Source organism: Electrona antarctica (assembly GCF_951216825.1).
Source record: "Electrona antarctica genome assembly, chromosome: 16".
NCBI classification, from domain to species: Eukaryota; Metazoa; Chordata; class Actinopteri; order Myctophiformes; family Myctophidae; genus Electrona; species Electrona antarctica.
Window position 1 is genome coordinate 34,945,414 of NC_136797.1, and position 278,937 is coordinate 35,224,350.

At 41.0% G+C, this 278,937-nt stretch overlaps 15 protein-coding genes and 1 long non-coding RNA gene across 24 annotated transcripts; 10 read left to right on the plus strand and 6 right to left on the minus strand.

Moving 5' to 3' along the window:
- The first annotated feature begins 15,777 nt into the window (after nucleotides 1–15,777).
- Nucleotides 15,778–43,223, plus strand: tescb (tescalcin b). 2 transcript variants are annotated; one of them, XM_079524838.1, is made up of 10 exons: nucleotides 15,778–16,037; nucleotides 17,566–17,635; nucleotides 20,128–20,208; nucleotides 21,597–21,736; nucleotides 21,919–21,980; nucleotides 22,232–22,339; nucleotides 22,736–22,783; nucleotides 23,606–23,679; nucleotides 28,688–28,791; nucleotides 43,140–43,223. In XM_079524838.1, exons 1-9 carry the CDS (start codon nucleotides 15,974–15,976, stop codon nucleotides 28,722–28,724), a joined length of 684 nt encoding a protein of 227 aa, XP_079380964.1. In that variant the 5' UTR covers nucleotides 15,778–15,973; the 3' UTR covers nucleotides 28,725–28,791; nucleotides 43,140–43,223. The 2 variants fall into 2 exon arrangements, with proteins under 2 accessions (XP_079380964.1, XP_079380965.1); XM_079524839.1 differs by lacking the exons at nucleotides 28,688–28,791; nucleotides 43,140–43,223 and adding an exon at nucleotides 24,044–26,944.
- Nucleotides 28,552–30,284, minus strand: m17 (IL-6 subfamily cytokine M17). Its single transcript, XM_079524840.1, has 3 exons — nucleotides 30,211–30,284; nucleotides 29,225–29,373; nucleotides 28,552–29,071 (listed from the first exon to the last, which is right to left on the minus strand). The coding sequence occupies exons 1-3, from the start codon at nucleotides 30,263–30,265 to the stop codon at nucleotides 28,607–28,609; spliced, it is 669 nt and encodes a 222-aa protein (XP_079380966.1). The 5' UTR covers nucleotides 30,266–30,284; the 3' UTR covers nucleotides 28,552–28,606.
- On the minus strand, nucleotides 35,780–43,924 carry taok3b (TAO kinase 3b; the record flags this gene model as incomplete). Its single annotated transcript, XM_079524836.1, has 7 exons — nucleotides 35,780–35,941; nucleotides 36,291–36,473; nucleotides 38,168–38,380; nucleotides 39,973–40,212; nucleotides 42,579–42,782; nucleotides 43,118–43,246; nucleotides 43,739–43,924. The coding sequence occupies 7 exons, from the start codon at nucleotides 43,922–43,924 to the stop codon at nucleotides 35,780–35,782; spliced, it is 1,317 nt and encodes a 438-aa protein (XP_079380962.1).
- Nucleotides 43,925–49,099: 5,175 nt separating this feature from the next.
- Nucleotides 49,100–50,298, minus strand: LOC306939985 (heat shock protein beta-1-like; the record flags this gene model as incomplete). The annotated part of the gene is made up of 3 exons (XM_079524841.1): nucleotides 49,100–49,259; nucleotides 49,670–49,733; nucleotides 49,920–50,298. 3 exons carry the CDS (start codon nucleotides 50,296–50,298, stop codon nucleotides 49,100–49,102), a joined length of 603 nt encoding a protein of 200 aa, XP_079380967.1.
- A 3,887-nt stretch (nucleotides 50,299–54,185) lies between these two features.
- On the minus strand, nucleotides 54,186–64,775 carry susd2 (sushi domain containing 2; the record flags this gene model as incomplete). The annotated part of the gene is made up of 16 exons (XM_079524003.1): nucleotides 64,676–64,775; nucleotides 64,391–64,589; nucleotides 63,319–63,470; nucleotides 63,042–63,209; nucleotides 62,752–62,926; nucleotides 61,852–62,056; nucleotides 59,745–59,830; nucleotides 59,300–59,568; nucleotides 58,977–59,120; nucleotides 57,520–57,678; nucleotides 56,828–57,073; nucleotides 56,059–56,242; nucleotides 55,628–55,722; nucleotides 55,342–55,518; nucleotides 55,040–55,142; nucleotides 54,186–54,234 (listed from the first exon to the last, which is right to left on the minus strand). Exons 1-16 carry the CDS (start codon nucleotides 64,740–64,742, stop codon nucleotides 54,186–54,188), a joined length of 2,478 nt encoding a protein of 825 aa, XP_079380129.1. The 5' UTR covers nucleotides 64,743–64,775.
- A 4,155-nt stretch (nucleotides 64,776–68,930) lies between these two features.
- myo1hb (myosin IHb) lies at nucleotides 68,931–89,281 on the minus strand (the record flags this gene model as incomplete). Its single annotated transcript, XM_079524835.1, has 32 exons — nucleotides 68,931–69,151; nucleotides 69,242–69,341; nucleotides 70,069–70,166; nucleotides 71,582–71,652; nucleotides 71,851–71,986; nucleotides 72,227–72,282; nucleotides 72,494–72,587; nucleotides 73,139–73,222; nucleotides 73,747–73,909; nucleotides 74,664–74,748; nucleotides 75,539–75,607; nucleotides 75,703–75,779; nucleotides 75,865–75,978; nucleotides 76,393–76,510; nucleotides 77,714–77,819; nucleotides 77,911–77,991; nucleotides 78,554–78,600; nucleotides 79,059–79,153; nucleotides 79,281–79,372; nucleotides 79,594–79,674; nucleotides 79,880–79,985; nucleotides 80,075–80,142; nucleotides 80,270–80,389; nucleotides 80,469–80,540; nucleotides 80,646–80,759; nucleotides 81,122–81,220; nucleotides 81,535–81,714; nucleotides 81,826–81,906; nucleotides 82,418–82,616; nucleotides 83,106–83,221; nucleotides 83,647–83,808; nucleotides 89,252–89,281. The coding sequence occupies 32 exons, from the start codon at nucleotides 89,279–89,281 to the stop codon at nucleotides 69,125–69,127; spliced, it is 3,141 nt and encodes a 1,046-aa protein (XP_079380961.1). The 3' UTR covers nucleotides 68,931–69,124.
- Nucleotides 89,282–95,082: 5,801 nt separating this feature from the next.
- ssh1b (slingshot protein phosphatase 1b) lies at nucleotides 95,083–131,210 on the plus strand. Of its 3 annotated transcripts, XR_013791995.1 has the most exons (16): nucleotides 95,083–95,455; nucleotides 100,269–100,306; nucleotides 112,476–112,576; nucleotides 114,181–114,245; nucleotides 114,510–114,631; nucleotides 115,208–115,276; nucleotides 115,835–115,900; nucleotides 119,518–119,712; nucleotides 119,842–119,935; nucleotides 120,467–120,595; nucleotides 120,878–120,924; nucleotides 122,460–122,606; nucleotides 123,052–123,252; nucleotides 123,702–124,362; nucleotides 125,975–128,328; nucleotides 128,363–131,210. XR_013791995.1 is itself a non-coding variant. In XM_079525225.1 (15 exons), the coding sequence occupies exons 1-15, from the start codon at nucleotides 95,375–95,377 to the stop codon at nucleotides 126,707–126,709; spliced, it is 2,751 nt and encodes a 916-aa protein (XP_079381351.1). In that variant the 5' UTR covers nucleotides 95,083–95,374; the 3' UTR covers nucleotides 126,710–131,210. The 3 variants fall into 3 exon arrangements, 2 of the variants coding, with proteins under 2 accessions (XP_079381351.1, XP_079381352.1); XM_079525225.1 differs by having other exon boundaries at nucleotides 125,975–131,210; XM_079525226.1 differs by lacking the exons at nucleotides 95,083–95,455; nucleotides 100,269–100,306 and adding an exon at nucleotides 104,900–105,240 and having other exon boundaries at nucleotides 125,975–131,210.
- A 4,160-nt stretch (nucleotides 131,211–135,370) lies between these two features.
- LOC306939070 (coronin-1C-A-like) lies at nucleotides 135,371–158,176 on the plus strand. Of its 3 annotated transcripts, none has more exons than XM_079523540.1 (11): nucleotides 137,177–137,539; nucleotides 144,818–145,017; nucleotides 146,162–146,284; nucleotides 148,631–148,760; nucleotides 150,114–150,295; nucleotides 151,183–151,302; nucleotides 151,395–151,499; nucleotides 151,582–151,727; nucleotides 154,124–154,181; nucleotides 154,329–154,571; nucleotides 156,942–158,176. In XM_079523540.1, the coding sequence occupies exons 1-11, from the start codon at nucleotides 137,380–137,382 to the stop codon at nucleotides 157,059–157,061; spliced, it is 1,587 nt and encodes a 528-aa protein (XP_079379666.1). In that variant the 5' UTR covers nucleotides 137,177–137,379; the 3' UTR covers nucleotides 157,062–158,176. The 3 variants fall into 3 exon arrangements, with proteins under 3 accessions (XP_079379667.1, XP_079379666.1, XP_079379668.1); XM_079523542.1 differs by lacking the exon at nucleotides 137,177–137,539 and adding an exon at nucleotides 142,367–142,588 and having other exon boundaries at nucleotides 156,942–158,175; XM_079523541.1 differs by lacking the exons at nucleotides 151,183–151,302; nucleotides 151,395–151,499; nucleotides 151,582–151,727; ... (1 more) ...; nucleotides 154,329–154,571; nucleotides 156,942–158,176 and adding an exon at nucleotides 150,395–151,108 and having other exon boundaries at nucleotides 135,371–137,539.
- Nucleotides 157,526–158,564, minus strand: LOC306939073. Its single transcript, XR_013791825.1, has 2 exons — nucleotides 158,278–158,564; nucleotides 157,526–158,179 (listed from the first exon to the last, which is right to left on the minus strand). It is a non-coding gene; the product is annotated as an uncharacterized lncRNA (long non-coding RNA).
- An 8,647-nt stretch (nucleotides 158,565–167,211) lies between these two features.
- tmem119b (transmembrane protein 119b) lies at nucleotides 167,212–170,750 on the plus strand. Its single transcript, XM_079525089.1, has 2 exons — nucleotides 167,212–167,405; nucleotides 168,845–170,750. Exon 2 carries the CDS (start codon nucleotides 168,857–168,859, stop codon nucleotides 169,691–169,693), a length of 837 nt encoding a protein of 278 aa, XP_079381215.1. The 5' UTR covers nucleotides 167,212–167,405; nucleotides 168,845–168,856; the 3' UTR covers nucleotides 169,694–170,750.
- An 8,771-nt stretch (nucleotides 170,751–179,521) lies between these two features.
- On the plus strand, nucleotides 179,522–180,802 carry LOC306939260 (chemerin-like receptor 1). Its single transcript, XM_079523815.1, has one exon. The coding sequence runs from the start codon at nucleotides 179,524–179,526 to the stop codon at nucleotides 180,556–180,558; it is 1,035 nt and encodes a 344-aa protein (XP_079379941.1). The 5' UTR covers nucleotides 179,522–179,523; the 3' UTR covers nucleotides 180,559–180,802.
- A 1,071-nt stretch (nucleotides 180,803–181,873) lies between these two features.
- On the plus strand, nucleotides 181,874–188,263 carry rnf185 (ring finger protein 185). Of its 3 annotated transcripts, none has more exons than XM_079523631.1 (7): nucleotides 181,874–182,037; nucleotides 182,326–182,626; nucleotides 183,508–183,526; nucleotides 183,848–183,960; nucleotides 185,768–185,822; nucleotides 186,376–186,493; nucleotides 186,606–188,263. In XM_079523631.1, exons 2-7 carry the CDS (start codon nucleotides 182,442–182,444, stop codon nucleotides 186,701–186,703), a joined length of 588 nt encoding a protein of 195 aa, XP_079379757.1. In that variant the 5' UTR covers nucleotides 181,874–182,037; nucleotides 182,326–182,441; the 3' UTR covers nucleotides 186,704–188,263. The 3 variants fall into 3 exon arrangements, with proteins under 3 accessions (XP_079379757.1, XP_079379759.1, XP_079379758.1); XM_079523633.1 differs by having other exon boundaries at nucleotides 182,339–182,626; XM_079523632.1 differs by lacking the exon at nucleotides 181,874–182,037 and adding an exon at nucleotides 182,045–182,234.
- Nucleotides 188,264–193,927: 5,664 nt separating this feature from the next.
- LOC306939416 (uncharacterized protein) lies at nucleotides 193,928–194,915 on the plus strand (the record flags this gene model as incomplete). The annotated part of the gene is made up of 3 exons (XM_079524004.1): nucleotides 193,928–194,168; nucleotides 194,340–194,584; nucleotides 194,841–194,915. The coding sequence occupies 3 exons, from the start codon at nucleotides 193,928–193,930 to the stop codon at nucleotides 194,913–194,915; spliced, it is 561 nt and encodes a 186-aa protein (XP_079380130.1).
- Nucleotides 194,916–195,795: 880 nt separating this feature from the next.
- ess2 (ess-2 splicing factor homolog) lies at nucleotides 195,796–202,833 on the plus strand. The gene is made up of 10 exons (XM_079525153.1): nucleotides 195,796–196,256; nucleotides 197,389–197,557; nucleotides 198,480–198,566; nucleotides 198,892–199,058; nucleotides 199,152–199,269; nucleotides 199,370–199,503; nucleotides 199,787–199,889; nucleotides 200,667–200,779; nucleotides 200,872–200,987; nucleotides 201,970–202,833. The coding sequence occupies exons 1-10, from the start codon at nucleotides 196,104–196,106 to the stop codon at nucleotides 202,238–202,240; spliced, it is 1,431 nt and encodes a 476-aa protein (XP_079381279.1). The 5' UTR covers nucleotides 195,796–196,103; the 3' UTR covers nucleotides 202,241–202,833.
- A 1,774-nt stretch (nucleotides 202,834–204,607) lies between these two features.
- On the plus strand, nucleotides 204,608–223,245 carry dgcr2 (DiGeorge syndrome critical region gene 2). Of its 2 annotated transcripts, XR_013791970.1 has the most exons (11): nucleotides 204,608–205,255; nucleotides 209,173–209,295; nucleotides 212,876–212,962; nucleotides 213,468–213,678; nucleotides 214,966–215,042; nucleotides 215,573–215,755; nucleotides 216,144–216,347; nucleotides 217,167–217,319; nucleotides 217,822–218,058; nucleotides 219,236–220,103; nucleotides 220,545–223,245. XR_013791970.1 is itself a non-coding variant. In XM_079525032.1 (10 exons), exons 1-10 carry the CDS (start codon nucleotides 205,174–205,176, stop codon nucleotides 219,478–219,480), a joined length of 1,602 nt encoding a protein of 533 aa, XP_079381158.1. In that variant the 5' UTR covers nucleotides 204,608–205,173; the 3' UTR covers nucleotides 219,481–220,381. The 2 variants fall into 2 exon arrangements, 1 of the variants encoding a protein (XP_079381158.1); XM_079525032.1 differs by lacking the exon at nucleotides 220,545–223,245 and having other exon boundaries at nucleotides 219,236–220,381.
- Nucleotides 223,246–225,549: 2,304 nt separating this feature from the next.
- car15 (carbonic anhydrase 15) lies at nucleotides 225,550–240,646 on the plus strand (the record flags this gene model as incomplete). The annotated part of the gene is made up of 8 exons (XM_079524005.1): nucleotides 225,550–225,610; nucleotides 225,862–226,038; nucleotides 226,405–226,550; nucleotides 226,690–226,782; nucleotides 227,604–227,670; nucleotides 227,770–227,930; nucleotides 228,325–228,472; nucleotides 240,609–240,646. 8 exons carry the CDS (start codon nucleotides 225,550–225,552, stop codon nucleotides 240,644–240,646), a joined length of 891 nt encoding a protein of 296 aa, XP_079380131.1.
- Nucleotides 240,647–278,937: the final 38,291 nt, after the last annotated feature.

Consider the following 278,937-nt stretch of genomic DNA (forward strand, 5'->3'; position numbering starts at 1 on the left):
AAATAAATGGCAGTGCCGAAGATATGTGGTGCATACTGTTAATATGAACACTGCTTGAGAGAGCAGGGAGAAAAAAAGTCTAACCATTAAAGAAGCATAAAAGAGGACATAGAAATATTAAGATATCTGCATACACAGTATCACAGCTCAGATCAGCAGGTATGGTATGTTTACATGTTGTATAAGCAAAAGTGGTAGCCTGAAAGACAGTGCAGGCACACTGTAGCGTCACAAAGATGCCAAAAGCCGTGAGCGGCAGGCATCTCTTCCTGGTTTTTAGACAGTTGGTGGATGGAAATGCCGCGGGGGCAAGCGTTTCCGGGAATACGCGGCAGAATTTTTGCCGTGACTTGACGCCCAAGTGTGCTTACACCCAGAATGCTCCCTTTCCAAGGCATAGAGGGGCGGATTCAAACTAGGGCTGGAAACCGACGCCGGCTCCCTATTGGTTCACCAACCTACAGTATATGCCCGTATTCATGAAGGAAAGGTGAATTGTCCCACTCAGTACTGCCAGAAATCATCGAGAAATTATACTAATATACACCAACATTCTAGCGATGCCCCCAGTTTACCTTTCCACGGGTGCTTTATTGGATTCATTATTTCTAGAATTGTTTTCCTATGCAAAATAACTTCTGAAGGTGTGATAAATTATTTGAATACCTGAACAACACAATAGTTTTGTTAACTAAAAGCAAGATAAATAAAGTCCTTGCATGCTTCTTTGGACACCATGGGAAAATGTGAATAACAAATAATCTTTTTTATTTCAAGTAGGCTTTCATTGTTGGATTTTAAATATTTTTGCGTGGGCAGTAGCCTACAGCAGACATTGCTGGCTCTGTTGATGTGACATATCTCAAACATGTTGGGCTATTGAGATGAATGATGCTATTTTCCCCTTTTTCATGCTTCTATTGGCAGGATTCAGGAGGGAGAATCCTTCCCAAATAGGATTAGCCTGGGCAACAAAGCGTAACTCTAAATGAAAAATAAGTTTCTCATTTTTTCCCCCCGAGTCACGGTTGCTCAAGTCTGTCTTTCCCTGAAAGAATATCCTCTCTGCATGAACACAATTGGAAATTATGCATGACGCATTTGGAATGAGATATGCCAGTGAGACACCTGACTTATTCACAAGAAGAGTTAATCTGTCTATATACATTGCAAGGTGATGTTCACAAGCTGCTGTGACTCATGTTCTCCATGTACAGTGGGTTCCCCCTGGGAATAGGATTTGGGCCAATTCTCACAACCGTCGTCCTTGAAAGACTATTAAATACAGGTTTTTTTTAATGACACAGTCAGGTGAGCATGGCTGTCAGTCAGCTATAATGGAATACCTTTCTCTCTCCCTGTGTGGCTGGGCAATGAACCGAGGAGAACTGGAAAAAGAAGTGCACACTGTAACCCAGGGGTTCTCAACGTTTTTGGCCGGGGACCCCCGAAAATGCTTTGGCAACGTCTCGGGACCCCCGCCCCGCCCCCTCCCGACCCCCAATATAAATTGACTGCTACAATAACCTTAAACCATTTTGGGCGGGAACCCCTTTTGGTGTTTTAAGCATTGTTATAATTTAGCTATTGAAAAATAGCAGATCTACAAGCTCATAGCGCGCCACCGAGTGGCGCGCTATGAACTTGTAGGTCTGCTATTTTTGAAAAATCGTGAAAATAAAAATTTTAAAAAAAATTTTTTTTTTTTTTTTTTTTTTAAATATTTTGGGGACCCCCCAAAATAATTTGGCGACCCCCCGAGGGGTCGCGACCCACGGGTTGAGAACCCCTGCTGTAACCAATAACCTTTAGATTTCACCTATTTTACAAATGTAACACCTACAGTAAGTGAAAACTGGCAATATTTTTAAAGCCGATCAGAAAAACAAAAATAGCATTAAAGAGAAAATAGAAGATCTATAAGCTCACAATGTGCATGATGTGACACATTATGAGCTTAAATCGTAGATCATAGAAGTATAAATTGGGTTTAAGTGGTTAACTAGGGGTTATCAAACATGAACATTTTGTATGTAACTAGTATACAACTAGTCTTTTTTATGTTTTAGTAACTAAAAATGTATTGCTAATTTCTATGTCTATATGTAAACTCATTGAGGACTTTTCTTTTCACTTTACCCCCCTCAGAAACACCTTAAGGCTTAAGTAATCTCCAAACACCTTTTCTTGATATTTGAATTTAGATTCAGATTTGATTACCAAACACAATCAGTATGCAGTTGCATCAGTAATAATGTGAATTTAGTAGACCCTCGATGTTGTTAAGAGTTTTATTCCAATTAAGTGTGGTGATCCAGTTGAGTGGCAAGCATAGCTCAGAGAACAATATGACAGCAGGCAGTATCACACAAGTTATTAAGTTTATTAAGGTACTATAGTTAAAATGATGTGACTGACCAGAAGATATAACTTGAAACAGATATAGAATAGAACAGAAAGGAACAGCTAGACCCCGTTCTTTAATAATGTGTTCTCAATATGATCTGTCTACAGACATAAAGGGCAGTATTATGCGTGTCTTAAGTACTAGGTCTTATTACTTAACTTAAGACCTGGAGGCGTGATCAATGCCATTTGGCTATTCTGAGTGGCCAAACAGCATTGACCACACCTCCAGGTCTTAAGTTAAGTCATAAGACCTGGTACTTAAGACACGCATAATACTGCCCAAAGGGTCTTAATATCCACAGCATCACCACCAATACCTGTTATATTGAGAAAGTGTCACCACAAACATTATACTGCGTACAGTTTAAGGAAAACATTCTTTACAGCAGTTCCCAGAATATGAAACAAACATAATTACAGCAGAGACAGGTTATATTCCTGACACTGTGGGAAAAAAGAGGCACATTTTGATGTTTGTCATTGATTCATGTAATGGATGTTTGTTATTCACCATAAAATACCACTGCAAACAAACATCTTATCTGTATTTTTCAATGACAGTGCAAAGATGCATTAACAATAGGAAACTGCTTCTATGTTGAAGTAGTTTTGCCAACAGCAGCACAGAGGGTGGCTATGATTATTGCTCATGATTATTCCGCACAAACATCTTTCTAAAACCAGTAGGATGGATTCATGGTAAATTACTGAAGCCATGAGCATGGAAACAAGATATATTTGTTTACATTTGTGTGTGTGTGTGTGTGTGTGTGTGTGTGTGTGTGTGTGTGTGTGTGTGTGTGTGTGTGTGTGTGTGTGTGTGTGTGTGTGTGTGTGTGTGTGTGTGTGTGTGTGTGTGTGTGTAATGGGGACCAATGTGTGTTGAAAGCGTCTTGTGTCTAGCATATGGCATCTCTGTGTAATGAGAAAGGGGTCGGGGACAGGTAAAAAGAGAGATGGAGGGAGAGCGAGACATGTCTCCACCACCACCCGCAGGACATCTCTCTGAGCAGCTGTTGTCTGAGTGCAAAAGGCAGCACTGCAGTGGCCTGTCACTCCTTCTCCCACGGAAGCTTCTGTGCATGCAAAACAGCACCTGCAATTTTGCATATCTCTCCTTTTGTATATAACAAGCACACCTAGTAACTGCATGGGTCCATTTGGTTACATTTTGTACACTGAGTTAAATGGATAACTCGACCTAGGATTTTACTGGTGTTTTCTCTCTGCCTGGAGCCTCCCTGCGTCTTTGTTTTGTCTCATTTTTATAGGCTGTGTGGTCGGAAACAATTACACAGAAAATATTATGTGTGGAAACTTGGGTAATATAAATACAGTGGCTGCTGTAAAAATATGTAAAAAATTATAATTTTGCATCAGCATATTTCACAAGGGGTTGTGTCCTGTGCTATGAAAAGCAGCACGTGTTCCACTTTGCATCGATATATTCAACAAGGGGTTGTGAGCTGTGCTATGAAAATTAGCACGTGTTCCAGATTTGATGTAGGCCTATACAATAAACTATACAAATTAAGCTCCCACAGAAATCTACTGAACAGAGTTCAGCCTGAGGTGTTTCACCGGGAGGACGTAACGAATGCAGACGAACGTGCTACTCTTCTCAGTCCTGAGTCCTGACCAATCCCAACCTGTAGGAGTCGCTAATGCAGTGACAGTGATCACTCTCCCTGCCTGGCTTCTAACCTCGCGTCACGAGCACTCTGGGCAAGACCTACACTATAGTAGTATACCGCTCAAGGAAATGACGTTGACGCTTTACAAATCTGTTTACATTCTCTATGAATGAAAGTAGTGTTGTGATTGGATCATGTCACCGTTCCAATGTATGATACATGATAAACCCTATACTTAGTTGACCTGGGTCCCCCAGGGGTCTCTACTAAGCCCTCCTCCAGGCCCTCCTTTTTTCCTTCTGCACCAAATCTCTTTGCCGAAAATTGCAGATCTCTCTCTCTAGGTCGTCCTCAGACGAGCCCTCCATCGTTGCTTCCAGTCATCCCGGTTCTCCATACATCTGGCCAGCTCGTTGGTGCTTTGCGCTCCTGCGTCGTTCTTGAGTACATCCACATATGTTAGTGTGGGACGTCGTGACTGGTGCCCGTGTGTTGGTTCCCACAGCACTACTTTGCTGGCTGGCAGCTCTTGGTGTCTTTGGCAGTTTCCTGCTAGTCTCATTCTCCTGGCTGCTATTTTCTGGCTCACCCTTGGCATTCCATCATACAGATTTGTGTTGGTAACATGTAGCTCTTACTGATGTTGAGTGCAGCATTCTGGTGTTGCACCCGTCTAGAGAAGCTTCTGCAGGGTTGGCTTCAGGTAGCCTGGCTAAAGACTCTACCGTTGCGTAGAAGAGTTTGGTTTGACGGGGGAGGTTGGAGTTCCATACAATGGCCATGCCGTTCAGGGCCCTCCATGCAAGTGCCTTCCTCACATTCAGGTCTTGTTTGGTTGAGTTGACCCATGAGCCCAGGTACTTGAAGTCCTTGACTTCCTTCAAAGCAGTGCCTCCTGTTGTTGTCAGAAGTGGATGCTCTGATGGGATGTCATGTTATAGGTGATAACTTCAGTTTTCTTGGCATTCAGCCGGAGGCCAACCTTGGCACACTCTGATTCCACTCTGGTCAGGAGCTCCTGAGCTTGTTCCACGTGGTCAGAGAGCAGGCTGATGTCGTCCGCGTAGTCCAGGTCTGTCAGGACTACTGTTGGGTGTCGTCTCGACCTCCTTGGTGTTATGGTGAGGCCAAGATCCTGCTCTCGTCCATTGATGGCCTTCCTTAACGAGTAGTCCAAGACTATGACGAAGAGGAAGGGGGCTAGGGTATCCCCTTGCAGTACCCCAGCCAAGATGTCAAACTCCTCACTGTTGCCATCTGGGGTCACCACCTTGGCCCTTGTTCCTGCATACATGGTCTCTATTGCCCGGAGTAAGTTGGGAGGGACACCGTGGGCCTTAAGGATCTTCATCATCGTGCCTCTGTGGATCGAGTCAAATGCCTTTTTGGAGTCGATAAAGCACAACACGGCAATCAGGTTGTTCCTTTTAACCTCCTCGATGATTCTCCTTAGGGCCAAGATCTGGGCCACGGTAGTTCTCCCTTCTCGAAAGCCATTTTGGTTCTCCCTCAGATGAGGGTCGATGGCATGCCGTATCCGGTTCAGGATCATACAGTTGTAGACATTTGCGGTGATGCACGTCAGACTGATGCCTCGTTAGTTGTCTGGCTTCGAGAGGTCCTCAGCCTTAGGCACCGGATGATGTTGGACAGAGACCATATGATATGTCAGGCTGTTTTAATTGTTTAGCAAGGCGAGGTTACAGAACTGTAGGATGATGTTGTCAAGCCCGCAGTTCTTTATGACCTGCCGTCCGGACCAGCACTTTTGCCCACTCTCAGTGTGGCTTTCGCCCTGGCAAACTCACTGACCGTGAAGGGGCCATCATCGATGTTGAGGTTCTGGAGGAATGGAGGAATGTCTTCCTCTTCTACTTCAACTGTTCTGTAAGCTTGTAGCTTTGCTATTTTTCCAGAATGTCACCCCAGACTATAGAGACGCTATAGGGTTCATTGTTCTCTAATTGTTTCCATGCTGTTTGAGCAATGAAAACTAGGAGATCTTCCTCAGTCTCTATTGAATGAAGTGTTTAGAGACTGAATCAAGTCTAACCCTCAGCAGTCAGAATACACTGAGTGGGTAGTGAAGAGTTATACTATGGTTAATTTATTTACTTGAAACATTCGTTTGAGAAAAAGGGTAGTGTAACAAAGTATAAATTATGGGCTTCATGACACCATGAAATCCATTAATTTTCAGAGGAGCCGAGTAGACAACTCTGCCTGTGAGAGCACTGACAGAGGTAGAATATCCTATTCAGATGTGTGAAATCTATGCAAATTTGCATATCCACTTTGTTCAGGTGCGTTGGACAGTGACAAAAAAAGGTATTTCATGAACAGAAATCCGGCACACTGCTCTTGCTCAGCAGCATCAGCTTTTATTAAAATTGTCAACTTGAATATATAAACCCTTAAAATTAAATATAAAAAAAAGAGATTTTCTTACATATTCATACATAATGTTTTATATTTTATTTCAGCCAGACAATTCATGTGCTTAAGGAAAAACATTGTATTGGTGAGATGCATTTAATTTTTGGCATAATGGCTCTGAATACTATCACTCGATCCCTTCTTAGCTAAATGCAGACAGCCAACCTGAGAAGATGGAGAGATCAATTAACCCAATCCCCCCCCCCACCCCCGGGGATCTAAAGAAACAGAGACGAAAGGTGGATGCTGGTGTGTGTGTGTGTGTGTGTGTGTGTGTGTGTGTGTGTGTGTGTGTGTGTGTGTGTGTGTGTGTGTGTGTGTGCGTGTGCGTGTGCGTGTGCGTGTGCGTGTGCGTGTGCGTGTGCGTGCGTGCGTGCGTGCGTGCGTGCGCGCGCGTGCGTGCGTGCGTGCGCGCGTGCGTGCGGGGGGTCAGAAGCAATCAGTAGCTGCAAAACTGGCAGCAGGTAAACAACAGAAGCAGCTAGAGAATGTGACATTAGCATTTAAATAGACCTCCATATTACTGTCACAGAACTGAACTTGCTCCCCTCCTCACTTTATTTTAAGCTATAGGGTAACAAGCTTGTCCAACATTTGAAATAGGCCTATGTGTGCCTCACAGTCATGTATGATTATTAGTAATGATGCGATAATACGTTTGTGCAAATAATAGTCAATGAAAAGATCTGGGTGTGTCCCCAGACTCCCCAAGCTTCCTTCTTATCTCTCATTAACAGTAAACTAGACCAGTGCGTGTCGGGCACTGGTCTACTTGGGAACAATGCAAGTTGGGAACAATGAAGATCGGGAATGCATACCCCACCTTAGTATGCAATACTTGTTATATCCGTTGTCAACTTGTCATAGCACCCGTTTTAACCGTCTGTCTGTCTGTGTCCCCTTTGTGCCCATATATGGAGCTCTCTAGTCTATATCTGTCTGACCTTGTCCCTTTTATGCCCATATATGGTCATGGTGTGGTAAATGTCTCTGGAGATTACTGGAGAATATGTGGAGAATGTCTGAAGAGCGCAAACTGACTGTGAAAGCTGGACTGACTAAACACTAAATCATGCAGGCTATAATCAAATGGCAGGTGTGGGGAAATGGGCCGGTGTTGCCATCGCAATCAATTGGCTCAGGCAGAGCCTGGAAATTGGACAGGTGTGCGGATTTAGGCTCATTAGGTCGACTGGCAGAGCCTGACCAGAGCCTTTTCTGGCGGTACTGGACAACCGTGTATTGTCAGCAGTAACCGACTCAAGGCCAGAACTGCACTCCCTGTGGTGGTGTGAACGTGTGAGTCGATGTGGCAGACGGCTTTCGAGTTGCGTGGATTACAAACATATATACACACACACACACACACGCATGCACGCACGCAGTCCACGCACGCACGCAGTCCATGCACGCACACACACGCACGTGCACACACACACACACACACACACACACACACACACACACACACACACACACACACACACACACACACACACACACACACACACACACACACACACACACCGTGAACACTAACACACGCATGCACCCACACACACGCACACTAACCTTTGAGATAACCTTTTAGAAGACTAGAGTCTTTTCTGCATTGAGACATTTTATAACTGTTAAAATGGCGCCACTCTGTGGTATGCTGTAATACTACACATGGGTAACAATACATAATGAACAACTGTGTTGCAGAATTCAGGATGACATTCCTGGACTGAATTTTCATGTATTATTGTATGTATGTATTATAATGGATAATTAAAATGATATCTGTGCTAATTAGTCAATAAAGAAGGTTTAATAAAAAATGTTTGATTTTGCAACAATGGAAATCAGAATCTAGCCCTCAGTGGCTTAGAAACATACACATCGAGATAATTCTGTATTCAATCAACAATCAACATTTCTATCACTTCTTATCCTCACCTCATCCTCATCTTATCCTGTCCTTCAATAAAGATTATGTTCAAATAAAAAATAGAATTGAATGTGGCCCACGGCACTGGCCCTCAACAGTCTTTTACAAGGAGGTATTGCTTAAGGGAGCAAGAGCAACTTTAGCACACAGACTGAAAACATGCAGGAAAGATGGATTACACAGAATGGGTATGCTGGTGAACCTCCTGGAATACTATATAAATATATATAGTATAATGGCTAAGATGAAGACAATTTTAACCCATTTTGGACTGAGGCCGATTCTAAAAACACCTTCTAAATCCTGACCTAAGTTTTCTGAAAAACTTTGCAAAAGGAAATGAGGCAGACAAAACCCACAGGATAAATGCACATGAGGTAATGAATTGATTGAATAGACGTGCAGGACGCACGTGGGACAGACGCACATCAGGGGGACATCTACAGGCCAGGGGAGAAAACCACCAGAGGACACACAGGGACGACGGGAACACATGCGACAGACAGTCATGGGACCAAGTATTGATGTTGTTCCAAGGATGACATGGCATTGTCTCCATCTGAAGTTTAATGTGCAGACCCCAAGGTCAGACACCAGACTGAGTAAACACTGGTGGAAAGACATATTGTTGCTGTCAAGCAAAATCCTTGTAAATCCTTTGAAAACATTTCAAAATAAATAACCTGTCTTCCAATGGAACCAATGTTAGCAGTCATTTATAGTCACAAACTCTTAATAGTTTTTTTTCACTGGTTAAGACTCACAGACAGTCGTGCCTATTCCAATCTGGCATCAATATTTGGACATGTCATTATCCAAAGTACAAAATGTCATAATGGTTAGTTCAGTGGGTGCAGATCGGTGGACCACCGCAGCCCTTGGGGTGGTTCCTTGCGGTGGCCCTTGCACATATGGAGTAAAAGCAAAAAAAGCAAAGTTACTATATTTACCCAGGGTATCTGGGCTAAGCTCAAGAACTTGTTTCCAGCCAGGCCCTGCTCATAGAACATTTCATGGTAGTGGTTCAATGCCTTGCTCAAGGGCACTTCAGTCAGATTCCCCCTTCAAATGCATGGAGCCAGATGCACATATAGCCCGTGTCAAATGCACATGGAGTCAAAAGCACTTATGGAGATCATGTACTGTATAAAATAGGACATTCATTTATAATTTACAAACTAAATATGAAAAAGATTAAATATCTGAGGTTGTCTCACCACTTGCACAATTGTTCTGTACTGTCTTTCCTGTCTGTTGTGGTTTTACATTGATATCTCATGTAACATTTGTAAAGAATAGGAAACTATTATATAGATGCTAGCTCCAGAAACCACGCTAGACTTGAAACAGGAGAGCCTTCAAATAGAAATATTGTTAAAATAAAGTGGAATGGAATGAAAATAAACATCACAGACAGGAAGTTTGGGAACCAACACAGACAAAAACCAAGGCTGACTCGAAACCGACTGAGATTACGACCCAGAGAGGTGGAGATTAAGGCCAGTGTGATGCAAGTTTAAAACTGAAATGGAGGTTTTCAAAAGCAACACAGACGGTGAGGCTATCAGTAGACTGATAGCTATCAGTCATGCTGAGGTCAGTAATTGGCCCATATGAGTAACATCTGTCAGGGCTATCCATTTCCCAATTCCCCATACCTCGCCCAATGAACTGGACCCACCTGAAGAAGGTGAGCAGCTTTGTGTTTAATGACAGTCATTTACGACAGAAATGCAATCTTGGAAGAAAGGCTGTCTTCTTTATCTGTCTCTTTCAAACATGAAACATAACTCCTGTGTATAGCAACTCTTTCAAACATGAAACATATCTCCAGTGCTGTAGTAACTCTTTCAACCAGCTATAGTCTCTTTGTTGTCAGTGCTACCAAATACTGATAAAGCATCACAGTAGATTAATGTTTCACCTGGCAACTCTTAAAAGCAATCCCCTTGTTTCTAAGTGATCTACTTCACTGTTCATCTGGAAATCACAGCATGCATGCATGTTAATGCCTGTTAATAGGGCTGGGATCAGTCAGGTGCTACTTGTTTTCAATTAAGGGTGGGGTTTGTTGGCATACTGTTTAAAAGGCTATGCTGTGCATTCAAGGGAACGGATTGGTTTACCTTAATAGGGAGAACAAGAATTAATTGACAAGGCTGTTTGAAATTCTTTATAGGTGATTGGATTGATTAAAATAAGAACCTTGCACTCTTAAGAGGTAATAGACAGTTCCTATTTTATATGATTTCCCCTGTTTTTTTATATTTGCTCCTTTTTAACCACACATTCATCATCTGGGCATGTTAGAATAGGTGAAAGTAGGTGAAAGCACGCATGCAGGCACCAGAACAACAAAAAGCAATTTGGCCCAGTGTCAGTAGAAATCAGGCTCCACAAACAAACACCATTTGATTAGATTTATTGAAGTATTTATTAACCGTTTGCAGAATTATAGTACATTTCAAGCACAACTCAATACAAAAACTATAAAGCACTATACACTTGTTTACAAAGAGGGTCCACCTTGTTCAATTCATCATAACATTTAGAGACGTACAAATATACACTTCTATATAGCCAAAGAACAGGAAATCATCATAAAGGAGGTAAAAAGGGAAAAGAAAACATATACAGTGAGGGGAAAAAGGGTGGGTGGGGGATTCATATTTTACGGGGGCCAGTTTCGAATTGCAGCCGTCCATAGGTTCCCTTTGAGAGTGGTTTTGAAGGAGTCAAGGGATTCGCATTCGCATGTCTTAATGACTGTTGGTAGGGCATTCCATATTTTGGTGGCATAGAAGCGAAAATAATTTAGTCCCTTGTTTGTGCCGAATCTGGGTTGCACATGGTTTGTTGAACTCCCTCTGGTGTTGTGGGTGTGGACTTCGTTGACATTAAGGAAGTATTTAGACAGGTACATGGGTATCTTGGTGGTGTATCGAATCTTGTGGACCAGACCCATTGCAAGATGCTGTACTCTGTCGTCAACCCTAAGCCATTACAGCCTGTCAAAGTGGGCAGGGGTGAGGTGGGTTCGGGTATTGAGGCCAAGTAGTAGCCTGACCAGTTTGTTTTGGGAAGTCTGGAGCCTTGTTTTAAGGGCCTTTGAGGTGCTGTGGTACCAAGAGGTGCATGCACAGTCGAAGAAGCCTTGTACGAGGGCTCCTGTTAGGGTCTTCAAGGTGTTTTTGTTGACCAGTGAGGAGATCCTGTACAGGAATCTTGTTCTTTGGTTGACTTTTTTGATTACGTTGGTGGCCATTTTATTCCGTGTCATAATACTGTCACCCACTCTAACCAAGAAGCCATCTGCCTTACTGAGATTACTATTTGATCCAAAGAGAATGGATTCTGTTTTTCCCAGGTGTAAAGATAGTTTATTATCAGCGAGCCAGGTGCAGATTCTACCGAGTTCAGAGCTGAAGGCCTCTTCAAGCTGCAGTTTATTCCTGTCCGAGACCAGCAGTGCTGAGTCATCTGCGAACAGGAACAAGTTGCAGTGCACAAGCTGATGTCATGTCGTTTACATATATTAGGAACAGTAAAGGCCCTAGTATGCTTCCTTGTGGAACGCCACAGCTCACTGGGAGGAGGGGGGGGGGGGGGCAGTGTCCCGTTCACCTCCACCATCTGTTCTCTCCCCTCCAGGTAGGATTGCATCCAGCTCACTGATGTGCTACCAAAACCATTTGCTTTTAGCTGGTCAACCAGTATGGAGTGGTTCACAGTGTCAAAAGCCTTTTGGAGGTCCATCATGACCATGCCGCAGTATTTGCCACCTCGTGTTTGATGTGGTCACTCAAATAGAGGAGGCATGTGTCAGTGGAGTGGGGTGTTCTGAAGCCAGATTGGAATTCGTACATAATTTTTTTTGTGGCAAGATACTTTTCAACCTGTTCATATACTATTTTTTCCATCACTTTAGAGATGGAGCTTAGAAGTTAGAATAGAAATAGGGCGGTAGTTGCCGGGGTCTAATTTGCTCCCTTTCTTGTTGCAGGAGGGTTACTTTGGCCAGTTTGAAATCGTGGGGGACCTGTCCCTGTTTGATGGAGAGGTTTATTATGTGGGTGATGATGATTGGGGCTATAGAGATGGCTGAGTCTCTGAGAAATTTGGAGGGAATATTGTCATGGCCAGTGGCCTTGTGGGGTTGAAGGGCACTCAGTTTTTATACCTCCTCAGTTGTTACCATTGCTAGTTTAAAATCATCTTTACAAACACCTAGGTTTTTGTAGAATTATGACAGTTTAAGAACTGCACTCCTGTATATTGCCAGGCAGGGGAGTCCTGCATGGACTCTGATATACTGATACACAGTACACTTGAATATGGACTACTAAGATACATATTGTTAAACTTTGACAGATGCCTGTTATGGTTCAAAAGTAGAGTTTATTCAATTTTGATAGTATTAAACATTTTGCAGATGCTTGTCTCATTTATTATGTTTTAAATGGGCTTGCACCTCCTCCACTGAGTCAGTTAATAACACAGAAGGACAGTGAGTAATGGCAGGGAGGGCATCAAAAACTATCAGAGGGACTGTGTTGTCGTTTGGGCAAACAGTCTTCTCTGTTGAAGCCTGGCTCCCATGCAGTCCCACTGCCACTACTCACATTAAATTAAATAATTTTCACAATCATGGTTAATAATCATATCACCTCAGTCTCTCTTGACATTGGTCTACAACTCTACCCTCATTTTTAAGTGGTGCAACCACTTCATTAAGTGGTGGGCCTGTGGTCATCTTAGTGGCTAGGAGGTCCAGTGAAAGGCCTACATACTCTCCCAAGATGGAGGAACAACATTTTACAATCTGGGAACCCTAGGCCTTTGTATGGCTACAGTGCAACTGGTTCAATCCTACCCTAAACCTAGGCCTAAGACGTGACACCTCAAAGTGGGGTACATTGCATCCACTGGTCAATCCAAGGGCCTACCACTCCACTCTCTTGATATGTTCTTTCCCAACTCTTGGAGAGTATGTAGGCCTTTCCCTGGACCTTCTAGCGGCTAGAAGGTCCAGGGAAAGTCCTACATTGTAGGACTAGTAGCATGCCAAAGTTTGTGCTATTGCCATTGAGAATGCATTGGGCGTTTAAGTTAAATAACTCAGAAACTACAAATCATTTCAAAGTAAAAAGTTCCAGCATGTGTCTCCACAGTAAGCTGAATTATAAAATGTGTGAATAGAGTTTCTAGGTGAAAGTAATTTTTTGACGTGCCATAGAGCTGCCATTGAGCCCCATTATACATTTCTCAAATTTGAAAGCACTATATTTCTAAAACTATGAAACATTTCAAAGATTTATTTTCAGGCAAACATGTCCACCGTAAGATGAACCTAAATAGGTTTGAATGGGGTTTCTAGGTGTAAGTATGTAGGACTAGTAGCATGCCAAAGTTTGTGCTATTGCCATTGAGAATGCATTGGGCGTTTAAGTTAAATACGGGGAGGAAATATGACAGCAAACTGCCTGTCATATTTTCTCCCTATTCCAAAGCCCCCCCAGGTACATTATATATTTAAACTATTTTCAGCAATGGTACACTTATTTTTTCAGTGGGTAGATCTTGTTGAGCTGGTCATTTTGAAAGTAGATCTCACGTCATAAATGTGTGGGCACCCCTGTTCTAGCCCCTAGGATGACCCGAGGCCCACCACTTAAAAACCACATGCTACGGTGCCCAAATCTGAATTTAGGTGCTCAAATGAACTCAAACTGAAGCAATTCAGTAAAGGCCAACACTTCCTCCTGGGGTCATTTTAGGGGCTGGGACCTCCAGTAAAAGGCCTAAATACTCTCCAAGAGTTGGGGAACAACATAGCAAGAGAGTGGAGTGGTAGGCCCTTGGATTGACCCAGGACCAGTGATTAAATGTACCCCACTGAAAAATAGCAGATCTACAAGCTCGTAGCGTGGCACTCTGTGCCGCACTACGAGCTTGTAGATCTGCCCAAAGTTGAAGGGCTTCAACCTTGGGTACTGGGTAGCTGAAGTTGAAGCTCTGCCCTTCAACTTTGGGCACTTTTACATGTAGGCTGACCCAAAGTTGAAACAGTTGCAAGGGGGACATCTTTGGGCATGGGGTCCTCATCGTTGGATATGTTGTTCCCACAACCAAGAAGAGTATTTTACCCTTTACTGGAGGTCCTAGGCCCTAAAATGACCCCATGAGGAAGCGTTGACCTTTACTGAATTGCTTCAGTTTCAGTTCATTTGACCACCTAACTTCAGATTTGGGCATAATTACACCATTGCTTCAGTTTCAGTTCATTTGACAACCTTCTTTCAACTTTGGGCACTTTTACATGTAGGCTAACCCAAAGTTGAAACAGTTGCCAGGGGGACATCTGGCTGGGTCCCTGGGTCCCTGGCTGGGTCTGTCCGAGCACGGAAATAGCGTTTGGTTTGTTTTCACAACCAAGTGTCACTGTTGCGCAGCCTAACACACACACACACACACACACACACACACACACACACACACACACACACACACACACACACACACACACACACACACATTAACTATGATATTTCGGGTGTGACAGTACAGTGACAGTACAGTACAGTACAATAGAGGGACCCCCTGGGGACCCCCACACGGTAACTCTGTCATTTCTCAACCGTTTCGAACGCAGGGGGCTCGCCGGAACCGACCGGCCCCCTGGGCGCGTTCCTGGGGGTCTGGATGTACCGGGGACCCCCACACGGTAACTCTGTAATTTCTCGACCGTTTCGGACACGGGGTGGCTCGCCGGAACCGGGCCGGCACCCTGGATGTGTTCCTGTGGGTCTGGAAGTTCCGGGGACCCCCCGGGGACCGCCACACGGAGTTGCACCACTTACTTCACACAGGTGTGATTTTACATATTCACACATGTATCCTTTACAGTTTACATCTTGGCCCACCTGCCAATTTTAATCTACGATTACTCCTGCTCCAATAAGTAAAACGTTAGTTTTAAGATTTTACCCATCTCCACAACCACAATATCAACTTTAATTCAAAATATAAAGCAGTCAAACTTTCTGAAAGTTTGACTGCTTCATTATTATCTTTTCATGCTCTGAACCGAACTCTGAACAGCATTCTGCAAAATATTATTTAGTTAAGTAGGTAGATACTATAATTAATAGTTAATTGATGAATAGTTAATAGGCTATAGTATACTATAGCCTCCTCGTGGCGAAACGACCGGCTGACAGCCTCGGGCCGTTATTTATGAATAAGTAAATCCACATGAATGAATAATGCAAGCTGCACAGCAGCCTGTTGTCACAAAAGCTGTGGCGTCGTCAGGGAACAGAGTTGCGGAAGTGCACGCTTTGCAGAGGATGGTGAGGGTTTGATTATAGAGAGAGAGCGCGTCTGACTGCCTGTGCCTGCAGCGTACAGCTCCGCCACCAGCGATGCAAGATAATCAATCCTAATAATATACTCTCTAAACCAGGCCAGTTGACCTGCAGTGTCCGTTTCGGGGCTACAGCAGCCAATCGGTCTAGTTTCGCGTTTGGATTGGTCGGCGGGAGTTACAGTAGCCTACAGCATGGGCGCATTACAGTCATTACCTGATCGGCACGAATACATCGATTTCGCGGAAAAGACGGGATGTGAGTAGACATGTATGCATGGTGTATCTCATCATAACTAAACTAGGCTGACATCATGGCACTAAGTATGGAAGCATGCGTGCTTACTGCTTCCATACTAGCTGTGTGTCCACTGTGAGCGACGTTTATTTTCTGTAGCAGACAGATACAGATTAAGATTTGCACATGAGAATTCACTGTGTATGTATAGCCTACCTCTAAATATATATACCACAGTTTTCTTGGAGAGGACGGCCTATTCCAAGATAGCCTTGTTTAGCAACTTACAACAACGTGATACTTAGGTAGTGGTGCACAGTGCACACTCGGCTGCATAGAATGACTATCACGAGTTGGGTAGCCTACTACACTGATGCAATAACTGAAAGTATGCTGAAGGGGAGCCTAACACTTTACAGAGGCCTGAGTCAGTTAATAATAGATGAGACACCTTGTTTGAGAAAACATGCTGAGAGCCAGAGGAGCTTAATAAATAAATAATCACAGAGCTATTTCTTTACTAGGACTATGTGGGGCAGGCTATCTCAGGTTTTACTGGAATAGCGTGGCTATATTCCCAATAGATTTGAGCAAGTGAATCATTTATCTTTCCTACAAGTAATTAATTTATCTAATTAATCTCTCTTGCACATGTACTCAATAGAAGACAAGATGGAAGATCAAATCTTTAGCTTTTGACTAAAGAGGACTGATGACAGAAACAGGGTTTACATATGAATAAGCAAATATGCTCATGTACAGACTTGCCTTACAAAAAGGCATGTCTGGTGTCATGAAACCACAAACTTAAAAATGTTGACTAGTCGCTTTATGTAAGACGTAGGGCTGCAACTATTGATCATTTTTAGTCATTATTCTATCGAGTAGTAGCCTACATGAATAGAATAATCAAGACATTTGTTTTTATAATAATCATATTTGAACTGGCAAGCAAGAGTTGAGGCATTACATTTAATCTTGTGAGCTTGTAATATTATTTGACATGTAGTTTGGCCAATGTTTCACCAATCTATTTTGTATAGTGTGTTGATTACTTTTGATGCAGTAACGCTCTTTTTTCTTTTCTTTCCATCTTTTTTTTTTAGGTATTCAAAGGTCTTAAAAGTCATTAAATTGTCACTTCACTGTCTGGGGACCCCCCCAGAGGAAACATGTCGGAAATTTGGCCTCACCTATACCCCCCTATGTGTTGTGTTGTGAGCTGTATATAACACATTTCACTACATTAGATTTCTTTTTAACTTTAAGCTTATAATGTCATGCCCATAATAGGGATTATTTATCGAGTATCAATTATTTGAATTCATTATCGTTTATTTATTGGTATAGCAGTTTACCCCTAGTCCTAGTCATACTGTATGTAGCATGGCTGTGGAACCATTTCAGAAGTTGCTTATGCTTATATGATTTGATTTATCAACCAGAATTGGTTTGCCTCAGCACAAACCACATTAAATCGAGGATATTAAATTGTTGGTTTTCAGAACAGGAGAATATAAGCATGTCTCACAATCTTCTCTATTCTTAGTTTCCTATGAACAGATTGGAATTTTACACAACCGATTCAAGCAGCTGAGCCATGATGAAGACACTTTGCAGTAAGTTGATCTTTAAGTATTTTGTTACCGATACCGACATATACAAATGCCTAGAAATATAGACCAATTATTTGTTTACAGACATTGGGACTGGGCGCACGGGTGACTGTTTCATGTAATCAATTCCCAACAGATCTCCAAACCTGTTGTTTTAGGGAGCGCTGGTTTCATTTCATTCAACCTCCTCTTGTGAGTTGGCTAGTGAGGTGCACCCTTAGAGTATATATGAATAGAGACGGCACCGGATTTCTCCTCCCATCCACTTGCATTAAGTTGCTCAAAAGCGCATGAGGCGATTTCACTCAGGAACAGAGTGCATTCTGGGATATGGATTGGACCCATATCGTGAATGCGCTGGCCGTTGACTATCATTGCACGCGTTCACGTGCGTTCACGTATGAAACAGCGTTCACGTGTCATCATGAACGTGCACAATGATAGTCAACGGACCAGCGTGTTCACGATATGGGTCCAAACTGCAATACCAAATCTGGCCACTATGTCCATATCGCCTCAGGGTTTCCTCCGGGTGCCGTCTCTATTCATATATACTCTAAGGGTGCACCCTAGGAGACATTTATACTTCAAAGCGCAACAGTGTTGCACACAGAGAACAGCTGATATACAAGCTCACATCGCATCACAGATGCGACTGTTGTGAGCGTAGAGGTCTGCGTGTGCGACACCATCACGGGACGAAGCATAAATTATACTTGATGGGCTGCAGGTGCGCACCTCCTGTTCTTATGACAGCGACTGGAGGTGTGGTTTTGAGGACAACTGTTTTGAATTGCTATTATTGTTCAAACACAACAGAAACCAAGTACTATATATTTCAAGGGCGAGAGATCACAATACAAATCCTAATCATTCTTCCTCCACACTGGGAGAAAAACAGAATCTGAAAGTTTGATGGGGCATTTTTTACACGTGAGTGCAGTTAGAAGTAGAACTTTTCCATTGCATCTTATGAGAGGAAGGGTTCTTGTGCTGCCGCTATGCGTGCGCATCCTGTTTCTTCAGTGTGACGTCGTCTCTTAAGGCGTCTATTCTGTGGTTTTGATTGATTGATTGAAGAATTTATTAACAGTTTGCAGAATTACAGTACATTTCAAGCACAAACTCAATACAAAGGCTGTTAACTGTGAGTGGACGACCCAATTAAGCATTACACTTGTTTCCAATAGGGTCCACCATGTTCAAATCATCAAAACATTTAGAGACGTACAAATAGACACTTCTATAGACAGAACAGGAATTCATCATAAAGGAGGTAAAAAGGGAAAAGAAACATATACAGTGAGGGGAAAAAAAGGGGTGGGCGGTGGGGGGGATTCACGTTCAGCTCCGTTAATTTGTTTGTTTTCCTTGGAGGAGCTGCGTTGGGTCCCCAAGTCGGCTCCGTGGCCGTACCTTGAGTTGGCTGTGTGGCCGTGACCGTCTCTTGTGTTGTCCTTGCGTTGGGTCCCCAAGTTGGCTCAGTGGCCATACCTTGAGTTGGCTGTGTGGCCGCGACCGTCTCTTGTGTTGTCCTTGCGTTCGTGTTTGAGGGATTCCGATTTTACAGGGGCCAGTTTCGAATTGCAGCCGTCCGTAGGTGCCCTTTGAGAGCGGTTTTGAAAGAGTCAAGGGATTCGCATGTCTTAATGACAGTTGGTAGGGCGTTCCACATTTTGGTGGCATAGGAGCGAAAAGAATTTAGTCCCTTGTTTGTGCCGAATCTGGGTTGTACATGGTTCGTTGCACTCCCTCTGGTGTTGTGGGTGTGGACTTCGTTAACATTAAGGAAGTATCTAGACAGGTACATGGGTATCTTGGTGGTGTATCGAATCTTGTGGACCAGACCCATTGCAAGATGCTGTACTCTGTCGTCGACCCTAAGCCATTCCAGCCTGTCGAAGTGGGCGGGGGTGAGGTGGGTTCGGGGGGCTAGGTCAAGTAGGAGCCTGACCAGTTTGTTTTGGGAAGTCTGGAGCCTGGTTTTAAGGGCCTTTGAGGTGCTGTGGTACCAGGAGGTGCATGCATAGTCAAAGAAACCCTGTACAAGGGCTCCTGTTAAGGTCTTCAAGGTGTTTTTGTTGACCAGTGAGGAGATCCTGTAAAGGAATCTTGTTCTATGGTTGACCTTTTTGATTACGTTGGTGGCCATTTTATCACCGGAAAGATTAGCCTCCAGGATGGAACCTTTGTAGGTAATTTCATCTTTACGTGTGATAACATTGTCACCCACTCTAACCAAGAAGCCCTTTGCCTTGCTGAGATTACTGCCTTGCTGGTATATAGCCTATACTTCATTGCGAACAACACTAGCATTCTATTCAAATGTCACATTATTCATATTACTTGGCTGTGTCTGGTTTCTTTGCATATTGTTTTCCTGGATAATTGCTGTTTAATTTTCTTTGGAAATGGATACCTGCTTAACAGGTTTTGTATTTGCTTACTGGTGACACTAAGTGTTGTAGCATGCTTTTTTGTATTTTATTTCTAAGGAGAGAGGATTTCAACACTGTTCCAGATCTGGCATGCAATCCCATCCGTTCACAAATCATAGAGGCCTTCTTTGACAGAAGGTACAGTATTGTACTTCTTAGTTTGTGAGTTACTTCACTTGAAGGTTTATTCTGTAATATCCTCAGTAGCTTAAAGAATAATACCCCACTGAACATTCTTTTTTCATACATTTTTATCCCATGATCAATCACGATCAATCAATCAGTCAATTATCTAATGTGATCCTGGGCTCTACACCAGAGCCCAACCTAGTCCCCATATATGGGGGACATGGGGAGAGCAACAGACTTGAACTCATGCTTCCTTCATGCCTGAGTGTCCAAGTTGCTCCTTTACACCTGACAGGGGGGAGTTTCCCTGGTTGGACGTAGCGCGTGGAAGGAACACGTTGGTTCCTTTCCCCTCCATCAGGCGCCCCGGCTGGCCAGGGGGAGGCAGTTTAGAGACCAGGATTACTGCATGTTTTTTGTGAGGGTACCTACCCTAGGGGACACGGGGAGAACATGCAAACTCCACACAGAAAGGCCCTTTCGTCAACCCCGCCTCGGGTATGGGCACTGATGACGCGGAGGAGGAAACTCGCCACCAACGCCCCGAGCGGGAATCGAACCCAGGACCTTCTAGCTGTGAGGCGACAGCACTACCAACTGTTTCACCGTGCCCCCATCCCACTGAACATTCTTGTACTACAAAGTAGTTTCAAAGTGTAGTTAACTGTACCTGTAGCATTATGGGGTCTGGAGTGGTCACACAAGCAGATTTGGTCAGAATTTAGAATTTATTAAGAGGATAGCCCTTTGAGTTGCAGCATCTCATTTTAGAGGGAGTTGTAGAGGCTGTACATTACATACAATACAAATACACATATGTTAATACTTCATAGGTTGTATGGTAATAATTATGCTCATCGCAGCTTGTAGCTAGCTAAACATTTACATTTATGTCATATAATTTGGGTCCAGTTCAAGAGGTTTTATAATATAGAGAAAATGTATCTACAGTAGATTAAAAATGAGGGGAAATCCACTTACATTGGGGTCAATGCTAATGGTGGCAGCACAAAAGGAGAGATATATGAGAGAGAAAAAAACGTAATTTGATTTGTACGCAGGCTAATCTAAAAGTGCCGTACAGTATTATTTGAACTTTACAATGCAGTATGCACTTCAAAACAAATTTACATTATGTTGTATATATTTAGCTCCCTGTTTATTGTCATATTGCTATATTATATATGATGCTTATGAACACATTTAAGAGGGGAAATACTGTACTACTGTATTTACTGCATAGTCAAATGTAAATTAATAGCTGTAATTGACACCACAAGCAGCCATTCCACAATGTATACTATGAAAGTGGATACATATACCTGTAGATAGAACTGGTGGTGAGTGGAGTAGTAGTGTGTCAAATATGGTCCTAATGGAAATGTTTGTCTCTACAGAAACTTTCGGCAGAATGGTGAGGGGACAGTGGATGAGATTGGGTTTGAAGAGTTCCTGGTGGTCATGTCCCATTTCAGACCTCCAAAAGTGCATGTGACAGAAGAACAGCGTCAGATTATCCGGAAGGAGAAATTTAGATGTACGTCCTCACACAGGCTGATGATCACAATCATGAAAATAGGATATTGGGTTTTAGTGGTTATGGTTAATACATAAAATGTGATTATTTTCTTTGTGTAAAATCATTGCAAGATAGTATCACATTCTAACTCACTAATCGAGAAGAATGGTCATCTGTAACAGTCTCTCCTTCTTCGACAGTTCTATTCAACATGCATGATACCGACAATGATGGAACAATAACCCTCGAGGAATATAGACATGTAAGCCTGCGCTTAAACATTAACCCTACAGATGACAATAAGTACTGTTACATTATTTTTCATTAATATTATTATTGTGTTGGGTGGTGTCTGCGTCAAAATATTATCATTCTATGACATATGATTGAGAGGTCAGTTTGACCACTGTCATTGGAGTTAAGTCTTATTTGTGCCACAACCAGTTTGATTTAAGGTCAGATCTTTTGTGGAGATTGCTGTCATTGATCTGCCGTGGATGCGAATTGTCTTAGGTGGTGGAGGAACTGCTATCACGCAGCGGAGCTCTGGGAAAGGATACAGCCAAGGGCATTACTGATGCTGCCATGTTGGAGGTGGCCAGTATTTCAATGGGTCATATGGTATGGAAGCTATGTCAAGATCACGTTTCGTTTGAGTTGAATCTCTTGCACTTCAGACTCTCCACAATTGGAGAGGCTAGTGCTCTCAGAATACAACAATATACTAACAACGGTAATATGGGTGCTTCTCACCTTCAGAACACTAATAAGATTCAGAATCAAACAATATAATTTAATGGTATAAGGTGCAAACAACTAATGTTTCAAGGCACATTGTGTTTTCTTCAGAGTCAAATGCAGAGTCTATCAAAATGTTAATCTTTTGTACCTTAAATTATTAAAGTGAATCGTGTGCTTCCCTATTGTGGCCGTTGGAACTGTGTATTTCTTTTTTATTTGTAGTATATAAGTATATAATGTCTGAGCATTTTGATTAAGTGTATTTTCTACTCCCAGGAACCTGATGAATTTTATGAGGGGATCACGTTTGAGCATTTTGTTAAGGTAAGTACAGTAATGCCTAAACCTACTATTTTCATAGTTGCATTCTGTAAGTGTACTTAAAACCTACAGGTAATGTTAATTGTGGATAGTAAACAAACGAGATGTAAGGGTGCACACCAGTGCTGAAGAGGTGCTGATCACGGGGCAGAAGATTGGAGACACGAAGGAAGAGGCCGCACGACTCGTAGACACAACGATACAACATATTTTTTGACAACCCAACGTTTCAACCAAGTGGTCCATAGTGCTGCCGGTATCCGGAGAACTCACCAGTTTACCAACTCGCCGCGATTTAGTGCATTTTAGTTTTACTTCACCTTCATTTAAATTGCATTGAATTGTGTGAGAGAGAGAGGATAGTTGTTTAGAGTTAACACTAGAGAAAGTAGGAATGCTAAAAGTTTAAACACCAACGTACCGAAACAATGTAATTCATTAGTAAACAATTCCTGAAATGGTAGGCCTACTTATCATTGGTATTCACAAACTCACCTTTTTATCATCATCTACAGTAGCTGACCATTTAATTGCAGAAAATAATATGATCACTTTGGAAATGAACTATAACATCTGTGAGTTTGACATACTACACTGATGAAGACAGCATGTTAGCATAACGATGAAGACATTGATGAAGACATTTCGCCGTGGCGACTTGGTAAACTGGCGAGTTCTCCGGTATTCGTGCTGCCTCTTCCTTCATCTCCAATGTTGATAGTATTGAATCATTTGGAAATAATAACAGGATATCCATGAGTTATTTGTTTTAACGATTGTAACATCATTAATTCACAAATACTGATTTCAATATCTCCTTTCCAGTTACTGGATGAATTTGATATTGAATCAAGAATGAGTATCCGCTTTTTGAATATGGACACGACAACCATATGCAAGTGAGTCCCAGATATTTATATATGCAACAATTCGACTAAGTTGTTAAGTTTGTGTGTACATTTAGTTTTGATAATATATCAAATAATATGCTGTCTAGATGCCTCTGACGCCAGGTTTTTCTTTGTGCCATGATAACTATGCAAATACAAATATGAAAGCAATATGGATGGTATGGATTTAGCATTCAAATATTTTTTAGCAATATATTATATGATACAATATATAGCCAATCTATTCAATATGAGTCATCACCAGGGTATGACTACAGTTGCTATTGTACACTAGGCCGATGCAAGGCTGTTGCTTGATGGTTTCTTGGTGGTTGGGAGTATGTTCCCTCGACATTAACTGTAGTGTTGCTAGGTAGTTTAATGCTGGTTTCCAAACGCAACCGTCGGCAGTGGAGCACCCTTCATTGATTAAAAAGGGAACATTCCCTACGTTGACGACGCTGACGGACGCCCAATGGCTGCAGTGGAGTCCCGGCTTAACAGACAGCATTTCTGTGTGCATGCAAATATGGTAATCAGGTATATATATTTATTACTTAAATGAAGATTAGCATGATATAATACAGAACACAAACGTTTGATTCACATCTCAACAAATGTGACACTTAAGATAAACGAAAGCGTCAAAGACACACTAAAACACATATAAAAGGTTGCATGCTCTGCACCCCGTATTTGCACTATTTAAGACACCATGCAATGGAAGTCATTGTGCCTTTCCTATATTCACTTTCATGGTAATTTTCAGATGTTTACATGTACATATATGAATTTAAAATTCTCTTCAATGGGTCTTTAAGATAAAACAAAATAGTAATAAAATATTTTTGAGGATACTAATTGGGTAAATGGAGAAGAGGTGTTCAAGTTATGTATCACCATTGTTAGTTTTCATTATCAAATGCATTCCATTAATGAATATTCTTCATGACTCTGAGGGAATTAATTAATGCATCAATGTCAATACCCATCCCTTACAGGATTATAAATATCAAAAATATAATTATTATACAAATTTACTTTTACTTAATAAGTGAAAGCTGCACAAGAGGCACAATTTACACAAAGGAAGCATTGAAAATATTATTTGTAACAGAGCCAAACAAAAAAACTGTATACTTTGTTTGTGTATCCCAAGCTTTCTCAATATATTCAGCAAATACAAATCATTGTGTTCAAAAAGCCATTTCAAGTCTCTGCATCACTGAACCAAAAGAGTTTTGACGCTCACTGTATAAGGAACATTAGAATACAAAGTGGAACTCAATTTCATTGATATCACTGAATGTATCAATCAATGTTATTAATTGATGTGCTATTGTGGCATCTAAACATATTTCTTTGGATGACCTTTTGATGGTCCTTTCATGTTGTTGTGGAGACTCATAATTCTGTTCCGGTGAAGGCCTCAACGATGACATTGAGGGTTTCCTGTGATACAAAGATATTATTATTTGTAAAAGAAAATGTATCTGGTGTTTCTCATGTGGTAAAGCCTCCAGGCCATTCACAGGAAGAACACTGTCAATGTAACATGGGAACATGATGTCTGGCTAAGTGTCTAGAGGACAGAAATGGTCTTGAAATCTTAGTGGGCCTCAGAGATTTGTTTCATTATTGGACCAATATTAAGGCCTTTTGGACATTGGTTTGGTTTGACCACTTTCAACCCGGCATGCTTATTTTGGGCAATTAATGAAAATGGCAGATCTACAAGCTCACAAAGCATTACAATGTGAAGTGTTGTGAACTTGTAGATTGGCTATTTTTATAGAGCTAAAGTGGTTAAGAGGGAATTCACTGCCTCTTGATGTAGTTGCAGATTAGCTGAGCTCTCTTCTTCTTACTCATGTCTGACCTTTAAATCTTTAATCTACAGAACGCCACAGCACACATTTTAAGAGTACAGATCAGTACTCCCAAACCACACCAATGCAACTAGTCGCAACTCCTTGCAACAAAACCGTTTTAAGGACATGTCACACCAATGCAACTCCTTGCAACTGCCATTGGGGATAATGTTGCATGCAACTACTCGCAACTGTTTGGTTGCAAGGAGTTGCATGGCGATTCATTGGTTTGGTTTGGGCCTTATACTGAGAGTTGAAGTCACAGGGAATGATCAGTGTTACCCTCGTCAACCCTATATACTTTGTCAAATGGCAAAAATACTCAGATCTACAACCACATCGGGTTGCAAGATCTGATATTTTCACAGATTTCACCTATTATGACATGCCCAAAATGCTATACAGTTTCATGTTGTTAATAGATTAAAAACATGGACTACATAGCATGTATCACCTATATGTGTATTTTATTTCCAGCACCATAGCATAGGATTTTCCTATACTTTATGTGCAACTGTAGAGATTACATTTGGTATGTGGCTCTATAAGTGTGTATTTGTCAATGCAAAACAAGCAATTCAATTCATGCTATTTTTCTATGCAGTAATACAGAAAGTGCTATATTGAGAGATACTGACATTGGTGTACTGCAGTTGTAGGTACAAGGCCAAAGGTGCCATTACCACAGTATAGCATAACCTTGAGTGCTTTATTTCTATTACGCCACAAATTAATTAATATTTATGATTAGCTTAATGAAGAATATTATAATTACAACAGCATTGCTAGGTAACTAAGATGGATGCATTGAGTCAGGGTATTGAATCTAGAGATATTGGCAATCATTAGAGTCTCAGTTAATCTTTATGCAAGGTCAAAACTAATTTTGGTATTATATTATTATTATTCTATCCCTTGGACCATCAAAACGACACTGAACGCCTGCCTAAATGTAATCTATTAACAGTGCCTACCCTTAACTAAAATGTATAAATTTAAACCCATGCCTACGTTAACATTTAATTAATTAATTATTTTTCTGTTCTTATAATTTCTTGGCATCAAACATAACCTTCAACAACTGTTTCGGATGCATTTACAGTTATTGCATATGTCTATGCTGCCCTCCAGAGACCAAAACATGTAAAACAGTTTCAATGTTTTTAATGTTTGTTTTGGAGGTTTTATTTTTTATCTATCATCTGTAGGCTACTATTTCACAAAATGTGTATTCTATGAAGGTATGCATGGTGAATTACATTTGAGATATTTCTTTGCAATTGCTTATCATACTGAATTATAGCCAGCCCCATACAATCTAGGGTTACATTGTGCACCTTTAGCATTTATATATACCTGTATGTAACTTTTTGTACATCATTTAAATAAAAGGCTAAAAATGTGATTGCTGTGGACACTGATTATGAATTTCGCAACTAATATTTATTTAGTACAGAAGAGTTTAGTACATTGTACAATAAATAGACAATGAATTAATGAATACAATTTTATTTTCATCCCTTGTCTCAGTCAAGACCCATCCCTTACGGGATTATAAAACACCAAACACTTAATTTTACAATGTTATGTTATGACGGTTGACGTCACTTCCCTTATAACTTAAAACAAACTGTAGGCTTAGAATTCCAGACCACTTACCCATGCTAATCCAATTCAATAGATACAGATTGTTCTCATTTTCACACTGCCATAATTTATGAATCCTCTGCAGGTACTTTATTTTGTTTGGGATATTTTGATATTCATTGATGTTTTAATATTGGGCTAAATAGTGGTTGGCACTTTGATGATGATCTCAAAATCAGTTCATGATACACAGTCAGTCTATTGACTTTGCTGTCTAGTCTATGGTAAACAAAGACGTTTTCCTTACTGTACTGTTTCGCATTAATGTACAACCAGTGCTGCACAGACATACCCCTGTGTTTTTGCTCTAAATAAAACTCAACAGTTCAGTTAAGGAACTTGATTCATGACCCAGAGTGAATCCCTCACCAACTTCCAGTTTCTTTGTAAAAGCTTGTGACCAGAGGAAAACTTTTAAATTAAGAATAACTCAACAATTAGCAGTTGACCATAATTATCGTCCCTGGTGTCTAAATCGTGGTCACATAAGTCCAGCCCACTCTGTAGCACATACATGCACATTCACATGCCTTTTCATGCATGGACAGACAGACCCTTATACAATTTATACACATTCAATAGTCAGGCCCATACACACCCACACCTTGTGACTGGCCAGACAGCCTGCCTGTTTCACAAAATCTTTCCTATCTGTCTTGAAGACATGCGTCACTGAACTGATATCACATAGTCAGCGTCTCAGCTGGCTTCCTCATTTGCTTTTAACCTCGTGGACTGCCTCTGTGCAGCTGTGTTGTTGTTTTCAGGGTTCTATTTTCTGGGGAGAATGGGGGGAAAACCGTGCCTGTGCTTTTGATATTTTGGTCATTCATGTTTTATCTTCGGTGGGGATGTGCTTTATCCCTGCTATTGGTCAGTAATACAGTAATTCAATACATGTATTTCCTTTGGGAAATGTAGACTGTCTGATATGTTTGATATATTTATTATAATATAACAGTTGAATTAAATATTAACCCTGCAAATATTGTATCCTACTACCGTGGGATCAAACCCATCGATGACAATGCAACAATGTATACAATTCAAATATGACAATCACTCAAGTAGTCAATCTTATTGAAGGACATTGACATGTTGCGTATTATGTACATTATATATATAACTACATAAATAAATAAATAAATAAATATGGATATTGATTTAGCCAGTTTTAATGATTCTTTATGCATCGCACTCAACATGTGTTCATCAACAGTGTATTAGACCCTGCAACAAATTGAACACATTGGACCAACTTGGCCTGGCCAAAAATAGCATATAATAAATAATAAATAACATAAATATAAACAGAGAAAATCAATGATGAGCCAGCCACCTTGATTTCCTCAGTTGAAGTCCTCAATTGCCAGTGTATGGAACTGTTGAAAATATATGAGGCCATATCTTGTGTATCCTCAAAACAATTCATTCATTTGTGTCCTCTTCTTGCAAACCTTGCCCTTTAGAGTCCTCATTTCTCTGACAACATTTGACAGGAACTCCTTGTATCTCTTAAGCACCACACAGCCATAGACCTTCTGTTGGAAGACGTTCTGTGAGGGAGGCAGTGGCGTCGGTCCCCCTGCTGGCTCTGGTAAAGGTAGGTTTGGGAAGAGACTCTGATAAAGGCAGTTTATTTTATTGGCCAGAGTGCTGCTGCGATTACTGACTTTCACGAGTTCTGTGAGCAATGTACTTCCAGCTAACTGTAAGTCCGTCTGCTGCTCAAATACCCTTTTATAATGTGGGAAGAAAGCTTGCAGATGTGTATAGATGCTTGCTATTCTCTCTGAAGGGTCCAGGCCTGCGATGTTGGCGTCAGGAACATTGTTAAAGGATGTCTTGCAGAACAGCTCTGAACTTTCCCCTTGACTGGCCTTCTGCAGATTGAAAAACAAGCAAATCAATTAGAATCACTTGTTAATTCCACAGGAGCATTTGTACCAATGTTAATATAAAATATATAGCCTAATGACACAATCATCATATTTTAACATACTGTGGCAAAAGGAGAAACCTGACTCTGTACTTACGTATATTCTGATTAGATCAACAGTTTCCTTATGTATGAGCCTGGTTAACTTCAAAGACTGCTGTAGAGAAACCCCACACTGTTGGTTTCTGCATAGTGGGACAGTTCTTGTTGAATCAACAGTCATGACCAACAGAATGGAGAGTAACGCTGAGGAGAAAATGTACTGGTCAGTCCAGAACATACTGTAGATCACTTATATGAAAGCTGATCACTTGATATTGTGACTAGGAGAATATGTTACAAGTAAAATATGTCTTACAGTCTACAGGCACACATAAGCAATAATAGATCTGTCAATAATTAAATTAATCCAGGACATAGGAATGTTATGGTTTAATTGAACATTGAGTGTGTGTGTGTGTGTGTGTGTGTGTGTGTGTGTGTGTGTGTGTGTGTGTGTGTGTGTGTGTGTGTGTGTGTGTGTGTGTGTGTGTGTGTGTGTGTGTGTGTGTGTGTGTGTGAGAGAGAATTAGAAAGCAGAAGATTGGAAGTGGTCAGCAGTTTTTAACCACATTAACCCCGGCATCCCTATTTGGGGCAAATGTTCAAAACCTTTCAAAAATAGCTGATCTACAAGCTCGCGATATGTCACATCGGGACCCGTTGTCAGCTTGTAGATCGGCTATTTTCACAATTTGTCATACAATGCAGTATATAGGGCTTAAGTGGATGAAACAATTCTATGATCAGATCAACACATTAGTTTAATCACAAAGATTCACAGACCCATGCACTAATACTCCATCAGACACGACAAGCCATACAAACACTGAACGCCATAATCTCCACTGTTGCAGAGGTGTCATGTACAGTATGTTCATCACATTTTTTAACTTCAATAAAGGTGAAACTTCCCTTTCTCCATAGTATGAAAATGCAGCCACCAGACATTATGGTGAATGCATTTACTGTAAAGCCTTTAACATGATTTAATTGTGATGTGATTGATTAAGTGACAGGTGATAATGATGTAAAATTACTTACTTGTTGCTGGTTGTATTGACGGAGGTAAATGCATATTCTTTATGTGACCATTCATTCCCCACACAGTGCCACAGGCCAATTGTAGAGACTTGTCATAATCACACCCCTTAAAAACTTTTTAAAGACTGAAACCACACATTTGTCATAAGAGGAAATGACGTGCTCTTTGTGAGGCAACAAAATTTCCCAGAATGTCTTCTTTTTTCAGAGTTCTTTTTAGTTTTTTTTTGTTTTATCCCTCCCTTTACTTAGACGTCTACCCCATACCCCACACCTTTCCCAAATTTAAAAGGTTCAATGAAAAACATTTGTAATTAGTCATTTTTGTAGTTTATTGTTACATTACAGTAAATTGCTCAAAATCCATTGAAGGTTTTATTTGGGTAGAGAAAATAATATACACACTCCCACAGGTAGGTTTGAAATATTCAGGTAAAATGAACCCGGCAAATTTCACAAATACATTTTAAATACTTGGTGATCAATATTATATGAGGTCAATGATCTATGGCACAGTTTACCGTGAGATGCTGCTCTGTCGCCCTCTAGAGAGAATCAGTGAGAATGTGAGAATACATTGGATAAGGGAAGTGAGTTCACTAGACTAGAGTACACCAGGCTGCATGCATGACAATGATGTTTCTACGGCCTACAATGAATTGTTTTAACCACTTAAGCCCAATATACTTTGTCGTACGAGAATCCGATATTTACTTGGTGTCCGTAAAGATAGTGGGTGGATAGAGAGGCCGCCTGTTATTGAGAAGGTCCCTGGATCACACCCTGGTCTGCACAAAGTGCCCCTGTCATTTAACCCTTAACAGATCCGCTGGCTTCATATTAATGGCCTAATAGTTAGGATGGGTTAAATGCAGAGGGCAAATTATAGTCACATTATGTGCAAATGACAAATATTCCCAAAACAACTAGAGGATTAATCATTAATGTTATTACAACGGAGGAATGTTTACAGGTGACAGCAACAACTTAAATCCTGGCATGACCCTGGCGAAAATCGAAAAATGGCAAATCTACAAGCTCACAATGTGTCAAATCGTGCCAGGCTGAGCTTGTAGATTGGCTAATTTTGAATTGCTGAAGTATAAAATAGGGTTTAAAAGTGACTAAAGCAGTTATAAATCCTCGTCTATGCATTTGTGTGAGTATTGTCTAGTCTACAATGTCTAGACACAATCAGTACACAATGCAGCATTAACACCTAATAGAGCTGCCTCTTATTCAAATCTTTGTTCCCTGCTATCAAAAAAGATTTGACAGTGGTGCTGTTATAACTACTTTCATATGTTCATTACTTCTTTTGTATGTATCTTTGGCACTTTAGTCTAGCATATGTTTGTTTGATATATATGTAGCGTGACTACTAGCGTCTTTATATGAGAACTTTCACCCTGAACCCTGAATCTACAGGAAGTTGACAAGGTCACAGAAATAGGGAAAGAGCGAGGTGATGAGATGTTTAACATTTCTCAATCATATACTTTTTTTCCACTGTAAGAGGTTGGGTCACCTTAACCAGTGTAGGCAATGCAGCTATGTCATCACTCCAAAAGTTTAGACTAAAACTTCCTCTGTGCTGTGGTCATGTTACATTTCATTGTGAATTAATCAGTGATTTCCGAGGAAGGAGCTTGCAATGCATACGTAGTATGTGTTGTATTAAATGGGATTATGTTTTTTCCGGCTTGGCATACCTTGTCTTTCTGCTTCACATTCCTGTCTTTTCATACAGTACACAGGATGTGATTGTAGCATGGTTGTGAAATATGTCTTTCTTTGGAAAGCTGTCAGGTACAGTCATAACACCCTGATCATGCCCAATGCCGTCCCATTTTGGAAGTTATGCATGCATTATAGTTGAGACTGCCTCGAAATACCAAACAGCTCACAATGATGACCATCTGAGCAGCCATCAGGTGGGGGAAGCTGAAACCGAATTCCCCCCGCAGGATTAATAAAGGTCTGCCTTCTTCTTCCTTCAAATTAATAGACATATATTACACACAATAAAAGTTATTCGCCTATAATATAGGGGGACAACTATCATATTATTAGCAATGTGTGATCTTGCTAATTATGTTGAAATCCAACAGAAAAGTACTAGATGTTCAGGCCGGCCTTCACATCTCGATTTTCTTGTTTCATTATACCACTGACTAAACACCACAACTCCGTCAGCATTATCTCAGGTAAAGCTTGACCGCCACACCACAAGCTCTCTACCACCCCCCGGGGCTTTCCCAGTTGTTTCAAAGTAGGTAGGCCTAACTGTTGCCGATGGTGCCACAGACTGTCAACAGTTCAAGGAACTTATAGTTGAACTCATGCCAATCTACACGGACATAGTGAAAAAAGCTTGTCATCAACACCCAAATCAAACAGTCTGGGTCAGACCACATGGAGATCGAGGAAACACAGGAAGTTCAGAACTGTAACTTCCCTCATAATGACTACAAAGCCAGCAGGGTGATTTACTGAAAAGTTTTCTCTTTCAAGTTTCTGGTTCAGGTTTCATGTTCTGTATGTGTGCATGTAAGCTAAATATATTATGAAGCATACATTTTATATGGTGTAGGCAAGCAAGCCAAAAGTATGATGTTGCAGTCCTGAACCATATATCAACATGAAAAGACAACCCCACATGTTTAAAAAGAAAAAAAGCATTGCCATAGGAGGTAGGATGTTGATGAAAATACATATTATTTTCAATAGAATCTCTTTTATTTTGCCTTTGAACCACACAGGAAATTATGAATGATTTTTTTTTCTTTTTAGAAAACTCCCAGTTATTTCTACCTAAATATGTATTTCTAACATCTTAAAGTCACACAATTTTGAAAAAGTCTCAAGCAAACTACTATCAAGACTGAAGCAGCTCAATAGCACTGTTGTGGAACTATTGGGCCTCAGTTCTTCATTACTGGGCAAAAGGCCTTACTGAAAAACATTAGATTAATAACCAAATGTCAGAATGTTGACTTGGAGGTGAAAATGCTGAAATCTGGAGAAGCCATTTCATTTCTTTACATGCTCTTTTCAAAGGAGTAGTAATGATGATAAGAATAAGAACAATGTCAATTTATTTAAAGATTTAGGCTTTTCCACACCCCAGATTAATATTGAGCCTCATACTGTAGGTATAAATATAACATCAGAAAGATATACTCCAGATAGCCAATAGTAATGACTTGTGTTTTATATCCTCTCACCCCTGTGAGGAGCGTGATGCTTCATTGACGTTCTGAAGGCCTCCTGTCAAATGTAACAGGGTTGCATTCAAGACCACAACATTAAACAATATATTTCAAACTGATCTGTGATAAAATAGCATTTAATGTATTTTTTTCATACATACACTTCATTTTTTTAGAGGGCGTCATTGCATGGGATACTCTAAGTGTATTCCATGAGTGTTTGAAAAACATTATACTATTTTGAATCAAGAGGGGTTCAAAATGCTTCACAATGAACATTTCAAAACATTTTGTAAAACCCATGAACATGAATTTAATCCAGTCTTCCTCCAAGACAAAAACTACAAAGGCTAATGGTGGTATTTGAAATTAAGCACCAAACAATTGTCTTTCCATTCTGTATAATGGAAAAAATTGTGCAACGTGTTCTGTTCAATGACAACAGTGAACATTGCAACAAATATGTAAATATGGTCACTAGACACTAATTACTCGAATGCAACCCAGACCGACCACTTTTTAGTATTACTGTTGTATAACCAAAGATCTCAAGAAGATCGTTAAAATTAATAGGAAGTCTGTGATTCGATTTAACAGCATTTACCCCATATTGTAGTCTAGTAGTTGTTTGACATAGCAACATATTGAGCTAATGTATGACCATATATTGTAACAAAAAACGAAAACAGAAGCAAAATCTTTATCATATAATATTAAGTTCTGTTATCAATAATAGACCAGTGTCTCTGTATGCTCTATCTATATTATCATGTACAAATATTCATATCAAAAGTTATACAGCACAATTCTCACCATTTTCCTTTACAAGACCTTTGATTGCTGAATATTAAATGATTCACAAATTTGGATGGAAGAAACAATGGTGCCGGCCTTGTTAAACAAAAAATAATATAATATATATATATATTTATATTTATATTTATACTGTATATATAAAACATACATACATAAATAACTAAAAGCTGCTTCATAGGCACAACTTAAATCAAGGCATTTGTGAAATTATCATATTCAAATATGGCGCTTATGTCCAGTATCCATAGGCTTAAAACAAAATGCTATGACCACTTTTATTTACAAACAGCTAAAATCTCTGACAGATTCATGCGTCACTTCACAACCTGAATTTGTCTTTAAAGTGCATGCAATAATAAGCAGTTTTACCAAGTGGAATCTTGAATTGTGATAAGATACAGTTTGACCAAACTAATGCCAATTGATCCTACATATCGTCGCTGTCGGGTAGAAACCTTGTGCCTCCATATTTATGTATATGTTGTTAATAAATGAATGCCCTATTAATGCCATATGATAGTGTCGTGCAAAATTGGCAGGAATAGATGATCTACAACTTAAGCTCACAATGTGTCCCATAGTAAGTTTGTACATCTGCTATTTTTGAAAACATTTAGAAGATGTTCTCATATATTGACGTTCCCAACATAGAAATGTCAGGTTGAAAGAGGTTAAGTGTGTCTGTGGGCTTTACAAATATTTTACCAATTAAAAGTAGTAACAAGAGCTTGTGACTAAATAATTAGTACATTGCATCCATTGGAACACAGGTTATATTTTCCATTTGCTGAAAATCTGTTTGTTGTTGTTGTTTGTGTTGTTTTTTTGGACATAGGCCTACTAGGTTTCCACCTGACAGCAACAATATTGAACAATGAAAGTATTGTTGCCTAAAAAAGGTGAGGGACCGCAGTATACTGTATGCAAAGCACAACATGGGAGTATGAAAAAAGTCTCGATAAAATGTTTACAAACAAGCTCTGACCTCATTCAATGACCCAATACAGTATTATTCACATTCAGAGAAAAATAAAATAGACAAAGCAGCTAAACACCACGGTGGATCCCGCAGCTCACATTCCACAATGGCAATGTCCCTCAGTGTAACACATTAAGCATCATATGAAAATGATGGGTTTATACTTAAACATATCAAAGTGCCCATTTTTACTAAAATTTCCTGAATTTATTCAATTCATACCAAAAAGAGGAAATGACATGGAGGAAAGAGTCTGTTAAGATTTAGTGGTTGAATTTCTTGTTATCTCCAACACATATGTTTAACACCAACTAGGCTTGATTTTATTGTTGTTTTGTCGTTTGTTATTTTGTTTTACTTTTCCCCCTTCAAGTTTGACAAAAAGAAGTTCCCATTGCACATACTGTAACGCCTTGATTCTTAGATGCATTACCTAAAGGAGGGAAGAAAGCAAGAGAGAGTTATCCAGATTTGTCACCAGGGATGTGATAATGGTCAAGTGGACACGGGAAGTGCACGGACGTGTATGCCGTACAGTTGTCCCTCAAAAATACATCCACTTTCATCTGTCATCCTCTTTGGGGAAGTCCAGAGATCCCAAGCTTCCAAACCCAAGCCGAGCACTTTCCACATCAAAAACATCCATCTCTCTCTCTTGGCGTTCAAACAGGTGCTTGATCCTTTCGGTGCGTTCCTTCTGGAGTGAGCCTAGCTCCTCTTCAATCTGTTATTTAAAAAGATCATGTGATATTATGGCATTTTTAAAGGAGCACTTCGACCTTTTTTAACTGACCCCCCACCCTGACAAGCACTTGGAATTGTAGGATTAGAGGCATATATATTTAGTTATTTTTAGTTGTGAAAATAGCTGATCTACATGCTCACAATGGCGAGGTGTTGTGAACATGCAGATACATTGACAAAGTAGACAATCTAATCTCTTGATTTGTGAGTGAAAAAAGGACGGGGCCTAGGGTGTGGACCCCTGGGAGACCCCGGTCAGTATAAATATCTGCGGTTAAAGTGGTTAATGGTATACTGTAGTAACACTTCACAGTCAATCTTAAACCCACCTTCTGCTCAAGGTGGGCTCTACGTATGGACACCTTCTGCTCAAGTTTCTGCTGTTCTCGCTCATGTTGGCACTCCATCTGTGACTTGGTTTTGCTCTGGTAGGCGTCCAGGAGCTCCATCTCTTGTTGCAGCTGCTGCTTCAGCGCTTGACATTCTGTTTCCTGTTCGGCATCTAAACGCATCTGAAGACCAGGCAAGAGAGAGGCAGTTACAAAAACATTAAATGCAAGGTTACATTGGGACCCATTTATCAACTTTTATACAGACAATTATGAAAAAAATTGAAGTACTGAATTTAAAAACATTTAACTACTAAAACACTATATACTAGGTATGTAACGATTCACTCAACTCACGATATGATTCGAATCACGATATTAGGTTCACAATACGATTTTTCACAATATTCTAAACACTAAATTATTTTCCAGACAAATGTATTGTTATTTACACTTACACAAAATCTGTATTGTTTTCTTTTTCTTTTACTATATTGTTTGTTTTCAATACTGTAGCAAATGGCCGGAAACTTTTTTTTTAATCATTTCTTATCTCAAATCCTCAAATCCATGTATTTTTCAACATACTGTATGTATCACGATACATGTTTTTATTAAATAAATTTAAATTGCCACCAGTTTATATCAATATACGATATATCGTTACATGCCTACTATATATACACTTAGTTGAACGGGGTCTCCCAGGGCTCTATACTTTTTCCCTATAGGCCTACACCAAATCTCTCTCTCTCTTTTCCCTTTTTTGAAATGTTTGTCTATTTTCACTGCATATTTGGCTGTAATGGCATGCCTTTAGGATTAATGTGGTTAGTAATCATGAGGAAAACAATTAAAATGCCTTGGTGACAGTGATACTGACATCGTCAATGTTGGCATAGAGAGAAGGCAAACCAGCTTTAAAATACAGTTCAACATACAGCTATACATACAGAATATACTATGTTATCGCTACATATGAAAACATTCAGTGATTAAGCCTGTTGAACAGAATAGCATAGCATACAGTTGTCTCGTAAGGGAGATTGTAGTGATGAATGCACAGTAGATAGCCTATTGGTTGAGTGGATCAGGAGATAGTTTTAGAGAATAAAATGTAGTAATGAATTTGAGAGCCGAGAGAATGTGAGAATGGCCTCATGCCTGACATACAGTGTACCTGGTTTTGCCGTGCTGCACACTGGAAATAGCTGATCTACCACCTCACAACATAACGATGTTGAACATGATACAAACCCACAAATCTGTGTGTGTGTGTGTGTGTGTGTGTGTGTGTGTGTGTGTGTGTGTGTGTGTGTGTGTGTGTGTGTGTGTGTGTGTGTGTGTGTGTGTGTGTGTGTGTGTGTGTGTGTGTGTGTGTGTGTGTGTGTGTGTGTGTGTGTGTGTGTGTGCGCGTGTGTGCGTCCCTTTTATGCCCATACGTATATGGAGTACCCTGATGCCATAGACAGGCTTCCAATTTTTTTTAAATGTTCGTCTATAATGACATGCCCAAAATAGGGACGCCAGTTTGAAAGTAGTTAAAGACAGGAGAGAAATCCACAGAGAGGAAACTGTAGAATTTATTTCAGCCATACCAACGGCACCCAAATTATTGGTAAGGTTACTTACTAATCTGACTGCTTTTGAATGTCTTGACTGGTAACACTTCATCCTATCATGCTAGAATGTACAGGGTGTGGTAAGGAAACACAGTAGAGAGAGAGAGACGGCAAGGGAATGTAGAGACTTTGACAGCATAAATAAGCTCAGTTTCCCTACATTATTTGTTTTAGTATACTGCTAAATTAAATAAATTGTGACTTTTTTTCCGCTACTGTCAACTTCGATAACAAGTTGCATCAAGTTCCTCGTACCGCTTGTGATGCCATCATTTCATTGATGCTCTGCTCATACTGCTCAGCCAGTATAGCCAGCTTGCGTGTCTGCTCCTCTTTCAGGGTCTTCAGGATGATCTTGTGATCGCCTTTGGGAGAAACTTCCAGCTGGTGGTTCCTCAGAGCTTTGTACTGCTTATTTTGCACCTTGCATGTGTCCTGGAATTGTTTCTTAATCTGCATCTCCAGTGTCTACAGAGGGTTAAAACAGAAATACATTTGAAAGATAATTCCTGTTTGTTTAATACTACATTTACATGGATTGTTTGGCCTAACAGAGAAATTGTATGGTATCTCTGCTTGTGCAAAATACATGAACCTAAACTAGTCTTGTGCTGATTGGAAAATGTTGACATACATTGACCACATAAAAGGATTTTATGTTAGGGACCACATGAAATGGAAAAAAAATAAAAAAAAGTTTGATCTGGTTCCCTGGTAATTACAACAGAAACATTAATGATAAAGGATCATTAAAGGTATATTCAGTGATTTGACTTAATTCAAATATCACTTATTTTTTCTTTTTTTCTGGATAATCCTCCCTACTATAGAGTGTGCTGACCATATAATGAGTTCCTCCCTGTCCCCAGTGAGCCCCTGGGGTCAAAAAACCCTAGTTTCAGTTTTGGTGGCGGGTGGCAAAGCCTTCATCCAATCAGGATGAGAGGGGCCTTCCTCCAATCATGATCGAGTGGGGGCGGGCCTTGGTGCACATGCTGTTGGCCTGTTGCACTTCCCCCCACTGTAGAGCGTGCATGTGCACATTTTGTTACCGGGGCGGATTGGGTGGTTTTCCAAATCACCCAAATCACTGAATGCTCCTTTAAAGGTATATTCAGTGATTTCACTTAATTCAAATATCACTTATTTTTTCTTATTTTTTGGATAATCCTCCCTACTATAAAGTGTGCTGACCATATAAGGAGTTCCTCCCTGTCCCCAGTTAACCCCTGGGGTCAAAAAACCCTAGTTTCGGTTTGGGCTTTGGGTGGCAAAGCCTTCATCCAATCAGGATGAGAGGGGCCTTCCTCCAATCATGATCGAGTGGGGCGGGCCTTGGTGCATGTGCTGTTGGTCTGTTGTACTTCCCCCACTGTAGAGCGTGTGCATGTGCACATCTTGTTACCGGGTGGACCGGGTTTTTTTCCCAAATCACCCAAATCACTGAATGCTCCTTTAATGCCTTCTGTCAATATTTTTTCTACAACACCAGACTGGGACACTTTGGTCAAAAGTCAAATCACTTATTGTGGGAGTTATAGAGTGATTCAAGTTTACAGCCAAAACGTATTCAGCAGGGGTGCTCAAAAGGTAGATCACGATCTACCAAGGTGTGCCGGTAGACCATATGACATGCCCCTAAAAATATATAATAAAAAAAAACACATATATATATATATATATATATTTTGGCATCTCATGTGACTTGATTGATTGGTATCAAAAATGGCCCCTGTCAGCTCAAACCCACAATGCAATACTTTGTTTTCAAGAGTGTTGCGCACAATGTCAGTAGCATTACAAAGTTATATACAAAATAATTTGGCGACCATAGCTTTAAGAGCTACCGTCAGGTAGTTGTTCATTTGTTAATTCACATCCCGGCCTTCACAGTTATGTGTCCCTGAGCAAGACCCTTAACCCCTAACCGCTTCCCCCCTCAAGCGCTCTTCATGACGATGGGAGCCGAGTGCAGCTGCGACTAAATTCCTCCTGTGGGATTAGTAAGGTCTGCAAATCAAAAATAAAATAAATGTAGCATAAACAAAAGGTCCACATACCTTGAGATTCCTGGGCTGCTGCCGCTGCTCCAGGGTGTGTTTTCTGTGCAGTTCTCTCTGTCGTCTGCCATTGTACTCCTCCTGGTTTTCCAACTCTGTCTGGTGCTGCATTCGGATAAGCTCCATGCGTAGCCTCTGCAGCATATGTAGCTGTCTACGCTCCAGGTCCTGTGTGGACTCATCCTGCCGGATCATCAGGGCATGTTCCATCTCCTTCTGGGTCCTCTTCTTGTTCAGCTCCTGAGACAGGATCTTTATTTTAATATTCAATGACAAACACACATAGGCCTACACATCGTAGGCTCACACAGCTTTCTATCAGATGTCGCTTGTGGTAGGATATTTGTATCAATCAACCATGATCATGTTCCAGGGAATCAATCAGTCAATTGTATCAATTTGTTTAATTTGCTTTGCTTGATTTGAACGCTGCTTTTGCATTTCCTCGAGTTTGAGGTTCTCTTTGACCACAATCTTGTTGGCCTGCACAGAAAGAATATGGTTCCATTCAAGACAGATTCCAGTTTCTTCCAGTCAGTCAACAGAAAGGGAAAAAAAGTTAATTTAAGTATCCCTCAAGATGCACTCTTTATGTTGCTTTTACATGCTTCCACTTGGTAATTTTACCCATACATTTGGTGTTCACTTTTACTCATACGCAGATGATACAACTTCATATAACAGGAACATATTAAAACATTCTACTGTACATAATACGTTAAAAGACAGAGAAAGGAACTTTCTAAGCCTTACCCATTTGAACACTATACTTAGTTGACCAGATTCCCAATGGCTATATTAGGTCCCCTCTTGATGTTTGTTCTCCCACACAGAAGTAGTAGTAGTAGTAGTAAGTAGCCTTGCCGAGCCATGAGGCCCATAGGGCAGGAGCCTATCTCCTGTTTCTGTAGCGTGAGGCAGCTTGATGTACAAGTACACCCCCTGGACATGACGCTAGTATGTCGCAGGGACTTACCCCCAATCCAACCCTTGATGCCGAGTGTCAAGCAGGGAGGCACTGGGTCCCATTTTTAGAGTCTTTGGTATGACCCGGCCAGGGATCGAACCCCGACCTCCCAGTCTCAGGGCGGACACTCTAAGCACAAGGCACAAGCCCACACAGAAGACTGGGGTTCAAATCTCAGCTAGGACATGACACTTGCAGATCGCAGCTTAATATACAACTTAAAAATCAGACCAGTCTGAAGTGAGTGGTGCAACAGCACCCCCTATTGGTACTCTAAACATAGGGACATAGGTTTAGGACATAGGGACATTGCTGTTCCTTGCACCACTCTCTGCCCCACCCTTTTCTGACAAACCAAAATTTGCATACTAAACACTTAATGGGAATTTTAAGGTCTGAAATGTGTTACAGGAGATTTCTAAGAATAATACCTTCAGTCTATCAACGTCTATAAATCTGTGCCTCGGTAGTTTCAAATAAATTATGAAGTCTGTGTTAATTTAACACTGTGTATACAAATGTAACCACAGAGATACAGAAAGTGAATAAAGCTTTACGCAAAACTTTTTTTCAGAGATTTTAAACTGGTGGCCCGTGAAGGTATTGCATGTGGTTCCTGACCATGCATTTAGTAATGTAGGAAGTTAATTTGTTATTGGGAAGTCGGAAGTCAAGAACTTCCACAGAAAAGGGAGTTCGAATCTCAAGGGAAAGTGTACCGGATTGCCTGGTAGAGACACCAATATTAAGAAATGTGCCAGGTCTGTAACTCAGAGTGTTCAAATGGAACCAAATGCACCCGCAAGGTCCGTTTGGTTCCATTTAAACACTCTGAGTTAAAGGGAAACTTCACCCTTTTTGCAAAAAAATACATGTTAATAATGTTTAGAAGATTTAGAACACTTTCCTGGGGGTCTTTATGTGTGTAGTATGTGGTTTTAGATTTTAGCAGTGAGCGCAGTGTCTCTGATATCATCGACACTGGGCTCACTCACTTCCTTCCTGGACTGCAATTCCCATAATGCTTTGGTGCACTGCTCCTCCTTGTGGATAGGGGGAGGGGTGTCTTACTGAGACAACATGTAGTCCAGGAAGGAAGTGATAGTGTCCATGACATCAGAGACACTGGGCTCACTGCTAAAATCTAAAATATCTAAAACCACATATTACACACATAAAGACTCCAGGAAAGTGTTCTGAATCTTCTAAACGTCATTAACATATATTTTTTGGCAAAAAGGGTGAAGTTTCCCTTTAAGGGGTCCTTGCAAATAAAACATTTGAGAACCACTAGTACTAGTGGACTCCTAATGTGCCATAGAGTCATAGTAAATAATTGTCATACATATTCTGAAGAAAACCTGGAGACTTGACATTCAGTGGGTCTTACGATCAAAATAAGAACATTATAATGGTGTGTAATACAGAAAATCTAAAATTAGCCACAGACAAGACCAAGTCTTTGCCACGGACACGGCTGTCCATGTACGCACATTTTGGTGCCCCCTTACAGTAGGTCTCTCATACATGCATAGGATATAAAAGTTATGGATTGCAGAGCTGTAACACTGAGGATTTGACCGTTTACACAGATCTGTCCGTTTAGTTTTTTTGTTTCCAAGTTAGAAAAGCACATTACCTCTCTCATTTGCTCCTGTTCAAACTCATGCCTCTTGACTACGGTCCGGCGTCTGATGGCCCTGCAGCTCCTGTCATAGACCAGTCTCTGCTGTGCCAGCAAATGGGCCTCCTCCTCTGCCTGGGACCGTTGTATTGTCTCTTTGTGCCTGGACAGACGTTCCTGCTTCTCCTCCTTGGGTGTACTAGGGTCTTCGCCCATCTCCTTTAACGCACGCACGCACGTGCGCACACACACACACACACACACACACACACACACACACACACACACACACGCACACGTGCGCACATGTGCACATGCACAACGGTGACAGAAGGTATCTTTGTGTCACATGTTGAATACAGCCCATCGAGAGCATGTTATTTCAAGTGTATAATTGCTTGATCGTCTTGGGCAGGATGACTAAGGTGATTAGGAGTACAATCTACAATCTAAAGAAACAAACCCATCAAGAATTGTTTGAGGAAATGTGTTTTGTAAATAAATTCACAGACATCATTATAGAGCTGTTCATATAGCATTTGTGTTGTATTTACTTCTTTCATCTTGTCTTTGCAGAGCCTGTACTCCTTTTTCTGGTTGTCTAAGAAGTTAGTTAGCTCCTTCCTCTGCTGGGCAACAATCTGTTGCTGTATCCTCTTTTCCTCAGCTGTAGCTGACTTCATCTGTGAGTGAACATGCAAATATTTCATTAATAACCATTATGAATCTGTGTACTATAGATATTCTCGTAACATTTGGCATCACAAATGCAAAACATGTAAAGACTCTGTCTGACTTACACAGTTAAATCCTGACTGTTGTTAATGTATGAATGGACCCGGTCTATTTGTACACAAAAAAGCGTAACGTTTTTTTCTGTGTACAGTCAATTACAGCAGTGGGTTCCAGGGGAAATCCAGGGGTACGAGCGAAATAATTGATAGTTAGGAACCAAATTGACCCTTACAGGTCTGTAACCCCTGGGTCCATTTGGTTCCATTTATATTAGATATGATTTTACAGTGTAGATTGGGGTCCCAGAGTTAAACATCGGATCCGTGGCCTAAATGCATAATCAAACTGGGGGTCCTTGAAATGAAAACGGTTGACAGTGAATCACATTCCACTTATAGTTGCACCATAGAAGTAAATGAGACATGCTGTTCATGGTCTACCTCTTTGTCTGTCTGAGCGGCGTGCCGTTTGGCCAGTCTCTCCAGTTCAATGTAAGTGTTGTTAGCATGTGTCTCTAATTCTTTCTGCAGCCGGAGCCTGTGCTCATCCATCTCGGCCTTTAGCCTGTTCTCCAGGGCGATCAGCTGCTTCTGGTGCTGCCGCCGCATGCGCTTATACCCAGACATCTGCTCCCGCAGCTCAAAATCCTGCTCATGCTCCTGGATTTACCTGGTGACCTGCACAAAGAGGAACCAGGAAGTGAGAGGCAGTGACCACCATGCAGGTCAGCGACTATTTGGCTTTGTGGCCAGAGAAAGACCATATGCATTAATATAACAATATTATAGGTCTGCTATGTGAGGTGCGTAACACCTGGCCATGTGGAACACATAATTGAGGCTACTGGTACAGGAATCCTTCTTTCATTAAGACAATTAGAAGGGTTTTTGGTAATACTGTGTCATACACAAATTCAATATATCATGTTTTATTAAATTAAAATTGTTATACAGTAACAATGACTAAAATTCAGTGGCGATTTTATAGTATTGTCTATAGTATATAATATATAACTCCATTCAAATAGATTCACCTTAGAGACTAATCCAATTAATATTCTTCATTAAATAATGAATGAACCAACACGTAGTAATTGCTGTAGTTTATTAGTGTATTTGCAACACCAGCCTGTATTTTCCTCCTTTATCATAACTCTCTAGCCTCCGAGTACCCACAGCTGACAAACTGGGCCATATAATATATGGTTGATAAAATCAGAAATATTATTTCTGATATCTTTATCAAGAAAGGTTTCATTAAATACCACAATTGGTCTGTGGCACTGTGTTTCTAGCATATAGTACCATGGGCATTGTGCAGTACTGGAGCACAGAATAATGTAGCCGCGAATCGAGACCTGAGCCTCATCTGCAAGCCTGTATATTCAAGAATAGAAATCTATCAGACATGGAAGCAAACCACTTGAATTTGATGACAAAAAGAAATGATGTCATGTGATAGAATAACACCAGAGGCGGAGATTTATATTGGATACAAGCAGATGCACACAAATAAAAGCAGAGGCAGAGAGGGGAACGGAGGATGGGGAAAAAAATGACACCCATTAACAGGATCCGGTTGCCATGACTACTGATGTACAGCTGAGAGGACAGAAAGAGCCTACACCCCCCCAACCCCCATTTCTTATGCAAACAGCGGGGAGAGAGGGAGCGTGCCTACCAAAGATGCTGATTTGATGGTGGCAATGTGTTCACAGATCTTGCAGTCGAGAGCCCGGCTCTTGTGAGAAGAAGTAGGCCGCAGCTCTGGCCTGGCGTCCCTGTGCACAGCCTCATCCCTCACGCAAGCATGGTCCTGCAGGGGGGGAGGAAATAGAGGAGAGACAGGGGGTGGGTGCTTCCCAGGCCCTCCGCACTCACTGTTACTGCCGTATCTCCATGAATCCAGCACACTTCCTGCTTTAAATGCATCGTTCCCCTTCTTGCCTCTTCTGCTACCGCCTGCAGGTCCTCGCTAAAAAAGAACAGGGCACCGCCGAGCAATTGCAGGCACCATCAAGAGAGCCAGCAACTGGAGGTAGTCCTTTTCCCTCTGCTGCCGTCCCCAACCCTTGGCTTAGGTGGCTGAATTATGCAGTGACTATCACTGACAATGAGAGGAGAATAGAAGCGATGTGGAATTAAAAAGAGAGATCACTGCCAGTCTTCTTCTCCATTTCAAAATGCAAGAAATGACTGAATGGAAAAATCCTTTCCCTGTGTTCCCATGATCACACGTGATACCATATCTAGAAATATTTAAATCAAGACTGGCACATCCAAACATATTTTTCCTGTGACTATGTCAGTTGGTGATCCGTTTATATTCCAATCAAATATTTTGTCCTAGATTTAGAGCTCACTGGTTCATGGTGGTTGTTTCTAGTGCCTTCTATTCATCTCTTTCCTCTCTCCGTCTTTCACACTCCCCCTTTCTTTAAAGAGACATGCAGCGATGCTGTAGCAAGAATCACAATTCTATGAGCTCAGAAGTTAGAGATATACGATTTAAAAGAAGCAATTCATACAAAATAAATAATGACCTAATGCAAAAGAAACACACCATGGCTACTCTGTATATAGGCTACAGTATAGGCATGGATGGGCATATGGAATGTAAAACAAGAGTAATGCGCATTCATAAACAAACTATACATTATCGTATAAAAATATACAACAGAATGTGTTTTTATGCCTACTGTACAGTATAGTACCTGAACACTATAATGTGGAGTAGTAAACTACAGTGCATCACATCTATAAATGATCTCCAAGAGATGTTTCATTACAGATATATACAATATACTGTCTGACACAGACACGTGAACATACTAAACTAACAAAGTGTAGGCTAAAGATTTATATTAAACCTCAAAACCACAAACAATATTTAGATCACGCGAGGTCATGTTCTTTCTCATATTTTTATGACACACTGTATCCTTCATGCACAGTCTCTCTTAGGCTTGTGGCTTGATTTGAGTAGAAATATTAAACATAAAGAGTATATCGTAATGCGGCACATTGTGAGCTTGTAGATCAGCTATTTTTAGCAGAGATATTTTGGTGTAAAGTGAAAAAAGAGTGCACCAAGTATAGTTGCAACTCAGGTCCATATAGTTCTATATTTACTCAGAATAGAGGGTTTAAGTAAACAGAAAAGCTATACATCCAGAATCATTTGTAACTGAACCTTCTCGAAACTAACTAGAAAACAGTGCTACTCTGAGCAGTCTTCACCAGGCTGGGTGGCTGTGTTAGTTGTGGGTTGTCGGAGGAGATCAGGAGATAGTGTGTTTACAACATGTGGTTCAACTACGATATTTACATTTGTGTCAGTGTCCCCTATTGGCAGAAGTCAAAGCGCTTCTGGAGGTGTGCAGTCACACGGATAGACACAGTTAACACAAACACACACGGACAGGGGTGAAAACATAGTTTTCATCTCTTAGTAATAGTAAAAAGTAGTAAAGTAATATACGTAGTATTACCATGATAATTTATATGTAGGCCTAATCTTATTCAGCCAAATGTTCCATTACTGTCTCATTGTGCAGTACTCAATTTAAACACTGGATGCCACTGTTTGCTTTTGAACAAGTTTGTGTGACTTTTGTACAGTAGAATAGATGACTTATTATCCCCTTGTCCTTGAAGGAGTGTTACTCCTTCCCTCTTTTCTAGTTTTGATTTAGATTGGATCTCTATGTTTTGAGCAAGGATTATTGATTTAATAGTACCAAACCCATGTCTAAACTTAACCATACTAACAGTGCCTAAAATGTATTAATTTAAATTAATTAGTTATAAACCAATACCTAAACTTAACCACTTGAACATTAGCCAAAGTCAATATTCAAGGTCACACTGCGTTGCAAAGCAACAGTTGTGAATTTGTCGATTGGCTATTTCGGGCGTATTGAGATTTGGTGTAGATGGAAAAAGCAGAGTACAGAGTCAACGCTGCTTCTGCTTACTGCGTCTAGAGGGTTTAACTAAATATAATTAACTAAATCCATATCTAAATTTGTGCAAGACTTACATCCTTTCCAGCATGGCCATCTATAGTGACAACTGTGAACTGAGTCTAGCACCTGTAGTCATCACACATCAAGTTTCAACCCACGCTGGCAGACAGTAGACCAATGGTTCTCAAGTCAACGTGGGCTGGGGCCGTAAGGATACTGTAATTGGGCCCCCAAATAATTTGCAAAAGTCTAAGTTTGTATTGATTATATAACAATGTTAAAAAAAATCATGGTATGTTTTCTTTAGAATCTTTAAAAAAGAAATAACACCACTTAAAAGTGTAGGGAATCATTACAGCAGGACTACAGTGCCATCTTGAGGAAGATCTGTCAAGTACCCTGAAAAGCTAAAAACAAAATAAAAATAAATAAAAATGTAAAAGACAAAGAACAACACACCAAAATAACTCAAATAGGTTTATTTTGATACTGTGCCAGAGTTGACATGAATTTCACTATATTTGGCTATGATTTATGATAAAACTTGTATTATGTCAATCTAACAAACCTTAATGCAAGACAACTTAATCACAGTTGTTAATGAAGACATCAAGATAAGTGTTCTGTTAAATATGTATTATTAGTTTAATAGTTTTACATTGTTTTAAATGTCAACACATATGTCGATCTGTCAGTCCAAAAAATAGTACATTACAGGTACCGGCCACACAGCCAACTCAAGGTACGGCCACGGAGCCGACTTGGGGACCCAACGCAGCTCCTCCAAGGAAAACAAACAAATTAACGGAGCTGAACGTGAATCCCCCTCACCGCCCACCCCTTTTTTTCCCTCACTGTATATGTTTCTTTTCCCTTTTTACCTCCTTTATGATGAATTCCTGTTCTGTCTATAGAAGTGTCTATTTGTACGTCTCTAAATGTTTTGATGATTTGAACATGGTGGACCCTATTGGAAACAAGTGTAATGCTTAATTGGGTCGTCCACTCACAGTTAACAGCCTTTGTATTGAGTTTGTGCTTGAAATGTACTGTAATTCTGCAAACTGTTAATACATTCTTCAATCAATCAATCAATCAAACCTACGTGAATTAATTATTCTTCAGTAATCTACTGTAGTCTCTCTCCCTTCCCAGATCTAGGCACACTTTCTGGCTGCCACATTCTCACCTATACCATAGGTGTGTGTATTGCTGTGTTGTGTTCTCTAGTAGTCAACAGATTGACAGAACCTCATTCATACTGCCTCAACACACAGTGAAACATTATCTCAAATGTTATATACGATCTGCTAGACTTGACATTGATGCAGAATATTAGAATTTAAACTGGATGTCCATGCAGGACACAAAGCTCGATCCTGATTCTCCATCCATGCATAGTCACCATTTTATCAATACATTGGCCACCAGAGAAATGTCTTGTTTTTTATCTAGATAGCCGGTAAATATATAATATAATCAGAAGCCTTCAACGGTGCAAACTTACCATTTGTCATATGCAGTATACTGGGAATCTACTATTATACTGATTATTCTTATTCTGAGAGTAAGTTGTTTGTGTATACAGTATATGTGCATGGTCAGTGTTGTATTTAAAATAGTGACTTGACATTCCAAAGGCAACGATGCATACAGTGTAAAAAAAAGAAAAAAAAGAGCAGTGCAGTGCATTGCCATTACATCACATTACATTTAGTATGCTGTATTGTTAAAAAACATTACATTGTATTGTTACAAACTCACACACACACAAGTCGATTCCACAAATCTATCTAATTGTGAGATACCATACTGTACGTTTCGGTCACTAGGTTCACTTTTCTTCCTCCTGCTTGTGCCTGATCTGAACAGGGATGACAATCTCATTGGCTGGTTGGTTGGTGATTGTCTCAGAGATGGGGGCCTCGACAGACAACACTCCATCAGCAGAGAGGGAGGCGCTGATCTGCTGCAAGTCAACACCGTCTGGCATCCTTTGTAAGAAGACACAAAGCAAACGTGCATCAGCAACTCTGGAAACCACCAAGCTGTTCAGACCCTTTTAACCCATTAAGACTCTTCTTCTACAAACACCTTCTAAACCAGTAGTTCTCAAACTTTCAAAATGTTTCAAAAATGTTCAAAAATGAATAGCCAACGCAAAAATGTACATTTTTATTTTTAATTATTGTACGTGTCAGTTTTAGGAGACTTTTAACCATCCCCCTTCACTAGATTCACAGCCATGTCTGTCCTGTGATGTGCTGTGCCCTATACTCTAGGTTACTGTTCAAAAATGGTGCTGAAATATTTCTTTTGGCATGAATATTTTGTTTTCAAACTAACATTTAGTTTTCAACAATGAATTTCAAGACATTATTTTAGTTCTTATATGACAACTTACTTATATTTTCGTGTGAAGCACCTTGTAACGGATCCATGCTCGTCCTGCCTTTCTTGATGATTTCCTTCAGATAAATGGGGAATTGAAGAAAAAGCTCAACTTTCCAAATTGCAGGACACATTATGGTTGGTGGATGCAGCATACATAATATATAGGCCTGAATATAATCTTTGAACGAAATTATAGGTATAGTTATTTCAAACTTATTCATGTCTAATTAGAAATCTGATTTATTTTGTTATAGGCCTACCTGATATTTGCAAGTACCCCTCCTTTGTTGCGATTGTAATCTCCTCAGGGGAGAACTGCTTGACGTCCAGGCTGATCTTCCAACTGTCCTGTCCTATAATTTCAGACACTCCTACAAACAGTTGTGTTTGGAGATTCTTGCTGGACACTTGCTCATTAAATGGTAGAAGAACAGGAGAATGTGTAAAGCCTGGCCAGTTGAATGATGATAGCCTCCCCTTAGCCCAGTCTAACCAGTTCAGATCGCTAGGCTCCAGTAAGGGAGGAAGGCCGAAGTCTTGCTCAAAGATGCGGTTTGGTTGTGTCCAGTTGGGGAAAGGATCCCAGTTCACATTCCTTCGGAAGATTGGACGGCATAGTTCTTTGTTTTGATCGCCCATATCCAAGGAGTCACCTTATAGTACGTGGCAAAGATGTTGTAACTGCAAAGCCAGTGGTTCCTTTGCACCACCCTGACAAACAAGTCTTAGTTTAGATTAATGACCGAGACAGCACACAAAGCGGCAGCTATGTTATGTCCTTCCAATGGTTAAAAGTTTCCTGGACAATCCAGCTTTGTGCAGTTGTGATGCATCTTTATATACCCAGCAGATCCACTTTAACACTTATCAAACCGTAAAAATGTCTGTGGGATGAGAATGATCGCAGTGTCATGGGCTGGGTTGTTGTTCTGTTGCCCTGGGACCTAGAGTGGGTAATGTTAATTATCTGTATTTATAACTCCGGGGCGTACATGTCAAGTTGTTTGTGGATGACTCCAACAGCAACAACCAGAGACCTTTTTCACCGATGGCCTCTGCAGTCTTGTCACATACTGGTGCTCTTTGTGTTCTTCATTGTGATCACATCTTTGTGCAAAGTGAGGGAACAGCATGTGCATTCAGTCTGCAGCAGAGTAAACAGCAGGGATATTTATAACATATATTTCAATATAGGGTTTAATATATATTAAGCCGTTCAGTATACTCTGGGAATGATGCTAAATGGAAACTTGCAATATTAACTAATAAGACACTGGAGGACTGAGAATGAAGGGTTCACACACAGTCATACGACTTCATGTACAATTTAATCTACAAGCTCACAATGTGAGCTGTTGTATTTCTGATATGTGGCACCGTCTCACGATGGAGCATAAACGAGACATAAGTCTGGACCCATTGGACAAATAATGAATTGACAGAAATATTGACGCAGTAGAGAGGTAGTGTGAAATTTTGACACCGAGAGCTGCATCTTCATGACCACTGTTCTACATAAGAATGAGACCAAGCTGTCCTACACTAAATCACTGGACCTGTAACAGCCAAAGGGGTCAAATGTACTACACCCATATCGCCAGCTCACTGAGAAGTGAGAAGTGATGATCTATATGATAGTTATCACATACGTAAGCTGTGTGGAAGCCCATTCCACTCTGGTTATAAGATGACGCAAAGTTCATGAACTGATGTGTAAAAGTTTATTAAAACTTTTAACCTGTGGTCACTATGTTGGTCATATGAAAAATGTAAATAATAATATTTCAAAGAATTTCAATACAAAAATCTTAAAGTATTCATCTTGTAGATCTGCTATTTTGCCTTTAAAAAGTTCAAGTGGTTAAAATATTCCACCCAGTAGTTAAATGCTATTTCTGTCAGACTGATATGCAATTGAAAAAGAGGAAAGTGATTGTTGATTATACTTTTCAGTTATAATCTCTAAGTCTTTTGTAATGTAATGTAATGTAATGTTTGAATCACACAGAGGCACACTACAATATTCCTACTGTTATGTACTGTATCTCTACTGAATTTAGGCATATGTGTCATCATGAGTTCCAGAATGTTTAATAAACACAAAATACAAAGCATGTGACAGTAAAGCAATAATAGTATACATATGTACATTGTGGAAGAGGTAGAGCTAGAGTGTAGCAAAACACTTACTACAAGTGTCTAATGTCAGTTGTAGCCTATGTGAATTGAGATGGTAAGCGATCATTTCAGATGTGTATTAAAATGAAATGTGATGAGAAGTTACTTTCACATCTTGGATTCATTGTGCCCTACTCTGCTGTGTGAGGACTCCCTTAAAACTACAGGATGCTTAGTTATACATGACCCTACTGTAGGTGCAATGCTTCAATAAAGTCTATGAATATTTGACTAAGCGTAATACTTTGTAAAAATGTGCTTTGCCCTGCTACGTTTATGCTTAATCAGTAACATGGTTTTCTATTATGCCGTCAAAGACTGTAACAGAGAGGTCCTCTGTTACTTGAGCTTTGCACATTGAAACCTTTATAGCATAGTATATATACGTAATTTGCACATAGCATTTTTCACAGAAAATAAATGCAGTATGATTTTATTGTTGATTTAATTTAAAGATGGAATGCCGTGATCCACACCCCCCAAAACAAACAAACAAACAAAAAACATGATCATCAGGTACTATGATTATACTAGCAGGAAAAAGTGTACAGAAAGTGTTAAAATTATGTTTTTATGTGGCCACACCCACCAGTTCATTAAGTATGCCTGGTTTCAGCTGTTGTTGTATGATAAAGGGGGAGGGGTTAGGGGAGGGGATGATATTGTGTGATGTCACTAATGTGGTGTATTTCGATTGGGCCTTTTGACTCAAAGGCTTTCAGCAAGTACAAAAATCACAACACTCCATCTATAACTGAACATTTTGAGTTGTTTCCTGTCCAGCTGAGCTCAGCAAACTAGTTCCACCTGTGGAGACAGAATGTTTGGTGATAATCTGGCAAGTGCAATATATGTGTAATACATGCATGCAATAGAGACCATGTGAAATGTATGAGAGGTGCAATATGGGTAAAGTGATGATTGAAAGCTTAACATGTAGCCTACCATGAAGCTGGGCTGTTCTGTTTTAGCCTGGCTAATAAGACAGACCGAATCAGCCGTTGGCAAAAAAGAAATGCCTGCCACACGACAGTGTGATTTGAGTCTGGCTTATTAGCCAGGCTAGTTCTGTTTGCCAGTGTAATTGGACTGGACCAAGTCAGAATGGCAGGGGGTGGGGAGGGGTTTGGGCCAGTTGCTATTTTGCTAAGGATTTTGTTAATGTAGGAGAATCATTACTGGTGTAGTAGTTCAGGGAGTTTTCATATATTTTATGATAGTTAATGTTATATGATGTATTTGTATATTTATGTATTTGTTTATTAGTTAATCTAGACCCTGACATGGTTAAGTAAAAACGAATTGCTCCAGCTGAGTATAAAAGCTAGGCTGCCAGCAACAAACATTAATTTGGTCCTAGGAAGAGAAGCAGGCACCACCATGTCACCTTTGAGAATTCCAATATGTTTATTTGAATTGTGATTGTAAAGGATTGGTATTTTTGAAAGAATTTAGAGCTGCACAATTTTAATAGGCCTACAATTTATTTAAGTACTTTTAAAAACTGAGTGCAAAGCTGCATGCATCCAAGATAAACAATACATTTATGTGAGGAACACAATAAAATAATAAATGGATTAAGTGTGCCAGAAACACAATAAAAGAGCATATAAAAAGGTAAGAACATAAAAACAATCATGTAGTTAAAGCAAGTCTGTAAAAGTGTTTTAAGAAGTGATAAGATAGCCTGATGCAATATCCTCCTCAGACAGGTCATTCCAAAGTCTAGGGGCCCTGAAAAGGAATTCGTCTCCATTTTAGACATGGCTTGACCAAGGGGTAGAGAATCTTACTTTTCTCACAAAACACCCTAAAAATGATGTGCAAAAAAACTAGGCATAATTGTATAGATTTAAATAGAGTAGGCTTTTAATGGAATAGAGAAAAATGCTACAACAATGTCTTGGCTACCTAAAATGCAGGGTAAAATAATATATAAGTGAATTAGCAAATGGTAGACAAACTGCATTTAGTTTGCATGGATTTGTTAGAACCAGTTGAAAGTCATGCATTGCAGTGATTGAAACCTATTTTGCAATAGTAAAATAATTAAGTCATGTGTTACAGTATTTAAGTAGGTGCATTACCCCGACACTATAGTCTCTCGAGACAGACTGCAAATTCAAAGGAAAAGAGGGCACTGTTTTATTATTTTGACGATGGGTTCTCAGACTGATCATAGTAGCGAAGCTAATACTGTAGGTTGTTTGAACCACTAAACTGGTAGCAATTACAGGCCGGGTATGAAATTATAGGAATTTAGCATAATATAGCCTTCATCTGCCTTCTATCTGCCATTCCATATTACATGAGGCTGTAATGTGTAATACTAAGTGATGGAGTTCTGGTTAGAATGCCACGGTGACTTCTTCATCTTCCTCAGACTGTGCAGTTTTTCTAAATGAGATGGAAAACACAAAGAGAGATAAACAATCACCACCAGAAGACAAATAATCCACTAGATATCTATAATTGACCTATAGCTAAGCCCCTCCCCAAACTGCTATGGTCCAATCACAGCTAAGCATAACATGGGTTAGACAAACCTCCACCAATAGTTTTCCTATATGATAAAACATTTTTTTTAAAAGGAAATGCCACACACATATTTTTCCAGTGCATATGGCATTGTTGACGGATTTGGAAGAGATTTTGAAGGTTTGGTTCCAAAAATGAACCAGTATTTAATGTGTAAAATCCATGATAGTTACATTGGAATGAATGAGCCCGGCTGGAAAGTGTCCAAGTGTGAGTGTCTAAGTCAGAGACGAGAGGGCAGGGCTAGCTAAAGGTGAATTGTCAACACCCTCCAGAGATCATCGTCCTCTGTGTATACTGTAACTACTCTCACCTGACCTCTATTAATCAGTGCTTCTCAGTTCTGCCCCCTCAGTATTCCTCTCCCCTGTCCCTTACTGTAGCTCTCCTTTATACAGTATATTTTGTTCAATTTAGGTACAGTATACCAACTCTCACTGTCAGAGTTAAAGGGTCCATTTAGTAACCCTGGGGTTCCCTAGACTCCCCTTGAGACCATGGCAGTATTGTTTACTTCTAGCCTTCCATCTGTAACTAACTTAACTGATGTTTGTTACTGAACTTTCCTGTGACTGTTTTGCTTGAAGATTTTGCTTAGATTTATTACAATTAACGGTTGGCTGCACATGTCCTGGGTACTGAGTGTGTCTTTACAATACCATACCTTTTCTGTTTTTGTTTTTTGGAGTGGAGTATGACTGTTGCTGCCATTGTAATCAGTGCCAAACTTCCGATTACTGAACCAACCACAATTCCTGTGAGGTTATCTGAAATATAACAAATATCGTACATTGAATTTAAAACTTTAAAATATTAAATTTATATATAAATATTCCCAATAGTTTTTATTTTCTGACTGTATACAATATACAAGCCCTTTAATGGTGTTGGTGGTAGCCTACTGACCCATTTTCTGTAAAGTAATTTGTCAAATATCACCTAGGGTTTGCATATCACCTGACTTACCTGCCACACAATCTGTCGTTTCTCCAGACCACTGGCCATTCTCTTGGCATATGCGCTCCTCAGACCCTATGAGGGTGTATCCAGCATTACAGGACAACTTCACCACAGCACCTTCTAAATATCTTGTCCCTTCCTTCATCCCATTTTTTGGAGGAGAAAGCCAGCCGCATGACACCACTACACAGGAAAAAGATGACAATAGTTTAGGCTATAGTATTGACACCACAATAGTATAATGGCTATTTCAAAGTTTATAAATTCTTTATCTAATTATTTATCCATCCACCTGGTGCTAGATCATCCACAAGAGACATATGACTCTGAAAAGAAACCATGGTAGCATTTCCCAACTGCGGGCTACGGCCCACCAGGATATCATATCTACAACACAAACATAAAAATACATTTCAATGTGGCCGTCTGATATTTCTTACTACCATCATGCAAGCATGTAAGGGAAAAACACTATTCTAAACGGAAACGTTTGTACTTTGTAGTCCAAAACTGTTACTTTTCAGTTGTGTTCAAATGTATCCATTTATTAAGCTCTTGTTGATTACTTTCATTGGTTAAATATTTATACAACCCACAGACAGACTTCAAGGATGACCAATGGCATTCATTTATGAGGTGGTGAGGGGAATATAAAAAGATGATGTAAAATGTCTACCCGACAGTGACGATATTCTTTATTAATGTATTTATCTTTTTTCATACCTACAGTACGCAGAACCTTCTCCAGAGCATATTCCAGATGCCTGATTGAGCAGGGGATCATCTGGATTATCAGGTACAGAGTACACTGGAACAAAACTTGGGTCATGTTTTGGGGCATAGAGATATGTATTCAGAAGATATTCTGAATCGTATGTAAACAAGGAAGACTCGTTGGATATAGCCCCTGGAATACAAAAACAAGTAAAACAAGTATTTATCCTGTAACACATTGGTAATACAATGTTTTAACTAAAACTTGTGGCATAAATTGTGATGATTGATTATGGTCAGTGCCATTCTGAACATGACATTTTTCTGTCTGATCCTACACTACCCATAATTCACTGCAAGTTCAGAAAGGAGAATGCATTTAGATGATTGTCCATGCGATTACTGTGCAGATAATTTGTGGCGCTTTCAATTAGCTGCCTCTGTGATAACAAACTTGGCACCATGTTTGCACCATCACTCCTACAGACACAAGGTTACATGACAGTGTAATTCCTTTACAATTAATTTAATTTAAAGCTGCATAGTTTGATATTTTTGATAGTCACAAGGCCTGATTTGTTGTATTGTGTGAGACATAACATGACCAATTAATATACTGTATATCCTTGTTGTCTGTCTTTTCCACAACACATTGGACTGATGGACTCCCTTAGCACCTTGCGATCCCCTCGTATTCATAATTCCCCTTTGGGGTTAACGGTACAGGGCCACATTTGACCACACATTTAACTTTTAATGTTAAAGTGTTGTTTCTTACAGCTTCCTCCAAATCGGAACAACTCTTCATTGTTTTGATTGGACACAACTGTGCCATTACTGGTAATAAGGTCATCTCCGGCGTCCCCATTCAATTTCCCTAACAGCCCAAGTGTAGAACCGCTGAATTCCTCTGGTAGAAGCACAGTAGTCGTCATGGTTCCCTCCCTTAGTCGCACTTCAATGCCAGCGCCAGTAGGGAACATGACGGTTACATTTGTAGGACTGGGTGAAAACACAAATACACCTAGAAAAGAGGGGTTGGTAAAATGAATTAAATTATATATTTTCATGTTTTTATCAAAGTTCATATAGAGGTTCAAATTTGTAAGATGCTCTTGAATACATCTGGCATTTTATACACACTACTGGTTAGTAACTTATTTTTAAAACTTTTAAAAGATGAAACTGTTTTTCATCCAAAAGTCTAAAGTGCAAAGAAGGCATGAAAACATTCAAATCGTTCATCCTATCCGGTGTAATGCAAAGTCATTGTTGTCCTTATCCTATAATGTGGTACTGTTAGTCAGATATTGTCAAATTATTCACAAAATAATTTGCAGGATCAGATATTATTGCTGTCGGGCCAGCTCTGGCCCACAGGCCGCCTGTTGCCTACCACTGACTCAGCAGTGACGGGTACTGTATACCCCTGCACCACCCCATATATCTATGAGTGATTATTCTTGTTACCTTTCAAGTCCATCCAGCTTTGCTCTGCAAAGGAAAGGGATTTCTGATTCTGGAGCACCTCAAGGTTGGGCTTCCTGTTGTCAAGTCTCACCTCTATAACGTCAGAGGGCCCTTCACGCATTGCAACTGCTGACATTTTGGTAGCTTTCACTGTAGTTCCTATCAGCATGAAAATAAGAGTAGGTGAATAATAATTTGTTTAAAAAACGTTTCCCTGAGGATTGTATGTCTATTTGAAAGGTTTCTATATCTTTCAAAACTAGTGAAAATTGTCGATCTACAAGCTCTCGATACGTCGCAATGTGTTGTGAGCTTGTAGATTTTCTATTTTCACAATTTAAACGCTTTTGCAAAGCATACAATAGGGCTTAAAGGTAGGGTAAGTGATATTTTCTTGTTAAAAGGTTAAATGTATTCTGATAATAATCACTGCTATATAGTATTTGTTCAGGGTCTCCCTGTCCAATTTGTTCAGCTCATTTCCTTGTGTCATCACTTCCCATTTGACTTGTTTATCCTGTATCCTGTGTGAGTTCTCTCGCCTGATTGGATAAAATTGGTATCCTGACCTGATTATTTGTTTTCTGTTTGCCAAAGAGCTGGAGAGACATGGAGACTGTTACTGAACAAACACTTTATAGCAATGATCAGAATAGATGTATTTAACACTTACTTTAACAAAAGAATATCACTTACCCTACCTTTAAGTAGTTAAAGGGACACTTCACCCTTTTTGCAAAAGAATATATGTTAATGACGTTTAGAAGATTTAGAACAGTTTCCGGGGGTCTTTATGTGTATAATATGTGGTTTTAGATATTTTACATTTTAGCAGTGTCCACTGTCCATCATGGATATTAAAAAATATAGATTTCAGTTCATTGGAGTGCCCTGTCTCCAACGGGAGGAGGAAGTCAAGCAGAATCTCGGAAGGCAAGTGCTGCTGGGAAAGAGGTTGCGCCTCTGATTGGCCAACCGAACGTCCCCTTCCGTTCTTCTGTTTTGCTCCGCTATGCGTCGGAAGGAATCTCGGGAAATCTTGCCAATCCAATCCAATCACGCATCACCGTTGCCTCCATGTTGCCTTCCGTTGAGATACAGACGCCCCAGAGTCGGAAGAGGCGTCTACCTTTATATGTATATGGTGTTGGGCTCACTTCCTTCCTGGACTACAATTCCCATAATGCTTTGGTGCACTGCTTCTCCTTGTTGATAGGGGAGGGCTGTCTTACTGAGACAACATGTAGTCCAGGAAGTAACTGAGCCCACTGTCCATGACATCATGGACACTGCTAAAATCTAAAATATCTAAAACCACATATTACACATATAAAGATTTTAACGTCATTAACATGTATTTTTTTGCAAAAATGGTGAAGTGTCCCTTTAATGAGTCATTTAGCCATTATAACCTACTTAGTAAAGACATTACAAACCTCCTACCTCCAACAACTTACCATTCATAAGAGTTACAGGCTCTGTTCTACCTTGAACTGTCAACTGCTTGCTGCCCGAGATCACCAGGGAGTATTCCCCCTTGCCATTGAAGGAGTAGCGGACCCCATCAAACGTTATGAAGTGGGGATCTCCAAACACCACACCTAACACAAGACATCCAAACCGCTGTAATATAAATTGATCTGCACTGACATTATCAACAGACAGATGTATAGTACAGTGTCAAATATTATGTGATAATGAGAAATTAGCCACTTTAACCCAAGCATTAGCCTATATTATTGGGCGGAACATTCGTAGAAATGTAGTGTTTCTCACTCACCCAGTTTGGGCGGATGGTAGGTTCTGCAGTCACTGGAGGGCCGGTGAGTGAAGTAGTAGTGACAGTTTTCGGACCATAGGCAGCAGTAGTAGAAGCTAAGGACATCATAGACCCAGTGGGATTCTCCAGGAACCCTGGGGGGATTCTTGTAAGGAGGCGAGCCCCAGTCATGTGCTCTGTCTGGGGTACTCCCTCCAATAGAGTCTGCAGTCAGGACCTGGGCCCCTGTGCTGTCATAGCAGCATTGTTGCCCTGCCGCATATTTAGGGCTACCAAATAAATAAATGTTAGAGATTTTCAACCATATTATTGATCTATGCAATATACTTGCTAATGTAGGTCAGTGAGAACAAGAATGCTACAGGCCACTAAGGCCAGTGTGGGAAAGTGCAAGAAATATCAGGAATACATTTCACTACTAAAGTATTACAGGTCAAAGACTCACCTAGCTTGTATGGCCCTCACACAATGAACACATCCAGGGTGATAGGTGCACACACTGCCCTTCTCTATATCACAGCCATAGTCAGTCTGAAGTGAAAGGAATCGTATCAATACCAAAAAGTTAATTCAATAAGTTAATCCTTTTAATCAGTTACAGCCCTATATACTTCTTTGACTGGGGTCCGACACAGGTCTATATTTGGTCCCCTCCTTTTTTCCCCTCTGTCAACTCTTTTTGCTGTTGTGAGTTTAAAGATCTGGTATTGTTGCTGAATGTTTGACTATTCACTTATTATTATTATTATTATTATTATTAGTAGTAGTAGTAGTAGTAGTAGTAGTGGTGGTGGTGGTGGTGGTGGTTTTAAAGATTTGTTTTAGGCGTTTATGCCTTTATTGATAGTTACAAGTGAAGATAGACAGGAAGGTGGGAGAGAGACAGGGAGAGACATGCAGCAAAGGTCGACATGAGCGGTACTCGAAAACGCAACGCACTATCAGGCCAGAGGCTATATATGTGGCATGTGCCTGGACCACTAGGCCAGCAGGCACCCCACTATTCACCTATTATAACACCCTCAGGATAGAATGCTCTCTCTGGCACAGTATTTGTTCTGGATGAACCCCCAGACTATACCTCAATGGTCTAGCAGTTGTCCACTTGTTGCCCTGTGTAGAAGATTGCTGGTTTGAATTTCACCAGAGACTTATGAACTAAAACTCCTATCACCTGGATACGCCTGTTTTTCTAGAATGTACTTATCTTCTATTGACCATTGGTTGTTTGCTGTTATGGATTATCTTTTTTATTTTATTTGTCAAGTCATTGAGTCATGCTCAAGGGTGGAGAGAGTTTTGATTTGTCTCTGTGATTAGACTGTTTGATTGCTTCTTCTGGCTTACATTATTACATGTCTTATACATGACTGACTTTGGTATACATGTTCCTCATCATAAACCATTTGAAACATTGCACTTGTTAACTATAACTCAGTGTGCATATTTCTACCTGTTTATCCAGCACCTGCCCTAAATATACGTATAAGATGTACACACAATCTCCTCATTGAAAGGCTAGATCATTCACATCTTTTAGCTGGCAGGAAATTGAAGACCTGTACAAGTTAACTGTGCATGTGTAGCATTGCGCGGAAAGCGGGGATTGAACCCGGGCCTCCCACTCGCCAGACAAACGCGCAACCTGTCGTGCCAATAGGGCTGAGCCCGATTGACAGGGCTGTTGCAGGCTGGGTCTTGGATGGGGGCTACAATCACCCCCCCCCCCAGTCTTTAAAGCACGTCCTCGCGCTTCTCACTTCACACCGCGGACCGCCGCACACGATGTCCCTCATGTCCCTCACGCGAGGATATCACGCTCCACATCCTGCCGACTACGCCAGATTGTAGCATTGCGCGGAAAGCGGGGATTGAACCCGGGCCTCCCACTCGCCAGACCAACGCACAACCTACCGTGTCAATAGGGCTGAGCCCGATTGGCAGGGCTGTTGCAGGCTGGGTCTTGGCTGGGGGCTACACATGCAACTGTAAATGTATTCATATAATTCTGCATGTGCACATAAGGGTAATCTGAGTGTCCTGAGGTTCAACCAATATGTATGTCAACCAATAATAATCATGAATCAACACTTCCCTGCCTCTCTTCAGCATACTATCTAATTTAGTGACTGTAAAAAATGTAAGAAGCAATAAAGCAAGTCTGCCGATAAGTGCTACCAGCCCCTGGAGAAAAAAAAAGATTCCACTAAACACAAAACGTGACTTATGTTCAGTACTGTCTGGATAACTTTAGTTTTTAATGCGAACGAAAATAAAAGCCACAAGGCTACTTTTAGAATCATAATTAAAGATTCTCAAGTGCCATTCGACAAGCTTTTATGGGAATCCCTTTTCACCAGATCAGCCTCCATTAAAATACTTCATGCATTTAGCTCTGAGTATAGGCAAATGGGGAAAATTCAAATGACAATATAACTCACCCACTACAAACACAGAGTAAATGCTGTCTGTGTTTTACAATAAGGCAGTGAGAGGCACTGTCTGTTAAATGATTTCAACCTAAATCTTATTTTTCCCCGCAGCATACTTACATGAAATCTCCCTGTGTCTGCTCTTGCTTGGGCCAAAGTGCATGGACAGTCTATGGTCTCATTGAGGAAGTAAGGCAGATGCAACCTCTCCAGTTGGTCCCACGCCAGGCACTTTTCCAAGGCCCAAGTTGCTGAATCCTGCCTAAACTTCTCCTCCAGGTGCCAGGCAAGAGCATGGTCTTCACTCCACACAGCATGCACATTACTATAGCCATTCACAATACAGACAGCAATTAATCCCTCACTATCTTTATTCATTGCAAATATTGATATAGGCCTATCTCTTAAATCACTAAGTCAATGCATACCATTTTACTATTAAGGCATTTAGAAGCAATTATTTTACACATTGATTTAGACATGTGACAGGTTTGTGGCAGCGGTGGCAGCGGTGGCCGAACGGATAGCGAATCGGTCTTGATACCGTAAGGTCGCCAGTTCGAATCAGCGGTCCGACACGTTAAAATTACCACCGCTGAAGTGCCCTTGAACAAGGCATTGAACCACTACGATGAAATGTGTTCTATGAGCAGGGCCTGGCTGGAAACAAGTTCTTGAGCTTAGCCCAGATACCCTGGGTAAATATAGTAATCATTTCATTTCATTTCATTTGTAACAGGGCAATTGTTCATGGAAAGAGAGTGCTACAGTAATTGTTTTAACCACATGCACCTTACTGTCCCTATTCTGAGGGAAACATTCAGTGAAGATACAAGCTCAAAACACACTAATGTGATGAGCTTGTATATTGAGTATTTCTGGCAAAGACATTTTGTGTAGCGTGGATGGTTTGCATGTAGCACTTGGGGAACTCAGGTCTTTATAAGTACTGTACAGGTTTAAGTGGTTAAACCAGAAAATAGTGTTCATGACTACACATTTTATTTTCAATACACATACCAAATGCCATCTGGGTAGCTGCTGGGGCTAATACGTAAAGAGCCAAGCTCCCACGTTGAAAAACCATTTTCTGCTGGTTTTGGTACAAATGTGAAGGCGCCGTTGTTTGGATGATCCCTGTGCAGAGAATACAGGTACTCCCACTTGGCCAGCCAATGTTGTGAGTAGGGCTCTCCTACGGAGAATAAAACTCCATGGTATTTCTCACTTGATTTTTATTTTATTATTATTATATTTATAATGATTCATTAAGGCTAGTTATTGAGTTGGATCAACTCACTGGCACTCACCTGTTTCAGCGTAACCCCAGACCTCTATATTTACCCTCTCGGCTCGGACCAAGTTGGGGGTCCATGTCATGTCAAGACTGCCGACAACATTAGGTGTGCCATAGTACTGCCATTTTGTTGAGTTGACTAACACTGCCTTGAATTGAGCATTTAATTTGCCAGTATGCACTGTCAGGATTTGAATTAAAAAGAAAAACATTCAGCATATGAATAGGAACAGGTTTTCAGAGGTCAACCACAGAATAATAAGAATGCCTCATCTGCACACTTATTATACCTGATAGCCATGCTCCATTTCTGTTGAATGTTGTGCCATTATCTGAAGAGATTTGAAAAGGAACCCATCCTGTTTCATACAAGAGGGGTGAGATACAATGGCCTCTGTTGTTTTCATCGACATACCCCACAGTGTTGATGATATCGTTGAACCTATCATTATGGAAGAAAAATATATGTATATAACAACACATTTATATGTATATAACAAACATACTATAGATTAATGAAATGTCCCCAACGTTCCTCCCTATTGTATGGTGAACATTCAGCAAAAATAGCAGCTCTATAAGTTCACGATGTGGTAATGTGAACAACTTGTGAGCTTGTAGATGTGCTATTATCCCCAAAGAGATTTGGTGTAGAGCGAAAAAGGAGCTGACCAAGTATAGAGCCTTGGGCGATCAAACAAGTAAGTATACAGTATATATAGGGTTTAAGAGCATCACACCCGTGTGAAGTGAGGGGCGCTCTTATCATCATATACATCAGGGGTTCTCAACCCGTGGGTCGCGACCCCTCGGGGGGGTCGCCAAATTATTTTAGGGGGTCCCCAAATTATTTTCCAAAAAAAAAAAAAAAGATTTATTTTATTTTCACTTTTTTTCAAAAATAGCAGATCTACAAGCTCATAGCGCGCCACCGAGTGGCGCGCTATGAGCTTGTAGATCTGCTATTTTTCAATAGCTAAATTATAACAATGCTTAAAACACCAAAAGGGGTTCCCGCCCAAAATGGTTTAAGGTTATTGTAGCAGTCAATTTATATTGGGGGTCGGGAGGGGGCGGGGCGGGGGTCCCGAGACATTGCCAAAGCATTTCCGGGGGTCCCCGGCCAAAAACGTTGAGAACCCCTGATATACATCATCTCATTCCGGCCAATCACAATTTGCGTCCTGTGTTAAGACAATGTTTGGGTTTACAGTTACACAAACCCTCAAAGCTGGACATAGGAGCCACTCAAAAAGTCATGACTATAAGCCCCTTGTAGTATTTTTCAGCCACAAAAATATGATGGAAAGAAACGTGTCAAATCCCTTCAAGATATTACAAAGGTAAAGTAGAATGTCCTACCTGCACACAATCTGGGAACTCTCATTGAAACTTGTATCAAGCACAACAAAATCAGTTCCACCAAAAATGGACCCAGAATAGGGAAGGATGTTCACACAGTGGTCTTTATAATCCGTACAGCAGCTCCCAAGCGATACACATGTTGGGTGGCAAGAACACAAGTCTAATCTGGTGCCACAGTTTCCTGCACATGTCTGTCCTGTCAAAGATAAGACAGACTATACAGTACAGTATATATACACAGTATTAGATACAGTATGTATCTGCATTTAAACACTCACTTACCTAACGTTGTGCATATATTTGAAACCAAAAGAAGGACAATCACAGCAGAGCAAGTGTCCCTGTCCATTATGATTCAGGACAGTTAAATCATCAACTGAGCTTTGCGTTCATGCTCGTGTGAGAATGCTGTTCTTGGAGCTATACAAAGTCAGCATTTTGTAAACCTTGACCCACTTATCACTGTTCTGTCACTTCCAGCCTACTAACGGTAACACATTTAGAGGTTTGGTGAGTAATGTATACAAAGGTCAACATGATAATGATTCCGGGTGTGTTTATGTAAAAATTACATTTGTGGAATAATGTATTCTATTCATTGCAATGTGAGTGCCTTACTACAGTTCTGTCTTTGTTATCATGTATGTCTTGTGACACACATGTGAGCATGATATTTATCCTTGGTCTTCTGATAATGTATGTGAACATTGTAGAGTAGACAATAGGCACCAGGGTTTATGTATTTAATTCAAACTAACAAGATAACGCAAACTAACGCAAATTGACCAAACGTTTTTGTTAACTTGTGTTGCTGGGTTTATTGTGTCGGTGAAGGCTCTCTCTCCCTCCCTGTCTCTTCCTTCCTTTCGCTCACTCTCTCTTCCCTCTCTCACTTTCCTTCCCTTCCTCCCTGTCACGGGGCAGCCCGTGCCCTATAGAGGAACAAACAGGCATACACTACTACACAGCTGCTTCCATTTAACAGCAAGCCGGCTTGGAGGACTGTGTGACTGGACCGTCATTAGTGTTGCATGTTGTTCTTATTTTATTATTTGTACAAACAATGAATTATAAAAGGACACAAAGATGGTGTGGGGGTTTTAACAGCATTTCTGTTGATTGGGAATTGTGTTTAATTATGATTGTTTGGCACCTGGCTCTCCTGCAGTACTGGTGATCCTCTTGATTGAGTGGGGGAAGGTACCAAGTTCTATAGAGCAGGAGGGGTGTCTGTCTTGTGTTTCAAGAGCTCTTGTGTTATATGTTCTCTTATGTTAATAATGTGGCGCCTGAAATGTTTTCGTGTATTTGGAATACGTTTAGTAAAACCATATATAATTGTGTAAATCAACTCATGGGCCGTAGTTTGCCTTATTTGAGTTAAGTGGTTACCAATTAATTCTGTGTTCTGGGTATGGTCTCACCTAGTATATAAGGGAGGCTGCAGGATGCCGAGGTGGAGTAGTGGCTTGGGCAACAAGCGGGTAACATCCAGGGAGGGCTGCTAGGGGTCCCTTTTTGGAAGGGTTTATAGCCTAATACAGTTTTGTTATGTTCTGGGTTTATGTTTCCTAATTTGCTTTCAAGCTAAGTTTCATCTGTCTTTTTTGTGAGTTTAGTCTTCAGTGTTTTTGTTGGTCTGTTAGGCCTTCCACTGTAAATACTGCTGCATCGGGGAGAAATAAAACCCTCTAAATGGTATTGCTGGATTCTGTCACTTTTTGGAGCCTTGGCCACTCGGCCAACTTTACACTCCCCCTTTTCCCTTGCCCCCCTCCCTCTTCCTGTGTTCCCCCCTCTCTCATTTTATCCTACCCACTCCAGACAGACTGACAGCTATCACTCACTTTTTACATGGGTTGTTGGATGTATTCTTTGAATGAGCAGAAGGGCTTGGTAGGGGTGTGTAGCGTGTCTGATCACCTTTTTCCTCCTGTTGTTTTGTTAGGCGTGAAGATGGGTTTACTTTCATTTGCATATTATATTACTGTTGATGGTTTGCGTTTAGTTTATTTAGTTAATTAGTTTATTATTTTGCTGTCAGCCCACCATGAAGTTATAAATGTATATATACAGTATGTTAAATATACCCTTATTAAGGATGTATACTTTAGTTGCTATTGGTTTTGGGGAGCTTCGAAAAGGGGGGTTCCACTCCCATTCCCCTAAGATGGAACACAACAAGTGACAGTAACTCACTCTCGTAATCAAATGCTTCAGTTTACTACATAAATCTATATTATAAATGTTGGTGGACTACAGTGAATTCTAGATTGTGTTTCACTAGCTATTCGTAGTCCTTAGTCCTTACTATGACCTTAGTTACCTGTAGGTAAACTAAACCCTGAGGCACTTGCTTGTTTGTTGCCATCCAAAGGTTAACTAGAAATGTGTGGTCAGCGAGTGCAAATCTCTGCCAGGAGGCATGCCCAGTATCACTCTTCTGTCTGACACGTATCTCTCTCTCTGTCTCACAAATTGCAAATAGCCAAATATTAGGGCTGTGAATCTTTGGGTGTCCCACGATTCGATTCGATTTCCGATTCTTGGGGTCACGATTCGATTCAAAATCGATTCAACTCTATTCTATTCTCAATCCAAAAACGATTCAATACTACAATACAATACATGTGCTGATCTGAAGTGACTATACTGACTACAGTAACTTGAAAATTTGAAGACATGTTTACTGTGATTAGGGTAAGCTTACATTTCATATCACAAACACCATGTAGTGAAAACTGTAAGCAGAAAAATAAATCTAAAATCGATTTTTGGAAATTATGAATCGATTTTGAATCGTTCATAACGGGAATCGCGATTCTAATTCGAATCGATTTTGTTTTGTACAGGTCAATTCAATACAAAAACTCCTATGAGGATAAAACCAGAAAAAGCACTAAGACTTGTTTAATGTGGGGCACGGTGGCACAGTCGGTAGTGTTGTCGCCTCACAGCTAGAAGTTCCTGGGTTCGATTACCCGCTCGGGACGCTGTGGGCGCTGGGGTCGTGTTCTCTCCTCCGTGTCATCAGTGCCCATACCCGAGGCAGGGTTGGCGAAAGGGCCTTTCTGTGTGGAGTTTGCATGTTCTCCCCATGTCCCCTAGGGTAGGTAGTAGGTACCGTCACAAAAACATGTAGTAATCCTGGTCTCTAAACTACCTCCCCCTGGCCAGCCGGGTGCCTGATGGAGGAGAAAGGAACTGGTTGGAATAACGTGTTCCTTCCACGCGCTACGTCCGGCCGGGGAAACTCTCCCCTGTCGGGTGAAAAGAAGCAGCTTGGACTCCTCATGCATAGAAGGAAGCATGAGGTCAGTCCGCTACCCCCCCAGGTTGGCAGAGGAAGTGTAGCGCCCAGGATTACATTAGACTGGGTGAAAAAATGGGTTGCAAAATCGTGGGATAAAAATGTAGGAAAATAAAAAAAAGACTTGTTTAATGTTTACATCAGGGTCCTCCATTTTCAACTCATCAGAACATTTAAAGACGTAGAAATATACACTTCTATGAAAAAAAGGAAATCATCTTAAATACAGTTTGAGAAAGTAAAAAGTGTGGGACGGGATGGGGTTACAACTTATTTAAGTGGAAATGAAATGCCTTGATATCATATTCGACCATAGGCCTAATATTGCCTATAATTTTGTTATTAAACCCCTCTGGCCTCTCTCACACTTGTTATACAATGTACATTTTGGTCATGGATGGTATGGCTGACTTGGTAACTGTATATAGGGGATATTTCGCATTCTATTTTAACATGCTTAAAACACATCTAGCAGGAAAAGAGCTTTACAACACAAAGCCAACTATTAGGGGACTCACTATTAGGGCATCGGAACACTGAGGCCTGCCAGTCACAGTGTGGGACAGGGTCTCAATTTATGGGATGCCTGAAAAGTCTTGGAAATGAGGGACTGTCCCACACAAAGGGGGACATCATTTTATCTTGTGTGTGTGTGTGAAGTTTGTTTTGGCCTGATGGTGGCAGTAGAAGCTAGGTCATATATTTTGATCACTCTTTTTGGATGTTGAGCTTTGTTTTATGGCAAAATCCACCCATTTAATTACAACAACTTTACTTAAGTACATAGTAAATAGTATTTTAGAGCTCAGATCAAATTTATTCATGACTTTCAGTGTATGCAACTAGAAGAAAATAAATGCTTTTGTTTTACATTTATCTTATGCTTTATTGTCCTTTACTGTAAATAAGATTCATCATGTGAGAAATTATAAAAGTTATGACATATATGGCTTCACACATTCTAGTGTTTTGTTTTGTTTTCCTACTGCTAGTGTATACAGTATAAAACAGGATATCAGTTCCATCTAGTAAAAAAAAAAGGTCTAGTCTGTAACATTCATAAAAAAAAATGAGGCCATTGTATAATGTATCTGGTAGGTATGGTCACATGGTGGGATTCTGTAAGTGCCTACTTACTCAAATACTTCATCAATGCTGCTGGACTCTGGCCAGGTTACACTATGCATGTTGTTGTCTCTTGTCTATAAATAAAATGTTGGCTGTGGTTATCGAACAAAATGCAATACAGTATAGCATTGTCATGAGATGCCTTATATTTACAAAACGAACTAACATTAAACAGATATTACTGTGCTAGTAACATGAAGCTGGATTGTCCAGTAGCCTACACATGGCTGAATAATGTTTGCAATGGCTCGATAAGGAACACGAGCAACATCATCTCAGCATCAGTGTAGTCATCATCTTGACTTGGCTCTTGTAGATTCCTGAGAAGGCAAGGTGTACATTCTATAGTATATGAACATATTAATAACAATAAGAATGAGATTGACTTAAATCTTGGACTTCATACTCACCACCATCAAATGGCCATTCTTTGCCCTGTAGACCATGCACTCCTGACCACTCACAAAGTCAATGAACCCCTCTCGACCAGGCTGAATATCAAACCGTACGCTGCAATAATGACAGTTTTACATATATAACGTTACAATATCAATGTCGAGCATAAATAATTCATTCATTGTCTATCACTTAAAACTGCAATGCTGAACTTTTATTAGTGAATATAATGTTATTTTGAGTATGTACAGTACATAACACAACTGTGGTGGTTGGGGGTGGCCTATAGCCTACTACCAACACAGTTAGACCTACCTAGGTCAGGTAGGACACCTACTGGTTGACTAGTGGTAGTGGCTGAAACTCAAAGTTGCAATATCTACCCTGCTTATTGTGTCTTAGCTCAATGATAGAAAATGTATCTTCTGTGGGTCCTCCATTTTAGTAAAGTAAAAATAACACCCGTGTGAGGGGCACGCTTATCATCATACGTCGTCATACATCATCACATTCCGGCCATTCACAATTTGCATCCTCACTTTTGTCTTCAAACAAACACTCAAAACTGGCCATTCATTGTCAATGGCATTCAATGTTAGTGTTTGCACAAACACTCAAAACCGGCCATTCATTGTCAATGGCATTCAATGTTTGTGTTTGCACAAACACACACAACCGGCCATTCATTGTCAATGGCATTCAGTATTTGTGTTAGGACAATGTTTGTGTTTACACAAACCCTCAAAGCTGGACATAGGAGTGGTTAGCGCCTAGTGCCCCTCAAAAACAACAACACAAGTTTTACAATCTAGGATTCAATCTAGAACATGTTGTACAGTACCTGCCCTGGACCACTTTGATGCAGGTCTGATTGTTGGCTATGACAGTCAGCTTAGTCAAGGCCTCAAACAGGTAGTCACACTGCAGAACCAGATCCCCCTAAATAAATCAAAATTATCGTTCTTAGATTATTCAGATGTACTATTTGTATATTTGTAAAATTATGTAAATGTAATATTTCACAATTGTTAATGCAATAGTTTTTTATGGCATGGCTGAAAGAGGATAGCTGTCCATAAGAGGAAAACAAAAAAATGATAAAGCTTGCATGAAAACGAATTTCACTCACTTCACACCTGTAAACCTGTTATGTGACAATAAAGTTGATTCTTCTTATATTCTTAAAAGTCACATAAAAATGTAATCACTTGGAGGACTGGCCATCATCACACTCATGTCACTATGACTCAGCCATAACCATATAAGGAATTCCCAATGCAGCTACACCCAAATATGGAGTGTGTACTCATGGGCATGGCATTCAGCTCCCCTATCTGAGCTAACCTGACTCCGCCAGATGGGGCAGCAGAGAGTACACTGGGCTCCCCCCTCCTGCTCCCATCTGGGAACTCTCAGGCAGACTTGATGCCCGGCCACAAAACGGCCTGGCCAATCAGCAGCAGCTATCCCGCCTCTAGCTGCTGCCCCATCTGGCGGAGTCAGGTTATATCTGAGCCCCATTGACTTCCAATATAAATCAAAGTTTGGACCGATGGATTATGATCTTTATGACTTTGTTCTATTTATAGTGACTGATAAGAATGTGACAACTGGGTATAGTCTGGTGACCACCGGAGAGATGGGTGACAGCTGGGAATCTGGGATGCATGGGTTGGCGCCCCAGACTGTCTTCCGAGAGGAGGCAGGCCAACAGCCCTCGGTAAGGCCTTTAGAAGGGCCATTCAAGGCGCAAGCGGAACCTGCAGCACCACCGTTCCCCTGCTGGTGGAGCCTGCGGAACCATTGCGGCTCAAGAATCCGCCACTCCTGAATGAAGTGTCTGGTGCTGGGAGTCTGATGCAACGCACAGGTCCTGGGCCTGGTGAGAGCAGGAGTGGACCTGGTGAGATGTAGGAGGGGCCCGTAGAGGAGTCAACCCACAGAGCCTAGTCCTTCCATGCGCCAGACCTCCCAGTCCCAGCAGAGTAGTTCCGGAGAAACTGATTGTGTGGCCCTGGTCTTTCCCTAATGGGACTGATCATGGGTAGCTACAGGGATCGTAAGACGGGACTTGATCACTCCGGCTGGGTCACCTGAGTGAGGGGTATGATGTTGCGAGACCCAAGATGCTGTTGATCTTGGGATTATGATACAATACATCACTGAGGATACATTCCAGGTGCCTCCATGCAATGTTTTTTCGTTCTGAGATTATATCCGGACACACAGACAGACAAGACCCTCTTCTAGACGGCTCACCTCTGAGGAGCTACATTTAAGAATTGCCCATTAAATCATCTGTGCCTGCCTACCATAGACACAGCCTATTTATTGACTACTATTGACTACTGTACCTTTTGCTTGATGTCCTCACATGTGACATGGAGAATTATGAAGTTGTCACTGAGATTGCTCACTGACACACCTATGAAAACAGAAGATGATTGAGAATGTAAAAAAAACATGAAGATAATAGTGGTACTTTACAGTGGTAAAGCAAAACTTCCAACAAGTGCACACACATGCCCCCTAGATCTATGCCCCCTAGATCGATCTCCTAGGATTATGAATGGCTTTCCAATATCTCATCATCACAGTGTTATAAGTGTATACATTGCTGTACTTTTCAGAGAGTTGTATTCAACTCGCTGCTTGATCTTGCCCTCTTCCACCAGGTAAGCTGCAGTCTGAGTGAAGATGAGCTGCCTAAGACGAGGCCTGAACCCATTCCGGTCGTACTTCACCACAGGGACACTGTACTGTGTGACAAACACATACAATGGATCAAATACGGGTATACTCACTTTTTTATACTTATGTCGTATGACAGTGTCACACGAAAGCCCATCTACAAGCTCACAATGCGTCACATCGCAACATGTTATGATTGTACAGTGTTCTAATTACGCTATTTCTGAAATCTTTAATACGTACTGTATGACAAGTTGGTTAAAGATCAATATTATGCAGGCCCTGAGTAATCCACAAGATGAGTTTACCTTGATACGCTCATGGCGAATCATCTGAAGCACTTTGATGTTGATGTCCTCCTCGCCTATACGAAATGACAGGACAGAGTATTTGACCATGAGACTGACATCAAAGAAGATTGGTATCAGCTTGGATATATATCTTTCAATTCAGCTTGCTTTTTGTTCTGTTTAATTATGTAAGGATAATTTAAAAAAGTTCCCCCAAAAAGGGATGAAAGCTACTATTAGTGGAATAGAAAGTACATAAATATAAAAACTGTACTACAATCTTACTTATCCTGGTGTCCACAAAAGGCCTGCACACACTGAATGGATAGTTTTCTTTCTTTCCCTTGAACATTGTGCTGGTCAGCAACTTCATCTGGATCTAGAACGTGGGAAACACCATGAACAGTTACGTCTTTAAAGCTGCATGTCAAACCCTGGTCCCCATTTCTTCTTCCACTCTGCAAGAAGGCATCCATGCTTGGACAGGGCCAGTAGTACTTTCCATCCAGTAGGTGTCTTATCCCAGGGGTTCTCAACGTTTTTGGCCGGGGACCCCCGGAAATGCTTTGGCAATGTCTCGGGACCCCCGCCCCGCCCCCTCCCGACCTGCTACAATAACCTTAAACCATTTTGGGCGGGAACCCCTTTTGGTGTTTTAAGCATTGTTATAATTTAGCTATTGAAAAATAGCAGATCTACAAGCTCATAGCGCGCCACCGAGTGGCGCCGAGTCGCGACCCACGGGTTGAGAACCCCTGCTCGTAGGGAGACCACCTCCAACCACTGCAGATGTGCTAGTTATTTTGTATTGACATACTGTCTGAACCTGTCTACCATACAGATTGGTTAACATTTTATTCATTCAAATAATTTTGTTCTGGATTGTAGCTTTAACAGCGTGAATGGCTGAGGGAAAATAATTGACCATACCTGTGCTGTCCTTTGTGGAGTGATACCTCGAACGTACTTCTGTACCATGTAGCGAATGTACATCTTCTGTAAGAGCTTGGAGGCCTACAAAGACATTGTAGCTGGTTTAGATTGATCTGATGCACTTACACACTAATACACAATATAATCAATGCCGCCATTGATTAGTGTGTAAGTGCATCAGATCAGATCAATGTATTCTACCCCAGTACTTGAGTCAAAGTATACGTAGATACGACTGTTCAAAGATTACACAATAAGTATTCATAAGTATTCAAAAGTACAAATTACAAAGTACATTTTATATATATATAATGATATATATACTGTATATATATAATTTGGAATGTATGTTTGTAAGTTTGGGTCCTGGGGGTCCCTTCCTAGAAATGTAGTGGAGTCAAAAAACAATAGGCATAGGCTATGTTTCTTTGAAATGTAGTGGAATTAAAGTAATATTCTTTCCTCAAAAAATACATACTCAAAAAATGTAGTTACAAGTGACAAGTTTAAAAGTAAACTTACTGTAGTTATTGTCCACCACTGAATATAGCATATAGCAGCATTTTACCTGTTAACAATGTACAGGTATCAAAAGTCACATTCACCTCCTTCATGATCGGAGGAGGAGTTAGCCAGTTGTTTCGTTCCAGGACTGTCTTGGGCAGGTTTTCCTTGAGACGTGTCAGGTAGTTCTGCCTTACGTATGCAAGGTACTCTCTGTTGTCTGAGGAAACCTCATCATTTCTGGTCATGAAACCTTTGATGAACCTATGTGTGTTAACACAACATCGCGTTAGCAGAGATGTAACGTCTGTAAATCAAGTCACATTTCATCGCTGTCAGGCAGAAACCTTGCATATCCAGAACCACAGGAAATGGAGAAAAAAAAATGCGTTTCATTGGATCCAACTAGTTATTATTCATCCAAAATAGAGAACATGTCACAATGCATTGCTAGTTTGTAGAACAGCTATTTGTTGCTACTTTTGCACAACACTGTCACACAATGAAGTATGACATATGTGACTAAATTTGACTGAGGGACTGCCATTGGATTTTTTTGAATTTTCGTTTTTTCATGTCATATGAAAGTAGGGAATCATAGCTTCAAATTGACATATTGGTTGTTCAGTCTGGCCCACCAGTTTTGGAGATATGGCTTATAGAGTAATGTCTTGCAGAAAACAGCGAGTTGAGAAAACAGGCTTGAAAGGTTCACTTCTGTGGTCTCTAACATTACACCTAGCTACATGTTTAAGCATTTATTTCATATTTACATGTTGATTTCAGCTCTGACACTTATTTCAGACATGCTCTAGTATGTGAAGAGTCTGCCTGTGCTATAAACTCATTTAAAAAAACGTTTTTCTCCTCTGGTGAAAAGCTGGAATTTGCGCGATGGCAGTCTCTCAGTCAAATCTGGTCACAGATTAGGTTATTAATGTATTGGGGGGGGGACTTAAAAATATTGAGATACAAGGTTTACGCCTGATGGGGACGATTAATGATTTGTATCACTTACTTCTTTATGACCTTGACAGCCCATTGCCTTTTTTCCCGCTCTTGCCTTGCCTTCAAACCTCTCCAGCAGTTCTCAATCTTTGTGGCTAATAAAATAATACAAGTTATTTAAAGGTAGGGCAAGTGATTTTCTTTGGTTAAATAAGTGTTACAAAACATCTCTATATTGTGATAGTACTTATTGCTATTTGTTCAGTAACTAACAGGAGCTTCCATGTCTCCCCAGGATTTTCAGGTCGGGATACCAATTTTATCCATTCAGGATAGAGAACTAAGTCAGGAGGATACAGATTAAACAAGTGGAATTGTAAGTGATGGACAGTTGGACACAAATAATGAGCAGACAAAATTGGAACTGGAACACTATATATATTTTTTTAAAAACAGCTGATAAAAAGCTACTTTCTCCTGATTGGTTGAACATTTGTCACCTACCTGAACATGTATACTCTGTTCAAAGAGCTGGAGAGACAGGGATACCCCTGTTATTGAACAAAATGAACACACTATAGCAATGCAGAAGGAGGAGAGGACACTGGAGCAGCACAGACATTTGAAGCCTTTTGTTTAGGTGCTAGTATACAAACGACTAACGTTTCGACCTAAAAGGTCTTCATCATCCGTGCTGCTCCAGTGTCCTCTCCTCCTTCTGCATCAAGTGTCCTTGTTCCTGTGAAGCACCGGACCAGCCGCTTTAGGCGTGAGGCGCGTCGGTAGACTCCTTTTGTACTCTATAGCAATGATTACTATCAGAATATATCGTGATTTAACCTTTTAACAAAACCTTTTGTTTTAACCAAAAAGAATCACTTACCCTACCTTTAATTGTAACTTTGGGCGCCACATAAACATGTATCTCATCAAAGAATGTCTCACCAGCTTCTTTCTGTTTCTGGAACTCTCCATGCGCCCTGTAGCCTTTGTACTTGGCCTGGATCCGTGTTGCTATGAGATAGTAATGAGACATTCAATTATATAATGCAAATGATACATTTTTACTCACTGTATCCTATAACAAAACATTTAGAGCAATAAATCACCTAGCTCATGTTTGCAGATTTCAAATGCATCTTCTGTGGCAAACAGAGTTTTGGGATGGCGTATGAAAATCTTGGTCCTTTTAGGGGAACAAAAAAACGTGGTTACTATATACTACAATATATTAATAATAAAACAGGTCCCGTCCATTAAGTGCTCCTCACCTGCCCATCTTGTAGTCATTAGCCTCATAGCCTAGGTGTTTTATCAGACACAGCACCCCATCTGCTGCAGTTCCCTTCCAGTGAGGCCAGGTGTCTGGACAGAGAGGCTTATACCTGAGAGGACACACAAATCAGAAACGGAACACCTGAAACAGCTAGAATATCTGACAGCAACAACAATCTCTGGGACAATGCCAAACATGCTTAAATAGTAAATACTAACTATACTGTATGGCAAAATGCAATTTATTTTCTGCATGGAGTAAAGCAGTGCCCTTTCACTGACTTGACCCATTTTGGGCGGGAACCCCTTTTGGTGTTAGCATTATGTTATGCTTTAGCTATTGAAAAATAGCAGATCTACAAGCTCATAGCGCGCCACCGAGTGGCGCGCTATGAGCTTGTAGGTCTGCTATTTTTGAAAAATCAAAGAACGACATTTTTAGAATCTGATCTCAGGTCAAAATGGGTTAAATGGATGAGAACGACAAGAGTAGTCCTAGTGAGCTAAGTGGTTTGCTTAGGCACCTTTGAAGGAAGAGCTCGTATCTGCGGCGGTAAGCAAAGCCGGCGCGCCTGACCCGCAGATGCTCCATTAGTCCCAGGTACTTCACTTGGTGTCTCACCAACACATCGTCAAACCGCCCTGCATTCAAGGACAGGTCAGAAGGCAACATGCATCAAGTTATACACTGTTAAACAACGCCCATGCTCCTGCCAACATCCCGAGTTCCCGACCGAACATGGTTAAAGTTGTCAGAACTTATATGTGAGGTATGATGAACTACGTGATTTGCCTACTTTTAGTTGAGAAATTGGCATACTGAAACAATTGTACATCGATGAAACAAATCTGTGATATGTTTTCACCAAAGGTTGCTCAGTTTAATTCCAGTGCTCCATGTCTACCTTTATAGTCTAATACAGGGGTGCCCACACATTTATGACGTGAGATCTACTTTCAAAATGACCAGCTCAACAAGATCTACCCACTGAAAAAATAAGTGTACCATTGCTGAAAATAGTTTAAATATATAATTTATCTGGGGGGGCTTTGGAATAGGGAGAAATTATGACAAAATATGTCCCCCCCGTATTTAACTTAAACGCCCAATGCATTCTCAATGGCAATAGCACAAACTTTGCCATGCTACTAGTCCTACATACTTACACCTAGAAACCCCATTCAAACCTATTTAGGTTCATCTTACGGTGGACATGTTTGCCTGAAAAGAAATCTTTGAAATGTTTCATAGTTTTAGAAATATAGTGCTTTCAAATTTGAGAAATTTATAATGGGGCTCAATGGCAGCTCGATGGCACGTCAAAAAATTACTTTCACCTAGAAACTCTATTCACACATTTTATAATTCAGCTTACTGTGGAGACACATGCTGGAACTTTTTACTTTGAAATGATTTGTAGTTTCTGAGTTATTTAACTTAAACGCCCAATGCATTCTCAATGGCAATAGCACAAACTTTGGCATGCTACTAGTCCTACAACAACAGATTGTTTAGGAGTATATCAACATTATTCAAGAGCCCTTTATTCATTTTGCTGTCTGTCAACCAACAACACACCTCCAATGACCAGATTTATTTCATCATTTCATGACTCAGTCACAACCTAAACTGTAGCTAAACTAGAAATGCAGTCTTTTATACCTTATTGCTGTTGGCATGGGCAGGCTTGTGCAAACTGAATTTGAAAGACTTAATTTTTCATACTGTATGATTCTCGTTCATCTTCATCTTCATCTTCATCTTCATCTTTATATTATCAGGGAACATCTCTAAAATAAATATTCAACCGATTATTTTTATTTTATTTTTACACAATCACTCACCTGGCTGCTTGCCATCATTGGGTTTAATGCAACGGACGTACGAGGGCTCTTTAGACATGAGGATCTCAGTTAGACCAACCAGGCTGCCCTTAAATTGAGTGACCACCTGAAAGGTTGTAGCAGAACATAATAAAAATGTGTAAGCACACAATGATGAGGCCATTACAGTATCAGCATCATCTGAAGGTGTTACTTACTGTTTCAGGTCTTTTCTTGCTGTCTGGTTCAGTTATAGGAAAGCAGTGCTGGATAATAGCATTCTGGGACTGACGCATGACCTTAGGGAGATGAAAAATATCTCATGTATTACACATATAGTACCAAACAAGTAGGCCTATAACCTTTACCAATGCGGTTTAATAATTTAATTGTAACATAAAAGGAAAACATTCAGTTAAAGTATAAGGACATATGGCAAACATAGAAAAGTACTTGCTCAGGGTGGGATCTCTGTCAGTTCTCTGCTCTACATGTAAAGTGTCTTGAGACAACTTGTTGTAAAATTGAATTGAATTGAAAAGTAGAAGAAAATAACCAATCTACATGGTCACAACACATGGTGTTGCAAAGCATTGTTAACTTGTAGATCAGCTATTTTCACTATTTGACGTAAGTGCTATTTCTGGGACATGAAATCCCAGATATGAGTTAAAGAATCCCTTCAGCAGCCTGGTACAAATATATCATCCCTCAAAAGTCCTGTCAGTCTATTCCAAAGCAATGCTTAACAATCAGCTCCTCTATAATTCACAGGTGTGCTTACCAATGAATAATACATACGTTTGGCAGGAAACAGATGTCTCCATTTCCAATTTTAGCTGTGGGTACGGGCACCCTTACCTCTTTAACATTCCTGTACAGGAGATCATTGTTCTTGTCCAAGAACCCTGAAAAATTGTTCAAGAGCACAATTGAGGGGATAACCGACCGTGGCTTTTACTATAATCCTGATTTAGGTGTGCGTGTGTGTGCGTGCGTGCGTGCGCGCGCGCGTGCGTGCGTGCGTGGAGCACACAGTATTTATTTTATCAAGATGTATTGCTTCAGAGCAGTGGTTCTCAAAGTAGAAGAAACCATAGATATATATATATATCTATGGAAGAAACAATTACATTTATTCATAATTTCACCAGCCCAAAGATAGACCAATGAGAATGTAAGAAAATCGACTTAGGTGGGCGTCCATGGCACAGCGTCTTTTCAAAAGGGTGTGTAGCCTAATCTATATCAATTTGTGGGTCATTGACATGGAAATGTTTGAGAACAAAGTTGCTTCAAAGAACATAGTGTGATAAGACAATGTAGAGAATGAATTGTTGACATGCAGTTCCTCTGCATCGCTCACCAGTCACACAGTATGTAACTTCCCCAGCATAGTGCAAGAGGCGGAAGTCTTCTCGCTCTAGTGTTTTCCTGGTTTTTGGATCTGCCAGTTTATGCCTGCAGGAAGTACAAAAATGTGTAAATGATTTTTGTTCTACTATGGTTCTGTATGTAAGTTGATAGTGAGAGACCATGGTTCAGAAAACTACATGCCATATGAATTAACATGAATGTCTGAACTTACGTGACAAAATGTGGATGACCATTCAGCTTTTCCTCCAGCTTTTCCAGGAAGGTTAGATCCGTGGCTCCACCGGGACGTAAACATTCTTCATCCTATTTAAGCATACATAATTGAGCTAATTGACAATGTATGTTTACATTTTGAATCTGCCTGGCCAACAGTCAGTCAGTCAATCGATCGATCGATCGATCAATCAATCAATCAATCAATCAATCAATCAATCAATCAATCAATCAATCAATCAATCAATCAATCAATCAATCAATCAATCAATCAATCAATCAATCAATCAATCAATCAATCGTGACTTTACCAATGTGGAAATGATGCCTCTGTGTTTCTCCTCCACCAGGTCACAGATTATCTTATTGTTGAAAAATGGCACAGGTTCCCACTAAACATAACAGAGATCATGGGTTACATTGTGGGCCCTACTGTATGTCAACCAAGCCTGTTTTGAATTATTGCACAGTAATTATATGTTTAAATTTTTTACTTTTACTTGGATGTAGTTTACGTAATCTCCCATAACTACTACGTCTGTCTGGTAATTGCCCAAATTGGTAATTGCTATGTGAGTGAGTTATTGGAGCATTTACTTCAATCCCCTCCAGCTCATACTCCTCCTGTTCTGACTTTAGGGTCAGCTGGATGAAGAGCTGCTGGAGCTTCTCGTTGCAGTAGTTGATGCAAAACTGCTCAAACCTGAAACAAACAAAAGCCAGTGTCATTGTCAAGCTATTCGTTTCATATATTCACTCTACAGGAGCCAGCCCTGTTAAGCACATCCTCACCTGTTCACATTAAACACCTCAAATCCATAGATGTCCAGCAGACCAATCACTGTCTTCCTGGAGGAATCCTATACATAAATCATAGCAAGGACACTTCCATCAGTACCAGGTTTTGACAGTACTGGTAGTACACCTGTATACCTGAGGATAGAAAAATTGCTTTTGTCTGGGCACTGTGATATAGCCGATACTCACCTTGTTGGCTAATGATTCATTAATTCTGTTGACCAGCCAATTGAAAGTCCGATCATAGATGGCTTTGGCTAGGGCGTCCCTGGCATATACTGCGTGGTCCACTGTGAAGGGACTGAACATCTAAACAGTAGAACAAAGCAATCAAGTTGCATTTGTGGTCTAAAGTAGGCCAACATAAAAATACTGGTAGTTATCTTACCTCCTCTGCTTTGGCTTCAATCTTTCTGTGGGTTAAGCTCTTTTGTAGCACCTGAGTAGGAATTCCCAGCAACTGCACAGTGGAAAAAAACAAGCAAACACATGACACCAAATACCTAGTAGCGCTCTTTCTGAAAGAGCAAGGTTAAATTATTTACACTGTACTGGGGTCTCTCACCTTTGACACCCAGTGCAAGTCTGGATTGTTGTTGAGAGTGGCGTATCCTCGAATATCTTTGTCAAACTTAATATTTCCGAGGTGGAGCACACTTCCAATAATTCCAAACAGGTGCTGCATTGTACCCAGGAATAAACACATTGTAAATGACCAGAAACATTGAACTTACAGTATAGTTCTGTAAGTAAACAGGACCCTCTCCCACAATGCTTAATGGTACTGTAAGAGCATGATATCCCCTTGAAGTAGCATGATCCATACAATCAAATGATCCTACTGAAGATAATTTGAAGGACTGGGCTATTGAGAATTGTTTACAAGTGACTTGCACCTCTGTATACCACAGTGGTCATAAGCTGAAAATCAAACATTTTTGTCAACGGATACAGCCGAGGTATAAATCATTGCTTAGAATCACTATCCCTATTTTTCTAAACAATGACCTTATAGTCTATTGCAGAATTATGAAACCTCACCTCCATGTCATTCTCACTGAACTCTATGACAGAGAGGGCATTCTTCACTGTCTTCCAATCACTCTTATCGTTGATGGAGCTCACTTTGGCACAATCCCCCTTCTTGAGACACAGATAATGACAATTAAAAATAAATCTAACCACATGTACTGGTTCCAAATTGAAGCACATGGGTTCTGGCTTTACAATAATGATTTTAGTCAGTCCAAAGGGGGAGAAGTATTTTCTGGTCCCTGCTTTGGTAGGGAACATTACTTTTACTGCTTCACTGAGCAGATGGCTGCTCAGATGGCTCAAGCCAAGGACAGAACCAGTGACCTTCTGATTCCCAGAAGGCACCTCTCTACCCACTGAGCTACAGTACAGCTACCCAAAGTGATAATCACTGGGAAAATAAGGTGTTGTCCTCTGACCTGTACCAGGTAATTGTAGTGCTGGCAGTTCCTTTCCAGGCCAAGCCAACGCAGCAGTTCTTCATCTCCTCCTTCCACTAGCTGGTAAAAGATATGGAAGTTCCGCTCTCCATGGTTCTGATGTACCACACGGGACTTCTCCAGCAGGTAACTGAGGATGTGGCCTCCAACAGCTCCCCCCTGTGGGGGAATGATGCTCTATTCATTTGTGATCCCAACAGCCATTAAAAGACATCATGTTGATTGTTGAAATTGTACAGGTAGTTATAAAGAGGAGTCATTTAATTGAACCTGGTGGTCAAACTGGATGTCCATGTACTTCCCAAAGCGACTTGAGTTGTCATTCTTCAGGGTTTTGGCATTTCCAAAAGCCTGGCAGGGGAAAAGGAGTGTTAACCAGTACCACTTAAGCTTTACACAAGCTGTGAGCTTGTAGATTGACTATTTTTTTGAAATGTATGAAACGTTAAATAAACATTTTTGTATTATAATTATTTTTCCCGCTGTAGCTCTGGACTCTGTCACATAACATTGCCATCCACATAGAATAGCAGTTTAACCTATTGCATTATCCAATGTCGTATCAAATTGTACTGTAGGTGGTCCAAGCTTCATTCAGATGTCTTCAGCAAAAACATGGTGGTCAAAATACTTTTGACAGCCTGGGAGAATTCTAACACAGCAGTGCATTCCCAATCTGCTGCTCAGTGTGCTCACCATGTCCCAGAGCTACAGCGAATTGGGAGGTCACAGATGGGGCTAGCCCAAAATAAACAAAATAAACCGGAAACAAGGGCTTAAGATTGGAATTACTTGGACCTCATCGTATTAATGAAGCTGATGCCACTGGTACTCAAGATCCAGTCAAATGAATGAAACCCACCTCAAGAACTGGGTTAGAAAGAACCAGTCGATCTCTGACATTGTTCAGGAGTCTTGTGCTGGGGCAGCTGACAGCATAGAATTGCAGGATTTTCTTGGAGGCCTCCGTCTTGCCAGCTCCACTCTCCCCTGAGATCAGGATGAAGTGGTTGTTGACCTCACTCAGCATGGTGCGAAACACGTTGTCTGCCAGGGCATAACTGAAGGACAGCGACTCATTACTGCCAGCTACTTTTTTTTTTTTTGCTTTAAGGCTTTTTAATGAGGCTGTTTGTGGGTGGTTTTCATCCTATGACAACAGTGTAAAAATGTCCAAGACTCAAAAGTTAATTAATTAATTTGCTTTTCTTCAGTCTCACATGGAGGTGTATAATTTGTATTTGATATTTACATTTAAGTAATCCTCTGGAAGTTGGCCAGGTCTACAGTAACTCTTGTTTTTATAGTATAGCAAAATAACAGTATAAGATCTCTGAGCTTCTTTAGGCAATCTATCATTTTTTCATGACGAATAACAGGCATTGTCCAGTTATGCACATCAAGTTAGAAGTCAGTATATATTTTTTGTTTCTCAATACAGTTTCCATATGTTGTATCATATTTTTATGTTTTCTCTCTTTTCTAGTTTTCTGTTACCTTTTAATACGGGGTTTTACAACCTGTAAAGTGTAAAAAAAAAGGCATCTTACATGTGAGGTGGAAGCTCAAAAAGGTTTACACCCATGTATGTATCCATATTTGTCTTGTTGTAGATATCTAGTTCTTTGTAGGGATTGACTGATACAAGAAGAGTTCCAATGTAGGTCTAGAAAAAAGAAAGAAAATAGGAAATTGTCTATTATACAGAGCAACAATTCATTTTTATTCTGTTGTCTTTTGAGCTATCTTTCTCTTTGAGTTGACAATGTCTTCCAATCGGGAGAAATAATCCATTTATCCGGTTCAATTGTAAAGTGTGTTCCAGACAGTTCCAATGTTGTCTGCAAATTCTATAGACCTACCCTAAAACAAATATTTTAGACACTTTCAACCTGGTATCCCTTTATGTCATTGTAAACAAAAATAAATAAATACATTTATTTGTATTTTTATTTGTTTTATACATATGCGGTGTGAGCTTGTAGATTGGCTATTTTAACTATATGAGATGTGACTAGAGATTTTAAATTGCCCATTGGTGTGCCCCGGGCACATGCAAGTTTGAAAGCCACTGCTGTAGGATAGACTCACGTAGATGAGATTCTCGTGGAAGCGCTTCCTCAGGTTGTCGAGGAAGGCACTCTCACTCGTGTAGTTATCCAGCAGAACGAAGTCCTGGAGCCCCACGCGGTCCCGGGCTGTCAGAGAACCCTCCATGTTCCGCAGGATCTGGTTACAGCGCTCCTCTAGGCTCTGTGCCCAACCAGGAACCACAAGTCAGTGATGATGACACAGTATCGCAACACAGTGAATAGGTGTTTTAACAACTTAATTGTACATGGTCTCTCAATCGCAGAATGTGCTGTATGTATGTATCCTTCTCAGAGGAAGTATTCTTCTCTATTTTAACTTTACAATGCATATCCCTACATTTCTATTGGCCAACACAAGGACTAAATGACCTGCCCTGTCCCTCTGTCCTGTTTTCTTACTCTATCTCTCTTCTGGCTCTACACACACACACACACACACACACGCACACGCACGCACACACACACACACACACACACACACACACACACCCATTCATTCCCCAGAAGACAACTCATTTCCTCTGCACTTGTCCCCATATCTGTGTGACTTCATTCACTTCCAGTCGGTGTCCTTGGCCACATCCTCTAAGCCCATGACAATTTTAACTTCTATCATCATTCATCATCTAATCAGGAGAAGGCCAATCCCGCAACACCACAGATACACAACTCAAGTAAAAAAGTACAGGCTTCCAAACAAGCTGTATACATTTAAACATTTTATTCAAATCAATGATGTGTTGTATACTATGAGTAGAGTAACTAGAGTTATGTATATACTAGTCCATACCTGTTCAGGGATATGATATGACATACCCAATCTATACCTCTCTTTTCTCTCTCTCTCTCTCTCTCTCTCTCTCTCTCTCTCTCTCTCCCCCTTCTCTCTTACCCCCTTCTCTCTCTCCCCCCCTATCTCTTAGCTGCAATCTCTCTCCCTTCTGTCTCTCCCATATCTGCCACTTATAACGGGTGTTCCAAAGGGGACACCCGTTATGCCATGCTCAGCCAATCGCAGTGCAGAATATGACACACCTTTTAGTCAATCACAGTGCGCATTATCTGTGGACCCATTCCGTCCACACATTTTTGTCCTCAAAATGATTAGTCTATACCCGTTCGGGGATATGACATACCAAAGTATGTGCAGAGTTTCTCCCTACCTTAATCTCTCCCCCACTCTCTCTCTCTCGCCCCCCTCCCCCCTCTCTCTCCCTCTCTTCCCCTCTCTCTCCCCCCTTTGCTGTTTGTTTTTGAACATCTGTTTTGTTACACTTCGCTCAAAATAACTTGTCAAACTAACTAAATAGGCAGGTAGATAGACACACCCATCTCTCTCCCTCTAGCTGTTGCCAAACCTACCATACCAGACAGGCGCGGACGTTTTCTGCTGTCGGCCGGCGTCTTTTCCGGGTTTTTAGACAGCTGGTGGATGGAAATTAAGCTCCACCCACACGGCTTACTGCCGCGGGGGCAAGCGTTTCCGGGAATCTGGCCGTCGCGGCATTCAGCCGTGTGGGTGGAGCTTTAATCATTTCCATCGACCAGCTGTCTAAAAACCCGGAAAAGACGCCGGCCGACAGCAGAACACGGCCGCATGGGCTGTCGGCCCAGGTGTGGAAACAGTGTCACTCTCTCTATGCCACTTATATTGGCTCATGTGGCACACCCATTATGCGATGCTCAGCCAATCACAGTGCAGAATGACTTATACAAGGCTTATACTTGCAAATGCATTCACAATACAGCAGTATTGACATCACAATACATCTTTATGCACTTTAATTCAATAGTTTAGCTCTCATCACTGTCAAATTGACCTCTACCAAACTTCCACTTAAGGAACCCTGTTACAGTATAGCCGGCCTAGCAAGGCTGGACTGAGACGAAAATTCAGGCGTGAATTTTCACGGAATTATATACTCTACTAACTTTTCGGGTCGAGGCACATACAAATACTTGAAATACATTATACATAAGCCCTTAATACCATCACTTTTACAGAACAACATAAATGATACACAACCAACAGACAACTACACTGAAACAGACAACTAATTTAACATTTGGCCCAGACCGGCCCACCACAACCTGATTCCACCGGCCCAGTGGGGCCCACGGGTCGGCCCACCGGGTCGTTAAGTGGCCAGTCCTGGCCTGGTAGGCCTATAGGCCTAGAAGTCTCTTTTCCACAGGGGTTGAACCGGTTTGGTTATTTTTTCCCCGCCTAATATTGAACCAGTTCAGAGTGTTTCCACTGTAAATTGGTTCAGAACCCTAAAAGTTGGTTTGGAACTGCATGGAACCAAAAAATGGCTGCCTAGTCTATAACGGAACCAGTTCTAGAACCAAGGTTATTTTGGTGGAAAAGTGGCCTACGTATGTGTCTCGGTTTCCTTTCTGAACATGTGGGTCTTTATCAGAGAAAGGAAAGTAGTATGGCAGGAAACATTGATATATTACAGCCACCATTTCCTCCAATAGGAAACCATTAATAATGTTTTATTTTTAAGTGTGCAACAGAGGAAGCAAATGCAGGTCTGTATGGAAAGCTGGGCATGTTAGAGGTATCACCTGTCTGATGTAATGTTTCTGTCATTGTTTTGTATTCACCTTTTTGTTAAACACACAACATACTGCTAGAGCAAGTGGGGACACTTTCTATAAGAAGGAAACTGAGATATTTTTAACCTAAAACACAGGAAAGCTCTATCATTTCCAGATACAGGGTGGAAGATAGGCCAAGGGCACAACATACAAGCTAATTCATCACATTTATTGTTGCCCTCTTGTTGCCCTCGTACCATTTACCAAAGACAGAGGAAAGAGGCCGTCTTGACACATACTGTAGCCTACATATTATGAGAGAGAGAGAGAGACAGAGAAAGAAACAGAGAACTGCAAGAGTCGACACAAAGGTATCATTAGAATAGACAGTCAAAAGACATTGAACAGTGAATATACCATTTTGGCTCCCTGCAGGACTGTTGAGGAAACCAAATACCAACGTATTCACATCATCAGAAACCAGGGTGCAAGAAAACAAATTTCCTCAAAGAGGGAAATATGCAGAAAGCTCCACAGTGCACAGCCCTTATACTATTATCAGAACATCACAGCAAAGGCTTTAAAGGCATAGTCGTTTCTATCTGTTCAAAACGTAGAAATTATCTTTCTGATTATTGATTGTATTTGCATTCATATGGGGACCTAGAAGGATTTTAGCTTGGTTGCCCAAACGGCAACTTTGGGCAACTCTTGTAATTTGCATAATCAAAGATGGCCATGCACTGACACCTCAAAGCTGTTACTTTTAACCCGCTTGTAATAGAATGGTGTCATTGGTGTGTAATATCTCTTTTTAGGGGTTTTCAACTGCAGGTCAATCGATACACGAAAGAAGAAGCATGGCCTGCAATTGAAAATGGTTAAAAGATTTGCCATGGCGTTCAGTGGCCATCTTGGAGTATGCAAATTACCCAAACGGCAGCTTTGGGCAACTAAGCCAAAATTGTTCTAGGACACCTGATGAATACAATCAATAATAATAATAAAAAACTTAATAGGAAACAAAACAATTTAGGTTTAAAATCTTCAAATGATAGTCCTGATAGTCCAGCAGGTGATATATTTTGCCTGTGTGATACAGTTGGCCTTTTAAGTAACAAATGCTGGTGCCCAAAAGATAATTTAAGAGCAAGGTGTCAGCATTAATAGTAATTAATATATTCTGAGACTCCCTTACATACTTCTCTCAATATAATATACATTATTATATGGATTCAATTTCTCTATGGGCTGAAAATTCCATCAACATTTCCGGAAACAAAAACAATCACTCTGGTCCTGGCAGCCTGGCACAGCACAGAGCATGTTACAGAGATTTAACACTCTTTCAAAGGGACTCGTTTCTACACACCGCAGCACCTAACACAATAAAATGGTAAATGGTGCATTTATATAGCGCCTTTATCCAAGGCACTTTACAGAGATTGTGCATTACATTCACCCATTCATACACAGATGGCAGCGGAAACCATGCAAGGCACCAACTAGCACATCGGGAGCAATTAGGGGTTCAGTGTCTTGCTCAAGGACACTTCGACAGTAACTCTGGGGGAGCCCGGGTTCGAACTGGCAACCTTACGGTTACCATCCAGACACTCTACCCCTGAGCCACCGCCCCCAATAAGCAGATTGAGAAGCTAGCTGGTCAAAGCATGCAGCCAGGGACAATCTCAAGCTTGTAGATTGGCTATTTCGATCCAAGTATAAATCACGCTGTAGAGAAGAGGCATGACATACTGTAGACATGAGGTGACAACAACCCATAGAAGGAACTGTCCTTTAGTTTAAGGCACTTTTATTTTAGTACATCATTTGGCATGGTAGATTTAGAGATTTATCGTAAAGTTACTTTCCCGACTGTGTTGACTCAGAGAGACTGAGAAAGCAAAGCAAAGCAAAGTTCTTTGTTTACCCAGGGTGAATGGACTAAGCTCGAGATGCTTGTTTACAGCCAGACCCTGCTCATAGAACATTTCATGGTAGGGGTTCAATGCCTTGCTCAAGGGCACTTCAGCGGTGGTAATTTTAACGTGCCGGTCCGGGGATTCGAACTGGTGACCTTCCGATAACAAGACCGCTCCGCAAACCGTTCGGCCACCGCTGCCCCAAAACTGCTCAGAGAGACTGAGACGAGTTGGAATCGTGCTTGCTTCCTTGATGTAAATATCCACAGAAGGAGTTAGAGAGGGAGAAATTATGTCTCTATTGGAAAAATGGAAAAATGAGCAACCGTCAGGTTAAAACGGAACATGAAAGCCTATCTGACCTGGAGACCATCACCCGAGAGGACACTCCATTGTCCATGACTCTCCACTATTGCATAGGATCCTGTTACTTGGCCACAAAGTGGCAGTTAGATTCCTGAAAGAGATAGCACTCTTCGTGGGTCATTGACTGACACCATACATCACCCAGGGCAACACACATTTAGGGGGTTCCAGGCGTCTAGAGAAACCTGAGGATCGGATTGGACAGTATCCTCTCGGAAGCGACCGGATTTTATATGCATGACTTCAAGTTCAACTTCATCTTTAATTGTCACATCAAAGCTTTACAATTGTTAAAAAGTGGGTGAGATTCTTTGTCATACAAGCAGTTTTCAAGTAAGGAGAAAAGAATAGAGATAGAAGGAAAACAAAGAACGCTGTTACAATAGCAGCACATAACTGATATATTAACATGTATAGTTTAACAATAACAATAGCAATAAAGCAACAGAAACAAATCACATGTAGGTGAGACATCATTTAGCACTAGCAGATATCAGACATGTCACTGTTAACATTGCGAGTGCCAGTGCCCGACATGTGTAGCCTTGGTGTAATTAAGTTTAGCACCGTTTAAGAATAGCTCAAATAATAATAGTTGGCTGTGAAATACAATATTTCTGTACAGTGCACCATACAGTAGGACCTATAACTTGTTGCTTTTTTGCTAGACGGATAAACCAAAAAAGGACACAACAGCAATCTAATCAAAAAACTCAATTACAACTAAATTACAACGAACAACACATACACACTCCATGTCATTACCTCTGACACTTCCAAAGTATTGTGAGTCATGGTCGAGTCAAGTCTTGTAAAACTGACTATGAATCCAACCTATTTCCAGTTAATGTCCTCCAGTAGCCAATACAAAAAGACACAGCCGCAGGTGGCTACTTTAGGAGCCAAGCAGGTGTCCCATACTAGAGCCTCTTCAGCTTAGACCCTCAGACTATCATCACTCAAATGTTCTGTCCTCGTATCTCGTCACCGTTTGGTTCACATGCTCTCTTAGAACAGGCCCAGTTCTGATGCACCGAACACGGGTCTTGAAGAAGACACGGGTACCACTGATACTTCCTGCTGGACCGGTGTCCATGCATTGTGTGTGATGATGAACCACACCAGTAATGAGCTATCTGGCCCTAAGCACTAAGGAGGTTAATCATTCATGAAGACCAGGTAGCAAGGCCTCCTCCAGTGCTTCACTGGGGTGTCCACCTGTGTGTGTGTGTGTGTGTGTGTGTGTGTGTGTGTGTGCGTGCGTGCGTGCGTGCGTGCGTGCGTGCGTGCGTGCGTGCGTGCGTGCGTGCGTGCGTGCGTGCGTGCGTGCGTGCGTGCACGCACGCACCACATGTGCTGTGCACTTGCATGTCTGCACCGCAAAGTCCAGAGCGGTAATTGTTTTAAGTGTGTGTTGCTGTGTCGGTGTGCACAAGGATGTTGTAACTCTATCCACCCCCAGACCCCTCCTCATCCTCATCCTCTTCCTCCCCACAAAATTACAGCACAGGTGTTCAGTTACTGATCTTTGATTAGGCTGATGCATTTCTACCTAATTACCAACCGTTCCTTAGAACCGGCTAAATCAAGTGTCAATCAATATGTGTACATGTTGTTTCATGCTGGGAAGATCACTCTAGTCTTAATGCGTAAATAATTGATATAAAGTTATTATAAAAACAAATATACATTCTAACAATTTCAACATTTCAACATAATTGCCATAATATCATTTTAGCAAATGTAGGCATTTGGCCAGAATGGAGTCACAATAAAGCTCACAGTAAAATCCTCAGTGTTCATATCACTCCAAGAGTGTACAAATGGTACCAAATGGATCGATCCATGGTCCATTTGCTACCAATTGCACACTCTTGTTTTAATGCATATTTTGTCAGGTGGTGGTTGAGGTGGCTTGTGGCTTGTGGTAACAGTAACATTGCCCTCTCATTCAGTTTAAATTTTAACACTGTGCATCCGGTCAGTATCAGGTCATCTTACATTACTGCTTCCAGACAGCGACAGGAACGACAGGACATGAGAGACCATACTGGAAAAATCATTGTCATTAAGATGATCCAGTCCATTATGCAAATAGTCATGGTTTTCTCTGGGCTTCATTGAATCATTCAACAGTCAACAGTCAACTGCTCTCAGATTAAAACACACCTGGGCAAGCACACGTGCATACACACAAATGTAGGCAGACAAGAAGCAGTGGGACTCTAGTATTTGTACAATAAACAACAATAAATATACGGATGCATGCATACACATACACAGACATACAGACAGACAAAAATAAACAGGACTCAAGTATTATAACTGTAAAACAAGGTGATTCAAAAGAGGTGAAATGGTCAAATGAAATAGAGGATCACTTGAAATGAACAGTGAAGCAGCACACATGCACGTGCACGTACGCACACACACACACACACACGCACACGCACACGCACACGCACACACACGCGCGCGCACACGCACACGCACACGCACACGCACACGCACACGCACACGCACACGCACACGCACACGCACACACACACACACACACACACACACACACACACACACACACACACATGACTCCTGTCCAGGCCCCTCCTACGTCTCACCAGGTCCACTCCTGCTCTCACAGGGCCCAGGACCTGTGCGTTGCACCAGACTCCCAGCACCAGGCACGCCATTCAGGAGTGGTGGATTATAATGGCCCTCCTAAAGGCCTCACCGAGGTTTGTTGGGCTTCCTCCTCACGGAGGACACAGGCTGGGGCGCTAACCCATACTGCTCACCCGGGTGCCGTCTACATTCCGGCTATCACCCGTCTCTCCGGTGGCCACCAGACTATACCCGGTTGTCACATAGTCTATTCCTATACTATAAATAGAATAACTATAACTAAAAATACATCGCATGGATGCACCTGGGACGTATCCTCAGTGATGTATCCTGAGGTCAACAGGGTTTCGGGTCTACCAACATCATACCCCTCACTCAGGCGACCCAGCCGGGGTTGATCAAATCAAATGATATAGTAATATATTATTATATCAATACATTTCATACACTATTAAGGCAGCCGGCAGTTCCACTCGCTGCACAAGGTGCCCTTTTTTCACTTGAGCACCTGCCCCTCAAAATGTCTGTGCACGCCACTGGTGGCCCCTCTGTCTGTTCCCTTTAGAACAGCCAAGAATGTAGCGATGAGAACTGCATAATCTTAAAGTGTCCAGCTTGGAAATGGAAAATAAATGGTCTCAAATAAGTTCTGTGTTTGTTTTTCAAACTTTTTACATACAATGCAAATTAAAACAAACCTGAACCATTAGGTTAGAGACTTTAGTTTTTCACGTAGTCAGTCATGAACCTTGTCAAAATGACTTTGGTGTCTGGGACAGTGGGACTACAAATGCTTGAAATTAACACAGTAAACATTCACAGTGTACAAGGTGCATCACATGATATCCAAATAAATATTCAGAGGCCAGATTAGTCAACTAAACAACTAAACATTCAACTAATCCTTTATTCATGTGAACAAATAGACCGCTGTGAGTGACCAGTGCATGGGAACCAAGATGCACTCATGCTACTGTCCCACTTTGTGGTGACTTTGATGTTGCAGCTGCAGCTGTACCCTTTATCTGTGAACATTGGCTTATGATGCTAATTGTAGTTTATCAAATTCGGGTCTATTGTTGACGTTGTTGTACTCTTTAGCTATTTAAATGAACATGCCCTACCTGTCCTAATTGCAACACATTCAATGTTTTTCATAAATGTATCTTCCCATCCTATGCACAATGCACATACGATTTCTATCCCTACAGTCACAATATTTTGCCATTCAACAAGATAAACAACCTACCTTTGAGGATTTATACATTGTTATTCTGGTCAGGTGTACCGTAAATCAAATCTGGTGAAGTTTTCTCCTGCTCTGTCCAGTCAAAGTCAGGTCCAGGTTTTGCTGATGATTATGTTCAAAGTCAGAGCTTGTAGGACAACTGAGGACAGAATAGATTCTTGGTAAGGACTGGGTATCTGATGAGAGAGAGGGAGGGGGGCAGCGAGGTTCATCATAGCACGTGAATGTACGTATAATCCCACAATGCAATAGCCTCTGCTTGTGTCCTAATTTCCAACATTTTATAGGTTATCCTCATTCTTTTTTGCAGGACTGCAGAAGCCAGAAAGCTTCTAGCAGTTACAGTCAAATCCCTGGTGTAGAGAACAGCATTCTTTAGACACCCATCTGCGTTGCACACAAATACTCGACCTGTCCAAAATACATTTTTTTCTATCTACAGTATATAACTCCAGGAATCTGCGTGCGCGTGTGCGTGCGTGCGTGCATCTGTCTGTCTGTCTGTCTGTCTGTCTGTCCTTTATGCCCAAATAAGGAGATTCTCCCAAGTTGGTGCGTCTTTCTGATGTCACAATACTGATTTTTTGAGGGGCAGGGGCGTTAGCCCCTCCTATGCCCAGCTTTGTGTGTATGTGCGTAACCCATGATTTGGTTGGCTGAGCACGGAATGTGATGTATGATGATGATGTATGATGGTAAATGCACCCCTCACTTTACACAAGTGTGATTTTTGAGAGGCGATATCCCTACCTATGTCCAGCTTTTGGTGTATGTAACCCAAATGTTGTCCCAACACAAACATTAAATGCCATTGACAATGGACAATTTTGACTGTTTTTAAACACAAACATTGAATACGAAGGTGAGGACGCTGTCACGGTAGCAGAAAGTTGAACCCAAATGCAGAGCCAAACACAGGAGCAAAATTAAGATATTTATTCACAATATGGTGAATTGGAGATTGTGGAAGGTTGCATGGAAAACATGCAACCTGCATGCTGCACTGAAGAAGACATTGAAAACATGCTCGGAAAATGTTTACTGAGCTAAGTAATCAAGTGAGTTGGTTCATTTTCCCAATGACTTAAATATAGAACCCGTAACTCTTTTTGCAGTCAGTGGAGTTGCCCCTTACTGGCCACTACAATGCAGGATTAAAGACACTTTGACATTATACCTTCATTTTTCAGGCTGGAACCTTTCTGCATATATTCATTCATATCATTCTAACCATATAGTGGCATACACACTCATCATAGTTATTATAACCATGTCATTCTTCCTTATACTGACATTTGTTTCTCCATTTAAATCCACAATCAGTTATCCAGATATCAGGTAACAGGTTGGGCTGCCAGTCTGAACAGGGCCTAAAGTGATGTTTCTTTGTTTTTGTTTTGTTTTTAACTAAATCTTTCCATCTATCACATTCCCAGAAAAGGTGCATGAAGGTCTCTTTGTTAACAAATAACAATACAATTGGGCAAATTAGGCAATAATTGACCGTAATAATGCCCTTGTTGTGCACATAAACAAGGGCATTATTACTACTACCATATATTTAATGTTCCAACATGACAGTAGCTATTGTATTTATTCAGGTAGGTGGTGAACAAAAGTGTCAAGACTATGATTCTGTAATATTGATACAAAAAAACCTGTATCATGATCATATTATGTGACTTATTGACTTATTGAAAATAACAAGTGCCCCTGACAATGGAATTAGAACACCACCTACTGTCAGCTTCTGGATACAACAACTTGTCCCTTGGTTATTATTATTTACTTGAAAAATGATGCAAGTGATGTGTGTCATCTTCATCTTCATATGGTTTGACCATAGACAGTAGGTAATGCTCAAGAATCTCTAGCCTATACGTATTTGACACTGTCCGTGACCGTGAATTGTGTCTTCATCCAAGGCAATAAAAGACAATTCTGCTGAGGTAAACAGGACCCGACCAGGACAGGCCAAGAGTAACACCACACAATTCATGGCGGGAGACAATCTACCAGATGTCATCATTATCCATGCACCTACAGATACATAATTAATAATGGATTGACGATTGAGGTCTTTGAGTCTTAAAGGCATGTTTGACGTCATCTACTCAGGCTTTTGTGATCACCTCAGAAAGTTTTTAAGCCAGAGTAGACGATAAAATGACCCAAACATGTTTTCATGTGAAATATCCCTTTGGTGCCTTTAAACTAAAACATTTAACTGCTAAGACTTGCCACAAAAGCCTACCAGAACACACATTACTGTAGGCCTATTTAATTTATTTTTATTTTATATTCCTTGTTGTTAAAGGAGTAGTTCACCTAAAAATGATTGGCTTAGGAATGTGACAAAAACAAAAAATCTCCATGAATACAAGGCTTCATGGGGTGTGTAATTCATAGAAAATAAGTATTTTTTTTGTCAACTACTCCTTTAAATGCTAAATTAAAGGGAATATATTTAATGTCTTACGTGTAGTATTATTTGCAAGTGTAAGAATTATTCAATTATATTTTATTTTTGCATTTCATATTGGACAGTAGCATCATTTCATTGTTATTAACATTTGGGAATGCCTATTCTGGCCAGAGTCACCTTGACAACATTGGCCCAATGACAGCTCACAAGCAAACTGGGCCAGCCAATCACAAGCAGTCGGGCAAAGCTGCATGTCATTTGTGCTCTAGTCTGCATGCAACCTGCACCGTGTTTTGTTTGTCTACTCTGCTGCACGCACGCCTATATGGCTATGCAAATGGAGAACAATTCAAATGCCTGCTTTCGTTCGTGACCATTCCAAAAACCGCGGATAGGACGTGGTTTGTTTCAATCTGGGGATATCTGAGTTCCGGGAGAGACAGATGATTAAAGATGTGATCCCGACGAGGAAGAATCTTCCCTCCCTAGTGACAGAGACAATCTCGGCACATCTTCCCAGATAGGCGCCCCCTCCTCCTCCTCCTCCCCTTCCAAGGACTCCCCTCCTCAGTCACTCCTGACTCCGGCCACCATGGCCCTGGTTACTCTGCAGCGCTCACCCACCCCCAGTGCAGCATCCTCGGCGAGCACGGCCACCACCAATGCGGGGGAGGTAAGTGCACACTAGCGGCGGTCTGTACAGTACGGGGTCGGACAGGGGTCTGTTTGTGTTGCGTAGACTAGAGGAGGCAGGAGGGAACACTGGAGGGGTAGCCGTGTGGCTGCTATTTCAGATTCCAGTGCCGGGACATTTGACGAACCAGTTGAGTTGTCAGTGTATTTTGATCGATATTTATAATTTAAACCTGCACAGGCTCAGGCTTGGCTGCTATAGCCTATCGTTAGCTCAGCTGTCTCAGCTGTGATAGTTAGCTTGTACCACCAGGCAGCAGCAGTGAAATGCTTTCCAATACCAGCTTAATAAAAACCCCATGTTGTTGTGGGGATTGATTTAGCTAACGTGACAAAAGTGTTTCAAACATTGCTGCGACCGTGGTACTGCGCCCTCCGTTTATTATTTGCAACATAGGCCCTCTTTGAGTGTGTGTGAGAAGTTGGCATCCGTTGTTGTGGCGTGGCATCATCATCACATCGTTCAGTTAACACAGCAACAGCGTCCAACACACCAGTATGTGGAAATGACCGACAGCGCTCGCAGGGTGACGTAATCTCGGTAGATGGTAGCGCCCTTCTGCTGAATAGCGGTCTGCTGCCGCTTGGTCTAATAATGACTCAACTTTCTGCATCGTGATGCTTTCATATTAGATGGAGGATCATAACACTAGCATAATATTTCCAGTAGAGAGCGCTCACACGCTTTGCTGATTTCTATTAACCTTATTTTCCACCTATCTCACACAATAGTATTGTTGTATTCATCTATCTCAGGTCTCTGTTCATTTCTAGGATACTGACAGTTAGTTCCTAAAGCGTATGCTTAACTCTAACGCTATGGACCAGAGGGAGCTATAGGCTTAAGGAAATTCTGGCAAGCTATAATATGTCACTCACACAGTACACAGACATGCACATGATGTCATACAAAAGTGAGGGCCATGCTATTAAGTCTAATGACATTGTGGATTACATTTGATTTCAAATCAATTCAATTTCACCCCAAAAGTGCTTTCTTATAAAGTCCTACAAAATAATAAATAAGAGAATTACTATACGTGCTACCTGCCTACCTCATGACATTAATTCAAGCCAAAACAAATGTGTCTCACATATTTTTCTGACACAAATAGTTACTCAGCAAACTCTGTGGTGACATGGCATGACAACTCAAAATTCATCAAGCTTTAAAACAAGCAAAACTATTTTGTATATGTGTAAAATAATAAATATAATTGGCTTGTGTCTCCCAGCTTGCAGGGCTTAAAGTTCTCAGTCCTGGGGACTGATTTCAGTCCTGAGGATTTCATAAGGGTCATTTAATGAGATCACTGCAGATTTGCAAAAAATCATTTTCAGTCTTGGGATTTTTTGGGGCTTTAAGCCCTGCCCAGCTTGCCTCGACTTTACTATGACATGATACATTTATAACACATTGATCTCTTTCAACCTGGTGTCCCTATTTTGGGTAAGACAAAATAAATCATCTCAGTTCATCGTGATGCAGCATATTGAGAGCTTGTGGATTGGCTTTTTTCACCACTTGACACTGTTGTACAACCACATGGTGGACAAAAAATGTGAAGATTTTCTATCAACTTAAAATACCCAAGCTCACAATGTGTTGCATAGTGCAGTGGTTCTCAAACGATTTCATGTCAAGGACCCGCAAATTGGCACTTATTAGCCCACTAACCCCAATTTGAAAAGATATGCCAGGGACCCCCATAAGAGAAGATTTTATGCCTCTGGCATTGATTCTCAACCATTTTTCCATAATTTCAAGGATCCACGGTTTGACGTACCCCCATTTAATTGCATTTCTACCTCATGGAACTGCAATTTATATTATAAAAAATCACACCCGTGTGAACTGAGTGGTGTAAGGTCTTATATAGAATGATCAGCTGTGGTCTGACGTAATGTCTGACGTAATGAAATCACACCCGTGTGAACTGGGTGACCATAGCAACCATGCTCATTTTTTGGTACGAACAGACAGACAGACATGTAAACTAACAAAGCCAGTTGTAGGAGTGGTTTACACCACTCAAAAAAAAAAAGTTAACTCTGAGAGTGTACAGTTCCATTTGTACACTCTCTGAGTTACAGACCCATAAGGGTCCATTTGGTTCATAACAATCTATCATTTAGCTGCATGTGACCCCTGGAACTCCCCAATAACCCCTGGGGGTCCTCGGACCCCACTTTGAGAACCACTGGCATAGGGCTTAATCAAGGGGCCAGTGAGGCGCTCCAACGTTGAAGCACTGGGCCCTAGTGGTAAGAGGAAGGACTGCAGGCGGACCCGTGGATTCATGACGAGGAAACCCCGTGCAGCTGGGCTTTAACATTGAGCGCTCGGTTGCACTTCCGCATTTGCCAACCAAAATTTGGTTGGCAAATGCGGGTCCTTCCGGGTGCTTCAAAACGCCACTGAGCAACTTCCACTGACATGAATAGCGGGGGGGGCGGAGCTTCGCGCCAGTTCAGTCTCTATCCTTCTTTATACTCTATGGGCGTAATTGGTTAATAGTACTTTTCCACTTCCTCGAAATGTAGTGTCTTTGAAATGTACTACTACCAGACACGTAAAAAAAAAAATCACACCCGTGTGAACTGAGTGGTGTAAGGTTTTATATAGCATGATCAGCTGTGGTCTGACGTAATGTCTGACGTAATGAAATCATTATTATTATATAAGGTAAGGTATTATATAGCCTGATCAGCTCTGATCTGACGTAATGAAATCACACCCGGATGTGATTTCACAACTGGCCTTTTTTGTGCAGAAAAAATGACCATGGTTGCTACGGTCATCCAGTTCACCCGGGTGTGATTTAATTACGTCAGAAATTATTTTGAACATAGCAACCATGCTCATTTTTATCTGCACACAAAAGCCAGTTGTAGGAGTGGTTTACACCACTCAAAAATACACACACCCATGTGAAGTGAGGGGCGCTCTTATCATCATACATCTTCATGATGTATGATGAATATTGTCAATGGGAATTTAATCTTTGTGTTAGGACAAAATAGCCGATTTGCTCGTCTACATACAGTATGACGTACGTAAATTCTCCATTCATTGTCAATGGCATTTAATGTTTGTGTTAGGACAAGAATCTACACTATAGCTTTGAGGGTGTTCACTTTGTCAGCAAATAGGGCTGCCATAAGTCTCACGACCATGTCCATGCCATTTTAGTTAATTGTCACACAAATAATTGTGATTAATGACTTAATTGTGTTTTTGGCATTATAAATAATAATAAATACATGTATTTGTTCTTTTTTAGGCTTTAAAACAATTGCACAGGGTTTATGGACAGGACAAATGACTTAAATAAATATTCAAAGCCTATTACTGTACAAATAATCACTGACATTGACAGGTACCAGTAATCAAAATAAATGTATTATGGCCAAGATTTATTATACATAAAAAATCACACCCGTGTGAACTGAGTGGTGTAAGGTAATGTCTGACGTAATGAAATCAGCATCAACCAATCAGCATCAACCATGCTCACTTTTTTTTGCACAGACAGACAGACAGACAGACTAACAAAGCCAGTTGTAGGAGTGGTTTACACCACTCAAAAATGTAAATGAATCTCATTTTATTTAAAATGTTTTGCCCTTAAATGGCCAAAATAAGGATGTCAGGGTGAAATTGGTTTAAAGAGCGTTGACAGACAGTTACGCGAAAATAATGATGGAAATATGACATTTCTGCTAATTAAATCTCATCTAGCTGTTTTTATACAGACTAGGAATGGAAGTGATTCTAACATTTATACAAAACAATTGCTATTAGTTCACAATAATTGTGATCAGGCAATTATGTAATTATTGTGACGGATCTAGTCACCATATACCCATCTCCTGCACTGCTGAGCATGCATGTTGTCCACTGACACTCCATTTGAAATATGGACAGTACAGTACTGTCATTCTACTTACAGTAGTAACTGTGAACAGAGTGAGACTTTGGGCTAAGTGTGTTGGTGTTGGGAGAGTGCTGCTGAAAAAGAGTATTATTGCCAGGGTCTAAACAGTCTTATTATTATTTACATTCATTAGCATGTTTGTACAATGCTAATGTATAAAGGGTTCATAATGAGAATTCGTGTTTATTTTGTGCATCAAAATCGTTAGCTGTTTCTCCAGAACAGAGCTTGCACTATTCCTGTGCTGTGACTCGACTTTTGATTCTGACCTAGATGCTACAAAATGCTGATCTTGCTGAACATGGTGAATGTCCCTAGAGATGAAAGACTATTTTGCTTGTTAACTGACACCAAGATCTCAAAGCAGAGGATTCTCATTGGCATTCTTCATTACACTATAGCAACTCTTTAGGTTACTGTGGATTAGGGCTAGGAAATATATTGATTTGATGATTGAGACTAGATATTATCAGAGATGTTGAATATCATAATGGCGTAAGTGTTGTCTTTTCAATGATGATGAAGTTTGCTATTTTGTAAATGATTGAAGAATTGATAAATAATGATATTATTGCCACAATATCGATATCAAGGTATTTGGTCAAAAATATTGTGATGTCATGTATTGAGAAACTGACCGCAAAGAGTCAATGAGAGGTCATATGTGTCCTAGGATCTGCGACACATTAATTATTAATGACTGAAGAACATTTGTCGTTTGTCTTTATCCTGTGTTGAATGGAAGGCTGCAAATGTATATTATCCAGTTTAGATGATGGAAAGAAGGTGTTTTCATCAACAAGTAAATAATCAAGGAGGCGTTGTACATCATGTCTGTCTTCTTCTTGCTTTCAGGATTTTGCAAGTGATGATGACCGGAAAAATAATCAGAGGTAAGCTGAGCTCTTACCTTTTTTCTTAAAAAAAGAAAATACAAAAAAGAAGAAAAACTAGAAAAAGTGCCCCTCGGGGCACAGGTCTCCACCAAGCCAGGTCAGGTTGTGGCCTCCTGGTGGCGCTATAATAGGCCAATGTGAAAAGGGTGCCATTTCTGCATACGGCTTTGATGGCAATTGGATGATTTGAGGCATTTTGCATTTTGTTCCAAAAATGTGTTTTGCAAAAATCAACCTGTTGGTGGCGCTATAACAGGCCAATGTGAAAAGGGTGGGATATATTCCTCAGCCTAGTAAGACAAAATGTGTGAAAGATTTCACGTAAATTGCATGCTGCGTTCATGATTTGAGGCTTTTATTCAAAATGGGGCAATCTTGCAAACTTTGAAAGCCAATTATAGCCAATTAGGATGGAATATGAAATATCAGACAGATCCGACTTGAGCACATGACTATAGAGATACTGTGTAACGATTTGTGAGATTTTTGGACAGAATCTGGAGGAGTAATATCAAAGAATGTGTTTTACAAAAGTCGGCCTCCTGGTGGCGCTATAAAAGGCAGATGCGGAAAATGCAGGTCAAAGGTTTGTCCTTGGCCTCTAGGGAGTGTGCATGCAACGTTTCACGCAGATCGTTGCAGTTTTAGGTAAAAAATGTGAAAAGCTGCCTCATGGTGGCGCTATAACAGGCCGTTCTGGAAAATGTGGGGCAGAGGTTCATCGTTGGCATCCAGGGAGTGTGTGTGCAAAGTTTGGCATCGACCGGGTTAACGGTGCCGGAGATTAGCTGGTAACGGACGGACGGAAGGATGGACACACACACACACACACACACACACACGGACGGAGTTCAAAACATACTCTCTCCCCATGCCTTCGGCCTGGTGGAGACAAAAACGGTAGGCTAATTCAGTATAGTTGACTAAGCAGTCTAGAAAGCCTCCAAAGAGTCTCATGAGAGAAAATATATTTAGAATTGTATGGGAGATACAATTATTGTACTGCAACTTAGGCAAGGAATAGTATACATTTAGTATAAACTAGAAAAAGTGCCCTTCTGGGCACAGGTCTCCACCAGGAGGATAGGACTGTGTGAGATGTTTGGCAAAATGTTTAGGAGTAATATAAACATGTTTGCCTTTGATGGCAATTGGATGACTTGAGGCATTTTGTTCCAAAAATGTGTTTTGCAAAAATCAAGCTGTTGGTGGCGCTATAACAGGCCAATGTGAAAAGGGTGGGATATATTCCTCAGCCTAGTAAGAAAATGTGTGAAAGATTTCACGTAAATTGCATGCTGCGTTCATGATTTGAGGCTTTTGTTCAAAACGGGGCAATCTTGCAAACTGTGAAAGCCAATTATAGCCAATTAGGATGGAATATGAAATATCGGACAGATCCGACTTGAGCACATGACCATAGAGATACTGTGTAACGATTTGTGAGATTTTTGGACAGAATCTGGAGGAGTAATATCAAAACATTTGTTTTACAAAAGTCGGCCTCCTGGTGGCGCTATAAAAGGCAGATGCGGAAAATGCAGGCGAAAGGTTTGTGCTTGGCCTCTAGGGAGTGTGCATGCAACGTTTCACGCAGATCGGTGCAGTTTTAGGTAAACAATGTGAAAAGCTGCCTCATGGTGGCGCTATAACAGGCCGTTCTGGAAAATGCAGGGCAGAGGTTAATCGTTGGCATCCAGGGAGTGTGTGTGCAAAGTTTGGCATCGACCGGGTTAACGGTGCCGGAGATTAGCTGGTAACGGACGGACGGAAGGACACACGGACACACGGACACACACACACACACGGACGGAGTGCAAAACATACTCTCTCCCCATGCCTTCGGCCTGGTGGAGACAATTACATGACAAGGAAATGTATTGAGTGGGTTTTCCCATGGCTATTTTCTGAGCCCCCTGACCCCAGTAATGATAATAAAATGTCAGGCATAATAAAATGAAAGCAACAGCAACCTGTCATGTAGTAGTGCAGTAAACTATGCCTAAACCTAACCCAACCTTATTCCTAATCTTAACCTCAGTAAAAATATGTCTAACCCTAAATTTATTTCTAACCTATCCTGTGTAAAACAAATACAAGAACCGCTGGTTGTGTGTTTTGGAGAGAGCCTTCTGATTACCTCAGTAGGCTGCCCCAAAGAGATGATTGTCTTTTGGTTCAAAAAGGTCAAGGTCAAAATAAATGTCAACGTCAAAATCAATAACGGTTAGGCGGACTCGCATGACAGTACAGTAGGTTGGATCATTGGGTTGCAAACGGATGATTAATGTCTACACAAGAGATGTTTGTTTGTGTTGGCATGGCATGGCATTGTATTATTTCTGTTCTTTATTCACCTTTACTTTTATTAAGACCTTTGCTCAGTGTGAGTGTGCAGAGCCTCACCTGCAGACCTTTGTGAAAGTGATTTCATAGTTTATTAGTATTATTATTAGTAGTAGCGGGATCCTCTGTTGTTGATTGTTTCACAGTGGAAACTCTGCAGAGTTAAATAAGAATATCATTTTTAGATGTAAATAAACATAAATCAAAGTTTTAGCTGGAGATTATGATGTTGGTCATGTTTTTTAAGGCTGTATGCCAGGTGAAGGCAACCTTTTACGTTTTAGGTCATGAGATCTTCTATGCCCTTTTCCTGGGCTATAGAGATCTACAATCACCAGCCAAGTTTTAAGTCTTATTACAGACAGCTGAGAATAATAATGCAAACATAAGGCATGACATTAACCCTACATTCTGACTGCAGTAGTATGCATATCACTCAGTAATTAAAGAATTTAACATAACACTTACTCCTGTTTCCTTATATTAACCCCAATGAATGTATGAAAAGAAGAAGATAGCTTCTCGGTTATGTATTGTACAGTTCAAAATAATATGATTATATTACAGTATTTATGAGTCCAAACACCAGCTATTAAATACTTAAATAAAAACACAATCAGTTTTTCATAAAGATGCCTTGCCATCCATTTTCTCCACCACAAAAATGTCCAATGTTATTATTATATCTATTCCTAGATAACAGAAGGCTGGGGGTGTCTGTCTCTTTCTTAAAATCATCAAACAAATAGTCGACAGCAGTAAGAAAGTAAGTTTGGCAAGAATGTGAATACCAAAAGAGGAATGGATACAAATTCAGAATATCAGAATATTTTTCTTAGGCGGGCTCACACATGACACTGACCAGCTGCTTGTCGTCTTCTTGGCCCTGAGGATCCGCCGCGGTCCAGTGACGTCAGGCAGCGAGTCTGACTCTCCAAGGGCCATATGGTATCAGTCAGGCAGAAACCTGATCCACATTTTACCCTCCATAGGGCCTTGGTTCTCACAATGTTCTCCGGGAGAAAACTCCTTCACAACAGGCTTAAGTTATGCAACAGCCAGGAGCAGTGTTGACCTCATGACTGGAAGTGTGTGTGTGCATTCCACTGACTATATACAGCATGAACATTTACAAATGTGAATACAAAATAGAACATCTCCATTTCCCATGACAATTGTCTTTTAGAATGAAGGTAGCCTTGTTTATCTTCATGTCAATTGACATACAGTATACTGTATACCACAGTTACAAGTTATTATGACCTTTCATTATGATTGCCTGAGAGACATTATAATGACTGTTAACTCCTGATAACAGCACTCCGAAGCTGCAGTATAATTGCTGTAGTATACTCAAGGTCACGGTATACTGTGACAGTGCACGGCACTGGTGTGCTGATCTACTTGACTCTGCCTTCAACTTCATGCCTATGACCACAGTACTACACCAGTGCCAATATTTCACAGTATAGCCCTTCGTCTTGTTTCTTATTGCTCAAGCAGAACTGTGTCTTATACAGCACAAACCTTTAGGTAACCTGAACTCACACAGCTCAAGTATGTGGAGATTTCTGTTTTGTCTTCGTGTTAAAGTAGTTTAAAGGTATATTCAGTGATTTGACTGGGGTAAAAAAACCCTAGTTTCAGTTTTGGTGGCGGGTGGCAAAGCCTTCATCCAATCAGGATGAGAGGGGCCTTCCTCCAATCATGATCGAGTGGTGGCGGGCCTTGGTGCACATGCTGTTGGCCTGTTGCACTTCCCCCCACTGTAGAGCGTGCATGTGCACATTTTGTTACCGGGGCGGACTGGGTGGTTTTCCAAATCACCCAAATCACTGAATGCTCCTTTAAATGACATGCAAAGTTCAAAGTGTCTTGCCATGCTTTGTTTGTCATGTTTATGTGACTTGCACATTTTGCCTTCATGATTGATCAAAGCTCCTTTATTTATGTTGCAGATGATTCATGCAGATTTGTTCTGCATGTCAAACAGGCCCCTATAGCCATTTTATTTTGAGACCAAAGCCAGCCATGCAAGATTCCCTGCCACCCAACCCAGCCAACACATCCCATACCTGAATAGTTGTATTGTAGCAAACAGTGGCAGAGGGCTATTGCTCAAGCACGCGCTGTGAGGGGGAGATAAGCTGCTGCTGGTGGGTAGTGCGAGCAGCAGACAGAGCAGCGTGTACAAAGAACACAGATCGTCACAGGAGTGAGGGACACACTAGACTAGACCAAGACAGGATGCGTGACTAGACCAGAATACGCTGCTGTACTGTGGAGAAGAAAACAACATCCGAGAGGCTGTTTGCTGCGCTGGAGCTGCTAATGTTCTACTGACTTCAGTTCAGTTTAACGTGGCTGTCTCTTGCTGTGCTATGAGCTGAAGCCTTTTTTTTTTAATGAGAGAGAAATGACTTGGCATTTGTTGGCTTTTGTAACGAGGCAGGAGGTTGTAGAGACAGTCCTCGGGTAACCTGCAAGATGCATCTGGTGGTTGCACCGTCACAGAAATCCATGCTCACCGTGCTGCCTGACTTTGTGGAACACACCACACTGACTAAAAGGGAGATCTGGCGTATGTAAGTCACCTCACTGCAGCACACAAACTACACAGGAGACAGTTTTGGTGTAATTCAGCATTTTATGGTGATCCGCAATCAGAATTGTAGTTTGTAGTTCACTTTAAATGGATGGCATTTATTTTGTACCTAACTTTCTAGTGCCTGTTGGGAAGATTATTATGCAACATTGTTTTCGTAGCTTTGGGTAGATGATTATGCAACTTTGTTTTTCTAGTTTTCATAGCTATAGGGTATGAGAACCAGTGAACTTATTCCCAAGATGTCAAAATGTGTAAACTACATCATTTAATTAATTTTGTTAATGAATATGCCCTAATCGGTATCCCCTAATGTGTCTGGCTGCTGTGTAATTATTATTTTTTTTAAATTTCTTTTAGAGGAAGTACGGTTTGACCTTATTTGTTTTTAAGGGGATGAGGTTGTGACTGACATTTGAATCAACAACCATCCCTTTTCTCCAAATGATCTCTCTTCGCTGTAACAGCATGTCCTCCTTGAAATTTGCTAGCGAAGCTACTTTATCTTCACCAACAAGTCATCTTTCTTTTGGAGAAATTTGAAAAGGAACAATGATGCCATGTAACAGAGGTTCTGAGACAAAAGGTCTTGTGACGCGTCGTCCCACTCAGTCATACCAGGCTTTGTGTGGTGGTGGTGGTGGTGGAGAGAGGAGAGCAAGTCCAAACAAAGACACGCACTGTTCCTTCAGAGCTGTGTGTCCTGGATGGCAGACACCACAGTTCTCTCCCTGCTCAATCGAGAAGCACGTTTTCTGGGGGGATATATATATATTTTTTTATCATCAAAATAGGCATGAAAAAATAAGATATCGATATTTCTATATTTCTAAAATCAACTACATTACAGTTCTAGAGAACCGTTTGCCCCGCCGACCTATTTGACACACGTTCTACACCACCACAGGGCCCAGTGTCGAGTCGGTCAGATACACGATTGTCCAGAACCACCACAAAAGGCTCTGGTCAGGCTCTGCCAATGGACCTAATGAGCCTAAGTCCCCTCACATGTAGATTCCAGATTATGCAACACAGTTCATATTTGGGCATGCCTGACACAGAACTCCATATATAGGAAGAAGGACAGAGAGAGATGGATACAGAAATCTCCATATATGGGCATAAAAGGGACACAGACAGATGGGTTGAACGGGTACTCTGACATGGGTACAACGGGTATTGCATAGCCGGGTGGGGCATGGATCTCCAACTTCCATTGTTACCGACTCGGTGCTCTACAGCCGGGCTCTGGTCTAGTCAATAATAATGAATAACACTGAATATCTGCTCGGTACCGGAGTAGTTATGTTTATTGAAGGCAAAGTTTCAGTCCCTACGGACCTTCTTCAGGCATAACACAGCATTTTGACAGTTACTTGTATAGAAACATTTGAAAGAAATAAACCAATCACTAGACGGTCTGATTAGAAAAGAGGTACAGCTTGTGATGATCATCAATTTGCTGACATCATTTAAAGACACAAGGACCCCAGAAAACGATTACATCATTTATAAAATCCTTTTATTAATAAAAGAAAATAGCTCAAATAGGCAATCTAATGTGAGCTTGTAATAATAATGAATTGCATTTTAATAGTGCTTTTCCAAGTGCTCAAAGCGCTTTACAATGGTTCATTCATTCATACATTGGGAGGTGAAGCGGCGAACAGTCGACGCCAGCGTCCTCACTTCCCACATTCACACACCAATGGTGGCAAGCTCACCGCCCCATTCAACGGGTTCAGTGTCTTGCCCAAGGACACTTCAACATGTGGACAGGAGGAGCCGGGATTTGAACCGCCAACCCAGGGATCATTGGACGACCTGCTCTACCTCCTGAGCCACAGCCGCCCTTGTAGATCATTTTACGGGGAAGTGGCTAATCAAGTGGTGTGTTTATAATGTGAAGACTAGAACAGTATATCACCACCATGGACAGGTCTGCTGAGCTAATAAAGAGCATGCAATCTACCTCTTTATTTTACCCACTGTAAAATATTTTCCACTGTCTTGGATAATATTATATTCTAATAAAGAAATGTAGAAAATACTATTGCCCCTGCCCTCTGGGGACAAATAAAGTTCCACCTACAGTATACCTGCCATGTGGATTATTATAATTTTTTTACCTGTGCCCTATGTCTAATCATGTAACCAATGGGTTACCACGTTGGCACCAAATGCTTAACCTCATATTCATACTGTATATGCTGGCCTCCTGTTTTCTTCTTCTTTTCTGTAAGCCAATGCACCTGTAAGCCAATGCTGTAACAATAAAGTTGATTCTGATTGTAACCTTTTCAGTGGTTCATTCTGCCTGTAGCAGAGCTGCACAATACTGTCTGTCAAACATGTAGGGACAAGGAGCTAAGAGCTGACTGAAACACTGCATGATGATATGTAGGGACAAGGAGCTAAGAGCTGACTGAAACACTGCATGATGATATGTAGGGTCAAGGAGCTAAGAGCTGACTGAAACACTGCATGATGATATGTAGGGACAAGGAGCTAAGAGCTGACTGAAACACTGCATGATGATATGTAGGGACAAGGAGCTAAGAGCTGACTGAAACACTGCATGATGATATGTAGGGACAAGGAGCTAAGAGCTGACTGAAACACTATGCATGATGATATGTAGGGACAAGGAGCTAAGAGCTGACTGAAACACTATGCATGATGATATGTAGGGTCAAGGAGCTAAGAGCTGACTGAAACACTATGCATGATGATATGTAGGGTCAAGGAGCTAAGAGCTGACTGAAACACTATGCATGATGATATGTAGGGTCAAGGAGCTAAGAGCTGACTGAAACACTATGCATGATGATATGTAGGGTCAAGGAGCTAAGAGCTGACTGAAACACTATGCATGATGATATGTAGGGACAAGGAGCTAAGAGCTGACTGAAACACTATGCATGATGATATGTAGGGACAAGGAGCTAAGAGCTGTCTGAAACACTGTATGATGATATGTAGGGTCAAGGAGCTAAGAGCTGACTGAAACACTGCATGATGATATGTAGGGTCAAGGAGCTAAGAGCTGACTGAAACACTATGCATGATGATATGTAGGGACAAGGAGCTAAGAGCTGTCTGAAACACTATGCATGATGATATGTAGGGACAAGGAGCTAAGAGCTGACTGAAACACTATGCATGATGATATGTAGGGTCAAGGAGCTAAGAGCTGCCTGAAACACTATGTATGATGATATGTAGGGTCAAGGAGCTAAGAGCTGACTGAAACACTGCATGATATGTAGGGACAAGGAGCTAAGAGCTGACTGAAACACTGCATGATGATATGTAGGGTCAAGGAGCTAAGAGCTGACTGAAACACTATGCATGATGATATGTAGGGTCAAGGAGCTAAGAGCTGACTGAAACACACTGCATGATGATATGTAGGGACAAGGAGCTAAGAGCTGACTGAAACACTATGCATGATGATATGTAGGGACAAGGAGCTAGGAGCTGACTGAAACACTGCATGATATGTAGGGTCAAGGATCTAAGAGCTGACTGAAACACTATGCATGATGATATGTAGGGTCAAGGAGCTAAGAGCTGACTGAAACACTATGCATGATATGTAGGGTCAAGGATCTAAGAGCTGACTGAAACACTATGCATGATGATATGTAGGGTCAAGGAGCTAAGAGCTGTCTGAAACACTATGCATGATGATATGTAGGGACAAGGAGCTAAGAGCTGACTGAAACACTATGCATGATGATATGTAGGGACAAGGAGCTAAGAGCTGTCTGAAACACTATGCATGATGATATGTAGGGACAAGGAGCTAAGAGCTGACTGAAACACACTGCATGATATGTAGGGACAAGGAGCTAAGAGCTGACTGAAACACTGCATGATGATATGTAGGGACAAGGAGCTAAGAGCTGTCTGAAACACTATGCATGATGATATGTAGGGTCAAGGAGCTAAGAGCTGACTGAAACACTGCATGATGATATGTAGGGACAAGGAGCTAAGAGCTGACTGAAACACTGCATGATGATATGTAGGGTCAAGGAGCTAAGAGCTGACTGAAACACTGCATGATGATATGTAGGGACAAGGAGCTAAGAGCTGACTGAAACACTGCATGATGATATGTAGGGACAAGGAGCTAAGAGCTGACTGAAACACTGCATGATGATATGTAGGGTCAAGGAGCTAAGAGCTGACTGAAACACTGCATGATATGTAGGGACAAGGAGCTAAGAGCTGTCTGAAACACTATGCATCCAATCCAATCCAATCCAACTTTATTTATAGAGCACGTTTAAAAACAACAGAGTTGACCAAAGTGCTTTACATAACATAACAAAAAACACAAATAAAAGTGCACAAAATCGTCAAAAACATATTATAGAGATACAAATATACAACAGGGTGGAGAAAACAAAACAAACAATAAAACAAAAGATAAAAATAAAATAAAATAAATAAAAAATAACTCACTCTGGGGTAAAAGCTTGGGAATAAAAAAGTGTTTTAAGACGGGATTTAAAAATAGGGATAGAGGGGGACAGTTTTACAGAGAGGGGGAGTTCATTCCACAGTTTAGGGGCAGCTACGGAAAAGGCACGATCTCCCCTAAGTCTTAGTTTTGCCTTTGGGACCTCCAGCAGAAGTTTGTTTGCTGATCTCAATGATCTTTCTGGGACATACAATTTTAAAAGATCTGAAATATAGGGAGGTGCTAGCCCATTAAGGGATTTAAAAACAAACAATAAAATCTTAAACTTAATCCTAAAACAAACAGGGAGCCAGTGCAGTGAAGCTAAAATGGGGGAAATGTGGTCACGCCTTCTTGTACCTGTCAGAAGGCGTGCAGCAGCATTTTGCACTAGTTGCAATCTATAGATGCAGCCCTGGCTAGCCCCAACATAAAGTGCATTGCAGTAATCCAGGCGGGTAGTGATAAAAGCATGTATGACTTTTTCAAAATCTAAAAAAGTTAAAAAAGGCTTCACCTTAGATAAAATCCTGAGCTGGAAAAAAGCTGATTTTAAAACTAAATTCACCTGTTTATCCATTAAAAAATCACTGTCCATTCTTACACCAAGGTTGGTTACGGTGGGTTTAATGTATTGTGCCAGGGGGCCGAGGTCCACTTCGGACATATTTGCAGCAAGACTGGGTTTAAAAATCATAATCTCTGTTTTGTTCTCATTCAAATTTAAAAAATTTAAAGCCATCCAGGCTTTAATGTCATCCAGACATTCCAGGAGTTGGCTTGGAGGGGTGGTACTGTCTCGCTTGATGGGGAGATAGATTTGGGAGTCGTCAGCATAAAAATGGAAGGACATACCATGTTTACGTAAAATTGACCCTAGGGGGAGTAAATAAAGTGCAAAAAGAATGGGCCCAAGGATTGAGCCCTGGGGCACCCCATAGGGGAGGGGGGCAGAAGATGACATTAAGCCACCGGTGCTGACAGTGAAGCTTCTCCCAGTGACATACGACCTAAACCAATCCAGTGCTGTGCCCTTTATACCCACCCAGTGCTCAAGACGTGAAATTAGGATAGTGTGGTCAATCGTGTCAAAAGCGGCCGTAAGATCTAAAAGCAATAAAACCGCAAAATTGCCAGAATCTGTAGTTATTAAAAGATCATTAAAAACTCTTAAAAGTGCTGACTCAGTGCTATGAAGTGGTTTAAAACCGGACTGGAACCTCTCAAAAATACCGTTTCTATCAATAAAATCCTGGATTTGTAAAAGTACGACTTTCTCTAAAATCTTTGAAATGAAAGGGAGTTTAGAAATGGGTCTAAAATTGGAGAGAATTGTGGTATCTAAGTTTGGTTTTTTAATTAAAGGTTGCACTACTGCCTGTTTAAAATATGTTGGTACAATACCAGAAACTAAGCTGCTATTTAAAATGCGCTGGATGTTGGGTCCAACAGTGTCCCACACCTCTTTAAGTAGGCGGGGGGGGATAATATCTGTGGGACAGGATGAGGGTTTTAATTTAGAAACGATGGTCGCAAGGGAGGGAAGGGAAACGGCTTCAAAGTGAGTAAAAGTGGCAGTGGAAGTAAAATTGATGGACGGGTCAAATGATGCATGATGATATGTAGGGTCAAGGAGCTAAGAGCTGACTGAAACACTATGCATGATGATATGTAGGGACAAGGAGCTAAGAGCTGACTGAAACACTATGTATGATGATATGTAGGGTCAAGGAGCTAAGAGCTGACTGAAACACTGCATGATATGTAGGGTCAAGGAGCTAAGAGCTGTCTGAAACACTGCATGATGATATGTAGGGACAAGGAGCTAAGAGCTGTCTGAAACACTGCATGATGATATGTAGGGACAAGGAGCTAAGAGCTGACTGAAACACTATGCATGATGATATGTAGGGTCAAGGAGCTAAGAGCTGTCTGAAACACTGCATGATGATATGAAGGGACAAGGAGCTAAGAGCTGACTGAAACACTATGCATGATGATATGTAGGGACAAGGAGCTAAGAGCTGACTGAAACACTATGCATGATATGTAGGGTCAAGGAGCTAAGAGCTGACTGAAACACTATGCATGATGATATGTAGGGACAAGGAGCTAAGAGCTGACTGAAACACTATGCATGATGATATGTAGGGACAAGGAGCTAAGAGCTGACTGAAACACTATGCATGATGATATGTAGGGTCAAGGAGCTAAGAGCTGACTGAAACACTGCATGATGATATGTAGGGACAAGGAGCTAAGAGCTGTCTGAAACACTATGTATGATGATATGTAGGGACAAGGAGCTAAGAGCTGACTGAAACACTGCATGATGATATGTAGGGACAAGGAGCTAAGAGCTGACTGAAACACTGCATGATGATATGTAGGGACAAGGAGCTAAGAGCTGACTGAAACACTGCATGATGATATGTAGGGACAAGGAGCTAAGAGCTGACTGAAACACTATGCATGATGATATGTAGGGACAAGGAAGTACAATCGGTTTAGTTGCTGTGGTCAATTTATTTTGCTCTGTACTTGGTCTTCTCTTCCCTATGCTTCAAGTTGTTAATGTAAAAAAAAACACATATATCATATTTATGATATAATATTTTCCTAACTGCAGCCTGCAGAGTTAAATACAACCATCCTGCAGACTGCAGGACCCCCAGGGGTCCTGGACCAATGGTGTACATTCTAATGAAGTGCTAGTAACCATGCATTGTGATTGTGTTTTATAGCCTCAGTGAAAGCTTCTTCATGGTCAAGGGAGCTGCCCTCTTCCTGCAGCAGGGCAACAGCACAGAGGAACCCCAAACCCCAACCCACCACAAACATGCAGGTACACACACACACACACACACACACACCTCCATACACAATCATGACATTTTACTTGACGATTAACTTTCATACAAAAAAATTTAATTGCTTATTTAATTGTGTTTTTGACATTGGAACATATTAATAAAATAATGCCTTTGGCCATTGTAAACAAAACCTGCACAAGGAAGATGGACAAAATAAATACATATTTAATAATTTTATACTTTCAAAATATTAAAATCCGCTCGAAGATCGGCTATTTCCGCTATTTTTGGAAAATGTTTGAAAATGTATGAACATTTTTGACAATTATGCAGAATTGTCACTATTATCTCAAATAATTGTAATTGGACATTTATGTTATTGTATGTTTATAACACACACATAAACACACACACACACACACACACACAGTACACCTGCAATAGGATACTTTGTTTTGCGCTTGTTTGCATGTGTGCCCTGCAAAGAACTGTGCACAAAAGCTAGGTCATATTTGCTGAGGTGGCTTTTCTGTTGTGGAGTTGTCTGTGTTTAGACTACACCATGTGTTAGGACTGGGTACCTACACAGTCAAATCCTGAGTGTTGATTTCACTCAAAATGGACCTGTATCACTCCCAGTTAAATGTGAGTTATTAAGGTGAAAGTTTTTGACAAAGGCTTGAAAATAACTATGAAACTGAAATATGATTGGCTCAGTTTGTACCACACTGTTTCGACAAAAAGAGCTGAGCCAGAAGGCAAAGCTTTCTATCTACCAATTCAATCTTTATTCCTTCCTACACTCACCTACAGTATGCTCATCATGAAATGTGGGTCATGACTCATGACCAAAGAACAAGATCGTTGATACAAGCGGCAGGTACTCCTCAAACTCCCCCAGGCAGAAGTAGCTAATGTGGCTCGGTAAAGCACAGTCTGGGATTTCCATCTGGAACTGTTTCCTTTGCATCCAAATCTGGATAAGCGGTAGAAGATGGATGGATTGGTTTCGAAATATAATTAGTCATTTAAAAAAAGAAAGAAAGAAGACAACAGGTCAAATTAGAAAACTACTTGAGTCTGCCTAGTTTCAGTTTTACCATCAACATGGTACTAGTTTCAGTTGTACCATCAACATGGTACTTGAGCAGACTGCCTGTAGCTGATGTTGCCTGCCGTTTGTGATTATGTGCTACACAGTCTTTGGATAATGAGAGTGCATTTGTGTAAGTGAACAAGAACAAACATCATCTGCATATCAAAATTATGAACATTCTAATGATACTAATATTATGATATTCCATATACTAGGCTAGTACTGTCATTCTCAATCTTTTTCATTTCAAGGACCTCATTGAGGCATTGGGCGATGGATACCCATTTGATGTAACTCTGGGACCCCCATCTGCACTTTAAAGTTAACCCCTCAGTGTTAATTCAACACTGACAGTGCAAATGGAACCAAATTATTTGGACTTCACGTTGAGAATCAATCAGGTCTAATCAGATCTGAGCTTCGAAACACTAGGTTGTACGGTTTACTTTGCACCTACAGTATAGTGAATGCACTTATTTAGAGTTCATGAAGCTTTTCCTGGAAGTGCAGCATAAATGTTAATGCATAGTTTATTTTCAGGCGATTTACCTCAACACCTGCAGGTCATGATCAAGATACTCCGGTCTGAGGACCGTATTAAACTGGTCAGTATTACACACACACACTCCCTCTCCCTCCCTCCATCTCTCTCTGGTTAACAATGCAGATTTGCGCTGACCTCTGGCATGTCCATTTTTGGGCATGCACTTGCGCGCGCGCGCGCGCGCGCGCGCGCACACACACACACACACACACATCTTGAACTTTATATAGTAGATCAACTGCAAGTATCGCCAACAACCTTAGTATGATTATATATATATATACCGAAGTGCAGCCTCTCGCTAAATATTCCTTCTCTTCCACAGGCTGTACGGTTGGAGACTGGATGGTCGGAACGTGTGCGCTACATGGTGGTAGTCTATACCAGCGGGCGCCAAGACACAGAGGAAAGCATTCTAATAGGGATGGACTTCACTGATAAGGACAGGTAGCTTTAAGCCTAATTTAACACCCCAATCGTCCAGGACGAAGTTCACCGTCCTTTCTATTAGTAACACCCAGCGCCCAAGACAAAGTTTTATCCAAAAGACAAAGTGTATTGATATGAAAACCGATCGCATCGCTCCACAGCCTAGGAGCGCCTCTTGCGCAATCCTCGATTGTGAGACGTCATCGAAAATGTTCCCCCCCTGTTTTGCCGACGAGAACGAAAATCTTAAAACGTTAATAGCTCGCGATCTAAATCATCCCGTCCAATTCTAAGATCATGTGTTAGACGGGCCCCCGCTGTCCAATCGCTGGTCGCGTTAGATTTAATCTTACCTCCCGTTGTTGTCGATCGCATCAAGAGTGTTTTGGCTACATTTAGCTGCTACAGCCACATCCGGCATAACATCCGGTCGGTAAAAGTGCTCCATTGCTATAAATCGATTGGGTGCTATAATTTAATGGATTAAATAACTCTGGGCAATTAGAGTGTTAATAGAGTACACTGAATCTGACATTATTATTAGTAGTATTATTATTATTGTTTTTACAAAAAGGTCATCTTTATTGTTCTCAGTAAAAGCTGCTCTATTGGGATGGTGCTGCCACTGTGGAGTGATGCCAACATACATTTAGATGGAGATGGGTGAGTATGAATTTATGTCAATATTCTCTCCCATAGGTTACAGAAAACACAGCAGTGATTCCCAAACACTTTAGCTCGAGATCCCCTTGTTCTAGAGCATCTAAGAACACAATTGGCTGGTGTTCGGGGGAATGAAGCTGGAGGTTGACATTTGTCACTGCATGTACTCCAATGGGCTGGGGTGGCACCTGTCAGCAAGGAGTGTTGGGCGGGAGGAGTTGGACCGAGGGTCTGTGGGGAGGAATTAACTGGCAGTTTTACTCCCCAATTTTTACCCCAGTTTTACTGACCTCCGGTGACTGAGTTACTTGCAGTCAATTTGACTCTAACGTGTGTCAGCTGAGTTCTTGCTGACCTGTGAAAGTGGTCCCTCTGTGTGCGAGTGTGTATGGGGAGAATATTCCACTGGTCTGTGTCCTGAATGGTGGCCGTGTGAACCAGCGGCCACACAAACACGCAGCCTGTGTTTGTGTTCCTACTACACCACTCTGTCTCCCTGCGTATACAGTCTCTGTACAGACTCACCCTCATCTCCCGTCTCCCCCGTTTTGTCTCCAGAGGATTCAGTGTAAACACAGCAGGACGGACACATGTCTTCAAGCCTGTGTCTGTGCAGGCCATGTGGTGAGTCGCTTCATTCCCTCGTTGTGGAATTATTGGATATTAAAGGTGCATGGTGTAAGTGATATTTTGTGGTGTTAAACAGCGTTATTTTCCAATGGCAACAGTGTTTGATTGATCAGTATTAGAGGTAAATAGAAAATATATTTTAAGGTCGGGATGCCAATTGTATCCAGAGAGAGAGAAAAAAAGTGAAGCTCTGTCCTGATGGATGCAATTCGTATTCCGACCAGAATTTTTTTTTCTGTTTACTAAAGAGCTGGATAGATGGGGAGACACCTGTTACTGAACAAACACTCTACAGCAGAAGCAATGTAACTTTCTTTTTCTATCCCGGATTGGAACCTGGTTTTCTGCGCAAGTGCTGACATTTTTACCATTAGGCTAATGGAGCCGGCCTGCTTAGTTATATTGTATTATTATACTCTACCATACAGATTGGACAAAATTACATTTAATTCATCAAAAATGTTGAGGTTACATATTGAGGCTTTAACCGTTTAACAAATACGAATCTTACATTGCCTTTAAGGAGCTTTGTGTCTTCATGTGAAAATGTAGTGACAACTGTAAAATGTTTTGTCCACCTCAAATCAGTATTCTCCTTGACTTGCAGTAATCATAATGGAGAGTGAAACCACCAATCTGTGTGTCAAATCCTACACTAAGAGTTAAACTAACACTGAGGATTGTACGTGCCATGTTCAATCCACACCAATTTATTTTCTCCAGTTTGCTTGTTAGTTTGGGTTGCTTTTTAATTTTCAATCATTTATCAGACAACAATTCATACATACAGTGTTTATTTAAGCAATATTACATAAGATGGTGTGCGTTATCTTGATTATTGGCACGCCAGTGATGCGTTCAGACAGAAAACATCACTGAAGTGCCAATCACGATACATGCTATATAAATGCAGCCTCAAACTTCCAATGCAAACTGCTAGCCTATAGCCTCTTAGCCTGCTCTGCTCTACGAGACTCCGTCTATATTTTGATTAGATGTGCTGTCATGCTCGTTTGAAGCACAGGTAGATGGCCATTTCAACCAATCAGATTGCTTCATCGGAACTAGTGCTTAAAATTTAAAAGTCTTTGAATAATACAAGATTATAAGCACTTTAAAACGTATACTTAGTTGACGGGATTCCAAATATATTCCTAATGTTTACACTCTACTAAATATCTTCATCTTCACTGAAAATAGCCAAGCTACAAGCAAGCTTAATAGCGCTGTTCACCCCCAGAATAAGGATTTTCTGGGGGGGGATTAGATTAAGTAGTCTTCCAAAACAACAATTTGATGGTGCTGTGGGCTTCTCACATGTCAAGCTGCTGCCATGCTTTCTGCAAATTCAAGTCCCAGCTGCTGCACAGAACAGACAGCCACCTGCTGTGAAATAAACAGATACAGTTTGACCCAATGTAGCACAGTTTAAAACACAACCTATTAGCCTTTTAATTATTGTGTGGCGGCAATCTGTTCATTTGACTTTAGACGGGGAAATTCATTTCCACAGCACTGTACAGACAAGTGAGACAACAGTCCATACAGCAGAACACAATAACAGTGATATAACAATGATGTCATACAATGACAGACACAAGTACACACTCATGTTTCATATTTAGACACACCCATTGTTCATTGGCTTCATTGCCTTTTGAAGTTTGCAGGATTGGTCCGTTTTGAACAAAATGCCTCAAATCATGAACACAGCATGCAATTTATGTGAAATCTTGCATGCACATTCCCACTAGGCCGAGTACAAAATGCCACTTGAAAATCAGCCTCATGGTGGCGCTAACAGGCCGATTTTACCTATTTACCAAATCGGTACACAGTATCTCTATAGTCATGTGAAATTGGATCTGTCTGGTATTTCATATTACATCATTTCATTTCATCCTAATTGGCTAACATTGGCTTCCAAAGTTTGAAGGATTGGCCCGTTTTGAACAAAATGCCTCAAATCATGAACACAATGCATTTTGAGGCAAATGTTGCACGCACATTCCTACTAGGCCAATAAATCTCACCCTTTTCACATTTGCCTGTTATAGCGCCACCCGCAGGTGGACTTTTGCAAAACACATTTTTAGAACAAAATGCCTCAAATCATCACTTTGAATGTTGAATTGCCATCAAAGGCGTAAGAAGAAATGGCACCCTTTTCACAATGGCCTATTATAGCGCCACCAGGAGGCCACAATAACAAGGCGCCGATGAGCACTTTTTCAGTCTCTAGTTAAAAGAAATTATTTCATTGGGTGCTCAAGTGGCATGAGGTAAAGTATCTGACCACCATCGAGGAGTTTAGGGATTCGAACCCACCCTGTTGGGTGATGATTTGGGTCAGCGATATTGAAAACTATTGTTGTGTAAAAAAAAAAAAAGAATGCTTGTAGACCTTATTCATTCATTGCAGTGAGGTTTCCTATCACACTCCTTGTTGAGAACACAGTCTGTTTACATATTGCCATTTCATATGGAATACACCATAAGGCCACCTGGAGAAGAGATATGGAATAGGTAGATTATAAGTCATATACAGTAGAAGCCAAAGCTTAAAGGCCCAATGTCATGCTCCAAATCATGATATTTAATTTGCCATGTGATTTATTTCTGGTAAAAAAAAAAAGGGGGTCGGGACATAGCCATGGACGTAGCCAATTCCAATGCCAGTTAACTAAACAACAAATTCAATGTTGGTAGTGGTTCGGGTTACCTTGCCTAGATGAAACTCCAATTACAGATCTCTTCAATAGTTGCTCTGTTGATTAAAACATATATATAATTCAAAATATTCTCTCCATTGACGCTCCAGTCACTCTTGTAGCACACAAATAAATGCAAACAAAGGAGATTCTGACCAACTCAACTCAAACTTTATTTATAAAGCACATGTTACAACAACCAAAGTCGGTGTATGTACAGGTTCCAATAATTGGAATTACATCATGGCAAGTACACATCAAACCTCTACCGAAGTTTACTTTTACTTTAAAGCTCCATTCTTTAACTTATTTCAATTAATACAATGTTATTTAATCAGTGATAAATGCTGTGGTTAAACATATTAGTATGTTAATATTAGTATGTTCTGTGATCTGCCTAGTTGTCCATGGAGAGATTTAGACCCTGGGAGGCTGGGACACCTACTGTTAGACAAATAGTACTACTTGAAGCAGAAGGGAGTTCCAACTGCGCCTCTAGCCTATGGCAGGCCAGTCTGGTGCATCTCAGAGGCAGGACAGGCTACAGGAGGAAAGGAGGCACTGGAGCAACTCAGACAGTTTAAGCCCTTATTTTATTATCAGGGTGCAAGTGAAAAAGCGACAACGTTTCGATGTATCAGCCACATCTTCGTCAGGTCTACTTCATCAGTACTACTTGATTAAGCTCATATGCTCAATATCTCCCCTGGCCAAGAGGGGATTGTGTCTTGCTGAAAGGTAGAGAATTGGTCTCCCACGTGGAAGACCCAGGAGGTTTGAATCCCGGGTAGGAGATCAAATTTACAGATTGCAGCCGCTGTGTGATGAAGTATAAATCAGGCTTAAATGTTGTATATGAAAAATGTTGCCATGGCTGAGCCTTTGCTCCTTGTCCAACAGGTCTGCTCTACAGATCCTTCATAAGGTCTGTGAGGTGTCACGCAGGTACAACTACTTCCAAGGGGGAATGGCTCTCACCTGGATGGGCTTCTATGAGAGCTGCATCACCTCAGAGCAGAGCTGCGTCAACGAGTGGAACACTATGACTGATCTGGAGACCACACGGCCTGACTCACCGGCCTTATTTGTGGATCGGTAAAGACTTGAAATGCGATGCATATGTACAGTATATTGTGTATAAACTAAAGGGATTTGCACATTTGAAACAAGCACATTGTTATAATTCTGTGGATCAACAGTGATGTTTTGATTGATTGTGCACAGGCCAACAGAGCGTGAGAGAACAGAATGTCTGATCAGAACCAAACTACGCAGTATCATGACGTTCCAAGACCTGGAGAATGTCACCTCTAAAGAGGTGCCGTATGCATACATGTTTGTTAAATTTGTTGGTGGAGTGTTTGTAGCATACAGTATCTGCTGTATATTAGATCAGGGGTTCTCAACCCGTGGGTCGCGACCCCTCGGGGGGTCGCCAAATTATTTTGGGGGGTCCCCAAATTATTTTCAAAAAAAAAAATATATATATTTTTTTTAAATTTTATTTTCACGATTTTTCAAAAATAGCAGACCTACAAGCTCGTAGCGCGCCACTCGGTGGCGCGCTATGAGCATGTAGATCTGCTATTTTTCAATATCTAAATTATAACAATGCTTAAAACACCAAAAGGGGTTCCCGCCCAAAATGGTTTAATGTTATTGTAGCAGTCAATTTATATTGGGGGTCGGGAGGGGGCGGGGCGGGGGTCCCGAGACGTTGCCAAAGCATTTCCGGGGGTCCCCGGCCAAAAACGTTGAGAACCCCTGGCATACAGTATCTGCTGTATATTAGATATTCATCCATCTGTGCTGGTGTTTGCTGTAACATGCTCTCTTACAACCTTTTCAGATACGTACTGAGCTGGAGCAGCACATGAGCTGTAACCTCACGGAATACAAGGAGTTCATAGATAATGAGATGCTGCTGATCCTGGGTCAGATGGACAAGCCCACACTTGTATTAGACCACCTGTACCTGGTGAGAAGACCATTTGTTTTATTCATTATTCTTCCCTATCCATGTTGAGTGTTCCCACACCACATTCTCCTCATCTAAGTACTTAGTTGCTTGCCACTAAATAGTTTTGCGATGTGATGTGTTGTGAGCTTGTAGATCTGCTATTTTCAGTACTTGACACCAGTGTGCAACTTGTTGCGTCATACACCATTGGTGTTGTTTACACGTCTTCTCTTTTGAGCTTTACTATAGCAAACATGGTCAATTTGACCTTAATCGATTTGTGTCTCCACACCTCCCCAGGGGTCTGAATGGAATGCCTCCAACTTAGAAGAATTGCGGGACTGTGGGTGAGAATATAGAATGCAAAAACAGAAATGTTCTTATGTAGGTCTAAATAAGTAGTATACGTTGAATATTTCTGCTAAAATCTGCTATGATGTACAGTATGTTTGTCAACAACAAAGTTTAAAGGTGGTGTAAGTGATATTTGTGAGTTTCTTTTGTTGTTAGTGTTTACTGTAGCTCTATATTGGAATCTACCATTCCGCAATCATTGCCATAATAGTAGCTTGTTCAGTAACAGTTTCTCCAGCTCTTTAGTAAACTAAAGATACCAATTTCAGCCAATCAGAAAAGAGAATGTATACGGGATAAACAAGTGAAATCGGAAGTGAGAGATTGAATGAAAAATGTACCCCTCCCTCAATGTATTTTCTTTTCACTAAAAAGCTCATAGATGGAGAGACCCCTGTTACTGAGCAATACATCTGTAGCAATGAATACTAACAAGCTTTCACTTTTAACGATTGTTTTTGACCTAACAATATCACTTACAGCACTTTTAACATCCATATTAGATGAATTAGTGTTAGATATGTTTCAGCTCTCCTTTGATGAACTATTACGCAACAACCCATGAAGTTAACTGTGTTGCATCAGTGACATCTTAACTCACCTGGCACCAATTGCTCCTTTTGATGCCTATTTTTTTTCATATGTTTCTCCACGCCGATGACGCCTTTTCACGCATTTTTTAATATAAATTGATTACAGTTCACAACTGTGTCCTGTACGTGCTCATAAGACTCCGGTTCGGGTGCGGAAAAGAAACTAAAATGAAAATTCCACTGGCTTATGATGTCTATGGGGACGCAGATTTTAGAATCCATCATACGATCGTGTATAAACCAGGCTTGAGGTTCAGGAAATGTTTTTTTTGTTATCTGGTGCTTTGAACACCAAAACAAAACACGCAAGCCTAACGCAACAAGGCACATACTGTACAGGACATGCATTAGCGCAGGGGTTCTCAACCCGTGGGTCGCGACCCCTCGGGGGGTCGCCAAATTATTTTAGGGGGTCCCCAAACATTTTTTTTTTTTTTTTAAGTTTTTTTTTTAAAATTATTTTCACGATTTAAAAAAAATAGCAGACCTACAAGCTCGTAGCGCGCCACTCGGTGGCGCGCTATGAGCTTGTAGATCTGCTATTTTTCAATAGCTAAATTATAACATAATGCTTAAAACACCAAAAGGGGTTCCCGCCCAAAATGGTTTAAGGTTATTGTAGCAGTCAATTTATATTGGGGGTCGGGAGGGGGCGGGGCGGGGGTCCCGAGACATTGCCAAAGCATTTCCGGGGGTCCCCGGCCAAAAACGTTGAGAACCCCTGCATTAGCGCAACAGCAGGACATACAAATACTTATAAGACAGCAGGCAAAGTTCACCATGTAATCTGATGGAATAAGTTAATTTAACATTGTAAACTATACTGTATGCCAATTGCAAAATGAAGGAGTATAGCTGTATTATACTGTATAAATCCACACTATTCACAAAAGGCAGCATGGAAGTGACACATTTGGTTTTGGTTTTGTTTACAGAGTGGGGTTCATCCTCAACGTCACCAGGGAGATTGACAACTTCTTTCCAGGAACATTCTCCTACCACAACATCCGGGTGTATGATGAGGACACCACTGACCTGCTGGCCCACTGGAATGACACCTATAACTTTATTGTTAAAGCCAAGTGAGAATCACAAATAACAACAATGTATGACATACGGTACCCACTGCACTGCCTAATCCTCAGTGTTAATTTAACTGAGATTTTATACATTTTACCAAATTTACTCTTCTGAGGACCTCTCTCAAACTGCTGGACCGTTTTTTTCTTCCTTTTTTTTTTACTTTCATTTTATAGTCGGTGGCGGTTGGATCGGTTGTAGCCTTGCCCATATATCATGGAAAAGTTTTGCTATACCTGTCCACCTGGGAGACACGCAAATATTAAATCCTAACTTGTTTATTTTAAAAAGGAAACTTTGTTTTACAGAAACTAATATTTTAACATTCGAAAAATACATCTAGTACTATTAATATGATATTTGTATACTATTAATACTAATACTATTATTAATTAACATAGGCTATATATTCTAAGATTTGAGTGTATTATTTAACTTGCTTCACAGGAAGAACCACTCCAAATGCCTGGTACATTGTAAGATGGGGGTGAGCCGCTCTGCCTCTACAGTTATTGCCTATGCTATGAAGGAGTATGGCTGGTCTTTGGAGAAAGCATACAATTTCGTCAAGCAGAAAAGAAGTATAGCTCAGCCCAATGCTGGCTTTATGAGACAGCTGGCAGAATACGAGGGCATCCTGGATGCTAGGTGAGCAATTCAGTGGATTCTATAACATCAACTACACCTACAGTACAGCCTGATTTTGTCACACAGACTTATACATTAAATTAGACTTAACTATCAAAGGACAACATAACTTGTTTAATCTCTATAGTGCAGTGGTGAGCTTTATATGCACCAGGTCAGGGCTACTAACCCTGACATACAGTACTTGTGCTTTATGCAGTAAGGTTATTGGTCATTAGCTGGACTGTACATGCATAATACATATGAAAAGGGTAGCCTTTAGTGCTTTTTCACCTTGAACCTGGTGTCCCTATTTTGGGCATGGTTAACATTTTGAAAACTTTGACAACATTTGATTTGTTCAACAATAGCAGACACAAACTCGCAACGTTGCTTTGTAGCACGGCAAAATACAATGTTTTTATATTTTACTCTACTTCTCTCTTTGCATCCTTGTTTCTGCTTCACAGTAACCAGCGGCACAACAAGTTGTGGAGACCTGAAGCACACGAGGAGCTCTCAGAAGAGGCCTCTGGTCAGTGCACTGGCCTGGATGTCCCTGGAGAGGAGACCCCAGTGCTGAGGGCCTCCTCCCGGGAGGAGGAAGCCTGGGGTGGCTGTGGGGCCTCTCCCTGCAGGGGCATGGGTCTGGAGGTGGAACCCCCTGACCCCCTTAACTACAATTACTACTTCCGACGGTTGTCAGACTCTGCACTTGACAGTGAGCCCTCAACCCCGGTGCGAGGCCCCCCTCTGCTGGGTATGGAAAGGGTATTTATTGAAATTGAGGACGTGGAGAGAGATGCTCTATTGGAGGACGAAGGCTTCCCCATGGCCCATTTGGTTCTACCCGGAGCAGGAACAGCTGCCCAGACCTGTGGCCGCCTCGACCCTCTGGAGGACATGAGACTGAGGCTGGAGTTCAGCACTTTGGAAGAAGAGGATGAGGAGGAGGCAAAGAAAGAGGAAGAGGAGATGGCAGCGCTGGCCCAAACTCCAGGAAATTCTGACAGCAAGAAGGAGGAAGAGGAGATGGAGAGGAAGGAGGAAAGCCGATTGGGTTTGGCAAACCTCAATACTAACAACAGCAACCGCCTTGCTGCCAAGCGCAGCTGCCCTGCTGCCTTCGACGTGAGTTGGGCAAATACATACGTACAGTGTGTATTTATATATATATATATATATATATATATATATATATATATATATATATATATATATATATATATATATGATTTTTAACAAAGCTATTATCTATATTCAGAAGGATTAATGTGCAAGAACTTAGAAGGCAATTAATGTTAAGAAGTCTATTTTCTCCATCTGTTTTTGTACCTCAATGTTTACATTTATGTTGCTGGCTTTTTAGAAATTGTATACAGTATACTGTAGAAATGGGTATTATTATTATTACTTCAAGTATTGTGGTCGTGCCCGTACGAATGCACGTGTATGCTCGGAGGTATTATATACTGATGTTGATGGTGACGTAATTAAGATATGTATCAATGCCGGGTTATAACTGGCTTTCGATGGTGACGTAATAAAGATAGGTTTCAGATTACATACATGTATACATACAGACATGTAGACATTACCTTTAATTCACCCGACACTGAAACATATCCCAGCCAGTTATAACCCGACATTGAAACATATCTTAATTAAGTCACCATCGACAGCCAGTTATAACCCGACATTGAAACATATCTTAATTAAGTCACCATCAACATCAGTATATATACCTCCGAGCATACGCACATAAAAAAGCCAGCCGACCACTTTCAACTTACAACTTACATACATGTATACATACATACATTACCTGTTACCCAACCAATATTGAAACATATCGTAATTACGTTACCATTGACAGCCAGTTATAACCTGACTTTAGTATTTAATTTCAATGTTTTCCAGAGAGGCTGAGATTTGAAAGTTCGCAGCGGTCAGGCACTCGACAGAGTGCAGTTCTAGTTATTATTATGATGATTATCTAACTGTCTATAAATGCACCACGTCTCTGTACGTGTGTGTGTATGTACGTACGACATACGTACGTCTGTAATCCATGTAACTCGAGAACTGTTCGCCCCACCGACCTCAAATTTGACACACGCGTTCCACACCACCACAGGGAGTGCAGTGCCCGGTGTCGAGTCCGTAGGATAGCTGGTTGTCCAGAACCAGCACCAAACCCTCTGCCTAGGCTCTGGACAGGGCCCAAATAGCCAATTGATCACATCTGATCACCCCTAGCTCTCCATATATGGAGCTGGCCTCTTCTGACAATCACAATGATGTTCTAACATCTGCATAGACTCCATATTTGGGCATGCCTTACAATGGGCATGCCTTACAAAGAACTCCATATATGGGCATAACAGGGACACAGGCATAATAACTGGGTGGGGCATTCATTTCCAACTTGCATCGTTCCAAGTAGGCCAGTGCACAACGGGCACCGCTCTAGTTATTATAAACATGTGAACACAGTGTAGTGTGTGCTGAGAGTGTGTTCTCTCTGCAAAATCTCCAGCCTATGTAAATTGCTGCATTTTGAGTTTTATGTACACTGGTGGTGAGTTTACAGCACAAGCTCTTGTCTCATAAAGCACACTGTTGACTCAGATTCGGATTCAAATTAACTATCGGCAAAGTTACCATTTAACTCAATGTTGTCACCTTTCAGTAGTTTGTCATGGCTGACCATGTCTTCTCTCTCTCCCTTTCCTCGGTTTAGGACAGTGCTAGCACAGGAAACCCATTCAAGGTGAAGCCCTCCTACCAGTCCTGTAAAGACTGCCTACGTCTGACACAAGTGCGGCGCTGTGACCGCCCAGCTGGAGGCCGCACCCATCGCCTTAACCCCACCCGCCACTGCACAGTCCCCTCCATATCCATCGATCCGCCTGGCACCCATTTCGCTCCAGCCCAGATTCTGTCCTCTGTGCCAGCTCAGGCCCCTGCTGGGTCTGCCGTCCAGCCCTGCAGTCGTCTTTGCCGCTGTGAGAGCTGCTCCCCGGGCATTCTCCCTGCCCCTGTTGCATGCCTGGAGGCCTATCGTCAAAGGGCAGTGTCGCCCATGAGCTGCGAGGAGCTGTCTCATGGCCACTGCTTACTGGAGACGGAAGACATGGACGAGCCACGAGTGGATGAGGAGAACGATTGTGTGCTGAGGAAGGGCAGAGAGAGCACAGGAGCCTTCACAGAGCTTACCCTCCTGAATCTCAACCTGGAAGGAGAGAGGCCAACAACAAGGCTGGCCCCTGCTGAAGGAGTACATTTACCAACTGGGCCAGAGATCACCCCCCCTGGTGGTGAAGCAGAGCTCCAGCAACAGGCGTTGGCTCAGCTGCAGATGCCAACACTGAGGTTAGGACTTGGTCTGGGATTGGTCCGACAGAGGGCAGAGGAGCTGGAGAGGCTCTCAGGTTTAGCCAGGGATGGTCAGGTCCCTGTAGACCCCCTGCCTTAACAGATAAGGTCTGACCATGGCTGGCATGGATGCAAGGATGGAGGTGGAGGGTGATATAGCATGGCACTACGAGACCAACTCCCACTGACTAGACTAGCTGCACTCTACATTACGTGGATACAGCTATGGACCTCCCAAATGACTGAAACTGTGGTGGCACACTTTCACACCTGGTCTGTAACATTTAGTCCCATGTTTGTTGTCACTGAAAATCTTTACTCTTAACAGGCAGAAGCACCCATGAGATTCAGACCTAAAGTGAATATGGATAGCCTGAGTCCGGGCCCTTGTGGCTTAAACACTGTACAGTAGTTGCCTCAGTTCTTCCACTGAGGGCTTCTTCTTACCTATCAGACCTGGTTGATGAACAGATCTGTCTTAAGCCACCTGCTTCCATACCTGAGGCTCCTCAAGCTGACTGTACACTTTCATAGTTGCTGTGTCAGCAGACAGGTATGGCATATCTGTACAGCAGAGAAGTTAATTGATAATACTGACACAGTTTTGCTCTTAGATTATCACATTAGAGTGTGATGTAAGAACAAAATCAAATGCCTGCTGTGTCAATTTGGTCAATAGGATTGAGGATAGGAGTGGCTTAAAGAACAGAGATGTTGTGTAAAGTCAACCAGTGATTTCCATCTCCCCTCAAAAGATCTATGAATAGCACTTTGATTTTGGGAGAAAAAAGGATATGGGGTAACACATTTTTGTTCTGTCAGAGTACTGTATGTCAATCTAAACTGACCAGTATTGGTAAGAAGAACATTGTATCTTTGCAATTGAGTCTCTGACTGCATTCAGAGTCCCTTCACATCATTACCATCGATAATTTAATTCTGAATTATCGGCGTCCCTCCCCTGCTGTTGCTGCTTTTGCGTCACAGAAAGGCTTATCATATATATGAAATATTTTTTTCAAGAGGACTTATATGAGCCTTCTTATGCCTCTTTAAGTAAAGCAGTGTAATTAATGTACCTCGGAACACAAGCATCTCAGACTGTTTTGGTCGAAGACTGTTTTGTTGACTTGCCTCTCTCCTCAGTGACCGGTTCACCCTGACCTCTTTGATTCAAATGTGACGTAATCATTTCTAAACAGCTCTCAGTATAGTCTGCTCATGACATTCAGTGTTACATGTGTTACATGTGCTTTAGGGCAGAAATCCCCATATGTTTCAGCATATTATGAATTAATTGAGATTGAATACTACTATAGTCATAATGAAATGCATTGCATTATTGGTAATTTTTTTAATTGAACTCAACTCTGTTAATGCTTAATTCATACAACGGCATAACATGGTGCGACGCGTTGTGAACTTAGATGTTTTATTTCATTGGACGATTGGACGATGAAGTATAAATCATGCTGTGGATGTTTAGGGGTCATGCACTGAAACAGAGTATTGATAAAGTCATCATGGTTTTCTTTTCTTTTTTAACCACCAGGTGTGGTATTATGACATCAAAAAGCAGGCGTCTAGCTTAGATTTCAGTTTTCATTCTTGGAATAGTATGCCCAAAAGAGTTGCTCACTCTCTGCAGCCAAGCTTTATACAAAGCCATATCATGCTGTCAGATCCAGTTCATCATGCATATCCTAATAGAATTTAGTGGTATTCTTTGATTACCCATAGGCCAAAATAGCAGATCTACAAGCTCACAAGGTGTAGTGGCTATTTTCGGCGAAGAGAATTGGTGTAGTGGGAAAAAGGAGGGGACCAAATGTAGACCCCTGGGGGAACCTGGTCAATATAGTATATACTGTAGGGTTTGTGCATGTGTAGGTATTGCTTGTTTTTACATGCATACACAATACTTTGAGCTTCCTTTCCCTATAATAGATCTGCAAGACATTGGAAAATGGGATATAGGCCTATGAATATCCAGCATTTGAGCACAAGTCTAGTATTGGCCAGTTATCCAATTGCCGTAGACGCCTTGTTTTCTAACAGTGGAACAATTTAAAATTTTCTGATGCAACTGTTCAGTTGCTGTTTATTTTACTTTATGCACATTTCGAGGCGCTTTTGGAATACGTTGTGCCATAACAGAAACATTGTAATGTATTCCATCTGTATCCTTCTATAGCACACGAACAAGTAATATAATTTGCACTTTGGATTAAGCATTACACAACAAAGTGTGACTCCAGACAAAACCAGAACTTGAATTATCTGCTCTCATGTCTGTAGTAATAATTTTATTCCTTTTCCAAACATATAATCAGTATTAGGACTTATTTTGTTTACTGGATACTACTAAGAATCCACTGTGTTGAAGGTATTCAGAATTATTTGAAACCCTTGCAATTGAAAAATATAAAGGGAAAAATTCTAGCGTTGTTGATTCTCAACATTACAAAACCATTAAGCTTACATTCATGAATATCATTAAAACTCGAAAAATACGAACACATCCTACAGTTGTGTGAGGCCATTTACAGAAATATTGTGGCAGTGTTTTTTTGTTTTGTTTTTACAATAATAATAATTATTATTATTATTATATTTTCTTATAGGTTTTGGCAGTTACTGAAATATAGGGTGCCAATATTTTTAATGGAGCCATATTTTATTTTATTTTTAAATTATTTTTAACTAATGAATGCACCTGAAGTTATTTATTTATTCATTTTGTGCATTCATTCACCTAACAAAGCTCATTTGCAGCCAATCTAAAGTTCTCTTTGCCATGGAGTATTACTTTATAATGCACGTTTTATTTTGTATTTTATTTTTTCATTCTTACCCCGTTTGTTAATATTTCACTGTTTTTGCATAATGCACGCTGGGTGTGCTAGATAATATTGCATAAGGCTTTGGTTTGTACAGGGCAGACACATGTAAGCTTTACACTAGTAATATGTTGACAAGAAGAGATCAAAGGCTGGCTACAACTGTAAAGAATTCATGCAATTTGTTTCGTTTTGTTCGACCATGTGGTCTCTACTGTATACTGTATTTTTTTATTTTGTAGCACAGCTAGAGTAGTAATATTTAGTTTATCATTTGGTTTTGGTTTAAATTTACACGGTTTGTCCTCACGTGGTTACATGAGCATGATGTAACTTAGTAAATTAAGTATAGTAGGAATCATCAAGCCATGCTATAAAACAACATGCTGGCCTGTTTGTTATGGCTATGATATAGATTAGGATTATATGAGTCAGATTTAAATCTGATTTATACTTTGTCGTATGACACTGTTGTGCACCAAAAAGCGACTACAAACTTCTTGTAGATCTGCTATTTTCATTGCACAACACCACCATACGATGGATTATTAATTAAGCATTAGCCAGCGGTTCTCAATGTCATCACCATGAGAGGACACTGATAAAACCATGATGATGGAGATTTCAGACAAAGTGCTGTGCCTTCATCAATCTGTTGAAGACTAATGCTACTCTTATGTTTATCCACAAATTGTTGCACTACCTTCAGTTGTTTGCCATGGTTTGAATTTGTTTTGTATTTAAGTGCCTTAACCTTGGCCTTAGCTCTATCATACAGCATTGTGGGCTTTGCTGAGTCGTTGTTTATGAGTGCGTATTTGTACACTAGTGTACATTTGTGCAGTCTCAGAGTTAAATTAACACCGAGGATTTTACTGTGTACTTGGTCTCTGCCCAAAAAGGATAATAATCATACTCATCACCATGCATTTCTCAGCCCATCATGTACTGTATGCAAACACACTTTACACAACACCATATAAACAGCAGCTCTTACCCACGGACATACAGTATATTTGATGGACTTTCATTCATAAATAGCCTATCAATGTAGTTTCTATTGACATTGTTGAGACTAGTGATGTGCTGTATGAGCCAATGCCAGACGACGACAACAAAAATCTTTTTACATTGGTGGTGCTGGAATCAAATCTGTTAATGACATTTAAATTTGGATAGGATGATGACCACAACGTGTTACTTTTTAACCGTGTGTATAACATTTCCTCCAATTTCCAATAGAAATAATTAGCTAGATATTAAGAAAAAAGCAACTCATATTGATACTGGTTATATACTCATAATTAAGTTCTCGTGCCATCAGCACAACATGATTTGGTGCACCTCTAATTTAGCCAAAATGTCTTTAGGCTGCATTTAGAGTTGTAGACAATGAACCAGTTGTTTTTATTATGTTATTCCTGGGCAGCAGGCATCAAACTGACAATCCTACTAAGGGCCAGAGGTTGAAGACATTGAAACGGAACAAATGTAGAGGGGAGTAAAGTGACCGTGCATGGCTAGAGCACAAGTTGTCATTATCACCCCTCGGCATTAGAGCTTGAGTGGTTTTGAGTGAATGAGTGGAAACTGTTAAACATGAAACTGGGAGTTAGAATTTGTTACATTAATTGTTTTTTGTTAACCTTTGTGCACTGTACTGTACATTGGCAATGTTAATGTGTAATGCACTTTTTTTTACATTTTGTTAAAATGATGTCCAGTCCAATGTTTATCATGGAAATAAACCATTTCCTCTCTGCATAATCAGTTCATTTATTTCTAAACACAAACAAATTATGGAAAGCTCATTCTCTGCTTTAAGTAATGTATGGATGAATTTACACTACAATATCTCTGATGTTAAACACCTTATTAGTATTAGTATGAAGAGAGACAGGAAACGGTAAGAGAGGAACAGAATCATACACAGAAGGCCGTCGGATCGGGACTTGAACCCACAATGCGCTGTCAGGCTACATTGAGCCTAAGTGCCCAGCCCAAACCACTAGGTTTTTTTTACCTTTTAAAAAGTTTCAAAAATAGAAGATCTTACAAGCTTGAAGCTTGCATCGCGACACGTCATGAGCTTAGATCTGCTATTTTTTATATTTTCTTGAATAGACCTTAACTAAAACATTTTTTAGTTAATGTGTATTTTTTGTTGTTTGTTCTCAAATAGAAACTTTAATCAAACCCAACTTTGTTTGAATACATTTGTCACACCTTTTTGTGAAAAATGAAAGCTTCAATAAAAAGAGTATAAAAAAGTATTGGCCAAGATATCAGTAATCAGACTTATCGGTCATCTGGGACATCAGACGCAGAAAGCTGGCGTCGGTCGGGCTCTTGTCAGGAACACTCGTGTCATACTGTAAATTTGATTTCACCATTTTTGTAACAAATGGAACACAATTATACTTGGAACACTCACTGAATGAGAAAGGTGGAGGTTTGGGTGGTGGAGTAAAGCTGATTAGGAACTTATTCAATCAGCATACTGAGCTGATTACAGCTGGGGCATGTTTGTCCTGCATGAACTAAAGCAATGCTTTCTTTTGCTGCCTCCTGAGTCATTGTGCTTAAGCCTAATCTATTTTGTCATATAGTATGTTGCTCAAAAGATAAGTTGTATCAAACATGACCCGGACATTAGCCTAATTAAAATACTTTTTAAGTTAAATATTTCAAAAAGGATAACCTGTCAATGAAGTTGGAGCCAGTGCGTGTCAAAGGTTTTGAGGAGAAAAAAAACTAGGGAATTATGTGGACCTTGGACATCAGTCATTTATGATGTCAGTCATCTTCTATGACGTATGACTCCAAATTTAGGCAGGTTTCATGATCACAGCCTTATTGACTTCAATTAAGAAAGGTACAAAATGCGTGGGAAAAAATGTGGAGGTAGGCTACTTCTGTGGGCAGCGTGCCTTGACATGCTGTCTACAGAGAGCGCTTATTGAGTTAGTCAAATGAATTCATTCTGACATCACGGGGCAGTGATAAACATGGGATCACTGGATTGGTGACGGTGGAAGCTGGACGCTTTAGTAAAGGAATCTAGTCCTGAAGGAGGAAAACTCAGACTATCCAGATCAAACCTCAGCAGGTGAGTACCATCTCAACACGGCCTCCCCTCTGGTTTTGTGATGATTGTGTAGAGTAGAGAGTACGGCAATTTCCCAGAAGTCTCCAATACTACCTAAATGTAGTGAAAATTGTTATGTTTATAGGAATGTAATGTGATTCTTATGTGATTCTCAGGAAAAGTTCAACTTTAATTTTTCTGACAGGTAAATCTATGACATACAGTAAGTCATACAGTAGACTATACAAGTGAACAATTTCATTATTCTAAGTTCTGAATAATTGAGGCTAAGTAATTTAATTCTATCCATAATGTTAGTCAAAGCATTTACACCACATTTGTGCTTGTAGCTTAGATTGTATCCTTTTTATGACCCTACCCTGTGTATAATACCATGACAACCTCTCTGTCAAGCCATTTCCTGCATCTGCATATCTCATTCTGCTATGAGGACTATTTGAATATGAGCTATGATGTACATCAGGAGCACAGTTCTAGTGGGCCCGGCAGAATTTATGTTGGAAAAACAAGGCCTATTTTTGGAACTGCCTAATAGTTTGTGTTCTCTGAGTCACAAGTCTCGGATAAATGCTGGCAATGATATTGGAAGAGTCAAAGGGGAAGGCAGTAAACGGGAGGAATAGAAAGAGAGGGTGGGGAAGGGATATCAGAGGCATTTCCACAGATGCCTCACACAGCTGCTATAGCTGCTGCCATTATGAGACCCTGCACACGTACATCCATCCTAAAATAACCCTTTAGATACAGTGCAAGCTGTAAGGTCCTTTGCCAATGAGTCTACTACTGTAAAGTCATGTGATTGCGGCATGGAAACATCATACTAGCTCCAGAGAGCAGTAGGGACTAATAACACATACATCTTTTAGCAATTATTTTACCACTTAAATGCTTTATTCAACTGGATCTGAGTTGGACTGATTTTTCCCTCTACAGTCTACCAATCTCTATGCCAGAAGTAGCAGATCTACAAGCTCGACGCATTGGGAGCTTGTAAATATGCAATTTTTAATGCCCCCCAATATGGGTACTGTCTGGGGTTCAAGTGGTTAAGAACACATATAGTCAATTGAAAGGGCAGAAAACTGAATGTATATGACAAGATGCCCAGAATGCTAGAGTTCATCGTTCAGACAAATCTGCAATGACTAAAATGCAATGATTGTATAGTTACAGTGTTGATAACAAGAACTACAGCCCACTGATGTCATCAAGCCAGGTTCATAACTTCATATAGACATTGTTTCATGTATGAACTTGTCATGGACTAGCCGTCACAAGCGTGTTGGTTTCAGAGATAAGCGTTTAAAAAACTGAAGTGGCTCTCACCACTTCTTAGGCTTGAAATAGATTAAGCGGACAAGAAAATGATTAGAGGTGACAGGTGAAGAGGTTCAGTCTTTCTTCAATCAACTTTTGTTTCCACCTTGGTTCAATATACAGTACATTTCTTTGCAACCAACCCTACTGTCAACGTTTAATGCCTGTCAAGCTTTTTTCCTCTTGATAATCCCTCTAAAGCTATCTATCATGTTGATGTTTAACCTCCATCTACATCGAGACACACAGACAATCCAGTTCAAAAGTCAAAGCCCTTGTGACTTCGGTCTGTTATTCCAGGCGACCTTTCTTTAGTCCCTGTTACCAAAACAATCATAAACATTCAGGGAGTTTGAAGGGCAGAGCAGAGAACAGACACCACTTGTTTCCTAGAGGCTAATTGAGAATCCATGATGTCTCACAACAAATCAGCAGCAGCAATAATGTTTCTAATTGGACATCCCAATATCTGTAGATCAACTTATTTATATAAAAATACAAATTGTAAAATATACAACAATGCTCTAAATTAATCTTACATTGTATTTGTGTATCAGAATATATTCAATAGATTGTGAATTTGTGCATGCAAATTCTGGTTGTTTTAGACAGAAACTAACGTTTGATTTGGGTCACATTTTCCCTCTGTGTTTTATTTGACCTTGGCACCTGGTGACTGATCTACAGTATTATCCCACTTGTCCTGTTTCTTTTTTGGCTGTATGACTCACAGGCAGCAGTCAGACCCACTTTAATTATAGCCACCACAGCATTCCATTCAGATAGAATGAGGGGAGATAGAGAGGGAGGTCTAGACAGTGTTATAGAGAAATATATAGAAAAAGAGACAATTCGGTATAGTAATGGTTAATTTATATTTTGTCATACAATGTCGTAAAAAATGACTGATATTAACTGAAAGATCTGATGTGACGACAACGTATTTATGTCAAAGCAGGTTCTTGGGGGCATGCATATAATGATGGTATAATTATTCTGTTATGAGTTATACTATTATAAGTGTTCTCTCTTGACATTTTGTCTTTTTCTTTTCTTAAGTAAAAAAAAGAAAAGGCAGCAATGGGCCAGAAGCTGGACAAGTCACCAGAAAAGGAAAGGAGATCTGCTGATGTTTCAGGTTGGATTGAGCACATGGGGAAGACAGAGCAAGAGCAGACAGTGAAGGTGGAGCAAGTTGCCGTGGCTGAGGCCACAGACTGCACCAACAGAAGTTATGTGACTGCTTTGAGTGCTGGAGAGATCAGTGTCTGCAGCCTGCCCATTGAACAGGCAGATGAGTTCACAGTCACTTTTGACAGCCCAGATCCCCATACTAGGGAGCGAATGAGACCTCCTCTAGGCCTGGGGGAGCACCCACTGAACACAAGGGGAGGGAGGAAGGGTGGAGACAGCAAAGGCAGGAGTGTCACTCAAAAGAAGTCAGAATTGTCTCTGAGCTCTAACACCATACAACGTTTGGAGCCTAACGAGAAGAAGGGAAGAGCCCGGGAGAATTCAGCAGCAATGGCCAACCCCTCGTCTACTGATGGTGCCATGGAAGGGCTGGATAGGAGAAATAAATCACAAATGGACCACATCGATTTAAGTATCTACACTCAGACTGAAAGGACGCAAATTAAGGGCTTGAAACTCTCATCTGATCCCACTCACGAGGAGGACTTTGCGTTACTGGAGAAGGATGATTTGTTATCATCGGATGGGGAAGATGAGATTGAAAGACCAGAGGATAGTAAGCCATTAAGAAGAAGGTCAGTTGAGGAAGACACTCTTTCTACCTTTGGTCTAGATAGGCTTTCATCTCCCTCAGAAATATGTATTGACCGACACCAGAGCAGCCGCTCAGGGCAGAGTAGAAAAGTATCTCATGTCAACACCCAACAAGTAATGGATGAGAAAAGCGGAAACAATAATGCACATTCTGCCACAACCAACATTGCAGAAGCACAGGGTGACAACTCACCCACGGCTGGCTCTGCCTCTGACAGGGTAGGGGGTCTACATATGGCTGAAGTAGCAGGCATCGGGTGTCAGCTAAAAGGGGACAATCATACTGGAGCTGCCCAGACTATGATAAACACCCTCAGCAAAGGGGACATTTCTGCTGCCCGCATCAAGGAGAAAGGATCTTCACCTCAAACCAACACTGGACCAGTTAAAAAAGAGAAGTGTGATGACAAAGTAAACACAACTGACAGTGAATTTCAGATAACTTCACAGGAGGACACTGGTAGAGATGACACACGCCATGGGAAGGCTAAGCGGGAAAAATACTTGGAAAAGATGGCGCTGGCCTTGAGCCGATATAAAAATCGTAAGGGAAATGACACTTCCCCACAAATTCTACAAAAGGAGGGAACTGACCAGGCCCCTTCCAAAGAGTTTGCTGGTGCTGTCTCACAGAGGGTTAAGGCAAACACTGCACGCACTGTTAGTTCATGTGAGGAGAACGGCTTAAATGACTCTCACCAAGATGCTCACTCTACGATATCAGAACTCCAAAACAATCCCTTACTTTCCTTTGAACAAAGCAACGTGAATTCCTCTTCCTTTTCACCAGTACAGGATGACTGTGATGGAAATATAGAGGTTGCCAGCTTGACGTGGGAGAGTGAGCATGTGTACTGCTCTGCTGTCATCAACCCGCCACCTGTAGATGATCCGTTTCCTCAAGCGGACACGTCAGTGACAGCTCAACTCAGTGGCAGTCTAGAGGAGGCTACACAGATAATGACAGATACTACACCCGCCTTGTGTTCAGAGGATTCTTTACCAACAGAAAAGACAAAGACAAAAGGGCCACCTCCACCTGTCCCAAAAAAGCCTAAAAATCCCTTCATCAAACTTAAAACCGCACAATTACAGTCTGCGGACATACAAAGAGACAAAAGCCACACGCAGCGTGAAGAGAAAGTAAAAAGGAGGCATACATTTCATTTCAACAAAGATAAACCGTGCAATTTTCCATTTAATCAGGATATGTGCATTTTGTTGGATGATATGGGCAATTACACTATGCAGCCCAACGTACGACGTTCGTTCATTCACAGTAGAGCTGAGGAAGAGCTTTCACAGAGACAACGGGGGTGTAACAGGGATAAACAGTACAGAGATATGATCAATGTTGCCTACTGGACACGCATTGCCAAGCCTTCTAATGAGGAGCGAAGAAACCTGGACATGTTGCAGCCAATAATTTCCATGGATACGCAATCCAAAAACGGAGGCCCGACTCCTATAGTAGCAAAAAGGCCCCAGAATTCAATTGCCCCTGAGGTTACAGAAAACGATGAAATTCAAAGATCTCCTAGACCCAGAGGGATAGCTGTCAATCCCAAGTCAAAATCTGCCGTAGTCAACATACAGACCAGCCAGAGTCAGTCTGAACCCAAAGGAATAACTGCTCTAGATGATAGCAGTGATGATGGGTCAACGGGTGAAAGTGCCTTCAAGCCCATTGCTGAACTCATAAGGAAGGGGAACCAGATGCACCAGACTGTGAGACCGAGCCTGGCCAAACCAGAAGGGACCAAAACCCATGTTGAACGGAGTTCAAGTCTGAAGGTTTCCCAGATGAAAAATACCTTTGATGTCACAAAGAAACGTGTAGAGAGACCTCCAGAGGTGAAGCCACCGCCAACGAAAGGTAAGGTCTATATGCACGCACGCACGCACGCACGCACGCACGCACGCACGCACAGACAGTGACAAGTTTTGAAAAGACAAAAGCTCCTAATCCAGGTAGAACATATATATTCTGAATGCTGAACAGACGTCCCTCGATGGATCCATAAGAGTCACTAATGCAGGTGGACACAATCCACTTCCGGCTAACCAATTACAAATAGAAAATAATAAATAAATAACATAGCAAACACAACATTCTAACGTGACATTATGAAATGTAATGATGTGGTACATGTGGTACACAGTGATGTAAACAATAAAGATTTCACAGGAAAAAAGGCTTGTAGATTTCAAAATCATGTAGGCTACCCATCCATTTGTGAACTGTTTGTGAGCTTCGAGTGATTTATTTTCCTTAGGATTATGAGCACTCACAGCACACACTACTGTATGCTGTTTCAGCATACAGTAGTCATTCGTTCAATATGAATAACTATGAAAATGTGTTTACACAACAACTCAAGGCTGTAAATCTCCCAGTAACAATGGCAAACACTTGATTACATTTCTCCTTCTTCGGCATTGGAAAATACGCTTCTGTGATTGGCAATATCAGTCCCATCACATTGCTGGAAAAGCTTTCTGCTCTGATTGGCTGGATTATACCTCTTCTGTGTATACCATTGCTGGGATAGTGCTAGTGATAGGGGGAAGTGCAGCTGCTCTGATTGCTTGGCAAAGTTTCCTCATGGGGGATCTGTAAGAAAATGTTGTTCATCCTCCTGGGTAGTACTAGTAGAACATGCTGTCATTGGAAGAGGACACTGCTTGAAATACTATACCTTCTTGTTCATCCACATCACCCACTTGTAATAGTCCTCCCCTTTTTGTCCTGGCAACTCTTGGGTCCTGTCTCTGCCATGGAGGGCTGTCTACCAATGGTGCCTCAATACGCTCATCCACCTCCTGGCTCACTTCTGAAGCTCCAGACAGGTAGCTGAACTTGGAGTCTCTCTTTGTCCTTTATCACTTGTGACCATTTAGAGGCTTCATCTGGCTTGGCTGCTGCCTATGACCAGGTCCTGGGCAGTACCAAGTCTACCAGGTCTACACTGACCAGGGCAGTGTGTAGACTAGTATAAGTATAGAACGTCCCTCTTCCTCTGGGATGTTACCGCCAGCTTCAATCTCAGGTCTCATCTTGTGGTTGGTCTTCAAGGTCTGTGATGAGGTCTAAAGGTCGGCATGCTCAGTGTCCGTGTCCCTACTATGTGTCTCGGTTATTTTCGTACATATTTGGCGAACATAGCAGATCTACAAGTGTTGCGGCGCGTGAGCTTGTGAGCTATATTCGTCGAGATTCCGTGTCGAGGGAAAAAAGGAGCGGACCTAGTATAGACCCCAGGGGGACTCCAGCCAATGAAGTATAGGGTTTAAGTGGTTAATTAATATGATTTCAGCAGCAGTGTTGTTTTTCCAGGACGCAGGATAGTACTGCACCTCCTCTATCTAACACAGATACACTGAGGAGACATTACCAAAACCAAACGCAGGGTAGAGAGGTTCAGTGAATGTGGCTTGGAAGGTGTGCAGGTGTGAATATATGTCAGCTACAACTCTGTAGAATGACAGAGTGCCAGCGGTATGGTCCAGATACACTCCTACTCTGTAGAGGCCAGCAGCACTGTCAGAGACATGGAGTTTCGTTGTCTTCCTGTTGTCACGGACACTGTGATATTTAGCATTGGAACGGTAATCACATACCAGACTCCAGGAATCCAGGACGCGGAAAGGACGTCTATATTTATTCCTTTTGTATGATGCTGATATAGAAACTACTCCACTACACTCTACCTCCCAGTAACAGCGTCCAGTCAGACCCTCTCTACACCGAACCTGTGGCAAGGAGTTAAATGTGTCTGTTTTCTTTTTCACGTCGCATGTCACCATTCTGTTGTTCTCAGACAGAGAGAGGGGGCTTGTGTCCTTTCTTAGGTCCAGTGTGAGTTTGCGCTTTACAGAAAGAAACCTTTTTGCCAAAACCTCTTTTTCTCTCATTAGTTGATGTATCACCTCTGAATTGCTCTTTGCCTCTGTTGCACTCTTTGATCTGCGAAAGAGACGCCCACCCAGGAACCCGGCTGGTTTTTCTGTCCACATCTGGCTGGATCCAGGAGATAAGTTTGGGTCCATCATGGGTTCACTCACATCTGGTGGGGAGACATAACTTGTCAAATCCAGAGATTTTTGAGCATCCTCCATTGTCTGTTCCATTTTCAGGACCATTTCCTCCATTATCTTCATCTCCTTCGTGTCTCCATTCTCTTGTGACAAATCCTCTTTTTCACTAATCAGTTGGATTCCGATTCTCTCATCCTCCATGTCTATAATCTTGTCGTGCATTTCCACATCATTGTTCTCTGTGAACAAGGTTATTGCTGAAGACAGAAAGTTTTGTGACAAATCCTCTTTTTCTTCAATCAGTTCATAACTTTCATCGCATGTGTTCCACTCCTCCCTCTCTGTGTCTTCAAACTCTTCATTCCCTTGCCTTTCAATCATTTCACGGTCCGTATCCTCCCTTTCATTGTCCTTGACGTTCTGGTTCATTTCCTCCGTGATATCCGGGAAAGTTTCCCTTTCACTTCTTCGCATGTAATAATACATGATAAGTGCTGTTGCTGTCGTCGCCACCACTGTGGCACCAACGACTAACACTGTTTTCATGTCATTCAGAATTGAAGTGTCAGCTGTCACTACAGATGCAACTATACTAATAATGAGTGAAAATAAGCACAGACACATGTATTTATCTCTTCATAACTCTCCCAAGTTAGTGCATCACAGCTGCATGCTGATTGGGTATTTCTGATTGGTTTGTTGATATCAGACATCAAAGTTGGTAGATGTCATCACAAACCTGGAAAGGGTTGCTCCACAGAGCCAATACCTCTGGCAGACTGGATTGCCTAATCAGGGCTGTGTAAGTATTGAGTTGCATTAGTCAGGATGTGAGCAAGCTACAGGGTGGAGTATAGTATACAGTGTACAGTGCAGCTTTTCACATTGTGGTGTGCCTAAAGTGCATTCTGTAGAAGCAAGAGATGTACATGCACATCCACTGTAGTGTCCATGTGCAGGAAAAATAATAAAGTCTGCAACACATTGGAAAATATGCTCCCTGTTTACTGGAAACATTTCAATCCATCTGCAGGAATGAATGAGGTGAGGAAATGGGCGTGCACATGTATGGAGTCTGTAAACACTGATTGGCTGAAATAAATAGTTAAATAAATAGTTAAAGCAAGTGAATTCGTAGTCTTCTCATAAAGATGTTTAAATAGGCAGACAAAATATTAATAACTGAGTAATTCAAATATGAAATGTGTCAGGAGGACACAGTAAAGTTGTCCATCATGCCATAACATGATGCCAGGGTGAGATGGTGGACAGCACCACTGTAGTACATTTACTTTCACTCTACTACGTTTCAAATAGAAATATTATGCTTTTGACTCCACTACACACTTGGGAACCAATTTACAAAAATATAGGCTATTATGAATTATGGTACTTAAGCCCTATATTTCTAATTGCGACCGTAGGTCGCAGTTCACTATGAAAACCTGAATTTCCCGTCAATCGTGTCACGCCTCCATATATGGTCACACCTTGTGACATCACACCTTGCGACACGTCACGTCACCATATATGGCCATATCCATATATGAAGATCACGACACTGACCTCAGCAAACCCTGGATAGCCATACATGGAGAAGACTGGATCATCACTTCGATCTCCATATATGGAGCTGACCTGTTCTGACATTGTTGATCTGACCTCATCAAACCCTGTACACTCAAGACATGCTCCATATATGGCCAGTACAGAATTCATTCCATATGTTGATCTGACCCTCCACGCAAAAGCACCAGCGCTCGCCCAGCAGCACGCGAGGTCGCTTCTCGCCCTCAGGGCGTCTTACTGGTATAGTGAGGACTGAATATAGCCGATCTACAAGCTTATTACTTGTGTGACGTGTTGTGTGAGCTTGTAGATCTGCTATTTTCACCATGTTTTATAATTACTTATTTTTAATATTTATTGGGAAATGTTCAAATGTCAATACAGCAATGCATTGATATTAAAAACAAAATGTAGGCCTACTTCATAATTTGTACTTTTGAATAATTGAGTAGGCCTATACTTGAGTATACTATATACTTTGTACACCACTGTATCACATACAGCAGCATTTGCATGAATAAAAGGCTTATTTATTATTCTGGCTGCATTGACATGTCTTGCGCCCCAGCTGACAGGTCATAAACATTAAGAGAAATGATATTGCATTGCAACATCCAAAATTGTTGTTACTGTAAGACATGTATGAGTGTACTAGGGCCTGAAACATAGATAATAATTCAAATGTTTGTTAAATTGATACAGTGTGACAAGTATTGAGATGTTAGACAGCAGCCCACTAAATTAATCCATGAATGTGTTTTGAATTTAGAGGGTGACAGGCAGTCAGGCACACGTGACAAGACAAGCATGGATCTCTCTCTTTATGTTGAAAATAAATCATTGTCAATCAGCTCATTACTGAATGTGTGTTGCTGGTACCAAATCTATTCACTGCAATCGGACCAAGAAAAAGAAAGGATTTCCCTTGATTGCCTTGGAGGAGGGGAGGATGTTGTGTATGGTGATGGGGATGCGAGAGGATGTGAGGGGCGGGGGCGGGGGGTCATCCTATGTGCGCATGTGCAGTAGCCAGAAAGCGACACAACGATATTAGGATGACAATCAGTGATTTATAATCTGCAGGTGAGGAGAGGAGATGATGCTCTAGCAGCATCGTGTGTGTATATGTAGAAGTCGTTACTTCAACTGTCTGCAGTCGGGAGGGAATAAAAAGCACAGCGACTGCCTGGACGTTTTTGTTGCGGTGGAACAATTGGGATACCTCCTGAAGGATATAAGGGCACGCCTAAATACTACATTCATGATTTCTGATTGAGTACCCCCGTGCTTTACGAAAACCTTTCATAGATTTTAGGAGGTAAGAAAAGCTGGATATAGTCTTATTTTGTGTTACTCTCGTCTCGTCTGCTGCGTGCTGGGCTGTGCGCCAATGGTGAATTATGTTTCTGAATGGGAACAGCCACATCCTTGGATAAAGAAAATCTACATAGGTTGCGACTGGCGGTGGACCACTATAGCTGTTAGCCATATCTGCTAACTGGTGATGATATCCCATCAAATTCTGCCTTAAATCACTGGGCAATTCAAGGAAACCCAGTATTTTACCGTTGCATAAATACAGCACACAGCCACAGCTAAGGTTCTGATTAAAACAAAAACAACCCCACCTCAGTCTCCTCCCTCTGTTTGTCTCCCCTCGCTCGTATACTGCCGCTATTTATGGGATGAACCCGGCATCACATTACCGGATAATGGTTCAGTATCATCACACAATCTCGATCGGCAGCCATATACGCACTTGCCACTTATAATGACATTTATTAAACACTTGTCACAAATTCACAATTCAGTATTTTTGGTGATTTATTAAAAGAACAAGTCCAAACCTGGCGCATAACCCCACCCGCTATGGTTTGAAATCATGCCTGCATCCTGCCCACCACTATTCTTAGATTGCATGAATGTCCGATATATAGGAAGGTGTTCCCGTGTAATTATTTTTAATCTCATGGGTTAGCGTTAGATGTGAATGTGATGTTGGCATGCTGGTTAACATATATATTCTTCAGCAGTGTAGTGTAGTGTCCATCCTAACCGGGTACTGGGAGGCAGTGGACATATTGACTTAAGCGACCCCCTACTACTACCATATCTTGCAATGAATGCATTGTTTGTATAGTAGGGCTATAGAATACATCTTAACTGGTGAAGATGATTATGTGGACTGCCATTTAGTGTCAATGTTGAGAAAGTAAAGTGATGCCAATTATATATATGTTATAACAATGACAGTGTGTCTGCCACAGGCTGGATGAACATCTAGTCTGTTTTGGACTATCATATCCAGCTTCTATTACATTGATTTCTCTTGCGCCTTGATTGTTTCAAGTTTGTGGACTCAGACAGTTGTTTTTCCACTAGTAGCAAAAGGTGGTGATGGTGCAAGGTAAAGGCTCAGACAGTCCTTTGCAATGCATGTCTACCACTGGGAGGAAAGTAGGTCAGCAGCATCATAAAAGGGTTATGCATGAGACAGGGGGCTGTTCATCTTGTCAAATGTCTGCTAGGTGTGGAGGGAGAGCGTTCTGTAGCATGAATCAGTGCTGCTGATGGAACACGCTGTTCTGGACTCTGCTCAGTTCTCTGCTCAGCTCTTACTGCACACTCTGCAAGCCCAGATCTGTGCAGTTGCTGCTTGTGCTTTCGTAACACAATCTACGGTTATACTGGTTGGTGCATTTAATAGAAGAATACACCCTGCGCTCTGCATAGCTCTTCGCCTGTTTGACCAAACCATTGATTTCATTGTTTCATTCAGTGTGTGTGTGTGTGTGTGTGTGTGTGTGTGTGTGTGTGTGTGTGTGTGTGTGTGTGTGTGTGTGTGTGTGTGTGTGTGTGTGTGTGTGTGTGTGTGTGTGTGTGTGTGTGTGTGTGTGTGTGTGTGTGTGTGTGTGTGTGTGTGTGTGTGTGTGTGTGTGTGTGTGTGTGTCACCACCGAAAACTACAACATGTCACACCGCGGTGGTCACCGCTCACACAACACATCTCTGTTTTTACTAACCACCGTTTCGGTGGTCACCTCTTCACCAAGAACTGGACTATGAATAGGCCTTAAGTTATCCAGCTGATTTAGATTTCACTATGAAATTGTCCCTCCCTCCAGAATACAGCAGTACTGTATTCTGTTGGATGCAATGTTAAATGTAGATGGATGAATGTTGATGCAGCACCGGTTGAGCTTACAGCATGTTTACTGAAGATTCAGGAGTGGACAACATAAGTGTGGTAATTTTGGTAAAACAAAAATTTTAGAATCAGAATCAGAAGTCTTTATTGCCAGCCATGACATGTAAACATGTTAGGAATTTAGTTTGTTGGGACAGAGTGCAGTTACAACATTAGGACAGGTGCAAAACAGGACAAGACAGTACAAAAACAACATAGTGCAAAGAATAATGAATACATATAAAGTGCAGAGAGTTCAGGTCAGGTTGTCTTAATGTTCTTGAAGGATTTTAGCTGTTTGCCTTAAATCCATGTTGCCTTAACCTGCCCTATAGTGTTATGGCTCTCCTTCTTTCTGCAGATATGTTGAGGCGAGTTGTGCGAGCGAGTAAGTTCCGCCATGTCTTTGGTCAAGCCGTGAAGAATGACCAGTGCTATGATGACATTCGTGTCTCCCGTGTGACGTGGGACAGTTCCTTCTGTGCAGTCAACCCCAAGTTTGTTGCCATCATCATAGAGGCTAGTGGTGGTGGGGCCTTCCTTGTTCTTCCATTACAAAAGGTGAGTGTGGTGCCACCTTCTATCTTCTGTCAGATGTCTTCCAAAATCATAAACGCCAATTCACAGGAACAGTGCTAGCGATTTTCCAGCTTTTTTTCTGCTAAACGGGTGTGTACAAAACGTCTGAAACATCCACGTCAACTTTGTGTGTGGACCTGTCACGATTATCACATTATCAAACTTTTTCTTTTTTTCAAAAACACAATTAGTATTTGTATGACAATCGTCAAGAAGTAACTGTATTGTATGCATAGTCCACATCTAATTCGGATAACAGTAACATAACAAAAGAATTCCCTGTTCATTTTCCTCATAGACTTTAAAAAAAGTATTTATTTAAAGACGTTTACGCCGTGGACAAAGCCAACTCGAGTTGTGTTTGTAAGAAGAAAAACAAAACAAAAAGTGTTGTATCCTGCCTTTTTTTCTTCTTTCTAATTATTTGATCAGCCCAAAACATTGTGTTTATTGTCATGATTTGTCAAAACTCGAGTTGGCTTTGTCCGTGGCGTAAACATCTTTAAATAAATACTTTTTGAAAAGTCTATGAGGAAAATGAACGGGGAATTATTTTCCGGGTCTCTCAAGGGACGGGACTGCCACGCTCTATATGGCCTGTGTGTTAGTCTGAGCTAGCTTGAGACCCAGCAGAAATGGGAAATAGATGAAGGAGCTTTGTCTCATAATTTATTGATTCAGTGGACAGTACAGTTCACTGCTTCAAGTTGCTCACTTCCTGTTCCTATTAAATGTTGCTGATGTCATCTGGTTGGATGAAGTGTCACACATTCAAACAAGTGGGGTTTTAAAAGTAATTATTCAATTCTATGTCCTTAATATTTTGTTTAGCTGATAGAATAAAATGCCATGTATTGTAGCCTGAGCCTCACATTCATCCAATTGAATCAACATTGTGGATCGATCAGTATCCCATCCCAATATCATTAAATTAATGATTAAATTGGTAATAATGCCACTCCAGTTGTACATTATAATATAATTGGCGTTTAGCACTCTGAGATTCCCTGTGAATGAAAAGTGCAATATATTATTGTGTGAATTATTTTCTGTTGTTTTCATGCTCATCATTTGCCCTACCCATATTCCTAACCTTTACTCTAACAATTTGTTTTCTGTTGCCCAGACTGGTCGTATAGACAAGACCTACCCTACTGTGTGTGGTCATAAAGGACCGGTGTTGGACATCGACTGGTGTCCTCATAATGACCATGTCGTTGCTAGTGGCTCAGAGGACTGCACAGTCATGGTAAGGGTACAATTCATGTTTTAAGGTTACTGCCAGAATTTTTGAGCATTGTCTCTGTAATTAAGTACAGTAAATCCTCCATAAATATTGGATTATCTACATTGTTAGAAATCAAGACAAAAGGCCTGGGCGGTCCAGGCACCTAGGCCCGAGCCCCGAGCCCGTCAGCCTTTGCCGCATGTCTTCCCCCCCCATCTCTCTCCCCCTTTCCTGTCTAATTACTATACCCTATCAATAAAGGCAAAAACACCAACAAATACAGTATATACACTAGTGTATATGTTCATGTTTTGGTAGAAATGTATACGTTTATGATAAAGGTAAAAGACTGCATTCATATACTGTATTTTGTTCAATAAAGCAGATACATTGGGCCCAGGCGGTGGCGTAACCGTCTGGGCACCCGACTGGTAATCCAGTCGCAGTGTGCCCGACACGGCCTTTACTGCATGTCTTCCCCCATCTCTCTCCCGTTTCCTGTCAGCCTACTGTCTGTCCCTTCAAAAACCAATAAAAGGCGTAAGCCGCAAAAAAAACATCTTAAAAAAAAAAAAAAAAAGCAGATACATTGTATTTCCTTGGGCGGAGAGTAAAGGTGGTTGCACACGGCGCGTTTTCCGGAAAACTGACGGAAAAACGCAGCAGTGTGCAGGGATCTTTACTGCCTGGTATTGCTAAAGTAAAATTTGCAGGAGGAGCGAGTGCATTCTCCGGCAGCGGCAATCGGACGCGGCGCTGCCGGAGTAGGTGGATGGATTTATGACAGCTCCATTCCGCTGTCTGTTGCTCCGTTCGGCAGCCCCTGTAACTGCGGTTAACAGCCGCGGCGCTGCCGGGAGAAGGGGCGACAGCTGCCGGGGAAACTGGGGGGAATATGACACTCGACTGCCACTCGCTTCTGTGGCAGTGCGTTTGGTCTGACATGCGTTGCGTCGTGCCTGTGGTTATGGTTAGGTTAAGGGTTTATGGTTAGGGTAAGGGTTTTGGGTAGAGTGTCGGACTGATTCCGCCGAGAAATACTGGCGCCTGCTGCGGGTGTTCCGTGGCAGATGCCGCTGCCGGAAAATGCACTCTCTCTCAAAATTTGGGGTTCAAAATTGTCAAAATCAAACAACTTTCTCAATAAACGTGTCAGAGCTGAAGTAGTGACACCTGCTATGACTTCTACTTTAGCAATATCATAGATCTACATTACCCACATAGGATTATTGGATAGTGATTTTCGTACAAAATAGAAAATCCTGATTCTTTATTTTTAGTTTGCTAATCCACTGGCCATTTGGGGACCCCCGGAAATGCTTTGGCCATGTCTCGTGACCCCGGCCTCCCCACCCCTAATACAAATTGGCTGCTACAATAACCTTACACACACACACACACTGACTAACAAACATTGTGTACCTTTGTGCAAAAACAGCTCTCTCCATGACACAGCACAAGATCCTCTGTAGTCAAAGCAGGATAGTGCCCAAGGCACTCCAATTAGCAAGTCAAAATCTCGAGGCACACCTGGATCCATAGTAATAGCAGATCAACAAGCTCACAACGCATCACATCATCATGAGCTTGAGTTGATTACCGGTATTTGAACTATTTCTGAACATTTGTGAAACATTTTAAATTAAAAACTAAAAGTAAAGTAATGTTAAAAATGAGCAACATCTTCGTGCAATTAAGTATAATTCAGTCTTAACTCCAAATGTATTCCATGCAGTACTAGAGAGCACTAGAGAGATTTCAGACGCTGTCAGTATTCTATTTTAAGAGGCTGTACAGTGACTGGCTGGCAGCCAGGAACAATACATTTCCCTTGGACTAATTTACTGTTTTCTTTTTTTTACTAGGCTACAATTCTTTTTTACTAGGCTACAATCTACATTCTAGAATCTAGACAATCTATTATTTCTTGTTCCTGGGCAGCTCAACATTGATTGATCATCCTGTATCAATGTCAAAATGGGATGAATTTCGGAATGGCTTGTAAAACTGGGAGGCTGTATTGCACAGCTCAACTACCACTGCTTTTTTGTATTTGCCATTTTTTACTATTTTGAAAAACATTTAAAAATAGTTCAACTAGCCGATCTACATCGAGACATTGTGAGCTTGTAGATCGGCTATTTGAACTATTTTAAAAGTTTTTTTTACCTTTTAAAAGGTTTTTTTAAAATAGTAAAGAATGGCAAATTAGTTTAGGGTTAAGGGGTGGCGTGTGTGTGTGTGTGTGTGTGTGTGTGTGTGTGTGTGTGTGTGTGTGTGTGTAAATAAATACATGTTTTTACCATAAGGGACCTAGCATGGCCAATAGCTCTTGTTACTTATCTATATAACCGTTTCCTGTTTCAGGTTTGGCAAATTCCTGAGAAGGGCTTGACTCTTCCCCTTTCAGAACCCGTTGTGGTGTTGGAGGGTCACTCTAAGAGGGTTGGCATTGTGGCCTGGCATCCTACAGCTCACAATGTCCTCCTCAGTGCAGGTAACAACCCTCATACACTGGACTGAGTCTCTTCAGGGCATTAGCCTAGCATTTGTCAGTACACTCAATGGACCCTTCGCTAAGCCCCACCCACTCCACTCTGTCAGACCAAGGTCTGGAAAGCTGTGCTTCTCACCCATTGAGATGCATGTTCAATGATGGGATTTCTCCATTCGATCATTTCAGTAGCAATAGCTTCAAAATGTCTTCTAAATCTAATCAACAAGGCCTGCAGTAGGCTATGCACTGGGAAAATGTGCATGACATTATTTCAATAAACTAGAAATACGAGGAAATGGGAGAAACTGTATCCAACTCAAACAACTTTAATGTCCGACTATGGTAAGACTACAGTGATTGGTATTGCCATAATGCCATCACTGTATGTGTTCAACAACACAGCAGTTTAAGGTGCAGATTTCAGCTTTGGAAAAGGGGTGAAAAATGCTAGCCTGGGTTCCAGCCTGATTTGCTGCGTTCCGCGGGTCTGAAATGTCAATTCCCGCAGTGACATTTCAGATCAGCGGAACGCAGCGAATCAGGCTGGAACCCAGGCTAGAAAAATGCACCCTCCATTGCCTCCAACCTTTTTCTGGGTACGTGGAATCTGTTGCTGGGTCATGATATTCCTATGTCTGCTTTTAATGGTGCAAATTATTGTCTGTGCAGGCGAAATAACATTGACAGCTATGAGGTGACGGAAGCTTGCCAGACCATATGTCGGCTTAGCAACGGTTACTAAAGTATTTGGTGGTGGGGTTTAGCGAAGGGTCCATTGAACTATGGATATTGACAAAACATTCCATATATCAGGGGTCGGCAATTTAGTTTGGCAGGCTAATTTAAGAAATGTATGTTTGTTTATTTACTGCAACTCTGCCACCACACCTTGTAAGACATATACTGTACATTGTTGGAGATAAAATAAAAGAGTTTTATAGGTGGTATATCCTAATCCTAATAAGATGGAGAGTGAGAAACAGAAATTCATTTGCCCCCTCATGCACGCTCTGAAATTGTTATTGACAGGTCACTTGTTTACTTTGGAAGCATCTCTGTATTCGGCTGCTGACCGCAATTATTAATCATTTGAACATCATCGCATGCACGTTTTAGACTACTGAGAAAACACACACACACACACACACGCACGCGCGCGCGCGCGCGCGCACACACATTGTATATGTAATATTCAAAATAATCTGGCAGGCATCCGTTATTGCTGCTGGCCGCCTATTACCTTGTTCTCTGTTTCTGCACTGCATTTAAAATGCAAAAAAAAGTGTAGTAGTATGCAATCAGACAATGTCTTGTCTGCAATCAGACAATCTCTTGCCTTGTCTGTCCATTTAGGATGTGACAACCAAGTCGTCATCTGGAATGTGGGCACGGGACAGCCCTTGATCAACCTGGAGGACATGCACCCCGATGTTATCTTTAGTGTCAGCTGGAGCCGCAATGGTAGCCTCCTCTGCACTGCCTGTAAAGACAAGAAGGTCCGCGTTATTGACCCCCGTAAGAAAAAGATTGTAGTGGTAAGTCAGAACTCTGTGGTAAACTGTATAAATTCACAACAAGCCATATCTCCCTCCAAAACAGTTAGAAACTGCAATCCATGCTTTCATCTCTTCTAGGCTCGACTACTGCATCGAACAGTCGTCAATTAGACGACTGCAATTGCTCCAGAATGCTGCTGCTCACCTATTGACTGGCACTAAAAAAAGACGTATACATATAACCCCTGTACTGGCCTCACTTCACTGTCTCCCTGTTAACTTTAGGGTTGATTTGAAAGTTCTCCTATTTGCTTTTAAATCTTTAAATGGGCTGACCCCCCAGTATCTCTCTGAGCTCCTGGAATCTTACACCCCGGCTAGACTTCTGAGATCTGCTGATAAGCTACTGCTGGTCGAGCTAAAAACGAGCAAAAGAACCAGGGGCGCACACGCTTTTGCGGCTGCAGCCCCCCAGGCTTTGGAACAGCCTGCCCTTCCATATTAGCCCAGTCTATCAATAAGTCTCTGCTTAAGACTAATTTATTTTCTTGCTTTTAACCTCATCTGAGCACATCCAATGTTTGTTTTATTTGAATTTTGTCTTTATTTGAATCTTTTGTACATATATGTTTTTGTGTCGACACTTCTCTACATATATTGTGTTTCTTGCTTGAATCTTGTTTTGCTTCTGATCTGTACAGCACTTTGGTCAATCTCGTTGTTTTTTAAAAATGTGATCTATAAATAAAGTTTGATTTGATTTGAACACATGCCGTACAACCCCACCTCCCACCCCACCGGTATGACGTAAAGTGGTCAGCATGTGAATTAGATTGGCAAAATGTACTCTCACTCTTATTAAAAGCAGACTCTGCTAACCCTGAAAATTGGCCAGTCTGACCATGAATGTATTGAATTATTTTCAGGAGAAGGATAAAGCCCACGAAGGAGCTCGGCCAATGAGAGCCATCTTCCTAGCTGATGGAAACATCTTCACCACTGGCTTCAGCCGCATGAGTGAACGCCAGCTAGCCCTGTGGAACCCTGTACGTCACCCAACTAAATCTCATTTGGTACACCGATAGCCATTCAGATTGACACTGACACATCACACACTTTATATTAATTCTGTTTGCAGCAAAACATGGATGAGCCCATATCAGTTCAGGAGATGGACAGCAGTAATGGAGTTCTGTTGCCCTTCTATGACCCAGACACCAATGTTGTGTATCTATGTGGGAAGGTAAGCAAGATTTCATACAATCATTCAGGTCTTCGTGCCACTTTCCAGCACAATTACAATCGTCGTCGTATTTGTTTTTTAGGGTGACAGTAGCATCCGATACTTTGAGATCACCGATGAAGCACCATATGTCCACTTCCTCAGCACCTTTTCCAGCAAGGAGCCCCAGAGGGGTATGGGGCTCATGCCCAAGAGAGGCCTGGATGCCAGCAAATGTGAAATTGCAAGGTACTTTCCTTCACTTAGCAGAAATTAATATTTTTACCAGTGGGGGGCAGTCATGTTGTGTTTATCCCGTTTATCCTCTATTTTAATAATCAAATATTTGTAGGGTTCCCATGTGTCCTGGAATCTTAGTCATGGAAAATTACAAAATACAAATTTTGATAGATATTTTCTGTATACTCTGTTTTGTTATACAGATTATAGGTTCAATTTTAAATATTTTGGAAAGGTGATCAGCAATTGATAGGGGTGGAGATGCTCATATATGCAATATAGGTTGCATCTGAAAAGCTATACAGGACCTTGTGAAATTGTTTGTCACTTAGCCAGTAGTATGTTCCAAGCATTTCCCTTGAAACCTGTAATACCTCACGTAGACTAATGCGTGACCACACTGATTTGTTCATTGGGGTGATTCAATTGTGAATCAGCTGAGATGTGATTACATTTTAACTATTAACTTGTTTAATCGTCACTTTGGTGTCAGGCTAGATAATTACAGTCAGTTTTTCCCAATTAGCTCAAAGAGACGAGCTGATGAAAATAATTCTGTGTACTTTAGCTACTGTACATGATTTTGTCATAGTTCCCATAAGTGAATGCTTTGCCATGCATATTTAATTCTTTCTATGCCAACTACAAAGATTCTCAGACTTTCCCTCTACACCAGTTATATGCCAACTACGAGAATTCTCTGATATAAAGCTTTATATGAAAACATCTTTTAACACTGGCCCGGTTGCTAGGCAAAGCCTTGTATACCCCCAGCACCAGGAAACGTGCACGCGCATCCCATAGAGTGCCATTCAATTTACGATTTTCTTTGGCTATTTTCTCTGAAAAATACAGCGCTGTCCATGGTGATGATCATCCATCCGAGGTTCGGAGCTGATTTGTGATTTTTCATCGCATCACACACATTAACGTTTCTGGCAAAAGAAACAGCCTGAGCTAATGCTAACATAAGCCGTTTCTTACAATGGCAGTCTGCAAGCTCGGAAAACGGAAGTGAAAGTGACCATATAATTATGGCCAAAAAGCCTTGGCAAGGCTTACCTACCCTTTGCTGCCACTGTGTGGCAGATGAAAGATTTTTTTTTTCTTTTGGCTTTCACCTTTATTTTATATATTTTGCAGATGAAAGAGTTAACAGATTGTCCCTGTTGGAGAAACAACCGTGTGGCCATATGAGACGCAGTATATCAAAAATAATTAGTCTAAAGCTCTTCAAAAGAAAGTATATGGCAATAGTCCTTTACATTAAATCAGTCACTTGGATTGGGTCATGGATGTGTCTGCTTCCAGAATTTCCCTTTTTGTGTTAAACACGCCCTATTTTAAAAGATATTCAAAAAGGTTTTTGTAGCCGATCTAAGATGTAATGCACCGTGAGATTGTAGATTGGTGGTTTTTGATTAAAGTGGTTAACAAAGAATAAGAATTGATTTGCATTGAAAGTAGTGAAACCCATATTACTTTGCTTTAAAAGTATCTACTGTAAATTAGGCCTCTTCAAATGGTGCATTATTCATTAATATAATGCACCATTAATAATAATATAATATAATAAATCCTATATGGAATAGATCACTTAGAGGTTATTATTCATTAGTATAATAAATCCTATATGGAATAGATCACTTAGAGGTTATTATTCATTAGTATAATAAATCATATATGGAATAGATCAACGGTATTGTTTGGCTGTTACCTGTAGTGTTAGTCCCTCTAGATAAGCAGAACATCTGTAATTAAAAAGACTGGGGAAAAAAAGGTTTAGTACTAGTGAGCAGTGGCGTATCCAGGAATTACGTTTTGGACAGGCAAGATATGTTAATTGTCGTCTGCCCGCGCACAATCGTAAGTTTTCAAAGAGATATACCTGCCAGACGAGTGGGATACAAAGGCTGAAAGGCATGCATTTACATTCCAATGGGTGATTGAGGGTCGTGCTCTACCGCAACGGCCAATCAGCTGTCCATTTTAATAGTTCTCATGTCTTGTTTTTGTCCTCCTTTTTCTCATTGTATGGATTTTGGCCAGGCAAGAAATGGATTTGGACAGGCGGCCGCCTGCCCTCGCCTTATTGTAGATACGCCTCTGCTAGTGAGTAACTGAGTGAAAGTAGGAGTGACTAAAGGGGCCTTCCTTTTACTGGTCAGAGATAATAGTTGTCTTTCAACCCATTTTGTTTTAGCACAATCGGCCAAAACATAGTATTGTCTGTTTGTATAAAGATGAAGAAAGACAGACAGACCCATTTGTAGACGCCTTGCCTCCTACAGAGCCATGCCATAAGAAAGGGAGATCCGGGACTGTGCATTGTGTGAAGAGTCAAGACAAAGTTGAAGAATTAATGCTTATTCATTAATTAATATTACATTGTTTCTTTCGATAAGGTTTTATAAACTACATGAACGGAAATGTGAACCAATCATCATGACAGTCCCACGCAAGGTAAGCCTGCTGCTGTTACTAGTTTATGGTGTCAGGTTTGATTTATAATAAATTCCTATATTTGTAATTCTAATCTTTCCCGTGTTTTATCCCAATCTTTTCCTGTGTCTTCTCTTGTGCTTGCACACACTCCTCCTACACACCCAGTCGGATCTCTTCCAGGATGATCTGTATCCAGACACAGCAGGTCCAGACCCAGCACTGGAAGCAGAGGCGTGGTTTGCAGGAAAGAATGGAGACCCCATCCTTATTTCACTGAAGGATGGCTTTGTTTCTGGAAAGAACCGTGACCTTAGGGTGGTTAAGTCAAATCTCCTGGAGAACAAGCCAGTCACAAAACCTGAGAGCCCTCCTGTTGCCCAGAAGCGAGCCCCGTCAAAGCCCTCAATAGTGAGTGTTTAACTTGAAGTTGGAATGCAGCATGCATTAGTAATTCTCTGTTTTGCTAATTAGCCAAGCTATTAACTTTGTCAAAGACCCTGTTAATGTATGCTTTAATTGTTGCTATCCTAGTTCCTGAGGTAACAGGAAACGAACTGAGTAATGAAAAATAACGAGCCAAGTTTGGATGATTAATCCATTGATGAGACCTGGAACGCATCCATGTCATGTTAGCGTTTAACCACATTAACCATTAACCCATTTTGGGGCGGGAACCCCTTTTGGTGTTTTAAACATTGTTATAATTTAGCTATTGAAAAATAGCAGATCTACAAGCTGGTGGCGCGCTATGAACTTGTAGGTCTGCTATTTTTGAAAGATCGTTAAAATGTGCCTCAAATCTTTCCGAAAATTGTCATGATTTAGAAAACTTTTTTTTTTTAATTTCGACGTCAGGCCTGAATGGGTTAACCACCTTCAGGGGAGTCCCATTAACTCTATCCATGGCGCTTATTTGTCATTACCTGCCACGCTTTAAGCCAGCGCGGCATCTTTAAAAGGCCGGAACCATCGAAATTGAGTCACTTGCACACACACGGAACAGCTGGAAGGCATCAGCGCGGTCATAGATATATATATATATAAGAAAGCTAGATGGCTCACCCGCGCTCTGGCCAATGGAGAGCGACGTTGCTACGTGTCGGCCATCTTACCTCGGGGCAGCATAACATTGTGTCTATGGGGCATATACTTTTAAATAACCATAACTTGCTCCATTTTCAACCGATTTTCAAACTGTTTGGTTTGTTATAAACGTCAGATGTCCGCATAGTCGCATACTTATATGCTTTTTATACAACGTTCATATAAAAAACAAAATTAAGCAGTTAAGCGTCCTGAATCATAGCCACGTTGACAACGTTTGTAATAAACCAACCCGTTTGTAAATCCGTCAAGATTTGAGCGAGTTATGACTCAAGATGTCTTGTCCCGAAGCAAGATGGCCGCCGGGTGAACTACGTCAGAGACTCCGCCTTAAGCCATCTAGCCTTTATATATATCTATGAGCGCGGTAGCCAATTTATTTTATTCACCTCCAAAAACATGGTAGTTTCGTAAGATCACCTCATTCTGAGGGCAATTTCAATGGATTGAGTTTGTTGGTTTTGGATCGTGTCCTGCGCGGAATCCGTTGTAATATGGATGACGACATCACCAACATGGAAGCTAAGGGTTGCTTAGTGACGATGGACACCATAACCGGTAAATATTATTTTTCAACATTAGAAACTAAGGGGTCGTCCGATAGCGTCCTAGGCAATATTTAATCACATTTAATAGTCGTTCGATAGCGTCTTAGGCCCGGAAGGAGGATATATTTGTAGTATGTTCAATACCTAGTCAATACACTTTTGAGTTTCATTGTATTTTTAAATTAAAAAGATGACTTCTCATATTTAATATAATCTGCTCCAAGATCTTTTGAAGTGAACTTGGTGCCTATTTATTTTGCTGTCTTCTATGTTGTCTACCATATCTATAAAATAATGACAAACTTGCCCTTCTGCCACATATTTAAAATTGTCACTGCTACTAGGGGTTAAAATCTGCTGTTGTGCATCCGGCTTGTTTTTAGTTACTGCACTGGCCACAGGATGGTCAAGGGCATAGCAGCTGTCAGCAGGAGTGTTGAACTATGAGGAAGAGTGTTCCTCTGCACGCATTATGTCCTCCCAGTGAGGCTCCTCACTGCCAGGTGAAATGAAGCGGCAATTAGCCCTTAAACCCCACCCCAAAAGCGATCCAAATAGTTTAGCAAATGAGGCATGCACTGTAGTTTCAATCCCATCCCAACCACTAGGGGTCAGCTGTAACAAGAGTACACAAGTGTATGTGGGTGGTGAACTCAAGCCTAATTCCAATACCCCAAATCTGGGCCACTCACTCACCCACACTGTCACTCCAGCATGGCGGTGTTATGGTGAAATTGGTGATCTGCCTACATATGTGACCATATTGTTGACTTACATAAATTTCATGGAGGTATTTTAAATAAGTGGCCTAAATACCGTTAGGCGAACTCTGTTAATAAACAAACCACAATGATTTACATTCGGACACTGACGTTATTTGAAGTGTACACGATTGTCACATATTTCAGAAGATCACCAATTTCACCATAACACCGCCATGTTGGAGTGATCGAGTGTGAATGAGCGAGTGGCCGAGGTTTGGGGTATTGGAATTTGGCTTCAGGGAATTGAAATAACTACTAAATTGGGAGAATTTGGCTCATAAATAGGGTCCCACTGCACAGGCCTCACAACAAGCACTGCCTATTAACTTAGAAACTACTGTTTTGTTTTTGCTTTGTATCAGAAAATGGAAGATAAACTGGAGGAGGTACTGCGAGAGTTCAAATCACTCAGGGACCGGGTCATCCTCCAAGACCGCCGAATCGCCAGGCTGGAAGATCAAGTTGCCAAGGTTGCCATGTAAATACCATCTCGGGACTGTTCAGTTTGGGAGAGTATCCGGAGGACGGGGCCAGTCACTGCCAAATTAATTAATTCGGCTCATCGTTACGTTTGGCATCTTCCCCCTGAGGATGCCGAGCATACATTCCAAGAGGTATTTTGTTTTTACTCATGAATTCTCATCCTACTTCACACTTTGTCCTAAAATGCAGAAAGAGAAACTCCTGCAATTTGTGTCCACATTTTACTGGGGATGAGCACATTTGAATAACCGATTCAAAAGTCTTACTTTTTTGTGTGTGTGAGGTTGTGGTATTGGTAAAGACCATTCTTATGTATAGTTTGCATTTACTCCTCAACACTTGTATGTAGCCATCAGTATTGCCATATTTCTATTTTTTTGTGTGTTTCCAATTTTGTGTGTGAATGCGTTTTTGGGTGTATGGGGTGGTGGGTCTTTGCTTTTTGCATTTTTTTCCCCATTCCAGTTATTGTGTAATAGAATGATTTAGTCAAACAGAATTTTCTAAAAAAAGAAAAAAAAAGAAAAAAATTGCTGTCATACATCTGTTACAAAACCATTGTTTCTTTTAAACCAATTTCAGCAGTTAATTTTAATGTCTTGCACACACGATAACTTCAGATTCAACAATGATGGCTGATGTTATCATTTAACTTGAGACTTGTTTCTGTAATGGCAGAATGAGATAAGATACGACAGGTACACGTACTGCAGTTAGGACTTTCTTCTAAAAAATAAACCCCCAGGTCAGTCTGTGTGAAATAATTCCTATTGCATTTAGCTCCTGCTCTTCTGAGCTTAAATGTAACTTTGAGGGGGCTACCTGGCAAACTACAACTCTCTCTGGTGTAAATGTTGTGTAAATGTAGTGGTTCCTCTTGTTACTGTTAAAGGTCAGACTGAAGCCCGATTTATACATTGTCGTAAAACGGCGTCATGCACCAAATATAGCCGAACTACAAACGTACAAGCTCACACCGTATCAAGACGTGTTGTGAGCTTGTAGGGCGCAACACCATTGTATGACAGAGCATGAAATTAGGCATGAGGTTAACATCTCCAGTGCACATGTGGTGTTGGAAAGGAATCATTCACTCGGCTCTTTCACCCTAACCTGACTCCGCCAGATGGGGCAGCAGAGAGTAACCCAGTGTACTCTCTGCTGCCCCATCTGGCGGAGTCGGGTTACTTTCACCCCCCCCCCCCCCCCCCCAACAAATGGCTCTGTCTACACAATAAACATTTTTCACTTGCAAATGTTCCTTTCTTTTTTATTTTTCTGTATTTGTACTAAAATCTGTATTAAATATATTCTAATGCTTCATGCACGGAAGACGACTACACATTTCGCTTTGTTCTGTTCACTCAACATTACAATGGTCTCAGGTGGCTGCCGAAAATACAGTAGCAGATCTACAAGCTCACAACACGTCGCACCGTGTGACCTTTCTCATTGTTAGCAGATATCTTCTGACATGCCATAGATTGGTAAACACAGCTGAAGCCAAGGTCTGTTTCTTTAGGCATTTCTGTGTGTGAGCATTGTTTAAAGGCCGGGTTAGGGTAACCCACCCAAGCTCTGTATAAACAAATATAACGATACTATTACTTACTAATATACTCTGCACGTTTAATTTAACAGTTTATGGCAGAGAGGCTTCCAGAGCATTGCAAATAGACGTAGCTGGTTTGAATGCTAGACATATACAATGTACATTTATAATACAGTACTGTATGTACAACTATTGCATATAACTTTGTCTTGATTCTTCATACCTGGTGGAGTCAACAATTACAAATATTATTGAGCATCCATTACTAGATGATTCTCTACTCACCCACTAAGACCCTATTCTAAATTTAAAATCATTGATTTTCAATCTCATAACTGGTATAGCAACGCATTGTAGCTTGTAGATCTGCAGCAATTTCTCAAGTTATTATTTTTACCTGTCCAAAATTGGGAACTCAGGTTTGAAAATGATTAGCAAGTCAATGGTAAACCAGACAAACAAATACAGGATTTTAGTTTACCAAAATGTTTTCCAACAGCTGCTCAGTTTGACTCATCAGCAGCAGGAAGCTTGTGGTTGCTGTGGAGACCAGTTTCAAAACTTGTATCAACCCCCACACACTATTACGGTCAGGTCAAGGTTATCAAGTTAACTACCATATGTTTTAATATTTTAATGACTATTTACCCAAAAAAAAAAAACATCTAATTGACTGTATTAAGTGTGTCTACAAAACGGGGGAAACAAAATCAGAGAGATAGAGAATTTCATGATTTGGGCTTATGAGTTGCATGCTTCAAAAATGTAAAACAATTGTGATTGAAGTATTTATTAACAGTTTGGAGAATTACAGTACATTTCAAGCACAACTCAATACAAGACTGTTAACTGTGGACGACAACATAAAGCATTACACTACACAGGGTCCACCTTTTTCTTATTATAATATTTATTTTATTTGGAAAAAGCAGTACAATAACAGCATTTCTATGCATACATAGGACACAATTGCAGTTCCCAAGGATTGTCCTCCCAGGGTCCACCATTTTCAATGGGTTGCGAGATTGTAGGTGCTATTTTTCACAATTTTTAATCTTATTTATAAAACTAAATCAAACACAAACTTAAGGGGGAAAAAAAGTGAGCGGTGCCTACCCAGGTGTTGAAGTAAGTGGTGCAGGTATAGCAATGGGGCCAAACGCAATCCAAGGTGAGTGGAAAGGTGTTCTGGCATAGCTGATATGGTACCCTGATATGGACATCTGTCATTAGTATGCCATCTATGAACACTTGTGCTGAAATAGACTAATAGACACACTGCTACACACAGTAAAATATTGGAGCGCCTTGCACCGCTCAAAAACAACAACTAAGCCTTTAAACAAACCTAGCAAACCCACTTTAAAAAATGTAAGACTAAATTGAAAACAGAAACTAATACCCTTGGTCCGATTTTCCAGGGCCCATATAGCCACTACAGACACCATCATATAGGTTCAGTAGTACCTATAGTTATTATTGTGAAGCACTTTCCGGTGTATTGACTTCCTGCTGTGCATTTAACTTTGCTATTTCCGCCATATCTCTGACTGGCAGACTGTTGAGTAACGTTTAAAGAAGTGAGCATACTTCCTGCTCCCTCACAATGTGCAATATACTGCAGCAACTCAACACTTTACTTCTACATCTGAGGTAAGACAAGTGAGGCCAATAAACCAATAGACATGATTACATTTTTAAATTAGCTAAATGATATAATGGATTTATTTCTGAAAGAAGTTGTAACCTATATATTTGTATTTGCTGGAAATGAATGGGGCAGTCTAGACTCTAGAATCCTTCTCGTCATTGTGACATAGGCCTACTGTTTTAAGACACTTTCTTGAAAAACATTAAATCTTAGGGCTTTGCAAGTATCTTTTCATCTCTGACTACCGTTTAGATAACATTGAAAGCCGTCAACATTTCCTGTTTCTGATATCAGGTAGATTCTGCTTCAAAATGCACAAAGGATCTAGAATCACTGGCATGAGCTGAAACAACTTTACATATACATGTGCCACCTCCGTTTTCTCCATCAGAAAGGTAACGTTTGTTTCAGAAAAGATTTAAGTTGTTTGTATATTGATCCTTTTGCCTGCTGTATTGTTGAAAGGTTAAAGGTTGTTTTTGTTTCCAAACTGACCATTAAACATTTTATAGCCTACATTAATTATAAATTTGACATTATGAAAATATCCATAGTTAATGGATCTTAACCCTCCTTTCCTATTTGGCTTCATAGGCAGAAATCTATTTTAAACACATCCCTTACTTATATTGATGTTTCTTTGTTTTTCTTGTTTGTATGATATTGCTTGTGTTGGTAACATGTTCTGTCCAAGAGGTTGTATACACCTGTTTAACATTATTTTAAGTCTGTATTTGTCCAAAACTGAAAAGCAATTAAAAATAAATAATCGGTGGGGGGAAAAAGCTTGATCATACTGTAACTCAAGTTGTAGATTCATTTAGACATTCTAAAATCTGAATACGGTAGATTAATAAATGGTTGCATGTATATCTCCTAGTGCAAAAGGATGAAGAAAGAGTATTTCATTATTTCCCCATGAAGATTATTTCATCACAAGATGTTTGTGACATGCAGAGTCTTTTGTAAAAAAAAAAAAAAGGACATTTCGTAACCACTTAAGCCCTATGTAATTTGCCATATGACAAATCGCGGAAATTGCTATAAAATAGGGACACTTGTGATTTGGACCTTAAATAAAATTTAATGACCAGAGGGCATAGCCTACAGTAGGCCTAGATCAAAAGCAAAGGCATGCCCAAATTGAACCCTATTTAATTAATTCAATATACAGGTGATTATACCCATATAATAGGAATCTTGAACATTGATTTATAGGCATTTGTTTATATTAGAGAATCATGTGCCTATCTTATTAACACCAGTACAAGTAATTTGTGTTTTCTCATTTCAGATCTCTCTCTCTGAACCATGGTAGCTAACATTAGGAAGGATCCAGCACTGCTCTGGCTATTTCTTTTGGTCTCTGTACAGTCTCTCTCTACCACCCCAGAGGCCAGCAGAAGTAGTATCACTGCTAAACCACTGGACCACAGTGAGACAGCCAGCCATCTGACCCCATCTGGAGCTCATAAAACAAACCAGCAGACCTCATCTGGATACTTGAAAGCCACACTCACTCGCAACAATGCGGGTATTCTTACAATACCGGCTACAACAAGCAGCAGTGTATCACTCTCAGCTGAAACAAGCAGCAGTGTATCACACTCAGCTGAAACAAGCAGCAGTGTATCACTCTCAGCTGAAACAAGCAGCAGTGTATCACTCTCAGCTGAAACAAGCAGCAGTGTATCACTCTCAGCTGAAATTGAAGACACAAGCAACACCCAAACCGCAGTGACTGCTGGAATGGTGTCCTCTCACACTCCTTTGAAAGTTCCAGAAACCATGAAACCCACAGTTCAGCCATTAAGTCGAGAAGAACCACTCATTACATCGCTTGGCCCATCTGCGATGACCTCTGCATCGAAGCTTGCTTCCCTGCTCCTTGGCTCAACCTCAAAGTCCTCCTTTACACCTACAGCCTCTACCACCACTTTCAGCAATGCTCCTACTAACTCAACATTAGTATCGATATCTTCCTACAGCAAAACCACTTCATGGCCTATAAAAATAACTGAAATGTCCACCAAAGCAGAGTTCTCCTCCTCTACATCTCACTCCCAGTCTTCTTCTATGAAGATATCACATTCATCAACAAAATTCCCTGTCACAATAACTCCATCTTCCAGTGCCACTGAAGGAACATCAACTTTGTCTCCCACTCCTACCTCCACCAAATCCTCTTCTACAAAGACAAAATCCCCTGTCACAAAAACTTCCACCACCACTGAAACAACATTGCCTTTTTCTGCAACATCTAACTCCACCACCAATTCCTCTGTGCCAGTATTCCCTCTGGTACCCAAGATGACCACCAAATCCTTCCCAACAGCTAGAACATCATTACCCCCCAATGAGAAACCCTCTGAGAAAGGGCTCCAGCCCTGCTCTACAAACCACCGTAGTGGTGTAGTTAACCAGTGCCTTATTGCCATTGCAGTACTGGCATTGATAGGCACTATCTTTATGGTTTCTACTGTTATCCTCTGCACCAAGCTGTCAGCCAGGAAGTATCGTTACCGCGTTACCAGGGAGTCTCAGCAAGGGACTGAGCTTGTGTGTATCTCTGGCTTGCTGCCTGAAAAGAATGGCACATATTGGAGAGACAAGGAGCAATGGAGCAATGGAGCCCTGCTGTCTAGTACCCTGCTGTCTAGCCCTGCTGAGTATGACAGTGATGGGGATATGGACGATAACCTCACTCTGAACAGTTTCCTTCCAGAAAATGACTCTGTTGTTTAGATTGCGTCAGAATTAAGCTGCATCAACAAACAATTTAAAGTGTGGTCACTGGTCAGACAGAGTATCTTATTGTCGGTATTTATAAGCCAAGCAGCAAGGACGTCGATCCCCTTTACAATGCGCTGGCTAGACTAGACTTCTGAGAGATGGGTTGCTGAGATGCACACCGAGCTGCCTTCTTTTTTTTAGTTTTAAGATATTTTTTTGCGGCTTACGCCTTTTATTGTTTTTTTGAAGGGACAGACAGTAGGCTGACAGGAAACGGGAGAGAGATGGGGGAAGACATGCAGTAAAGGCCGTGTCGGGCTCGGGAGTCGAACCCGCGGCACACTGCGACTGGATTACCAGTCGGGTGCCCAGACGGTTACGCCACCGCCTGGGCCACCGAGCTGCCTTCTGATCCCAGTGCATGTCTTATGCTGCGTTTCCACATAGCAGCCCAGCACTGTACCACATGCTTGTGCCACCCAAATATTATTTACAAACTTTTTTTTTTCCTGTATGGAGAAATGAAGACATCTTGTTTATACTGTATATTATATCGTTTCGGATGTCTGAATTGGGCATCGGTTCATCTGACCTCTGTGAATATAAAATTGTTTCAGCTCTTTGAATGTCTTCCTCTTCTGTCTGGTGTTGTTTGTTTGGCTAACCTACACACCCAACTCCAGGAAGGAAGAGACAAACCACAAAGACAGAACCGATCATATGTTACATTTCCGTGCTCGTTTACCATTAACGGTACTCAGTATTTGGTGTAGGTAGGACATCAAATGCAGTGTTAATTTGACAGGTTAATTTTTTATACTTTCAGAAATAACTTACCACCCTGGATTTTACTGTGTAGGGAATAGATTAGAGTGAATATGAAATTGGGTGAGAACAAAAATTAAAGAAATGTTTGGAACGTAGCTCATACTGAGCCCTGGTGGTATTTCACTTAACAGGAGACAGGAAGGCCATGTTTTCATTTGGTTTTGTAGTTCTTCATAGGCAGGTTTCATTATATAGAGACAACTTTTATGATGCTTAATGGAATGTGTGTGTGTGTGTGTGTGTGTGTGTGTGTGTGTGTGTGTGTGTGTGTGTGTGTGTGTGTGTGTGTGTGTGTGTGTGTGTGTGTGTGTGTGTGTGTGTGTGTGTGTGTGTGTGTGTGTGTGTGTGTGTGTGTGTGTGTGTGTGTGTGTGTGTGTGTGTGTGTGTGTGTGTGTGTGTGTGTGTGTGTGTGTGTGTGTGTGTGCGCGTGTGTGCGTGCGTGCGTGCGTGCAATTAAGATTGACCATACCATTATGAGACTAGAAAAAGTGCCCTTCTGGGCACAGGTCTCCACCAGGAGGATAGGACTGTGTGAGATGTTTGGCAAAATGTTTAGGAGTAATATAAAAATGTTTTTTTGTTTGTTAGTTTTTTGCAACAATTTTCTTCATTTTGTTGCGGAAATGCAGAGTGCCTGGTGGCACTATAATAGGCCAATGTGAAAAGGGTGCAATTTCTTCATACGCCTTTAATGGCAATTGGATGATTTGAGGCATTTTGTTCCAAAAATGTGTTTTGCAAAAATCAACCTGTTGGTGGCGCTATAACAGGCCAATGTGAAAAGGGTTCCTCAGCCTAGTAAGAAAATGTGTGAAAGATTTCACGTAAATTGTATGCTGCGTTCATGATTTGAGGCTTTTGTTCAAAACGGGGCAATCTTGCAAACTGTGAAAGCCAATTATAGCCAATTAGGATGGAATATGAAATATCGGACAGATCCGACTTGAGCACATGACCATAGAGATACTGTGTAACGATTTGTGAGATTTCTGGACAGAATCTGGAGGAGTAATATCAAAAAGTGTTTTACAAAAGTCGGCCTCCTGGTGGCGCTATAAAAGGCAGATGCGGAAAATGCAGGTCGAAGATTTGTCCTTGGCCTCTAGGGAGTGTGCATGCAACGTTTCACGCAGATCGGTGCAGTTTTAGGTAAAAGTGAAAAGCTGCCTCATGGTGGCGCTATAACAGGCCGTTCTGGAAAATGTGGGGCAGAGGTTCATCGTTGGCATCCAGGGAGTGTGTGTGCAAAGTTTGGCATCGACCGGGTTAACGGTGCCGGAGATTAGCTGGTAACAGACGGACGGAAGGACGGACGGACACACACACAGACTGAGTGCAAAACATACTCTCTCCCCATGCCTTCGGCCTGGTGGAGACAATAATGTTGATGGCCCAATTAGCTTAATGCTGAGATGAACAATTGCAAGTTTTTACATGTTAATTTTAGGGTAAATTCTCTTCTTCTAAAAAAAAACATAAAAAGAACACTGCTGCAGAGACCACAACTCATGACCCTGGGTACACAGATGTCTGGCTTCATGAAAGGCCTTTATTTATTCTTTGGCTCAAATTGATATTCACTTCCTTTCATTTGAAAAAGGAAACTAGGGATCTGGAGCCCATGTTTGAGGAAGAACACATGCCTCTTGCCTCTAGTTTCAGCTTTGTCTCATTAACATCATTAACACAACTTCAAAAGACTTAAAACATAAAAAGATTAAGCCAGAAAATAGCAGGCCTACAAGCTCACAACATGTCACAATACAATGTGTTATGTTCAACACTCAACATCATCGCATGGCGGAGTATAAATATTGAAGCATTATAATTGTTTGTTGTCTTTAGGTATCAATAGCCATATCAGTGCTTCAGTTTGGAAGTCTGATCAGCTATGTTGTTTACTTCACTCAGTCCTTTCCTGTCTAACTATTATAGTCTTAAAGTGAACTATACAAGGAAATGGTTGGTTATGTGCATTGAACGTGACCTACTTTTTAAGCCAGTTGCAAATATTGACCTTCTTGGCATTCTTGTGTATTGTGTACATTTTCTAAATGTGATTTTCCAAGGAGAGCAGATTCAACTCAATCAAATTAATATCGACCAGAACTTAGGAGACCAATAGACATGGAGAATGCATGACCTCATCTCATGGTCCTCTTCTTGACCATATAAAGTTAGACTTGTCTTGATTGATTGCAAACATTGTATACTTGCCAGATACACAAGCTAGAACTGCATTAGGCTACCTCTGAGTCTGCATACACAGACACACACATGCGCTCATAAACATACACACTCATTTTGACTTCCTTGCGCACATTCACTCTCCCCAAAGTGGTCACACATTGCTCATGTTTAATTCGATGCCTCTTTGTAGAACACCCTCCACATTGTTTGAAAGAACACCTTCAGCATGTGCCCTTCTCAATTCCACCTTTTCTGAGCTGGTATGGGGCTTATGTCTGAACAGGAAACATTAACTCTTTCCTGTGAGGGCTGGTCACTCTTAAGAGCTGCCTAACTATTTATACCAAGGCAGGTCGGCTGCAAGTCATCAGTGTCTCGTCTGTGTCGGAGACAAAGAGGTACAAAGTATGGACCACATTTTCAGTCAGAGGAGCCATATGATCATCCCTCATACAGAGTGTTCATTTGGATCCTGGCAGGTCCATCTGTATACACTCTGCGTTAAATGAACAGTCTGGATTGTGTTGTGTAGAAGTAGCTTACTGATGATGGGGGATGAAAAAGGAGATGTTGAAATGTCATCATCCATTTGCATTTGTGTAAAACAAAAATACTGTGCATTGTACAGTGTACTAATGCTCCTGCATGTGATGTCCTGACCCGAAGGATTTGTGAAATGAAATGAAATGATTACTATATTTACCCAGGGTATCTGGGCTAAGCTCAAAAACTTGTTTCCAGCCAGGCCCTGCTCATAGAACATTTCATCGTAGTGGTTCAATGCCTTGTTCAAGGGCACTTCAGCGGTCGTGATTTTTAACGTGTCGGACCGCTGATTCGAACTGGCGACCTTCCGGTATCAAGACCGCTCCGCAATCCGTTCGGCCACCGCTGCCACTTAAAGTACAAAATCCTTCAGGATATTACGTTATTATTTAAGTTATTACATCTGTCTTATACCCAAAACAGAGTTAACTATTGTTTAATTTCTCCTGTCTGTGTATTGTTTCTGGCATTGCCTACCCATGAGTTCCAGGACAGGAGAGCAGGAGAGTCCCCTGCCCCCACTGCGCCTCATAAACTCCTACCTAACAAGAACAATCTGTGTGTAGGCCAGAGCACAGCCACTCACTGTGGAACTGCAAGACATAGGGGGAGGAGAACATTGGAGAGGGAAGGAGGGATTTGTCTTCATGGCTAACAACTTCTTTTTGCACCACCATCCAGAGAAAGCCCCAGACTGAAATCTGAAACTGTACAAGTTACACGGTACAACAGACAAACGACTTTTCTTCCTTCTCCCTCAGTTCACTTTCCTAGACCATTTTCAACTGAACTCACAGTTCCAGAGTCCAGAGAAGACGCCTTTGTGTGTGGTGATATTTCGTGGTGAGTATAAATGGTTGATATTTCAAACTGCCTTTTCATTGTTGCTCTGTATTGTTTAGATTGTTTCCACTGAAGCTTTACACCAAAGTGTAACCACACATGATGTTAACTCACATGAGCACTATGTGGGATGACAGCATCAGTACGCCTTCAGCAATGTATTCAGTTCAGAGCAGAATATTTCAATTAAGCCTAAGTTTAATGTCAATTCAATTTCAGACTTTAAACTGGACCAAAGACAAAAGTTAAGTCATAGACTTAATATATTTCTACACACGTAAGCTATATTGTCATAACTTATTACTGCTTAGAAAATCATCAAGTCCAAAACTCAGCATATCAGAAATCACCAGACAATGAATGTGATTAATTCTTAAATGATTCATGACAGTGGTTCATTGCATGTTTGTACAGTATATGTGATGTGACAATATTAGTCCAGTGCGATCTCTTGCTGAGTGCTGAGCAGACCTTCCTGTGAGCCAGCTTGGACACAGATGGAATGGAAAAAGAATGAAGGGGTAGGATCTGTGGTTCTTAGACAGTCCCAGGAAAGTCCTCCTAATGACCCACACTACTATATCAAAATGAAAGCAGTGGTGTACAGTAAAGTAGCTAGTAGCTACATACATTTACTAAGTACTGTACTCAAGTACAATTTTGAGTTTTTTTTTTTTCCCTTTTTTTTCCTTTGGTGGAGTATTTCCGATTTTCAATACTTTTACTTACTCCACTACATCTCTGAGGAAAGTATTGTACTTTTACTCTACAATTATCTGAAACAACTTTAGTTACTAGTTACTTTGTAGATTTTGATTATTATTACAAAACACACTAACCAATTCAGCTATTATATTTCGGCCATTTGAAAATAGATCTACAAGTCGGCTTGTAGATCGGCTATTTTCAAGATTTTTTTACACATTTTGAACTTGTGAAATGGGACATTCTGTACATTGAGTACTTTTACTGTTAGCTTATTTTGACACACGATACTTTTGTATTTTTAATCAAGTAGCCTACATTTTTCATCAAGTAGCCTACAGGATTTTTACTTGTCACAGTGTATATATCTACATTGCAGTATTGATACTTTTACTTTAATAAAACGTGAATGCAGTGCTACTTCCATCACTGGATGAAAGCGCTGATCCTGCAACAGCATGTGTGCTCAGTTGATTGCGTAAATCTGAATTTAGTTTGAGTTCTGCACTTCTCAATTAGGCAGTTGTTCAGGGAATGCTTTATTTGAATTATTATTCTGAAATTAAATATATTTATATAATAAAATCTGCGGAAAAAAACCCCCAATGATATATTTTATTAACCATCCAATATTACTCAATTACTCAAAATGTTATTCCATCGTTGGTGCAAAGGAATAAAATAAAGCATCACCATAGCACAGATAATTTAGTGATGACATGTGTTATTTGCAGATCCTACATGGAATGATGTCCCTCATGGCGCTTCGCTTGATTGGTCTGTTTGTTGCTCTATGGTCCAGCAGCAGTTTGGCCACAACCCTCCCTTTCCACATTGCAGATGAGGGAAGTGCAGATACAGAGGGGCCAACTTCCTTGGTCCCCACTTCTTCACTACTGGCTACAACTAGCCCAGCCACTGAATACCAAACTACACTCCTGTATCAAGTTGCTGACTTCCTCCAGTCCAACTTACTCATTATTCTTGTTGGCACCACCCTTCTCGTTGTTATTCTCCTCATTATCTGTGGTGCAGTCTTCATGAGCCGCAGGCAAAAGGTCAATGCCTACTACCCTTCATCATTCCCCCCAAAAATGTATGTGGACCAGAGGGACAAGACTGGAGGTACCAAGCTATTTAATGAAGTGCCAGAAAAGCCATCTATTGGTCAGGAAAGTGGGCCATTGGACTCTCGAAAACAGTTACAGGCAGATATTATGAGGGTGGCTAAAAACCTACGGACACCAAACAAAACTCCTGTTGATGAGAGTGAGGCAAAGGACTCCAGTCAGAAAGCAGCAGAGCATAGTCCTGAAGACAGTGAAAGAGATAACAGCCTTCTGGACAGCCATACACCTGAGAAACACGTGCAATGTGAGCTGTCAGATTGGGAAGTGGCTGGAGCAGCCATCAGCCCAGAGATGCCTCTGATCCCTCAAGAACAGGCATGCCTAGAGAGAGATGTCTCAGATGAGTCTGCATCTGTTGCCTCACAAGTTCACCAGGACCAACGTCCCACATCAATTCACAAAGACTCTCCTCCTGTGCTTCAGTTGATCACAGGAGAAAAAACTGCTTTCTAGCAAAGGATACTTATTTTTCAGTTCCATTTGGAATCGACCACAGACTATTTTACAACAATAGTACAACAACATGACAGCTCTGTAAATATTTTCTATTTTGACATACAACAGGACAGACTTTGAGATTTTTTTGATTCATGGATCAAATTCATGGGTCAAAAAAATAATAGCTGTTACAATCTTTGGATGAAGACAAGGTGAGACGGCAAGAAGAAGATATGATTTGTAAGCATAATGAATATTTACATTGTCCTGTCACATGCAGGACAATGCATTAGTGACATCAGATCACGTGTCCCTATCCAAATCTGTTCTCCAATAGCCTTTTCTTTTCTTTGTACAGAATGGTAATGGGTTTGTTGGGAATGGGAATGTTTCTTAAGCCCTAACCACACAAAAGGGTCAAGACGGTTTTAGCGTTGTCCCTGCGGTGTGATATGTCCTGTTGCACGTTGACCCTAGTGATTCAACGCATTGGCCCAAACCACACCAAGGGGTCAAGACGGCGTTAACTCCTTGCAACCGTTTGGACCCAAGGAGTTACATGGTGACCCTTTGGTGTGGTTAGGGCTTGTAAACTACCTAAACATCCTCACTGACAGCTGGAAATCGGTTCGAAACAGAATTAATTTTGTACCTTTATAGCTATAGCCTGTTGATCATGGATTGAAAAACAATTGTGGTTGTGTAGAACAAGATGAATCTAGTGTTCAGTTACTGTCAGTAAAACATAAGCAGTAAAGATTATTATATATACCATTTACTGGACATGCTCAATATAAACTAGGGCTGGGCAATATATTGATATCGATAATGTAATATGAGATTAGATATCGTCTGGGATTTTGGATATAATTCTGTGCTATGATGTAAATGATGTATTTTCCTGGTTTTAATTGTTTTGGCCTTAATTTTATACTTTCAAAAGTGTTAAATATTAAATGTTTAAAAACAAGAAACAGATGTACAAGCTCACAGTACAAGTAGTGCATGATGGCGAGTTAAGAGCTTTTAGATCAATTTCTGCTATTTATTAAATTGTTAAAAAAAGGTGATATTAGATTTTATCCACATTGCCCAGCCCCAATATAAACTGTTCAAGAAAAAGAATCCAATGAAAAAGAACATGCACAACAGTATGATTAGCTGCTGATCCCACCATTCCGAACAAAAGAAAATTGTTACACTCTCCAGCTTCATTTTAGATTCAGATTTATTTTATTTACTCTTAAGTTCAGAGAATTCAGGAAAAACAGACAATATTGTTGAGACAAGTATTGGTATAGGTTCCCAAAGATGCATTTCTATAATCTTAGTTGCAACCGCCAACCAATTGGTCCCTATATATTCAATCAATATTTACCACTACTGCTTCAAGACATTCTTAAAGTTGCAACATACGTATGCTTGCTCTCTGAGGTAAGGCATGACTTTGTACTAGGGGTGTAACGATACATTTTAACAGCGATTTTTCGATAGACCAATTGTAGCTATATGGAATGGAAAAGTGATTAAATACATCTTTTTCTTTTTTCTTCTGAAAATTCCTAAATACAATGCACAAGTACTTAGTATTGATTAAATTGATTATTTCCATTGCAAAACGATTCAATAACGATTATTTCCATTGCAAAAGGATACGATACAAAGGATACGATACGATATTTGTTGTTTACATATCGATATACTTTGTTTTCTTTTTTATTAAAATCGATATTTCGATACAGTTACTACATCGTTACACCCCTACTTTGTACCAATCACCCGATCATTGTGCGTTTATGTGACAGGCTAAGAAAGGGTTAGAACCAGGGTGCCACAGGGATTAAATAATACTGTGCTGTCTAAATGTGGTTCAGGGTGTATGTGTGCTAAACGTGTGCATGAATAATATAGCAAGCTTTCTCTTCTTGGCAGTAGAATGCATGACGCAGTGTTCCTTTTAGTTGCTGGCTGTGACTGCCCCCTGCTGGTCTTCCTGCTGTTTCATACGATAATCAGCCAGGGCAGCCTTAATAGCATCTTCTGCAAGCACTGGAAAGGAGCAAATACAAACCTGAATGATACTAGAACAGAATACAGCCACTATATGTGGGTGTATAACTTATAAACATTGAAATGTTTAAGAAATCAAATGAGCACACCCAGATTCAGACTTACTAGAGCAGTGAAGCTTGACTGGTGGAAGACTGAGTTCTTTGGCAATATCTGTGTTCTTTATTGTCAAGGCTTCCTCCACCTGTACAAAAGAGGTTACATAAACTACACAATCAATTCCATTGTGTGTGTGTGTGTGTGTGTGTGTGTGTGTGTGTGTGTGTGTGTGTGTGTGTGTGTGTGTGTGTGTGTGTGTGTGTGTGTGTGTGTGTGTGTGTGTGTGTGTGTGTGTGTGTGTGTGTGTGTGTGTGTGTGTGTGTGTGTGTGTGTGTGTGTGTGTGTGTGTGTGTGTGTGTGTGTGTGTGTGTGTGCTCGTGCTCACAGATTTGCCTTTCACCCATTCTGTCACCAGGGAGCTTGAGGCAATGGCAGAGCCACAGCCGAATGTCTTAAACCTGGCATCCACAATCTTCCCTTCATCATTCACCTCGATCTGTTGAATAAAGTCTTGTTTTACTATACATAATTGTTATCTAATATACATGTACAGTGTACACAATAATCTTTCCAATGTTTGAAAAGAATAGTGACAATTCGTTTTTGATGACTGAACACTGAACAGGTTGCTAAAATATATTTTCGCATCACATTTTTTCATGAATAGCCTGAATCAAAATAAAAAAATGCCTAAATTACCAATGTTAGTGCCAGATTACACACACCAATAGGTAACGTGCCACTGGATATAAAAGGGCCATGTTGTCCGTGGAAATTTGTTCATGATTTTGAAAAGCTTATGCGACCTCATACAGAAATCAAGCACATCCAGATGTACTGTAGATTTAATATTTAAAGAATCTGTATTTAGAAGAGAAACCTTGAATATGATATTTATCAAGATAAATAATTAAAGAAATACCTGAAGTTTCATCACATCACCACAAGCTGGAGCCCCCACCAAGCCTGTACCAACATTCCTGGAGTTCTTGTCCAATTTTCCAACATTCCTTGGGTTCTCATAATGATCCACCACCTTGGGACAGTGGATAGGGAAGACATTCTCTTATAACCCTATTTTTGGATTTCTTTTTTCAAATTTAGGCTTGAAAATAACAAATTGACAAGCAATGTGACACATTGTGAGCCTGTAGAGTGTAGAGTGACGCGATGCATCACATGACAAATAGTGGTTATAAAACTGCCCTTTGTGTAGCCCCTTCTTGAGGCTATATAGGCTACCGTCCAGTGATGACAAATTACAGGATGCTACTGCTGCAGTTGTGAAACTAGCATTGTTTAAGGGGAAACTGAAACACTAGTATAGAGGATTCCATTATCTGCTGTAGTTATTTGTCCTCCGTCCGAACTTACCCTCTCCCCCAGTTTCTGCTGAGTCATTCTGAAAACAGTGCTGCAACTTTGCAGGATATTTATGCTTATGACACAAACATAATGATGGGCAAATCTTTCTGCATTGTTAAATGCACATGTTATGTACACAGCACTAACCTTAGTATTGTCAGTTGATGCTGATAGCTAAATTGTGTATGAAAATACATATCCCAAAACTCTTCATTAGGTTGAACAAATGATAATACAAGGCAACCCGTCTCAATTTACATACATGAATCGACTTTACTGAGGGGAATATTAAACAACATTGGTAATCTAGAGATATAGATAGATTAGTAATTTGTTTCTAAATCTATATGTAATCTAATTACAGTAGCTTGCTGCATCATCTGATCACCCAATGTTTGGCTACAACTTAATTATTAGCCCTATATGCATGTATCAGTTGATGTTGGGTGAGTAAGGTCTCAGTAGCACTGCAATGTTATGTTGCACTGAATATTAAACTATGGATTATCAAAGCATGCATACTTATAGTAGTATTAGAAGCAAAGGACTTTCTAACATGTAGCCTAAAGATTTCTGATGAATACAGATTATAGGCTATTTGATAGTTATTAAAATAATAATCATTACTGCCTTGAATTTCCCTGTCTGCAATAGTTTTTTTTAATCCCTAAACTTTCATGAAGACAATTCACCATGTATGTAGGCTAATGCTATATGAGATTGAAATACACTGCGTAAGCCTATATGACATGTTGCATCATTTGGCCGAGACCTAAAGTCATCATGGATGGTTCTTTTAACTGAATCATGTTGATAAAGCCATCACATTTGTGGAAGAAGAAGACATTATTCTGGTTCAAAGCAGTGTGCCATATATTATAGCACCAATAACAGCTGTTTTGTGGCTGCCAAATGGAATTATCGGTCTAAACGAAATAATTCCATACTTCCACCGGTTTAACTCCGAATGCGAACGAAAATAAAAGCCTGGATACCGAGGCTAATACCTAGGTTTAAATGTCCTGTCAAATGACATTGACCGTAACAAGCGGTTGTTGTCTTTGTCTTCTTCACAGTGCGTGAGTGCGACAACAAAAACAAATGTCACAACAACGTTATAATGTAATAGGTTTACCTTCTGATGGTAACAGCACTGGGCAATATATTCCGGAACAGAAACTCTACTCCTAAGAAAAACAAGAGGACTGATGCACTTCTTCGCGAGTACCCCCGCCATGTTTATCAAAATATTGTGTAAGTGACGCACTTTCCTGAATGTCTGCGCACTATGGAGACACCGACCGCTCAGTGCTCAGCTAGTCAGCTTGCTTGGCTGTTGGCTTCCATTGACTGTGTGTGATTGGCTAGTGCGCGCCAGTGAGGGAAATTTTAAAGGAGTAGCCTATGTATTTGGCTGCAGAACCCAGTTTGTGCCATATGGCAAGCCGTTTTAACTTTTAATCGAACCACGCTGCTGTCTGTAATATATGTTTTAGATATCCAAAACCACATTTCTCCTAGTCAAAACTGCACTCTCACTAGTAATAATTGTAATTAAAGATATCCATAGTAACATTCTTACTAGTAGAAATTGTATTTCAAGATATCTAGAATTCAGTTCTTCCTAGTAACAATTAACGTTTTGGATATCTACAAAGACATTCCTCCTATCAACAACTGTCATTTCAGATATCCATAACCTCATTCTTCCTAGGAGGAATGACGTCACGTTTCCCATTCATGTGTATGGGGCTTTTAGTTTCAGATATCTGTAACTGCATTCTGGATATCTAGAATCAACATTCTGGATATCTACAATTGAATTCTTACTAGGAGAAACTACTATTTCGGATATCTACAATGCAATTCTTACTAGGAGAAACTACCATTTCAGATATCCAAAATTACATTTGTACTAGTCATAATATGAATTGTGGATATCCATAATTCGATTTCTACTAGTCACAATGTATTTTTGGATATACAAAATGTAGTTATGGATGTCTGGAATGTTTTTTATTTATTTTGGATATCTGAAATTGCAGTTTCTCCTAGTAAGAATTGCATTGTAGATATATTAAATGGTAGTTTCTCCTAGTACGAATTGTATTGTAGATATCTGAAATGGTAGTTTCTCCTAGTAAGAATTAATTGTAGATATCCATAATGTGGATTTTAGATATCCAGAATGCAGTTATAGATATCTGAAACTAATACACATGCAAGCCGTTTTAACCTTTAATAGCTAGACTGGATATGTATTCCAGATATCTGTAATTCAGTTCTTCCTAGTCAAAACTAACGTTTCAGATATCCACAATGGAATTCCTCCTATCCAAAACTGTAATTTAAGATATCCACAATGACTTCTTCCTATCCAGAATTTCCATTTCAGATATCCATAACCTCATTCTTCCTAGGAGAAATGACATCGCTTTTTCCATTCATGTGTATTGGGCTTTTGGTTTCAGATATCCATAATTGCATTCTGGATATCTAAAATCCACATTATGGATATCTACAATGAATTCTTAATAGGAGAAACTACCATTTAATATATCTACAATGCAATTCTTACTAGGAGAAACTACCATTTCAGATATCCAAAATTAAAAGAAAACATTCCAGACATCCATAATTACATTTTGTATATCCAAAAATGCATTGTGACTAGTAGAAATCGAATCATGGATATCCACAATTCATATTATGACTAGTACAAATGTAATTTTGGATATCTGAAATGGTAGTTTCTCCTAGTAAGAATTGCATTGTAGATATCCGAAATAGTTTCTCCTAGTAATTGTAGATATCCAGAATGTTGATTCTAGATATCCAGAATGCAGTTACAGATATCTGAAACTAAAAGCCCCATACACATGAATGGGAAACGTGACGTCATTCCTCCTAGGAAGAATGAGGTTATGGATATCTGAAATGACAGTTGTTGATAGGAGGAATGTCATTGTAGATATCCAAAACGTTAATTGTTACTAGGAAGAACTGAATTCTAGATATCTTGAAATACAATTTCTACTAGTAAGAATGTTACTATGGATATCTTTAATTACAATTACTAGTGAGAATGCAGTTTTGACTAGGACAAATGTGGTTTTGGATATCTAAAACATATGTTACAGACAGGAGGGTGGTTCTATTAAAAGTTCAAATGGCTTGCCATAAAAGTGATGTCATTTCTCCTAGGAAGAATGGCGTTATGGATATATGAAATGGCAATTCTGGATAGGAAGAATGTCATTGTGGATATCTTAAATTACAGTTTTGGATAGGAGGAATGTCATTGTGGATATCTGAAACGTTAGTTTTGACTAGGAAGAACTAAATTACAGATATCTGGAATACACATCCAGTCTAGCTATTAAATGTTAAAACGGCCTGCCATAGTGCCATGCAAGATTTGTGTTGTTAAAACGTTTCACACACACACACGCACGCACGCACGCACGCACACACACACACACACACACACACACTGGATGTCTACAAAACATTCTCCCACCTGCAAACTGCACAAATAAAGGACACTCATACACCCAAGCCCTAAAACATCCCAGCTAAACACCAAGACAAATGTAGACCATCATTTTTCTTTGTTACTTTTAGTTTTATAGGCATTTTAAAAGGCATATATAGGCATACAAAAAATATATATAGTATTATTATTATGTATTATTATTATTATTATTATTTTCAGGTAAACACGCTTTCAAAACTACTACGCATCTCAGTGGTATCTTAGGGGAAATCATATTGCTTACTGTTAGGTGGGGCTGCAGAAACCATGTACAGACAAAGAAACAGGAATAGAGTGTATGCACGTGACATCATCACCAATTACCATACCCGGAAGTTATGCGGGAATGCCTACTGAGTGCCTTGACAGCCCATACATCTTCTTTTCACATTTTTTTCCGTGTTACTTCTGACATTCACTCCTACCCCACAAGGCAAAGAGATGATTTTGAATTACCCCATTGTCGCACTTCCAAACATCAATCTTTCATCAAATTTAGAGGCCCTCATCTATGGAATTCCCTAGATGTGTAACAGGTTTTTTGGGAGAGTTGTTACTACTCTAAGTTCGGACTCCAGTTCACACCAATACAGAGTAAATGACGACACAATAGGGGTAGAGTATAAAAGTACAAAATCCTTTTATTATAATCTAGGCATATGAATTCATTCAACAGTACAATAATTAAATGCAAGGGTACCCTCTTTTAAAACAAAACAATAATAAACCACTTCATCAATAAATCACTTAATCAGCATTTAAAATAGCAAGCAGCAATTGATAAAACTGTAGGGAGAGAGTCAGTGAGTCAGGGGAGTTAGAAATACCACAGTCCAGTCCAGTAGTGAATCCGATCCGGGTTTTGCGCCTCGCCACAGCCGTGACGAGCCAGCTAGTTAAGTTCAGTTCGATCCACACTGTCCAGTCCGGGACTTCCGCGTCGCCGCTGTCCGGGCGCACTGACGCTCAGCTGTTGGACAAGGAGAACGACGTAATGAGTGACAGCCCTCACAACCGGCACTTTCAACTTTGACAACACACGCAGGCTAGCGTTATTACTTTCCTTTAAAAAGGAGTAGGATGAGCATATCATTAATCAATCTCTGGGCTGCTCCACCGCCGTCACAACATCTGGCTGGCTCCAGCACTTCAACACAGAAACGGGAACTCGAATCACTTTACTGTCACACTTAGAGCCTTAACCCACGAACTCAATAGCACGGAGGAATATAGTTACTTTCCTTAATTCAGATGATAGAGAGCGTTGACATTGCAGAGTGATCAATCTCAGCGACGTGGAGGAGGCGATGAGGACATCGGACCCACGGTGTGGTCGAGAGGAGGAGAGGAGTCTGGTCCGCGGGCACAGCGTGGAGAGACGATGAGATATTTAATCTGGCCTACAACATGTAGGGAGAAGAGGACAGAGAGAGAGGTCTGGCGTGATCCGACGACGGCGGCAGCAGGCACTGTCTGAGCAGAGAGAGCGTGCTGAGGTGGGATCTGGGTGGACCTTTTATTTGGGCGTGGAGTTTTCACTGGCGAATGAATGTCTTGACTCAGTCTGTGTCTGATAGGCTGCACACGCCTCGGTTAGAGCACCTGACAGGTAAACAATACTGTGGCATAATGTTCATTGTCCATCGCTATCATAGCGCACGGCACTCATCAAATATAACACAGAAATGAAACACAGCATGCATAATCAAAATGAAACTCAAAATATAAATAAAGCAATAAAACACAATATAACGTTAACCATCCATCATGCTGCTCTACATGGCCCTGTGCATTCTGTGACATTAAACCAGATGTCATTCTCCACTCTATGACAGATGCTTCACTTAAATCCTCATTATCCTTGCCAATATTCAAAAAACATCTAAAGAAATATCTTATTTCTTCCTCTCTGTAGATTACATGATTTACTTTGATGTGTTATATTTTCTTTTGTGTGTTTGTTGTATTGTTTATTTCCCTTTTTTGTGCAGTCTGTGTTTTTATTTCTTTATTGCACAGCTGCCCCCCTTTGCCAACTTGTAGACTTTTGTATTGTTCTTAATGAATTTTTAATCTGTTTAAATCAACGACCTCTTCCATACAGGAAAGGATTCCAAATAAGCCAGCTGGCTTCTTCCCTTCCTTGCATTGTATTTCTGTTCTTTGATATGTTATTTTTTGTACTACGTGCTAAATAAATAAACCTAAAACCTAAACAAATAAACCTAAACCCATACATCCAAACAGAAAAGTCTTATTTGATTGCATTAAATTACTTTAAACAACATTAAATTCACCTCACTCACTTTGCCACTCGATCTGCCATTCACTTTCTGCATGCGCATATCCTCGGCAGAAGTGAAAGAGACAGTAATATATTAGTATGAACAGTTGTTTTGAAAAGGTGTTCAATTTGTAAACGACAGGAATGTTGTTTTAACAGTGATTTCTCTGTTGTTGTTATTGTCGTCCCCCCCCCCCCCAAAAAATAAATAAATATATAGTCCAACATGGTCTCAAGGTGTGAAGATCTGAAGATAATTCAACTAGAAAAGGGCTATAAATGATAAATTGCGCAAGTTACCAACCTCCAGAAGCAGAAGTTACAAGTAGCACACATTTAGGGAGATTCTATAAGCACAGCACAGATTCTAAGCACACAGTGTAGTGGTAGCTGCCTTTCACATTGATTACATTGTGTACAGTAAGGTGAGTTCTCTGGCTAATGAAAATTATATTTGAAACCTATATGTTGTGAGGGCCGTATGATTATTATAATTGTGTATGTTCCTATGTATTTACAAGTTCTGTTCTATACCTTAGGAGAAGTAAATACATGGAGGGATTGCAAGACTATGAAGATTATGAAGATTATGTTTCAGACAATGGAACCAATTTCAACTCATCTTCAGGTGTCATGGATCTCAGTAGCATTAAGTCATTTTGGACTGATGTTCTTCTGGTAGCAATCAATGTCATTATATCCATGATTGGATTTGGAGGAAATGCTTTGGTCATTTGGATGTCTGGCTGGAAAATGAAAAGGACTGTCAACACTACCTGGTACCTCAGTTTGGCCATCTCAGACTTTGTGTTCTGTGCCTGTCTACCCTTGGATACGATCTATGCTGCCACTTCAAACTGGATTTTTGGAGTGGCGTTGTGTAAGCTGACCTCCTTTGCTTTGTTTCTCAACATGTTCAGCAGTGTCTTCCTGTTGGTTATGATTAGCATTGATCGCTGTATTATCATTACATTCCCTGTGTGGGCACAGAACCACCGGACACTGGACAAGGCATGTGGAATGGTGGTCCTCATCTGGACCTTCTCTGCAGCCCTGGCATTACCTGCACTGGTCTATAGACAAACCAAAGTCCATGGGTCTGTCACACAGTGCTACACTGAGTACAAGTCTGTCTCTAGACACAAGGCAGTGGCTCTGATTCGATTCCTTTGTGGGTTTCTGGTTCCTTTTCTGGTGATTGTTTTTTGCTGCTTAGTTCTGTGTATGAAGCTGAGAAATATAACCATCAAGTCTACAAAGCCTTACAGAGTCATGGCTGCACTCATCCTGTCCTTTTTCATCTGTTGGGTTCCTTATCACACCTTTGTTCTAGTTGAGTTTGACTTACGTCCACACAACCTGGAAGTAATTAAAACTGGGCTAAAGGTGGGAGGCACTCTGGCTGCAGCAAACAGCTTCATGAATCCAATTATCTATGTGTTCATTGGTAATGAATTTAAGAAAACCTTCAAGCGGTCTTTCATGTCGAAGATAGAAAATGCAATGGCAGATGATGGTCGCACAGTTGCCCCAAACAACTCTAGGTCTAATCGCTCTTTTCAACTCAGAACCGTAAACCATATTTGATGATCAATGACGATACATCAATATTGTCAGTTACTGGGAAGTCGGAGGTCAAGAAATTGCACAGAAAATGGGGAGAAGTGTACCGGAGAGAGTCATCAAATCAAAATCATTAAATGTGCTTATGTGCCCATATATAATCGCATGTGTCTGAAGTTTTCTGAAGTCTGTATCTTGGCTTCAATTTGAATAGAGGAATCAGAAGAGACTTTAATATAGGCCTACTTTTATAAAAGTAAATGTATTAATGTTTGCCATTTACAAAAAATATATCAAATAAAATTAGAAAGCATCTATCTTGTCTGCATGGGAGTTTTTCAGGAAGTGAAAATGGAGGTTAAGTGGACATTTTGTGGTCTATTGAGAAATCTGGTAATCTGTTAATGTCGAGGCCCCCTTGCTTAGTGGCGACATCACAAGCCAAACTCCTGACTTTGCGTTCACAGAGACTTTGGGTGGCCTCACTGGCCTGGTGGAAGGTCACGGTGGAAGGTGAAACATGCATGGTTTGTTGTTTGGACTTTGGAGTGAGCTTCGAGGTTGTGTCCTTGATGTGTTGCTGTTCAAGGATGGGCCCCATCTGCCACAACATGTGACAGTGGTTGAAACACTCCTTTATTGGTATGAACAAACACATTGTCATGGCAAGAGTAAAACAAAACAATAAAAACTAAGAAATGTATGTAGAATGAAAAGGGAGTAAAGAAATGTATATAAAAAAAGAGCTGCGTCACATCATCACATTGCAGTAGAAAATATTTGAGCTGCAATTGTTCATATGTAGGCCTATTGCTTGCTGCCATTTGTAGAAAAAGTTTTAGACTACATTGACTGGGGGGCCCGCCGGCCGCCGCCCACCTCAGTTTAGCATGGAGCCGCAGATATACCAGTTACCATCTGTGGCCACGAGGAGGCACTGCAGGAGTCCTGACGGCGGAGAGGCTACTAGGATTTAGATATTTTATTTTCCTGAAATTGAACCGATAATCTGACAAAGTTGCAATGATTAAAAAATATTTGTTTAGTTTACAGATGGATGGAGCCCGCATACCATAGCATATTAGGTCTAACGACCACAAGTAAACCGGAATAAGACTATTGATTGATTTTTCTTTTGTGATAAATAACTATAAATGTGAGTGTACTTTCCAGAGACTCTTTAGCGTCTGTATACCTTTGTTATCCCACGGGGAAATTCTATTTTATTGGGCCCCTCTAAATAGAACGTCTGTGCGTCTGGCCCATAGAGTATATAAAAGGAGGTCTGGCCAGTCTGGCCCTACACTTTACAGCAGCATTCACACTTCACAAAGTTCACAGTTCACAGCAGGTGGTACTTTTTGCCCTGTATGGTTCAAACTTGCTGCCTTGTGTCTTCCGCAGGAAGCTCTGCCTAGCAGACAGAAGCAGGGCAAAAAAGACACTAAACAACATACTACTGTACGCGTACCACTCTGCTCTGGAGCTGTGATGCAATCAGCTGTAAGGACAATATTATGTTAACTTACTTTAAAAGCTTTAGATAGTGTGTCGAAGAGAGCGTGCGTTACCCAAGACGACAGTAGTGATCCGTGTATATTTGGTTTGTTTTTAATCACACAATTAACCAACAAAACAGCGAACGAAAGATCCGTTCTAACCCGTCGTCTGCTAACGTTAGCAGTATTCACAGCGTTCAAGTATGTCGATATAGTAGTTTGTTTAGATAACCCGTGTGTGTGTTGATTAGCAACCCTGCTTAATTCTCTTCTTTGTTGTGTTCACCTTTAGTCATAATCCTCAGGAACTGGAAGGAAGCAGCATTCGTATGCACATATTCTGAAGAGCTGGGGGTCAGCTGTTAGCTGTAACACTCCACGCATACCTCTTGTTGTTAGTGGATCTAAATGGCGAACGCCTCTCCAGCCTCTGGCTCTGCTGCTGCGGCCACCGAGAGCCCGAGCCCCGCAGGATCCAACAGCTCGTCCACCACCGGGGGGGACGGAGGCAACCAGGACAGCACCTTTGAATGTAACATATGTCTGGACACCTCCAAGGACGCAGTCATCAGCCTTTGTGGACACCTTTTCTGGTAGCTACTAAGCCTTACTTATTTGTAATCATTCCCTGGTCTTTATTTACTGTTAATTTCTCAAGGCGGATTCAGCTCAAACGTTTTTTTTTGCCAATGTTCCCAGATTGATTTACTGTATCTGCTGTAACAGGCCAGAGTAGATCTGATAGTTAAGTTAGCCTTGGATCAAGAAGACTATCATTGATTGATTGATTGAAGTATGTATTAACAGTTTGCAGAATGGGTACATTTCACACGAAAGACTGTTACTGTGGACGATACTCTGATAAAGCATTATACTTGTTTACAACAGGGTCCACCATTTTCAATTCATCAGAACATTTAGAGATGTGCAAATATACATAGATCATAGATGTATTTGATCGAGTCTGATCTTTACTTTTACTTGCAAATGTCAAAATCGATAAAATACGTGGTATGATAGTCTTGATTCAAACCTAAAACACAGTCTACTCTAGGCTTACTGGATACAGGAAGTGTGGGCAGTGGGCGCATTTATAAACGATAGCAACAATAAATACTGTGTACAAATATATTTAAATAATATAAGCCTAACCGACTAGTTAAGTTATTATGCCGGTAGTTATATTATTAGCAAGACATTTTATATTCATAATGTATGCAGCTATGTATACTACATCTGTAGCAAAATAGAAGAACACATTGTTTAAGGAAATTGGGTTAGATTGTATTGTTAAGATCTGGTTAACACAAGCTAGTTTAGAGAAAATTTGTATGTATATGTAAGTATGATGATTGAGGATTATTACAAATGATTCCATTTGCATAACATAACCTGTTTTGTTTTGAGCTGCACGTTTTCCCTAATTAAACATTATTTTTCTCCAACCCTCTTCTTTCGTTTGCCTCTCAACCAGTTGGCCTTGCTTGCATCAGGTAAGTTGATAGATGACTTGTTCCCTTTCCTAATTCCCTATCCACCTATTTAATCACCTAATTCTTAAGCCCTATATGCTTCATTGTGTGATGAATAGTGAAAATTGACGATCTACAAGCTCACATTGGGTTACACCGTGGTGCGTCGTGACTCGTGAGCTTGTAGATCTGCTATTTGTTTCACTATCAACAAATAAATAGATTCTAATCTGAATTATTTATTTAATACATCAGGTTTAAAGTGGTTTAAAAAATTACAATACGAAACATTAACAGTGAACTATCTTTTACTGTTCCTTTTCTTGTTCATGTTTAATTCAGTGGTTGGAGACTAGACCAAACAGACAGGTGTGTCCAGTATGCAAAGCTGGCATCAGTAGAGACAAAGTTATCCCTTTATATGGACGGGGAAGCACAGGCCAACAGGACCCAAGGTGGGTAACGTGTACCTTTCTTTTCCTTTTTGAGTGGTGCAGCCACACCAATGAACAGCAATGTGTGTCCCTATGTCGGTCGGTCTGTCTGTTTAGGGCAGTGTTTCCCAACCTGTGTGCCGCGGCACTTTACTGTGCCGTTTGAAATGGCCAGGTGTGCCGTTTGATTTGAACAGAAGTAGCCTCGGTACCCAGGCTTTTATATTCATTGAAAACAAGTAACTCCGACCCTCCCCAGACAGCAATACATACTGCAGGGCTCAGTGGGCTTCCATGCGGTCCGTTGTTGCATCGTTGTTGTTGCCCATCCCCACCAGTCTAACGACCCTCGGCCATAGAAATGCTAATGTATGGCTTTGTTTACATGAGGAGATCACGCCTGGCACGTACTGTATCAAAACCACCGCTTGCCTCTGTGCATTCCCAACCTTGCGTCACCAGGCTTTAGTTTCAGTGCGTTCACACGGGCAGTTGCAAAGGTACAAAACGCGTTGTGAGTTGATTATGTGGAGCCTGCTTTTGCTGGTGTCGATCTTTTAAGCTGACCTACAAGCCCACACTGTGTTGCAAAAGCGGCTGTGGTGGGCTTACAAATCGCCGGGGCAGAGCTGCATAACAGTAACGGCAGACGAGACGACATTCACAACAGTAAAGAGAGAGAAGCAGAGTAGCCGCGCCAGGTCCTTCATGTTTCACGTTCGCTGTTGTCATACCGTAAATTCATAATTATATAAGTTTCTCAAACGTAACTTTCAAGTGAACTTTATGGAAACTTTAGGGAGAAGTATTTCTTGCCTGGCTGCGGTGAACAGACACGTGTGATTCAGCGTGTCACACAGACACTAGCAGTGAAGACGTTCTTAACATTCTGTGTGCACTTACTGTGCACAGCATGCACTCAAACTTTGTTGATCATGCGTGACGTGATGGAAGCATTTGTGTTCGCATTGGTAGGTCATGAAATAAAATATATTAAAAATATATTTGTTAAATATATAAAACTAGCCATCTTGTGTATGAGAGCTAATATTTTATATATATATATATATATATATATATACACACACACACACACACACACACAGACAGTATATATATTTATACATACATGCACACACAGTATATCATATAAACACAGTATAAAAGTATACCCCCCCCCCCCCCACATCTAGATGTGCCCTGGGATTTTTTGGCTATGAAAAGTGTGCCCTGGCAGAAAAAAGGTTGGGAAACACTGGTTTAGGGTACCAACAGGTGACAAAGTGGGAAGCAGATTTTCTAGTGTTAGTGTAACACGAGCACAGAGCACAGTGCAGTACAGACTACGGTGTAGCACCTGTACTGATGCACAGGTGCATGATGAGAGGCAGTACAGTACGGTACAGACTACATAGTCCAACAGCCAATAGTCCGACAACCAATAGTCCGACAGCCAATTGTCCGACAGCCAATAGTCCGACAGCCAATAGTCCGACAGCCAATTGTCCGACAGCCAATAGTCCGACAGCCAATAGTCTGACAGCCAATAGTCAGACAACCAATAGTCAGACATAGTCCACTCATGCCACTGAATCTCATGTATCCAGTACAAGGCTCTAAATCTCATGAATCGATTAGTTAACAATTACTCTCATGCCTCAAATTCGAAGCTGACCACATTGTTTTATCATTTTGTGATGTATCAGATTTTTATTTTGCTTATCAATTGTTGTTTTTCAGAACTAGACCTACAGAAAAATCTTTGAATTTTTGTATTGTATGTTAATGTAAGCTGTTCTTGTCTGATCAACAAATAACTTTGTTATAGAGAAAGAACGCCTCCTCGACCGCAAGGCCAGAGGCCTGAGCCAGAAAATCGGGGTGTAAGTACTATGCCTGATAATCTACCACTGTAACATCATCATTAGCCACATACTATTATATTGTTTTCCAATTCCCATGGGTGCATTTATATCATCACATTTACAATAATATTTAAGCATTTTGACCATGGCATTTTTGGACATGTTAAAATATTTTCAAACATTTTCAAAATGAGCAGATGTACAACCACACAATGTGCCGGGATCACACGTGAGTTTGTAGATTGCCTATTTTCTTCGGGATCTAACTCTGCAATGTTAGCTGATGAGTTGCATTATCCATTCATGATGAAACTCTTACATTGGATGATGCTGCAGATGCTGTAGTGCAAACTTGCACTCAATTCATTAATAAAATGACCATTCCCACTGGGATCTATTAGATGTGGAGACAGGTCCCTTGAGAATGACTACACATTGCGTTGGATATTGCGTCACATCTTACGTTGTGAAATAGTTTCCTCAGATATTTTATACCTGTAGATGTGGCTAAAGATTGGTGAAATGTGTGAACTTGATGTCACCTTATTTATTTGATTAACTTAAATTTCAGGGATTTCAAGGATTTGGTTTTGGAGATGGGGGATTCCAAATGTCATTTGGGATTGGTGCCTTTCCATTTGGTATTTTTGCGACAGCCTTCAACATCAATGATGGAAGACCTCCCCCAGGTATTCATGTTTTACACAATATTATATTGTTTTTGAACTCAACACATCGTGCAATATTTTACCAAGATATACAATAACCTCTGTTTGTTTAACTCTTAATTGCTTCATACAGCTGCCCCTGGAACACCTCAACACATGGATGAGCAATTTCTCTCTCGACTTTTCCTATTTGTCGCTTTGGTGATTATGTTTTGGCTTCTTATTGCATAAATAAAAAGAGGGCATTTTCTTTGATCGGCAAAAAAAGTCTGACATTATGTCACATCATCACATGCTCACATCTACTTGGTTCTTCTGACATCTTAAATCTTGAGCATTAGTTGATTTGTATTTAAGCATTTGAAGACCCACAGAGTATTATTTACACCACTAACTGAAATCCAGCAAACTATACCAAAAAGAAAAAAAAACCCACAAACTTGCATGATGTGTCAGTGCCCACAAAGTTGGCGAGTCATTGGGTTATTGTTACCAGCAAATTCTTGATTGGTTACGAAGCCCGAGCTTTTAAATAAGTGGATGTAGACCAGTGGTTCCCAAACACGGGACCCATTTGTGGGTCGCTGACACATTTTATTTTTTTATTCATTTTTTTATTTTGTTTTTAATTATTATTATTATTATTTCTAAACAATTTCACAAAACATTACCAAAAAAGCAAAATCTTAGATTTTTTTTCATAAAGAAATGAAAGATAAATCAAAGAAATTTCATAAATTAGAAAACGAGTAGTGAAAATAGCTGATCTACATGCTCACAATGCGGCGTTGTGAGCTTGTATAACTACTATTGTCACTAGTTTGGGTCCCGGGCAAACATCTAATCTCTCTTTTGGGTCACAGGCTAAAAAGTTTGGGAAACACTGGTGTAGACAATCTACAAGCACACATCTGCTATTTTTGTCGCAGAGCACCGGCACACAACAAACTATAAATCAAGCACACCGCATGAAACAAACAGTGATTGCTACCAAGTTACAGATCACAAACATTGTCATTTATGTTTACTGACTATTTGTTGGAATTTAAACTATATGAATGAAAGAAATAAGAAATGTAAAAACTTTGACTACTGTATATGGATCACCCAGGCAGCTGACATCAGTGGATGACTGATGCAACCATATGGAAATGTGCATATTGAAATTATTCAACCAAAGTTAAATATCACTTAAATATATTTGGGTAAAATGTATATATATTTTAATGGCAGTGTTTTCTTTCTATAGTTGAAATATGCCCAGTAGCATCAGTAGCTAGCTTTCATTATTTTATTTTCCAACAGTTAAAAGATTAATTGGTGTAATTACATGTAACAAGCATGTATAGCAAGATAGGCTGCGACCTGCTCTTGGTTTGTGCTTGAAAATTGTGGCCTGAAAGACTGCCCGACCAACAGATAAATTAAAGCTGTGTGGATGCAGCAATAATGTGATTGAACAAAATATTTTTGTAACGAAATTATGCATAATGCCATATTTCTTACTGTAAAATGTGTCTCTCCAGTGTCAAATGAGACCAAGCAGATTCAGTTTTGATCTTGTACATAAGTCGATGAAAGATTTATATTTAAAACAGTATTCTCTCCAAACCGTGTAATCATTATTTTGACTATTTCCTTGCTGTAATTAAATGTAAATTATTGTAGCATATCATACTTTGAAAATCAGAGATTCGATGAAGTCATATTAACAGTTTTCTAAATGTGAATTTACTTTGTTAACAGCATTCTATGTACTGTAAATAAAGATAATATTAATCATAGACAGTCCTAATGTGCAAGAAATCATTGTCTTTTGCCTGTCTGTCTTTGGTGTGCCAGAGCAGTGGTTTTCAATGTAAGGTCCTTTTGGGGTTTCCAAGTAAGTTTTTGATAGTTAGCAACCAAATGAACCCTTTAAAAGTTTTCTTGGGCTTTTTCTGCCTTTATTGGATAGCGTACACTATGGTGACAGGAAAGGGGGAAAGAGATGGGGGGGGGGGGGGGGGGGGTTGACACGCGGCATGCCGTCAGGAACCAAATGAACCCTTACAGGTCTGTAACTCAGATGAGCCCTCAAATGGACTCGTATGATCATTGATCATCCATTTGGTTCCATTTACACTCTGACTTAAAACTGGGGATTTTACAGTGTAGGTATAGAGAAACATTTTATCAATTGGGTTAATGCATATCAAACGGAGTCCTGCTAGACGAACATGATAATAAACATGTCTTTCTCTCTTCATGTAACTGGGTTTATTTGCGTAAACAGCATAGTCACATCAGTTCTTCAATTGACTTATAATGGTTAAGCACTTAAACCCTATTTGACCAGGGTCCCACAAGGGGTCTATACTTGGTCCTGTCGTTTATTTTAATCTACTACACCAAGCTGCTATTTTCACCAAGTGTTTTCCGCAAGAATAGTGATTTTATGTTTCATGTAGTTAAATCACAAAGGATGTCTTGACCGCTTCAAATTATTCAGTGTATGTAAACCATTTCATATACTGTGCCTTTCCCTCTGCAATGGAGGAGTCCTGGTCAGCATAGACATGGGGCTATATCTTGCACCACCCCTTAACCCTTATCCCTAAACTAATTTGCCATTTTTTACCATTTAAAAAAACCTCACAGTGTCTCGATGTAGATCGGCTAGTTGAACTATTTTAAAATGTTTTTTAAAAATAGTAAAAAATGGCAAATACGTTTAGGGATAAGGGATAAAGGTGGCGCAAGATGGAGCCCCATAGCCTATGGTCTTTGTTGACATTCTCTTTTGGCCCATTTCCTTATCCAGTAAACTCTACTGCATTAGGAAATTCTTCTGTTTATTTTCAACACAAAGCCCAAGGGTCAATTGTGCCCATTGTGCACAATGGTCAAAACCACATATCTTCATAATATATACAGTATATGAAGAAAATGTACACGTAATTTTCATTGTCACCATGGTAAGCACATTGGTTTGTAAAATGTTTCTCACATATGCAAATGAAGCCTTCATAACTAATTAGAAGCTTTGATTTTAGTTTACAACTGATAATTATTTGACCAGGCAATTACAAATCACTCTGCAACCAGTATACTATCAAGTCCACTGTTAACATTGAGCTACTGCAGTATGTATTTAGAGGCGCATTGCTCTACCCACAGAGCATTACTTTTCACACAAACATGTTAAAGATTGCACAATGATTGTCAGTTTGTCACGTATTATTGGGTAGGGAAGGTAGAACTTGGAACCAGGTCTTGGAACCTCCTGGTTCAATGGCGCATGGCTTCATGTGGAAATATCCTTGAGCAAGACACTACCTAACTGCTCCCGTTGTGTAGGTTGGTGCCTTGCAATCACCATATGTGTGTGAATGGGTGAATGTAACGCATTGTAAAGTGCTTTCGATAAAAGCACTACAGAAATCCTGACAATTTCTTATATTCATTTGATAGTAATAATCTGAGCAAATTTCCTCATTAGCCATTTCACTATGGCATAAACAGTTAAATTGTTCAGTAGTGATCTTTTCATTTGTCAAACCACATTTTTGTTGGGCTGACATGCACCCTGCAATCAAGTTCTGCCTATACATGTCAAGGATGATCATTATCAGCAGTAGCAAAGAATAAGGGTTTACTCTGTATTATTGTATACAGTGCAAGTGCATTATGTATTTAGTAGATAAACAATCTCATAAATTATCTGACCAAAACGGGCACCGTATTATAGATGACTGTGTTATAAAGACATGCATTGGATTTCTATGTATTCCTTTCTGGTCCCAGGGGTGAACTATTTGTCTGACCCACCAAATCCTCTTCCAAGTTCTTATTGCCAGCCTCATCTTCAGCAAGTGTTATTTGAACTTCTGTTGTATTTTCCTCCACAAGCTCGCAGGCAAGGTTGTAGAAAGCAGAGAGGGGCAGATTCACCCTCTGCCTTTCCCGGTCACATGTTTGCTGTTCCTGATTTCTCCTGAAGCGTTGGCTTCTGGCATAACAAAAAGCACATACATTCTTCACGTATATTGAAACTAATGACATACCATGTCATTCTTTAATCTTCTTTTTTATTTCTGTGCACAGACATTCCCAAAATTGGGATGCCAGGGTTAAAATTGTTCATCTCTAATGTATATTGTGACACTGATTCAAATGAGCAATCCCATATTTACCTTTTACAGTCTTTAATCTTTATCTCATTAATGGTAGTTTGAGTTATCTACTGTATATGAGCATTATTTCTACTCTATTTTATGCATGGTTCTTTCCCTTTTATTTTTAACCACACTGACCTCTTATAAAAGAAGCAAAATGATATGCCTGATCCCAGCAGTATGATGACGGTCATAAGAAGTGTTCCAAGGACATATCCTGTGAAATAATGATGTTGGTCAGAAATTACTACAGTGAATTGCACATTAAATGTGAGATGTTTTTTTTTTTTAATATAATCATTTATTTAACTTATTTTTAATTCAAACTATTTAATGAGGCAAGTCACTTAAAAACACATTTGTATTAATTCTAGCATGGCCAAGCAGGGAGTCCATCTTGGCTGAAGTTTGGTCACCCACATGGGAGACTAAGGTTTGCATACCAAATAGGACATGAAACTTACAGATTGCAGCATTAATATTATTGGTGTTACATTTAGCAAGTATTTATAACTTGTATCTAGAATATTAGCATCATAACATAGAAGAATGTGGTAGAGCCTACACCGGAGGCACAAGATTCATACCAAGTACTCCTAAGTCCTTTTTCTTTGGTCTTGTGTATGCCTGTGGATGAATTCCAACATCTGTAGATCTATCTTGATTGTGTCCTGGGATCGGGGGACCCTCACTGTAAGGCCATAGTTGGGGGGATTCTTGAATTCCTGTTGTATTCTGGCCATGGTTCGATGCTACAAACATGAGAACATTATGAGTGTGTGGGTGTAAATGTCTGGGCCTACTGAGAGAACCATTGGCAGCAAAAAATGGGTACAGACAATGTCTTGATAAAGGAATTGAAAATAACAAAGTTATCATTGTTTATCTAACAAAAGCTGAAAGCACATAGGCTATATCCTGATGGGGATGTTTCTAACTTCACAAGTTCACAACTGACTTGAGATTGAACATTGGCATGAAATATGCTTGTGTTGACACTGAGCAGTGTACAGAGAGGGAGGAATCATCACTTCAGTTTTACACTTTACTGTTACATTCCACCAATTCATAAACAGGGGTATAAGGAGTTGCATTTAGGATACCTTTACAAACCACGTTATTATATTATTGATATAACAATCATAATAATAATAATCATAATAATAAATTATATTTGTTACGCACTTATATTTAGTAGCACTTTGAAAGAGAAAAATGTTTATTTTTATCTTAGATATTTGGTTACCGGCATTTATATTTGGTTATAAAAGTAATCCATTATTTTAGCTCATGTTTACCTGTGCTAAGGTCTTGCTGAAGTGATGAATTGTGTACATTGGTTTGATTTGGCCAGATGGATATCTTCAGCTTATCACTATCTAAGCCTTTATAAACAGAAGAATATTCTGATTAGTTTAGTTGTACATGAAAATGTGACAGATCATTGTATTTCTCTTAAATCATAATCATATATTAAAGCTTGCATTTATCTCCAGTGGTTAATAAGGTTTATCTTAGCTTATTATAATTTGCTTATCTCTTCTACATCATAACAATAATTTATACCTCATCAAGATCATAATGCTTATTACTATTATACTACTACTGTACTACTACTAGGCTACTTACCTTGGATGCTTGATATATCACCAGTCAGTGTGAGGATGAGGCACATTAACTCCTTCAACATTTTCCAATATAGTGAGCGCCACATTGCAAAACAGCAGTATCCAAATCAGTGATCATACACTTTTCTTCAGCACATGGTACTTCCTCCTCTCGAGTGTGACAAAATGAAAAAGACAGGTCTCTTTGGTGTCTTGTGCATTCTTTAGTTGATGCCTATAGTCCCACCCAAGTTTTCTGTTGGCTCATAATTTTGTTTCGTTTCTAATATGTAGCTGGATATTATGATTCTATTGGGTTTTAATAAAGGATCAAATATCAATACATTGATTGACTTTATTCTCCTGATGTTTGCCTCTCTGTCTATAGTGCAGCATTTGGACTACTAAACTACAGTGGAACTCTAGCTGTGCTACTACTGTAGTCCTATGAAGGAATGAGAGGCATTGTGAAAATACATCATTGAAATATATAAGTTTTATGAACCATAAACAATAGAAAACAAATAATTATTTTGGAAAGAAATTGCATAGTCAAAATATCCCATTTAACAGAAATTGCAGTCTCCATTAGACAGTTATCGTTTTCAAGGATGTATTTTTGCGCCCAATATTGCAATTCCAACAAAGCAAACCTTTATCATACTAATCCCCAGTAATGACTTGTGAACCAGTCAATGTGATATAATTCTTTCTATTGAGAAGCACAATAACTACGGATAACAATCTCAAATGCTCAATAAACTATACATCAACAATCTGGTTGCTATTAAACCCAAGTGAAAGGGACGGGATAGTGTTTATTGTTATCTGTTTTCAGAAACCCTTACGAGAGGAGCTTAAGGCAGATTGTGAAAATCCATTAATTCTGTGGAGAAAAAAGGGTGTATTGCCTTGTATGAAATAACAGGATTTGTTGGGAAATGAATACAACCTATAATACCTGGGCAGAGCACAGAAAGACTGCTTCACACAGATAAGCACACCCCATGTTACAGTGAATACAAACATGGTTATATGTCTTGTCTACATATTTCATAATATCTTTTCTCAGTCAAGTGCTTTGTTACCACTAATATTTTCAGTATTAATTCTTGGAGGATGAACGACTAATGTGTGTGTATAGAAGAATGCGTTGTTGTCACCTCTGTGTGACTCTTTATTTGATTTGGTGACTATGTACCTGATAGTTTACACATAGCATTGATAAAGCCAAATGGGAAAGTGACATTAAGAAATATATTTCTTCTAATCAGGTTTTTCACCACACCGAAGGGTTCATCTTTAAGCCTGGGCTTCTAATACCAGGCAATCCCCTTTTCTCTAAAACCACAACAATACGGATCTTAGAAGCTCTCTACTTCTCATTTTATGTAGGCCTAGTGAAATCTGATTTCTTTTTGAGAAAGGAATAAGGCAAGATTAGTTGGATCTGCTGTCCTCTCTAACCCCTACACAAAACTGCCCAGATTAGCAAGGAATTAATTTTGTGTGCCTAGTATAGGGGAGATTATGTTTTTACACTTTTTTCCCCCAACAATTTTACTATAAGGACCAGGCAGTCTGTAGGACATGGAATAGAAGGCAAGGATAGGCTGGACCTGCACTATCTAAAATTGTTTCATTTAAGGAGGTTGCAGTTGGTTATTATATTGTGAAAGAACTGTCTGGAGATGGATGGATTGATTAAGACAGAAAAACAGAAGTTCCCATTTACAATTGAAAATATACTGAAGAAATATCCTAACAACACTAAAGAGGAATGCCGACAGAGTGGTGCTGCTGGACAAAGGGAAAAGACAGGCATCCCTGGGAATACTGCTGAAGGGCAAACAGAAGTTCATCACACTTGCATATGCTGCTGCTACTGTAGCAAATGTGGAGAGGTGTTCCAAACGGATTTTATTCATGAATGTAAGACTGAAACTTGTTTTGCCTTGTAGAATAACACATTACAGATTATTGCTGTTTTGTTTTGTTTTTTCTCATGTTTTTTAGTTCATGTTTGTGTTCATGTTGGATTAACTGATTTCAGAGGTGATTCAACATTAAGTCTGATCTAAAATCAGGTCTCTTGTGTCACAGCATGCCAGTATGGATGGTCTAGTAGAGGGACGTTCTCAGACGCTTGTAGGTGGGGAGACACTCACAGAGAGGGAGAGGAGCTGTCTGTCAGTCAGCTCCAGAGACGTACCCGGCGTCACCGCACAATTTTCACAGAGGATCAATTGGATGCTCTGGAGGAGCTGTTCCTTCAGAATCAGTATCCAGATGTGAACACCAGGGAAAAACTAGCACAGAGCACGCACTTAAAAGAGGAAAGAGTCGAGGTAAGATTGTTATCATAATGATCTTAAGAATGCATTTTAATACTTCTTAATTGTTCTTCTTCATAAACACCCACAGCTCCAGGGGAAATGTTTAATTCCTTTCAGAAGTGGGATGGGTGCAGATGTTCTGTGTATGTTATGTAGGCCTACAAGGCTTTCTTTTTGTTATCAAATCCTATTATGGCAAAGCTGCTTGGTATTGGAAACATCAAAGAAAACAACTAATTATTGCTTTGAAACATCGCTTTTCCAACAGGTATGGTTTAAGAACCGAAGAGCAAAGTGGAGGCGTCAAAAAAGACTATCATTTGATGTAGTTTCAGAAAACTGAATAATTTAAGTTTATGGACAGTGTGTGTCTGAATTACCATTGCCGTTTATGGTTTGTGTGTGTGTGTGTGCAGTATGTGTGCGTGCATGTGCTGTGTGTGCATGTGTGTCTTTTTGTAATGCTTGTGGACATTTCCTGGTGACATTGTTTTGATTTAATTTTTTTAAATGTGGAGTACGTATTCATGACACTATACCATAGCTCGCTGATGATGCTACAAGATCTGGCAGATAATAAAGATGATTTCATTTATTTTAAATTGTTGGTTTCATTTTGGAGTTGTTGAAAACATTTGCCACTTACAGAGCAAATAAAAATATATCTGAATATATATATATATATATATATATATATATATATATATATATATATATATATATATATCTTCTACCCCGCATTTGAACCCGTTTTGGTGTGCTGTGCTGACATTTTTTCAGGCGAAATTCAGATCCATCCTGTGTCTGAGCGACCTTTGACACAATCTAAATGTCTCAAGAGCAGGGTGACAAAATACAACCACCCCAAGGCCCAATTGTATTGTATTAACATACTCATTATACAGCCTACAGACTGGACAGAATTACAATTTATTTAATATAAAAGTGCCACTTTAACTTTTCAATGTGCCAATATGACATCCTCTGCAGAGTGCAGAGCCAAGGACCCCCGTATGTATGGCCGATTAATTAATCAACGACGTTGGTAAAATACGCTATTTTCATCACCCCCCCCCCCCCCCTTTATAATAAAAAATATAGCCTAGTTCAGAACTAAAAGCATCTTTGTCTCGGATTTGTCTACTATATAAATAGAAATACCCGTTATATATCTGGTAAATAGTTATAGGGTACATACCACTTTAAGAATCAGATTATTATTATCTTCCGCTGACGTCACGCACGAACGTAGCGTTGATGTTTCTCATGAGGAGGCAGCCACGCTTTTATAACACACACTGTTAGTGTTTGATTACAATCACGATTTTATCTTAAGTATTGTTAGCGACGGTAAGATGTACATATTCCAGTTAAGGGCATAGTTAAGTCTGAGAATCGTATCGATTGGTAATTGTTTTTCTATTCGGCATTCAAGAGGGACCACACCGAGCTAGCTAGTGTGCTAACTGCTAACAACAACGTCGCATATTAATTAATAAGGTATTAGTGTAAATAGCATCAGTACTGTACCATGGAAGGGAGTGCCAGCGTCAGAAGATCGTTACAGTCTGGGACACTTGTCCCTGCAACTTGTGCCACCACTGTCGCCCTTCGACAGCAACCTGAAGAGGAGAGCCCTGGGACTTACAAGAGAAAGGTTCTGGACGAAGAGGTGTACATAGAGGTATGCCTGGCTGTTGAAAGTGAAATGAAATGAAATGATTACTATATTTACCCAGGGTATCTGGGCTAAGCTCAAGAACTTGTTTCCAGCCAGGCCCTGCTCATAGAACATTTCATCGTAGTGGTTCAATGCCTTGTTCAAGGGCACTTCAGCGGTGGTCATTTTAACGTGTCGGACCGCTGATTCGAACTGGCGACCTTCCGGTATCAAGACCGCTCCGCAATCCGTTCGGCCACCGCTGCCACAAGTGGCAGCAAGTGGCTTTTCCTTTCCTTTGAGCAATGAATGGCACTTTGTTGGCTAGATTGCTGTTATTTAGGAGTGATTCTCAAATAATATTTTGATTGATTAAATATCGATTGAATACTTTATTAATAGTTTGGAAATTGTACAGGGGTACGGTTTACAAAGATTGTTAAAAGATTAAGTTCACAAAAAGGCTGGTTTCCATTGTGGACTGGTGGTCCCGTGTATTCAATTCATAAACACATTTTAACTAAGACAGAATAATAAACATTGATTACATTATTTCAAGGAGATACTGTACGATTTTACACACACACACACACACACACACACACACACACACACAAAGTTACACACACTGTAAACGTCTCTGTTAAAGTGTACAAATTAGTGTACTAATTGGACCCTGCGGCCTGCACACTCGGAGGGTTTACTGTACAAATGAAACCATTTTGCTTGATTTACAGATTACAGTACATCTAGGTCTAGGAGTTGCAGACACATAAGGGTCTATTTGGTTGCTAAATGCTTGCTGGTGCTTTTGCCGTTTACGGTATATAGATATTATTTATCACTTATGAGTATGTACAGTCTCCACAGACTAAAAGAACAGGGTATAATTAATACGTTAAGAAAAAGTAAACCTAGCCGTCCGGGCACCTAGCCATGTTGTGGGTTCAAGTCCCGATCCTGATGACCTTTGCTGCGTGTCCACCTGGCACCCCCTCATCTTTCTTACCGTTTCCTGTCAACTTACTGTGATCTATCAAAAGTAAACAGTGAGAAAAGAAAAAGATTATATTCACACACATGCACTACAATGTCACACATGGTATATATAACGCAATCCATTATCCAACTTTTTGTACTTATTTGTTTCTAACAGAGTTTAGAGAAAATCATTCAACGTGATTTCTTCCCTGATGTAACAAAACTGCAAGCACAAAAGGATTACCTAGATGCAGAAGAAACTGGTGACCTTTCAAGGATGAGAGAGATATCCATCAGATATGGCTCATCTCTGACGAAATCTACACCACGAGCTTCAGTACCATGTAAGTAAGGTGAAGAGTGAGCTTTAAAAATGTATTATCTTTTTTAACATCTGTTTCAGATGTGTTTACTGGGGCTTTTCAGCATTCTGTTATGCCATTGCCTGGTAATAGAAATTGCAAGACTCGCCATCTCCGATTTACTTTCCGTATCTGCGTGAAGTGGGGTGGATGCCTTTTTAGGAGATGGGTAGCAGGTTGGAGTCTATTCATCGCAATGGAAGAGTGCACGTGAACGCAGCTTCTGAACCATTCTTTCGCCCCATGGTCACTGAACAAAATATTGGACCTGATCGTCACAAGCCATACAATATTCCCAAGATTTTCATACCAAATGGCTTAATTCAGAGAGACAAATCGGGAGAAAATCTACTTTATTATTTACCTTTCTCTGTCCCAGCAACACAATCTCGTGGGATAGGAGTCAGACGTTTGTGAGATTTGCAGTCTGACGCCGGCACCCACTTAGATCATTTGTAGGTTTTGCATGTCGCCACTAGTGGCTCCAATCAGGATGGACTATCTTCCTAAATTAACAATCTTTGGTAATAGTTACTGACACGTATCATGTTGTCAGTGCACTAGCTGGCTTCACCACCAGGCACACATCCTCCATAAACAATTTCAACCTACCAACCAATCAATGTAATTTATATTCAAACATGAAAAAGAAATGGAAAGAAAATAGCAAATCTACAAGCTCACAACCTGTTGTATTGTATATAGGCTATTTTCACCATACAACACCATTATATGATGAAATGTTAATGTTTAATTAGATAAATAAACATGACATCACTCACTGTTGCTCAAAATGTGTTTTTGTTTTTGACGATAATCAAATGTTTCAACCAAATAATAGGCCAGATATTTTTTGTGTCTTTTTGGTGAGTGCATATCTTTTCCTGTTTCCTGTCTATATCAGATGTGACTCCAGCTAGTTTTGAGACTCCAGAAGGGCGTGCAGCATCTCCCTCCTCCACATCTGGCCGAAGCGTTGCTGGCGTAAAAGGTATAGATGGGGATATGTTCATGACCTCATTTATAAGACTTGTTCTGACAAAATACAACACGATCCAAATTTGTCTGTTCCTGAGAAATTGCAACTCACTGTTGGAAAAGAGCTGAATGTAGCTGTTTTCTGGGGGGGGTGCACGCATCCCAACAGCTTACTAACTGGTCTAGTCCATTTCACATAATGATCTGTTTAGTGTTTATCTTCATCGGAAATAATACATTTCTTTATAATTTTACAGTCATAAAGTCATTGCATTTAGGATAAGTAAGCAAAAAGCTTTACAGTATTCCTTATATTTTCATTGATTGTGTACTTTTAGAAAAGAAGGATGACGAGGAAGAGAAAGAACTGCCTAGTCTGGATTGTTTCCTTGCCAAGAATACCAGTGAAGATAATGCCTCATTTGAGCAAATAATGGTGCTGGCAGAAGACAAGGAGAAGTTGAGACATTCATGGTTATATGATGCGGAGGCTGAATACAAACAGGTATATATGCATTGCAATGCAAGATAGTAGCACAATGCACATTTTGTTATATATTTTTTCACCAAAGCTAATTGTTTTTGTTTTTCCTCCTAGCGCCACGAAGAAAATCTTGCCTTGCCATCAGCAGAGAAGGCAGCCATTGATTGTGTCAAAGCCGGACTAGAGACCTGGGAGTATAAAGCAAAAAATGCTCTGATGTATTATCCAGAGGGTAAGGAGACTTGGTACACTGTTTTACACAAATGCTTGTTCATGGCAGGATCCAAAAGCAAATCTGTAAACTTTATTTATTTGAACAATCTTAACAATAGGAGTGAAAGATGACGATGCTCTCTTCAAGAAGCCAAGGGAGGTAATCCACAAGAACACACGTTTTGTTGTAGACCCGTTCAGCAAAGCCCTCAACAAAAGCCAGATTCAACAGGCTGCAGCCCTCAATGCACAGGTAATTCTCAAGAGCCATAATGATGTCCGAGGGCATATAAAGTAAGATGGATTTAAGCTTGAGCTTTCCTAATATTATATTTTAATGAATACATATTGCAATGTAAATGCAAATATGTTCTCTTAGTCTTTTGAAAGGCGAGTGCAACATTTACAATTGCCTTTAATTGTTGCAGACCTGTTTTGGAAGTGCTTGGATAAAACTTCCTGCATATTTGTATGCTATGAATACAAAATAATAGGTAAATACTAACTGAATCTATTTTACCATGTTTTGTGCACAGTTCAAACAGGGTAAAGTAGGGCCAGATGGGAAAGAACTTATCCCACATGAATCCCCAACAGTGAATGGATATGGCTTTGAAGGAGCACCCTCCCCTTCTCCGGGTAAGTGTGCTTTAAACATTATATCCAACACTGTACTAATAGGGTTGCAAACGAATATTCCATATTCGAAGGAATATTCGAATATAAAAAATAAAATAATGATCGACTACCGGTATAACAAATTTTGGTTAATCACACAATGTCACTTTAATTGATTAAAAAAATTATAACGGGTCAAGCTGAAACGGTGATTCATTTGGTAGTGAAGGCAGACAGTTTACAGGGAGACTGAATGAAAACGCAATGTAGTCTTGAGTTAAAGCTCCCTCTGTGACACATTTATCTTGTAGCCTACCTTAATTTGATTTAAACCAAAAACAAATGCATTGCTTAGATTATTTCCCATTTCATGACGAATTAAGGATTGTTCTAACTTCTATAACAGGCAGCACAATGAGCACATAGTTGGAGTGATGTGTCTCTGTTCCCCAGATAGTCCCGGGCTTAAACTAAACCATTACAAAAATTAGGCTGTAAGATTAATAAGTGACTCATTCATTTGATCTCGCAAGAGAGCGCACTTCTCAGCACCAACCGCGGCTGGCGCATATAGAGAACGAAAGAGCGAAAGTTTTATTACATATTAGGCTACAATACAATATTAGGATACAATTAAAATTATATACATTTGCCGTTCGAATGAGTCGAACACACGTGGTGTTTTAAAAGGAATATTGGTGCAGCACTAGTACTTAACAATGACATGTAATTTCTTTGTAGGTCTTGCTTGTGCTTTTTAAGACTAAAAGATGTTCCCAATTATGTTTATTTCCACAGGTGTAGGCGCAGATTCCCCTTTAATGACCTGGGGTGAGATAGAAAGTACCCCTTTCCGTCTCGATGGGTCGGACACCCCATATGCTGAGAGGAACCATGGCCCGTCATTTAAGGTATTAAACTAGTGGTGGTTGATTCATCAAACATTAATTTAAAGTGAATTGTCAAATTCATAAACTAACATTGAGATAATATTTGTAAAAAGATTCCAGAGCCAGGAAGAAGAGAGAGATTGGGTTTAAAGATGGCCAATGAAGCTGCTGCCAAAAACCGTGCAAAGAAACAAGAAGCACTGCGAAAGGTCACAGAGAACCTTGCAAGGTAAATAGTTTTGATCAAGTACAAATAATGTAGTCATACAAAAGTGTAGACCTTTACACCAACACCACCTATAGCATTGTTTTGGGTGTTATAAGGTGTCACAAGTAGTAACACAGAGAATGCCCTTCTTCAGAGACTGCCCTTCTTCCAAGATCTACAGTCTGACATAATGTTTTTGTAGAAACCTTCCTCCAAAAGACTAAACTTGCTCCTGAGGGCGGGAGATGCCTTAAAAGTCACTCATTTTAGTGTTCTCAAGATCTCAGTGCTACACTTTATATCTTTATATCATATGTTTTTGTCTTTAAACAAAGTTAGTTATAAAAACTAAGTTTTGCTTAATAAGAACATCTCTGTTAAATGCACTTCTCTGTCACCCAGATCGAATGTGGAAATGCTCATAAATGCTTCTCAAGATGAGTTAATGTCCAAACCTTTGAAACATTATCTTTATTTGCTATAGGGGCTAAACCAGATTTCAGTTGTTGCTTTGCTATAGAGGCTAAACCAGATTTCAGCTGTTGCTTGTTTTCTGTTGATACTTTTAGAATAGCTAGTATAATGTAGTGTTGCCATGGCTCGCTCTTCTGCTGTTGTTTTCTGTGGGTTAACTTATCTTCCTCTCCTAGACACTACTGTCACTTCTCTTTCATGAATAGTGAATGTAATACACTGCCCTCTTGTGTCCATACAAGATAATAATCTTCATCCATTTCCATTTCATGTTTATATCCTCTGCAATTTAGTAATTAATTATTGTCTAGCATTGATGCAGCGTTGTTATTTTGAAACTGTCAGTGTCGAATAAATTAATTCTATGTATTCGTTGATTACTTTATTACTACATATATTGTAAGTATTTATGTGATTTGGCAAAATAAAAATAATAATTTGTTAGTATTAGTTGTTATAGCACTTGTTATAGCACAAATGATGTTTCATAATGATTTAAACTAACAGACCAATACACTCTGTTTTGCAGTCTCACTCCAAAGGGCCTGAGCCCAGCCCTCACCCCTGCCCTGCAGAGGCTTGTAAATCGGACATCTAGTAAATACACAGACAAAGCACTAAGGGCAAGTTACACCCCATCCCCCTCACATAGAGCTGCGACTCCTTTTGGTGGCCCATCCACACCCACAGGCACGCCAACACCGACCAAAACTGGTACCCCTTCCTCTCAAGACCCAGCCTCCATCACAGACAACCTACTGCAGCTTCCCAAGAGACGAAAAGCCTCAGACTTTTTCTAATAAGAGTTTACCTATACTCGGAAGTATCTGGACTAAATTACTTCTTATGGTGTGATCCACCTTTGCCCAAAACCTAGAAGCACATCTTTGTTCGGTTGGATGGAATATGTAATTGAACAGGGACATCTGAAACGGTGTACTTATTTATGTTATTGCTCTGATGCTTAAAGGACAACTTTAGTTTTTTTCAACCAAGGTTCATGTTTAGGTTGTTATTAGAGAAAGTAAAAGATGAATGTTAATTTTTTTTCATTTGCTGCTTTCTTTCGTTTTAGCGATTTTAGCTATTTTTGACAGGGGGGCAGGGGCATTCGAACATGGGGCTAAATATGTATTTTTTTTAACAAAATTTGATAGCGATTTTTTTTTAAAATTATTTACTATACTAGACCCCAGGAAATTACATGGTTGAAAAAAACTAAAGTTGTCCTTTAAAAGTAGGCCTCTGTGAATTTTTTCTTTTTATTGTAATTTTGTTTTAATTCTTACTAATCTTTTTAGGTCTTGGAATCATACATAGAATGTGCAAACACAAAGCTGAATTTTGTACATTTGTCAGAAATTATAAAGACACCATAATGTTTATAAGATGCCATAGTTGCAGTGCATTCTTTTTTGCTTCAGTATACAGTCCTCAACCTCAGTTCACTGATTGATTGATTGATTGACTACTTTATTAACACGTTTGTTAAACAGTACAGCCTAGTACAATCAAAAAGGATAAAAAGCCCCAGGGGGTTTGTTTCCCTTGTACTGATTTTAGTTGATCCATAAAGTGATAGGGGCTTGGTATTGGCAAAGATGTCCCAATTTGATTTACAGTATAGTCTCTTTACTAGGTACTTTTACTATGATGCAGCCTGTTAGTTGCAGTTTGAGTTATTTAAGTTGAAGTCTTTATGAAAAACTATCCTTAATCTCAAACTGTGCTCCTGAATTGTCATTTTTCCTTAATTTCTCCTGGATTGGGGATATCCGTGGCTTTGCATGGCAACCCGTGTCCGTATTAAACTGCGCATGTGCGACGTGATGAAGTCATCACATACATTGTACCATTTTTATACCTTTGCGTGATCCCCCCACAGTTAAGGTTAAGGCACACTGGACGCGTTTTTCGGAAAACCAATGGAGAAACGCTGCTAAAAATCAGAAAAACGCACTCTGTGTGCAGGCTGCAGGGACCTTTACCGTGTGGGGGTCCCCAGAACATCCAGACCCCAGGAACGCGCCCAGGGGGCTGGGCCGGTTAACGGTTGAGAAATGACAGTTATACCGCGTGGGGGTCCCCAAGGGGTCCCTGTACTGTACTGTCACCCGAAATCACGCAATGGCTGCTAAAAACTCAGCTTCCCATCATGCACCTGTGCAACAGTGTGAAGCTCAACAGTGCCAACTTGTCATCTGTTGGTACTTTAAACGTGCACGCATACAAAGGGAGTGTGGCTACCCCAGACCACACCCCCCAAAATCTCCTGAATTCTGACACTCCAATGTTGGCAGCCCTGGTTGTTACATATGCCTATGTGTGTTTGAACAAGGCCTATTTGTCCAGAATAGTTCACACGGGTGTGAGTCCCTTGCCACTAAAGATATAGATCAGATAGACAGACCATCATCAACCATTGAAAAATGGTTGATGATGGTCAATGGTTGATGTGTGAAGTGAGTGGTGCAACTCCGTGTGGGGGTCCCCGGAAGTTCCAGAACCACAGGAACGTGGCCAGGGTGCCGGCCGATTCTGGCGAGCCGCCCCGTGTCCGGAACGGTCGGGAAATGACAGAGTTAAGGTGGTTGCACACTGGACGTGTTTTTCGGAAAACCGATGGAGAAACGCCGCTAGAAATCCAAAAAACACGCTCGGTGTGTGGGTACCTTTACCGTGTGGGGGTCACTGTCACATCCAGACCCCCAGGAACGTGGCCAGGGGGCCGACCCGGTTCCGGCGAGCCACCCTGTGTCCGAAATGGTTGAGAAATGACAGTTACTGTGTCGGGGTCCCCAGGGGGTCACTCTACTGTACTGTCACACCCGAAATCATCATATATAGGCCCTACAGTTAGAGTGTGTGTTAGGACACAAGTGACACTTGGTTGTGAAAACCAAGCAAAAGCTATTCCGTGCTCGGACCGACCCAGCCAGCCAGGGACAGACCCAGGGACCGAGGGACCCACATAGGCTGTTCATAGGATTGGTTGCACCACTCAAAAACAGACTGTAAGAAAAAAAAGAAAGGCGAAAACGTATAAAGCCATCATAGGCCGATTTGATTTTGCAGCATAAGAAATTTGGCTTTTGGTTCAGATGCAGACAAACTCAGACAACACAGACATAATACAGCAGTTGTCCGTCCGTGCTTTCAGCCTGGCGGAGACTGATTATTCGGATCATGTGGTACAGTGGTGGAGGATTGGATCTAGTTGTACTGAACTCCTCCAGTTGATTAAATCAACTGCTCACACTGCATGTTTTACTGTGTATCAACTGTTGATACACAGTAAAACATGCAGTGTCAATTCAACCATTTGTACGGTAAATCTGAGAGAGTGTAAAGGATCCATTTGGTTAAAAGAACACTCGGTGTTTGAGTGTGTAGCCTGGCTGAGGCTGTGTTGCGTGTTTGGGATTGTTGTGATGGGAGGACGCAGCCATCTTGGTTCCAGACTGGCCAACGTTCAGCAAGAGGACGGACGGCGTAAAGCAGCCAGTTAACAGTTAACAACCTTATGGCTACATTAATATCATAAACAATGTGTGTCGCTACCTGGTAATAATAGCACGTTTTACACACTGGATTGGATGTCTTTATGAATGGATCTACGTTTTACTTGGCGTGGAGGTTTGTAGAGCCACATCGGACGACGTGCGGTGCGGTGCAGACCTCGGTATTTGTTTTTTTATTTCTAAGTAGAGGAGTTAATATGAATGGAGGATAAATGTTTCCGAAGGCTGACAACAGCAGTTTCGTCCTCCTCTCTCTTCTCTTCGTCCTCACGTTGACGGACCCACCACGGACAGGTACTGTCTGCACATAGGACTACTTCCCTAATATGTATGCAAGAGAGATTATTTACACATAAGAACGGCAGCTGCAGGCGAGGCCCGTTCATTAAAGCCTCGGTGCTCAAGTTGCTGTAATGCCTGTGCACAGTGATACCAGATCAGTACAGTCAGTCAGGTATCAATCCTACAGTGGTGAGTGAGTGGTCAAACTCAGAGACGAGCTCCAGTGTGAGGTATATGCAGGGTATATGCATCTGAAATCCATGCTCCAATTTGAACTATATTCACATGAAATCAGTTCTCCAAATCTAGACATATGCATCTGAAATCCATGCTCCAATTTGAGATGTATGCATCTGAAATGTATGCTCCGATTTGAGGTAATATGCAATGCATCTGAAATTCTGAATTCAGATGCAATCCATGCTCGAATTTAAATCTATGCTTCAATTTCAGATGTCATGGGTCCAAATAAGAGATATACATCTCAAAATTGCATGCCCCTGTCTTGTAGACCAGTGCTTAATTTGTCAACCTATGCATTATTGGATGCCCCCATGTCATACAATCAATCCATCATCTATGAGAGCCTGTGGGACCACAATCTACAATGTAAAATCTGTGTAAATGTAACTGAGAGAGCATAGAAATGGATTCCTGAGTTACAGACCCTTAAGGGTCCATTTGATTCATAACAATCAAATAATTTAGCTGGGGCCCCCCCTGGAATCCCCCCAAAAGCCCTGGGGGGCCCCGGACCCTACACTGAGAACCAGTGTCATACACAGTATATACAGTACAATGTTATCTAAGGTGACTTAATGACGCAATTCATGTCATGTGGCAGCCACTAACATCCCGCCTGTGCACAGCACTTTGATTTCTAGCCAGTTGCATTCTCTAACGTTTTCAGTGAAAACGTTTCCTTGAACCAATTGAGATCTTGAAATGCCCCCATTAAAAAAAGATAGATTACCTGGCTGGCCCTCAAATTCATGCATAGCTGTTCCTGTCCAGACAAACGGGCAGAAAGATTAGCCTACGATAACGATACGTCATTAGGCTATTAATCGACACATTTCCCTGATGTTTAACCTTGCTTCCAAATGCTACCCACTTTGAATCATTGGATTGTCATTGTACCAATTTGTTTGGCTCGGATAGGATGATTCTACAATACATGCATCATCTTGATGCATGGCAACATGCTCTTTAGTTTATTCTTTACTCTTCTACAGAAGGCAGTCAGCATTTAATACATTACTCCTTTTAACCTGTCATGTGATTTGCAGTGATGAAAGGATTGTTGACCAGGCATAAATCAAGTTAATTTACAGTAGCTGGGATGAATGATAAGATAACCTCTTAGTGGACCTATCCCAGGCATAATATATTTTAGTTGCTGAGATGAGAGTACATTGCTTGGCTGAACATGACCTGTTGTGTGGCCTGTGTTTTGAAACTCCACTGCCTGGTGTTTGGATAGATACCACTCTGGCTTTCAGAGTAAAGAAACTTCTAGTGTTCTAGTAGTGCACAAATAATTATATATCAATTTATGAATGAATGTGTGTGGGTAGGCCATTTTGGTTCTAATGTTGACATTTGAAAATTATGTAAAAGGTTTTGTTGGCCTGGCATTGGCAACAGGGGAAACATTATTGGAAATCAAACCTAGGTCATTGCTATTCCGATCAATTCACATAACTGTTTCTAGATCTGCTCTGCCCTGGGTGATGGGTATGGCTGTTATGACAATGCCTCTTGGCATGGTCCTGTCAGTTCAGCAGCCACAGTGAAAAAACAAAATCTACCCTACCACCACTATGATATTGCAATCTAATCTATGTGAGGTATCCTCAATGATATGGGTTGTCTTGGCTGCTTCTACACGTTTTGAGCAGATTTGAAATGAGGACCGACCAGGCAGCTGCAAGCCTTTACTTCCATACAAATACCTGAGAAGTAGGTCCAGCTGATAAACAGTAAGCTGTCTTAGTAGGTCTAAATAAGACAGGCTCCTGTCTTGGATTTAACTCCTTTATGGTACAGACTGTCACTAAACTATCGGTGCCCAAAGGTTTCTGCTTGGGTCGTCAACAGTGTTGTTTGGTACACAGATGGAACAACAATCACAGTCTTGAAATAGTTTAAACCTATTATATTTTAAGTGTAGTCTATTAGGCCTTCTGTTTAAGCAAACAAAGGCATTGACATACTTCTAATCTATTTTCTGTTAGTGAAGTATATGCCTTTCCGTCTAATCAGTAAGTAAGGGCATTATCGAATGAGTCTGTGTGGTCCAGACAGACAGAGTAAAAATTACCACCTGAATCCCTTGAACAGATGGTTTAGCCACTTGAATCCTAGAGTACCTATTCTGGGGGGAATATTTGCCAAAATGGCAGATCCAAGGTGTCGCGACAGGTTGTGAGCTTAGCCTTGTAGATCAGCTATTTTCAGCTATTTAATGTGCCCATGGGACTACGGTCAACTAAGTATACTCCCTAATAAGAACAGTGACAAAATTGCAGAAACACATTCACATTCATTGTAGGGTTGAATCTCTTGACTTGGCACATACTAACTTGGTCAGTAGCACAGTAGCAAAATCTTCCACTCAGGCCTTCAGTTTGACACAGGTTTTATTGTTAATTAATCTAGAAAGGGGACCCATTGAAATCAGGGTAGTTCATCCTATTCTATCTATCTTATTTGTTTCAGGTCCACGGCTAACTCTGGCAAGATTATTGTCAGGTAAGCAGTATCCTTGTAGTTAGTGTCCATTGCAAATTTATTTGTATATAGTACAATTTTCAATTCCATGTCTGTAGAGTGTACCCTGCATACTCGTCCCTTCAGTTTGAACAGTCGTTGGTAACAGCTTTTGGCTTTTTATTTTGTTTGTTTTTTCCCCTCCGCTTTTTTGCAATGGTCACACAGTTTATTTAGTGAGATAAAGAGTCAAATGGTATTCATTGAAACAGCTGTGATTGTTCTACCATCTCTGTTTGGGCCCCCAGCCACAAGAACTCTCTGACCATGGTTTGAAATGTGAGGCAATGTTAAATCCTGTGTTTTAAAAAAAAAAGGTAATTAGGATAATAACATAATGTATATTACCATATTATTGACGTGTCATTGAATAATAACTTTGATTCAGCAGTTCACTCTTTCTTTGAGTTTCCAAAATACGTTTGTTTGCCATCTGTAGATAAACATCCACTGGAGCACCTAATTTATTGATTGATTGAATACTTTAGACAGAAATGCAAACAGCATGAGGTACAGTCAGACATTTAGGTTAAAAGGTTAACACAAAAAAAGTTGTTGACTTGTTTTCATTGTGGTCCTATATTCAATTCATCAACATAGCATAAAAATAACACATACATAACATCACATTTTCTTAACACAAGCTATAATTTGAACTAGCAAATACCTCAACAACTAAAGGGGACACAATTATTTTTTATATCAGTTTGAGACTCTTATACCAGATCACTTATCATGTGAGGCTTGACACAGACATTGTGATTCTGTGGCATGTCTTATGTTAATCACACATGGCACAGAGATGTTGACCCACTTAACACAGACTCTGCCTTACTAAGGCATACAAAAATAAACAGATCAGCCTATAGGGGCATATTGGTCAACCATTATTGGTCTATGGCTAGCAAAGCCCTGTTGCTGTTGTAGCTCAAAGGTCATTTGTTAGAGATCTGCATAGCGTGGATGACTGGATGTGCTTGCTTTGTTTTGATTATCTCTTCATTGTACTTTGGTGTTTAGGAAAATAGTACATGAACACAACCATGTTTTCCCTTTCCCTTATTCAGGCATCTGCAGAATTTGTATTTGTATTTGCTTTCTGTAGAGCATAATGATGTCAGAAAGTGTACATACCAACATCATATGTTGTGTTTTAGGGCGGCGCTGCAACCCTGGGGAGTTTGCCTGCCGCAGTGGGACGATGCAATGTATCCCAATGTCCTGGAAGTGTGATGGCTGGACAATGTGTGAGGACAAGAGTGATGAGATGGACTGTCCCCGTGAGTACAACACATTTAAGACATTGATTACCTATATTGATTGATTGATTCATTGAAACGATTCCAATAGGAAATATTCTGAAACCATGACGACGATCAATTGAAAAAGTGAATCAAATCAGTCATGGACATACTTGTCTAGACACTCGAATGTATTCTGAGGCGTTCTGTTCCTGATTTGATGTAGTGGTCCATTTGAGGTGAGCTTAGATATTGCAGTTGTGTGTTGCTGCCAGTGATGGAAATCCTATTGTTTCTCATTAAAACCGGGAAAGCATGATCTGTCATTTTAGATCTTTGCGTTGGCTATTCCAAATAGCAGATATACAAGCTCATTTCGTGCCACGTTGCTATTTTTTTACATTTTAGAAAAATCTTGAAAGTGTGAGAATACTGATTTAGAATGCATTTGTAGAATCTGCCTCAGGACAGGTCTTAATGGGTTAAATCCAGTGAGAACTTATCCCTGGATCTGTGACCACATAATGGGAATGAGAGGATTGAGAACACCATGTGACCTCCATACAGCAGCAGCAGCATGTGTCAATATTGCACCTAATTTATGTACGTTGTTGTGTTACCGTGTCGCTTGCCAAAAATAACTGATTCTCAACCTACAAATCTGCTAGTTTTGTTTTGTGACACAGGCATGCAATGTAGTGTATATATAATTAGAGGATTGGGCTTTAATGTTCAGAGTTAAGTTTTGTCCATGTTTTGAGTACCCATTGTTGAGTTGACAGTCACAGAACTATGTTTATGATCAGTTGCTTAAGTTTTGAGAAAATCAATAAGCCCAATTCTATTAGTCTATTTGTCTATTTTTCTTGACAGCTTGTCTGTCATTGAGTTCACATCAAAACAATAATATAGTAACATAATTCGTTATTGGCTTTACTGAAGATGTTCTTATTGTCCTCAATGTTAAGTAAAGATGACCAAAAAGATCTGGTTTATTTTACTTTGGTGTCTAATGCAAAGGTGATGAATTGTTTTAGCCCCTTAAACAGATCGCATGTATAAAAACACCATTGATTACATTATAGGAAATAATTGTTGCTGTAACAAAACCTTGGAATCAACATTCAAATACAGACCGTTAAAATTATAGCATCTAGTCAAGATTAACACTGTTTGTTTGTTTTTCACCCATATTAACAAAGAATGCCTCCACCACAGTACTATGCCACCAAATGGAGTACTGTCCAAATTACTTTTGTAGAATGTATCTAGGGGATTCATATACATCCAAGATAGTACTAGTACTAAGGATTCCTAAACCATTTAAGACAAACAATATTGTACTGTTTGCTGATGGATGAGAATATGATATGGTTCTGCTTTATTCTTCCTCATAACTATGGCATCTTCCTTTTCTTTTTTTGCATGCACAGCATGGGTGCTGTTAGTTGGAAAATTAAATGAATAAAAGGAGAAGCTACACACTCCTGTACATACAACTTTACAAGTGATATATTTATGTTTTGATTGTTTTGCCCATAGCTAGACAGTTGGTAACACATTTGTCATTTCAATAATCTAAAACAGGGCTTGACAGACAGTAGGGCTGCATGATTCTTGCTAAAATCACAATTTTACTCCGTAAGAATTTAGACACCATTCTCTCACACAATTCTTATTTTTTCAGTAAAAACATTTATTGCACTCTTAGTCTTACAGTAAACATAAGGTGCATCCCCTGGACATGAATGACACTAGTACTGTATGTTGCAGGGTCTTACCCCCAATCCAACATTTGATACTGAGTGCCAAGCAGGCATTGGGGTACAATTTGTATGGTCTTTGGTATGACTCGCCTGGGGATTAAGCCCATGACCTCCAAATCTCAGGGCGAACACAACACACTGACCACAAAGCCACCGAACTGAGCACTGCTTGCAAATTATGACTCCTTGTAAATCCACACTGGAATGTGCTCCTTTCACTTCTGCTCTCATGGAACTGTCCTTTTAGTTTAAGGAACTTTATTATTTTATAATTCGCAGTAGTATGCTGCAGAGCAGACAGCACAACATACGCGTTTCGGTGTATAGCCTTCGTCAGCGTTGCATGCTGTAAACAACGGAAGTGTCACATTTATAGTGTCCGTAGGTGCGACACCTTCCCCTGTCCGTGTCGATAAACAACATTTAGCCAACAAGAACCTAAAAGTGATATTGAGACGGATTGGAGTCGTGCAGGCTTCCTTGCTTTTTTTTCTTTTTTTGAAATTATGTTTTTATTTTGGTCATCGTGTACAAGCATAATAATGAACAACTACATCATGAGATCAAGTGCATTACAATCATATATATATATATAAAGGTATATTTCCCATGTTCTCAATGGTGACCAAAGTTACAACATTTTCTTTTTTTTTTGGAACAAAAAAAACGAACAAACAGGAAAAAACAAAAAAGACGAACATCTGGGCAGCTCTGAAGGGAAAAGGGGGAAAGGAGACGCCTTCACAAACCTACATTACACTTATTTGAAAACAAGTACAGGGTCATACATTCAGCAAGTTACAATAAAAGAAAGGAAAAGAGAATAAAACATAAAAATAAAAGAGAGGTATAGGATGAGCGATAGCAACACAATACTTTGTTTTTCTTTATTCAGCAAAAGTGCGATATATTCAGTCCATTTAGTCCAGATCCAGAAGAACTTTTCTTCCTGAGATCTGAGTGAGTATGTCAGTTTTTCCATCTTGTATATATCATGAGTTATCTCGATCCATTCTTCTACTGTGGGTGGTTGTGGTTGCATCCACCTTCTAGTGATAGCCTTCTTGCTAGCCACCAGGAGGGTCAGAATTATTTTTTTTATCGTTACTATCAAATAAGTCATATGGGAGGTTTCCTAGGTATAAGGTATCAAACTGGAAGGGGATGTCGATCCCAAACATCGCTTCTAAATGATCACGAATTTCCTTCCAATATGTATCTAGAACTGGGCATTCCCAAAACACGTGAAAATGGTTCGCTGCATTTTGATTGCATGATCTCCAGCAGTCTACTCCTGTACCTCTGTATCTTTTTTGCAGGGGTGTTATAAAATACCGTATATGATTTTTCCAATTAAATTCTCTCCACATATTTGAACATGTTGACTCCCATAGCGATTTGCAAGTTTTCTCCCATTCTTCTTCAGTTATAGTGAAATTCCCTTCTCTTTCCCATTTTTCTTTTACATATATCGTATTTTCAGTCGTGTTCTGCTGGAGACCATTATACAGTCTAGAGATAATCCTACTGCATGTAGGAGAGTCTCCTGCTGACAAAAACACCCTCATGAGGTCTGAAGCCTCCAAAAGGCTTCCTTGCTTTTAAGATTTGAGACAATGCAAATAGACTTGAATGAGGTGAATATTTCATTGTGTGGTTTGCTTTATATTGTGCAGAATGTGCACGACTGACAAGGAGAAACGAGAGAGTAGCCAGCACCGTTGAGTACAGTCTGTGACTTCTGTCTACTAGCCACTTTCTTGTAGAGATGTTTAGTTTGAGGAAATGCTCTGCCCAAAAGTTCTCAGCATGCCAACTTAATTTGTTCCACTTCTCAACCTATTCTTTCACAGCTATGAAGGAGGAGAGGGTTCGCTTTAGCAATGGCTATGACCCAGTTGAAGATGTCATTGGTGTGGCGCAGCCTGTGCGCTTTAACAGTAAGAATGTCCCCAATTAATTAATTAATTTTACTTCACAAACATTACAGTGTACTGTTGAGGTTTGCCTGAGGTTCCCTTGAAAGTATAATATTGTCGCTGTCACGCAACCGTACCCATATTTCATGTTTTTACGATTATGATTATTTTCTGCCCTATTTTATATTGTATGACAGTGTCACACTGTAGCGATGCAGAGATTGTATATTGGCTATATTTGCTTTAAAAAGAAAAAGAAAAAACCTTGTAATGAATATTAAAATTAGTCTGTCTGTGGGTTTTATAAATATTTAACCAATGAAAAGTATTAAGAATAGCTTGAGAAAGAATTATATGCAACTACATTCCATAGTCCATTGGAACACAGGTTCTTTTTCCATTACGTGAAAAGTAACTTTTGGACGTTTTCTGCCCGACAGCGCAGAGATATATACAGTATTTCTTTTTCACCCTACATTGATTTGGCAGACTGCAGTGCAAACATATCGTCCTAATCTCTTTACAGAGAAGTGTCCCAGTGGGTGGCACCACTATGAGAAGACAGCCAGCTGCTACAAAGTGTACCTAAGGAAGGAGGACTACTGGCAGGCTGTGGATACTTGTCAGAAAGTCAACGGCTCACTGGCTACCTTTGTTACCAATGAGGAGTTGCAGTTCATCTTGAAGATAGAGGTGGACTTTGATGATAAGGTCTGCGAGCGCAGAGACCAGTGCAAGTAAGTCTTTATGCTTTCATCTGCATATCCATTGATGTCAATATGTGGTTAAGTTTAATAAAAGAGATGATTTGAATAAATTATATGCCACAGGACACGTGTAGAGGAATTAATGTTGACAGAAACACACACACACACACACACACACACACACACACACACACACACACACACACACACACACACACACACACACACACACACACACACACACACACACACACACACACACACACACACACACACACACACACATTTTAAATGGTTTACTTTATGCCTTACATAAAGAGCAAAGACTCTGGCTGAGAAGTGACAGGCATTATGATTTAGTACAATTAGTAGTCCATACCTGGCAATGTGCGCAGCCAAACCATATGCATGCTTTTGAATTATGCACTCAGTATGCATAGTTTAAGTTTTGGACAGTGATTTAATCGTAATGGCGTGCTAATAACACAATGTTGATTCGAACAGTGCACGTGTCAATGTGCATGCTAGTGTGCTATGGAGATGATAGTCCAAAGCAGTGGTTGCTCCCACTTTGTGGAACGCCCTGCCATTTGGATAAAAAAACGCAGAGTCTGTCGACGGTTTTAAGAACTTGTTAAAAACGTACTTATTTCGTAAGCATTTTATCTTATGACGTGTTTTACTTATATTTGCACATCATTGTTTTGCTTTTCTAATGTTTTTGTTTTGTTTTGCCCTTGCTTTTTATGATTGTTTTACCTTGTTGACCACTGTACAGCACTTTTGTAACATTGTTTCGAAAGGTGCTCTATGAATAAAATGTACTTACTTACTTACAAAGCCCCCCGCGTATACGTTTGCAGCATCTGTAATCCCATAGCCTGAACTCCTGAAATCAAGGTCACGTGCTATCAATCAAAATAGATAAATTGAAGGATGACTATTGATTTGGCAGAATAGGACATGGGTGGGCAATTCTGCAATGAGAGCTCGTAATACCTACACGCCATTTTGTCATAAAAAAAAAGTCTCCTCATAGACTAAAAGTGATAGTGATTGATTCCCAGTGATTTAAGACGGGAAACCAGTTGCATTGTTCTTGGGTTTTTTTTAACACCGTAAGCTAACTGTTGACAATCATCAGCACCGAGCCACACTGCATGACCATGGCACAAAATGTCTGACACGGTCAGAACTCTGTTGTAGCCTACAAGAGCGTTAATACATAGCCATCCTTGACCCCCCACCCCCAAATTAAGTGGTGATATGTTTACGTGATTATTTATAAGATGATCATGTTATGATGTGATTCTTTAGGTTTTGGGTTGGCTACCAATACGTGATCACCAATCAGAACCACTCCCTTGAGGGTCGCTGGGAGGTCGCATATAAAGGTATTTCAAGTCAAGTTTCTTTATATACTGTAGCACATTTCTCACTCAATGTGCTTATTTCAAGCCAGGAGGGCACTCGAAACCACTCAAACCAGTAGCCTCACTCCTCCTCAGGCATTATATTCTCAGTTCAGTGGTTCTCAAAGTCCTTGAGGGGGTTCAAGCTGGTTCCAAGAAAATGACTTAATATCGTATCAAAATCGATGTAACCACCTTAAACCAGCGTTTAAGGTGGTTGCAGGAGGAAAAAAAAGATGAGCTCTACAAGCTCATGGCGCATTGTGAGCTTGTAGATCTGCCATCTAAAAACGAAATGTTCATTATTTGGAGTATTTCTGAATGGGGCCATAAATACATGAATTCCTCCCTACATCGCAAGGAGTTTTAATTCATATATTGTTCATGTTATTGTTTCTGGATATTGCACTGTACTGATTTAATGTCACTGGTTTTGTGTGCCTGTAGTCAGTTTGCATTTATTATACATTTTTGGAAATATAATGCTTATGTTGTTATCCTTTTCTTAAAAGGGCCGATGCAAGTGTTCCTGCCACCCGAGGGCCTTCCTAAATTTGGGGAGGCATCCCCTACACAGGACACTGTCTTCTGTGCACAGCTCCAGCGTTTCCAGATCAAAAACATGAATGAGCGTGGCCTGCACAGTTGGCATGCTGAGAACTGCCACAAGAAGTTCCCCTTTCTTTGCAAGAGGAGTATGTGTTTTGGCCTTCAGAAGGCATTTATCTAGACTTAAGCCTGAGTTTAACCTAATTTATGCTCCGCCAAGTGCCGGAAATAGCAGACATACAAGCTCACAAAGTGTCGCATCCGTGTAACGTTGTGAGCTTTTCAGCTATTTTCGATGAATCAGGCTTTATACTTAGTCCAGTACGTGTGTTGCCCACCAGAATTGCCCGATCTACAAGCTCTCGACACGACACCCTGCGAGCTTGTAGATCAGATATTTCCAGTGCGCAACTAAGTATAACTTGGGCTTGAGTCAGCGTTATGTTTTTTCATAGTTCTTTTGTCTTACACTTGACATTTATTTCTAACACTTGACATTTATTTCTAACACTTGACATTTATTTTCTCTAACAGGGCAAACATGTGTGGACATAAAAGACAACGTCGTAAACGAGGGCTATTACTTCACCCCGAAGGGTGATGACCCATGTCTGAGCTGCACGTGTCATGATGGCGAGCCAGAGATGTGTGTGGCAGCACTGTGTGAGCGGCCGCAGGGCTGCCAGCACTTCCGCAAGGACCCCAAGGAATGCTGCAAGTTCACCTGTCTAGACCCAGGTACTTCCACAGCTTAAAACTGTATTTCACATTATTGACAGTTAGGGCTGCACCTATCGGTTAATTAACAACCTACCTGGCCTGTGCTCCTAGGAGCACTTTTTTTTTTGTTAACTCTCTTTCTCTGTCACAATGGTTTCACCCCTTCTTTCAAGATTTGCCTATTGGCATGACTTTTTGCCATGCCAGGGTTGGAGTGAGTGGTATTGGCTAAACAGAGGGGACTGTGGGTCCTTTTGGTTGCTAATGCTGGATGTTAATAGTTTACAAAAGTTAGATTAAAGATGGGAAATAGTTTTTCCAAGTTAAAAAAGAATTAATAATGAGCAATTCTTGTGCAAGTCTCACAAGGTGGAGCTCACAAATGAATATTTCTTTCACTAACAGCTCTGTTATATTTTTGTTTTTTTGTGCTATGACCTTTGAGAATTTATTTAGTGAATGTAGTTCAGTAAAACTACATTATTACTACATTCTTCTTTTATCTGTGCATTGACCCCTAACAAAATGTATTTTGGTTAACTGCATTTATCTTTTACACCTGTAAACATTATGTGAAATGAATTACTTGATAATGAATTTAATTAATGATAGAATGGACCACAGAAACAAACCGGTGAGCTGCTGAGTGGAAAATCAGATTAAAACGTGTCATGAACCAAAATGTTTCATGCATTCAGAGACCAAATGAAATGAATCATTATGAAGAATCTAAAATGTACTCATTTGGTTAACATGGGATTGTTTTGTAATTGCTGTAAATGCAGTAGGCATCTGAATTAAGATTAAGAAAATGTGTGTGCCTTTTCTCTTCTCCAGATGGAAACAGTTTGTTTGACTCCATGGCTAGTGGGATGAGGCTGATTGTCAGCTGTATTTCCTCCTTCCTCATTCTGTCTCTGCTGCTGTTCATGGTGCACAGGCTCCGCCAGCGAAGACGCGAACGCATTGAAACGCTCATCGGAGGAAACTGTGAGCATGGAGCCTATTGCAGACTCGCACAAACCTCACATTTCTATGGCATGTAATGAGAGATTTCAGCCTGTCAGCAGCTGTTTATGTAGACACCTCATTCCAGACTGGCCATAGCAAACACCACAAGTTTGTTTTCTCCATCCTTTCTTTCCTACATCTCTGCTGTCAAATGGAGCAAAAATAATCAATAACAATAATGATGCTGGGACACCCAATAGCCAAACGGTTAGGGTGCATGCCACATGGGCGTAAAATACGTTATTCCAAATGCCTTATTCCTTGCCGGCCAGTGTGTTTGCTCTGTGTCATTCCCTTGCTTGCTGTCAGCCTTTCCTGCCTCTCTTCTCGCTGTCAAAATAAAGAAGAAATTATATTTAATAATTATGCTTGTACACAGATTATTGTAAATGTCCTCCTTGTAAATATCTTGTAAATGTCCTTCAACATTGCTGTATCTTCCTCATCTGCTGTGCCTTTTTCATCTGCTCTCCTTCCTCAGTGCATCATTTCAACCTTGGGAGACGAGTCCCAGGCTTCGACTACGGCCCGGATGCATTTGGCACTGGCCTCACTCCACTGCACCTGTCCGACGATGGAGAAGGGGGCGCTTTTCATTTCCAAGAGCCTCCACCGCCATACGCAGCCTATAAATACCCAGACATCCAACACCCTGATGACCCCCCTCCTCCGTATGAAGCCTCCATTAACCCAGACAGCCTCCTCTATGTGGACCTGGGTAGGCCCAAATTGCTGTTTAAACACCATTTTATATTTGGGCTATTCGAATATAGCCATTCCACAATCTCACAACTTGAGAGTGAGCTTGTAGATCGGCGATTTTCCAATAATTGTGAAGAGTTTCAAGAAATCTTGAAAATGTGTGAAACGTTGATGAAAAATAGTTACACTAGGGTTTAATGTGACTAAACGAAGTAGTATTATTTACAAATATGATAAATACAAAGGGAAGTTTCCTTGTGGGTGTTGATTCATAAGGCATACTTTAGAGCTGGGTGATATATTGAAGATGGACAACATGATATCCCAGACAATATGTTTGTTTCTATCACAATGTTGATATTGTTGCTGTCGGGCAGAAACCTTGTATCTCCTTATTTTGACTTTGTTCATAAATTAATGCACTACATTGTCATACAAGACCAATTAACACTTTAACTTCTAAACACGACTTGCCCGAGTTAATTAATTGTAGAACAGCTTCACTGCTTCATTGTTTAATCCACGTTTTAAGTTTAAGTTTAAGTTTGAAGTCATACTTTTCTACACTACAACAAGCGATTACGCCGTTTTAAAGTGGATTTTCATGACAAGCAAATCAGCGGTTGGTGCAGTGGCTGTTCAAATGTAACTTTAAACCTAAGCAGGGAGGCTTGAAACACGGCAGTTTAATCAACGCAGTCTAAGTGTTAAAAGTACAAACAAGCTTATGACTAAAAATAACTACATTGGATCAGTTGGAACATGGGTAGTTTTTTTTCTTCTTTTTCCTGAAAGGAAATTGCCTGGCCCTAGGATAGATAGCCCAGCAAGATCAAGTCAAACCAAGACTAGTCAGATCTGGCCCAGAATATCACCTGATTTCAACCAACATAAATTCTGCTCACTAAGACAGATGTCCCTGGATGAATCGGAGAGAGTCCGATCGAGGCCAGATCAACTTAAGTCATATCATAACTGGTCAGATCTGGCCCAGATTAAGCTATATTATTTCAATTGGTGAAGATGTCCTGGAAATGACGTAAAGAACATCCCCATATGGGCTGTGATCTGGCCTAGTCCTGAACGTCACCGGAGTCACTGGGGGACGTCATCATAACGTCATCATGACGTCATTTGGCTTGCTGGGAGTAATTTAGCTAGCACTGATACGTGTCCTCTCTTGGTTCATTCAGGGCGTAATGGAGTGTCAATGATGCCAAGCCAGATGATTGCCATGGTGGATGGGATCCAGGTAGCCAACCCAGACGCCACTGTCCCTGTGACAGACTCAGTGCCATCTTGTCAGCAGCGCGAGGATTCCATCGACAGCAGCACCCTACTGGTGGGACCTGATACCCCCACCGGTGGTCCCCCCAACCCCGCCGACTCCACGCATGCAGACTGCAGTAGCAGCTCCTCCCTCAGCACTGTGGTATAGGAACTGTGGATGGGCAGAAAAAAAATCTGCATTCTGAACTTACGGCTGGGTAAGGCTGGATATGGCTGGGTAAAGATTTGGGCAGTGGGTTGACTGCAAAATTGCAAATGAGAGGATTTTTATACAGTTTGTACATATCATGTTAGCAGAAAGGAATAGCTTTGTACCTTAGCTGTCCAATCAAGTCTCTGTACTCTGATGCAACCTACAGTACTGACCAGTTGGCCTTGGAGACATGGTGAGTGAGTCAGAACAAGACAGTTTTTCTGCCTGGTGGTCGAAACGACATGGCAATCTGAGGGAGCGTAAAGGACTATTTCTGTACAAAGAAGACTAACACTACGAGGGGCAAGACTGCACATTTGCTTCTAGTTTCCATTGGACAAAGCTTTTGTGCTTTTGAAATGTCTGCGATTCAGACTCATGTTCAAGATGCCCTGATCATGTAAATACTCCTCCAGGTCTGTGCCTGTTGATTTTGTTGTACTTGTTTGTCAGGTTCCAACACAAGGTAATAATGAAAGCGCAACAGTCACACCAGCATTTGTTCCTTGTGATTTTTGTCTGCGTCTTGCCACTGTTGAAAAGAACATGCATTTTCGACTCCCCGTTATATCATGTAGGCCAGGGGTGGGCAACTGGCGGCCCGGGGGCCACATGCGGCCCCCACCTTCACTTAATGCGGCCCTCAGGTTAATGTCAGAATACTGATATAATATTGGTTTCAGCTGATTACAATTCCACAACATGCAAACCCGCTTTAATTACTTCAGTCTAAATTAGTAGCTCAATGCTTCAACACACGTATAATTAAAGGCATTTGAAATTACATAAAAATGTTAATTTTCAGGATTCCAATTCGAAAATAGCAAAAAATAATGCAAGATTTCAATTCGAATATAGCAAGAATAGCCGATCTACAAGCTCAAAACGCGTCGCAGCGCGACGCGTTTTGAGCTTGTAGATCGGCTATTTTTGCTACGACAGTAATATATGGCCCTAGGGAGTGAGTGTGGAAATATAGTGGCCCTCTCCATCGTCAAAGTTGCCCACCCCTGATGTAGGCCCACTCATTAGCCCTCCGTGCTGCAGTGTGTCTTGAGATCAGGATTTCTACGCCCCGAATGAAGTACTTTTTTCTCTCAATTTCTTATCAGTGTGATTATATCAAGCCACGTTTGGGGTTTATAGCCCACATTTGCAGTGGGGGACAGGTTTTGTAGTTTTGAGACTTCAAGCGAGAGGTTTGTTAAACTTGCACACATGAGGTATGGTTAGTACTGGTCCAAGCTTACTTCTCTTTTGCTAAAATGATTTAAAGAATGTTGCTTCCCCCCCTCTTTCCCATGGTCAATGTTTTTATTTCTTTGCTGATCATTTATGACTTTTAGACTGTAAACTTGGGCAAAAGCTGTTAGGAATTTATGTCCGTTGTAGTTTGTCCCACATTTTAGAAAAGGGATTGTATCCCATTATAAGATTTGAAATAACCACTTACACAATGTAACTGTTTCACTCAATGAGAAATATGCAGTTACTACCTGTCTACCTTTTGTTATTTTACATTGTAAGTCTTTACTTAATAGCCATCTTTAATATTTCAACATGAAATGTTTGAGATGCACACCCCTTCATTAGGTTTTCTTTACTTTTGTTTATTTTTTCGGGGGCGGGGGGTGTATGCCTTTACTAATATTGCTGAACAAATTTAGCCTATTTTACAACTATCTGATTTTATTTATTTATTTTTGATGCTGCCCATTAATCTATGATGCATTGTTTGTGTATGATGGTATATTTCTCATCTCAGTTGCTTGGGTAGTGTATGTGGTGAAGATTACTATACTGGATATTAGCTGTATACCATTTATGTTTGGTGTTGATGGGTCATCTTTCTAGTCTGTTCATGGGAACGACCTATCATGAAATATGTTTTAAGGATATTTAAAAACAAATTAGACTCCATTGCGACAATCAGATATGATTCACTCAACAGGTGGAATAAAGTTTTAAGGAGTTTAAGAAGACCCTGTTCAGCTTTGCCGTTATATTTGTTCACCTTTCGGCCAAATAATTGGAAAGGATTTATTGACTGGTGTGTAAAAGCAAAGCACAAATGCTCCTCGGAGGGTGGTCACCCCGCTGCCAAATGTATACTGACCCTCTTGTCAAGATACACACTGACTCTGCGCTTGAGTCACTTCTGTGGAAACCTTAGTTAACCACTTGAAGCCTGGCGTCCCTATTCTAGAGCGAACATTCAGCGACAATTTGCAAGTTGTAGATCGCCTATTTTTGGCAAAGATTTGTCCACTGTCAGGCAAAAAACCCTTGTATCTTTTGTTTAGTTTTTTCACATAAATGTATGTCCTACTTCGAGTGTCATGTAAACGTTTTTTGAGCTTGTTATTTTCGGTATTTCTGAACAATGTTGTTCCATTTCCTGACATAAGGTTTCCACCTGACGGTGATGAGGTTTATGTGGTTAAATTGATCACCACCAGCACTGAAGTGGCTTATGATCTACCTTGAGAAAAAGCAGCATGTGTGCTTGTGAGAAAATCCCCAGTGTCCGGGAATGCCACTCTGGAAGTGTTAAGAATTGACCCATAAGTTGACCCCCGTAAACTGTGCTGGACAGTGTCCCCCATGTTTGAATGTACTACTGTAGTGTATTGTTATAGCATTCTTTGATGCTACTATACGTAAGTAAATAGATCAGGAAGATGCAGGACTCAACCGTCAGGATTCAAACTTCATTCTTTATTGTAGGTGTCATTACAACACAGTGTAACAGCATCTCCGCGTCCCACCTCCTACATCAATGTCCCACACACTTATATTGACGGGCAATGTCCACAACGGTAACAGCAGATGGTCACTAGGCTCTCTCCTTACATGGAGACATTAGTGACTTTGCCTAGTTTAAGATATTTGTAAATTGATTGGGGTGAGTCGAGTCAACAGGAATCGAACAACAGGTGATGATTAGCTGATTTAGCTCCCTTGCAGTCTCATGTTTTTTGACGTTAAATGATCTGAATTTTTTAACTGAAACCTCGGTTTAACGTGTGTGTGTGTGTGTGTGTGTGTGTGTGTGTGTGTGTGTGTGTGTGTGTGTGTGTGTGTGTGTGTGTGTGTGTGTGTGTGTGTGTGTGTGTGTGTGTGTGTGTGTGTGTGTGTGTGTGTGTGTGTGTGTGTGTGTGTGTGTGTGTGTGTGTGTGTGTGTGTGTGTGTGTGTATATATTAGAAAATTCATAGAATAAGAATTAGACTGTGAAACAAGTCTAACAAATGCAATAAATGTACAAACATTGACAACAAAAAGCTGGGTTGTAATGAGACCTACAATAAAGAATGCAGTTTGAATCCTGACGGTTGAGTCCTGCATCTTCCTGATCTGTTTACTTACTTATAGTAAAATCAAAAACTTCCATAACGGTATGTACCATTATTATTTTTTGCATTCTTGTGTTGGTCCTCAGAATTAGTTCATATAGTTCATATTTGGCATAGACAATCCATTGTGGATTACCCAAGGAAAGCAAGTCTAATGAATCGTTACGTAATGTTTGCATGTGTGTATGGGAGCTTGTCTACTGGTGTGGATTGTGTTTTTTGGATCAAGTTACTTTTTCGGTTTTTATTTTATTTTTATTTTTTTACAACATGGTTTTGGACCTATGGTGCATGTATTTATCTTTGGGCATGCTGTGGGATTTTTCTTTTTTTCTTTTTTTTTTTAATTAAAAATAATTCATCTAGGTTCAGGAGTAGCTCTCAAATACTAGTATAATAACTCCATATGCATTGAAAACCACTCACAACCCAAACTGCAGCACTTACACTTAAGTTTTATCATAGACTATGGTGGTGCAACATCTATTTTTGTGTTTATGTATAATACAACAAATGATGTGAGTGATTGTCCTTTATTTCATAGCTTTTAAATTGTACAATGTTTTGTTCGCAGGGGGAGGGGGGGGGGGGGGCTTGTATTTTTCTGAGGTAGATGTACATCTAATCAAATGCCAAATAAATTTGACCATGGACAACATCTGTGTCAGCAGGAATGGAACATTCATATCGACATTTTGGCTGTTTAATTGTACTAGATGGAATCCTTTATTGGTCCCACAGGGTAAAAATCAGTCGCCCAGAGACAGCACAGCAGTTAAGAGCTAGTTACAGGTAAAGAGGTAAAGACTCAAGAGTAAGGAAGAAAGTATTGTCATATACAGCAATACAAGGGAAGAAAAAGAAGAAGTACCGGAAATGGAACAACAGTATATACCTATACCAGGGGTTCTCAACGTTTTTGGCCGGGGACCCCCGAAAATGCTTTGGCAACGTCTCGGGACCCCCGCCCCGCCCCCTCCCGACCCCCAATATAAATTGACTGCTACAATAACCTTAAACCATTTTGGGCGGGAACCCCTTTTGGTGTTTTAAGCATTGTTATAATTTAGCTATTTAAAAATAGCAGATCTACAAGCTCATAGCTCGCCACCGAGTGGCGCGCTACGAGCTTGTAGGTCTTTTTTTTTTTTTTTTTGGAAAATAATTTGGGGACCCCCCAAAATAATTTGGCGACCCCCCGAGGGGTCGCGACCCACGGGTTGAGAACCCCTGACCTATACAACTATCCTGCATTGTGCAGGAAATCAAACGAGGTGTCTCACCGTATGTCGTCCTGCACTGGTATGCAGGAAGCAACAACACAAGCTTCCAGTGTCTCACATGAACCTCAACCCTATACCAACTATCTTCTGGACATGTCGTAATTTGCTAATATTCCGCGAAAATAGCAGATCTACAAGCTTACAACATGCAACAACGTGACACATTTGTTTTTTTTTTAAAGATATTTTTTTGCGGCTTATGCCTTTTTATTGGTTTTTGAAGGGACAGACAGTAGGCTGACAGGAAACGGGAGAGAGTTGGGGGAAGACATGCAGTAAAGGCCGTGTCGGGCTCGGGAGTCGAACCCGCGGCACACTGCGACTGGATTACCAGTCGGGTGCCCAGACGGTTACGCCACCGCCTGGGCAACGTGACACATTTGTGAGCTTGTATTTTCGGTCTAGAGATTTGGTGTCGGGTGAAAAAAAGGAAGGATAGACCCTAGGGGGGACCCCAGTCAACAAAGTTTATAGTGTTTAAGTGATTAAGTATGTTGAAACCTACATGGATTTAGTGTCAAGTGTCTGTGAGCCATTTGACTTAAAGGAAATCCCTCAGTCTTAAGTGACCAATGTGGGAAATCCCCAACAGTGGTCAGTGCGACCCCCATAGGGAGAAAATTAAATTCCTGGAACTTATTAGATACGTTTCAAAAATGATTTCAAGAAAATGGATATATCTTACAATGACTCATGACATATTAACTTTAACAGAGATAGTGATATCCTTTTTGGAGGCTATTGTTCAGAAATAAAGCTTCTTTGTCCGTGTAGGCCGCGTAGTGACGTATTGACTCTATCACATCATTCATCCCTGGATTGTAGACAAGTAACTACTGCTTAGTAATGGTCACTTGCAGCACGAAATGACCATGTAGCTTTGAATTTATATTTCTGTAGTGTGTTATTTTTAAGTTTTTAATTTAATACAACTGTTCACTTGTGAAGACTGCTTTTTAAATACATATATTGGTCGTCCAATGTAAGGGAGCTAGAGATATTTTTCATATCTTGTCCATTCTGTGATGTAGGCCAATATTACATTATACGTTGTGTTATTTAGGCCCTTACTAATTTAACAACATGGACATCCACCCTTCCCCATGAGCTGAATGGGTTAGTAGCACTTGTCACTGGACATCTGTGATGATGGGGGTTGTGGGGTGGGGTGCTCTCCCTCTCCTTGCATCAATGAGCCTGTTGAACAGAAAAGATCACTATACAGGCAATGACACACTTCACTGATCATCCCAGAAGAAAAAAAAGAAAGAAAGAAAAAACCGCTCAGCATTCATTCCCATTCCTATTTAAGCCTGACACTTTCACTGTGCTTTGTCTACCTCAGCTGCCTAGTAAGACTCACCTGGACTTGTGGGTCTGTGGAGTAATGTCTAAGATGATTTTGACAGCTGCTATTTTGATGATTGCCATTGCCTTCTCTGGGTCAGGTAACGACAACGTTGCTTGTAAGTACAATGGTTTGATCTGATCATTTTTGTAAACTCAACATATAAGTGAGTAAACAAATGATGTAACATGACAATGATCTTTATCCACTATCAATTTAGATGCCATTTCAGAAGACTTCTGTTATAATGGGAGCCATTGTGGTAAGTAACTAGCTTTTAACTACTGCCTCATTTCCTTTAATACAGAATGTATAAAAGACTACGTTTTCTTTTTTCTATTATATCTTCAGGTCCTTATGCATGGGGAGATAGCTTTCCATCCTGTCACCCCTTGCTTGAGGAGCATCACTCTCCCATCAATCTGGACTATCACATGACTAGAAATGATTCTCTGGAAGTACTGCATCTAGAGGGATTTGATACTGCCCAGACAGGTCAATGGACGCTTAAAAACAATGGACACTCTGGTAAGCTGTGTGTGTGTGTGTGTGTGTGTGTGTGTGTGTGTGTGTGTGTGTGTGTGTGTGTGTGTGTGTGTGTGTGTGTGTGTGTGCGCGCGTGTGTGTGCGTGTGTGCGTGCATGTGTGTCATGCATGTGTGCACGTGATGTGCATGTGTGCAGTCTGTGCACTTGGATTGTGAGGGCCAAATATCCTCAAAAGTATGTTGAGTTTGGTTAAATGGCATTTACAAGTGTGTGTGTGTGTGTGTGTGTGTGTGTGTGTGTGTGTGTGTGTGTGTGTGTGTGTGTGTGTGTGTGTGTGCGCGCGTGTGCGTGCGTGCGTGCGTGCGTGCGTGCGTGCGTGCGTGCACGTACACACACATGTGCACAGTGGTTCTGGAGGTTGGCAGTGGCATGTCAGTAAGTGGTGGAGGTCTCCCTGGCGTGTATCACACCATCCAGCTGCACTTCCACTGGGGAAGCCCGTCCACTAACGGCTCAGAGCACACAGTGGACAGACACAGATACCCAATGGAGGTACGGTATGGTGGTATGGTGGTCTCTACACGGCCACCACACTAGAGGTGCTTTTTATCGATCGACAAAGTTCTCCTTTTGAAAACTACAGATGTGACTTCACTTCCCTGTGACCTATGCCTCTAATTGTCACTGGCAGATGCATATAATCAACATGAAGGCCATTCATCCCAATTTGTCAGCTGCCTTAGATGACCCAACTGGCCTTGCAGTCCTTGGTTTCTTTATTGATGTAAGTTGAAATCTTTTTATCTAACCACTTCAAGGTAAGGCAAGGGTGTGTGTGTGTGTGTGTGTGTGTGTGTGTGTGTGTGTGTGTGTGTGTGTGTGTGTGTGTGTGTGTGTGTGTGTGTGTGTGTGTGTGTGTGTGTGTGTGTGTGTGTGTGTGTGTGTGTGTGTGTGTGTGTGTGCGTGCGTGCGTGCGTGCGTGCGTGCGTGCGTGCGTGCGTGCGTGCGTGCGTGCGTGCGTGCGTGCGTGCGTGCGTGCGTGCGTGCGTGTGTGTGTGTGTGTGTGTGCGGGTGTGCGTGCGCGCGGCGGTGCACTGAAAACCCACCTGTTTAGACTAGGGACTGATCGTTATTTATGATATGCACCTGGCTGGTGCAGATGTGATTTCATTTTTTATTTTTTTCTTGACTCCACCTCAGCCTCCAAATATTTTTTCGGGACCCCCCCTCAGACACTGGAAGAATATATATGATATATTTGTCTGTTCACTTCTTTCATCATGTCATCATGTATCTTCTCTTATGGGGGTATTTTCAGATGGGGGTCTGCGTCAATTACAATTTGGGGTTCTTGACATGAAAGTCTTTGAGAACCACTGCTCTATAGCAATGGTTACTACCAGAATAAAGAGCTATATTTATATTATTTAACACTTATTTTTTACAAGAAAAATATCTCTTGTCCGACCTTAAAGCCCTATTTTCAAAAGTATTTTTTTCTCATAATGTTCAGATTCATTAAAGTGGCTAACTAAACTGATTAAATTATGTACAGTTGTCACATCATTCTGCATACAAATCTTTACCTTTCCACTTTTCTTGCAGCTTGCTTATGCGGAGAATTCACACTTTGGACACATAGCTCGAAAACTTTCTTCTGTTACCTACAAAGGTCAGAAGAAACACTATAACACAAATAATCAAAACTGCTTCTGGTTTTAATGCTTATGTGTAAATCAGGCTATTTGTGTTTTTGTCCCTTTTTCACAAGGTCAAGCAACTTCGATCAAGCCATTTCCACTAATTAGCCTTTTGCCTGAGCATAATATGTCCCAGTATTACCGTTATCATGGTAGCCTGACCATTCCACCTTGTTCTCAAGTGGTCTTGTGGACCATCTATGAAGTACCCACGTACATCTCATGGACTCAGGTGGGTACCTCGCCCTATAAACAACTGAGCAACATCTATACAAGGGGCTAATCAAGACATTGCCCTAAACGGGTTAGTTCAGATTTTTTTGACTTAAAGCTGTAGGAAATACTTGCCAGTGGTTGCGAGTAGGCTACGACTGGAGAAACGGGAGAAACCATGGATGGACCATTTCCATGCGGCTTGTCTCCTAAATTGATCTGATCTCTGATGTAATCAAAACTTTCTTTTGGGCCCTCAGTGCCACGTACCTCTAATAGACATTCTCAGAATTATTTCATAAGCCTTCAATATACTTATTGATTAGTAGGCTAGCACATCATAATTTTAGCATTGTTATTATGAAGGTTTCATTTATTTATCTGTCCTAAGAACATGTTCTTTATTTCTTCAGTTTGACCAGTTTGCCTCTGGAATATTCGCCACAGAGGAGGATGCAGAGGATATGAATCCACTGCAGAACAACTTCCGACATGTCCATCCCACATTCAGTCGCATTGTGTACGCATCCAAAGATGCCAAACTCCTCACTGATACAGCTAGTAAATTCAGTAGTTCAGCTTCTTCAGTACTTATATTTCAAATAGCTTTGATGAGAGAATTTATCTGTGGGCTTTAGCGTTATGAGTTAATCCTTCTAAGTTGGCCATACCACCCAAGACCAAAAATATATAGACTATACCGGTATATAAAAAGGACAGATGCCAGAGGAAGTGTAAGTGATATGTTTTTGTAAAAACAACAACAAAGTATTAATCTCTATGTTCATTGCTACAATATTCTATATAAAAATCACACCCGTGCGAACTGAGCAGTGGAACTATACTTTTATTGTTATAGTTACTGTGTGTTATAGTTACATTGTGACACATGTGTGTGTTATAATACTGTGTTATAGTGTGTGTGGTGCCTTGGAGTGCCTTGGAGCCATGCACAGTTGTTGACGCAGACAGCTAGGGGTCAAAGGTCCTACTCAGGAGGACGGATAGACAGACACACATTGCTACCTGTCCTGGGCATTGGATATGGTGTGCCACCGCTCAAAAAGTGTTTGTTCAGTAACAGGGGGCTCCTCATATCTCCAAAGATGTACTAAATAAATAGATTTTTGACTAAATACCAAATACCAATTTAATCCAATCAGGACTCTAGGAGAGAAGATCCCGCAAAGATTATTGATCAGCTTCATTTTTTTATTCATCACTTACAATTTCATCTGTTTATCCTGTGTCCTGTGGGAGTTCTCTTTCCTGATTGATTGAATTGATATCCCGACCTGAAATTGTATTTTCTATTTATTAAGTGACTGGGAGACCTCTGAACAAATGCTATAGCATTGATTATTATCAGAATATCTATCTAACACTTAATAAACAGAACCCATGTATGTGATTTCTTTATGTTCTTCAAAATTATTCTTAACCCTAGAACACTAAACAGTAAACACGGGTGATTTTCACCCGGACAATTATATTTTTGTAATTTTCATAATGTTGCTGATGTCTGAGGTGGGTGGGTCTTTCCCACGTTTTTCAACAATTTTGCCTCCCTACTAATTAACACTCAGGATTTTAGTGTAGTGATACGTGCGCTCATTATGAGAGGCATCAGCTGAGAGCCCATACTGTCCATACAGCTTATTCATCCTCGCCACCCCCCTACTTCTGGTTATACCATCCTCCTCCTGTCACTGGCTCTGGGTGTAGAAGCTACATAGAGGCCACTCTGTCACCGTCCCTCCAGAGTTCGTGACTGTAAATCCAACATTATGGGACAAAGGTCACGCTGTAGTGTGAGGGAGGCAGGTTGTGAAAGACATAAGGTATTGTGTCCACTTTTAGGGGAAATGCTTTGAGGATCTAAGCTTTTGTGCTTAGGTCAGAAATCTCTCACAGTGCCAGAGATGGGCGAAAATACAGTATTTTGATACAAATACTGGGTTAAAAAAAGTTTAATCTTTGCAGTCACGTACATTTCTCCTACTGTAAATCTAATTAGTCGATTTAGCACAAAATGGGAATTCAAAAATGTGTTTTAAATATATTTAAAGATTTTAATTAATATATTTTTGTGACACCAGGATAATGACACCATCATACTTAGTGACCAGGGGTCTGTTTCACAAAACCTGGATTAATTAATCCAGGATTTAAACCCAAACCAGGCTTGTTAAATCCTGGTTCCGTACAGCCTGGCTTATTCTGTTCTACTAAAGCCAAGAGGCTTAGAATGGGCGGATTTATCATAAAGCCTGGCTGAATGCACAGCCTGGCTTTTCCTCACTAGACCCATTCGGTGGAACACAGCTGTGTAAATCAGACTAAATCTTCATTTAGTCTGATTTACTGATCCTTCTTCTTTGTGGGGTATTATGACAGTTGGCATCCTTAATAGTTGCATTACTGCTCCCTTCTGTAGCCCTATATCTCAGTATCTTTACGTATCTATTCCACAGACTTACAAGGACTTAAGCTTCTAAAAGAAATACTGCTGCTGTAATAAAAGAGAGAAAATACTCTCAATAGTGGATAGACTAACTACCTCAAAAATATAGTCTACATTAACCACTACTCTTTAACTTAAAACTTCATAATGAAATTGTCATAATAAATATAACATAATTCTTAAAATTGTTAGCATAATGATATTGTAGTGTTGTGATATTTGACTATAACTCCCTCCTCTGAGGGAGCTAACTTTGGGGAAGGGGGTTGTTTCCCAGACTGGTAAACCATGGGTGATGGGTTCAATCCTGGCTTTGGGCAATGCACTTCTTGGCCGTTGGTGTGTAAAATGTTACAATGTAGTACATATAGTAATGTTGTATAACAATGAGTAATAGTAACATTTAGTAATGTTTTCACTTTTACAAAAAAATATATACTATTATCGTCAAAAATCATGAAGAATTACATTCTATAGTAGGCTATGTTGTTTTTCATAATTTGACGATATTTTTATTATGAAAATAGTGAAAAAAATATGTTCATGGATTTTGACGATAAGAAATGATGACAATCTTGAAAAAGACATAGCCTACTGTACTATAGGATGTCGTTTTTTCATGGTGACGCTAGGCCTACTAATATAGATCCGTTAAATCTATAGGATGTAATCCAGGGCTGTGCACACACACACACACACACACACACACACACACACACACACACACACACACACACACACACACACACACAGAGATAACTGTTCAATCAACAGTGTATTACTAAGTGTGTTTTTTCTAAGTTTTACATGCTTATTCACTACTATCCCCCCAGCTCCCCACAACAGACAATTAAAGGTGATATTAATCATTTTATTAAAGTATAACCTTTACAATAAAATAAAAAATAAGAAGAAAAGGAAAAAAAAAGATTCCATAATGTTTTTGGGTGTAAAATGTTAGCCTGGCTAATAAGCCAGACCGAATCAGCCGTTGGCAAAAAAAATGCTAGTAAAATGTACCTCTGTAAGATGACATTGTGCATCATCTGTTGCTTCTGTTTTTCACTGGGAATCGGAAGCTGAGAAGGCATTTTATTTTTCCCTCTTGGAGGCAGACAACTCTGCCATTATAATGCTGCAAACTGTCTGTGCTTGCTACCTGAAAGCAGGTGTGGAACCTTATGCAGGAGCCAGGAGGTGTTTATTGTACAGTCTATGGTTGTGATGTGGACTTTGTGGAGTGCATTGACACCTAGTGGCTGAATGTCTCTATACTAGAGAGCAATGCAGACCATGGTTGTCAAATGTGGTTGGGGAAAATAAGTTGTAGCAGAATATTAAACGCGGAATTCACTGCTAAACCGACCCAGCAAAATCTAACATCCGTGGCATCTTGGTGAGTAGCCTACTTTATAGGCCTATTTGAAATCTGAACGCTTATTTACACGCTTTCTCTGTAAATGTAGCAGCCGCGAAAAACAGGCTGAAGTTGCTGCATGTTCCAGTGCTTGTTTAATTCATAGGCCTACTTTGGCACGACTAACCATTTTCAAACAAAAAGGACGTTTTTTTTCTCAACTGAAAAGTACGGCATTGATTGATTGATTGATTGATTGAAATATGTATTAACAGTTTGCAGAATTACAGTACAATTCAAGCACAACTCAATACAAAGACTGTTAACTGTGAGTGGCATTTGCCACATGGGGGTGCTGTGACATCAAACAACATCCCTGTCTCTCCCCCTGTTTCCTGTCACTCCAAATAAAGGCAGAAAAGCCCCAAAACAATAATAATAATAATAATAATAATATAGCCATACTGACTGACAGAGCTCAAACATTTAAGTAAGGAATTTCACTTGGTGAGTAATGAACCTCTACATAGTTTGATTCTCACACCTTTTGATATGCATCACCATTACCACACAGACCCCCATTTCGTAAAATACTCTATAGTCAGAGAGGTTACCCTGGCTGTAAGGGTCCATTTGATTATTTGTGCAATCTGAATATTTCAAACCCAGTGATTTAAATGGTAAGTTATGTTTTGTGTGGTGAAGCTTAAAGCTGCACTGTGTAATTTCCTCTCAAAGCTCTCACACACAGACACAGTTATTCAGTTTCTAGGTTTCATTTGAAATGGAAAGCTGGCAGCATCACCCCTTATTTATTTTTTGTTGGGGTGATATATGTAGGCCTGTGATCAGATGATCAGAAGTTGCTGTGGATATCATGATATCATGAATTGTTTCCTTTTATTTCATTTGTTAAAGCACATTGTGAATTGCTTTGACCCGTGCTTAAACGTAGTTTAGCCTTTTAAACCAGGCAGTCGTTCTCAAACCTTTTCATGACAAGGACCTCCAAAATAATATGTATTTGGCCACGGACCCCCATCTGAAAATGTTTTGTGCCAGGGACCACCATAAGTGTTTTAAAAAAACATCTAAATGATTAAAAATAATAATAATGATAATGTAGTAGTCCATAGTAGTTAGTCTTTCTGTTAAGCTTCTAGTTTGAGGATGGTACGTAACATTAATGTGCAAAGGAAATCTACACGCACAGTGCAGACAAGTGACAATTATAACCTCTTTTGTCCTTTTTTCAAGCATTAGAGACAGATGTTACATCTGTTCCTCAAGCCTGAGGAAGGTCGCAAGACCGAAACGTTGCTATTTATTTAATAAAAAGCTCTTGAACCAGCAAGTGGCAGTGTGCGGGTCTCCCTCCTTCTCCTACGTTACACCCCAAGTGTCCAGAATGGTCCTCCCAGAGAGAGAAGTGTTACAGAACGACTGAATGCTTATAATGTATGCTCTTTCATACGACAGAGTATAAATCCTCATTACGGGACGCTATAGAAGACCCGAGAGAGACGGTAACAACCTTGACAGAATGGAATGTAGTCACAAGACAAAGTGGACAAAGGATTTCTGTCTGCACAGACCATTAGCTTGAGAATGATATTAAGAAGTTAATGTTTTCCCATATAGCACACAAAATTATAGTATCAGACTCAAAGTTACAATGTTCCACTTCCCGTTACAAATGTTTATCATTAGTGCAATTTAGGGCTTTGCATATTTGACAACAGTGGTGGAATCATTACAGTTGGCGACACGTTAATGTATTAATAAGAGTGAGACTAATGAAAAGTGACAAGTCACCACAAGAACAGTGGATATGGACATATTATATCACTATTTTATTATTAGTATGTGTGTGTCATATCACTGTACTTTCTTCGAACTGTGCCCATTCTGCAAACTGTTAATACAATTTTCAATGAATCAATCATATCATATCATATCCAGTCTACATGGTTCTCCGAATAAACGGGAAGAGGGATGTATATATTTGTTTGCTGTACAGACATGGCTGTCATGGACACAAATGCATTAGTCAACCTTGTGCCTTCATTCACCCACATCAGGAATAATAGGAATGGTTTCAGCTCACAATACCTGGGAATGACTTTAGTTGTGTAGTCTAATTGTAGATGCATGTGCACCCACACTTGTGTTTGTGTGCACTGTATGACATGTATAATGCATGTCTGTGAACTCCAAGTGTAGTAAAGACGTGTGTGTGTGTGTGTGTGTGTGTGTGTGTGCGCGCGCGCACGCACGCACGCACGCACGCACGCACGCACGCACGCACGCACGCACGCACACACATAGTAACATGTTACTATTGTGTGCCATCCACACTAAGCACTACAACTATATATAAAACTAGAAAAAGTGCCCTTCTGGGCACAGGTCTCCACCAGGAGGATAGGAGTGTGTGAGATGTTTGGCAAAATGTTTAGGAGTAATATAAACATGTTTTTTTGTTTGTTTGTTTTTTGCAACAATTTTCTTCATTTTGTTGAGGATAGAATTGTGGATGAGCAGGACATGTGCAGCATTTTGAACGAAACGGGCCACTCCTGAAAACTTTAGAAGGCAATGTTAGCCAATCAGTGTAGAATCTGATAAATCCAACAGACTCGTCTTGATCACATGACTACAGAGATCATGTGTACCGATTTGCGTGAGATTTGGATGAAATCTGTGAGACTAACATAAGCAATGTGTTTAGCAGAAATCGGCCTCATGGTGGCGCTGTAAGCAGATGTGGAGGGATGCAGGGACAATGTTTTTCCATGGCCTCTAGGGAGTGCGCATACATAAGTTGTATACAGATTGATGAAGTTATAGCTAAAAACAGAAATTGGCCTGTTATAGCGCCACCATGAGGCTGATTTGGAAAATAATGAGTGGCATGTCGTCCTTGGCCTAGTGGAAATGTGCGTGCATCATTTCACGGAAATTGCACACTGTTTGTGATTTGTGGCATTTTGTTCGAAAGGGACCAATCATGTGAGCTTTGGAAGCCAATATTAGCCAATCACTATGGAAGATGGGAAATTGTGCAGATCTGTGTTGATCACATGACTATGGAGATAGTGTATACCGAATTGTGTGATGTATGGATAAAATGTGTACGAGTAATCTACAGAAATGTGTTTTGCCTAAATCGGCCTCATGGTGGCGCTATAACAGGCCGTTGAGGAATATTTGGGGCAGAGGTTCGTCGTTGGCATCCATGGAGTGTGTGTGCAAAGTTTGGCATGGATCGGGCCAACGGTACCGGAGATTAGCTGATAACGGACGGACGGAAGGACGGACGGACGGAAGGAAGGACACACGGACGGACGGACGGAGTGCAAAACATACTCTCTCCCCATGCCTTCGGCCTGGTGGAGACAATTAGAAATGTAAAAATCATTCTAATTCAAGGGGATGGCAGAGTCCGCACTACAAGTATAATAACAGTTCAAGTTATAGTGCTTGGTGTGGACGACCCATTACTCTTGACCAACTGCTGAATATGAGTGTAGGGTGGATCGTGGCTGATTGAACCACTTCCCGCAGGGGTCACACTTGACCTGAGTCAGAACTAATTACACTCTGAGCTGTATCACACACACACACACACACACACACACACAGACACGCACACACGCACGCACGCACGCGCGCGCACACACACACACACACACTGAGGGAGAGACAGCGCAAGGTTTGTTTTATCTGCATAAGGACAGATCAAAGTTGGTTTTATCTCCTCATTTTTTATCTGTGTTGCTTCGGTGAATCGGTATGGTTACAAGTTACAACTAGGCATGGCAGGCACTGTGATGTTGTGTGGAATAAAGAGTACTGTGATGTTGTGTGGAATAAAGAGTACTGTGATGTTGTGTGGAATAAAGAGTACTGTGATGTTGTGTGGAATAAAGAGTACTGTGATGTTGTGTGGAATAAAGAGTACTGTGATGTTGTGTGGAATAAAGAGTACTGTGATGTTGTGTGGAATAAAGAGTACTGTGATGTTGTGTGGAATAAAGAGTACTGTGATGTTGTGTGGAATAAAGAGTACTGTGATGTTGTGTGGAATAAAGAGTACTGTGATGTTGTGTGGAATAAAGAGTACTGTGATGTTGTGTGGAATAAGAAGTACTTTGAACCAAGAACCTTGGCTGTTGTCTGTGCTGCCGCTGAGCCTGTCACAACGAGAAGCATGGATCATTAGTAAACAAAGCAGGGGGAAAGGATACACGTATCCTTGAGGAAGAAAACATAATCTGTAGTATTTGGTCAGGGTGCCTATGGATGATTCCTTTTCTACTTCTACATTACATTACATTACAGTCATTTAGCAGACGCTTTTATCCAAAGCGACTTACAATAAGTGTATTCAACATAGGTAGGGAACAAAAACTACTAATCACCAGAAGTTTTTAGTGCATTTTCTGCAAAAACAAGCAACCAAGAGTATACCTAGCGCTAAGGTAAAAGTGCAATATATCAGCTACCTATTTCCTTAACCAGATGAGACAAAATAGCTAAATCAAATGAGCATGAGCTAAAACAATTAAGTGTATCGACTAAACAAGATCCAATAAACAATACAACAATAGAAAACAAGCGTTCGTACAACTAGTTAACAACAAGTAGGTCAGGCAGAGAGGAAGGGTAGTGTTTCCTGAAGAGGTGGGTTTTCAACCTGCGGCGAAATATGGGCAGTGACTCTGCTGTCCTAACATCAGTGGGGAGTTCATTCCACCACTGTGGGGCCAGAACAGAAAAGAGTCGTGACCGTGTGGATCGGCCAGAAGGACCCTTGAGTGACGAGGCAATCAGTCGCCCCGAGGTGGCAGACCGAAGTGGTCGGGCAGGGGTGTAGGCATCGACCATAGCCCGGAGATAGGAAGGAGCTGTTCCTTTCACTGCCCTATAGGCTAACACCAGGGTTTTGAACTGGATGCGGGCCGCTACGGGGAGCCAGTGTAGAGAACGGAGAAGGATGGTTGTGTGGGAGAACTTGGGGCGGTTGAACACCAGACGAGCCGCAGCTTTCTGAACAAGCTCCAGAGGTCTGATGGCAGATGCCGGAGCACCAGCAAGGAGGGAGTTGCAGTAGTCCAGGCGGGAGATGACGAGAGCCTGGATGAGCACCTGGGCTGCCTTCTCCGTGAGGAAGGGGCGAATCCTCCTGATGTTGTAGAGGAGGAATCTGCAGGACCTTGTCACTGATGCGATGTTTGCCGAGAACGTCAGTTGATCGTCCAGGGTCAATGTACTTCTATATGAAAAGGTCAAAGATAGGTCATACTCTTCAAGCATCTTCAAAGTGTTTGACCAGTTCTTCCAGGGATATAATAATTATTATTATATCCCTGGAAGAACAGCTAAAGAATGTTGTCCCTTGTCACAGCTAAATTATCTACTTCAGCCATACACATTTCGGCCATTTGAAAATAGCAGATGCAACGCATTGTGAGCTTGTAGATCTGCTATTTTCAAAAGTAAAACAATTTGTTAACATTTGAAAACTTTAAATGGGACATACTGTATAATGTGTATACTTTATTAAGTACATTTTGATGCATTTGTTGAATTCCAGACATTTACTTGTAACAGAATATTTCTATATTGCAGTATAGGCCTATTGATACTTTTACTTAAGTACTTTTTCCACCACTACAGGTTGGTCAGGTACTGTGCAAGACTGAAGTCCCAGGGTTCCAGGATGTGTCATGCCTGTTTCCTGTTCCGGTTCAGTTTCCCATAGCTTCATTGCGACAGTAGGTCGCAGTTTACTATGAATTTCATGTTAGTCAGTCCGTCACGCCTCGTGACATGTTCCATATATGGCGGTTTCCATATAATAAAGATCACAACAATGATCACGACACTGACCATCAAACCCTGGATAGCCATACATGGAGAAGACTGGATCTATGGAGCCGGCCAGCAACTCTACATCTGACTTCACAGACACCAGATTAATAGTTTAACTCCTGCTTCTTAACTGTGCCATATTAAGAAGCTCTGTTGTTTCAGCACGACCTCGCCCTTTAGGGCTGTGATGTGTAATCTGCTGGATACCCGGGACTAAGGTTATGTACAAAGTTGTTGAAATGCCCCGCCAATCCACCATGGAGGATTGAAACCCCCATTCTCCTCGGTGGGGGTGTTAGAAAGGCTCCAAAGATGGCTGAAAGAAGTTCTATCATTCCTGCCTCTGGAGAAGCTCAGGTATAGAGTGGACAGAGCCCAAAATAACTTTGTCCTGGCTTGGAGTGCCTTTGTGGAGTTTGTTGAGGACTTTCCATTTCAGTGAACTGTAATCCGGACTGTGTCCGACTGTCCCTGTCTTGACTCTTTTTGATCTATGATTGTCCGCTGCTTTGTCCCACCACTTTGTTTTTGTTTTTGTTTTGTTTTTAGCCTAGGGGGGAGGGGGGAGGGAGGGGGGGGTTTGTATATGTTTGTGTGTTTTGTGTTTTCTTGCATACATGTGTATTGTCATGTGAAGAAATGTAAAAATAAAGTTTACAAAAAAAAAAGAAAGGCTCCAAAGATAATATAAGTTGATTACAAGTAAGACGCGCAAACGCGCGAAGCGAACGCAGCTCGTAAATTGCAATAACAATTAGAATAAATTACGTAGGCCTTTGTTCTTTTTTTAGTTTTCTACTGTGTGTGTGTGTGTGTGTGTGTGTGTGTGTGTGTGTGTGTGTGTGTGTGTGTGTGTGCGCACACGCATGCACGCATGCAAGTGTATTTTTTTGTGTGTGATACAGCTGCGCCCTCTGGTGGCGGGCGGGTGACAGACAGACAGTTCTGCCCAGGTTACATAGTAATGGCTCACTGGTGTTCAGAGCAATATGTACCTGCATGCCAAGGCATACAGTCCTGCCTTGATCCCGCCTCTAGCTGCCGCTGATTGGCCAGGCTGTTTGGTGGCCGGAGCATCGAGTCTGCCTGAGAGTTCCCAGATGGGAGCAGGAGGGGGGGAACCCAGTGTACTCTCTGCTGCCCCATCTGGCGGAGTCAGGTTAGTACCAGTGTGCGTCCTTGACAAATGTAAGTTCATTATTGCATTCAGTAATGTCCGCTGTATTCATTTGCCATGATTATTAGAGTCCCTGCAGTTTATGTGTTTATTTAATCTCCGATGCTGGTTTGATTGACAGTGATTGATTACCTCGTTCCTTCATGTCAATGTCCTACATTGCGTGCTTTAACACTTAGACTGCGTTGATTAAACTGCCGTGTTTCAAGCCTCCCTGCTAGGTTTAAAGTTACCTTTGAACAGCCACTGCACCGACCGCTGAGTTGCTTGTCATGAAAATCCACTTTAAAACGGTGAAATCGCTTGTTGTAGTGTAGAAAAGTATTCCATAGCGGCGATCACAACAACAGACGGGACAGCGCATGGCTTCCTGCAACGGCAGCATCTCCTTTTTAAACAATAGGGACTCAATTTCCCATAAGCCTTTGCACACCGGCATGATGGACCTTTTTGCGATGATGTCATCAAAACGCATCTCATATCCCTCATATCCTTATACTCTAAGCTCATATCCCATTCTGTCCGGCTCTGTGGTCAACCATAGAGTATATAAAAGGATAGAGACTGAACTGGCGCGAAGCTCTGCCCCCCCAGCTATTCATGTCAGTGGAAGTTGCTCAGTGGCGTTTTGAAGCACCCGGAAGACTGCCGGAAGTACCGTCTCAGAACGTCTACTTCCGCATTTGACCACCAAATTTTGGTGGTCAAATGCGGAAGTGCAACCGAGCGCTCAATGTTAAAGCCCAGCTGCACGGGGTTTCCCGGTCATGAATCCACGGGTCCGCCTGTAGTCCCTCCTCCTACCACTAGGGCCCAGAGCTTCAACGTTGAATAGCCTCACTGGCCCCTTGTGGTCAACCCCCAGAGCCTAGTCCTTCCACGCGCCAGAATAGTACCTCCCAGTCCCGGCAGAGGAGTTCAGGAGGAACGGATTGTGTAGCCCTGGTTTTTCCCTAATGGGACTGATCGAGGGTAGCTACTGGGACGTAAGTCGGGACCTGATCAACCCTCACTGAGGATACGTCCCAGGTGCATCCATGAGATGTATTTTATTTTAGTTGTAGCATGTTAGGTCTGTGATTTGTTTGGCCATGTGTATTTCACTGGCGTTGCAATTGCGCAACATCCCGCAGCACGGTCAGCCCTTTGATGTCCAATTAAGCCACTTTAGTGCAGATTTAGTCTGCAGAGACTTTACAGTATAAAGGGAGTTATTGATATATGATTGATCTTATTGGGCAGCTTACAAGGAAGGGTGTGGTGTGTACTATGTTGATGATATTAATGTGATCCAGTTAGTATCTTGTGATATTGTATGGTATTTGTACTCAATACTACTCATACTCATACTTATTGTTTCCTGTCTGTATTAATTGCAGAACCACACATTGACACATTGTCATTCGCACTCAGTGCTGTATCTACATTCCCATGCCATGCCTGTATACCTGTGCCTACAACTACACAGAACCAGTCCCTGCTAAATTCTAATACAGTCCTTTCCAAGCCCTATCTAACAGGTGGGCAGGAACTTAATTACCCCTGCGCCACCTGAGCGCCACTCAAAATACACAAAATGAATGTGTATAAAATGTGTGGACTTTATGACTGGATTCATGCTCTCATTAAGGGAGGGAGGGATCTTTCCCTGTCATTCTGCACTGTTCTACTCAATTGAGAACCTCTCTACGGCCTATTTCTCCTGACCTACACTGTCTCCCTCTCAGTTTTCCTACTGCCTGTGTCTTCTAGTTATCTAGTACTGTCTACCCCTCTATCAGCTTTCCTAATGTCTGTCTCCCCTACACTTTCTCCCTCTCAGTGTTCCTATTCTTTGTCCCTACGCTGGGCATTGATTGATTGATTGATTGATTGATTGATTGATTGATTGATTGATTGATTGATTCATTCATTCATTGAATACTTTATTAGTTAGAAATGAAAACATTATGATACAGTCAGACATTAAGTCTAAAAGGATAACACAAAAGAAAAGTCCCAGGGACTTGTTTCCATTGTTGCAAAGTTTGCATTTGCTCATTAGCCTCAGACCATGTTGTGTCCCTGTCATGTGTGTACTGACATTTCTAGCTGCCCACAATGTCTCACCTACGTACTGGACTCTAACCAAGAGCATCCAGTGTGTCTTTGATCTTTGAGGTTTGATTGGTTGACTGGCCTGCCGACACCAGTGCAGCATCTATGTTGCCATGGACATGGGATGCTAGACATTTGCTCAAAGCCATGAGCACTAGAGTGCTAAAATACCAGAACACACTTTTTATGCTTTCATGTCTGGGAAATGAAAGCATACAAGAGTTTTATTTCCTACAACTTTCCATTTCTGAATTTAATGGCGTGTATTAGTGATGCGTGGGCCGGCCCGTTGCCCGCAGGTCAGGGTTGACCCAAAAAAGGATAAAAAAGTATTCCGGTACCTGCTATCCTGTGTCTACTGTCTACTCCTCCTGCTGAAACCATCAGCTTGTTCTGTTGTTCATGATAGTTCATCAATGTGTTGCTTATGAAAGGGCGCTTTAGCCCCTGCCTTTTTGACCATTGGAGAAAAGTGCCCCCTCCGTTCTGAGGCTCTGAACCTGACCGTCATCAGAGCAATGAGCACATCTGCACCAAATCTTTCTTAATTGAGTGCGGTGCTGTGCGCACACACAGAAATATAATAGATCTACATCTAAATCAAAACTAAAATGAGCACGAGATTCATTCATTTCGAGCGGAGTAAAGTGAACCGGTCCGAGACAGAAAGTATGTCATGTCATGTATGTGTAAGTGTTATACTGTTCATTCAAATCATTTGTTACGACTCACACAGGAAAGAGAGACGATGTCACCTCTCTCTCTCGTATCTCTCTCACTCTCATAACGAGCGACCTGCGCTGGGTTTTTCATACAGTAGTCCAGTGTCATTGCAGGGCAGTGGTTGGCTGATGCCAGGGCGTGTCCACACTGTGGGCCTGCACATCATACCTCTGGGGACCACTGCAGCTCCGAGATCCCCTATCACGTTAGCCTGGGGCCGCAGAGCCCTGCCAGGGTGTAATTGGTTTTCGATGGTGACGTAATGATGATATGTTTTAGTGTCGGGAGGATTAAAGGTAATGCCCCTATGTATACATGTAATCTGACACCACTGCCATATCAAGCACAAATAGTCATTACGTCATAGGCTACGCTGGCACGGCGCATACGCATCAAACGGCGACATGGACGAAAGCTATTACTTGCGCGCTCTGCTTGCGCAAGTAATAATGTATTTATTTTTGAGGGACACTATATACAGCTTTAATGTTTGTTTTGGGGGGCGCTAGTCCCTCCTATATAAAGTTTGTTTTTCAACGATGCTTGTTTAAGAAAACGCAATAGACGATAAAGAGAAATCTAATGTTTGTTTTGAGGACTAAAACAAACATTAGCACCCGTATGTTGTAATTGATGTTGTAAGATGATAAAAGCGCCCCTCACTTCACACGGGTGTGATTTCTATTTTTATTATTTACGAGACATTATATTAGGCTACTCAAGTACATCAGTGCAGTGTAACAGTGACCAAATAGATTTGCAATTTATTTAACACATTATTATTGCCAGCTCTGGTCTCAGACACCGTATTTGACATTCCGTTGAATGTCAAAGTTGCCACCACTGTTGGAGCAGCCATAAACTACACAGGTTCATCGATGTTCTGAGCATCTTTATAAAGTTAGTGTTAGTAAAAAGCAGTTAAAAGAGTAACGTTTAACATACATCCTAAGAACTAGACTAGACAATTTCTACCAAATTTGGAACTGGATAGTACATATTGCCCCTCTGAGAGCTGACTTTGTGTGATCTCACTGTTCCTAATAGCCTGCTTTATGATCTTTGTAGAAAATGTTTAAGACACCCTTCCTCTTCTCATGATCGAAATCCAAAGCTGTTTTATTTTTGTCCCCCTCAGCAATATTGTAAATACTTTCGTTTTCTTGGTTATTTGTTTGTTTTTTTGTCTTTGTCTTTTGTCTGCCCACTCTTTCTTCTTTTTCTCCTTCTGAAATGTACACTCTGAAGCGACATACCCTTTGCCCCTGTTAAGTGTTGACCTGATGCCATATGTAGTCCTGAAGAAAGCAAGGATGTTACAGAGACACTGGAGATGGAGTCACTTGGAGGGGGGAAGGAGTGAAGAGGGGTGAAAAAAAAAATCCTGGGAAATGTACTTGTGTCCTATGTATGCATAGAAATGATGTTATTGTACTGCTTTTTCCAAATAAAATAAATATTATAAAAAAATAAAAAAAAGAGTAACGTTTGAGCAGACTAACATCAGTCACTTTTCCATTCACTGTAGTAGAAGAGAGAGTGTTACACCGCAGCAATACAGGAAATACGTAAGCTGCGACCATGAGACCTGTTTCTGAATTCGTCTATATGCATTCACTTTACATTATTGCAGTCGCTGTCTATTGTGTATCCTCTCCCAGCAGTAAACTCAGGAGGGAGGGAGAACGGGATTTTTGTAGACTGAATGAAAATGCTGTTTTCACGCCACCTCTATTTCTCTACTTTTCCAGTGTTAATCTCATTTCCAGAATAAAACCTATTTTTGTATCCTCCTCGTTCTGCGATGGTCTACCCGTGTTTTGATCAGCTAAAGAAACATCAGCCGACTGTGCTATCTATACTGTAACTGTGGGTTTTCTTGTGCTTTCCCTGTTTGTTGGTGAGTGATTTCTTAGAAGCAGTATACTGTATTTTTGATGATAGCTGCTCGCCACCTCCCTCAACCCTTCTACGGACGGAGAAAAGGAGGATAGACGGCGGAGGCTCGCACAACGTGCCAGTCCAAATATACAATAACTAAACATAAATCTCACTTGAATTGGATTGCAATACTTTAAAAATCACAACCGTGTGAAGTGAGGGGCGCTCTTATCATTATACATCATTATATGAACAACTGAACACTTGTCCTAATTTCTCCTTTCATTGTCAATGGCAAATATTGAGACGTGTGGGGACAAAAGCTGTATATAGGAGGGCCTAGCGCCCCATAAAAAAAATAAAAAAAGATATTTTTCATTTTTTTCACAGTCCCCCCCGGGCTGCAGCCCACCCTAGCCCAACGGTAAATCCGGCCCTGAGCGTTACACTAATACAGGGAGGTGAGACATGGCAGGAGACAGCAAACATGGCACACAGCTGTGCTCTAGTCTAGGGAATCTGTTTCCCCAAAAGGACGTAGTGCCTGATTAGGCAGCACATTAGGCAAATAGGCAGCACACACTGTGTGTGGCCTACTGCCGGCCTCCTGGCCATGTGTGCATGCGCTGCACACCTGTGTAAGCCCAAAACTCTGTTGGGAGTCTAGTCTAGCTTTTGATATCCCCTCAGATCTTATTTTCATTGCTGGGTTATCCCTGCTTTTGGTCAGTTACATAAATGCATTCCTTTTGGGAAATGTAGACTGAATACATAGTCTGATCCTGTCAATTACCAGTTGGACAGTTGCTGTTGGTAGTCATGGCAGTCAGTTCCCACCTGACATCATGTGGGAGCCCCGCCTGCTCCAGACCGTACTGAATAACTGCTAGTTTGCATAGCGACTTCAGCGTAGGACTTAAGTCTAAGATGGACAGACCTCTTTTAAATGTGCATCCTAAGAGGATTATACGATCCCCTACCATGCAACAGCACTCCCATTCATCTATCTCAGACAGGCCTTTCCCCTTGGGCACAACTGTCTTCCATGAGAAGGTATTTCGATTGAATTTCCACAGCTGATTGAAGTCCTGCTCGTTTTTGTTGAGACCAAATATGTACAGCTCCCCATTGTAGGCAAAAGCTGAATGAAGACTGAATTCTGGTAGAAGCGGTGCAGAAGGCGTGATCAGCCAGGTGTCGGTCTCAGTGTCAAACACACTGATAGTGTTTCCATAATTTTCCTGGATACCAAAAACAAACATCTCTGTCCCGATAATGGTGGCGGAGTGATATGCAAATGAATCGGGTGGAGTCCCTCTGGTGTTCATTAAAGTCCAGACCATTGTGGTGGTGTCCAACTTGTAGATATCATTAGCAGTCGGGTCTTCTTCTGGTCCTTCTGTGTCTCCTCCATGGATATACATGACCTTCCCCCAGACAAAGGCTGAGTGTCTGCTCCTCCCGAGTGGAACAGTCCCATAAACCTTGGGTTGAAACCATCTATGGGTGTCCACATCAAATGCATAAAGCACGTTGCACCATTGCACCACGTTGCACCACGTTGCACCACGTACACTCTCACCTCCCCAGAGGTAGACAATATTTTCAATGAGCACAACTGAGTGGGCATCGCGTGGGGATGGAGCCTCAAGGTGCGGTTCTGTCACCATCCTCCAGCGGTAGCACACTGTGTTGAAAACGATCACACAAACCGTGTTACGGAACCCTGGAAAGGTGTACACCTCGTCTCCAACTACAGCAGCTGTATGTATGTTCCGCATGAACGGTCCTCCACTCATATGCCGCACCCAGCAGAACATTCCTAACACTGTAGTTTCAGCACACTCACAGTCCTAGCTTCTGAGAATACTATGTTCTACACAACAGACATTCCAGTTCAGCAGTGTTGACAAGCAATATACATTAATTACTTGAAGCAGCAGGAATGACGTTTTGGTCTAGTTGACATTTTATTTTAAAGGACATAATATGGTTGTGATGACATTGTGATGTCCTTGCTTGATGATGTCATAATGTAAGATAACCAATGACGTTACTCCAGTTGACTGCCACGTCTGTAGGATGTCAACGTCAACACACACCATTTGATAACTTTCATAATATCACAATTTCATAATAACCAGTAAGACACCTGGGGGCGAGAAGCGACTTCATCCGTCTCTCAATTCGGACCTATACTAGCATGCAACACGATGATCTGCTAAACGGACTGTAAATGACCCAAGGCACTGTATTTTGTCTGTGTAATTATCTGCATGCAACATGTGTCATACTTTTATTTTGAAGGGGTTTTTTGGTTTTGAGTTCAGTGTGTGGCTGAGAGCCTGGTAATTTTCCACTGGGGGTTTCCTTGATTGGTTATTGCACTCACCTGGCTGCTCAGAATCAGAAGGAAATGTTTGAGGCAAGCAGCAGCAACAGTTTTATCTTAGCACCCAGCTAGAACGGGAACAAGGTAATGTGTTTGTGTTTTATGATTCTGTGCATTTACTTGGATATGTTTATATTAACACAGAGAAGGTGTTGCTTTCATGTAAACATTGTGATTATTCATGATTATGTTTTGTGTGTGTTTTAACCCTTAGACAGATTACTACTGGAAAACACGTGGAGTTTTGCATTAGTCTTTTCTGCCCTGTACGTGATTTTCCGTAGTTCTCTTTTTTTATTAATACCAATATATTAATTCGGTCCGCACCTCTGTATATAGTATTGAGCATAAATATCAACTACATTTCCCAGAATTCCCGTGTCACGTGACACACGTGTATGCTTTCCTATTGGAAACTGACGCCCAGCCCCCAGTGAACAGGGGGGTTGGTTGACTCCTCCGAGGTGGGCACTGGAGGAAGAGTTTTTCAGCCAGGTTTGCAGTCGCCGCAAAAAAAACAATCTGAAAAATGATCCATCCGTGTCCAGTGGCATTCTCCAGTCCCAGACCGTTGGCCGGGCTGCAACATCCACCCTCGCGGATTACACGTGTGCAATGTTTTTTCTTCTCCCCACCGGAGTTACCACCAAGGCTGATGCCTTCGCTAAAAGGTAATTTTATTGTATTCGAAAATGCCCTAATATGACATGTCTAGTAAGACGATCCCTATATTTGGCCCGAGCCGACCTAGTGCTGATATCAGATAGATGTGGTAGAACCATATATGGATAGATCTAACTGGTTTAGTCATCGTGACATGCATAGTCGGAGAATATATAACAAGGGTCGGTACTATAGGTGATCGACGTAGCTAACAAAAACATCTGATCAAATGAATGTATTGTACTGTGTCTTTGTGGGCCGAATCGTGGCATCGTGGCATACAAATAGATGTTTGTATAATTAGTATCACGATAAAATAATATGGCGACGTTAGAATGACACCACCAATGAGTGATCGCGTGTAATGTAGCTGCCCAGCGTATATCCAGCACCATCACGTCACCACATTCCACTGGCTGTTGGCTAGTAGTAGTTGCTAACAAACACTGCACAAATGGTACTGGCTATTGGCCGGGCCACAAGCCCGGGCAATAGCCAGTACCAATGTTGCTGGATGATTGCGACGCAATGGTGCTGGATATACCCTGGGCAGCTAGCTACATTACCACCGATCACTCATTGGTGTTTCATTCTAACGTTGCCATATTATTTTATCGTGATACTACTTATACAAGCATCTATTTGTATTTGTCATGCCACGACTCGGCCCACAAAGACACTGCACAATAAAATCATTGATCGCCAGCAGCCGGGTAAAACGCCATGTAATAGTAGCGTGCACTGACTACAGCTAAAATGTTTATTTCTTTTTATATATTTAGAACTGGCATCAGATGAGGAGGAGGAGGAGGATGAAGAGTCAAGACTGCGATGGCGTTCTCCGACACTGAACCGGATTCATTCATTCATTCATTTCAGGGGGGGCAGTTTTTGGGTGTTTTTTTTATTTAGCCTACTCACACATAACCTGACTCCGCCAGATGGGGCAGCAGAGAGTACACTGGGTTCCCCCCTCCTGCTCCCATCTGGGAACTCTCAGGCAGACTTGATGCCCGGCCACAAAACGGCCTGGCCAATCAGCAGCAGCTAGAAGCGAAGTTGCTCACAAAACGGCCTGGCCAATCAGCAGCAGCTAGTAGAAGCTAGAAGCTGCTGCTAGAAGTTGCTAGAAGCTGCTGCTGATTGGCCAGGCCGTTTTGTGGCCGGGCATCAAGTCTGCCTGAGAGTTCCCAGATGGGAGCAGGAGGGGGGAACACAGTGTACACTCTGCTGCCCCATATGGCGGAGTCAGGTTAACTCACACACACACACCGTCAAGGACTGGGTTTGGGGACATTTGGGAGGAGTAGCTCTGATCCATAGCTCTAAATGCGCATTTAGAGCTATGGATCAGAGCTAGGGGAGGAGTAACTGTTTTGTATGTAGGCCTATTTATTTTCTGTAATATTTATCATTTTATTATGTTAGTAGTCGTAAAAAATAAAAGACGCTTTTACAATGAGTTAGACCTGTCATGACTATTTTGTTCACTATTGTGAGGTTTATTGTATATGACTAAGCAAGTTTCAACTGTGATTTACTCTGTAACGGTAGATGGTAATAACTCAATTTCTTTTTTATAATACAGTATACATTCAAGTCTATATTTTGATACATATCATGGGCACCAAGTCATATCAAAACAATGTCCTTGGATGTGTTTTTTATCAAAACTGTGTTTCTTCATAACAGGTTTTTGAGATACATGCATGAATAGACAAGGTACTGGTAAGACTATGTAAACATGGTATATATCAAAATGTGCGTTAGAATGTCTAATTTTACCCCAAAAAAGAATTGAGTTTATATGATGTTCCAATTTCAGAGCTATGGGGACTTTTAGCTGGATAGGTCAGATTGATCATGACTGACCATGCTATTTATAGATGGCAAAATATCTACAGTGGTACATGTGAGAAACTTTCTATTTTATTTTAATTGAACTAGACAACTCACCCTTTAAAATGAGATATTGCATGGCTATGTATGCCCAGCAGAAAAAAAGTTATTTAGAAAATAAAACTTCAACCGGGCATAACTTTTTTTGGTTGTCCTAGAAACAGAAACAGTGTAAATGCAGGCTCTTTTAAATGGCTTCCAACACAAGAACTAAACATTTTATCAACTCAGTTCATTTTTTTCCTGGAAGCAGACAAGTCAAGCTTTCTCTGAAGGTCTTTCGTTGTCACACATTCACAACAGAGAATTTTCAATAAATCATTCAAAAACGCCATTCTGGCCATAGAGAAGTCTACAAACTATATAGAAATCCTTGAAACGCTCAAAGAGTTAAAGGCCCATTCTGTATGTTATTGTTTTATGACCTGGTTTGTAATGTTTGTATGTTGTAAGAGCTCATTTTATCTTGTTTATCTGTCCTATAGTTCTTACGGTGTCCTATAGTTCTTACGGTTCTTTCCTTTGTGTTTCACACAAAGGAAAGGACTTTATGTTCAAAACAAGGTCTAAGGCTGAGCATGAATAAAACCTTCTGGAAACATCAGTACGCTTCACCATTCTCTGGCTTGGGTTCGCTACACGGACCATCGCGCTATTTTGTTATTGATCTTCTAATATAGTACTTCGCCTCATATCACCTCATCTGCGTCTCAATTCGGAGATAAACGCCGCTAAAGATTGTGGCCATTATGGGACTTTATGGAGCTTACCTCGTGGATACGGGGCCTCACAGCGTTGTTATCGTCTGTTCTAAGATGGCGATCATGGCGGCGCCCAGTCCGGTAAATATTAGCATGATCAGTTTTCTGTGCTTATAACACCAGTTAAAACGGTCATAAACGACTTTGCCATTAAAGTGTAGAAGTTTAAACGGTTATAGACGTCCATGGCTCAGAATGTGTTGCGAATGTCACGATGACCTGGGCACTGTATATGAGGGCTGATGTCACGTGATGTCACGGTGACCTGGGCACCGTATATGAGGGCTGATGTCACGTGATGTCACGGTGACCTGGGGGCTTGCCTGGAGTGACGGGGATTGTGAGTTAGGTGCCGTGACGAAAACGTGACAGGGATTGTGCGTTAGGTGTTGTGACAAAATGCAATGTTTCAAAGTGAATAAGACCATGTAAAATAGCTCGAACCAGTGCTGATTATTTCGTTAGGACCCGCTACAGTGGTGTTCGATACGAACTTAACCGGGATGTGGAAACCTCTACTTCAATGCTCTACGAGTTGCTTAGCCATTAGCCAGTTATTCTGTCTCATCTAGAAGACTCGTACCCAAGGTAATACAAGCCATTCAAGGTATATGGGTTGTAAAGCCAGATACCTTGATTCGTATATGTTGACCTGGTTTAGAAGCCATGGGAGCCGCCTTTTATGCTGTGCAAGTCTAGTGTTACGATGATGTCACCACTGTCTATATCCATCTTTGGAGTTTCTACATTAATCTGATGTCAGCGCTGGATATCGCTGTTGTCTCCATATATGGGACTATGGGTTATCCCATATATGGAACTCTAAGTGAAAGCCTTCGCAACAGATACAGCAGCCGACGAGGAGCAGGAAGAAGCAGCAGCCGACGAGGAGCAGGAAGATACAGCAGCCGACGAGGAGCAGGAAGATGCAGCAGCCGACGAGGAGCAGGAAGAAGCAGCAGCCGACGAGGAGCAGGAAGATACAGCAGCCGACGAGGAGCAGGAAGATACAGCAGCCGACGAGGGTCCCGCTCACCAGCAAGATACAACATCCGACGAGGGTCTCGTTCACCAGGAAGACACAGCATCCGACGAGGGTCTCGTTCACCAGGAAGACACAGCATCCGACGAGGGTCTCGTTCACCAGGAAGACACAGCATCCGACGAGGGTCCCGCTCACCAGGAAGACACAGCATCCGACGAGGGTCTCGTTCACCAGCAAGATACAACATCCGACGAGGGTCTCGTTCACCAGCAAGATACAACATCCGACGAGGGTCTCGTTCACCAGCAAGATACAACATCCGATGAGGGTCTCGTTCACCAGCAAGTCCGGAGGACGGAAGCGGAACGCTCTGGTGGATATCATGAGAGCATTGTCTGGACAGCATGATGATGCAAGGGCATCGGAGCTATATCAACCCTCCCATATATATCGAGATATATCGTATATATCGAGATGAAAGTGCAAGCTGACAGACCAGAAGTCCAGGTTCATAGGGACCGAAGTAGTCCAGCAAGGAGGCTGGACGGTCACTCTTGCAGAAATGACCATGAGCATAACCAGAGACGAACAGTCATCATGCATGGTACGGTAGTAGCACCCAATTCTGCCGATCATACACCAAGTAACCAGCAAGACGGCAAGAAGCCGTATTGTCAGTACTGTAATAGCGGCACACACCATCTTGGGGTATGCGGCAGGTTCAAACGACTGAGTTTAATGGCGAAACGAGATTTGATATGACAGATGAAGCTGTGTTATCAGCAATGGACGTCGTCATCAGGCAAGAAACTGTAAACTACAGACTAGGAGTGAACTGTGGTGGAAGGCACCCTCTGGCTTTTCACAGTATTAATAGGAGCCGGACCCGGTTGAACCGTAGAGCAGATGAACATTTGCGGAACCCTAGGACACCTAAGATCGAGACGGGACAGGATTTACAAGAGGAATTACCGCAGCCAGATTTTACAATCTTGACTATAGCAGGAGAGTCCTGCATGTGGGCTATCCACCGCCTAAAGGGAGAAATGTCATGTTAAAGGTGTGTAAAGTTCTAATTTGCAATTGTGGCAAAGTAATGGAAGTATATACAGTTCTGGATGATGGTTCGGGGCGAACAATTTTGTTACACACAGTTGCCAAGCAGGTCGGATTGAAGGGTCAACCTGAAGAGTTGCGTATCAGAATCATGAGAGATCTTCAAGTTTTGCACGGGGTGGCTGTATCTTCCGAGGTATCTTCTGCCGTACAGCCAAACCAAGTCAATAATATTGAGGGAGCATTGATCGCCAAATAGCTTGGATTGTGAGCATATACAGATCGTCAGCAGACTAATGGAGAGAGATTAACATCTTCGAGAGCTTCCCTTGCTGGATAACTATCAGGCCTGGCCTGTTAGAACCTAGCCGAAAGACAGGAAAATTGTCTGAGTCTTCTGAATACGGTATAGATTTCAACGTGAAATCTGGGGTGGCCCAAGGGCCAGGTACGCTCTTGATGCGGTGGCTCGAAGAGCCAGGTACGCCTTCGATGGGTTGGCCCAAGGGCCAGGTACGCTCTTGATGCGGTGGCTCGAAGAGCCAGGTACGCCTTCGATGGGGTGGCCCAAGGACCAGGTACGCTCTTGATGCGGTGGCTCGAAGAGCCAGGTACGCCTTCGATGGGGTGGCCCAAGGGCCAGGTACGCTTGCAAGGGACGAACTGTTCAAGCCTTCTTGATATTTTACATATTTCCATGGGAAATCTGGGGGTGGCTGTTGCGAAGGCTTTCACTTAGAGTTCCATATATGGGATAACCCATAGTCCCATATATGGAGACAACAGCGATATCCAGCGCTGACATCAGATTAATGTAGAAACTCCAAAGATGGATATAGACAGTGGTGACATCATCGTAACACTAGACTTGCACAGCATAAAAGGCGGCTCCCATGGCTTCTAAACCTGAGATTCCAGGCAACGCACGCGGTATCTCCAACAGGTCAACATATACGAATCAAGGTATCTGGCTTTACAACCCATATACCTTGAATGGCTTGTATTACCTTGGGTACGAGTCTTCTAGATGAGACAGAATAACTGGCTAATGGCTAAGCAACTCGTAGAGCATTGAAGTAGAGGTTTCCACATCCCGGTTAAGTTTGTATCGAACACCACTGTAGCGGGTCCTAACGAAATAATCAGCACTGGTTCGAGCTATTTTACAGTAATGGTGTCCTGTTCGGCCTCCCCAACAAGTCCCTTGACAGATTGCAGTACATGCAAAACTCGGCTGCAGTGCACATCACCCCCACCCTCAAACGCCTCCACTGGCTCCCGGTTAAGTTCCGCATCAACTACAAACTGCTCCTCCTCACCTACAAATCCCTCCATGCCCTTGCCCCACAGTATCTGACAGACCTCCTCAAGGACTACACCCCTGAACGGAACCTGAGGTCTTCGGACATGGAACTCCTCACCATCCTCACCATGCGAAAAAGAGGACCCTCGGCGATAGAGCCTTCTACAGTATGTGGCAGCCCCTGCCCTCTGGAACTCTCTCCCCATGTAGATTCGCCAGACTCCTACATTGGACTCTTTCAAGTCTGCACTGAAGAGACATTTGTTCACTCAGGCTTTTGGCAATTTGTTTTGTTTGTTTTGGTTTTGGTTTTTCTGTTTTGTAAAGCGTCCTTGGGTTTCTTGAAAGGTGCTATATAAATTCAAGTTATTATTACTTGCGCAAGCAGAGCGCGCAAGTACTAGTTTCGTCCAGGACGATGTTCGATGCGTATGCGCCGTCCCAGCATATGACATAATGACTACTTGTGCCTGATACGGCAGTGGTGCCAGATTACATACATGTATACATAGGGGCATTACCTTTAATCCTCCCGACACTAAAACATATCATCATTACGTCACCATCGAAAACCAATTACACTCTGGCATTGGGTCCTTTAATCCACATCTTTATTACGTCATCATTGAGAGCTAGTTATACCAGTTATACCCTGACGTCATATGCTGGGACGATACATACGCATCAAACAGGGCGCAAAGTAACCACAGTATACCGCTAATCAACTTACAAATTACATACACATAGTAAACATATCGTCATTACGTCACCATCGAAAACCAATTACACCCTGGCATTGGGTCCTTTAATCCACATCTTTATTAAGTCATCATTGAGAGCTAATTATACCAGTTATACCCTGACGTCATATGCTGGGACGATACATACGCATCAAAAGGGGCGCAAAGTAACCACAGTATACCGCTAATCAATTTACAAATCACATATACATAGAGGCATTTCCTTTAATCCACCCGACACTGATCGACATATACGTCACCATCGAAAGCCGTCACTCATGCGTATGAGTAATGACTACTTGTGCTTGATATGGCAGTGGTGTCATATTACATACATGTATACATGGGGGCATTACCTTTAATCCTCCCGACACTAAAACATATCGTCATTATGTCACCATCGAAAACCAATTACACCCTGGCATTGGGTCCTTTAATCCACATCTTTATTACGTCATCATTGAGAGCTAGATATACCAGTTATACCCTGACGTCATATGCTGGGACGATACATACGCATCAAATGGGGCGCAAAGTAACCACAGTATACCGCTAATCAACTTACAAATTACATATACATATACATAGAGGTATAAGAAAAAGATCTATATATCATTCTTATGTACAGATCACCTAAAACAGACCTTTCTAAATTGAAGACATTTCTCGAAAACTTGATAAAGTATCTACCCTCTTCGACTTCTTCTATTATGATACTAGGAGATTTAAATGATGACCTGTATACTAGAGATGGAAGTATAAAGACCTTCATGTCCAGATTAGGCTTTAAACAATTCATCACAAATATTGTGTAGTATTTTAGATCATGTATATTTTAACAAATGTGAAAATATTATTACAGAAATTGAAGTTAGAGACACCTATTACTCTGACCATGATTTAGTATTAATATCACTATAGTCCAAGATTAAGTAAATTTAAAGCAATGTTATTGACAATTTAAAATAAATAATGAAATAATACTGTATACGTGATAACATATTTTCTTTCAGTTTATATACCTTTTTTTTCATCAGATTTATTTTTCTTTGAGAAACTAAAAAGGGATCCAGGACAGTTCTAAATCGATATAACTGTATTTCTTTTATAGATAGAAACTTCTACCATACTTCACAATACTACTTTTTTACATGCAAAAACTAGCGCATTTGGAATATAGAAAATGTTTGTAATATCACAGCCATTCTATAGGAAACAAGCTAACAATCCATCATCCATCAATCCATCATAATCCATCCATTATAATTAATACATTCTTTGACTATTTCAGTCTACACATAAATCTAAACATACAATTCCTCAATACTGTAACATTTAGCACCCTGAGCTGGAGTCGAACCCCGATCTCCAACTCAGTAGACAAGGCCAGCAACAAGCTGCGCAAAGAGAGCTAGCTCCGTTGGAGGAGAAAGTTACGGCCGGGCCTTTCGCAGGGTCGTTACACTACCCCCACCTTTCTGAAGCACGCCCCGCACTTCTCGCTTCACTCCTTGAGTCCCTCACGTCCCTCGCGCAAGGGCACGCTACAGGGGTCCTCGTTCCCTTCTGACACCAATGTAACGTTTAGCACCCTGAGCTGGAGTCGAACCCCGATCTCCAATTCAGTAGACAAGGCCATGCAGCAACAAGCTGCGCCAAGAGAGCAGCTTGTTGCTTGCCTTGTCTACTGATTTTGATGGATATAGACAATACGATAGCACACAAATTCACAGAAGACAGAAAAAAAAGAAAAATGGAAATAAAAATAGAAAGACAGAACAAAAAGAAAAAGGCACAGAAACTGAGAAACTATATATATATATATATATATATATATATATATATATATATATATATATATATATATATATATATATGCATATATATACGCCCATACATACATGCACATATACATACACAGCAAATACTGTTAATCAACAGTAGTAGTGATAATGGTAGTAACCGCCACCAGCAATCATATCCTCGGGTAGGAGGTGCATTCCGGTCCCGTCATCTCCAGTCCCCAATGGGGGAACGGAGCATGGGGTCTGGTCACCGGTGCCCTCATCTGCCCCTTAGGGGAATGTAAAGTTTTCAGCGTATGAGATAAACGTAGACCATGTTCTGTCAAACTTCTCTCGTGAGCCATGGACATTTTACCTAATTCTCTCCAACTTTAACATAGACAGGACTTCTTGGATCCATTGGGCCGCAGAGGGAGGTTTAAACTGTGGAATGCACTTCCCGTTGCAATCAGAACCGCAGCATCACTCCCGATCTTCCGCCGTAGTCTGAAAACCCCTTAGGAAAACCCACCTTTTCAGACTCCATCATGGCCCATAGCACTTACCCTACCCCCTTAGACAGCACTTTTTAGACTTAGATAGCATTTGAAACAGACTTATAGCATGTCATGTAGACAGCACAATAATTACATTGTATGTAGTCATAGCACTTCATAGTATATATGTACAGCATAGTGTATAGTTTATATGTATAGTGTCATTATGTTCTAGTTACGTTCTTAGCTTACGCATGTTTCATGATAAATGCATTTTATATATGTGATGTATTCCCATGCTTTTTTGTTCTTGCTTAATGTAAGTCGCTCTGGATTAAGAGCGTCTGCTAAATGCCTAAATTGTAAATTGTATATCGCCCATTTATGAGAAACATTCAAAGACCCCAGACCAGAGGTCTGTCAGTAATGTACAGCACTGGTTCCCAAACTTTTTCATGTCAAGGCCCCCCAAATAGAGAATAATTGGCCCGCGGACCTCCATTTGAAAAGATATGCCAAGGACCCCCATAAGAGAAGATTTCTACGGCTCTAGCAGTGATTATCAACCAGTTTAATTTCACGGTCCCCCAGTTTGACATACATTAGTCGACGGACCCCCATTTAATGGCATTTATATCTCTGGGACCCCCAATTTATATTGTAAAATCAATGTTAATTTAACCCTGAGAGTGTACAAATAGAACCATTTGTACACTTTCTGAGTTACAGACCCATAAGGGTCCATTTGGTTCCCAACTATCATTTAGCTGGGGACCCCCTGGAACTCCCTCAGGTACCCCTGGGGGTCCCCGGACCCCACTTTGGGAACCACTGGTGTACAGGACCAGAACATGTGGCCGAGAGATGCTGGAGAATAGTGACATCTTGGACAATTAAAAGCTGCCTGTCGGGTACATCTTAGACAATTTTTCAGGGGAGTAGTGCAGTCTATGGAATCTACAGTCTATTTGTGGCAAAGGCCTCCGTCCAGTGTACCAATTTCGCAATGTTGGCTGACCAATAATAAAACATAAAATTAGGGAGGCCTAACCCGCCCTCATCCTTGGGTCTTTCAAGGCTGGCCTTTTTTATCCGAGAAGGAGCTTTGCAGATGAAAGTAGATATTATACGATCAAGCTGGATACAAAATTATTTTGGAAGATACACTGAATCCATTTCTGCCGTATACCGAGTGATTAGCATAATTAATCACTAAAAACTGGAAATGGGCTATAATTCTGATAAATAATTGCGGCAAAACTGGGATTACTCAATTTCTGACTATGGTGACCCGTATCACTCGGCATACGGCAGAAATGGATTCAACACATCAAAATCATATAGAAACAACACATTAAGTACTTTTCCTCAAGAATGCCTACAGGGTAATTTATTTTCTAAAGGGTTTTTTCCATTTCAGGACTGGTCTAAATGGTATTAGTACTAGTTACAGTGTAGTGTAGAAGATATAATGCTTGTAATGTTTATAGTTACCTAACATTTTAAGCAGCTTTATTAGGCAGAGAAGAGAGAGAGACAGGAATGACATGGTGGAGACTAATAGGCAATTCACACTGAGGGGGACTGAATCCGTTTCATTGGAACAGTTTCCGAATACGGTTGCCTGGTCCCCGATGGCCATGATTCACATTGCCCGAGATTCAACAGCGCACCCGGGTACACTTGCATAACACCCTTTGATCCTCCAGATGGTGGTGTGCTTGATGACTAGTGCGCATGGACACTGACCATCAACTCTGCGACATTGTCTCCAATAAATCCAGACACTGCATTGCCTCGCCTCTTTGCCGTTATACGTCACTGTCAGCCTGCCTGCTATTCACTGTGTCAGTCAGTTCTGTGCTCCAGTGTCGTGTTTGATATTAGTTTAATGGATTCTACTTTAGCATTATTATTATTTTGTTTTACTTTGGAGCCCAAGAGCCACGTGTAGTCCAAGATCAGCGCGTACTGCGGTGCTGCGTGTATAGCAGATTCAACATAGCAGATCTGCTGCGACGCGTTGTGAGCTTGTAGATCGGCGACGGGCGGCGTTGAGAAATGAGCTGGTGTTACGCTTCGTGCAGCGTCTGTGTTTTTTTTTGTTGATGCTTGGCTCATGTCACGTTCTAAAAAAAAAACAGTCCACTTCCTTCTTCCTTCTTTAGGTACGCATGCATTCACATTGGAACGATCCGTATCTGAATACACTTCAACGGTCCAGAGACCCGCCCCCCATGCGGTCTCGGGGACGGTTGGGAGATCCGCTCCCGGGAACGGTACGCATCATTCACATTGCCACAACATCTGACAAGTGGTCCCGAGTCCGAACCCGGGACCATAGTGTGAATTGCCCCTAAAAGTAGTAGTTAGGGCTCATGATGACAAATTTAAGTTGACGATTTGCTTTTCCAAGTAAAAAAAAAAAACAGTATCACAGTATCATTTGCGACGCATGGCGCTAGGATGAGCAGGCCAAAGGCCCGCGAAATTCTAGTATATTCTAATTAACAGTGGTCAGGTCAAACAAATGAAGAAGATACTGCAGCTCAAAATCTTTAGATAATAAATAAACAAATGCAAATAAATGAGTTAATTAATAAAAGGATGGAAACACCAGGTTGTCAGTCAGAACACACTGGAGGTAACCAGTGCCGTCTCTCAGTATGATGAACAGGTGGTTCTTTCCTGAGAAGAAAGAGACGGGTGACATTCAGTGAGGAAGACACAATACATCCTGTAACTGCCCCGTGGCTTGGTTTGGACATTGATGATGAGACAGTAGAGTTCCAAACTGATGCTCTTTTTTTTGGTGAAGCATCGTGAAAATATGACACAAAGAATATCCACCATTCAAACTAATATGCCATGTTTTTCTGTATATTTGTGGGAATGGAAAGATAAATGACAGAAGGCGGTTATTGTAAAGTTCTCTCCTAGCTCACTCCAAAGGACAAGGACACAACTCAGTTTCCCAACTCAATCCACTTTTATTTATCCAACTCTTTTATGCTGTTGGTTTCATTGGTGATTGGTTGGCTTCTTGAATCAGGTTGTAAACCTTCAAACAGAGAAAAATAAAGGTTAACAACATTGCCAAACAATCAAAGGATAATCTTCTTTAAACAATTAGCTTTCATCAACAATTCTTGTTTTAAGCAATACAGTATTTTAAACAAGCAAATGTCTTTTAAACAATTCAATGTTCAATTATGTCTTTTAAACTTAAAGTTAATTTTAGACAAATGATTAAAGTAAACATTTTAAATTAACCATTTAAACCCTTTTAAATGGAATAGATACAGGTTTCAACTCAAGTGAACATCTAAGCACTTGGAATACAAATAGATAAATAGCTGATCATTGATTTGTAGATCAGCTCTTTTCCAAATAGGCATTTAAACCTTTAGCATGGTGAACCATGAATTGTCCACATTTCAGTAATTTTCAATAAACTTAACATTTCTAACTTTGTCTTATTCTTTTGTAATTTATACTTTAAACACAAATTAATTAATTTCCCAAACACTGTCAAGTGTGTTTGAACACAGCAGTGTGCCCAAAGTAAAACATAGCAGGTAATGCTGCAATGTGTTCCTTATCCAATTTGGTAGCACTGCAGTTAAACCATAAAGTAGCATTTCAAACATGCAAGTATATAAACATTTTAACAGACCATTGGCGTCTTTGGGTTGAACTCGACTCCTGAAAGAACTTGGAGCTTCTTCTCTCCCTGGTTTCTTCTTCTTCTTGTGGGGTTTATTGGCAGTTGGCACAAAATTGTGCATTACCGCCACCTACTGGTTTCTTTCACCATACACTTATCTGTGACTTAAAATCCAACATTGTCCACCCAGTGATCCCATCCCTTATAGTCCATTCAGTCCATTCAGTTATTCAGACACTTGAGTCTGAGTCACCGTGAATTCCTCCCTCAGCACACTATCCAGATCCTCCCCAGTGACGTCATCGACATTTAAAAACCTTTTTGCTGCTTCCAGTACCATTTTAATCCTCTCCGACTTCTGTTACAGGGTGCTCTAGCTAGGCTACGGCCCCACCCTGTGGTCCCCGGATGTTACTGCCTCTGTAGTTATATATATAGAGTCACATGAAGCTGTTGTTGTTGTAGCAATGCTGTTATGTCCACTACTGGCTTTAAGAGAATAAAAGGCACTGAGCACAGCATATCTCTCCTGACTATCTGTCCTACACATACTTGCAACATGGTGACAGAAGTGGAAGTAGGACCCTGAGAAGTTAACGTCGCTCGGTCCGTCGCCAAAGCAGCGTGTGTTTGTTTGTTTTGGTGAGGATTAGCAGCTTCGGTTAGCCTGCTAGCATTTGCGTCGCGCTGAAACAATGGCATCCAGCATACCGCCTCCGGAGCCCGTGAAGATGGCGGGAGATGTTCACAGCAACTGGGTGAGCTTTCGAGCAGAGTTTGAGGACTACGTGCTTGCGACCGGCCTCAGTGAGAAGGACAAGCCGGTGCAGGCAGCAGCACTCAGGAGGCTGATGGGGAACGACTGCCGCCATGTCTACACGCACAACCTGGGACTCACGGCGGATCAGCAGAAAGATGTCGATGCTATACTGGACGCACTGGAGACATACTTCAAGCCCGCCAGCAACGTGATTTTCGAGAGGTATGTGTTTGGTCAACTTAAACAAGAGGATGGAGAGCTTTTCGACTCTTTTGTTACCAGGCTGAGAGAAAAGGCTGCCTCTTGTGAATATGGAGCTATTAGGGATGAACTCCTAAGGGACAAACTTGTTCTCGGCATAGCTGACGAGGGTGCAAGACGTCGCTTACTGAGAGAGAAAGACCTTAAAATTGGACGATGCCATCAGGATCTGCCGTGCATCCGAGGTCATGGATAGCAAGCTAAAAGCCATGTCGGGCAGCTCCGGGCCGGGGGACAGCATTAATGCCACGCAAGGACAGCGGTACGACCGGAGGACAGCCAGCAGGCCGTCTGAGCCCACCAACACATCTGCACAGCATCAGAGCATGAGAGGCGCAGGTGACTGCAAGTACTGTGGCACACGGCACAAACGGGGGCGAGACCAGTGCCCTGCATTTGGCAAATCATGCCGCTCATGTGGCACTGCCAACCATTTTGCGAAGGTATGCATGAAAAAGGGCCAGCAGGCACGCCAGTTGAACACTGTGGATGGCCCATGGCCTGAGGAACGGGACGGCAGCGACCAGGATGAGAGAGATGTGTACGCGGCGGAGAGCGTGGGCGCTGTAAACACTCAAGGAAAAAAGTGGTTTGTCAACCTGCCACTGCAAAGAGGGGCCCAGAGGTGCCAGCTCGACTCTGGAGCCACTTGCAATGTGATGAGCATCAAGGATAAGATGAGGCTGGCGCCTCGTACGCCTCTTCAGAAGAGTCTCACCAGATTGAAACTCTACAACAGTGAGTGGATGAGCTCGTTGGGTGTGTACAGCACGCAATGCGCTATTAGGGGCAAGACACACAGGCTGGACTTTGAGATTGTGCATACCGGCCAGAGGCCCTTACTTTCGGGAGAGACATGTGAGAGACTTGGTCTGATACGCTTCACCATTCCCGAGGAGTTGAACAAGGTGGAGCACTGCAGGAAGGGAGACCTGACCAAGGAGCGTCTTGTCAACACCTACCACGACGTGTTCAACAGCCCTGTTGAGTCTCTGCCCGGTGTCATTCACTTTGAGCTGGACAGCACTGTGGCGCCGGTGCAGTGTGCTCCTAGGAACGTTCCAGTGGCTCTCAAGGCGGCTGTTAAAGCACAGCTCGATCGTTATGAAGAGGATGGGCACTTAACGACAGTTACTCAACCCACAGACTGGATCAGCAACCTAGTCATAATAAAGAAGCCAGACAAATTGAGACTCTGCATCGACCCGAAGCCTCTCAACCGAGCTCTGAGACGGTCCCATTACATTATGCCCACCTTGGATGATGTGCTGTATAAGCTACCGAAGGCGCGTATATTTACCCTGGTGGACGCGCGTGATGCGTTTCTGCAGTGCCGCTTGGATGAGGAGAGCAGCCTGAGGACGACATTCTGGACACCGTGGGGCAGAAAACGTTGGCTGAAACTCCCTTTCGGTGTGTCAGTTGCTCCGGAGCTGTACCAAAGGAAGCAACATGAACTGCTGGCTGGCCTGAAGGGTATTGAGCCCATCGCCGATGATATCCTCATAGTCGGCTGTGGGGACACAGAGGATGAGGCCAATGATGACCATGACACAAACCTCATCGCTCTGATGGACCGATGCAGAGAAGTGAAGCTGAGGCTGGGCCTGAAAAAGCTGCAGTTTCGAGTGAAGGAGGTCCGCTTCCACGGCCACATACTGTCGGCTGAGGGCCTCAAGGCTGACCCTGACAAGGTCAGAGCAGTTCTGGACATGCCGAATCCCGCAGATGCAAAAGGGGTCCAGCGGTGTGTCGGGTTTGTGAATTATCTGTCCAGATTCATGCCTCGCTTGTCGGAGGTATGTGAACCACTGAGGAGACTGCTGGACAAAGACGTGCCATGGCACTGGCTGCCGAAGCATGACACCGCCATGAAGGAGATCAAGGCACTGGTCACGGCGGTACCAGTCCTCAGATACTATGATGTCAACAAGCCGGTCACTATTCAGAGTGACTCCAGTCAAGCAGGTCTGGGATGTTGCTTGTTTCAGGAGGGGCAGCCTGTCGCGTTCGCCTCCCGGGCGTTGACACAAACAGAGCAAAACTACGCGCAGATTGAAAAAGAATGCCTGAGCATCGTGTTCGCCTGCCAACGCTTCCACTACTACCTGTATGGGAGGGGCGATGTGACTGCAGAGACCGACCACCGCCCGCTGGTCTCAATCTTCAGTAAGCCTCTCCTCAGTGCGCCGAAGCGCCTTCAGAGCATGCTCCTCACGCTTCAGAACTACTGCCTTGTGGTGGTATACAAGCCGGGCCCTGAGATGTACATAAGTGACACGCTCAGCAGGGCCACCACCCCACCATGGAGAACTGACACGCTGTACCGACGCGAAATGGTCTGCAGCATGCAGCAGGAGCAGAGCGACACGGCGGCCATTCAGCAGGCGGACTATCTGAACGTCAGCAGCCAACGCCTGGCACAGATTCGAAAACACACTGAGGAGGATGTGTGTCTCCAAACACTCAAGTCAGTCGTGCTGGAGGGATGGCCAGAACACAAGGAGGAGACCCCTGTGGCCGTCAGGGACTACTGGGGCATTAGGGATGAGATAAGTGCGCAAGATGGCGTGCTCTTCAGGAGCCAGCGCATCATCATCCCCAGGTCTATGCGTCCTGAAATGCTACGACGGATTCACTACAACCATGTCGGGGCCGAGGCATGCTACAGACAGGCCCGCGACACTCTGTACTGGCCAGGAATGCAAGTAGAGGTCAAAGACTTTGTGCAGCAGTGTTCTGTGTGCAATGAATATGCACACGAGCAGCAGAAAGAGACTATGATGTCACACCCGCTCCCCACACGTCCATGGCAGCTGGTGAGCATGGACCTGTATAGTTATGCGGCGCAGCACTTCCTGCTCATCGTCGACCACTATTCTGACTTTTGGGAGTTTGACCTGCTCCCTGACCTGTCTGCGGACACCACCATCCGCCGGTGCAAGGCGCAGTTTGCCCGCTACGGTGTCCCTGACAGGGCCATTTCTGATGGTGGCGGTCAGTTTGCCGGTGGAGAGTTCCGGGCGTTTTCGAGGGAGTGGGGTTTCGAGCATGTCATGTCCTCACCGAGACACCCGAAGGCCAATGGCAAGGCGGAGTCGGCTGTAAAGATTGTAAAGAGCCTCTGCAGAAGGGCAGACCGTGCCAAGGAGGACCCCTGGAAGGCCATTTTGCACTGGAGGAGCACGCCCACTGAGGGTATGAATAGCAGCCCAGCACAGCGGCTTATGTCGCGAAGACTGAGAACCTTTCTCCCTGTGGCCGACCAGATACTGACTCCTCAGGTCGTCACAGGGATTACTGACAAGCTAAGAGTGAAACATCAAGCAGCAAAGCTGTCTTATGACAGATCCGCCAGGGACCTGCCGGAGCTGAACGTTGGCCAGCCTGTGCGGATGAAGCCGCTCCCAGGAGACAGGACGGGCAGATGGAGGAGAGGAGTGTGTCTGCAGCAGCTGGGGCTCCGATCCTATCTGGTCGACGTGGAGGGGACCACGTACCGGCGCAACAGGATCGATCTCCGACCAGCGGAGGGGGTCGCGCTCCAGCCGTCAGTTCATCCGGAAGTGGCCCCGGAGCAGCCTGCGAGCGGGGGAAGCGCCGGATAGATCGTCAGCACTGCAGCCCCGCAAAGTCTCCAAGGCCATCAGCCCCGAGGCCGTCGCCTTCTTCCCCGCAGACTGAGAACGCACCATGCGGTGAGTCACAGGGCCGGGCTTTCTCTCGGAGTGGGAGGCTGATTAGGCCTCCAGATAGACTTGACCTTTAGGTCACGAGGACTGGGACTCTCACACACACACACACACACACACACACGCACACACACACACACACGCACGCACGCACGCACGCACGCACGCACGCACGCACGCACGCACACACACATATGTGCACGCACACACGCACAGTCAGTCACTCACACAGGGACTGTGTACAGAGGGACAACGACACTGAAAAAAAAAAAAAAAGAGAAAAAAGGAAAAGAAGGACGTATGATTGTAGAGAAAAGTTATTATTTTGTTACTGTGCTGTTATTGTGTTCTGTTTTACTGAGATGCATATATGCAAGATATTGTTACTTTACTAAAGGAAGGGAGATGTTACAGGGTGCTCTAGCTAGGCTACGGCCCCACCCTGTGGTCCCCGGATGTTACTGCCTCTGTAGTTATATCTGGCTGAGTCACATGAAGCTGTTGTTGTTGTAGCAATGCTGTTATGTCCACTACCGGCTTTAAGAGAATAAAAGGCACTGAGCACAGCATATCTCTCCTGACTATCTGTCCTACACATACTTGCAACAACTTCCTCTTTATTTCCACCGCACAGTTTATTACCATGGCTATAAAGGCTAGGAATTTTGTTTTGTCCATACAGATCTCATTTGCGTGCACATTCCCTTTTTCCACCTGCTGCCTTCTTTCGGCCCCACTCTCTTTACTGCATCCTTCCACTTTCTTTACCGCTTCCGCATACGACATGCCCCATTCTCCTCTCATCTTATGAACCGTCCTCTCCTTGATCTTCCTGGAGCACTGGGCCGAACCTGCATGATGCTCTCCTCCACAGTGAATACAATTTGCTTTTGCCTCTTTGCAGTCCTCATTGCAGTTGTCTTTCCCACACCTTCCACACACTTTATTTCCCCTGCACACAGCCGATACATGTCCATACTGCTGACAGCAGTAGCATCTCAGTGGAGCTCTCTCGAAAGGTCTGACATAATAACTCATATACTCCACATATATTCTCTCTGGTATCTCCCCCTCAAACGTTAGACACACGGCGTTACTGTCCTCCCGTTTTCCTTCCTTGAATCGCGTCAGCCTCCTTGCCTCACAAACTCCTTCCACTTCCAAAAACTGTTCACATTTCACTGATGTGAATGTGTGGAACGCCCCCCATCACTCCCTTCTTCCTTCGATTTCCTCCCAAATGAAAAATACTAACTTTCCTCCCCTTGAAGTTCAGTCCGTCCCCTGCCACTGCGTTCTCTGCCTGATCTCTATCCATACGATCTATAATGACCATTCCACTCCTGGTAACTCTTACAGATTTGACCCTGCCCAATATTTCCTCCAAAGCTTTCCCTACCTCTCTTGGATCACCAAACAGCCCGTCAGCCTGCTCCTTCGCTATCATCCCGACCGCATAACCCTCACTTCCTTCATCACTTTCTGCCAGGCTTCCTCCTTTCTTTCTTTTCTTTTGGTTTCGGTGCCCTCTCAGTTCCTCCAAGTCATTGCCTTCCTTGTCCAATTCCTCCACCGATACCGCAGGTGAGTACGCCAGGTAGACCGTCATCCCTCTCTTTCCGGATGATCCTTCCTCCCGGTCACCTCACGCTCTCCAACACCCAGCTGTCACTGTCATGTGTCGCTGAAGAGGAGGCACAATGTCCCCTCCGTCTGTACGTCTCTAAATGTTTTGATGAATTGAACATGGTGGACCCTGTTGTAAACAAGTGTAATGCTTAATTGGGTCGTCCACTCACAGTTAACAGCCTTTGTATTGAGTTTGTGCTTGAAATGTACTGTAATTCTGCAAACTGTTAATACAATTTTCAATCAATCAATCAAAACCCTTCTCTCCCTGGTTTCTGTTTTGACTCTGGGAAGTGTAGTTCTTTTGGGATGCCAAGCAAAAGCTCCGCTACTGAGTTTTGACTGCACAGTTATATACATTTAACATAGGCTACGTATGTTTACATTCTTTAAAAACAAAAAAGTGTGGCAGGATGGTGTGTCTCTCACCCCGTTGTCGTGCTATGTGATTTGAGCCTCTGTCTATGTAAATTGTCATTGTCCAACGTGAAAAATGGGTTACAAAATCGTGAGATAAATATTATTAAAAAGAAGAAAAAAAACGCACCACATGTCCCAAACTCTTCTCCCTTCTGGCTCCAAATCTATGGAATGCACTTCCCATTACAATCAGAACTGCAGATTCACTCCCAATCTTCCGCCGCAGTCTATGAAAACGCACCTCTTCAGACTCCATCTTAGCCCATAGCACGTGCCGTAGTACTTGCCCTGGCCTCGACCTCCTACAGGCGTATGCATAGGCTAAACTTATGTAACTTAAATAGCACTTTATATAGACAATTTAGACATAGCACTATATAGTGTATACACATAAGAAAAGACAATAAGAAAATGTATATATTACTATATTTATCCCATTTGTATGCCAGTTTGTGGAAGTAATTCTGATTTAAATAAAGTAAACCTTTATATTATTTATTATGTATGTCTATACAATATAACTAGCATGTTTGCAATGTGGGGAGAATAGATATTTAAACCAGTGGCTTTCAACCAGTAGTCCCCAAATTCCCACCCACCTATGGAGTTGGTAACCAAATGGACCCTTATAGAGGGGTGGAAGATTGGAACAAAATCTCAAGGGAAATTAAATTTGCCCAGTCTTTGAACATTTAAAAAAAATATGTTGAAAAAGTGGCTGATGGGCAAGTTAGTATAGTGCTGTATTTATCTATTTATATCTATGTATTGTCTTTTGTTTACTGATCTATGATGGCCTGTTGTAAATGTCATTAGTATTGTGTACACACATGTTCTTATCATATGCTGTAACTATTTCTTTATTTGGATCACAATGGAATTAAGTCCTCTGACTTTTTGTGCAATCCTGATAATTCTGTACTGCTCTTTTATGAATTGTATCATGACTATATCAAATGGAAAATAAAATAAAATAGATCTTTGAGTGTAAAATGAATCCAAATGGGTCGATTTGTCCATGTTCACCGGCTTTCTCAAACCATCTCGACAGCGACCCGAGCATAATAGTTTAATACCTTCAAAATTAGGAACCAATGACCTTCCTGCGCGCTTCGTACTATTTGAGTGTGGTGGAATTGGATTCCTGGATTCTGTTCACGCCATACATTTTTACACCAACCTGTCCTTGTGACTTCTCCCAAAATCCTGGCGGTGGAGGTAGATTAATTATATGCTTCCATGAAGTTCCAAGAATATGTATTTTTGGGGGAATATGGGTCTTAACCACCGATTAATAGTAGCCTAATGACCAACGGTGTAATTCATCAGATGTGATTTTCTTTCGATTCTTGGATACCGGACTTACCGGTACACTTGCAGACTATCATGCTCGCGGTTAAATATTTGTTAGAATGATAAGTAGGCCTATAGGCCTATGCTGTCGGACCAATAACAATGTCGGAACTAAAGCCTGTACCCTTAAGTTTGTGCAGGAATGTGTAAAATTTGTATGTGAAATGGGTTGATACAGTTGTGCAGGAATTGTCCAGAAATGTGTATAATTGTGCAGGAATTGTTTAATTATCAACTCCATTCACATGCAAATTATACACATATGCTTGCACAACTGTATCAACCCATTTCACAAACAAACTAGATAAAGTTCCCCTCGGGGCACAGGTCTCCACCAGGGCAGGTCAGGTTGTGGCCTCCTGGTGGTGCTATAATAGGCCAATGTGAAAAGGGTGGCATTTCTTCTTACGCCTTAGATGGCAATTGGATGATTTGAGGCATTTTGTTCCAAAAATGTTTTGCAAAAGTCCACCTGTTGGTGGCGCTATAACAGGCCAATCTGAAAAGGGTAGGATATATTCCTCAGCCCCCCAAAAAAAACAACAACATATTTCTTGCCATTTATTCAGAAAAGAACCCAGATCCCAAACAACATAGCTATAGGGATTATTTTTTGAGGGCCGCCATCTTAAATTCCCATTGGAAAATTTACATCATACAGTATGTAGATGAGCAAATCTGATATTTTCGTCCTGCACAAAGACCTGTGGTCGCAATTATTTATTTTTTCATTTAATTTAGGAAAGTGTCACACGGATGTGCGGATGTCTACATCTTAACATCCCCAGAGCTAAGAGGCTTTTGTTAGAATAATCCCTCATGAAGCTGCCGACAGCCCTGGCGTCGAAGATGACTTCTGCCATGTTGCTGTCATACTCATAGTCGACTTTGAACTTGTAGAGTTTGATCCAGTCCGGAGCCAAACGGAAATTGTGACGTAGTCCCATCTAGTGGAAGAAAGGACAATTTCATGTTACATGTTATCTCTTGGCATTTAATACACAAATGTCACATCTGCGTTTGAAAACACAACACCCCATTGTTTATTCTGGTTGGGAGAACTCTGAACTTTACCCCAAGCTCCTTTACCCTCCAGCTATATTGAGCCCCTGATGACACAATGCATGTATGTAGATTCACTTGGCAAATATTATACCAATTACCGGTATAATCTAAATATAGACTATAAGAATAGAAGCCATTGTAAGATTGAAATCTAGTTCTTAACAAGGTTATAATAGTTTGGGATTTTTCATTGTAGTTTAGTTTTAGTTAGACATTTTTTTAAATAATTTAGTTCGTTTTTAGAGCAGGTTTGATAGTTATTTTGGTGAAATTGCTTAGTTTTAGTTTTTTTTCGTACTTTGGTATTATTTGTCAGGTATAGGATTCAAAAAGATCAGAGTAAGTATTGTGTAATAAAAACTTTAAAAAAGATACCATTTAAAAATATAAACTCAGCAATAAAAGTTCGGAAACGTAACTTTGGTCCATTATTTCTGCACTTTGATAATACCAATTGGTATTATGTATAATTTTAATCGTTGATCACCTGTACAACGAGGTATAGATTGTAAGGATCGGGCATTCGTGGAATGAGCAACACTGCTAAATGTGTGGGTAGCGCCCCCCAAAAATGTGCCAAAATGGCAAATGGTTGGTATTCAACCCTTGCTTTGAGTTGCTTAGTGGATTGGATGATTGCACTCTCCCACAGTAATAAGGAAAAAACAACACAATTTCTCAGTGTTATGGAACTCAGTAGTGGGTAGAAGATCCAAAAGCAGCCACAACAGCTTGGCAGTGACCTGGCACCTCCTCCTGCTGATCACCAACATAGACACATTTTGCTGTGGGACGGCATCCCATTCCTCAACCAGATTTTGCAATCATCCAATCCACTAAGCAACTCGAAGCAAGGGCAAACGTTTTGGAGGCGCTATGCACACATTTAGCTGTTGCTCCTTCCATAAATGCCCGATCCTTATACAATAGGCCTAAGTTCAGACGTGCTCCACATATTTTACGATCATCCTTTTCCACAAGGCACTTGCTTGCGTCTCTCGCTGTCATATTCAAAGTAATTCCATATTGGACTGTGTCTCTTTTTTTCCAAGTAACATGCAGTTAGTTTCTGGCAGCAAAGCCAAGCGCTTCGACAGTGATCTCCAAACCAAACTGGGCATCCTAAAAACCCAACTCTTCAAAACCGCTCTCAAAGGGCACCTACGGACGGCTGCAATTCAAAACTGCCCCCCGTAAAATCTGACTCCCCCACCCATCCCTTTTCCCCCTCACTGTATGTTTTTTTTCCCTTTTTACCTCCTCTGTGATGATTTCCTGTTTTTGGCTATATAGAAGTGTATATTTGTACGTCTTTAAATGTTATGATGAAATGGTAGACCCTATTGTAAACAAGTGTAATGCTTTATGGTGTCATCCACAGTTAACAGTTTTGTATTGAGTTGTGCTTGAAATGTACTGTAATTCTCCAAACAAATAAATCAAAATCAAGCACTATAGCATGGAGCAGAATGTAAACAAGCGACATAAAGCGTGACTACATGCTGCCATACGGTGCTGAAAACTGCCGTGAAACTTGTTGGAGAAATGAGGAAATTAATCGAATGAATTAAAAAGATTTATATTATAAATATCCAAAAGGCATATAAATCTTGATAAAAACTAAAACTAAGGGTATTTTGTCTATAATTTCAGTTTGTCTGTAATTTAGTTAGTTTTGTGAACACACAATTCAGTTTCAGTTTAGTTATCGTTTTTTTTTCAGTTAACTTAAATGTTTTTTAAATTCTAGTTTTCATTTTTTTTGTTAGTTTTAGTTAACTATAATAACCTTGGTTCTTACCCGAAGCATAACCTCCATGAGGAACCAGCCTAAAGTGTAATTATCTTTAGACTCAAACACCACCACGGGGTTAGTGTATTGTAAAGTGGTGTCGTTCCATGTCTCGACTACTCGGCGGCCAGCAGCGCGAGCAGCGCCAGCAGCGCCAGCAGCGCCAGCAGCTGGAGCAGCGCCAGCAGCGCCAGCAGCGCCAGCAGCAGCAGCAGCAGCAGCAGCAGCAGCGCAAGCAGCGCGAGCTACCACTCCCCATCTGTCATCCACTCTGACGTTGACGATGAACTTGATATCACCTTTGAACCTCAGACCTGGTGTGCCCCTTGAAAAACACAAATGTAAGGACAATTAGGGGGGTTGCCAATTTGGAATACATAAAATGTTTGTAATATCACAGCCATTCTAGGAAACAAGCTAACAATCCATCTTGGATCGGATTATCACTCTGTGTGATCCTGTAGCCGTCATCTGATGATGATTCATGGCCACATGCTTTGTTAAAGAGCTGAGCGGGCCATGATCTTACTGTTAACCACCTTCTGCTTCACTTCCTTCCAGAACGTAATTATTTTTTCTGTAGCTTTTCGGCCATAGTTTGCCCTCAGCTATGGCCGAATACGAGACATCTCACCCCGGTGAGTTGTCTTCACTTTTTGACATGTCGGGGTGAGATGTCCGGGGTGAGATGTCCGGTCAGCTCACCCCGGAAAGTGAAGACATCTCACCCCGGAAAGTGAAGACATCTCACCCCGGTGAGATGTCTTTACTTTCCGGGGTGAGATGTCTTCACTTTCTGACATTGCGGGGTGAGTTGTCTGTACTTTCCGTGGCACCCATTACAGTAGGCATAATTCAATTTCGGATCTAACTATCGGTTCCTACAGACGTGCGCAGTCACGGCTAATTATTTATTTATTTAACAGTAAAATCCGGTGAAACACTTAGGAGTAGAGCGTCTCTCTCTCTCTCTCTTTCTCTCTATGCAGCATTGAGGGGGGGGGGGGGGGTCGTTTGTGGATAATGTTTGCGCTTCAAAGGCAGAGTCTGACGGCTGTACAAAGTTGCTAATTAGGTCACATTCTCACCTAATACTTCTGTAGACTCAAATGCGTATGGGCGGAGAATTTGGATTCTTGCATATTTAATTTGATGCGGTTTGCCTTCACACTGGCTGTGTCAGGGAAAGCAAGGAAACGTAGCAGGGAATTTTATCAATGTGTTCAGAAGCCGATGTTAAAAAATAGACTTTTCACGTAAAGTGAGAGTAACGGATGCAGTGTGTCGTCGGAGACTTACTGTGTGTGTGTGTGTGTGTGTGTGCGCGCCACTGTTCTTTTTTTGGGCACATGAACGAGGCACAGCGGAGACGGGAGCGCAAAATGATCCGAAGTTTACAATAGATAGCCTACTCCCAGAGTCCCATTGATGATCCGATCACAATTATTATGCATATTCCATGTTAGCTATACAGTTTATAGATCATGCTGAGCTAAACATGTGTTTTAATTTTGAAGTATTTATATTTAAACAAGATGAAGAAAGTCTCCACTCGGATCCCCACCAGACAGACACATTAGACACGCATTAGGATTCGAATGAGCCTTCACACCTGCCAAACGAAGCGAACTTTCGGACAATGATCTTGCTACTGCTAGTTAATTAGCATGTGAGAAAAGTGACAGCCATCTGGACTCTTCTGGAGTAACCAAATTGAGAGGAGTTCAGTTCACATTTCTTCAGAAGTTTGCACACACACACACACACACACACACACACACACACACACACACACACACACACACACACACACACACACACACACACACACACACACACACACACACACACACACACACACAGTGACAATGTCGCTAATGATTGCATATTGTAAAATAAATGTCTTTGCAAAATAGCCCTAAAATAATGTGCTGAATACTGTATAATATCACAGTATAACATTTGGCATATAGGCTGCGTGCTATAGTGGAATTGTGGATGCATTGCTTGATCTATACCAAATACTGAGTTAATTATTTCTAAGTATCTCTAGTCTAGACAGGAACATATATATATATTAGATTTGTTTTTGGCTTTTTGCCTTTTTATACAAGTGAAGGTAGACAGGAACAACCCTGCCTCCCAAGCTAAACATGACTGGAAAGAGGGAGAGAGAGAGAAGGGGAGAGACACGCAGCAAAGGTCGTCATGAACGGGACTCGAACCCGTGACACGCAGTCAGGCCAGAGCCATATTATGTGTGGCATGCGCCTGGACCGCTAGGCCAGCGGGCGCCCGACAGGAACACATATATTAATGATTGCACACTGGATAGCTAAACAAACTCAATTTATTCGGTCTAACCATAACAAGCATAGTTCTAGTAAGTAGAGAGTGATCGAGAGGTTTTTTTCCACATACACAAAGTTACACATTGTAACTCTATAAGTCATTCTGACATTGAGAGCAGAGAAGAAGACCGCTTTATTTAGTTAGATGCTGCAGAAAGTCTGAGTTTTAGGAGACAGAATGAGACAGAAGTGGGTTTTAATGGCCTCTGTGCTATATCAATTTGCTTCAGTGCTGCAGTCTGACTATCTCATGTTTACATTCTTGCATAATTGATAGATTGTACACATTTTTTTAAGCATTGTTAGAGGGGTGTAACAGTTAAACCCATTCTGGATGGGAACCCCTTTTGGTGTTTTAACTAAGCATTATGTTATACTTTAAGCTATTGAAAAATAGCAGATCTACAAGCTCATAGCGAGTGGCGCGCTACGAGCTTGTAGGTATGCTATTTTTGAAAAAATCGTGAAAATGCAGCACAAATCTTTGAATATATTCTTTCAGAAGACTTTTTTTTATTTCGAAGTCAGGTCTAAATGGGTTAAAGCAGTACTATGTCACTTTTTAAACAACTATATAGCATTATTTTTAGTGCACAACTTTTGACCAAAATGGGACAGCACACTCCCCTACACACAGCACAACTTTTTTTTTTAGTGCACAACTTTTGACCAAAATGGGACAGCACACTCCCCTACACACAGCACAACTTTTTTCTTTCTTTTTGTAGATATGACAACTTTTTAGTGTTTTTGTAGCAAACTGATGTTTTTTTTTTATGACAACTTTTTACTATATTTTTTAGTTTAAATTTTTTCTATACTTAACTTTTTTCTATATTTTTTTGTACAAACTGATGTTTTTCTAAACTTTTGATGTTTACCTAAACTTTTTAGTGTTTTTGTAGCAAACTGATGTTTTTTTTTTTTTTTATGACAACTTTTTACTATATTTTTTAGTTTACATTTTTTCTATACTTAACTTTTTTCTATATTTTTTTGTACAAACTGATGTTTTTCTAAACTTTTGATGTTTACCTTTTTTTTATATTTTTTGTACAAACTGCTGTTTGAACTTTGTTTACAATGTTTCTATATTTAAATAAACTACATTACATTTGACCGTACATTTGACTCTTGTGTTATATTCTTGTGAAATATTCAGTAAAGTATAGCTCAAAGAATACGAGACATCTCACCCCGGTGAGTTGTCCTGACAACTCACCCCTAAACGTGAAGACATCTCACCCCGAAAGTGGCCAAAAGTGAAGACATCTCACCCCGGAAAGTGAAGACATCTCACCCCTAAAAAAGCAGGGGTGAGATGTCTTCACGTTTAGGGGTGAGTTGTCTGGACAACTCACCAAAAGTGGCTTTAGGGGTGAGTTGTCTTGTTACCCTATGGCCAATGTTCATTTATTTTAATATAGCGTAGGCTATAAATAATATAGGATCTCGTTTCCGCATAGCTGTCGTTTTTGAACAATGTGGACCCTCTTGTAAACAAGTGCAATGATTTATTGGGTCGTCCACTCACAGTTAACAGTCTGTGTATTGAGTTGTGCTTGAAATGTACTATAATTCTGCAAACTGTTAATACATATTTCAATCAATCAAAAAACCACTCCCGTCTCCCACATGGCAGCAATGGCGGCCGGGTGAGGCAGACCAATTTCGGAATAATGAAGCTGACACAACTAACGCCAGGGCTCCACCGGACGCGTTGCGTTGCGTCTGCGTCGCGTCAAAAAACGCACCGGTTCAATTTTAATGCACGCGTCGCGTCTCCGTCAACGCGGGCAAAGGAGCCACCCTTCATTGATTAAAAAGGGAACATTCCCTGACGGTGACGGAGACGCGACGCTGACGCGCCCGGTGGAGCCCGGCCGTTAGTATTCAGTATGCACCAGTCCACTTCCACCCTGGACTGGATTTAACTATAATATTGTACTCATAACAGTTTAGTCCCCCATTTACCTGTGAGTATTCACTCGAAGGTTATATGTTCCGATGGTCCGCGGAACAGGTGCGTGGCTTTGTCCCATGGGCCTCATATGCAACGGTGGTGGTGGACGTGGAGGTGGACCCTGTGGAGGTGGTACCACCGCCATTACTGGCGGTGGTACCACCACCGCCACATTGGCATTCGCATTGGCATTCGCCTGTAATGGTGGAGGTAGTGGTATAGGTACATCGTTACCCACGATTGATGCCATTGCCGGCTGAAGTTTACAAATATCTGGCTCGATATTAGCACTGGACCAGAGCTAGCTCGATATCAACTGGAAACGGCTGCAGCCTCAAAGTTTATGGAGGTAAAGAGGTCGTACTCTGCATCGACGTGGCTACATTCATAGGCCAGAGCAACTCCGCCTACACGTGTCATTCCACGTGTTTCAGTCTTGCCCAAGCAGTGCAAAGCTAGTCATCAGAGGATTTTAAACAAATTCCTTACCAAGAAATCTCTTCACCAACACCAATGTGTTTGTAAAGGTGTCTAGAATGTCTTAGCCTATAACTAACACATATCACAAAAAGTCAAAGACTGAAATTAAATTTCCCTATGGGAATCCGAATCTGTTTCAGCTTCTGAAAGTTAGGGTACCATTAATTACCTTATGCAGGCAAAATTCTAATCTGCTTTAAAGGGATATTTCACTTTCAAAAAAACTTTTGGTCATTTTTTTTTTTTTTTTTACAATTTTTCTTTTTTTAAACAAACAGACAATACAACAGAACAATACACAATACATAATACAGACAATACAAATTACTTAAAAAAACCAAACAAAAACAAAACAAACATACAGTACATACATATAAATACAGTATATTAAAACAAAATAAGGGCACTTAGACTGGTAACAACAACAAGACCAAATAGCTGCATAGAGTACAATTAAACACTTTCAGTTTCCACCATTAAATAAGACAAATCATTAACCGTAATATACTGGATAAACCTTCCCCATATCCTATCAAACATCTCTTGTTTATTTTTCAGAGTATAAGTGATTCTTTCCAGAGGAAGACACAATGACAGCTCCCTAAACCACTGAGCAATACTGGGTTTGCCTATCTTTTTCCACGATAAAGCTATATAGCCCTTTTGGCTTGTAGTAAACATAAATCTAGAAATCTTTGTTCGCTACTCTGAATCTTATGGCCAGGTGGATAAAGACCTAATAGAAACAGTTTCGGGTCAAGCTCAATATTTATCAACAATATCTTCTGAATCTCCCTCCTTACTTCTCCCCAGAATTCTTTCACTCTTGGGCATGCCCACAGACAATGGAAAAGTGTACCTTTGTCTTTGCCACATCTGATACAAGTATCTGGAATATCTGCACTAAATTTATTTAATTTCTCTGGAGTGATATACACCCTCATCAGCCAATTATATTGCAATAGTTTTAACCGAGTGTTACCCGTCTGGGATTGAGCCTCCGTACAGGCTGTGCTCCACTCTTCCAGTGTCAATTCCTCTTGCAGATCAGCCTTCCATAAAACTATATGATCCGCTCGGGAGCGGATGAAATCGTTACGTCATGTTGTAGTATTGTTTTGTAGTTATCAGGCAGGAACAATCAAACAGAACTTCCTTTTCCCTTAAACCGGAAGAATAACAATAAAAGCTCTCGTAGCCTGTAGCTTTTATTGAGAAAAATAGGTTTGAGGGAAAAGGAAGTTCCGGAAGATTGCTGACTACAAAACAATACTACAACATGACATAGCGATATCATCCGCTCCCGACCGGTTCATGAATCCGAAATGGAATGGTGCCATGCAGGCTAGGCCTACTTAAAGGGATGTTTCACTTTCAAAAAAAATTTTGGTCATGTCATCATCTACTCAGGTTTATGTGAACACCCCAGACAGTTTTTAAGTTGCTTCAGTCAGTAATTAGATATTTGATATTCATTTTAGCTGCTCCACCCCGTTCCTATATACAAACCCATTATAACTCAAAAACACCCAACCTATTTTCTGTTGACTGATAATGTCCTTCTAATATGTGAGGGGGCCGTGGATTGTCATTTACTGTTTTCATTTATTTTGTGAGGAGCTGCAGCTGAAGCTGCAGGGCAGCAGGCGGTTCTTTTCCAAAATAGTTATTAAAAATAAATAAAAACAGTAAATGACAATCCACGTTAAAATGACAAAGTGCTGATGACGTGATTCTTTTTCTAAAAAATCTGGAACAGTCAATACCAAGGCTTATGGAGCTTATTAAGCAATTTGGCAGTATATCCGGATATAAAGTTAACAATTCAAAATCTTCTATAATGCTCCTTAACCCAAAGGAGAGAGCTAATCCGCCGACTTACACAAGTCACTTTAGAACGGTAGACAAATTTACCTATTTAGGTATCCAGATTGTCCCTAAACTAGAAGATGTGGTAGATCAGAATTATAACCCAATTATAGAGTCTATTACTGAAGCATTGGACAGATGGTCAAACCTTCCAATTTCTCTTATAGGTAGAATAAATATCCTCAAAATGAACACACTCCCTAAACTGTTGTATTTGTTTCAGAATATCCCCTTGCCGCCTCCTGACGTTTTTTTTACTAAAATGGAAAAATTGTTTCGTAATTTTATTTGGAATAATCGACGCCCCAGGCTCCGTTTATCTCTGTTATATTTACCTTATGATAGAGGAGGGCTAAAGTGCCCTAATATGTTATGGTACTATTGGGCAGCTCAGTTGAGAACTATAATGTTCTATTATACAGAGAGGGGATCCCCTACGTGGAGGAACATTGAATCATACTCTTTGAAGCTCCCGCTGCCCGAATATCTCTACTCTAATTCGAGTAAAAAACTGAAAAGATATACCGCTAATCCTATTGTTAAAAACATGATTAAAGTTTGGCAGGATGTCAGACTGTATCTTTTGGATATCCAACCCAGTTTTCGATTCAGCCCAATTTGGGGAAATTAATATTTCACCCCAGGTAGGGCGGATGGGGGCTTCAAGATATGGGCTGAGAAAAGGATTAAACAATGGAAGGATGTTTTTGACAAAAGGGGGAATCTACTCTCTTTTGATGAACTAGCTGCTAAATACAATTTACCTCGTACACACTTCTTTAAGTATTTACAACTCAGAAGCTTTATAGGGGTTAAACAGGTGAACTCTTTGACACTCCCTCCCCTGTCAATAATAGAGAAAGAGCTTATCAGAAACCCCTTTAATAGGGGCATCATTTCTGATTTATACTCTATGTTAGTAGAATTCTCTCCCGAATCCTCTGAATCCAAATATAATGCATGGAAGGCTGATCTGCAAGAGGAATTGACACTGGAAGAGTGGAGCACAGCCTGTACGGAGGCTCAATCCCAGACGGGTAACACTCGAAAAAACTAAACTAAACGTTATTTAATTTAAATTGTCTAAGAGTGACTGTCTAGAAAACGCAACACTAGCACAATGAATGCTACGAGGAGCCGATATATGCATTTTTTCATATGGTCTATGGACTTATTGGTAGAGAACGTAAACTCCCAACAGTAGAAAAGGAATTATCCATAGGCACTCTGACCGTTTGAACAATCAAAGTGGTTTGTGGGTGTGGGGTGTCGCCAATAACAAGTTATTACATTATGACTCAGTACTGTGGGTAGTTTATAATAACATGAATTAATCTGTAAATGTTTACATGCATCTTCAAACTATCTGCCCTACCCATGTATACACAACACAAACATGGTGGATTAGCTGGTCCGTATATTATATCCCTGGAAGAACAGCTAAAGAATGTTGTCCCTTGTCACAGCTAAATTAACTACTTCAGCCATACACACTTCAGCCATTTGAAAATAGCAGATGCAACGCATTGTGAGCTTGTAGATCTGCTATTTTCTAAAGATTTGTAAATATTTTAAAACTTTAGATGGGACATACTGTATAATGAGTAGACTACCGGTACTTTATTAAATACATTTTGATGCCAATACTTACTCGAGTACATTTAGAATTCCAGACTTTTACTTAGAATATAGAATAGAATAGATAGAATATTTCTATGTTGCAGTAGGCCTATTGATACTTTTACTTAAAGGGGCATTCCACTCATTTTCAACATTTTACTATGTCATTAATATACCTTAGAGCTGTTGGAAATAATAAAAAGTCCCCGCATTCTGTGTTTCCAAAAATCAGACTAGGTATAGGTATAGGTAAGGTATATTAATGACTATTAATGACTTAAAGTACTTTTTCCACCACTACAGGTTGGTCAGGTACTGTGCAAGACTGAAGTCCCAGGGTTCCAGGATGTGTCATGCCTGTTTCCTGTTCCGGTTCAGTTTCCAATAGCTTTTTTTATTGGCTCACTAGCAGGTTTGAATTGGCATATGTTTATTTCATTGTGACTGT

Excerpts from the sequence above, each read along its gene's own strand:
- tescb (XM_079524838.1), top strand. The coding sequence starts at position 15,974 with ATGGGCGCATTACAGTCATTACCTGATCGGCACGAATACATCGATTTC. Across the intron at positions 21,737-21,918 it reads CCGGAAGGAGAAATTTAGAT|TTCTATTCAACATGCATGAT; the intron begins GTACGTCCTCAC and ends CTTCTTCGACAG. Across the intron at positions 22,784-23,605 it reads CGTTTGAGCATTTTGTTAAG|TTACTGGATGAATTTGATAT; the intron begins GTAAGTACAGTA and ends TCTCCTTTCCAG.
- m17 (XM_079524840.1), bottom strand. The coding sequence starts at position 30,265 with ATGAATGGTCACATAAAGAATATGCATTTACCTCCGTCAATACAACCA. Across the intron at positions 29,374-30,210 it reads GTCAATACAACCAGCAACAA|CGTTACTCTCCATTCTGTTG; the intron begins GTAAGTAATTTT and ends TTTTCTCCTCAG. Across the intron at positions 29,072-29,224 it reads TTGATCTAATCAGAATATAC|AAGGCCAGTCAAGGGGAAAG; the intron begins GTAAGTACAGAG and ends TTCAATCTGCAG.
- ssh1b (XM_079525225.1), top strand. The coding sequence starts at position 95,375 with ATGGCCCTGGTTACTCTGCAGCGCTCACCCACCCCCAGTGCAGCATCC. Across the intron at positions 115,901-119,517 it reads GTGTCTGTGCAGGCCATGTG|GTCTGCTCTACAGATCCTTC; the intron begins GTGAGTCGCTTC and ends CTTGTCCAACAG. Across the intron at positions 124,363-125,974 it reads GCTGCCCTGCTGCCTTCGAC|GACAGTGCTAGCACAGGAAA; the intron begins GTGAGTTGGGCA and ends TCCTCGGTTTAG.
- LOC306939070 (XM_079523541.1), top strand. The coding sequence starts at position 135,400 with ATGGCCAACCCCTCGTCTACTGATGGTGCCATGGAAGGGCTGGATAGG. Across the intron at positions 145,018-146,161 it reads TTGTTCTTCCATTACAAAAG|ACTGGTCGTATAGACAAGAC; the intron begins GTGAGTGTGGTG and ends TCTGTTGCCCAG. Across the intron at positions 146,285-148,630 it reads CAGAGGACTGCACAGTCATG|GTTTGGCAAATTCCTGAGAA; the intron begins GTAAGGGTACAA and ends TTCCTGTTTCAG.
- tmem119b (XM_079525089.1), top strand. The coding sequence starts at position 168,857 with ATGATGTCCCTCATGGCGCTTCGCTTGATTGGTCTGTTTGTTGCTCTA.
- LOC306939260 (XM_079523815.1), top strand. The coding sequence starts at position 179,524 with ATGGAGGGATTGCAAGACTATGAAGATTATGAAGATTATGTTTCAGAC.
- rnf185 (XM_079523631.1), top strand. The coding sequence starts at position 182,442 with ATGGCGAACGCCTCTCCAGCCTCTGGCTCTGCTGCTGCGGCCACCGAG. Across the intron at positions 183,961-185,767 it reads ACAGGCCAACAGGACCCAAG|AGAAAGAACGCCTCCTCGAC; the intron begins GTGGGTAACGTG and ends ACTTTGTTATAG. Across the intron at positions 185,823-186,375 it reads CTGAGCCAGAAAATCGGGGT|GGATTTCAAGGATTTGGTTT; the intron begins GTAAGTACTATG and ends CTTAAATTTCAG.
- ess2 (XM_079525153.1), top strand. The coding sequence starts at position 196,104 with ATGGAAGGGAGTGCCAGCGTCAGAAGATCGTTACAGTCTGGGACACTT. Across the intron at positions 196,257-197,388 it reads ACGAAGAGGTGTACATAGAG|AGTTTAGAGAAAATCATTCA; the intron begins GTATGCCTGGCT and ends TGTTTCTAACAG. Across the intron at positions 199,270-199,369 it reads TCTGATGTATTATCCAGAGG|GAGTGAAAGATGACGATGCT; the intron begins GTAAGGAGACTT and ends TCTTAACAATAG.
- dgcr2 (XM_079525032.1), top strand. The coding sequence starts at position 205,174 with ATGTTTCCGAAGGCTGACAACAGCAGTTTCGTCCTCCTCTCTCTTCTC. Across the intron at positions 205,256-209,172 it reads GACGGACCCACCACGGACAG|GGCGGCGCTGCAACCCTGGG; the intron begins GTACTGTCTGCA and ends GTTGTGTTTTAG. Across the intron at positions 218,059-219,235 it reads CCTCCTCTATGTGGACCTGG|GGCGTAATGGAGTGTCAATG; the intron begins GTAGGCCCAAAT and ends TGGTTCATTCAG.